Below are 204,253 nucleotides of genomic sequence, written 5' to 3' on the forward strand. Positions count from 1 at the left end.
CGCAGCCCGTACCAGTTTTACGGTGCGTGCCACATATAAAGAGAGTTACGCAAGGTTTCTCGATATCGTTCCCTTGTTCGCGAACCGGCGAGAGAAAAGAAGTGACGGCCTTGAAAAATCTGCCGAATCAACGTTGAAATCATTCCTTTGATCTTCCATATTCAACAGTTTTTACGCCCTTCAGCGAGGGAGCGAGGCTCGAGAACAATGACAACAAGAGTCTCGGGCAAACTATTCATCGTAGGCAGAAAAATTCGCAACGCTCGAACAGGTCAAAATCTGCATACCCGTCGACCGTTTCATGGATCCTCGCTCCCGAATATAAGAAGACAATGGGAACCAGAAGATAGGACAGCAGAGGTAAACGATGGATGACACAATCGAGAGTCACGCTTTCGACTTTTCCTATTTTAGCAATCGGACTAGGCTGACTTTTTCTCTGACATTACAATGACCAATCGGTGCGATACACCCTTGGGTAGGTGTCCCATCGTATCTACGGCTCTCTCGCTTCATTTCGAAGCTGGCGATATTTTTATCGAACAAAAAGGACGAAACAGGGGCGACTTTAACGCGAAGATCGTTCGTTATCCCGAGGATAATGCGATTCGTTGTTCGCAGAATAATTAAGCTGAACGTTCGAGAATCGTAGAGCCGAATAATAATGACGGTGCTCCACGCGGCGGTACCCACAGCACCGGCACAATATAATTAACAGTAGCCGTGTACACATGCCGAGCAACAATTGTCGGCTCCTCTTTGTAAGGGAGACCCCCTCCCGAGGCGATAATTTATTATTTTTATAGGGAGCTATTCATCAATGGCCGAGGCCTTCTCCGCGGTTCCTCCGCCTTCCTCGGGTCACTCGGTAGACGATGAAAGAAGAGGGAACAGGTGTCCAGATTTGACGAGGAGATGCTTAATTGTCTCCTTCCGCTGAAGAGACCGTCCGTATCGCTATCTGTGAACGACGAGAACAGAGAATGTCATAATTAAAAATACACGACTCAGACGCGGACGAAACATCCGACATGGTTAACGATAGACGAATTCGAAATAGAATTCCACGTTCTTCAACGTCCAAGGTGGTCCAAGAATTTTGTACGACGCTGTAGTCGAGACGATCGGCAGTCGGGCACGATTCTAATTTCCATCGAGCGGATTTTCGTGGACGTTCACAGCGGTCAGGTCGCTTTGCTCTATTTGCATTTAAACGGCTCGCCGCGGTTGACAAATGAGGCCGATATTATCGGACAATCGATTGCACAGGCTGAAGGAATCGCTTTGCTCGCGCCCGCCAAGCCGGCAAATCTCTTAACTCCGCGAGCCCCGTTTCAGGAAAGGGCCGGGAAGAGGAGAACAATCGGGCCTGCGACATGCCTCTACAAGCGGGCTCCGTGTTCTTCGTGTCCTCCGTGTTCTCTCTCTTCGTGTTCCCCGTCCCATTCCTTCCTTTTTTCTCCCCCCTTTTGTTCACTGTCTGTTTTTGTGCGACTCATTTCTTACGGGGGACGCCGGAGCAGTGTCTATGGGAACGAAGAAAGCGCGCGTTTTCGGTAGCAATCGCGAACACGGTTCCTTGCAACACCGCGTCGCGTAGCGTGCAATTATCGTAGGTAAATTCGAAACGTCGTTCTTTCGCAGTACCCGTTTTCTAGTATTCGAAATTTATTTCGAACTCTACCGGAGAGATAATTGGAAATTAATGAGGTGGAAACACGAAACAGCCGTATGGTTATTTTTAGTCAAGGCCAGGAGGTTTCTGAACCCCTTGGGAATCGAATCGAATAATGTTGGGGTGGCGTATGTCGCAGAGGAAACTCCGCACGGGCAATTACAATATTTCCTACGTTGTGAAAGAGGATGGGCTTGGCTGACACTCTGACAGCCCGTAGTCAAATGTTCCACGGTCCCTTGCGTTCTCCTCTACGTCGCTATTGTATATCTGTACGCGCACATGCCTGCTTCCCTGGCTAACAGTAACTTCTAGTTTTCGTCTCCTTCGGTGGGTACACGTGTCGCCGCTAAACTGCCTTTCACTCGTTTTACGCACCATGAACTTGACTTCGCTTCGAGATCTCGCACTTAATGCCTTTGTTTTCACTTTAGTCGTCAAAATATAAGCAATCCCAACGACCAGGATAATTACTCGTGCCTCGACCGAACACAATACTCCGATTTGTTCACTCGAATCAAAAATTCTCCATTCGAGACACCCTGTTTCGCAGAGAATCGAGTCGAGTTCAACGATGATCCAGTTTAATTGCTCCATCTCGTCGATAGGAAGCAGCGACCGTTGCAAATAGTACCGGTGGATTCACGGTCAATCAGCGGGGACAGGCATCAAATGCCAGATGAAAGGAGAGGCTCTCACAGGTGGACGCATTGCGCAAACGAAAATCTCATTATCGCGAGACAAAGGTAGGACGATTAATCATCATCATCGGCGTATCTTTGCGGGCAGCGCGTCTGGCTCGCGGCGGAAGCGCGGGATGATAGACCCGAAGAGTCGAAACGGAAGGAGAAGGAAAGGGAGAAGGATGAAGAACGAGCGTCACCGTTGCGGCGCGTCGTGAAAAGGTCCATGCGGAACTAAACTCGTCGTCCTTTTGTTCTCCCATCGCTGGACCATCGTAGCGACCTACCAGTCCTCGCGTCCCTTCTCTTTTTATCTTTTCTCGAAAATACCAAACTCTCTCTCTGTTTCCTCCTTCTCTTTTCCTTTCTTTCTCCTCCACCGACGATACCGCGACAGGGGGCTCGATTCTTCAACGATTCGTCGCAGTTCATTTGCGTATGGATCTACTGGCGCTGGACTTTGCCAAAGGGAAGGAAAAGAAAAAAAAAGAAAAAGAAAGAACGCAACTCTGCGCGTGTCTGATTCCGTTACCGTCGGCAGAACGCGTTAAATTTGTAATTGCGTTCATTACCAGTCGGAGTAGCTGTTTTCCATCGCCGCCATCTCGTGTCGCGTTCCTCGCGAGGGCTAATCAGCGCGCTCGCAATCGTTGTTTCGCCCCGAGAGGGAATTCTCGTACGCTGTGTTCTCGAAGCCATTGAAATATGTCGAAATAATAGCATTGTCTCTACGATACCAGTCAAAGACCACCCTTCTTGCATTTACACGACGAAATCGGCAATATATCCCGGTTAGGCGTGTCTAGCGATAAGTACAGGTTTAAACGCAGACACCATCGGTTACCGCCATTAAGCTTCCTCGGAACGATCTATTTACTCTCCCTGAAACGTGTCTGCTCGCGATTTATCGACATCATTAGCGGATATAATATTCCAGAATAAAAGATACCTAAACATCTTGCTAGTAAAGCACATTTAATGAGGTTTAATTGCCGCAATAATATTTCTACGGGTGGCTGGATGCTTCGAGAAAGCTGGACGACAGACAACGCTGCGAGTATTGGCAGCTCCTGGCACTATTATCTTGGAGTATCTGCGCGCGAATCCGCGGCGCGATACGAACGATGAAAAAGGAACGGAACGCGACGCCTGTCGTTTCGTCGGCTAGGTCGACCCGATCGAGAGCCTCGTAATTATTGGTCTCGATGGCCGAGAGTCGAGGTCGGTGTCGACACTGGAAAAACCTGGAAGAAGGATTAATTCCGAGCCTCGCGGGCACCAAAGCGTCGCGATAGGACGGACGGATACGCGCGGTTCCCCGGTGCCGCGTGCAAACCTCCCTTCGGGGTGTACACGGCCTACGTCGCTCCGTAACGCGCGGAAGTCCCATCGAAATTCCGGCGTGCACGTGGTGCCCATCAATCTTGTTTATGCATATTAGAAATTACGCTGATATTGTAAGTACACGGGACGGTACACGATACCACGGGCAAAAACGAAGAATTAACAACGTTGTCGGGCATCAATCTCTGCCTCTGTATCCGTTCTGGTGTCGCCGACCGGTTTTTAGGCGAGCCGAACAATGTTATTATACGCTATTAGAACGAGCTGTTCGAACAGATACCACCATCGACGATCTTCCGTTGTTGTCAGGAAAAATCTCGCCAGCGGATATCGTTAGCGGGGGGATGGGGGTCAGTTTTAATTGTCGCGGCGTCGTCGTCGGTTCGCAGGTTCCTCGAGGAATCGAACGTTAATCTCGAGTGGCGACGAGTGTCACCGGAGGTGGTCCACCGATGATAAATGCGAGGCCTTAGGCGGACCTCACCAACGGAATGGCAGGTAGCCGGGTAGCCGACAACACGCAGCAGGGGGCTCTTCTCACCTCTGTTCGGTGGCACTCCGAGTCAAAGAAAGGTACACGCTTCCGTTTCGACGAATTCCTGGCCAGTCTGCCATTCGATCTTTACAAAGCGATCTGTTGGACGATGTACTCGTAAACGACTTCGCTCCGCGTTACGGGTGTACACCGTGTAAACTTCCTTGACAAGTCTATCCGCGAAGTAGTTGGATTACCTAATAGTTATATTCGTACGATATTTAAGTGGCTTTGAACAGGATTATTATCGTCGCGAAGAAAATAATAAGCGTTCTTCGCGTTCAGCTCCATATTTTCGCGACGATAATTGGAAGCACGTACTTCAGAGCGAAACTGGGAGAAGGGAAGAGGAAGTTTATATCGAATCCCAGCGAACAAAGAGGCGGACAAAGGACGAGGAACGCGACGCGGAGAAAGGAAAACACTTGATTCGCTTCTGCGAAATTACAGAAGCCGGAGAGCGACGTTTGCGGACGTGCGGAGATGCAAAAGAGGCGGCGGCCGTCAGCGTGCCGGTTCAGAGGTTAAAAATGCGGCCTTCCACGACAAAAGGGAGCCTCAGCCGTCGCGTTGGAACGAAGAGAGCCGCTTTTTAATGCGAGCTGCACGCGCGCGTACACACTCGCCTTTACGTGGCTGCGCACCAACGCGGCGGGGCTTGAAAAAAATTGCTTGATATAAACAACAATTAAGTAGGAGTGCCGTGGATATCTTTTACGGAGCGCGAGTCGTGGGAGAGCCGCTGTAACGCGGCGGGGAAAAGAACTCGGAACGTTACGTATGTCCATGGAAGGATAGCTTCCTCGCGTAGCCGATCCTCGAATCGTTCGCGTCGAAATAGGGCAGAGTAGATTTACAGAAGGGGTGAATAATTCAGTTCCGAGAGGGGTCGCAATTATTGTCCTTCGATTACGAACAGTTAGACCGACGAAAGAGTGATTAAATACGAACGATTTCATTCATCGGGTGTCTTTTAATTAGTCGGTCGATTCATCATCTACTCGAGGAGGAATTATAGTCTCGCGTGATTCGTTATGGCGTGTTCGATATCGGCGCAGGAGTATTACAACGGAAAAGAAGAGAAAGCCGTTGGCTGTCGATCGTTGTCAGCGCTTCCTAGGCAATATTTTTAGACCTAGATTAGTTCAGACCTTTATCTTGGGAAATCCTCGTGCGAACGAGATCCTGCCGGTAGATAGACGCTGACTTTCGTGAGAAATCAATGGCGGCGTTTAAAGGCGCCCGAGGTATTCGACCACCGCAGATCCTTTTATTTACTTTAAAATCGACAGTCATCCAGTTACGTTAACAATGTTATTAGCGATTTTCGAAAGGGCGTGATCACCGGCTGGTTTTGCTAGCCGTGGAAGACTACTTTCGAGACTCCATGCGCGGTTTGCATGGGGGTTGCAGGTTGGTTTAAGGGGGCGGGTCGCATCCCCATGACAACCGTTGGCCTCGCTGATAAATCGACTTCGTGCGCGGCACATCGGTACACCGTGAAATGCGATTCCAGATTACTTCGGAACTTACGATCCTAATTAACGATCCGCGAACGCACTCGTTACTTAAATTACCGCTTTCGCGGGCTCGTACCTCGGCAGGGGCGCGGGAACGAGTTTTGTAATTCTAACTCTTCTGGCGAACTTTTCTTAATAACCGGCGTTAAATGACTTTATTAGAAATTAATAGGCCGACCAGCTCGCCTAGGAGACCGTCCGCGGTGCTCGTTGCGACGCGTCGCGTCCCTCGTCGTCCGATTATGCGAGACGCATCATCTCTCACCGCGGGACCACGATAAACCAGCCTGAACGTTCGTTGTCGTTGATTAAAGAACCATGACGCTGTAAAACGTTGGCAAGGCAAAAAACTCCTTCGCTGCTTCAGCCAGCCGTGGAATCGTTCGATCAGACACTCTCGGTAAATAGTGGACTCTAACTCTTACCCTCTATCTCCCTTTCTCTCCGTTCTTCTCCTCCTCCTCTCGTTCTCCTATCTCCCCGACATCGCGATGTCTCCTATATAGGTGTACGTAGCGAGGCGAGGTTGTCTGCCTTCCCAGAAGTTTTCCGCGTAGTTGGAATGGAATATGAAGTCGCGCGGCGCTCTTGCAAATGTATCGCAAATTGTCGTTGCGAAGTGCTTAATGCAGGAGGCGCGAGGTGGTGGCCGTCGAGCTGGAGGAGGACGAGGACCAGGATTGGGGCGAGGAGACGAGCTCTTATAGACGAAGGGAGAGACCGAGCCATTTCGCGGCGGTGCCCGCCCACGCTGGAATTCGAGGCTGGCTGACGTCAGAGGCGTAGCGAAACCGTCATCGGGCGAGGAGGTTCACGACGACTAACGGCGACGCTTTCCTAATGGTCCCCGGTAATGTCGCCCGGTAAAGATAATCGACCGTGAGATCTTCGACCGTCGCCGTTGCGTTCTTACACTCCCGCGGATTTACCATGGGACCGCGAATCGCGGAACGATTTCCCGGCGTCTCTCGTAGGACGCGAGACGCGCAGGTGTACACGCCGTCATCAAGGGTGCACTTCGTGACGGAGCGTTCTTTGAACTCGGTGACGTTTTCAAATGTCTCTCTTGGTAAATAGAACCGGAATGCCGGCGTGTTACGCTCGCGACGGAGACGGTGCTTTACAGGTTTTGCTCGTTAATGCGCTCCGCGTACAGGTTTCCACTTTGTCGCGTAACGATTTCGCTGCGCGGAGTCCTACGTACGCGCGTTCGAGCACCCTTTTTTTCCTCGCGTCGATTAAATTTCATTTGCGGAATCGCGAGCAACGAATGGCGGCGAAATTTTTATAAACATTTGCCGGCTTGTTTTTAACGTTTGCACGACGGACGAAGAGAGATCTGCATCGGTGCACTCGATACGAAGGCAGAGCCGCGGCGATGCAACATAATGGCCCCAACAACGGCCATGAGGGGTTGGGTCGGTGGCTCGGTTGCCCTCAAATCATCACGGGGGTGTGAGGCAAATGACGTTCGGCCACGCGGAAGTAACGCGATAATGGCAGCCATGAAAGGCCTTACCGCGATATCTGGTGCTTTGATGTCCTCTCCCAAAGCTGCTCGCTCAAAATCCATTCTTTTCACTAACACTTTAAATCCTTGAACCGTACACACCAGGCTGAGTTCTATCGATCGTTGTTTTATTACGATCCGAACGACGCGACGTAACGATCTGAATAAAAGTACCCTCCTTCTAAGTGCAACTTTATACACCAGCCAGGGCATAGCAGAACGGCATAGAGAAGAAATATTCCGGACGTTACGATGCGAATTGAAATAAAAAAGGAGGGAAGCGCGGCAAACGGACTGTGAATGATTAACTGGCGGTTCAAATAAAGTTTTCTGCTTTTTAATTGAAGCAGTAGACTCTGAAATGTACGTCTACCGCGTTTGAGCACGACCGACCATTGCTCGTTTCTTCTTTCTCCAGAGCTCGCTCGCTCGCTCGCTCAATTTCTATGTTACAATGTTACGCGTTTATCCACGTTTCTCGATATTAAACTTTACGACGTTATTTTTCAAAGTCGTATCCTTATTGGAATTAATTCGAAGATCATCCGTGTAAGTCTCGTCGAACGGCAAAGACGAAGGATTCACGTGGCTAGCCCGTGGTTCGCGTGGATCGATGCCGAAAAGCGCGTTTTAACGGCGAAAAGGAATAACAGGAGGCGAAATTACATCTCGAACGGCCTGAGGTCGCAGTCTACCGGAACAGGGACTCGTCCGTAGTCGCAGTTTGTCGGCCAATGGGACCAGACAGAAACGCAATCGCAATGCAGGCCAATCCCTCTGCCCCATTCGTCCACCCGCTCGCTCGCCCTCCCGTTCCCGGTAATGATAATCATTACGGGGAATGATTGCAGCGTCGGGTCCGCCAGCGCCAGCCAGCCGCTATTGGGGGATGGAAACCACCTTATAGAGTCTCTCCTCGGTCCTCGATGCGAGCGGATTGTCACATGCTCCCGGCGCGGCAAAGTGTTTCCTCTTCGTCGCCGGCTTCCTTCGAATCCTGGTAACCCCGAACGTCGAAAGAAACAAGAACGCGCTACTCTCAGTTTGGACCGCGTGGACGTCACTCGCGGCGAACAATTGGCATCTCTATCGGAGCAGGATCAGAACCGACAGGATCCTTCGAGTGTCGAGTCGAACTGACACGAGTGAGGTGGAACTGACTGTGATATCGAACGACGGGGACGATGAATGAGACGGATCGAGGAGTGTTTGTGGGTACGACGAAGCGACGGGCACGGGATCGAATCGTCAGTGCGACAGTCAGTGCGTCAGAGTAACGGGAACGGAGGTACGAACGTAGTGACGAAGTATGAATTAATTATTACAAGATTTTCGAGACGTCTCCGAATGACAGACACGTGGCTCGCCTTGGAAGTAGTATAATTACTTTATCGAACGACACGTTGCGCCATGGCGATCGAGGCAGGCGGTAGAATATGGCGGTCGGTCAGACGCATGACTGTTCCATGAGTTTGGACGACGATCGTTATACATCTTCGAGGTGATCAACTATTAAATAAAACATTGACACGTTTACTCGCATTAAAAGACACTTGTCGAACACTCGATGTTTTCTCTTCAACCGATGTATATTATTCAATTAATCTTCTGTATATCCGTAATTCAATTTGATCGCGTTAAACGGATCACAGACGACTGTATCGTATCTTCGTTTAGCACCGTCAGTCACTGGAGGCTCGCCAAGTTTACTGAAACTCCTCTGCACAATTGAGTCGTGGAGTTAGGCGTTAATTGTCGTTTGAAAACCGATCGTTTCCTGCCCACCAGGAATTCCTTCATCCGGATCGGCTGTAAAAAGCCTCTCGCAACGTAACGGTAAGCTGATAACGATTCATCGATACATTGAAGAGACCTCGTTCGACGGATGCGCGTAATATTCGTACAGATAAGGAGTACGACTAGGTGCCAATTTCAGGGACGATAAAATATCAATGGCTGTGAAAAATGGTCGAGCCCGTCCCTCTGTTCTCGTCGCTGTCGAACGCGGGCCATAATAACCGCTGATAATCGTTCGCAATCAGAGATCGAATGGAATCTTCGTGTTTCTTGGAAATTATATGGCATCGATCATTTCGCGAGTTATCCGGATAATTCTTAAGAAATCCTGATTTCTTCGCGGCAAAAAGCGTCAGTCGCGAGACCGGTTAGGGCTTTAACTGGTATCGAAAGAACAGATCGCAGGAAACGTCGGCTGAAAAACACGACTGTGCCTCGCGAAGTGAGGGATACTTCGCGGGGGGAAAAAAAAAAGGCTTAAATTGCCGTCCGTTTGAGACGAACTCCTCAATGAACGCCGGCACACGTCTCTCGACTGTTTCACCCCCTTTTCGACGAATCCCCGATAATTGAGGCTGGCAGTAAATAGAGATTCCCGCAAATGAATGGAGGGTAGGCTGGAAGAAGTAACGCGAGTAAAATGAACTTAATCGCGCGCAGAATTACTGCGGCGGAAAAACAGGACAAACATTTGACACTAAATAGACGAGGAATAAACGAGGAAGGAGCTTAGGCGCCGCTGTTCGCGGCAGGAGAATAATTGTAGGCTTCGTTTATCGATCTGTCCAAGTAAAGTTACAGTATAGTATTTAACTGACGTAGAATCGAATCTACTTAATTATAAGTTATCATTCGTGTAATTGTGTAAAACGAAAGAACCCCCTAAAGTGGTACGTAACTCACCGCCCTGGATGCTGATACATCGGTGGACGTCGTTACTCGACGAGGGTTTAATTCAACTCGTTCTGACCTGTATCTCTACGTACGATCACCGGCCGTATCGGCTTACATAAACCTCCCTCGAAACTAATCATCCGTCTTGAGAGAAAAATGGCTCGATCTCCTCGAAATCGCGGCGTTACGATCCAGTTCTCTCGTGGAAGCTCCCGCAATCCAGTTCCGCCGTGCGTCCCTCGTCAAAGTATCGGTTACAAAGTATCGAATCGATGCTGGAGGTATATTTAAAGACGCGGGGAAGAAATTCGAGCGGACGGTGACCGGATTTACCTAGAGCCCCCATCCGCCTCCCCGTGTTCTCCATCTGGGAAGCAAGCGGGCGTTCTAAGCCGGGCGCGTGTGTGCGTATTCCTGGGCGCGTTCGCTCGTGTGCGCGTCCTTTCTCGCCGCGGAAAATATAATGATGGCGAGCGAACGGAGCTGCGAGCGTTCGTTCGAGGCTCGCGTTGGAAACCGGCGATAAGGAGGGAGTGTCTACTGCCGCCATAATGATAGCCCTGAGCCCGGCTCTCTGACTCCACGGTACACGGTGCACCGAGCCAGCTCTCTGTGCACGCTGGCATCGGGCATATATATACCGTACGTTTCTAAGTACGCGGTGTATGCACATGCACCGGTGCCGGTGCACGGCACGGCAGGGCAGGCACGCATGCACGCGCCTGCACACGCACTTTACATGTCGCCCAGCCAGCGAGGAGAGCTCCGAGACGGAGGGAAACAATGAGCGTGTTCCTTTACCGTGGTTCGCGGCTCGTTCCTCGAGGAACACCTCACCCTTTTCTCCTTTATCTTTATGCACGCACCGTGGTAGTGCGCTTGAACCTTTGTGTCTGGCTACCCACGCGGTGCATGCGCGGCTCGCACCAGTTCCGGCTTCTGGGGGTGAGGATCTGTTTATTTATGAGCGTCGTATGTGGAATTGTTCGCCCATCGCCCGTCGTCTGTCCGACGAGCTCTGGTTGGAAAGAGCCGGAGAGAGAATTAGGGGCCGAGCTCGAGGCGTTCTGTCCCCGAGGCGGTCATGATCATCGCGGGGGGAGGGGTCTCTCGTTGGTGTAACTCGTGTAATTTCTCCCTTGACATTGCTTCTAATATACCTGCGCGCTCGCAAAAAGGATCACCTCGATCGTAAAATCACTATCGCGATATTTAAGAGACGAGTAAACGGTCCACGGGCTCGCTCGTAGGAGCTAATCTCTCGGTGGTATCTTGTTCGGAGATTTGTTCGCGTCGATAAATTAAACCAAAGGAGGGTTGCGTAATAACCATTGGAAATTTCGAAAAATCGCGACCGGTCGCGTCCGCAATTCCCCCGATCCCAGAAAAAGAGCAGGATTTCTGATCGAGGTTGCCGTGCGGCGCGCCGCACCCCAGGTTTCTGGTACCGCGGCATCGCCACGAGGGTTACACCGGGTTCACCAGCGGCGTACACCGGGGTTCCGCCATTGGTCGGGTCGGTTCAGATTCATTAGCACGCGAACGGCGATTGGCCGGCCACCAGGCTATCGTCTTTTTGCTTTCTGCCCGCGTAATGACGTGCTGCGCGTCTCGGCTTATATGCAACCGAGCGATCGTGCATGGCAGATAGGTTTTGCCGGTGTCTGCATGTGCATCGGCTGCACACAGGGCCGTGGCGAGGCGCGTGTGACGGGCGCACACGACGACGAACGGTTCGTGTACGGTCACACGTACAGGAAGCGGGCAGCCGAAGCTGGAAGATACCTCGAGGGAGGGTGTGGAGTTACCTGAATCGCAAATGGGTCTCCGCCACGCAGCTTAGCCCCGAGTCTCCGAAGGAATATGTACGCCCTTTCCCCTCGCAACCCTTCGACGAATCGTCGATCGTCCGAGAGGGGAAGTCGAATCGCCTGATCGAGATCCCCAGATTTCGCGAAAAAATAATTATTACCAGAACGACTCGGTCGAGAGATAGCCGGCGTATAGACGGTGAAATTCGATTCCGGGGGATGTGCACGCGCGCGCCTGATCGCGCCCGCCTCCCCTCCATTTTGAATTCTTGTTAACCGTGGCTAAAGGGTGGTAGTGGCGGTGGTGCGGCTGGGACCAGGGGAGTGGGCACGATTACAATAATAATATCGAAATTAGAATGCAGATCATTCCGGGCGCGTGACTTCGACGCGGCTTGATACAGATTGGCAAAGATCCTGTCTTTTTCTTCGCTCGTATTTTACATTGGCCGGTTTACTCTCCTTTTTGCGACTGGCGCCTCTCATTAATTCACTCGAGACGTATGTAACTGCCGCGGGGGGAGAACTAATTAGAAGAGCGAGATCAGATTGGTTACACGTATGCAAATCGTCAAATTACAAGGTGGACCTACATATATGTACGCGGTTGCGTTCGACGATTTTTTTTCGCGTATGCGTCATCCATGTACCATCGCGATACGCGAACGGAACGTTTCATACCCCGTTCTGGGTGTAGTGTGTGCCCGCCCTGCGGTACAGCCTCGAGTATCCCGTTCTGTTCCATTCCCTTGCTGTTTAATTACCGATCCCGACCGCTGTTTCCTCTTAACGTTATAATCGGCTGGAGAACCGTGACTCTTAAATCGGTCCTCGACGATCAATGCGCAAGTGTCGCGACAGCACACCCCTGTGCACCGTCGAGAGCGCGCCGGGCTACGCGTGGGGTGAGTTTCGAGTGCTCTAGGAATGCGTCGATAGCACTTCGTGTACCATGGAAACCTCGCGACTAATGCTTTGGAAAGAATTGCTTTTCATTACCCGATGCCTCTCCTTACCGTTTCATTTACCGATTCCTAATTATCCGAAACCGTCGATCAGTTTCTTACCAGATTCTTTACCGCGAGCGATTTTGTTAAACGAACGTTCGACCGATGCACAGGCTCGCTAGGATTACGTGAACGTAAGCAATCGCACGGTTTGCATACGACTATCATCCGAGTGTTCTTTGTTTAAAGAAATTCGTTCCCAGATGTCTTTTGCCGTACATTAGCATCCGTTCTTCGACACGCTCATTATCCAAACGCGAGACCGTACTTTCCGTGCCGCGTTTTCTTGTCGCGCGTCCACTATTTACACCTTCGACAGCATAAATCTCCCATGAATCCGCGTTCGACGTAATGACACCGCGACTCGGGCTAATTCGTGTCATTACGTCGAATTATCACGGCGTTTAATTAATACGTCGTTTAACCCCAACCGCGCGCTCTCTCTCTCTTTCTCGTGTAAGTAAAATTGGACGACAATTAGGGATAGGCAGGATTTTTCTCTACGACGGAAAGCCGAGTCGACGGTTTGGCGAAGGGCTGAAGATTCGTCGTTTCTTGTCCCAACACAAAATGGCCATTGAAACGTGACTTTGCGTTAGCAGATATGGATCGCGCCTTCCCCGGAGGTCGGAGGGATCGCTGTAGCGCGCGGGGAAATGGTGAACTGCCGGAGGACGGGGTTGGTGTCGCCATGGCAACAACGATCCCTCAGTAGCAGAGCCCTCCTACACCCTTCATTCAACTCTGCCACCCCTGTAATCCGCTCGAACTCGAAGACAGCCACTACGCAATTTTCGTGAGAGGATACGCGTTCTCGACGCTGTCTTTTGGGGATCACGGAGGCAAATAGAGAATCTGCCAAGAAAGCGGAAGAAGATCGTTCTCGACCGATCCCTCGCATCTATCCCGGAATAATGTACAAATCATTCGCGTGACTCCGTTCTTTTTTTTTTCTCAATTTCTCGAATATCGAACCGTCCAAGCACCCAGCCATTTTAATCGCTCGCAATTGTCGATCGATCGACGTTCTAATGTACCAATCGAGGAGCGAAAGTAGCGAGAAGACAAGTAGCCAGACTCGCCCTTTAACTAGGTCTAATTAGTGGAGGAGGTTGAAACGGTCGCGACGGCCACCGGTCGAATTCTTCGCCGAGAATTTAACGAAGCGATAAAACGTAGCGCTGATCGTCAATTCGATCAAGTTCTGACCCAGATAAATATTCATGGGCTTCTACGAGGTACGAACAGAGCTCCTTGGTGCCTCTATCGGGAACGTAGACTCGCGCTACCATCGATCCACCGGCGTCGATAAACATTAACCGCCATTAGACATCCCTAAACCGTCTATTAATTATTCCACGCGGACTTGCGATGCGTCGCGGCGACCAGCATACATATACATATATGCATACGTTGCCGCGAACGCGGGTCGAGTAGGCGAAAAGTCTGGAACGGCCCTTCGGGAACAGCGTGGCGATAGTATATTGTAATATCGCCGGCTAAATTAACATAATATCTTTGCTCCTTTCGTATTCAAAATGGGCCACCACCAGGGCCGTATAATGGTACTCTCGATCCGTGTTTATACTAATGCTAGGTTCCCCGGGACGAGCTCTAAGATCATAATGAGCCTTCGATCGAATTAGGAAGGCGGGTGACTCCTATGCTGGTCTCCCGTTTCTTCTCCTGGTATTCCCATGCTTTTTTCCTCCCTTTCTGACCCGCTGCTCTTTTTCTCCTCTCTCGCCCCGGGAATCCATCGATATACTTTTCACGGGCCGCATCATTACCGGCAAAAGACGATCTATGCCAACGCACCGGTGGACAAGTCCTTTTTCTCTTCTTCGCGGTGGACTATATTAAACGGCGTTTCAGGGAAGCGGCTTTAGTGCCCCGCCGATATTAGACGGGACATCGTTACGTTTGCTAATTGATGAAAAAAAAAGAGGCCAAGCCAGAGAAGGTGGATCGTTCGATCGCGGTTCCCGGTGCGATTACGCTTCTACGGGGCATTTAATAGGCGTGGCGATGTGAAGCGTGCGTCGGGCAGAAAGAAGACATCGATTCCGTTCGTGGGTACGCACGTAACGGCTGCATAGAAATTCTTTCGTTTCAAGCGAACCGACACGGAAGAACTGCTTACGTACCACTCGATATACTTTTTCCCATTCTATATAGCGGTACACCACCCGCGCCTTGCTCCCTATCGATCCTCAGACGATACGGATGGGGAGAAGGTGGAAAAGGAGCGCGCGCGAGAAAGTAATTTCTCGTTCGTGGAAAATCAACAGTTTTTCCGCGAAACGAGCTTAAAATCTCCCCCTCGTCGGTCGGAGAAGTGCCATTAGCGGCGGCAGCGAGTACTTTAGAAGCTTCCAGCTTCCCCGCCACGTCGCATCGCCGAGCTTTCGAGTACAGCAACACGACGTCGTCGTTGGCCGTTGTTCTCTTAGCATCAACGATGTTCGTAATACTCCATCCATTCGACGAGCCTCTACGAGAATGGGTGGCGCATCGATTCCTCCATTTCCCTATTCTCGAATCGAGATCACGTATCGAATCTACCACTTCGTACCCCCCCTGTAAAACTTGCAATTTTTGTTTCGCTCTTAGAGGAGACAACGAGGCGGACAATTTCCACCGTTTCGCGAGCTTCTCTCCATACTGGAATCGAAATCCTTTCCATCGACAGGATTACGCGCTTGAAGTCTTTTAGAAAATTTTCATTTCGTTCGCAGCAGGGACGAGTCAAACGATTTCAATCGGCGTCGCCTTCGATGGGTTTCCGACCATAAAATTCATCGAGACATTTCCACGGGAGGATAAACCGTTCCTCTGAAAACGGATGGGGTGGTAAAAACCGGGAGAAGCATTAATGCGCGTGCAACGTGTGAAATCGGGCGCCGGGAAACCAACCGTTTAAATCGCACGGGTCCGCGCGATGCGACCGGCCCGATCCAAGGCGAATTCAGGATTAATGCGTTTTTAATAGTGACATAACTGCGCCGCTCGTTCGCCTTTTTTCCATCCCCCTCTCCTCCCTACCCACCACCTTTTCCCGCTCTTCGCGGTGGTTTTTACGCGGCGAGTGTCGGACGTGCGCGTCGTTTCTGCATCGTCGAATGCACTTCGCGGAAAGCCGAAACACGCGCGTTCGGGCATTTTTAACGATCCGCCTCTCGCCGTAGCGAGAACGATGGAGAGGGAGAAGAAGAGAGAGAGAGAACGGAACGGGACGACGAACAGAAAATCACGTGAATACATTATACAACGAGCGTGCTCCACTTTCTTGCCGGCGGAATTGCGTTTTGCAAGAAAGTCGGCACGCCTTCCCCTCGTTTTATCCAGAAGCGTTCGGAATCGTCGAATCGCGCGGTCAATTTCGAGCGTGTCAGGAGAAAGCTCGATCGTTTCGATCTTCTGTCCCGGTATTTTGCGGGTTTTGCTCGTATACCATGGAATATTATGCTCTTTCGCGGGGAACAATTTCAGAGACCGCATTAAGAGCGAGCGTAAAGTGAGAATCCTTCGCGGGCCCAAAATGGAGTCGATCTAACACGCGAATGTGTATTAAAAGAAGGTTATTTAAGTAATAATAACCGCAGCCTTCATCAAGCGAGCAGTACTTCGTATAGTTTTAAAGCATCCCCGAAATTGTTACACTTTCTCCACCCCTTCGTTGCCTTCCACGAAATTAGGTTCTCCATTCAATACGAGCGTAAATTACTTGGAAGACCATCGGTATCTTCCGCGTCGATTTTACAAGCGGCCATCAAGGGCAACGCGTGGAGAGATTAAAAGCTCCTACGCTGGCCCCGGCCATGAGATAATGAGCCGGCCGTATGATTATTAGAATCATGCCCCGTGTCTGTCGCGCCTGCGAGTCGTTCGTTTTTTTTATTTCCCCCGAAAACGGGGTGGCTCTTTTGAGGTTGCGCCGATACGAGGCAGGTGGAGAACGGCGCGATACCGATCCGTATCATAGTTTTATTCCTTCCACGGGACGGGAAAAAATGTAATTGGCCTGACCGAAATCTATCGCGCGGACGGGGGAAGACGGAGAGGAACGCTGAGGGATGCACGGGGATGAACGGAGGAGAAAAAAAGCACGTGTGTGCGAACGGGCGACCCGTCGTAATAACAATGATTAGGACGACGAAACGGACCATGAAAAAAAGTGGAGGAGAATCGGGTCTTGCCTTGGCTCCATCTCAAAATGGCGGTCTGGGGCGGCGGGCCACGTGCAACCATTCTTGCTCCCATCGAATATTAGCGAGTTACTTCGAGCAACCTGGCGAAAGATATATCTGCGTATCACGTAACTTCTTCGCTCGTATTTAGAATCGATAACGGATGTGTGTTGCGCGCAGAAATTTGTGGAGTCATATTTTTCTAAGTATATCGAAGCGGTCGAAGGACCAACGTGGTTCGCGGACAAACGAGCAACCAGCGTTGATCCTCTCTTATCTGTGTATCTCCGCGTAGGTTAAATCGAGGGTTAACTCCTCGCCGTCCTCGTCGTCGTCGTCGTCGTCGTCTTCTACGTTCGTGTACGATGCACCGGGCCGAGGACAGAGCCGGAGGAGGAGAAAGAGGAGAAGGAAGAGGGTCCAGCATTGTTCGCGGACATTGCAAGCATGTCCGGAACAAAGAGCGGTAATCGACCCGTGTAACATTTATAACGTAATGGGAGGGCCTCACCGGCCCATAATAATATCAATTACGGGGCAACGGGAGAAAGTAGGAGAGAGAGTCTGGCCCGTGGTGAAAGAGAGACGGCAGAGGGTGAGACGGAGGGTGAGAGAGGACTTAGATCGGGGGAGCGCATTGGCGACGCGGATTCGCGAATCTGTCGGCCAGAAAATTGATCAACGAACCCTCTCCAGCCAGCCAGCTGTCTTCGGGATAGGAACAGTGCGTCGTGACGTTCTCGTTAACTCTCTTAATCGAATCGAAGGGTAACGAGATTTATCTATCAGAGGGATGTTTCGTTGGTCTTCGAGACCATCGAGGAGCGATCTGTTTCGCCTCAAATGCGACCAATCTGTAAATAACATTCAAGATGCTGTTCAGAACGTGTCGTTCGATATCAATCTCTATGAAAGAACAATTTCTACTCCCTTTAAAGATACTAAATGCCTTTAAAATCACGGCACACCCCGCCTGCGAGTAATTAAATACATAGTTGAGGAGAGAACGAGGTGTAAAGTTGAACGAGGTTGCGTAAATGAATGGGATACGTCGCGAGGCAATCGTAATTGAGTTAGAAGTACCAAAACATTGCCAGGGCAAGGTCGAGAACGTATCGAGGAGGGCCTGGGACCCTTCGTTTTTTAACTTCGCTCTCTTCTCGCAAGGTTTTGTTTAATGGCGAAGGCGGTAACCGCGCACAGACCAGTCGACCAATGAGAGCCCGACTGGAAATCATACGCGGGATCGCCGGCCGCACGGCGGCCTCCGAGAGTGGAGGTGAAGTTAGGTTAGGTGAGGTTATGTTCGCTCCCCACGTCTCCTTAACATTCGACGGGCCTGTCCCGGCACGGCATCGCTCTCGCAAGAGGTGGGGCTCCGTCTCTTCGATCGGTGTTAGGCATTTCTTCTTCTTCTTCTACTTCTTCTTCTCCTCTTACTTCTCCTCCTCCACCTTCTTCTTCTTCTTCTTCTTCTTCTTCTTCTTCTTCTGCTTTTACCTTCTTCTTTTTTTTCTACTTATACTTTTTCTTGGACGTCCGCCTCCTCCTCCTCCTCCTCCTTCTGCTCGTCTACTTTCGACGCTCCGTCATCGCCTCCTTCGCCCTTCCAATGCTCGCCGCTGCCGACGAAGGCCCGTTCACTATACTTAGCATTGCCTTCGTTTTAGGACCACGTGAAATGCCGAGATAAACCGTTATCGCGAGCGCAAGTAGGGGTGGCGCAACTGGTAATCGAAATTCCGTATCTTAAAGAATATTTTACTGTCATACATTCTTGCTCGAACGTTTTGGGATACTTGTTCTCCTTCTCTCCGTTTGTTGCTCGCATACGTCAGAGGTCATTTCCATTTGGAATGGTTCGACGTGCAATTACATCGTTTCTTCGGTTCGTTCTCATATAGGAGCACGATCGGCTAGACACCGATAGGAACAGTTTCTATCCATTGCTCGTTGCAAACAGCATTACCGTTGGGTTGGGTTTTCACTTCGCAGCCTCTGCTTCGGCTGTCCTAATAATCGGGTTATCGGCCATCGATATGTCGAGAACTCTAATTACATTCTTCTGCGTTACTGCTTAACCGTGCTGCGCGCAATCCCCTTCTCCTCTGTCAATACCGAACAAAGCGCGTTTCGCAATTCCTTTCGAGTAGAAGAAATTACGGGGTACGTTCGAAGACGTGGGAAGTGGAGGAGCTCCTTGAAGACCAAGAAACTCGCGGGATTGTCGATGCCACGGATCTGACGATTACAGATAATTATTATCAACGCTGGTGGAATCATACTTTCAAAGAATCCGATCGGAGAGGAAAAGGTATTCCGCTGGGTATTTAAACAAAAAAAAAAAAAAAAAAAAATAATGTCCTTGTGTAACGTGTACACGTTTCCATTCGTAATTCAAGAGATAATTATCAACGTCCATGCATCTTTGGTGAATTATAAATATAAAAACGGAATAAAACAAAAGCTTGATAAACACAAGCGATAGATTCCGTTGGTTATCGCGTGATTCTGTCGTTTACTCCGGAATAACAATCACGTGACAATGCGTCCCTCGCGTGCGCCATCCCAAGTCCTATTAATCCACAATCTTTACATGGACGAGCGCGTTGATACCGTTAATTATTAAACAGATACAACGGTATTAGTTCGTTGATCACCATTTTATCGGCTGTTAGAATCCGTTCGAAAGATTGATTAACACCAGGTGACCATTATCGAGCGACTTCGTCTTCTTTTCGAGGAACGAGCGTAACAATCGGAAAGATAACGAGAGACGGCCGCCGAGGACGTAGTCGCACGAAATGCAGCAGAACGAAGCGGAAGGGAAGAAAAGGAACGTAGCCATTGATGCAGTCCGCGCAGAAACTTTGTTGATTCCTTTTTGCGGCTATTGATCGATGGTGACCGTAATTTTCAGATCGCGTGCCACGTCAGCTGCCACCTTCCTCTCCGATGCAAACCAATGTTATCGGAACGCGCGTTTTTTCTCAAACTCTTACCTCCCTCTCCTCTGTCTTTCTTTTTTCCCTTTTTTTTCATTTCGCACACGGTCACCGGGCTGCGTGTTTTCCCCGTCGCAATGTAAGACAGCGATTAGAGCTTGTTTGTAAGTTCACGACCAATTAATTTTAGTTCTCGCTACGCGTAACGAGCAGCCCTCGCGTGGAAGAGCGAACCGGAGAGAAGTTCGTTCTTTGTTATTCAAATTAATTCGAACTTTTCGAAGAATCGCTCGCAACATTCAATCGCGTTCGATGCCGAGCAATAGCGTGCTCGACAACTGTCGTATATCATTTTCGCCAGCTAACAAGGAGACGCTGTCGAACCGACGTCCGTCCGTCTAATCGGACTTATACTACTTAAAGACCGCCATCGAGATCCGATTCAGAGAAAGCGATGTTTCTCGTGTTAACTCTCGGCTCGTTTTTCCTGAATTAAAAACTTTACGTAAAATCTACTTTACCGTTACTCCGTTCCTCTTGCTCGCGCTATACATACTTCATATTCGTCGTTAGCGAGGCAGGAGAGGAAAAAAAATGAAAGAAGCGGAGGGACGGACGGCGCATGTGGCTGGGCGCCGACACAGCAATCACGTTTCCGTGTTCTTTTCTGTTGCAGGTGCAGAGCCGACACAGGGACCGGGGAAAAAAGAGAACGAGAACCTTGAACCAATCGTAAATGGCGTGGAGTGAAAGCGGTCGGTCTCCGCGGTTTTCCCAGAAGAGCGCGAGCCACGAAATAATCGAGCTGTAAATCGGAACGAAGGGATCTCGTTTCTTACTTTACCACCACGGGCGTCTACGTGCAATCCCGCCCCCTACAGCCGCGGTGAAAATGTTTCAAGAACAAACGGAACGCACGCTGGACCCCGTGGAAGAAGTGCGATCGATGCATAATTCAGACGGCGATCGAAACGTTACAACTTGTTTCCGAGCAGCGAGCGAATCTGCCGCGTCGATCGTCGGGATGGCACAAGAAAGAAGGGGATCGATGGTTAATGCGATCGATTTACATCGTCCGTTTGATAGATTACGAATAATGATGTTTAGATGTTTCGAAACGTTTTTACCTGGTCAGCCTCGGTGATTACCATCGAGAAATAACGTTGCACAATGTACCCCAACGATCGCGAACGATTCCTGGCGTCGTTTGAATAAAAAGCTGTCGTTTATTTTATCGGAACGAAAACCGCGGAATCCTTTCGTCCCGATTAATCGAGCCCCATTATCATATAGATCGTAACCCTTTTCGTATCGCGATTCGATTGCGTGTGACGTGAAAATAAAACGGTAGTCGCTGGGTAAAAGGTAGGACAGAGCCCAGGCGGGGTAAGTACTAGGAACGATCGTAGGTATGCGCGCCCTCCGGAGTAATGAGAAACGAAGACGAGCCACAATGGGCGCATAGACGTGAAAGCGTCGCGGGGTCACACCCCGAGCGATCAGAAAGCAAGATGAGATTGAACGGTGACACTCGACGGACAATACCCCGTGACTCGATTACACACGAGTACCGTTAATCATCCTAATAGCGTGCGCATAATGCCCAGATACGATCTACGTTGCAGGCCGTAGCCACGGCGGATTCGTGATTCCACGCTCCTCCAACGATCCGTTCGGCCCACGTTCGGGCACCGTGTTGCACAGGATGCGCCTCGCGTCGAATGAAATCATGCTCCAATCGTGCCCGTCCGCGGATTTAAGATCGTGAATGGGCGTACGGAGACAATTGAGGCCCGAGGCGCCTGAATTCCGATTGGACGTCGCCTTCTAATTGAGCCATCGTGTCATTAGCGTAGTAATAATCGCGCCACGTAACGAAACCGCCGCCTGTCCTCGTCTGTTCCACGTTAAACAGCGTCGGTGCTACCGGGAGAAGACGGAGACCAAGACGCGGGGATCGCATATACGCGTAGATCGATGTCCAATTAAGCTCAATTACCGACACGGATAATCGGCCACCGTTGGTGAAAGAATGATTATTCCGCGAATGACCGGTTAGAATATCGACCTTGACTGGTTTAGCAAGATCGATTGCAACGATAAAAAGAACAGTGGGAGGGAATCGAAGGGAATGAACCGAGCGAGCCATCGGCTCCATTGTTGGAGTTCCACGATGTACACATTAGACGCGAAGAAAAATGACTATCCCGCGAGGTGGATTTACAAAGTGGAAAAAGGAATGGCTGGGAATAGGTTTGATGGATAGAAGCTGATAATATCCATCGAACGTTAAAAATAGTATCGCCAGACTTCGTGTAATAAGATTGCCCGGCTTGTTGAGGCGCCCATTTCACTGGAATCCGAACAAAGGGGGGATCGCATTTTCGGGACGAGTTACCGGAACATCGCGTGCCGTCGAAATATTCTGAAAATATGCTAATTACCAGTTAGTCAGTTTCTTGTGGCATTGCGCCCGTTTCTACGATCGCTATTGCCTCTCCTCCTTCCATCGCGGTTCACCTTGTCTCGACGTCTCGTTCCTCCTTTCCTGCCTCTTTGTCCCGGTTTTCAGGGCCCTGCTTGTCCTTTGTCTGTTCGCCGAACATGCGACAATTTCACGTCGCTTACTTTCCATCTTTTTATGCCGTAATGAAAGAATTTTATGCTTCGGTTTTTCTTTACCACCGGAGTGTCCCTTACGCCTACCCGTCTTTTTCAATGTCACCGGTGGACGGTACGTGAAAATGGGTCAGAGAAGAATCGCACTCCGTTCTAAGGGCGTACGAATCGAAGCGAGTTGAATTTATCAAAAGCGACGACGCTACTGAGGGTGTACAGAGCGGCTTTTCAAATCTTCTTTTTTTTTTCTTAGTTTCTTCGCCATTGTAAATGATAATATCGCGGTGTATGAAGCGAGCCGAAAATACTCTCGTGCATTACGTTTCCCTTCTTACAATCAATCATTCGACTTGTGCTTTATCGGCGTGGATCGGTATAATTTAAAAAGCAGCCCGACACCTCGCTCGGCGCGGTTTCTTGCTCCTTTGTTGTGTTCACCGCGAGCGTGCATACTTTCTGTCTTCGCTCCCATTAATTAACCGGATCGTGTACGTGGCTGTTCTCCTGTTTTGAGAATGAGGAGCAACCCCTGCGCCGTATCGTCGGCCTACAACATCCGCCCTGAATTAATTGAATATACCGGGCCGCGTTTACACGCGATACGAGCCAGTCTTTATGAGTTGACTAATACGAGGCTTGAACGGACGGTGGGGAAAATTAAAAATTCATCGGAAATCGCGCGTAGGACGGCCCCGCTGTTCCCGCGAAACCGTATGGTTTCGTGCGATTCGATCGTCGAGCCGTGGTACGAACAGTCCTCCGTGAATTCATTCAGAAACGGAGGAGCAACAGTCTTCCGAGAAACGTGACTGTTAATCAATTTCCATGTGCGAACCTCCCGGGAAGTTGTTCCTCGAAATGGCGGCGGCGGCTTCGCCTCTGGCGAACCTGGAAAAGTTTCCTCGATATTCTCTCGAATGATTTAACCGATATTCGTCACACCTCCGACAATTTTCTAAACGTCGTTCTCCTCGCCACGGTTCGAGTGTCGGAGTCGTGACGTTTGCACCTTCGTGTGCGCACCACGAGGCGGCGTGGAGAACAACCGGAAACGAGGGCAGGTCTATTATCGCCCCGGAGGAGGTTATACGAGCTAGCCGAAGTTTCATCGCCGCGGAGTTCCAGGTACAGCAATATGTTGTTTTATGGTGCAATCATCGGCGCGGTAATAATCATTAAATCCGTTGGTCGAAGCTGTGGGCTCCGGGGCCTCTCTCGCGGCCTCTCGAAAGGAGCTCGTCGTTAGGCTCAGATTGATTCGTTGCTGCTCTATTGTTAAACGATAACGAGTACCACTGACGTGTACCGCGGACTGAAACAAATCTGTTGTTTCTCGATACTGGGGGATAGCGAATTTTTCGAAATTCTATATCCCAAGAAATTCCTTCCGCCCTCTCTCTCTATATACATATATATATATTCAAATGCTCTATAAAAGAAGAAGCCTGATCTCGATTTGGAGGCGCCAACAAAATGAACGAGCGAATACAAAGGCAGAGAAGAGCACGAGATGGTTAGTTAGCCGGTTATACGATGATCATAATTGCGGTTTATTGTCTTAATAAATATATACGACACATGCTGGCTATGTATCAAAGCGAAAGCATCGCGATCGTGGCCCTACCCGGGATTTAAAATCAGGCGCGAATGTGTACGCGCGTACGAGCCGTAGTTTATGGGCCTGCTTAATATGGTTTATGGCGCTTTGTCCCGGTGGTATCGGCTCTCCAACGGAATCGGGAAACGGCTAATGATCCACCGAGGCGCCAAACGAATGATGAAGTGTTTACAACGAATAATCTTCATTGAACGAAAGTTATAAATAACTCCCGCCGGTGTATACAATATTCCGTACATTAAAGCGGAATAATTTGTTTCAACAGCAACTCGTTACGGTAAAGTAGGCGACTTCGCAATTATTTCACTCTGTGAATCGATGCCAGATTATGGTTGTTCTCTTAAAATATATTACCACGATAATGACGGCAATTTGCAAAAAGAGGTGCCAAGTAACAATTTAACGCTGTTATGGTCGATTGGTCGTTAACCAGGCTCCCGGTTCAAACGTACCTATGCATACACATGTATCGTTGTATAATAAACCATTAAAGGGGCAGGAAGCGTCTACAATTTGCCACACGAGCTGACTTCTGTCCTGAATTTATCGATCGTATCTACGCCAACTGATAATGTTTACCGATGAGTTTTCAGTACGATGGTGTCGGTGGTCTGACTTCGAACGGGCATCCATCGTCACGGCAGCCTAGAGTCGCTTGTTACGCAACGCGACAATAATTAACTTAAATAAGCGGAGTGAACGTTCTACTTTTCTAATCTTCCCTATAGTCGCTTTATCCCGACGTTTCGTCGATGAATGCCAATTAGTAGTTCGTTATTCTTATCTTAATTACGCTAACGCGTCGTTGGTTCAACATTGTTACGCGTTCATCTGTCCGTGGGAGGTGAGCCGGGAGATATCGTGTCCATTCCATTGGCGTAATCTAACAATAATTCATAAAACGTAACCTGTCCCACGTACGTAACGATCGAGAGATAACGAGTACGACGAGCGACGCTCGTAACGCGCGCTCGAGCAACACGGAGGAGGGTAACGTGGAAAACGAAAGCCGTGAATGTATCCGTGGGCGAACTATTAACGGGGCCTCCCGGCCGTTTCTATCGGCGTAATGTCTATTCGACTACTCGAAACTTTTAATTCGCAGTTCTCAGCCGAAGATAAAATAACCGGAACCGTTGTGCACGCGCATTATCGCGCGAATGCAAATGGCGACCTTGAACGTCAGAGGTGCACCCGTTTCCAATTCTTTTCCGTAGACAGGCGATATTAAGACATTACCAAGCCATCGAGACGGCCCGTTCGTTATACCGCAGACGCATTCCAACGGTTAGTGTGAAAGCGTTAGTCTCGGCTGCCGGCTAATTCCGTTTAAACTTAATGGCAAGGACAGTCTAATTGATCTATGCAATTACGTTCCGCTCGCGTAAGTGGTGCTAAGTGAATACCGTGGTAAGCCTCGCGGTTTCACGTAAATTATCGGATAGCAATTTGGAGCGCGGAAAAAGCAATAAGACCGCTCTGGCGAATCCCTTTGATCGGGCAGAACTGCACACTGCGCGCGATAATCCCTTTTTGCCGCTGCTTTTTCGTATCGTTAACACCAGCTTATTACTCTTGCTCGCTATCAGGTCATTATAGCTCATCCATTTATCGGAATCTGCAATTTCGGTGCGATCGGTATCTTTCATCCGACGTTCGAAATTATACGCTTTTTCCCACTTTTCTTGAAACATTCTCGCGCGTTAGTTCTTGCCAGTGCGGAGGATAGCGAACGGGAACACACTCGAGGAGTATTCGAGCGATATCGCTTTTTATCAGCGCGACGATTACCACTATCGAGTCGAACGAAAGATCGAACGACGCTCGCGCTAATCGTATTATCGGCGAGCCGAGTCAAATACAACAAGTATTCGGGGAAAAAGGCAGGCGTAACGCGACGAGAAGAATGATGCATTAACCGTCGACCGGTCGTCGCGTCGGTTGTCTTCATTTCAACGGGCTTTTTCCGGCAAACGGGATGACGGACGCGACGGGAAGAATGCGGTCGACGTGGTAAGAAGAAGGCAGCCCGCGCATTCTTCCATAACAATTGCGAATTCAGTTAATAAATTATAACACGTCGCAGAGCGGCGGTACCGTTCGACGATCGTGACAACTCTCCTGCGGCAGCGTCCTCGCCGTTTCCCGGCGCGCGCGCGAGCGCGTCCGAAACGACGCTCACGACTCGCCCGTCGGAAAACGGGAAGCGTTCGGCGGACGCGAACCGCGGCTACGTTTCCTCGTTCAGAAATCGAAAGTGAAAGGGAAACTTTCTGAAATTCCCCGGGGTCAGTGAAATTCCGGTTTGTCGGCGCAGATGGCCGGTTCGAGATTCGCGCGCTGCGAGCGTCGCTAGTAAAATGGCCGATAAATATTTTATACCCTCGCGTTTTACACTTTCGTCCAATTTCGCGCGAAAGATAAATCCAACTTTCTTCGTTCTTCGCGAAACGTTTGCATGGACGCGAGACCGATAACCGATCCCAGCAGTATATGGAGCGGTAAAATGAAAAAAAAACCGACGGTCAGCGAACGCGTGGATACCGCTAGCTAGTCACTATGCACCGTTCCACGTGTCGCGATTACTTTCCTTCCCGTGGACGATCTTTCTCGCGGACGGTGAACGGGCACGATCGATCGGTACGGAAAAAATGCGGTCGATGCGGCAGGAAGGACGCAAGGTGGACACGGTCGAGAGAGGGTGCAGCAGCAGCAGCAGCAGGGTCGGTGCTTTCCGTGAATGCCGGCGGCTTCGTTTGATGGTTTTTACCGCGAGTCCTGGATACCGCGCGTTCCTATACCACGATTGGCTCCTTCCAACGGGCCCCGGTACGGTCATTGGTCCTTTCCAGCAGGATCGTAGGTGCCCGTGGGACGACTTTAAACGGACGTCCGTCGCCTTCTAAGTTCGCTGGTGCGCGCCGCCGCTGCGATTCTTTTACACGCGCGCCTTCCACGTCGTCTGTACAGGGCACGTATACAGAGGCGCGGACACGCGGAGGGAAACGACGGTTGACATTCTTCGGGCCACTCGCCGCGGCTAACCTTTACGAGGTTCAACTTACGGCGAAAATGAAATAGTGCCTGGTCGTGTCGCGGTGGCTCTCGACTTTTATGGGGGCCTGGCCTTTTCCGTACGCGCTCGGAAAAACCGGGCTCACCCCGGCCGCTCGCCAGGATGTGGATCAAGGGTGACGTTGGTGACGTCCTAAAAACTGTCGCTCCAACAGTTTCTCGAAACGCTTATTAGGCGGTGGAATTTTTGGGACTCGCTCGTGTTTGAATAAGAAAAACAATCGCGTCGTGTTTCTCGAGTTAATATATTCGCAGAAATTATTAATCGACGCGTCGATGTTGCCAGTGGAGAATCTCACAGCGAAACCGCGGCTCTTTACGCAGGAGTCGATCGTATTCGGAACAAATAAACGCTCGAGCTGTTCCCGTAAATCGTAAACTGCTTAACGATATGAAAAGGAGGGATTTAATGAGGGCTATTGCCGGCAATCGGCCACTCGATATCCCGTTCCGCATTTAAGACACGGAATTATGCCTCAAAATCGAGGACTCAATTAGCAGCGGTGCATGCCATTACGTCTTGATGAATCGCGAGTGAACGTCGTCCAATTCTGTGCAGATAAATCGTTAGGTTGGCGGTTTTCCGCGGTGTTTAAAATGCAGTTTCGTTAATGGGAAATCGATTGAAGCCGCAAAGTCTTCGGCGACTCGGGCCGGGGCTGGCCCGCCGATGCGTTCAGCGATTTTATGGGGGAGCACTTCAATAAGTAGAATAAGCCGATCTTCCACCGGCACAGACCCGATTCTGGTGCACACGAGTGTTTGGTTCTCCCCTTCGTGAAGAGATGGCGCCACCATAGCGGTCGAAAACTTCTTTCCTATTTCTTCGTGGCTCGTTCCTCAAGGCTGAAGGAACGGAACCTCCGCTGGCCAGGACATCGATCAAACCCTCTCGATATCTGCAAACGACAAGAGTTAATAATTAGAATTGGTTATAATAACGGATCGATGGATCACTTTGTAACTTTTTAAAACGCGATCCAGTAAAAATGACAAGCCGATTAACGTACAATATGGATAAATACAGGAAGCCCGCGTGGACGCGGAACGCGTTTAATATTCTCCGTTCCGATGTTGTTCGTTCGTTTTCGCGTGCGTCCAGCGAACGGCTGGATACACGCTTGATAATGCCTCTATACGAGCCGATAAAGCGCATATAACTTTCAGCGGTGAAATCATAATCGAGCACGATCTCTCGACACGATGTATTAACTACATGCCATCTCTGTTTGTACCTACACGTAGACGCATCAACGCTTCTATTAATTATGTAGATGATGCTGTTGCGTCACGGACGTTAGAAACGCTGAATCGATCCCAGTATACATGATGCACGCGCGTATCCAGGAGAGCGGCACTTAATATCTTCTGAAAAGAAATGGCCTGTGGCAGACGATTGCCGAGTGGTTAGCCCGTTAATGAATCGTCTAACTAAACTCGAAGAGTCAGAATTGGAAATCCTCGGTGGACGCGCGTTTTCATTTCCATGAATCGCGGACGACCTGAACACACGCTAATTGGCAGCTATCGAATCAGCAAATTGCGATATAAAGTCCGGAGGCTGTTTCGCGGAACTAAACGGCGGCGAGAAAACAGTAATACGTCAATTAGATTTCAATTAAACGGCTGACAAATGATTAAGTTATTGCTCCGCGGGACCTGCAGCGATGGCTATCAGTTATCTTTTCAATTATGCGACAAGAAATGAAGTCGTAAATCAAGTTTGACGCTGAGAATTTCGTTGCACGTCAATTTGTTACGCGGAAAGCACCAAACACGTTGATGAAGTGCTTACAAAACGTTGTCCAGAGGAGAGACAGAAAGGTAGAGGGGGGGAGGAGGACTCCCCTTGCTGTTCCTTCAGTTCAATTGAATTCTATTCCAGCGTGCAGTTGATATCATTGAGGTCGCCACTTAAATCCTCATTGTCGTTCGTCGCTTATTGTTTCACCCTTCGTTCGGCTACCGACGAATGTACATACGCAACGTTTCTCTTTCACATCCGTACCCGCACCTCTAACCGGCCTAAAGGAGAGCCAGACTCGAGGGTCCAGCCAGCTAAGGATTGAAACTGTCGTTGTCGATCCGAAACTGTTCGCTCTGGACAAGAAGTATGGGCTAGAAATAAAACTGTAACCACTTCGGTGATTTACTCCTCCATCGGCGCTCTCGATACGTTCGAAACGTCGAAATACAAAATGTAGATACCGTAGAGAATATCAAATATACGCGAAACGAAAACAATAAAATCATTAGGCGTACGTGCGATCCTTGAATTGCTCCGAGCATCGCGATACCGCAGGATTCGTAGTTCTAATCGCGCAGAAAAGGGAAACGGAAGCACGAAAGGGAGAGGCACGAGAGGCACGAGGAAGAGCGTAGACGGCGGAGAAGGGACGAATCTCGGCGGTAACCAAAAATTTGGTCACCCAACCCTTCCCCCTTGTCTGCCTGAAGGGCTTCCCCCGACTTCATCACCGCTCGAGGACGCAGGTAGCGCCATGCGACTCGACGCTACTTGCCGCGTAGCGAATTTCGAGGAGTGCACTTCAGGGTCTTTCAACAGTGGCCGGCGCGGTGGAGAACCCTTCGTGTATACCGCGGAGGCCTGGCGTAGTTTCTGGCTACGATGTTGTTGGCAACGCTCGCGACGGGGGAATACCCCCGGCACCCCGGCCACATGGAAACGTGGACGGAATAATGGACGAAGTGAAGTGCGTCGCGGTTGCTCCCGAAGTGGGCATTGTTGGCCCACATGCTCGCTCGAACAAACCAGGTTGATCGACTTCGCGGAGGAACACATGGGAACGTCGGCCGCCGCTCTCTTCTTTGCGTCTCCTTCTTCCCCTTCGTTCTATTTTTCTCACTTCTATTTCGTCTACTTTTGTTCCGTCTCCTATACTTACATACACGATACGATACGTCTAATCTACTTGTGGTAGTATTTACGACAGACTTTTCAAGAGTCTTCTATTCTCTCCTTCGTGGTTGTACGACGAACAATCCTATTCCTTCGCGAAAACCTCGCCCTGGAGACCTGAACGAAACAAGTGGGCACGCAGATTGATACCCTCGTCTCCTATTCTCCCCTTCCTGGTAATCGAGATCGACAAACACCTATCCCTACGCGAAAATATCGCCCGTGGGAGCTAGGAGCAGAGAAATAGGTACGTAGACGCTGTTTACATTGGTGATCGTGGGTACGGTTAGGATCAAACGCGTACCCTTGTCACGATAAGACTTCAGAGTCCCGTGGTGGCTCGTGACGATCATGTAAAGTGAATTATCCCATCTGATTATATCGTCATTGTCATCAGGTCCCGATCTCTATCGCCTTCTCTCTGTTCCAGCCACCTACGGTGTGCCCCCGTTAACAATCCCACTTGATTCCGTCATTGGCGACGTTGGAGTTCCTGAATGAGTTCGTAACGAGATGCACAGCCAGAGGGCTGGCCCACGTCGGGGTTGCCAGCACGTGTCCTCAATGGACCAATCAAAGCTCACCCTCTTCTCTCGTCTAGTCTCTCTCGTCGACTCCCTACGCGTATCTCTCTCCCCAGAGTCCAGGCTTTACGTACATTAGCCTAATACCATTGGCCTCCGTGGCCACGGAGGATTTTATGGACCGGTTAGAATCATCTTCGCACGGGATCCTTTCTCCTTCGAATCCTTCCGGTTATAATTTCGAACGGGTTACCGTATACATTCAGCAGTAGTTCGAACGATCGATCGTGTCTGGAAATCTCGTACCACCAGGGCGATTAAAATTTATTCACCCGCTGGAAGATTTATTACGGCGTTACGCGTTAAGGAACAGAGTGATCGAACTCGAATGGAATAGGAAGTGACGAACGAAATGACCAGCAGTACCGAGAATTCGCACGCACGTGCGATTACGTGCACGCGTTCGAGCGGTAAACGCGCGTTCGTACAGCTCCGCGAGCGTGAATGCATCTGGAGAGGATCGACTTATCGACTAGGATAGTTTAATTGCCGCAGGGAGGGTTCCGGTTAGGTGACGTTGCGTATTAACGCCGCGTTCTGCGGCGGCGAATTCCGTGAAGGGGTGGCACGCGATTCCAGCCGAGCGAACGCGCATCCATCGCACCCCACTGCGTGGACCGCCGCGTAAAACGGGCCTAATTTGCAATTTGACTTCTATAGCGACGCATCTCGAGCCTGTGGCTACTTTCTCAGACCTCTCATCGGGACCAGCCGCCAAGATTTTGCCAGGGGGAAATCGGTAAAAATCTCCAGACTCGACCGAGGGAAAGATTCGGTGCAACGAGGTAACGAAACGGTAACAGTTCCAGGAACGAATAATTGAACGTAATTTTACTGAAACTGTGTCGTTGCGAATGCGGTAGAGATCTCGCTAAAGCGAATTCAGTGGGATCGGTTGCTCGTTGTAGAAACGGGCGAAGAATAAAAAAGGAGCAACCGCTCACCAGCCGTAAACCTCGAAAATTATAATTGCACGCGGCATAGGCAAGAACGCAATCGCGTCGGTTCGAGATGTAAACGCTCGCTTGGACATACACGTAAATCGCGTGTACACCGAGTACACGCGTCCTTACGTTCGAGAGATTACGGAGAAGTTGCGCAGTCCGCGGACCAACGGCACCGGTGGCTCGCCGGCCAAGATTGCGACACCTCCTTTTAACAACCACTCTCGACGTTCAGGAGAAACTTGTGACATCAAAACTTCGACCTGGGTAGGATTGCAGACTCCGCGATTCATCGTTCGAATCGAGCCACTTTGCAATATTTATTTTTCCCGTTCCAGAGTCTCGCTTTAATCCTCGTTAATTTTCGTTCGATCGCGGTTTCCTCGACGTTCCCATCGACACGGGGCAGAGGGACGACACCATAGAGGCGGGCAACGTCCGCGAAAAGAACAAAAGCACTTTGACGGGGGGGGATAGGCGCGGCTAATTGAAAAAATCTCGACGGACGCTCCAGTAACAAAACGTGAGTTTCAGCGGGCCGCGGCGCGGGTCCCTGGAGCGAGAACGGATTGGCTCGGGTTTCCACGGCGCGAAATAAAAGCCGCGCGGAGTAGATTCAATCAGGCCACGAGGGGGTTTGATGAGGGGTCCAGGGGGTGAGGTAGCGTAGCCACGATGGGGAGAGTGCTGCGCGAGAGGCAGTCGGTCGGTTGAAGTGCAAACGCGAAGGGCTCCATAAATGTATACACGCACGCCGTGGATGGGCTGTGTTGGTCAAAAAAGGACGAACGATGGTACGCGCACCACACGTACATATCCATAGATAGATTGCACGGTGTACGCACTCCCTAATATCATAGGGGTGCATTACGCGTTAAGTTAAGTTACGCTTAAGGATCGTCGTCGAGCAGGATCACGCGTGTATGTACGCGGGTACACGTGTTAATGCACGCGTACCTAGCCGAGCGCGTATTGTCGCGGTGCAATGGGAATTAAATGAGTTTTATCTCGCGAGTACTAATATCAGGGTGTAGCTTTTGGTTAATGCGTTTGGGAGTGGATTCTTAGAGTGATAAATTTGTTTTTAGTTGGACGCGGTTCTGGCGCATGGACCACCCCTCGCGAGTCTAGGGAAATTGAAAGATAATTCTGTTATAATACCGGTGGGGCATCAATCCGCGGGTTAATTGCAACAGACGGAAGAGGATAATGGGCGCAACGCCATTTTTCATCAATTTGTTTGAGCATAAAAGAAAGTCGGGATTAACCCGGGATCTAAATCTGGAAATCTATGTTCCAGCGACTCCTCTGCCCGTCCCCTGTTCTCGTTCTGCCGCTTTTTCCGCCAGACGAATCGTCGTAGAACAAACTAGTTCGAATCAGGGGAAAATACGGAGTCGACCGCTGCGCGTTCCTCTTCAATTTACTCGGTTCGCGCACTCTGCTGCCGATTCGCGCGGCAGTGATAGCTTTCTTGGTAATGGCGAACGCGCGGAGTTTTTGCGGCCCGATACGGCCGGCAGCTATGCTCGAATAGCATTAGACCGGCCAATTGGTCGCATCTGTTGACTGGTAACCGGGTGACCTCGCCTCTTATCAAATGCGTTGACGCGATAAAAGTCGAGAGGCCCATTTGTTTGGGCGTTAACGTTGCATAAAAGGGAACCCGGGCAACCGAGGGGGGAAACACGATACCGATTGCGCCCACGGACGGTTCTCTCTTCGTGGCCAGGAACGAATTCGGTCCTTCGTAAGGGCTTCTTTTCTTCCCTCGTTCTCCAATCTGCACGTCAATTAGACGATCAGCGGCCCCCGGGAAGAAAGGTCCCTTTTGATCTTCCCTAGCGACGCCTCGCCCGCGCGCGCGCGCACGCACGCACGCACGCCCGCGTCCATAATTCGTCGTACAGTTTATAAACTCGAGACGATCAACAGCTCGTATCGCACGGTAGTTAGAAAATGGAGTAAGCGTTACAGTACGTGCGTTCGCTTCGAGACGTTCGAGTCTTTACGGGATTTTTGCGAGAGAGAAAGAGTAAGATAGACGTTATCGTATTTATTCTCGGAAGTTCATCGGACGCAAATTACAAGTCGGTTCGAATTTTCGATAAAGTTGCAAGAACTTCGTTTACCGGAGGGGTTAAAGGTACACGAAATTACACGCAGCGCGTGGTGAGATTAATTGTGGTTGCATCGAGCTCGCGAGTACTTGCTCGCTCCTTTGAACGCGAACCGCTTCTCCTCGCCGGTTAAACGCAGGTAGAAGTCTGGTTATTTCGCGAAATTTAATTCTGGGTTACCCGGCTGGAGGGTAAAAGGCAGCGCGATTAATCAGTCCCATCGTTGAAGTCGGTTGGTTCGTCGTTAAGGCGTCGATGTCCGACTCGAAAGAACTCGAGAGAGGGCCTCTCGAGGACCCCCCCGGCCGAGTTAATCGAGGAAATTCGGTGAAACCGTAATTAGCGGGACGATCGCCGTTATGGCGGGCACGAAAGTTCGACGGACCAAACGCAGCCTAATGAACTCGTTACATATTTACACGTTGTTCGTGCCTCGCGGGCCGGCCACGGGTGGCTCAGAAAACCACATCGGATTAAGAGGTCCTTTCGCAAATTGCAGACGGAACACGAGAGAGCCATTTAAGCTTATCGATCCACGAACGACTTTCTGATCTGTTTAGCACCCACGTTCTGCCCGCTAACGTTCTAGTTAATGACACTGGACACGCCTGTTAACCCGCTAATTTGAAACAATTTATATATATGCGAGCCGCCCTTCTATATCTATATATATATTTAATTAAAATGGCCTGTAATTTGCCACCGCGATTCGACGTTAAACGACTCGGAAACCACCGAGAGACCTGTACACTTTTTCACCAGATTTCGACGAATCATCGCGGACACGTGCTCTCGTTACTTCAATATGCACACGTGACTTTCTCCTCAACCGCGTTTCACCTCGACTCCCTCTTTCTTTGCCTTGTCTCGCAGCAACTGTCGCGGAGGATGAACCTAGCCAGTCCCAGCCGAATCCTCTTTCTCTCTCTCTCTCTCTCTCTCTCTCTTTCTCAAACTCGAATCCACCGATCTAATTGTCGCATCTGAGATTCGGCTCACCCCACCGACCGACGTTTCGCCACGATTCCCTCGCGAGGACAACGAGGTTCGCCAATTTGTCGTGGCATCGGTCGTGGTACGCTCCACGACCGCGTCGCTTCGACCACTCGACTCCGCACGGTCCCACACGTGCAAACGCGGCCGCGTATGCATAGAACGTAACACGCGTGTGCGTACGCGCGCGCCTGTTTGTGTGTCGTGGGGTTAATTGAATCAACCAGCACGCAACCAGCTCTGTATACACTGCCGGGTCATCCGAGGTCAAATCGGTAATGGGCTGACCCTTAATTCGCCATGTGGCTGTCCAGCGAACGCCGATACATCCTCGGCCGCTCGGTTTCTTCGACATGCGAGCCATCCTAGATTCACCGTGACCTTGAACTGGAACCAACCACGACGACCCGGTGGATCCACGCCAACTTCGCTGGCACGGAACTCACCCCCGTGCGTTCGTTCGATCGATCTCTATATTCTTCCTCTCCGAAGAAATTCTCACCGCGTTTGATTGCTTACGAGATTATTTTTCGTTAACTCGTTGGCGGAACACGAAGCTTCTTTTTTTTTTTTGCTTCTTGTTTTTTCTTCAAATCGACCACACCTGAGCGAGAGACGCTACCTTAACGTCGTGTCTGCTGTGTACGAGATTCACTTTTCGTACGGTACCTTAAACGTTTTACGAGAAACCGAGCTACTCTGGAAAGTACTCGCGCGCGGATACCGTCATTTTAGAGGCTGCAATCATCCGCAAGGTGAGTCGATCAAGAGTACCGCGCTCGATTCCGGGAATTGAATTACCCGGCAAGGCGTGCCGCGTAACATGTTTAAGGAATCATCGTGCAGCGAAAATTCTGGATCGATGCAAGAGAAAAAGGGAATCTGATCACCAGCTGGAAATGGTCGGATACAATGTTCCCGGGTAAATTACACGTTGCGATACATTGTATTGCCGTGGATCTGCATGAGCTGCCACGACGCGTCTTCGCGTGGCATGGCCGCGTTACAAACTGGCTGCCACCGCCTCCCGGACAACGGTGTGCCCAGACCGAGTGTGACCAATAATTCTTGATTAGAAAGCCGGTCGGGTCTCATCGGATGCGAAGGCGTACATGGCGAAGAAGAAACGCGAAGCAACAGAGGAAGGCGACGCGAGGGAACAACGTTAGGCGAAGAGAGAGTACGGCGGTCTGATTCGCCGGAGAGACCACTCGTAGAGAGGATCCATCAATCACGAATGTCCCGCACCTCGAGAGTGCTGGCTTCTCGCCGGTAGCAAGAAGCTGCGGAGCCTCGTAGCTTTTACAACGAACGTCGCGGAGGAAGTCAGAATCCATCCTCGGGAGCCCGGTCGTTCCAGGGTCGCGGTGCAAAAACCGCGTAATAATCCTCCGGGCCGTTGTGTCTCGGACCAGTTGGAGATAATATTGTTCTGTTTTCGAGGCTCGTAACGCTGAACGGCACGCGGTGCAGTAAAATCGTGGCGAAAGGAGAAAGTAGCAAATAATCGATATTGCCGCGCGATGCTCTATCCTAGGAAATTTCTTGCGCTCGATCGCAATTTCGAAACCCCTCCGCGCGAACCTGTTCGATGCGAATCAACGAGCCGTGCGTTCTGATAAATAATTAATTATTTTTCATTCGAATTACTGTATCTCCGACAAGTCGTAGCTTGGATCGAGCGTCGAGTAAAAACAGATTATTGTTACCGCGTTCGCCATTACCTGCAGGGAAAAACCCGCTAGATAGTATCGGATGCATGTACGGTTTATGACTCGGCTCCGAATGATACGCGTACGAACACAGAAGTACGTTTACGGTATTGCTCGATCCATAATTATTCAAAACTCGCATCGAGACACGTGATATACGGTGAATAATGTTTCAACGTTCGTATACTCGAAGGTATGGCGAGCAGGAAAATGGCTTAAAAACGATATCTCATATTCCGTTCAATTAAGAAAAGAGTCATCGTAACTCTCAACAGATCAAAGGCTTTCCCCCTAAGAACGTATTCTTCCCAGCTGATGAATGAGGGTCGAGGCTATAGATAACTAAGCTTTATTGTCGGATAGATTAACCCGGGTCACCAGAATCCGGGGTATTCTAGAACCGTGTCGAAAGGGTTCGAACCGGTGGAAAGAGAAAGCCGCGACGCGAGGATGGGGCGGTTAGGAAAAGAGGAAAAGCAGTAGGGGATGCGAGTATGGTCCACGAAGGAGGGAAAAGAAGACGAAGAGGACGGAGGCCGACTATCTCGGAGGCGAGATTGTGTGTTAATGTATAGCTGGCATTCGGACGACAACCGTGACAAATTGCTTTATTAGGTTGGCAGCCCGGGAGCCTTTCCACTCGCGGCTCGCACCTCAGGGCCGCTACTCATCGTGATTGTACGCTCTATTCTCCCTTCGCCTCTGTTTCTTCTTCTCCGGCACCGTCGTCCTGCTCTTTCAACACGCGGCGGAAGACAACGTAACTCGCGGCTGGATGAATGGATGAACGAGAATGCTCACCGCGGGAGGCCGATGCTTTTTTGAAATCGAACCGAATCGCCTTACCGGTCCACCGTACGCGACTCTATCCCGCGGGTTTCGCCATTGCACGGAGAGCAGCGATCATGCGATCGAGTCGTGTCTCTCTCTCTCTCTCTCTCTTTCTCTCTCTCTCTCTCTATACGTGAAACTAATTTCCACGGTATCCCTCGCGCGTCTTTAGATTTCGAAGAATTAATGATCACGCGGAAGGAGAAGCGAATTTGCAAACTTAATGGCGCGAGTCATCGAGGACGAACGACGCCGTCCTCGTCTATAATTCTCATAAAAATGTCAGGGAATCTTAATAATCGATTCCTCGTGGAACGTATCGTATCGCGGGGCATTGTTTCGCCGCATCGCTCGGGAATTCAGTAGCAACGGGTGATTATTCACCGACAGTCGGTTTCCAGCAAAGGGCCAGGCGAGTCCAGGAAGCTGGGACGCAAAGATCGGGCCAGTATTACGTCACCTGGCCAAGGCTGCCACCTTGCAGCTCGCGTCCGCACGGCAATCGAGGCGAAGCTGCGGATTATTAATGTTTGCGTCGGGTCGTTAATGGATCGGGGTCTCCCATTCGAACGTAGCCGGGAACGTAGAATGCGGGTCCAGCTGTGAACGCGTTATAAGATCCTTTTTTGCACGGTACAATGTCCTGGCGACTCCCGGATGCGGCATCATTAAGTCAGCCCCCTCCTCACCTTTACCACTCGCCCCCTTTCCTTCTTCTTCTTCTTCTTCTTCTTCTTCTTCCTCCACTTCTTCTTCTTCTACTACTTCTTCTTCTTCTTCTTCTTCTTCTTCTTCTTCTTCTTCTTCTTCTTCGTCTGTTTCACCGCCACGAACGTTTTGTAACGTGCTCGTAATTCTCCTCTCTGTCCAAAGTAGAATCGAATATCGAAGCGTAGACATCGTGACCTCCCTTGGCTTCTTCCTTTCGCTAGGTTATTAACTCTCGCCGGGGTAATTAGCCATCGTTACTTAAACCGAGTCAACTGCCTAATGATCTATCGTCACCTTCGCCTGCCGGCTCTTTCCTCCTGCCTTTTTACCTTTTTCACTCCGGTCCCCGGTCTTCTACAAGTCTAACAACGCTACACCTCCGGCTCGTTACTTTTATTCCACCTGTTAGTCCAGCCCAGGCCGAATTGCCTGCTGGAAATTGACTCGGGACTTGTTTGAAGATCATTAACGGTTACCTCGTCCGACTCGATACGATGCCTTTTCGGGCACCACGGAGCAGCTAGACATTTTTGGCGTGGCTCGCATCGTCACCGTTACGTACGCGCGCGATACGATCGTGGCGAGAATTCGTCTACGCGCGTTAAATCGTTCGATTCAGAAGGATCGTGCGTAAACCAGAGAGAGAGTTCTTTAATCTCGCGAGCGAACATCCTGTGCTATTTCGGATTGCGGAGCCCCGCGATTTCCATTCGCGACGATTGAAGGGCTGATAGGGATGTTCGCGTCAGCACGATCGAGACCAGTGTTGATTCCAGGGCTATCAGACATCGTCTAAAGTCAGACGCGTGCGATTGGACCAAATGCTATAAGTGGAACATGGGAACAGTCCGGATTTCTGGTCCACGATCACGTCGCGCACGTCGGGCTCGTCAACGAATAGATAACGAAGGAGAATGAGCTAGTTGAGGCGGTTTGATACATCGGCGACATCGCCGCAACATTCATCTGCATAATTCATTCTTATCAGTACGATTCCCTCAAGCAGGGATTCTCAACCATCGGCCAGCAATTTTCCGTGTGAAAAATTAATCGCGCGCATTACGTTTATTTGCGATAGGGGCGAAGCTCTCGTTCGATTCGGTTGTTGGCCACGAAATTTCGTCGACGTCCGCTCGAATTATTCAGCGCCGAATCAATATTGGCTCGTAACGAGACGCGCGACCTGTTCGATTCGCGGCGTAATTCGTAGAAGACCCGGACAAGAGGCGAACGTTCCAGTTTAGCGAGCCTCTTTCGGTAAAGTGCCGACATTGTTAACATCGTTAAACTCGACTGTGAGCCACCGTGGATAGGCAAGCTGAGCAAAGCGACGCCTTTGACGCGATGGCACGATGTATTAAGCGTGGTTCACAGGTCGCGAGATTCGCGTTCACCGCACGTAAGAATAAGACGCCCACCGTATTTACCCGCTCTGAATTCCTGAGTCGCGGTTCGCCCCCTCGCGAATTGTTGCGCAGCGCAAACCCAAACTCTTAACTCTTAAGCTCGCATGACTCGCCCGCCTGCTGATCTACAGGGTGTTCTTCGACAACCTCGTCGAGAACCTGATCGACTCTTCGACTTTCACTTTCCGTTCAGACGAGAAAACTAAACCAACCGATCGTTCGAGAGATAAATATTTCTACGCAAGAGTTCATCAACGTGTATCTAACGAAAGAAAAACTCAATTATTCCCGTGAATTAGCCTCGCGATAAGTGACGAGGAGAATTGGCGAAATAATTTTTTATCACGCTTTCGCGTAAAAGATATTGGATTACCTTGTTCCGCGAGGTGTCGTTACGACCTGCGAAAATTGATGCCAGATGGTGACAAGATTTTTTTCGTTTCCACTTTAGAATGGATGGCGTCGTTCCGGCAGGCCGAAGATAAATCGAGATACTTCAAGAACACCCCGTACCTACACAGATGTTTAAGAGCTAAGCAACTACTCAGAGCGAGTGAGTTGATGCGAGCCGCGTATCACGAGAAGGAAGTTCAATTTAACCCAATAAAGGACAATCAGAGGCCGACGGCGACCAGAGACGAGTACCTACTACTCCTCTGATGGCTAAACGGATCGACCGAGGGACTTCGCCTTCGGCTCTTTTTCGGCTCGGAAGACGGAAAACTCGTCGACACGTTCAACTGTGAGATAAACATCTTATTCCTTGCTAAATTCGATATTACACGTTTCATCGAGTTATCCTCGCATTCGCAGAATCGTTCTCGACTGATCGTAAACGCTACAGGTATTCCGTTCTATGTATTATCGTCAAAAGTGAAGTCTGAAATTGAAGAGGATGAAACGTGCGCGTCACACGTCCGATCGTCGTAGTTAATACGCCATCTGTTCTCACAGCTTCCACGCAGCGTCTCCTTCCTGTATTGGAATTGTCCTTTCGATTGGCAAATGCGTATTACAGGCTGGCGTAGGACGCGAAAATGGAAACGACCAATTCGGTCCATTCTTCAGGGTTGCCGCTCCGCGAATGACAAGAACCATCTAGCTCACGATCCGATGGACCGTGAAGCCTGTGACATGGACCAAGTAGAATTTTCGACCAGTGCGTTCCTTACAAAAGGCCGCAAAAAGCCCGCAAAAAGGCTGCAACGATCCGACACGGGAAGAGAACCAGGGGATGAGAGAACAAAATAGGCCTAACAAGGGGATGGGAGCATCCAGCGATGCTGATTCGAAATATCGCTTTTGACGGGTTAGAAACGAGGTGAACGGAGTGATAGCAGATTCGTAGCTTCCTACGACTTCCCTGCTAACTTATTATCGCATCACTTCCGTGATTAAAAACTGTTCGAACGTATCGACTGGACCGATCATCGTTTCTGACGATTTACGATATCGTCTAGATTAACTTCATCCCCAAAATGATGGTATAACGTTGTCAAATCGCAGCCAATTGCGAGGGTTGGCAAATTAATTAGAATACATTCATAACGGCGTTGGCAAGCGACCAACACGATGTCCCCGAAATCTCACGGGGTTCATTCACAGCGACGTGGAAAGAGCGAGAGCTACCTATGAGATTAGCGGGGGTTCGGCCTTAACCCTCCCCACGGATGGATAAGGGGGTTTGAGCATTAGCGATTATACGCACCGCGGAGCCCATACATCGAGTGTCTCCGTGTGGAACTAAACAGACAAAATGGCCACGCTCCGGCTCACCCTCGATTCCGTTTTCCTTTTACCAAGCGACAGTGGCTGTCTCTCTTCATCCCTCCTCCCTTCCTACTCGGTCTCCTTTTTACCCAGAAGGTATTACCGTGACAGGGAAGAGACGAGTCACGAGATTTTCGAAAGTGCTCTCTCGCCTCTCTTCCTATTCTTGTATGTACGTACACTAGTCTCGTCGGGTACCGTGCTGCGCACTCCATCCATCCTGCGGCACTTCTGTCGAGCATTTTACGCGTCGACAACGTTCAAGCGTCTATCGGTGGATACCGTTCTTATTTCACTGGAGAGCGAATGGAATATCGTGAAAAAATTGATACTGAATCTCGACGAGATGTTACTTTGCAATTCTCCTTTAGAATCGTCGATCGAACGTCTCTACGAAGCGAGAGAAAAGTTTCTCAGTTCCCCAAAACAGCTTCGAATGGTTCTCGAAGAGTGTCAGGTCCATTAAAATGGAAGCATATGTCCCACGGCTATAGGAGCGTCCCGAGTGGTCCGCTGTCGCTGCCTGTTGCGGTATGCATCGACAAACGAAAGTAGCTTACCCGTGGAGGGTAAGATCGGTGTCATCCCTTTAAGTGGGCACAATGGGGCTAAATCCGATTTTCGAAATGATCGCGTTAAACGTGCCCGGGGATTTACGGAGGGCGGCTGCCCTTCTCAATGGCCGATGTTTACCGGTCCCAATGGAAAGGGATTACCCCGTGCATATCCATCGCACGGGAAAGAGTGCGCTCCGGCGAGCTCCCGCGGTGACCGAGAGGGGATGCTCGAAAGTTCGCGCCGCAGGGTGCACGGGGCGTGATCTCGTGCGGTTCTCGCGATATGTCTCCTCGTAATCGAATTCGAGCAAATCTGATCAATCGATAAACTGTCTCGCGCGAACTCTAGTCACTACTCTGTCTTGTCATTGATGAAAAAATAATTTCGAACTGTCAAATCTTCGAGCGATACGCGGACATCCGGGGACTTTTACTATCGCCAGGGCAGGGAAGCGCGGGCGCAGTTCGCTAGTTACGAACAACAAAGTTCTCGAGCACTTCCGAACAACAAGAAATAGTAATTAGATGAGAGCGACAGAAGTTCGCCAACGGCTTGCGTGGAATCTCATGGTATGTAAAACCCTCGTACACGTTATCGAGCGATAATCCTATACAATTAACCGATTCCTTAGTGACCCTTTCGAGACACCGGTTCGAGCGTATCGATCCGGCCTGGGCTGGTGGATGTCAGGAAGTTCATTCAGAAATTAAGACAACCAGGCGTACGGCCTTTGCCGTTGCGACTTTAATTGCGGCTAATTGTTACGAAGGTCGGAAGCGGCCTGTAAAGACGCAAACCCACGCAATTGATGGTCACACCACGCGATAATACTGGGTGATCGAATAGTAACGAGGCCACCGAGTCGCTTCTCGATTTACGAACGTAGAACGCGGTACGTGTCGCTCGTATTTAAAACGATCCGGCTACTCGATAATAATACGCAGTACTCCTCTCTATCCTTGAACGCGGCCGTAATTCTTAATCAAACGTGAGATCGGATGAAACAGTGGGAATATCGTCCGCGAACACATCGAAAGTATTAATTACCGATAATTTATATCTCCGGAAAGCTCGTGAAATCGGTAGTAATTGCTTCATTAAATACCGGAACACTAATCCATCACTGACAGCTGGCCTCTGTCCCATTCCTGGTCCCAGCTCGATATACGCCGAGGAATCGATTACAAGCGTACGCGACGACGATGCACAGAGGCGCGCGATGCGCGATCTATGGAAAAGGAAAAAAAAAGACGGGATAGTTGCGTAAGAGATGAAATCACGAGAGACGGTTTTCCCGAGAACGAACGGATTTTTCTCGTTAAACCGACAAGGACACGAGCCTCCGCTACTTAACGCACATCGATCGAGTTTCCCGTGCACGCGTGTTGCACGCGTACCGCTCGCCACGACGACGTTCGAGCGTACGTTCCACGAGCCGGCGGAAATTTCGTGACCATTTTTCATTCGTTCGGACACGGCTTGGATCAGCCGCGGAAACGAAAGGAGCCCCGGTGTACCACGAAGGTGGAATGCGAGGGAAAAATTCTAGCGTGCATTCTGCCTGTACACGTCATACGTATATTCTTCTTCCCTCGTCCTCTTTTACTCTCACCTCTGTCGCACGTTACCGAAGGAACTCGCGAGGTCTCTCAAGGTTGCTACCTCGGTTTTCGTGCCAGCCACGCAGACGCAATTTGCCTTTCGGCCATTGTCATTTCTGCACGATACGTTTGCACGCGGCATCTCGAGCGTTCGTATCGGCGTGTTTCTTTTATTCTATCCGGTCGAACGAAGCGGATTCTGATTGTTAGAAACGTCAGCGCACAATGGGCTGTTCCTTAGACACGTACGTACGCGGCGGTGCCTCCGTTTAACCGGGCGAGGCCTTAGTTTCCACTTAACGCGTGCCTACTTGTCGAATAAAGTCATAAACTTTCGAACGTGGCTACTCGACGCGCGGATACCTCGCGAACAGGAAATCGAGCGGACCAAAAGTGTCGCGGTCGATGGGTGGTGCTCGGCTCGAATGCCCCGCGTTCCATGCCCGATTGAAAACCATCTCGTTCTGGCATCGCGAAAATGCCTTTCAATAAAGCCAATCAACGAGTACCTTAACGACGAGCATTTAGCTGCGCCGTCACGAAGGTGATTCCCTGGAATCTCGGCTAACTGATAACCAGCCGGAGAGGAGCAAAACGAGCGGCGCGATGTCGTGTAACGAGGGGTGGCACGAGGCGGACGGCAGGCGGCGAGCGGGGGTAGAGGATTCGCCGCGTTATTAAACTGGTCGATCATCTAATTACGCCGAAGACGCGGTCGTCCTCGTTAGGCCGCGAGTGAAATAACGGAAACCGAGCTGACGAGACAATCACCCTCTTGAACTTGGTCCATCAAGTTGTCCGGTAAGAAAGGTTCGAGTAAATGGCAGATACGGTTGTTGGGTGCGGACGAATGGTACATATAGAATAATCGAAGAAAAGAGTCGCGATGTAAGACGAGTTCCACGACTCGTTCGTGTTTCGAGCAAACGAGAAGGGACAGGGAGCGTAATGGCGGTCGGCGAAGGAGAACAAGAGAGGCGAAGCAGATCCTGTTCAACGGTCGGGTGCAGCAGGCGCGACTCGAGCCTGTCGAGGTATAAGCCGACGGGATTCTGGGATTCATTAGCGTAATTAACGGGCCCTCATTAAGCGTATTATGGAACGAACAGGTAGCCCTCGGTACGTAGTGGAACCATCGGGTTCGGTTTCTGCAAACGGAACCACGCGTCAATTACATTCGAGTCGCGTGCGCTACTCTCTTTCTCGTTCTGTCGCGGGTTCGTTCGACCACCGCCATTGGCCGGTGGACCACGCCGGGAAAAGAAGTTCGCGTATTGTTTTGCGGCAATTAACCCTTTCGAGAGGATAACCTGTATGCCGAATTCGACTCTAATAAATTTCTGTCCCGAGCCGAATTTTAAGTAACCACCGTGGCCACCGATCCTTCCGCTTGTTTCGAGAAACACCGCGTACACGTTCCACGTATTTATCGGGATAATGATATAGAAGGAATCATCCGTGGGATCATTCTTTTTTTCGATAAGGGTAATAACGTATGTTCCGTGGCCTTGTTTGGCGGGGCATGTCGAAATGAGTTCGGCAAAACCTTGCGCCAGTCTGAGGTGAATATTAATGGGCCGTTCGACCAGAATTCGATACGCCTTGGACATTTATCGCGGCGTATGATAATTGCAGAGGAATCCGGAATAACTTCTTATCGAAGATCCGTATGGAAATTTTGCTCGAGAGAGATACGAATTTCGAGAAACGCTCGCTTCGACGGTAACTTCGCGTTGAACGGGACGTTTGTGTATTCTGACGGCTAATAGTGTCCCAAGCCGCGTGCCCGGCGTTAATCCTGTTGTCCGACAAATTCGAAAATAACAGCTCGTGAAATAAAACGCGGGATACGTGTGCCGTGAACAAAGGTCGAAGGGCGCCGTGCGAGAGAGGGTTCGACGCGTGCCACTCGAACCCTGAAATCGGAGGCGATGATAGGTTGAAACGGTGATCCGTCGCCGTCTACCTCCGACTGTTTCGTTATCGAGGTAACGCAAGGGTGCCCAACCGTCCGTCGCCCCTCGATCTTTCATCTCGCTCGTCGACGGTTCGATCGTTAAACTCCGATTGTCCGGTATGGTGTCATCGGTATTTATGCGACACCTTTCCGTGCTCTTATCTTAGTTTTACAAGTTTGCACGGGACGTATGTATGGCGTTCGTTGGCGTAATAAGTCTCGAAGCCGGACAAGAGTATCGTGAGATAGGGGTACCTGGATTACGAGGTTCCACGTGTAACGCACATGCGGCTCTCTATAAAAATCTAACGCGCCATATGTTGGTGGTATAGTGGTAAATGAATCAAACGGCGAGCACGTTTCACTTAAGAGTTGCCAACTCGAGAGAAACGGAAAGATATACTCGTTCGAGATACTCGATTTCGCTGACTTTCGTCGTATCCCGAAAACATAAAACAGGACCGCCAGAACAGAGGAGAAAGAAAATAGGTGCCTGTACGTTCCGAATGAAAGAAGTGGTGAACTGGCGAATGCGCCAGGAGAAAAGAGGCTCGAGAACGTTTCTCGCCGATAGGCGTGACGCTAGAGGGGGTGTCGCCGGGAATATTTTATAAATTAATGTCAATGCGAACGACGATATCCGGTTACAGACCGGAAGCACCCGGTACACGCGGCCGACTTACGGTCGGGGGTTGCTGCGGCGAGAGAACAGAGGGAGGGAAAGAGAGGGTGGAACGTCGGGGTGAAAAAAACGTAAGGGAGACGGGGAGGGTGAGGGGGGGGGGGGGGCGCTCGTCGAGTCCTCCCACATTGTAAAGTACCCCTTGGTACTTCTCTAACACCGGTCGGCTTTTTCATCGCGCCCGCTTTTTTCTTTTTTCATTCTTTTTCTATTTTTTAACCCTCCCCTCTGCGGATTGCGATTGTGTCCGAGACACCGGGGGCGTGAACCCGCCGATACCGGCACTGGCCTCGAGGCGTTTTTCGCATTTACAAGCGTGTCCCTCCTGAGGAACCGTTGGTGCTCGCGAATAGTCCAGCTGGCGACCCGCTCAAGGAGATTTGCAAGTTTGCGTTCCAACAGGCTGCGTACGCGCGCGCCAGTCCGACATTGATACCGCGCGCATTGTTCCAGGCGAATTAATGGTTTCATTAATTCCAACATTTCGCGTAACTAAGACGCGAGATACGTTCACTCTTCAGGGATGACGATGTACGCTACAGTGAAATTTAACTTCTGACACGTAATGTCTGTATTTGCTCGGAACGCTCTGGTCTATTTTACTTGTCCTGTCCACTAGGACGTATCGATTGGCACGCCGGTTTCAATAACATATCATTTTAGAATCTACAATCCTGTCCCTCCTCTAAAATAATAGTCCTCGATTATTAGACGTCTGCGATTCTACAATAGCGATTGCTCTCTAAAAGAAAAGGGAGAATAAAGAAGACGGAATCTTATGTAATTGCCTTTTTCGATTTTCCTTTTCTTTGATTTGATCTGCAAAAAAAAGGAGAGAAAAAAGAAAAAGAAAGTACATTGACTTGCCCAACTTTTCCGATCATTTATTCAGCACATAATGTACGGTACGATTTTCAGCTGTCTTACCTTCGGTTATTCTAGCTGAAGCCACGAAGGCGCTTAGGGTGTTTCTACGAGGTCTATAGAACGTCTTGGTGCGCTGTAACTTCAACCCCCCGAGATTAAGCGACAATTTCAACCATTTACGATCTCTTCACGTGCTCTTTGCGCTCTCTAATAAGCACGTTACTTGTTCGATCCGTCATACGTGTATCGATTAGAGCGCGTTATTAAAACGGGATGATTATTGGAACGGAAACGATCGGAGAATCGTACGGAAACACTGTCGAAGTCGACGTCTCATTAAGACGGATCTATATCGTTATTTAAGGAAAAACTTGCGACATTACGGGCGAAGTGAAATTGGCGAAGCGACTCGGAGATCCAGGAATAAGAAAATTTCAAGACCACTGCGCGAGTGAACGATACGTTCTTTTCGCAGTTGAATAATACATGAAATGTTGCCTTTCTTAACGTCCTCCACGATCGTGCGACAAAAGAAGTATCGACAAAAGAGTGGCGCTCGGTATATAGACCTCGAACGTCCAGGTTTCTTGAAACATGCATGAAAAACAAACAGATGCATCCGTCAATCGGACACGCCTCATCCATACGATAATCCAATTCCCTTGGAGTTCTTAACGGGATGCGTTAAACGAAATGAGATTGCCGTTTTATTGCGATGATTGTACAATGAAATGCCGTACATTTAAATGCGATCTAGTATCGGATTCATTGCCAATATAGCCAGCGATTACAAGGCAAGTTGAGTCGAAGGAGGATAAATTGGTAACTGAACGGGTGACTGAGAAATTTCGCCTTCTGGCTTATCGGGACCGCCGTTCGTCGACAGATAAGATCTAAGACTACCGCGGGCCCGTTAACGTCAGATTAGTGTCACCAGCCCTTTTCTGAAGTGACCCTACTCGAGGAGAGTAGGTCAGAGGGTCGAACGCGCGCCCGCTGTCCAATGGTCTTTAAATTCTCTCAGCTTTACGACTACCGTTCCACTGGATAAACGCTCTCCCAAATCTGTTTATTTTTGCGCGGCTTTGCCCGACAGGTAGACCCCGTAGGCCCATCCTTTTACGGGACACCGTGCTCCGAAAGAGGTCTCGTGTCCTCCGGAAAGCCGTCTGCTCTAGCCTTCCATCCTAATCCCCTTAACCCTTCTTAGTGTCTGCGAATAAAGGAAGATGTGGACAGATCGGTTCGACACACTTGACTTTTTTTTCGAACCGAAACCGAGGACGCGTTTCCTAGCTTACGACTGACTTCGATTGGAATTCTTTGGGGGGGGTGATAATTCGAAGCTGCTGATTTTTGGGAACCTTCGAACCATTTTTGGGATCGAACGAGATAGGAGATAACCAAGTTTAATGTACAATTCTTTTCTTTAGAAATTCTCGTAGATGTGTTGTAACGAACGTTTCACTCGAGGAGGAAAAAGCGGATCACGATTTTTATAATGACGTAACGGGAGCACGAACGAGGATGGGAAAGCGAAAATACGCGCGACGAAAGAGTACAGGAAATAAGGAGGAGACTGAGACTTGATACGACTGGATTAGCCCTCGCTCCTTAATGAGTGTTAATGGTACGTGATTTCTTAATCACCTTAACGATCACCATGCGCATAACTCGCCGTAGTGGACAGCGGGGACGAATAGAAAGCAATTTATCCGATATACTCTCCGCGTTACCGATTCGCATAACATTTTTTTCCTTTCTTCATTTACGACAGGGCATCAATCTTTTTTTATATCCACAATCGCGAATCGTACCAATTACTAACCAATAACTAATAACAGAATGTATAAGTACGACAATGTGTATAGTAACGATTATTAAAGAATTTATGTACGCTCGTAATATTAGTACCATAATTTCCATAAGTGTACTCACGTATCGGCAGTACATCGTAGCACGGAGACCATTCGTGAACTGATCTCTGTATACATAAGCTCTTCGTCGCAGTCAATGTTACCGTGGCGCAATCTCAAATCTCAAATCTCAAATCCCGAATCGGGCGCAAAATCAAAATAGTGCCTCGGCATTGTTGTCGCGACCGAAGAGACCACACGCGTTGACGTCTCGCGTGGAAATTTTCTACAATTTTAACTGCGTAACAGCGAGAGTTTACTTAATTAGTGCGTTATTTTATTAAGCGTGAATATGCAAACTACGTCTTTATCGATTGTGAACGTGAGCATGGAAAAACCGGGCAGCAGTGGACACGATGAACCAGATCACCTTGATGCGCATGACTTCCACATCGAATTCGAAGTAATGGCGATGACTCTGGCTTTCCACGTTCGTCGTAAAACCGGTAAGTACGATTCAACGTCGCAGAAACGAAATGCAATTTTCGATACTCTTTCTTGCGCCGTTTGTACCTCTACGCAGGTGTGTATATATATGTGTCTCGAGCAAAACGCACACCAAAGACAAGCGTCTGGCAGTTAAATGTTCCTCTTTGCTCCGATTCTCTTTTTCCCCAGCTTGTTGGAATTTAATATGCAATCACAATTTTAACATTCAACCGTTTAATTGCACCGGCCATCGTACAATTCCTTTCGGCATCTAATTAACGATATGTAAAATGCCAGCGACGCTGTTACATTTCCTTAGTGAATATTCATACGCAGTCGAACTCTTTATGGGTAATAAGTGTCACCATTCCGATGTAAATTCGACACAGAGTGCTGTGACATTTCGTGAGCGAAAAGAACTCGATCGTTACGTTATGTCAGCTCGATAGTGGCGTTCCTGGTACGTTCAATTCGTACGTGAACGCGTGCGTCTTTCCGCCACGTGGCTTCAACCCCTTGCGAGACAAACGATCCGCTGGGCGGAGTTCCGCGTTCGTTTCCTTTCGACCTTTGTGCCTCCACGCCGTGCTACTTCGCCAGCTGGATGTCCAGAAGGCGTCGCGACAATTCGACATTTAATGCCATTATAGTGCAGGCTCTCAACGGTAACGCATTGGTTTTGCAAACGACTCGAGACCGATGCTCGATAATAGAGATCGAGCTTTAATTGATTCTGATATTCCGCAATTAATTGGATGATTTCATTCGCGCATTTTATTTAAAAACTATGTTGCTTCATCTACATACAGCTTGGATGTATACAAAAAATTCGTTCGATGTAAATACCTCGTAATGTATGCGCGTACAATATTACTTAATCTCGTTTGATTTCTATCTCGCTGATTACCATTTATTTCAATAGAAAGGCTATATTTTAGAGGAAAGTATATTTCTGAAACAAGGAGGCGGTAAAGAATACGTTTTCTCGAGTTTATGAAACTCGGACGTTCGATATTTTACGGAAATATAGTTTCGAACGAAAAAACGATTCGTAATGATCTGCTATAATTAGAGGCTGGTGTTGAGAATGATTCGACCGTAAGAAATAGGCATTCCATGGTTTAAAATCTAATATCTACAAGCCATTGGAAGAAATATTAGATGCGATGTAGAATATCTCAAAGTGTGCAGTAACTGATCGTTTAAGAGAGAGTCAATAAGTTATTTGTAAATTAATATGGGAATATAGGGCGTTTAACGCGTCAGGAATTCATGCATGAGAAGTCAGCGATGAATATTTCATTAGGAATTAATATTATACGCTCGTAAAGCAAGAGGAATAGTCGATCATTAATTCATTTTTTTTAGCAATAAAATAGAAGACTCGAGACGCTTTTTACGAACAAAACTCAAGTATCCCACGATACTATCCTCTCGCGAAACAGATAACTCTCAACCACGTGTGTTCTCATTCATATATTACAAGATCCCGATGGCTAGTTAAGTTCGCTCCCATAATTTGGAAGTGTTCGGTATAATCGCGAGAGCGGAGCTGTCGTTTTCATTTGACCCGTAAACGTCGTTTTCTCGAGCCACGATCTTCAAGGACGAACTCATTGGTTACCATCCACGTAAGAGAATTACGGGATTAACGCGCGCGAGGGTCGTCGAGAGAAAGATGGCAGGGGCAGCCAGAAGGTTAGGGTTGCCCGACAATGTCGCGCAAACGAGCGAGCCACCCCATGCGCGAGCCCGCCACGCCCTTCTTGCTGCGTGGAATCGCAAATTGGCACCCCGACCTGACCACCTCTCGCTTCTTCCACCTAACTTTACTCCCCTAACTTTTCCTCTTTTTCTGTCGGTCGCCACCACCCTTTACCGTGGGCCCTCCTTTATACTCTTTCGATCATCGAATTCGAATACCTAACGTTCAGTATTCTCCGCCACAGGTTGTTAATAGTTGTTCGACAAACGTGTTGTCAATTTTGCGTTAGACGATCGGTGGAAGAAAGAAGAGGCGAGGGTAGTCCCTCGAGAGAACATAGATCGACCCTTTCGTAACGGAATCCTCGGGTGAGAGATTGAAACGAAGGACACATTTATCAGTTGCTTGTCATCGAGCTTGACACACAGTACTACATCGTCCCAAAGACAATCTAACGTAAGAGAACGGTTTAACAACGATCATCCACGGGTAGATAGAAGCGGTGTATGGTGGTGGAAGGAAGGGACGAAGTAATAGAATTAGTTCGACCAGACGAGGAGACCTCCTCACTTAGCTCGCTATAATACGAGGCAAGTTCCGTCACGAAGACCTTAATATCCGCCACTTCCTCCGCCTCCCACTCGTTCGTTTGTTTATTCGATATCGTCCGCTGTCTTAGCAGGTCGTGGCTCGTTCTTCCTGACCCCAGCGCGATACTAATTCCCTTTTTCTACTACGCTATATCCGTTATCACGTCCTATCATCGGGCCAGCCATCTTCGCCGTCCTCCTCGTCCCGTCTCTCTCTCTCGTTGGCTAAATTATTAGATGGACAAATTTGATTTCTGTATTGGGAGTCGAGAAATTCAATGTGGGTTAAACGTTGATTATTCGAGGTCAAGTAATCTGGTTAGGGTGGCGCGATCTCTGGCCTCGATAAAAGGGAAACTACACAAAGTTCGCGCGTTCCTTTCGCTCACCTACGTACAATAGAAGGCCAAGATGATCGCGATGCGATACTCGAGTTCTCGTGCAGTTTAATAATTTAATTTTCTGTTTATTTGCCTCTCTAGATTCGGATCTCATTTTCAAGAATGCAATTAGCCAAGTGGAAGAATACCGCAGGAAGGCGGTAGGCTGATAATAGATGTAGGGGGATGTTGAGGTAAGTTGAATGAAAGAACCAGTTGTGCGCTACTTCTGCCGTTTGTCTAGAACACGATCTCTGACACGGATTTGATTAGACGGAAGCGGTTGTTAACGATCGACGCGCGTGATCTCCTCTCCTTTCTTGTCGTGGTCGCGCAACGAAGTTCGATAGCGGATAAATTCTAATTAATCATCCCGAACGACACGAATCGTTCCATCGTTAAACGTACCTACGCTCACTATTCTACCAACGAAGCAAATCGGTTGCAAACGTGTCGCTATAAATTCATTCTGTCGGACGGATGATAAAGCTTGGTAGGAAAGACAAAATCGATAGGCTGGACAGTCTTTAACATAATGTGATAACGTGACATACATGTTACGAACTCGTTAGACCTGATCGTACGAGCAGCTTGGAATCTGCCGCGCGCAACCAGTGTGCGAGTCACTTAAAAAGTAACTCGACAACGAAACCAACGTACCATTAATACCTACACGAGCGTTCGAGCGAAGGCGCAAGCATCAATTCTCATCAAAGGCCAGCTCGATCTTAATGCAGCGATTAGATCTGATAAAAATTGACGCTTTCCGCGTTGGTGTGCCGTATTTTTTTTTTCCAGCCAATTCATCCAGTTGCATGTTCGAGAACGTCTGGCCGCAGCATCGAGACGACGCGACACGAGGTAAGTTCGAGCATTCGTTCGCAAGAATGTTTACGAAAACCGAACGGAGCAGAAAAAGGGCGAGTCGACGAATTCCAAGATCGCGGTGAATAAAAACACCGCGTACCGGTGGAAGAACGAAAAGAAGCAAACATCCACTCGACATAATCTTTTCGAAGGTATACCACAATGAATACCGGCGCCTTCCAGTCGAAGGCCCACAGTCGAGATCCATCGACCATTGTGTCCATTATAAGTTTTTGTCCTCCATTGCGAGGAGGTTTCCCCGTACGTCTTGTGAGACTTTATGCCGCTGCATTGTCGTGGCCACGCTCGCCCGTCTCTTCCTACCGTTCGCCCCCTTTTTTCCCTTTTCACCAAGTATAAGTTTACGTTTGGAAACCGCGGCGAGGCGCGCACACCGCATTCATCGGAGCATCGGTACACCTTTTTCTGCCGGCGATGTCCCGCACGGACGAGCAAGCGTAGTCGCGCGTAGCGAACGACTGAGTGGCTGCTGGAAACATGGCCGCTTTTGTCGGGAAAAGTGCCCTTTGTCTCGCGAAAATCAATATCCAGATAAACGAACGATTTAATCGCCGGACGGCTAATTGGCTTATTAAGCTTCGTCACGATTATTACGATCAGCCGAACGGGTTTACGAACGGACGTAGGGCCGATTGATTTTTCTCCGGGGGTTGGACGCCGGTTCGTTCGAGCTCGGTTCAATGGCGGCTGAAATTCTCAGATCTCACCCTCGATGCGATATACAAATTCAATTTCTCCTAGACGAGTTTTCATCTTCGAATCGTATCCCTCTGTGTGAAATGAGGTAGAACGATACATACTTACGTGCTCTTGAAGAAATTCCGGATACTCGACCCCGTCAAAGCAACGTAATCTTCGATCTTTCTCTGGCTCTTTTTTTTTTGCAAATTTTTCGAGGTCTTACTTTCTCAAGTACACCGTGCAGCCACGTAGAAGTCGCGGAATCGTCGGTAGCTTCGCTTTAAGCGAGATAGGAGTACAGTTATCCATAAAAGTAGAGCATGCGTACGCTGGCTCTAGAGCGGCAGGTGGTGTCCGCTACCAGCGAACAAAGAGAAAAAGGAAAAAAAAGAGGAAATCGAACCTACCGTCAGGACACTGGAAGTCCGTTCTGCAGTCGCAGTTCCTTCGGAACGATCGAATAATCGTTCCGTTACCGTGTTACGCGATTATTTACGGAACACACCGTTAAAACAAGGCGCATTCTTACCTGCACCACCTGGAAGGGAGTCGAAACACGACAGAGGGGGATGAAACGTATTGAACGAAACTTGTGGTCGACAATTTAAATTGAATTAATTAGTTATTATTCATATTTTATACAATAGTAATCATAATTAAGGTATTTTTAGTCCTCGTAATATCTATATTCGTACAAGGGTACTCGATAAAATTGATAAATTGGGGTCTGCCGTGTTGTTATTAACCTATATGTATATAGACGATTTCTGGCTTCCTCTCTCATATTTTCTTTACACATCTTATCACAATATCGTATTTTACACAGATTTCTTCATTTCTTTTTACGTCTTACGTGCTAACAAGAGTGGGCCCCGGTGCAATATTTACAGGAAACACGCGGGGACCGATCTTATAAATCTGTTCACGCCGCTAGATTCGATCGCCCACTTGCTTTGCACCGGGACTAGTAACGCTAGTAAATTCTACGGACTCCTCTTCGCGTTTACATCGCCTCCATCCATTCTCTTCTTCCGTTCTTACCTCGCGCGCGCCTCTTCGTTTTCCGTCGCGCTAAAAAGTCCGCCTCGCTCGTCCTCGACCGGTGGCGATTCGAAAATATTCTGCGAACTGGACGAAAGCGTGACAAAATCGAAACTCTGCAACGCGCATCGCGCGTTTGCTTTCGCAACGACGAACACTTATGGCGGCATTAGAAACGTTCTTTCGGTATCTCTCTTCTACAATCCCCCCCACCAACGTATTCCCCTCTTTTTCTAAACAATTTTTTTACCCTGAAATCTTGCGATGTACGATGAAAAAGTGGCGAAGAAAAAAGAAAAAAAGACGAATTGAAATAACGGTACCCCATATGTGTCTTCCGTGCTGGCGCACATGCATCCAAGCAAACACTTTCGTCCAGTTCGCGCCGCGCGTCGAATCGTTTTACGCTGTTTTTTCGCAATTTACTCGCTCTACACGCGATTTAGGAACTGAGGGAGCTTCGTCTTAAATTATACACGCACACGCCTCCTTATTGCACCGAATCTAAACGCAAGAACAACTACATAGCGTACACTCTGTCTCCGTTCCGCGGCTCGTAGTTCTGCGGTCGAATCTAACGGCACTTATTAGTATACACGGAGGGAATCGTTGTCGTCATCTCTTCTCGTCATCGTTCGCGCTGAAACGTGTCTTTCGGATGGAATGCGCGCCGTGGTGCCGCGCGTCCCCGATCGTCGAACAGCCCGACGACAATGAACACTGTGGAATCGCGACGACGAGAAAATTTCGACCGAGATAAAAGGGCGGGAAAGAGAGAGAGAGAGAAAGAGAGAGAGAGAGAGGGAGAGAGAGAGAGAGAGAGAGAGAGAGAGAGAGGGAGAGAGAAAGAAAGAACACGTCGTTCCCTTCTCCGCTCGTTCTCCAGCTCCAGGCTTCGTTCTTTCTCGCGGATTTCGAGGTAACACGCGATGGCTCCAGATGTCCAGCGGCGTGAAACTGGCTTTGTACTCTGTTCCCATGTCGAGAGTTTCACGATGGGAAAGCTCGAGCGTGCTCGAGGAAATATTCTAACGGGGATCAGCCGGGGATACACGAAACGTTACTTCGTCGAAAAAACCTTGGTCTCTTTGTCTTGTATGCTTATTACAGTGGAGGGGAGATGGTGGAGGAAGAGTTAAACGTTCACGGGGATGGATATCTATGTAATTAAAGCAATAGAAGAAATGGTATCGCGAACAAGAGATTAGAAATTTTTGCCCTTCCTCCTAGTTGAGTCGATTTTGATCGTTTCCCCGAAAGAAGGCTGGTAACTTTTAACTCGTACAGTCCTTTATCGGTGTATGATCTAAAGATTGCCGTGTACAGCGAAGGATTGATAAAAAGAAGAAATTGGAAGGGGTTCTTTCGACGTAGTTTTTTCCACACCAAGTTTCGCGAATCTCCGGCCGTTGTTGGCCAGACGGTGGCGTATCTTCGGAGCCGAAAAAGAAGGCAGAGTCAGGAAGTAAAGGGACCGTGCGAGACCGCGTTCTCATGAGACGACCATTGTTGCACCGATACGCCAGAGGATTTGGGTCAGCGGTGGGGCTCACCGGCCCTCCCAGTTTCGCCTGGTCGCAAACCGCAAACCGTCGTTCCTTTTTTCACTGCGGTTTCGTGGCGTCTCTTCGAAAGCTAGCTATATTACTCGGCGAGATGGCAAGATGGCAAAGGGTGACCCAGCATGGCCGCGACGGGAAACGGGAAAAACAGCGTAAAACCGTGGCGGACGTTTCCACGATCCTCCGGCGACGAGAGCACGGGGGACGTTGTCGTTCGAGAATTACGAGCAGAGAGACGCGCTAGAGAAAGAGACGAGAATTCTTTTCGAAACAGTCGAAAGAGAAAAGATTTCACGGAGATCGAGAAGAGATAGCGCGACGAAAGTGTCCTCTCGTCAGACGTTTCCGCTTGATGTTCCATCCAACAGCCACGGACTCGAGACCGTGCTTTCATGAATGTTTCTTTCCTTCCTTTCCTTTTTTTTCTTCTTTTTTCTTTTTTTTTTCCTCTTTTTTTTTGTCACGGAATTTAATGAACGCGCACTTGTCAGAACTGTCCGTCGCGTCGTCGCGGCGGGATAATGATTTTTTCCACCGCACGGCCTCGGGTCTCGTGGTGAATCCCCGTGTGCACGCGCGCGCGTGTATCTCTTCGCGTCCTCCGCGCTCCTTTTCGGAGGAGGGTCCCCTTGGCGTTCGGTTGCTTCATCCGGAAAGGAGGGACCGGTGATTACAGCGCGCCACCGTGATTGCCGAGATCGTTTGACTCACGAAAATGTCATTAGGATTTCATTACTTCCAACCGCCTTGAGGAACGACTGTTTCTCGGCGACGAGTTTGTGCAACCTCTCGTTCTCCCTCTTTCTCTCTGTCCGTCCGTCTCGTGTCCCCATTCGCAGTTACCCTTTCCTGTTCTCTGCTACTTCTCGCAGTGACGGCGGTTTCATCCAACCAGATCCAGCTTCCAGGGCACGAAGTGGGTCAGAGCTAGCCTCGGTTGGGCAACTGTCACAAAGGATCGACCGATCTAACGTCATCGGCGAACAGATTGACATTTACGAAGGAAACCGGGGGAATCGTCCAGCTGTAGCGCCGTTTAGAATGGATCGCGTCTCGAAAAGGTGGCGAAAATATTCCTACGGTCCGTGAACCGAGCGAGGATAATTGATCGCCACCGGTTTCGCCTGAGATCGGCCGGTATCTTGACATTTAGCGAGCCAACAGAAACTGTCCCTGATCGACGGTGTAATCGTTCCACGATCATCGAAACTCTATCGTCTGGTAATCGCGGCGCAGTTAGATCGGTCGGGACCATTATCCAAAAGCCTGGTTTCATGCGTTCGATGACGAAGAGCGATCGGTTAGCTTTGCGCGGCAAACGAGAACGATTTGCCGTCGATCTCCGATCGAGGAGATTCCTATATAATATCTAGTCGATGATTCTTACTTCGCCGTCGTCCGCTATGCGATATCTGGGCCGTTCCTCTTCTCTTCCGTTCGACTAATTCATTTAGGGGCGAGAGAAGATCGTTTCCTCGACGAAGATGCTCTATCGACGCGGATTCGAAACGTGGAACATCACGAATCACCACTCGCGACACACGGATCGTCCATGATTTCGATTCTTTCGTTCGCGATCTAGGATACCTTTTCTTTTCTTTCCTTTAACTTACTATCGTCGCGATTTACCTTTCAACGAAACACGTGTTTGCGATAGTTTCAAGTTTTTTTTCGTCGATTCGACGGACGACCCATCTTCGAATCCGACCGCGGCGGATTCACGCGGCGTCTCGTTAAGGAATAGAAACAATTTATTAACATCGAACGCGAATTCCATCGCGACAGGTGCTATACGTATTCACACTTTGGGGCAGGGGACACGGTGGCACGTCCGCGGTGCTACGAAGAAGCGGTTCCTCCTGAACACAGCTCGAAGGACGTCTTCGTTAAACCGCCGGCCACACCCTGAAAAATACGACAGACGAACGAGCCATTAGAACCCAACCCTTCGTGTCACCCTATAGGAAATAAGGGAGGGAAGAATAGCGACTCTTTCTCTCTGTATATCTGTCGTTCGTTCGATCACGAGTCGAGAAAGCTTTTCAGCCGCGACGGTAAGCTGATCGGAATTCCAGCTCGTTAAAAATGGACAAATTCTTTAGCACTTCGGTTCTGATAATAAAAAATGAAGTCTCGTCGTCCGTCCGTCCTCCGATTCCCTTCTTCTACCCCCAACGAGGGGTGCAACGCGTACCGGTTGACGCATCGGTCGACTGGTGGTAGTTGAGAAGTGGCACTTACGTGAGTAGTCCGGGATTAGGATCCGCCTGGTACCAGGAGTACTGTGGCATGTAACCCGCGTGATGCGGAGGCGGCGGCGGAGGCGGTGGATGGTGGCCAGGCGTGTGGGGGTGGTGGTGGGTGTGCGGTGGCGCGTGCGGATGCGGATGGTGCTTCATCTCGCCCGGCCAAGAGGGTGCGGGCGGGCTCTCGTTGTGCTGGGGCGACATCTCGCTTCCGGGGCTCGAACTGCCGGGGGTGTGACCCCCTGCGCCGCCACCCATGCCGCCGAGGTAGCCCGTCGTCGGACTGCCCGACACGGAACTTCCGCCTCCTGAAACGTAACGGAGAACACACCGCTGAGATCGATCCTTCTGATATAGACTTATCTTGAACGGAACAGAACGAGCGGGTGGAGTTTCGATTCGTTGGAGCGTTCGGTTGACGCGTTACACGGCCGATCGAAGTCGTTCGGGGTGTGGGTCTAGGGGTGGATTGATTTATTAGATCGGGAGGGAAATATTCCGAGGATTCATGGCGTACAGGGGTGGTGGGTTTTTCTGGTCTTTGTTAAAGAACGAAAGGAAAAAGGAAATTGTATTATCGATGAATATATCGGGAGGAGTCGCAGGTTGGAAATTAATCGTGAAACTGCCCCGATCGAACCAATCGTGTCTCGAAATCGAAGCCGAGATATGTGGATCGGCGAGATTGTCGAACGGTTCCGTGCTAGTGGCGTTACGATTCGATCTCTCTAATTGATTTATACCCTCCAACTGGATGTTTGTGAATTATGCTCGTGTTGTAAAGATAACCGTAACACGAGATTTTTCGTAACTCCCCTCACGGAATCTGGTCTTGATTAACGTGGCACGTACGCGCAACCGCCGTCTCGTCGAATCTCACCATCCAGTAAATTAATGACGAATCGAAACGTCAAGTGCTTTCCAACCTGCTTAAAACGATATCGAAGTCGCGTCCGATTTATTGTCACGAGTATTCGCGGTAGGAAATCTCCATCGTTAACCCGTAGGTAGTGGCGACGCGTGCGCGTGCGTCTTCTGATATCCGATCAGCGCATGTCTGGTATCAAGAAATTTTCTTTCGTGGCAACCGCAGCGGGCGTTATATATTATTCAAACTTTGATCAAACGATTATCAAAGTAACATACCTCCTTGCATGAGACTTCCGGGTTGACCCGGTTGAGGGGATGGTCCTCCTGGCAGAGTGGTCCCACCGGCTAGCAAGCTACCGTGTTGCCCGCCACCGCCGCCGCCGCCCTGCTGCGCAGCCTTCATCATCTTCTTGTATTTACTTCTTCTATTCTGGAACCAGATTTTCACCTGCAACAAAAAATCGACGGGAACGGTCGGTCAGGTGAAACTCGTTTCGCGAGTTGTCAGTGGCTATTGGCGAATGAGACTAAACGACGGGGACGCGTGTGCAAAAAACGGGGAAAACAAAAAAAAAAAGAGGGCGGGGAGGAAGAAAAGAACAGCGCGACGAGGAGGAACAGGGACGGGCGACGTGAAAAACGAGAAAACGAAGAAGAATCTCCTGCGATCGCGAGTCGAGGTTGATGTACTATTTAACGTGGATCTGAGACGGTCGGTGCTGGTCGCGCCTGAGACCAGCAATTTTCACTGTCTCTGTTCCCGCTGTCCTTCCGTCCGTCAAACATCCGATAATTACAGAGCTCGATATGAATTTCTGCGAGTACGCACCGCGCGTAATGATACACGCTTGTTCGCCTGGCATACCTACATACATACATACATACATATATTTTGCGAGAGGGACTGTGAGCCACAAGCGGAATGATTTTATATCGATGTCCGCGGCGGTGGTGGTGGTGGTGTTGGTGGTATGCAACGTGGCCACACATCGACGACGAAGGATGGATATATTGTACGGCTTCGATCGTGTTCGGACACAGTACGCGGAATCTACATAATACGTCGCATCATCGCGCGGTGTGCTACCGGGTTGAAGTTAATGGAAGAAGAGGAACGAGTGGAAGAAAAAAAAAAAAAAATGAAAAAAAAAACGAAGAGAGGAACTGCTCGTTTCGTAACTATCGTTTCTTTTTGCCTCTCTACCTACACGCCGCGGCGAAGGAACGTCGAGTTCGGCCTGTGCGGCGGATACTAATGCGCGTGTACCGCTGTTAGGATTGCACATGCGGTATTTTTTTGTACCTTCGCGCGATCTATACGTGCGCCGCGTGCACGTGACGCCGCTGTTCAATCTTACGTAAGCCCGCGGCTTGGCTAGGCGAGAGAGGAACAGACGCGAGAGGTACCGTCTCGTGTGTTTTGCGAGAGTACGAACCAGGTAAACGCCGCGCGGATACCCCTCCGTGTCGTTTGAAAAAATACAGGAAGCAGAGGCTCGGCTTTTTAGATAGAACGCGCGTAACGACTTTTCAATCGGCTCCTACTTTTCTGGGAAATCGAAAGCAAAGAACTTTGTATGCAAATCTCTACGATGGAAAAGGATACGGGTGCCCCCTCTTGTTTAATTCATTTTGAATTAGAGAAAGGGTGAAATCGAGGAACGCGATACGGAGAATCCTGTGTACTACGAATTTGAAACGTTAATTAGAGGAATTGGACCTCCGGTGGGTCGCTGCGGAAGACGCGTTCTCCGTTCTCCGCGTCAACCCCCAGTATTCGAACGTTGCGTAACCAACCGCCGGTCGCCGTTGCGTTCGCGCGTCTACGACTTTTTACGCCTTGGGCGTCAATCAAAAACCGTACGGTTACTTTAATTAACTAAGTCGGTTCTGTGGCTCGCGGAGCCGGAGGCATCGGGCAAACGAGGGGCAAGGTGAGGTGGCTAGAGCGACGAATAAGAAAGCGGGGCGCGGGGGAGGACGGTCGTCACGTCAAAACGAGTTCATTAAAACCGCGGCACTGGTTTCGTCCAACCTCGAAAGAAACGCACCACCGGCGGCCGGCATTGTTTCACGTTTCGTAAGGCGGATCGGTCCGCTGAAACTCGCGGTCTACTCTGTACCAAGTATGTACGGGGGTTCGCGAAAGTATTCGTCGGTCGTCGCACGAAAATCAACGCATGGGAATTCCTAGTAGACGATGAGAAATTTATTCTAGACACTCGAACCTAAATTAATCAGTTTGCGAGTGCTAAACAATTTTTTTTTATAATCATCCCATGTACGTGACTCATTGGTTAAGAGTTATAAAACGCGCGATATACCTGTGCACAGAGAGGTACGCGTGTACAGGTTTAAGAGAGTGAACGTGCACGCACGTACACGCGCGCCCCGCATAAAATGGCCGCGTACGCATGTAGGTACATAGGTACGGTATCGGCCGAAAAATATGTTGCTGCTCGAACACTCGCGGGCTTCCCTTCTCTTATTGGCGAGCGTGCGCCCGGCGTGCCGGCGCAAATAAATCTCTTTCTAATTGCTCGGCAAAAAAAAGTCGAGCGTGCTTGCGCGCAGAGACGATGGCGCTCCCGACAAAGGGGCCAGCGCTAAAACCTCATCCCCGGCTTGGTTTATTTCGTCGTCGGTCCCGGGTCCCGGGTATTCGCCACTGCCACCGCCTTTGTTTATTGATATTTACAACCAGCGTGACACACGCGGCATACGAAGAAGAAGAACGGGACGCGTCCAGTACGGACTGGGAACTACGGGGTTGCTCGCTTTTGTCCGCGAGATATTCGCCAACGAGTTACGTCCGCGCTTTTTGCCGGACGAGCAGGTATCCTGTTGTCATAGGCGCTGCGCAGGTGTAGATTCTTCGGCGCGAAGCGATCGCACGGGCTTTCTTGCCGGCTTCCGGGAAATTCACCGAGGTCGTTCGAATGTCCATTTCTGTACGGGGAGGTGATTTTTTCACTCGACCATCGATTATCGCGATAGGTCTAGCCAGCAGCCAGGCGAAGGGACATCCGCGAGCGGACGGCGGCAGGAATTCCGGGGCAAAAAACGCACGGTCCGCGGTTCGAAATGTATGCAAATGCGCGTGACGAGTCAGCACCGCCTCGCGACGGAATACGGAATAAGTACACGGGGGTAGAGGAAGAACGAAACGACCGAGAAGAAGAAGAAGAAGAAGAAGAAGAAGAAGAAGCAGAAAAAGAAGCCGAAGGAGGAGAAGCAGAAGAAGAAGAAGAAGAAGCGGAACAAGCAGAGAAAGGAGAAGAAGAAGAAGAAGAAGAAGAAGAAGCGGCGTGTGCGGAGCGGGTATAACGCCGACGGCCTCAGGAACGGCACGGTGGCAAGCTGCTGTTATCTTTTTCCCTCCAGCATCCTGGAGAACGCACAAATACCCGTGTAAGCTCGCGTGTGAGCGCGTTGCTCTCTACGTAGCCACGTCGAATGGCCGCCCCGTCCGAGCGCAAAAATTGCTCCTGTCAGCCGGTGGTCGCGCGAACCATTCCACCGAGGGGAAAAACAAAGAGGGAGGAGGGCAAGGATTACGTCGTTGTTGGCGTCGTTGACGTCGCTGGGACGCGGCCACGGCTTCCGACGTCGCCCACGGCGAAACGGCGAGGCGTTCTGGTAACAGCCCCCGCCTGTCGATATCGCCGATGCATACTCAATGAGCGACGGATCGCCGCCCGAGGGTGAAGGGGCGTGAGGCATACAGAGGGAAAAAGGAAAGGGGTACAGCAGCAGCCTGGACAACGTTTCAGAGTAAAAAACGTAGGTACTGGCAACGTTTCGCCTGCGTGAATCCGAGAGCGCGCGCACCGCCTGTTTAATATGTATGAGAGAGGCATCTAGGAATAATCTACGGCTAAATGAAAACGCTCCCACCGATACGAGCCGCGATCTCCGGGAGAACAGTCTTTCCCTCTGCTTCGGCTACCCGGCCCAGCTGTTCGCCAGATACGTTCTTAGCAGATTCGTCCCAAGACGCTGAGAATCGGCGCGATGCTGCACGGGGTAGTAGCTAAGAGATTCTCCCCGGCTTGCATGTTCGCCAGCGAGCGCAAATTTCAAGAAACATTCGAAGTTGTTACCATTAGTCGATTATCGAGTTCAATGTACCGATTATTAAAGCGAATAAGAGAAATTAGGGACAGTCTGGAAAACAAACGACTTACACGAGACATAAAGTGCATACGTACATACAGCAATGAGCGAGGAACAAAATTGTAATTCACACCGCGAATAATGTAGATTAGATAAAAAAAAGGACAAATTGCGGAGTCTTTGGTAACCTTTGCTTTGGTATACGTATATCGGCAGGAATGAATTTACGCCCACTTACATATTCCATGTTTAAGATACTGCACGCAAGGACTTGAGTAACGAAACAGCAATAATATTGTTATATGATTATTGGTATAATTATGGTTATTGTAAAACTAGCTGTAATTAAGTGATATTTACAAAAGTAGCAGCCGAAACAACCAGACGCTCCAACGTACAATGGAGATTAGTCAAATTTATGCTAGAACCGATGTCTGACCAGATACGGTCCTAATTCTACTGCGTGGATTACGACGAGACAGCCTACGAACGGATGGAGCAACGTTTGGCGTTTCTCCTTGGCGTTGATCAATATATAGTATATTATAGGTACTTGCCCGAAATTTGATTGGCTTCTATGCACAATTGGCTTTCGACATTCGTCACTGAGCGAATGTATGTCAGCCCTGGATACCGTTAATCGTGCTTGCAAAAATGTAGTCCTTGACTTGATAATACCAGCCGATAGCGGCACATCGTTTCAGCGCAGTTCTACTAACTTTAGTTACAACCTAGTTATACAATGGCGGGAGGCATGGGCGATAAAACTTTCGGAAGGTTTCGAAAGGTTATGGTAATGCGAACCTAAAAACGAAGAAGTTCCGTTGCATCTGATTCACGCGTTTCCTTGGCGAAATCCAACCAAACTGAAACGCTACGTTTATAGAATTACGATTATAGGATAGACTAAATGAACAAATTGAGGAAGTAATTACATAGAAATTTTGTCGAACAGTATTTTTTCGACAGAGTTTGCGTCACACGGAGGTTATCTATTCCATTAGGCACGAGCTGCATCATTCTTCGAATAATCGAAACGGGGGCTGAACAATTAAACGCAATTACTTTAATGGCGGCCGCTGCGTGAGCAATAACGCGATATGAAACCAATATAGTGATCGCTGGAAGTCATAATTTCTCCGGCATTGATAAGACCGCCGCGCGGCTGACATTATTCCACGTTTTTAACACATTCCGTTTGACCCACGGCTACGATGTTTATCTGCGTATAATTACTTTGTTTTTTCGAATAAAACGCATCGGGAAACCAGTTTACGCGTGTACTGTCTGAAACGATTATCGGCGTATGCGAACGCTAACAATAGGGCCGCCCGTAAAGCTAATTGTTAATCGCGTTCTGGCTACCGGAGTACACAAATATTTTATATACGTACACGAAGCGATTGAAAAAGGAATCGCCCGATCGCGTTATGCGTCCGATCGTGAATTTCGACAGCGTATCGACCCCTAATACGACGGTAACGCGTCTAAGCATCGCTCCATCGATCAAAGCCAGAGCCTCCGTTCCCACCCCAAACCGAAAAAGGAGGACAGAGACGTGTACGGGCATGATTCTTAATCCAATTCCTCGATGACCACGCGTCCCATGGTATTACCCCGTGGCATTACTCAAGAGTAAGTATAGCCGAGAATTATTCCGCCAATCATCACGTTTTTCAACCTCGAGCCCGCTGGGTGTGTGTAGATCGTCGCTGACACAAAATTGGAGGTTATATCGCAGCGGCGTATCGCCGGTTGGATCGAGTTATGTTCCCGTGGCGGGTCGATCCCTGTCCATACAGACTGGGACCCCCGTCGGCGTGTTCTGAATGATCCAATCTGTCCGCACAATAAATAATCACGCGTATCGGCACGGCCTACCTGCGCCCTCCGCTAAGCCGAAAGCCGTAACAAACTAATCCGTCATCGGTACCGGACGACGGCCACACATTGTACATCGCTGAAGGGTTTTTCAACCAGGGCCAGCAGCAATCAACGACCAATCGCCGGAGATGTTACCTACGCGAAAAGCTAGCGGCACGTGGGGGTGGAGACAGGGGTGAAATGAGCGCGTTCAATCGATCTAACGATACGTCGTTAACGAGGGACCGTACGGCCGCGATGTTCTTTCCTCTGAAAGTAAAACGGCCAATTCTGTATTACGAAATGGGCTTCAACCCGAGAAGTAACAGGGAGAAATTAAAGCCTCGCGGATGTTACGCTGAGGAGAGAAGAGATAATATTAGAAGTTAATTGAATTCTTCGAACCCGTGCTACTACCCATGCGAGCTACCAGCAGATTGAAGCATCGTTGCTCCCTATCAAATCAGAGCAGGCCAACTCCCAGCCGACTGGTCCCAGCCGATGGTTCGTGGGAACGATCGAACCACCGAACTCGATCACAGCCTCATTAATATATTCAGCGATGTACGATGAACAGGCGACATATGTCGCGTTTTTCGTACCGGATCGGGCTGTTTGAGCGTGTAAGCAGGTACCGCAGATACCTACGTTTCCTACACGTAGTCGAGGGTGGTAGAAGGAGCGAGGGAGGTCGGTGGGACAGAGAGGGGGGATAATAACAGCCGTGTAAATGCGTCACTAGGGCCCCGTTCGTTCGCATAATGCTATAATGCCTTTTTTTTTTTTTTTTTATTTCGCTCGCCCGCTCACTCCCACAATGCAACGTCGGTTCCCCTGTTCACCCGTGCCCCGCGCGACTCCCCCTCGCTGCTTCGGCGATTCCCACTTCCTGCCTGGCATCGGTGATGCGCAGTGCCACCTTAACAACAACGAAATTCCCCAGTGGTGCAACGGCCCCCGTGCGCATTGTGTTGTTCATCATTGCGTTTCTACGCGCCTCATTTTTACCCATTTCTTTCCCTTTCTTTGCCCCCTTTCCTTTTTTTTTTTTGCAGCCCGTTACTAGGCTCGTTCTACTCTCGGGATGGTCGGATTTTATAGTCGCGCGGCGCACTTTACGCCGGGGCGGGGGAATCGGCAAGAAACCCTCGAGGAATCGAAAGAGTACCGTTACACACATTTCCTCCGATAACATCGGCCTCGTTTGGTCAGCCTTCGAAAAAACAAATTTAATGGAGTTTCCGTTCTACGAGGAATCGCCAGCCGCGGTCGGACACGTTACCACCGAGATACCGATCAAATGTTCGTGCGATATTCCCTCTCCTCTATACGTATTATTTTTCGCTTCTAATCACGATCGCGAGAAGCATTTTGTTGCTCTCAAGCGAGCACAATGGAGCACGTGTACCGCGTTTGTTTGTCGACCAGCAGGTATCTTAATCGGAAACGCGATTATCGCGAGCGGTTATTACGCGTACATACCGAACGGCCAAGGTTCTCTATTTTTGTTACACGTTTTCAGAGGCTTCGCGTGTCTATCGGGGGGTAGGACGGAAAACGAGAGGAGTTGAAATCGAAACACCGTTTTACACCGCGATCACGTACCGCGGATGGAACGGTGAGGCTGCTCCGCGACAGCCGGAATACGAGCGCGGTACACGCGCGTACCCTGTCACCGTTCCTTTGTGCCCGGTACCATTTGTTATTTTGTACATATTCATAACGCCGTTACATCATCGCGTTCCGATGCATTCTCTCTACACACGGTCCTTTGCCTTCTCTCTTTTTCCCGTTTCTCTTTCCACCTGCGCGGTACACGCACACCTCGTCCCGGTTACTGTTCATCGATACCTGCGCCCAGCCTGAATTTAGACGAGGGATTTAATGTACACGGGGCCATTTGGGTGGTGCCAACCGTGGCGCTTGCGAATATTCGAAAGCTTTTTCTGCTGTTACGAAAACACGAGACGAGTAAACTCTGCGACGTTACGGAGGCAACGATCGTTCGAACGAAGAGATTGGGCGAAGTTTTAAGATAGAGCAGGTCCTCGAACCGGGTCCCGTTAACCGTTTACGTGCTTTTATGATAAAATGCAGATGCGCCGGAGCAAACGTTGAACCACATCCCCCCCTCTCTCTCTCTCTCTCTCTCTCTCTTTCTCCCTGGGCCGCGAGCAGATCCTGCCTTTACGTGAGAAATCTTAGAGAACCGTTATTGTATATCGTACTGGCTGTCGTTCGCAAGACACAAAGGCCCTATTCATCCGCGTGCAATCGTATGCATAGGAACTGATCCTGACTTCCAGCATGCCTCGCATCGCTTCGCGCCATCCTCGCCGGTAAACGAGCAGGTACCTCCTTGCTCGCTCAACCTCGTTAGATCCTGGCGAAAGAATAATATCCGCCGTTCGAATCGGCGTTCCACTAAATGATATCCCGATTATACCACGCTTCCAAAGGTTTCAGCGAAAACATTCATTACGTTTATCGTCCGCTCGATCGGCGTGGCTTAAGTACCATCAGAAGTGCCGGCCGATAGAGATTCTAGTCTCTCGGTGTCAGGTACGCGATAGTGCGCTACTTCGCGCTGGTTAACTTCCTCTTGTTCGCTTTCGGTTTCAAAATTCAAATTTTCCAGCCGCTATGATTTATTCATGATGTAACACGCGGGTTGAAGTTTATCCTCGTCGTCTCGAGTATTTCAGCAGTGGGCAGGTTTTCGCTCGTTGATGCTAACAGAGTAAACAGTTCCTCGCGGGATTCTCGCGAACGACAGTGTCGTCCCCGAAAGGAGACGCCAGAAGTTCGCCAAATCGCGAGGTTTCCATCTTGTCGCCTCTCGATACGAGCGGACGTAGAGCGAGTCGTTCTTCTTTTCGTGGATTCGACGAACCTCCGGTTGGGAAACGCCGCAACCACCCGCGCCATCCAAGGATAAGGGGAAGGGGGTTCGAGACCAGGAGCCATTACAGTCGACAGCTCGATCCTCCGTTTCGGGCTGGCTGTCATTGGCATAATTAACGACGAGACAACGGGCACAACCGATTCCCATGTCCGTATTCGCGAGTTTCCACGAGCTGCTCTCGGAATAAGTCCTCGTTTGTAGGTGGATACCTTCGTCACGGTGAGCGGTTCGCACCATGGTTTACCGGACAATCGTGGTGGACGCGCTCGAGGACGATGAGCGGAGACAGGACAAGAGAGAGAGAGAGAGAGAGAGAGAGAGAGAGAGAGAGAGAGGCGACGGGGGACGAAGGAAGAGGGAAGAGAGACACGGGAACGGCGGGCAAGGGAGGGAAAATAAGAAGAAGAAACGGGTGGGAAAGAGAAAGAGAGAGAAGGGACCTTCTTCTTGGTAGCGGCCGCGGAGGAAGAAAACGAGGGACCACCGGGAACAGGAGGGGCAAGGGGCAAGGAGAATGTCGTGCTGTGCTCATCGAGGTGTAGATCCTCGTCCCCTGGGTCGTTCCTACGCCGTGGTCAGCGTCCCACTAAGCCACGGTCACGTTTACATTCGCGTTCTGACTGCGTTTAAATTGCAGTCGTACATAGAAAAATGTCTAGTCTATTTCACTCGACTCTTCTATTATTTCTCTCGCGTTCTATCTTTTTCAGTCCGGGGTTTACGTATCGATTCGCAGAGGGCCATTAATTTTCTGCGAGTACTTCGAGGAACGATAGACTTTCGTCTTCGACGAGGATTACCCATCCGATTAAGTTTGTACCATCGAAATCTTGCCCAATCGTCGAACAACTCGTAGACGATTCTAACTGTTCCACGAGCATCGGACGGAACGGATTTTCCGCCCCAGAATCGGACAGTATCTCGATCTCTGGCGCTAGCTAACCAGCGTTCGTTCGCGCGACGGTATCCCTAAATACGGTGGAAACACAACGGCCGATAAGATCGAGCGTGTCGGAGTTTCGCTTCGTCGATCGTTTCGCGCCTCGGATCGCACCTGTCGGCGCAGCGTATTCGCAGCTTGTCCAGCGTGGAACGAAGCGGAGGCAGCCGCGCGCGCGTTCTAGCCCAGACGTCCTCCGGAGGGACGCTAAGTGCACGGATTAAGATGTAAACGACACGTTGTAGCCGGGGCGGCCCAGGCCGCGATAGGACGACCGGTCCCCGGCCTGGTCCCTCTTTATTTCTCGTTCGTGGAAACCGTAAACTCCATTTGAAGCGCATTCAGTTCGCGCTCCGATGGTCTGCGAGAGCGTTTCTGGACTTTTACGGAAATCGGGAACCTGGGAGCACCGTGCGCCATGTAGAGTGCTCGGCCTATGGTGGCGAATGACCTAGCCCGATCCATATGCGTACAACTTCGCCTCGAGAGCACCCCGCTTTCGCGAGCGTCGCGCATCGCGCGTTCGCCGACTGTGTACCGCGGCGACACGGACGACGATCCTTCTGACTCGCGGAACGGGAGAAGAGAACGAGAGAGAGAGAGAGAGAGAGAGAGAGAGGAAAAAAAGGGAAAGAAAAGAGAGAAAAAGAAGAGGAGAAGAGGGATTGAGATATCGGAACGTGAGCTAATAAAGGAGCTGACCAGGAGCAACGCGTCCTCCTCTTTTATCAGGAACACGGTTGTTACTCCGGTCGGCGAGTCGCGGAACGGCGAACAGAGAGATCGAAATGCCGCGGATGCTTCTGTTCGTGCATGCTCGACGTCTCTCGGTTGATCTAGCAAAGCGGCGGTGAATTTAATCGAGGACGAACGATTTCAAGGAACTGCTGAGAACGTTCCTGGCGATAATCCGTTCAATTATGAATAATAGAAATTACGTAACGAAACGCGTTCGAAAGGCTCGACGAAAGGCTCGGGGCTCTCGTAGCGGCAGGGTACGCGGGGACAATGAAATATCATCGAAGTGCACCGTAATGGGTGAAGCGCAACTGGTTTTCTCGTCCGGCAGATCCAGGAAAAGATTAATCTGCAGGTACGATCAAAAGAGCGACTGCAACGGATGCGGTGCGTATGTAAATCGGCGGCGACGTATCTCGCGGCAAAAAACTAGACTTCGTCGGTCGTGTTTACAGTAATAAATTATACGGAGTCAGGCCTGAGCGCGGCGGTGTCATTCTCGCGGGTACGCGCCGGTCGTCTCCACCGCGCACGGGTCTGCGTCGCAGGATGATGAAGTGAGCCTCCTCTTTTTCCAGCCAGGATACGCATTCATATCGCGCGCTCGCGACCAAACACGAGCCGCCGTATGTTGTTGCACACGCTCGCCGATGCACACGCTTCTGTATCGGCGTGTGCATCGTGCACCTATGCATTATTCTAACCTCGAAGTGTGACGCAGAACAGGATTGAGATAAAGGCTTATCGCATCGGCACCGGTACTAGCCAAAGCAACGCGTTACGTATATCCGCGATCCGTACCCGGGGAAATCCCCAATCCTTCGTTAGCATACCTCGTCCCGTGTGCCTTGTGGCTGGAGAAGAAGAAAATTTCCATTTGATCGCGCCGGTGGATCGACGGTACACTAACCTGATTCGCGATCGTCGATCAAGAAATTCCCAACCGCGTTCCGCTTCCTCTCTTTAAGCGCGCGTATCCAGCCTCGTAACCTAGCCTAACCGACGCCGAGTTCTCTCGCGGTTTTCATCTTTTCTGAGCGGTCCCCCGATAAGATCGCCGCGAATTAAATACCGACGCGCTGGTCTCGTTTAATCGAGATTCCCTCGCTGAAAACGCGAACGACGCAGGCGCCTTTCGATTCTTATCACCGGCGAGTGATTATCGTTCACCAGAGCGAGAGGGAGAGAGGAAAGTAGACGGATGGTTTGCCTTATGAATTTCGATGATATCTGATCGATGACTCGCGAGCAAAAATCCGGCTCGTTAAAGGGAAATTTATAACCGACCTATTCCAGTTTCGTGCCGGGGTATTCTATGGACGGACGTGCCTGTGGAACGGTAAATTATATGCGAGGCTCGCGCATGCACTTTCCGCCGGCTTCGCCGTTCTTTCTCCCTTGTTTTCCATCTCTGTTTCCCTCCATCTCGCTCGCCGCGTTGTATATCCTGCATCCAGAAACGCGCGAGCCTCAACGGTGCACACCGTCGCTTGTACGTAGCGATATAAAGGGTTTCTTTTTTCTTTTCCCTCTTTTTATTTTTCTTTTCTCTTTTCTCCTTTTTTTTCCCCCTCTTTTCTTTTTCCTTACGCCGTGAGGAAGCGAAACGAACGCTTCGGAAGATGTTGCGGTACAACACGGACGGGCGAGCATCGGAACGGACACGGGGGGAAAAAAGTCGACGAGCCGCTGCGACTCTGCAACGTGTCCACGTGCACTCGCCTATAAAATTATTTACATCGACGCGGTCCGCCGCGATTAGATTCCTGCTGATGCATCGCTTAGATCGCCGCTAAAAACGATTCACGATCGCACAGAAATGTGGACGCCTCGATCGGAATTGTGGTACTCCTCGCGGAATTGAATTCCTTTTTTGTTCACAGACGGAGAAACTTAGTAGGCTTTGAATCGTGGAAACATTACAGAATGTATCGACGGTGCATAGACGGTAGCCACCTGTACAACCGACTCGAATCTCTAAACCCGTCCATCGAAGTTGGAACGTTCGCCAGAATTTTCCCCGCGGAGAATCGTCATAACCAACAAGCCAGAAGTCCTGATTCCATTCCCGATAAACTCCCATAACCGCACGATCGAGCGCAGGATCCGTAAGATGCTCGAAGCATTACCCGAAGTACTCTCGGTCGCGTAGCGGGGCATGTGCAATTTTCAAGCGGTTTCCGCGGGCTGTGTATCGAGGAAAGAAGGTACGAGGAGCCGAGCGGTGCGAGAGAGCGTGGTCGGGCGGTAAGGCAAGGGGAGGGTAATTTTAGCCGGGTTGCCGGTAATTTCACGCTTTTACTCGGGCAGGTTAGCAAGGCGCGGCTCGTTCTCGTGGAAAATGTCGTTCTACTCGCGTACTCTCGCTGGCGCACCGCTCGCTCGTCTTCCTCTGTCGCGTTCGGTAAAGGCCTTCGAGTGGGTGAACACACGAAAACCGCGAGACCGTACATCCAGATAGTTACGGGACATGACTTCCTCGCTCGCGGGATTTTATCGCCCCAGAAATCTGCTGCCGTGTGCACGAACACTTACGTAGCCGTGCATGCATGCACGATGTAACCGCGCACTCGTACACCGTTTCGCCGCTTCCGAACTTTCAGCCGCCGTCGAAGATTCGCCGCTTATGGCTTGTCGCGAGCCGTGGACACCGCTGTCGAGGAGAGAATCCTCTATGCAACGGGATCATCGATTGTGTTCCTTGAACGTAGGAGGAATCGGGAAACGAGCACCGAAAGCATTCGAGTCCACGTTCCGCGAAGTTCAACGGGGAAAAATGAAGATTAAGTGGAACAAACTATGATAACGCGATACAAACATTGATATCGACTACTGAATATTCTTTTCATGGCGGTGAATATGGATTTATTTTCTCTGTATCAACAATTTGTATTACCAGTATTATTACAGTTAAGATCGCAGGGGCACTCACGCACAAAGTATATCAGATCGGGACACGAGAAGCTTTTCACCGATTTATTCCACGCCTCTACGTTCCGTTTGCGTTCGTCGCGTAACGGACAGGATCCACGACAGGACGACTTGCACGTTTCACGCACGCACAAGCCGCAGAAGAACTCCGAATCGGGCGAGAGAGGAAGGACTATTGTTGCCCGAAGTCAGCGTCGGCTGCTCGCTCGTCGGAGGCTCGACTTGAAGGAGCAATCGTTTGCAAGGAGCAACGAGCGATCGTTGATAAGGGTATAGATGCGCCCCGGGTGTAGGCGTAATAAATTGTTTGCTGATTCTATTGAGCCTACACGATGAAAACAATGGGGCAAATGAGGGACCGAGGGGTATCGAGGAAGATGAAATATCGCCGCGGTCGCGGATGTCGCTGACGAAACACGTTCGATTTCTAATCGGGATTTTTTTCGCCTCGCTGGTACACCGCGACATGTTCGACGACGGCATGGGTAATTTAGAATACCTCGGTGCTATGGGAAAACTGTGCATAATGGTACGATAAGTTAACGCTGTTTATGCGAAGTTGTTCAAATATAGGTGTGTTCGCCAGCCGATCGATTTATCCGCTTGAAACGTAGAAAATCCGCGCAAATCCAACCGGTTGCCCTCCTAATAAATCAAGCTCGTCGATTTAAAATACTTTCGGCTACACATTCAATGGTAGAAACAGCGCGATTTCCAGCGGATAGAAATCTGGCTTAATTAAAGCGATCGAGTAGGCAGATGGCACCGAAACGCGGAATCAGCGATCGTGGCCACCGTAACGAGCCGCGACGTCCAACAGTCCTGGCTCGTTTGTCACGGATCGGTTGGCACGAAATATGCCAGTTCGTTGAAACCATCGCGAAGTCGTCATCCGACCGATCGAAACGATCGAACGCCGTTTTGAATCATTAGGGAAGGCGGTGATCAAAAGTGCCGCGACGGAACGATCGCGAGGATAGTACAGTTCGCTCCGGGAGTTGGGCACCGGCAAAAGATCGGGTATCTCTAGCACCTCGCGCTGTCTCACGCGAGAGCATTGTTTCACGTTTAACGGCAAGGTGAGGTTATGCAATCCCTCTAGCCGTGGAGGCGCGAGAAGACGAAGTGGACGCGAAAGGGGAGGAGGAAGAAGAAGCAGGCGAAGAAGAAGAAGAAGCGGAGGAAGGAGGCGGGAGATGGTATCACGGCGTACGATCACCGTGGCTAACTATGATGCGCCGTGTATGTGTATTTACGTGCACCCGCCTTTGCGCCGCTGCTTTGGGACTCTCCTCAACCTTTCTCTCCTTCGTTATCCAAGTTTCCCTTCTACGGCCACGACCAAACGGGAGCTGCGACGTATTTTTCGATTTGGAAATTCGTTCGTTCGGAGATCGAGCGTCTGCGTTCGCGATAGATTTCACGAGTTTTTCCTTCTTTTTTCCTATCTTTTAAACGGGATAAACCGCGATCGAAGCGCCGTGCAGTACGGTCGATGGTGCGCAGAGAGAGAAATTTCGTCCAGATTTGCTGGAACGGCGATGTCGGCTCATGCAGATGGAAAGCGTGACGCAAGGTTAAGGAGAAGTGGGTCATATTTTTGCGGGATCGAAGTTACAAGAACACCAGCGCGCGCAATTAATACCACTCGATCGATCGAGCCACGGCGATCCTCGACGATTCCGTACGCGCCGTTACGATCTCTGCTTCTTCTTCGCCGGAGAATCTCGAGGATATCCTGCTCGTTAAGCCCTCCTTTTAAAGGCACGATTTTCGCGCGAAGACAATGCGCAACGACCTTAAGAAGCACCGTCGTTTTCCCGGCGCCTATAAGGCGCACGTTCATTAATCTCGATCGGTGAGTCACTCACCGTGAAGAACTTTCATCGAGGCGTGGGCCTCCGCTTCTTTACTCTCTACCACCGAGAAAACCGACTATTACAAACCGATGGAGGATTCACCTGTATTATACCTGACTACGTCTACCGCGCGTAACAACTCCAAAATCGACCAGAAACAAGCAGAGTCGTTCCCTGTTCCACTTTGAAACGATTACCAAACATCGCGTAACGATACGACGTATACGCGTTTCCTCTGAAAGTGTTTTCGAATTCCACTTGCGATCGACTCCAGTTTCGTTCGATTCCCAACACCGATGCCCCGTTAAAACGAAGCAGAGATACAGGGGGAGAGAGAAGAGCCGTTATAAGGTGGTGGCTGGGAAACGGTTAATAGGACAAATTACACTAATAAAAGGTAACAACGTCGGCCGTTTTCACGGTAGAATAACAATGGGCCTCGCAGGTCCATTTGAATATTTCCCTAATGCCCGACCGGCCACGGCTGCGGCGGACATGCGCGCGCTTTTTCGTACGCATCGATGCCCCGTAGGTCGGTTCCGTTGGTCGTCTGTCGTCCGGAAGGGTAGGTCCTGCCTACCACGAAACTCTGTTCCCGAAGCTGGTGTCCTCCGCTCCTCCCCGGGGGAAAGCGGCCAGCGTGTCCGACGACGTGGCATTAAATTCGTTCTGCCACCCCAGCCATTCGTCTGCTCGCTGCCGACTGCGTGTGCGAGCCGGGCCGCGCGCATATCCGCTCACGGTCGCACGCTGCCCTCGCTCGGAATTTATTGTCTTTTGTAATTGGATTATTGAGCTGTAACCGTGCGCCGTAACACGTGACGCGTTTGTTTTCTCGTTACACACACATATATATATATGTAGACGTATGAACCGTACGCCACGGTGGCGGTGATCATTTGGCTCCGCTTTATGCCAGTTTTCTGGGTGTACACACGCGTTCGACAACGTTTCGATGGAACGCGAGGTTTGTCGATTGAACGTTCAAAGGAATCGTCCGCGTAATACTGGAGCTACCTACTTATTGTGAAATTCCGTGGGTCTACGTGCGCGTAGATTTTTTGTATGCTTCCTGCGCGCGAGAAACATCGATGGATCGAGGTTACTATTAGTAAGCAAGGATGCAAGATTGTTTTTATCGCGGTTAATTCGCTTTCCAGCGAATATCGTGCAGCGAATAACGTTGATCTTTTCGGTTCGTATCGATTTCGTAAGACGTTGATAAAAATTACGAAATAAATTAGTCGGGAACGAAGTTGAACGCCATCGAGAGCGACGAAGAAACGTGACAGGAGGATACGCCATATTTCATCGTCATCGGGGATTGGTTCGCTTCGGTATTGGACGAGGATCGACTGTCGGTAGGGCGCTGGTCGAGGGGGTTCCTCAAATGCGGGGCTGCGTTAAAAGCACGCTTAATTTCACCGTGACACGGAGGTATCGCGTTCCGGCCAATCGGAGCATGGAACGATCGCGTTGGAAAAAGGAGAACGCGATGACTGGAGCCGTATAGTGTTCCAGGAGGCATCGATGGGTCGAAACCTTCACGGTGTCGAGCGCACGATTGCGTCCATCGATTCCATTATGGTGTCCCCGCTCCGAAATCCTCTCGATATTTTCTCTCTCCCTCTCGTTTGAACTACTTGTCAAATTCCGCACAATTATCTTTCTCGTTCCAAGTATCGCACGCGTGATCAACGAATAATAATAATCGAGAGATTTTTTTCGTTTGGAAACACACCCCAAAGATATAATTCCCGAAGCAGAGAAGAGTAAGTCCGTGGCTCGTTAATTCCAACGCGTGGAAGAGCGGATGCGCTCGTCGCTCGTTTCCAGGCCACTTTTCACGAGCTGTACCCGGTCTCGCGGCCTCCTCTAACGACGATCAGGTGTCTTCCTCGTCGAAGCTAAACGCGAACATTGCGCGTCGTACTCGAGGAGCGGAATGGGCGTGTAGAGGGCCTCGTCGTGAGCCGCGGACTCACAGCGGAGGAGAGAAACCATAAAGTTTCCCCCATAAGTTAGCGACCGGCAGCGGGCAGTAAAGGCAGCCTAGATTTCCATGCGGCGGCTGAAAACGAGCGGGCTTATGCCTCCGGGAGGAACGTAAAATCGCGGCTTTCCGTACCCTTCCGCTGCCTCTGCGCCGATTGTAAAACGCGTCCTCATCCGGGACCGAGGTTTTTCTACTTCTTTCCGCTGGTTTCTCACCTCCACACTTTTGTCGGCCTATGCACCCCCCTGCCGCTTTCGCTAATTCACTTTTTCTCGCCTACCGCGGGTCTACCTCGCTACTTAAGGAAGGAAATGAGATGCAGAGCTGGCTGTGGTGGTGCGTTTCGACAAGGTTTCGCGTACGAATGGTAGAGGGACAAGCGAGCAGCCGCAGGTTCGTCATTTTTCTTGCCTCTTTTCTACGATTAAAGCCGCGAGAGATTCATCGTTTCAGGGTTAATCGTTGAAAAAGTTTTCGAGTTTCTACCGTTGATGGTTGAAAGATCGCGCGATAACGATGGTTTTTATACGACTGATTATACCACTTAATGCTTCTTCGTGTCTGGCAAGTGTTAACCCGAAAAACAGTGCATACGTTTTCTGCCCATACACCGTGCCGTTTTACGACCACTTTCCTGTAGAGTCCTCAAAGGGGGCTCGCGATATCTCAAGATCCGCAAACAGACTGTCCGAAGTAACAAAACACACACATAGGTGCGCGCAGCTAATAGAATCATAAGGAAACGAGTTTCGATTAAATCAATGCCTGTTCGAGCTCCGTTAATTAAAGCCTCCGTGGTACGATCTCTCGCTATTTACAATAAAAGTACCATTCCGTGAACCGTAAATACGCCGGAGAATGTTGTTAAACGGTTCGGTTACACGGTTCATCGAGGTACGACGAACTTGGCGCGCGAGCGTATCGGTTAAATCGTGAATGAAAACGGGGATCGCCCGGTCCAGAGTTGCAGGGTGCTCGTTTTTTCTTCGGCGTGCAGCGTCAATGAGCGTGGACCCCGTCGAGGCGCGCGCGCAAGGAGGCGCGAGCGGCTGCGGCGGTCGGCCCGATTTTAATCGACAGGTCGTAACGAGGCGGCCTCATTAGCTGGTTACCCCTTACGACTTTGATAATTACCAGCGCGCAACCGGCCACGGAATATATCTCATCGGATCTCGCCCAGACGCGGAAAAGAGACCTTCGAATCGCCGACGCCGCGGCGACTTTGCCTCGTTCCACGCCTCCAATAATCGCGCGACTAGCATTTCTGTTTCGTTAGAGAACGTGGAATTCCGTTGGCTCGTTTTATTTTAAAAGTCGCTGACAAATACTTGTTGTTTATCAAGAATTTAATATTCGTTCCCCTCTCGTCGGTTAACACGACTCGCCGCCGTCACTTTACTCGAAAACGCGCTCTTTAAGTAGAAATTAATTTTCTTTATCGTTTCCTGAAATCTCTCTGTCCCCGATTTTCTTTTGCACCGCGGAACGTGATCGTAAATCCTCATCGCGGACGGATATAAGTCCCTTCGTTAAAAGAGAACCGTCATGGAATCCGGCTGCATTCCCGGTGGCCGAAAACTTTACTCCCTTTTTTCCACGTAGCCAAGTTGGCGCGAAGTCTCGTCCCGGTTTTTTAAAGAACCGCGCTGAACGGACTCGGCATGAAAGTGAGATAGCGATCCGACAACTTTAATTAACTTTGACATTGCCGCTGTAATTACGCGCGTCATTAAAGCAACCGGCATTGTAATTGAGTTAAGAAAAGCGATCCGCGCCGCGGCTAACCGGGAAAAGTCTTGCCACGCTCGGACTATTCTACTTGCAACGCTTACCCGGCCAATTCTTCCACTCTCTGCCACTTTTACCGATTCTTTCCCGTTTTTTCTGTTTATTTATTTACTTACGGTAAATATCGTGAAACGGAATGATCATTGACGATATCTCTCGGTTGTTTACGTATCATAATCGACGATTCAGCACGATGTTGCGGTTTCCACGAGATTAAACGTTTGTTCGAACTCGTGGCGCACGGTAGTTGTCAGTATTAATTGCTTCCAATAAATATCGCCGTATAGAGGAGGCGTAGCGTTAATTTCTGATGTTTTAAAGAGCCAGGATCGATGGACGTAGAGAAAGAAGCCGCGGTTTTTCCTTCCACGCGGTTCCTCTTCGCACGCTGCTTTGTAATCTGCCTCCGATCTTGCGGGGTCAAGAGATTATTTTATGAATATTCATGAGCGTTACTCATACATATACATGGCCGAGTAATTCATAATGGTCCACTCCCCCTCGACGTGCAACGACTCCGCATTAATATCTAGTTTACTCTCACATTTTGCACGTCGCGCGTAAGGGAATCAACGAGAGGGAGAGAGAGAGAAAGGGAGACCGTCACACCGTTTTAAGTGGCTTGTCGACACTTTGACAGAAACACGGTTACCACGAAACTGATATAACGTCATCCAACGTAATTTTCGCTTTATGAATACTTATCGCGCGGGAGAGTCCGTCACTGGGTGAAAGAAAAATAAGACCGAGGGGGAGGAAAGAATGGGGGATGGCTGCGATGATAAAACTTTCACGCGAATTAATCTATTTCGTTATTATTTTTATTTATAGCCCGTGCGGTTAGAGATTATTGGCTAATTTATGAACGCGATAAATTCTAACGCAAGTATTATGACTTCGGAGTTACCGATCATAAAAGGCCAGCCTTTCTTCCTCTCCCTTTTCGACCTCGTAGTCAGGCTAAAATCTAGAAAGTGGAATTCCGCGCAGGGCGAAGGACTGTGCATCGATGGTCGACAGATTCGAATCACAACCGACGATCCTCGATCTGATTATCGCGGCGACAGGCAACGACCATCGATCTCTTCGATTTTAATTCCCTGCAGGAGCAATCGGTAATACGAAAATCGCGCGCTAGATCTCCCTATCGATTCTATATCGTGAACCGCGTGCGGCTCGTGAATTAAACATGACCCTTCACCCGATCCCTCCACACCCCTTGGCGTACATCTCTCTTTCCCTGAGACCTCTCTTTCGCTCTCGTGACACAGGGGCCAGCGGTGGAGGGAGAAGGTAGAAAAAAAGAAAAATGAGAGAAAGAAAGGGAGAAAGAGAGAGAGAGAGAGAGAGAGAGAGAGAGAGAGAGAGAAGAGAAGGAGAAGGAGCATGGGCGAGCGCTCGGTATTGATGCATAAAACGTGCATATTTACGAAGCCTGTTTTCACGGATGTGAACACCCGGTATGCGCCGCTCGAGAGAGGAAGGCAACCGGGCCTCGGACTGCATCACGAGCGCCATTTATTTATTTTACCCCGGCGGATGGATAAAACTTGTTTACGGTGCACGAACGTCCGCGTGTGTACGCGTGTAGAAAAGCGTGTACGCGCGTTTAGTACGCGTGGATTCGCCCGTAATGAATGACGACAGTATCCGACTTGGCTGGCTGACTCTGATTTGTTTTCCCAACGGCCGTAGAAAAAGTTCAATTTAAACCGAAAGACAACTAATACTACACGCGTGTAATGGCTGAAAAATGTATTTATGTAGTTGCGCGATCGTTTTCAGGATAACGCCACGTTAAAACCTGTTCCCGTGTCGCGCGATCATCCGAAGGAGGAAAATTTCCTTTCCTTTTCGAACCGTCAGCCTGATTGAAATAAACGCTTCTTACATTTTATCGCCGCGGCTGAACGCGTAATGTCGCAGCGGTGGCATAATCTATGGAGCTGGAAAATTGCGAAACACGTAGAACGATCGAAAGCGAATCGATGATGCGACGAAAAACCGCGAGGCGCGCGCGAGGGAAAATGAAAATCATCGCGGCCGAGATTGTCGGCCGCGTCGGGTACTGCCAGAATGATTGATCTCCGGTTGATACGGAAACGTTGGTCGCTGGAAGATTGATTATCAGCGCGTTGGTAACCTCCGAGTTGGTATACATAATCGTCGCGATTTGCATGAGCTCACCGTGCGTCTCCATCGTGTCTCTAATTAATAATTAGTCGTGACTGAGGCGCGTAGTTCCGTGGATGTATTCCGTGGGACGCGAGGTTTCCTGGCGTGCGCGAGTTTCCATCGCGAGCAATTCCGCGGCGTCGTGACGTCCAGAAAATTTTGAAGTATGAAGTAATTACGCTCGCGAGTGTTTAACTTTAATTTATCGCCCGTTTATCGGTAACGAGCGTTTCTACTTTCCGCCGTGTTGTATTATTGATGTTACTCGATTTCTTATTTGTCGATATATGTGCAAATGGAAATATGGACGGTATCTATGGTAAAACGATAATAGCGCTTAAACGCTTTAATAGATACTTGCAAACATCAAATGGCAATTAGTCAAACACGAGGCGGGAGGGGGGGAAAAAAGTATAACGGTAACGATTCTTGTACACGGTTGAAAATAAACTGTGAAAGTAGAGTAGATATTGCGCGTGGCCGATTGGTGGACAACGTTTAAAGAATATTGAACATACTCTAATGTTCTTTTGTACATAACCAACGCGGTAACTATACAAATATCTGGCTCCCTAGTTTGACACGCAAACTATCGTTATTTCTAAACATCAGCTGAATAATTTAACATCGCCCACTGTAAACATCTTTCCTCGCGCTTTTACAGGAAATGGGGTACACGAAACGTCATCCCCTTCCCGCTTTACCTTCAATCGTAGTACTACGGTTCGACTTTCTCTGTCTTCCAACACTCCGACTGGCGGAGCGGCTACACAAGCGTATATTATACGTGTCATGTGCGTGGGGTAACACGCACTTCCTACGCGTGTCGTGCACAGCTTCCCACGTATCTGGATCGGCGTAAGTACTGTGTCACGGAGGATAAAATTTTCTGTTTAATGCCACGCATCACTATGCGTGGTACGGCTGTACGTTTGCATCTCAAGCGTAACCAATCGATCTGCGAAATCAATTTTCCTAATCGGAATAATACACTGTGCCTCCAACTGCGTCATTCAGGTTGCCACTTAATTCCGTCGCGATTGAATATCTAGATCGTAAATATCGCGGCTGCTTTGACAGTACGCTGTCACGTCTCGAACAAGTGGGCCGAATTCTGGCAAATTTTTGAACCACCGCTAGAACGCCGAGCGACGAGGCACGTTCGACGATTTTTTTTTGTTTTTTAATCGAGAAAGATAGCAGGCTCGATGGCTTGCGCGTTCCCTGACATGCGAACGATATTTCCACGGCAATTCAGAAGGACGAGAAGTGCGGGCACCAGCCGGCGCAGCCGGTTGCTGGTTGCCTACGTTCGTCAGTTGCCAACTGTTGCCGAATACTCGTTGCGACGTTGCTCTGCCGCCATTGTGAATGATTCGCGAATCATTCGATCGAACTCGACGCTTCGCGAATCGCATCGTATGGTCGAGGATCGAGCAAAAATGCGAAGGAGGTTGTGTTAAGATCGTTCGATCGGGAGGATACGAGACATCATTGTTGCAACAGGGAGAGGAAATAATTTTCAGCACGTCCTTGGAGAAGGGGGCATTTGTCCTCCCATCCGCCGACGGGCTCTTAATGGGTTTTTAGCCGAGGCCGTAAAACGCATTAAAACTCGTACCGATGACGAAGGAGGAGGTTCCTTCTTGCCAAAAATCAGGCTGTGCATCAAGCATCCCCCCAGAAATTCACGGCGGCACAGTGGTACTTAACACTCTTCACTTACTTTCCTCGCAATGGCCACGAGTTACCAAACTTTTTCGTCCCCTTCCATCACTCTCTACCTCAAAAATTGTAACTCGTTAATTCATTTATGCGAGATAAAGGTGCGCACGATTCGGTGCGAAAAAGTTTGTAATTGCGAGGCAATTAACGTTAAATGTAACAAAGTAAACGCACAAGAAGGGCGTATATATCCGCGTTTCGAAGAACGAAGAAGTTAAAGTGTTAGTGGTCGACGATGTTTGTTTAAAACGAAGATCGTACGATATTTTGTATACAAATTAGATTTTGCGAACGACGATCCTGCTCGTGCTAAGGCGTTTGTGTTAGTATAGTGTCGTATTGAGAAACACTGGCAGAACCATCGTGGGCGTACCTCAGCACATCCCATATACCTATAGAGGTTATATACTGCTATTCGCTTTTCGTGTTTAGGCGCAGTCCTGCGGCCAGGCCGCTTTCAAAAACTGCCGCAGTAAGACGATACTAATTTTCTATTAGGGTGCAAATGTGCAAAAACCGCCGTTATTAGGTGACGAAAATCGATCCCTGTCCGCACCCGCTTTCGAGAAGCTTACACGTTTCTACCTTGTCTTGCCTTCCACCCTCAAAGAAGTACGAGAGCTTGTTCGCTTCGCGTGAGTTTCACTCGCGTCTCGCATACTCGTACGCGCAACGTGTAGCACCTCCTGTTCTGCTTCTGAGCTAGTTCAGAAAGTATTGGCAGTAATAAAAAATAACTGAAAAAAATCTTTGGGGTAGGTAATTTCCCTTATCAGCAACAGACGTGGCACAAAAAGGTGCCAAATTGTAGTTGAATTCGCTAAAAAATTGCAGTAGAACTATTCGTTTGTGCTAAACGCAGACTATACCTATACACTGTCACGTTACCTAACTGGAACCACACAAATACCAGGAACCAAGTAATTACCCGGTTGTCAATGACATCAAGGCCCCCGGAACCGTTCATAGTTTCAACGAAAACTGCCCATGTTTAATCGCCAAGACGCAGATAGTAACCCTCGACGAGCGTTTCCGTGAAAACACCCCTGGAAAACAGTGGCCCAGAAAAAGGCTCGCTCATAAGCGGCTATCAGGAACGGCGCGGCTTCACGAGCGATAATTGCGTCACGGAGCGGTTAAGCTACGGTTAAGCCGATAATTTCTTGCGACGTTCTTACCGCCGCGACTTTATTCTCGTTTTCTAGAGCGGCGTTGATACCGGTCGCGACGAAAGTAAAAGGCGAATCGGTCGACGGCGGGCAGAGCGCGCTTGATCGCGGGATCGGCCCCCGACGCTCCGCGTTGCGGATTGAGTTGTAAAACGAGCGTTCGATCGGCGGATCGTCGAGTGGCGTTTAACAGGAAATAAAGCCGCGCAAATTGCCCAGGTTGGAGCGCCGCTACGAGTGGAAGCCCGGGACGGTAACGGAGCCTACGTATTATGGTGATCCGACGTATCGCGGACGGCCGTTTAACGAGCAGTTAACGGGGTGCTTGGTTGATTACGCGCTGCCAATAACGTAACCAGTTACGTTTCAGATTAACGACTGAATAGGCCGGCTTGGTCACCGCGATCCGCGTGCAGCGGTCGCGCGCGATTTCGAAGACCAGTCGAGACGGTTTCCAGGATGTTTCCTGGATCGCCCTTGGCCGAATGAGCCTCGAATCGACCGTGAACGAATTCACGATACTCGCGCGAAATCATTTCTCAACCGCGACAATCCGTAATTACCAATTGAACCGGGCGTACTTGAGGGCCTGTACACCATTATTTATCAACGTCGCGCGATGGGCGATAGGGATCGACGAGCAGAAAGAATCGCTCGCGAAGATAGCACCCCCGAAACTCGTAATTTGTACAAACTTAACACGAAGATAAGGAAGACGTATTAGAGCGAGGTAACGAAGCGGTAGAGAGCCAGTTAGAACGAAGTGGAGAAGGAATTCGCGTGTAGTCAGGGACGTAGGCGGGTCTCGAAGGCTTTCGCCTCTGTTCGTGGTGTGCAGGTCCAAGGAGGCTTTCACCAAACAAAGGAGAAGGAGGATCGCGATGCGGCTAGGAAGCCAGGATGAGTTTGGGGAGCATGGAAAAGTACGGGTAAGAGATCATCGTCGCGGCTTGGTGTTCTCCCCCTGTCGTGTGACACAATTTTCAGTGGTCCGAGCCGCGCGTTCGCCAGACGTCCGTTTCTACTGCGGACGGCTGATCGCGTGCACAGTGGCGACGCGACGCCGGCGATCGGATGCTCTCTAAATCGAGGACTCGCCGCGCTGTGCGGCTATTTTTATTTATCGTACTTCCCGCGGAATAGATCAAGCAACGTCCGACTATAGCGACGGAAGTCTATCGATCGTTTTTTTTTTTTTTTTTATGACGTTACGTCGGACTCGTGACGATCACGTTGGACTTATTATCGGGAACGATGTAGTTCCGGCGAAGTTGGAGAACGCTGCGTGCGCGTACGCGGGAGGAATTTGGTAAGAATAGAACGCGCGACTCCAGGAAGAGGTGTACGAGAGGGGAAAAAAAAGGGGGAAAAAAAGTTTCGCGATTTGCCTCTGGCGAACGAGAAAACCAGTCGGTAACAAATTACATAAAAGACAAGAATCACCGGATAAACGAGTGGGGAGGACGGAAAGAGAAAGAGAACGGTGAACGTGTATACGGCACACCGGCCACGCGATATCGATCTAACGTGGTCCTGGATAGCACTGATCAGAACGCAGCTAGAGCCGATTGAGCAGCGGCGACCGACTCGATTCATGGATATAAATCAGAACGTTGAGTGCTCGAATGATCTAGTACGTGGCAAAGCTATGACTAGACTATTTCACGTCGATTACGTAACCTGGATGCGTCAAGAAAAATTGACGGTTCTTTTCCATTTTTACGATCTGACGATGCCGGTCGACGCCAGACACGCCAGCGGCTACTCGTAATGATAATTAATAATAATCGAAATGATATTTTTTTGCATCGATCTATCAAAAGGGAGCGGACGAGGCGGTTACGGTTTAACAAATTACAGCAAAAAGGATATCTCGCCCCGCGACGAGGTATTTTAATGGGCCGAATTCAATTTTCGATCTGAAACTGCTGGCAACGCGTATAGGTGGTTATTCTTAAATAACAGGAGGGAACTTTTTCTTGCCACCTGGCGAACGTAACGCGGCACGGGCAGCGGGAATAGTTCGATTGTGCTCGAACGCAGAGGTAATTTGCGATCCGACGTCGCGTAGGCAGGGGCGCCACGGGAAAAATCGGGCATTACACGCGTAGAAGGCGAGCAGAGATTCGAGATAAGGGTGGCAAGAGGTGAAACGCATAAATAACGACTGCGTGGCCGCGTGATATCGATCTTTTTCGACGGGGATACCGATTGGTACACGCGCGGAGTCGATTGAGCGGCGCCGATCTAGCCGATTCACGCGAAGACCACGTGCATAAATCAGAACTGGCCGGAATATCTTTTCCAGAATGCTGCGGATTTCTTCGATGCCCGAGAGGTCGCGCATAAATATTCAGCCTCGACAAGGCTGTGGTACACATGTGTACACGCGCGGCACTTGGGAACCCAGAAGAAGATCGCGCCGTTTCTACCTCTTGGCCACTTCTGCAGCTCTATGCGATCGAGCCACGTATGCGAGAGTGCGCCTGTGTGCATTTAAGAACGTCAGCCTGCCAGCACGTATCCGACGTCGTATTTTAGACTCGTATGCAACCAGCCTTTGGCCGTTTCGAGCCACTTAATCGCCAGTCACGTAATTAATTTCGAGCTTTGAAGCGAGGTTTATTTTTATAATTAATGCAAACTATAATTTAACATTCATGTATTCCTGTTTTGCAACCTTGCTTTACTTTAAACAGTTACTCCATTAATATTGAACAACAATAATTAAAGTGGTTCCGATAGATTACCAGAAACCGAGCCATTTTTATGCTCGAAGAAATTAAGCGGATCGCCCATCACGTACCGTGGCGCGTATACACGTGTCAATGATTTAAAGGTCCGAGCGGATTTACAAAAAGGACAAGAGATGCCGCGTGTTCGCTAATGAATATGCAACAAATTGGTTTGTACTGCGTGAGTTTCTAATAAGGCTAAACGACACGTGTCATACGTTTGCATATTCCTCCTGGCCGAACAAAGGAGCCGTCGCCAGCCTATGGAAACCCGACGATTCGTACACTACTTTTCAAAGCAGCGTAGCGAATTTCAAATTAACTTCCACGATTATATAACCGCCTATCTAACGATGAACCATTAATTTCATGAAATTTCATAAACCACGAAGAAAATAGAAGAAAAAAAAAATAATAGAAGAAGGAATAAAGAAATACGATTTTATCCGTTCTTGGCAATTAAAATCGTATTAAAATGAAACATAATACGCTTGATTATGGTATTTTCCATTAAACATGGAATTCGTTATCGACACTCGTTATCAACAGAACAGAAACTGCTTTTCTTTACAGGCACTATGCCGACGTATTAGATCAAGCTAGACAAAAAGGCTTCTACGGCTCGCGAAGGAGGAAAAAAGAGGGCGATAGGTGTAGAGAGAAGGAACCGGTGCCCCGGCAGCATCCAGGAGGAAACGACGATCGATTAATCGTCGCGATAGCCAACGGTTTAATTAGCCGGTGAACGCGATTTATGCTGGCCTGCCCTGGTCAGATATGAAATTTCCGTTTCAACCGTGCGAGCCAGTCCGCCGTTCAGAAAAGGATTCTAGGGCGACTGATTCCACGAAATGGTCCAGGAAGAGGATGCTGTCCGCGATAGACGCGGAACATCGTTCTCCGCGTGGCTTCGTTCGCGCCAGTTTGCTCGTCCTCGCAAACCAGCACGCGCTCGTTAATGGAGAAATCACTTTCGGGTTAACGAAGTCATTATGCGATTGGCTTTCCAGTTGAAAAATTCGCGATACACGCACGATTATGCTTATCGTTAGGACGCTGCCGATGAGAATGATGTTTAATTAGCAGGCATTTTTTTTAATCAGCATGAAATTAAACGAATTTTAAATGAAAAACGCGGACGTGGTTACGCACACGTGTGCACTGTTCGCGTTTTTATCTACGATCTTGTATAGGTTTTAGTAGCTCATGAAATGAGCTTGATAGAATCTTAATGACTTTTATTAGAGATGTACGAGAACCCGAAAATGTTTGGAGTCCGGTGGTTCCAACGCTCTTACTGCTTCGCTACTTGTATTTATCCGTCGAAGGTAGTGTCGTCGTATGTGTGACATCTTCTACGAGACTGAATCACGATTAATTATCAAGTGAAACAGTATAAATAATTCGATCGTTTCGTATCTGTGTATAATTAAATCGTACAGTTGCGTTGCATGGTCACGATGAAAAAAGAAGGACGAATCCGGGGAAGCGGGAAAAAATTTGTATGCTAGCCGTTCATTAGAATGTCGTCATTAATAAGGACTGGCGTAAATTGCGCATTCAAAGAGAGATATTTTATTGATGCGATTCTATTAACATCAGACGACTGGAAGTGTTTACGCGTTACACACTTTTAAGATATACAAATTTAAAAAAAATGATACAGGATCCTGGCAATCAGTTTTTTCATGTATCCACTAAAAGTCAGCCGTTTACACCTAACAAATCATCATGTTTCATCGTGTATTCTCGATGGAGTCGCCATCGATGTTCCCGTTGGCGATGTATTTATAGGCGGACACTCGATCCTTCCGATTTTTCCCGTCAGAATACTGTCAAGGATCGTGACAAACGTAACGACAGCCAGATTTATACCGCGAATGCACTGCTATGCGAAACTTTCAATGAAACGAGCGATCTGCACTGAATTTTGTAAATGTATCAGATATGTTTTACATAATTATCAACATTGGGCAAAAAATCTAGCGTGTGAATATGCAGGAGATGATTTTTAACTTCAACGCACTCGCTAGCGGCTGTACGTATGTTTGTCCGACTGACGTACTGTTTCTACTTTAAGAGACCAATGTCAGACACGTGTGAAACGTGACCGCGAACCTGTTACAATTAATATATTACATATTTCCGACGCATAGAATTCATTCTTTCGTATTTTTCTTACGAGCCAGCTTAATAGTTACGACATGTTACATATTTCCAACGCATAGAAATCATTCTTCTAGTACTTCTGTTAAAACATCATCTTTATCAGCTGTCATTTTCCATTTGTTGATAACTATGGTTTCTTTAATAACAGAATCGAGAATAGACTTTGCGAATGGAAAAGCCAGCGTAAGATTCAACCGCCCGTACGTCGATCGATTAGTTAACAAAAATCGATGGAACGTTCATGCGAATGGAACCGCGCGAAACGTTGAGGCAACTTTCCTTCTCCTGTAATTCTATAGAGACATCATGCGAATCAATATTTGCCGTTCGTCTAATCCCTATCATCGGCGATAATCAATCTCTAAGCGAGCCAGAGGAAACAATCGTCAATACACAGGAATCGACGCGGTCCCAATTGCGACGCGTTTCGCGATGACCAAGCGACTTGTTGGAACCATCGAGCAGTCAAAGGACTTCCGGTCCTTCCTGTGCCGCGTCTGAAAGGGCCGGATGCGTGGAAGCGTACTAGTCGGCCGCGGTCTCTTACGCAATCGCGCGTATATTGCTACGTGTCACCGTGGCCATCGTCATCGTCGCCGTGTCCGACGACGCGGAGGAACGAACGCGCGCGGTTACAGAAAGACGGGCTACGAACGGAGGACAGAAGAAATAGACGTCGACGTCTTTCAGCCAGCCGTTGGCAGTGGGGAACCGCTTACGTAATTTCTTCTTCTCCGAGCAACTCGCGACGATCATGCCAACATAACAGAGAAAACCACTACCACTGGCGCGTCCGTTACGCGTCCTTGTATATACGTGAGACACGTCGAAAGAGGAAGCCGCGTGACTGTTGTGTTGCGTCGCGTACGTTTCGCGGAAATCTGACAATTCGTCGACGGTTCGTTAACGCGGCCGTGTGTGGCTTTTCGTTGCCCCGGCACCGGCGACAATGGAATTTTTTCGCTCCCCGTATTGTCCCGTGGATCGCGAGAAAATCGCCGGTCGGCAGATTCCACGCGACGCGAGGAGTCCGTCCGCGGAAGCGTGGATCATTAATCGAGACGACGATTCGACGGAAGAATCTGCTGATTCATCGACGTTAGCGGGCGCGGAAACGTGAAATCGAATGGCCAACCCGCGATAGATGGTACTGTGTTTGAGAAAATCAATTATTTATCGTTCCATCCTCGTTAAATCTCCCTCACTGTCCGGCCAGCTACCGAGCACCGATAATAGGTGTTGATATTCGTAAAAGTGTCGCCAGCTATTCAACAAACTATCGTATTAAACGCAACTTGTAGAGTCTCGATTCTTGTTGTTACCTGATCGTTAATCTTCGTTTCCCCCTGCGGCGATATTAAGGCGATACGCGATCGACAGATTTTTTTGCCGCGAGATTCTTTCGTCCGCTGGAAAAACACGTCGATCCGAACGATTTGCTTAGGAGCGGACGTTCTAAACGGCGGCCAGAAGCAGAGGCGATTGCATTAGACAATCACGGCCTGGGATCTCGAGGAGCGTGGAATTATTTTTCGCGGCTGTCCGCGGCTAATAAGTCATTGACGCTCGGTGTCACGACGACCGATCGGCGTATTACCGGTATTTCTATGCGTCGAGCGGCGAACGGGAGCCCGTTCTTCAAGCTTTCTATCCGTTCGATGAATTCACCTCGTTCCCGGATTTCTGGCGTCGCGGAATTCATACCGCGCACAATGTGCTCTCTACCGCATTGTTCCACGTTCCACGATTCCGCGCGGCTCTGTCAATTATCCTAAAAGCGAGCCACCGTACGCCGGAAGAAAAACCCGGCCGATTTTCCATCGGCCATTAACCGGTTCCACTGTCCGCGTCTCGAATTCGAGGTACGCCGTACACCGCGCGAAAACGGCAACTGGTACCCGACCTCGACTCTGTACCCGATTTCAAGTTTAATCCCGTCTACTACGAGCGTTCAATTCGACAGGAGAAACTTTTCACCCGAACCCTTCGCGATCTTGCGAGACCACGAAACCGCGGTTTCCTATTATTTTCCTTCGAATACGCACCCTCCACGGGCTCGAAATGAAATTGTCCTTAATTGTTGACTCGTACTACTTCGATCGCTATTCCTAACTGCTTGCTCGTGAAATGTCCGTCGTTCGAATAATTATGAGCAGCTAGTTGCAATAAACGTCTCTATGTTTGAATGGCACCGCTGAAGGAGTCGAACGAGTCGTGTGCACGGCACGGGAACGCGGTGCACCGGTTTTAAGTTACACAGAGGACGTAAAGAACCGTTTCCTCAAATTTTTTTCGTCCAGCCATCGGCGAGTACGATTTACGATAGAAAGTGTATCGGTAAAAGAAGAAAGGAATAATCCGATAAATAATACGATATGTGTGTCGATCGAATCGTAATCATTTTATTAATCGAGCAGCCCGGCTTGGGAGGATGATGGACGCTAAAAGGCCGCGCTGTTATTAACGGACGCGGCGCGTTTCCTGGAGAACTGGAAGGGCACCGAGGCAGCTACAGGTGGTTCTGCAACAGCGTTCTCCTAGCCAGCTACCGATCGCTGTTACTCGTTTCTCTCCCTTTTGCCTCTTTTGCTCCCCCTTTTGTCGCTGGCTCCCGTTTCCCTCGCAGCGCGTTTAATACCGCGCCGCGATCAAATGAAAGCGCCGCGCTTACGCTCCCGGGCTGTAATTGCCTGGAATTGCGGCGGGCACGTTCAGCGTGATAAAATATTTCGCCCATAAAACGCCGCCGCGGATGGTTTATGAAATATTCAGCCGTGGCGCTGCTTATCATACGGGCGAGGACAGCTTGCGGATGTTCCTGCGGATCGTGAAACGTTCGGTTCTGCGAAAGCTGCGAGGCGCGAGCCACGGACGTTGGAATGATAATTTAATGATAATGGGATACAAATCTTGGCCAACCGTGTAGATATATGCGCGCCGTAGTGGTAAGTAATGGAGCGGGCGGACCGATGTGGCGTTAGTCGGGTGATTTGATGTAATTGCTTCGAGATTGAACGAGACACAGCCTCTGCCGAGAATAAAATATTGAATCAGCGAAACGAAGGTTTCGTTTGGCTAACGTGGGGTTTGGAACGCGTGGTTCTGTAAACTAGTCGAGTAGCGATATTGGTCTCGCCAAGAGGTTTCGGGCGTAAAACGTTCGAAACGCTGAATGGAGATGTAAATTTAATTGATAGGATAGCAGCTACTCGCTTGTTATCGAGTCGTAAGTTTAATATGGTAATCGTGTTTGAGATTGCAGAGCGTACGATCGCGTCGCGCGGGGTAATAAAGTGTTTCATTACCATAAGTCTATCTCGCGGCTCTGAAATATACGTGAATCTTTAAGAGGGTGTACCATCCATCAGACTACAGTTGAATTACGTCTGAACGATATTCAGGAATGTTGGACTTAGTCCTTATCGGTGTACCTATTCAGAGTGTTGCCTAACCGAGACAATTGAGGCTACTCGTACCGCTAACCGCGTCAGGAAGTTATTGCATAATAGAGGGAAACCAGAAAAAAGAACAGGAGAGGAGACAATAATTTTCTTCGCGAAAAATGTAAAGAAGTCCGAATGACTTAACGAAATTCGCAATTCTTCGAAGATTAACTATTCGACTCGCAAGAATCGTAGCCCCAGTTAACGAATCTACCATTCAAGCGATCTATAGATTAGCTAAACGATCGAATGAGATCCATCGTTCTTCGTGATCGAGCGAAGACCTCCGTCTCGGTCTTGGAATAGGCAGGATCGACAAGATCGGCCGAGCCGGTGTTCTTTGTGCGTCACTGTAAATGACTATATTTTCCAGGGAACAGTCGAACCTCCCCGCGATGCGTATGCATGCAGGAACGCGTCAGAGCTGGAAACCAGGATGCAGGACGATTGTATACAGCCAGATGCCGACTTGTTGCGCACCTTCTGGACCAGCGACCAGTGGGACAGAGAGGGATCCACCGAGGTTGTAAGAAAAGAGGCGAAGAAGGAAACGGCAAGCCTCCCTCTCTCTCTCTCTCTCTCTCTCTCTCTTTCTCTCTTTCTCACTCTTTGGTATTGGTGCGTCGTAATGACCGCGGCTCGGCGAGCGGCCGATGGATCGCTCGAATACCATGGTAGCATCGCGAAGCCGCATTTTTCGCGTAACTGGAAAGACTGCGAGACCGCGGGCGCCCTTTTCTCTTTGGTGCTGGCCAGCTCGCGGAGGTTGCAGAAAGGAGGAGAGGCAAGAAACGCGAGGAAGGAGGGAAGAAAGGAGGACGAAGGACGGCGACGAAGAAGACGACGACGACGACGATGACGACGACGACGACGACGACGAAGACGACGGGCAAGTGGCAAGCCACGCGTGGTGGGAAGGAGATGGAACGAGATCGAAGGTCGAAGAGGGAAGACAACCATGACTATCGTGGCCGATTACGGACGGGGCCAAAAGGAAAATTCTGACTCGTAGGTGGCGTTCTATCGTGATTAGAAACGTTCCTTCCTTCCTCCTTCATCGTCGAGCGGACGTACTGCCAGCTATTCTCGAGGCAAGATGGACTGCCACGCTCGAGGGATCCTCTGACGCGTCGCATCCGCAGCGACGGAATTCTTACATAACCCGCGCCACCTCTCGTTCCATCGTTCCACGTTTATTGTTGCCGGTTGCCTTCGTTTCTGTCGTTTGCTCGAAATGCCGATGTCGTCATTCCTACCGGGGATTGAACAGGCGGGAAGGTTGGCGGGGCACAGGGGCGGGAGGATGGAATGTTGCACCAGCGACGTCGAATTAATTCTGGCGAACGAGGTAGCGGAGATTTTCTTGGACGGGCTGCTGGAAAATTAGCGGAGAGACAGTTCCTTTTTGGAACCCTCCGTTCTCCTCGAGACCGTCGAGCGAAATAAATTCTTGCGTTCTCGACGTGTTCGCGTAGTATTCAAAGGAACACACGATCGCGCTCGTAGCTGGGTTCAATCAAGGGATACTTAAAATTTTATGTCCCCGGGGAGGGTGGATTATCGATCGACGGCTCCTAACGGAGGTTATGAAAAATGAAACGGGAGGAGGCGCCGCGGATTCTACGAGGCGCGAACCACGCCGCATGAAATCGCGGAACGCGGACGAGAGAAAACCTTACGGGGCCTTATAATGGGCCGGTCGAGGTTTCTCAGGACGCGGCTGGGAACGAAGAGAGAAAGAGAGAGAACAGGTGCGTGACGTCAGGTGGGCAGCACCTCAGGGCCGCGCGAGTGAGGCCTCTTACTACTTTTCACTGAAACAGATCGCTGGTCAAACGGCGCCGCTCGCAACCGCGCGCACCACCGCAGACGGGTTCGTTCCCTCGCGAGCTGAATAATCCACGACCATAACTGATCACTCTTGTCCCAACATTCTCGAGTAATCGTATTATAAGTTATCAGTTCCTTTAATCCTATCTCTATCTCTCTCTCCTTTTTCTCTATTTAGTAATAATGAATCCATAGAGAAGAGGAATGGCCGAGCCGGCAGGGGTTCGCGTTGAAGACGAGCAGAACGCCGCGCTGCACGACGGAACGAAGAGAACGTCGATGCCACAGCGGGGAGGAAGACGAGGACGGAGGAGCCACGCTTGTAAATTATGTATGAGAGTGTACTCACGGGGGATTACATAATGGCTTGTTTACGGCCGCATGTAAACAGCAATCAATGAAGCCAGCCACAATCGCTCGCGCGTTTCGCCCATGATCCAGAACGGGTCGCGGTTATGGCTTCCACGTCGTGAAATGGCGTAAACCCGAGTGCGACGCGATGGACACGGTGCGTCGCGATACCAAACCCGGCCTGATGAGTTTATCAATTATTTATGACGATCGACAGCACGCGACCGACGCTCCATCGACCATTTACAAATGGATCCTATTCTAGCAGCCGCGAGTCGTTTTTCCGCGTTCTCAGTTCGAATGGAAAATAAGAAAAATAACGCGAGCTTGCAGGGTCAGTTATCGTAGCGGATTACGATTACGTCTCGCATCGCGAGCTTACGAGTTTCCGGTTCGCCGATCGTCGATAGGAGGTCCGGGTAATCGCATTGCAGAAATCCACGTTGAAAAAGTCCGGTATATAATACGAGAATATACGACGAACAAGGTGGAAACAATGACAGATATACGAAATTTCCTGGACGATTACGAGTCCTCGCATCGTTGCTCTCCACGGTGGCATCGCGCGTTTCTAAATTACACGAATTAATTCGACGGTTTCTTTGAAGGCTCCCAGTCGGTTTTAACGAGCATTTAACACAACGCGGCTCATGCGAACGATTATTAATGACCGGGAATGTATTAAGCGCTGTACGAACGTCTTGGAAAATCTATTTGCATCGCACACTCTTGCGAACCCACTCCTCCTTACCTCTATCCCTCTATTCGCCTGGTTTTTCTGCGTTTTTTCAGGTTCCTCGGTCTCCGCTATTCCGATTGAGGCTGTCGTCCGAGCTGCATTAAATTACAACCCGATTAATCACGGACACGAAATCTCAGAACTCCGCGGAATGTCTCTTGAATAATGTCTTTGAATAATTCGATTTTCTGCCAGACAACTATGATAAATGGCGTCGCAATGGCGTCACGTTCCTTTTTCAATGATAACGCCATTATCGTTCTCTCACGTCGCGAAGCCTCTTTATCCGACAATTCTCAGGATCTCCACTCTTTCCTATGCCCTCAATCAACCTCCCCCTCTCTGCCCCCTCCTTTCTTTCTCTCTTTCCCGCCAGTTCACGATGCAAAAATGTAATTAAAGCCGCGCGCTCGCGCGCGTCCCCGTACTCGCGTACACGCGCGCGCTTACACGCGTAAACGTGGACGCGTACACACGTACGTAATGAAAGTGGATGGCAACTGGCGGCTCGACCGCTACGAAGTGAATGACGCCCGAAGGCCACGAAGGTGCCGCAACATGTGTGCAGTTGCAGTGGTTACGTGCACACGCACGCAGCGAGCACCGCTCGCAAGTGCCAGTTAGACGTTCGTTCTACGCGAAAAACGCCTCCTGTCCCGCGGAAAGACGATGCGTCGATTCGCCATGGAGGCCAAGGAGAAAAAGGAATCGCCTGCCGGCGTGCACGTTCGGGTGACACGCGGACGCGCGCGCGCGCACTCGCGAGAAATCCATCAAGCGGCAAGAATTTTCTGACCCGTCCCTCTCGTCCTGGCCATTTCGCAGAAATGGGAAAATGAATGAAGACGCGCGGCGGTCTTTTTTTCTGCGGGACGAAATACGAAGTACGACCGCGACGCTCGTCCCTACGACGATGTCAAACGCGGGACGAAGACCGCGCGTTCCGATGAGACGGTTCATTTTTAATTGTTTCGCGCGGTTTGCAAAATGTCTGCGCCGCATGGTGCGAAAGAAGTTAACACCGGAGGTCTAATAATTCCAGGAAATTTTAAATAACGGTGGAACCATCGTGGACGATCGCAGGAAGGTTCGGTAAGAAAAAAGGCTAGAAGCCACGGGAGAGGAAGCCGAATGTGGCTCGCGTCGAAGAGAAGAACGATGCCAAGCCGTAGCTACTTTCCACGTGTAATTGGGTTAGATACCACTCCCACCTTTCCTTTTTTACCCGCGAGATTTCCCATTATTCCTACGTTGGCTGCCGATCCTTGCCACGACCAGACTATCGATTCTCCGCTTAGGCGATCCCTCGTTTGTAACCGGAAGACCGGGAAAGGTACCTAAAGAAAAAGTCCATCCCTCTCTTTCTCTCTCTCTCTCTCTCTCTCTCTATCTCTTCGTTGGTTCAGCGAGCCACGTTGACTCCGCGCTAATAGCCAATCTCTCTTTCTCCTGCTGCTCCCCCATTTCGCGTCTCCCTTTTTCTTAATCAGGTAGACACAACCATTATCTCTGCTTCCTTTCCTCGTAAACGTGTTAAGGAACTTGGCCGGTTGAAAGACGCGTAAACGCATCCTGTAAACTATTTTGAAAATTCCAATCCTCTTCTCCACGGATCGTTCTCGATATCCCTTTTTCCATCGTCGACATCACCGGCCAATGGTCTTTTCCTCTCTCTCCTTTTTCCTTTCATTTTCAACGTGGTTCCGATGAATAAAAATAGGATTGAACCGGCTTAATAACTTGGTATGCGATGAAACGTCTGTCGCGCGAGCGATCTGGATCCTAGTGGAAGGGTGTGCCGTACCGACCGCGTACGAGAAAAGCAAAGAAACGATGCTCGTGAGGCGTGAACGCAATTAACGCGATAGTTTCTTCTGTTCAGAGCTGGGCCCGTAATTGCCGGACGTCTTGCGTTCGGTTTTCCATCAGGCTGGATCGCGATGGCTTTTACGTTCAGCTTTCAATCCGCACGCTCCGCGAGAAAGCATCATTTAGAGGGGAAAATGTGGACAGGAATGGCCGACGGAGATAATTGAAAGAGAAAGATACGCTGGCATGCGGCTGGATTCTTTCGCCAACTATTCCAATCCGAAAACAGTACTTTGTGATTATTTCTCTTGACAGAAGAACGAAATAGTTGCCTCGTGTTATAGAAGAACATTATTATCATTCTTTCGGATAATAATTATATCAATTAATAATACGCGTAATATTCGTTCGCGGCAGACTTTGAGAAATTAGCCAAACACCCGCAGAAGATAAGAGAGATTGTTAAGAGGAAGAGGCACCACGAGTCGAACACTTTTTCATGAATAAAAGACGCGACCAAACGAGACGCGACGGAGTTGCTTTTGGTTTTGGAGGTCAGAACGAGAGGAGAGTGTTGAGCAGCACTAATTGACCTCAGGGGCCCGACTGACCCGGCGTGCGTCCGAGCTGACAGCCCGGACCAGCCGACGATTAAACTTCCCGTTAATATTGCTCGCTCATTCTCTCGTTTTGTCCCTCTTCTTTTCACTCCGACTCTCCCGTACACGTACGAGCACAGATCCCTTTCTCCGTTGCCCGTTTCCCTTAGCCACGCTCACCCTTACACGCTTATCGCACTCGTTCATCCGATTCTCCTCTTTCCACCTCGATTTCGTACCTCCACCACCGGTCTCCTCGCTAATTCCACCTCTTCTTATCCATCTACACACTACAGCGCGGTAACATCTATCGAGATACCGCGACGGATATCTCGTGAATGAATTTCCGTGGCGACGACAGTACACACAACGATGACCAAGTGACTCGTACGATATTGTCTCGGTACAAAGACTTGCCCCAGTTCAGATTGCGGGCTACAGATAGAGAGCCCATATAAGGCCAATATAATATTTGATTGCCCGGCGCACGCACGTATCGAGGCGGCTTGAAAAAGTTTATAGAGGATATTGCAGGCGACGTCACGCTCGTGAACGTTACGATCGAACCAGTCGTCCTCGCAGAAAGGTGGTTCACGATACACTTGCACGTGCGTCGACAACGTCCGGAACGCGGTGTCTGAAAAAGCATGCGCCCCTTCCGGTCCCATTAGCGAGCCCCGGTTCCCCTGAAACCCAGTTCGCTTGGCGTCGCTTTCGGGGCTCCGCCGCGCGTTACGGTTCGCAAGTCCCCTCGTCCGACGATCTTCGGCTCATTTTCCGACAGCTCGCGCCGGAAGGCGGCGGTTCTGCGATCCCTGGCGGGGGTAAAAGTCCACGCGGGGCGATTTCGTGGCGGAGAAATTTTCGTTCGCCCGCTTCCGGATCTGGCTGGTCGAGAGGGTGCGGACCGACGCGAACGAGCGCGCACTGGCACCGACGCAGGGGCCCCTGTCATTATTTCCCACAACCGCCGTATGTTTCTACGGTTCCGCTAGGCTAATCCCGAGACTCGACGAGAGAACGATAAGCGGGACAGAGGGAGGGTTACAGGGAGGACGAGCGAGAGAAAGGGCGAAGAAGCCACTGCGAGAGGAAGGAAGGATTCCTCGAGGGGCCTCGCGTACAACCTGTCGTGTCCGCCTTGACAAAACAGCGAAATTGCCTCGAGGGATAACGGCGGCACCGGCAGCCACGACCAAGAAGAGCGAATTCTTCTTTATCAAACGAAGAAAGAAATTGCTGCGGACGGAAAGCAGCGGTTTTATAGCCGCTCTGATAGCCGTTCTCTCACGGGCGGACGATTTTAGTTAGACACGGGACGCGGTTCGATAACGGGGTGGGTACCTCTCTTGAAAGAACGCTGAAAAGATCGGATCAGCCGAAAGAACGGAGATGGATAAGAATCTCGATCGAGCGTAACAACAGAAACGGAACGGCGAACGTTCGTTCGGCAATTAAATAATATTCAGGCACACCGTGTATGTGGCGCGCGCGATTCACGAGCCGCGGCTCGAGTCTCGCAATCGAGCCTGACGCCACAAAAATGATTGAAATATGAATTGCGACTTTTAAGATTCCACCTTGCATGTATCAGACCGCCCATTGTTCCTCGCGTACACGAACATCGCGGCTAAAATGTAAATCCCCCTAAATCATTCAACATCACCGGCAGTCCTGCTCTACGTACAGTGGTAGTATCCCATTGTTTTCGGGGTTAAAAACTATCCTATCGTTTCTCGCTGTTCCACGGCCATTTTCTGGCTAGACTCTTACGTACTAAGCCCGTAAGGACTTGATGTGAATTATGCAGGTGAGGCCAGATATGAAAGCTAGGTCGCCGGGGTTCGTAGGTTCGTGGTCGGCATACCGTGGTGCAGCGGCATCCTGCCTTTGTGAATGTTTTTATGCCTCCCTTTCCCCGCCCGCGCGGCCACCCCCGTCGTGGCTGTTGCATTGCGCACTTAACTGTGGCGAACACGGTGCAACCCGCGGTAGCCGCCGCGGAGAACGGGAACTTCTGCTTCGTTGACGTTTCGAAATAGCGCACCGCGTGATAATCGTATTAAAACGCCGAACTCGGTCGTCCAATTATAGATACCGATGAAACGATCGTAGGAAACACCAAAGTCGGATACAAGTGTGTCGACGTTTTCTATGAACGACGCTCGATAACGGAAGATCGATGCGCGCTCGCGTTACGCTTTTCCATATAGCGATTCCGTAAAATCGAGCGAAACCCTCGAAACCCTCTGGCGGAGTTGACGAACGAAAGGTCAGGCGAACGAGGGGAAGGATTATCGTCCAGGAATTACGTTTGATCCCATTCCTCGAAAGGGCGTACCGAGATTCGTGTCACTCGCGTGTAAGCTTCCACCAGCAGCCAGCAGGTCGACGTTTAATGCTAGAGCCTAGGAGGGTGTATCGACCTAGTACGGGCATGAGTTAATAATAACAAAGAATCTGGGCCCTCGTTTCGCTGTCGTTGGTCACGTCGCTGCAGAAGGGTTCGTAATGAAAGAAAGTTCTAATCGTCAGCAGGCGTGCCTCGATCGATCCTCGTCACCATCGCTGCTCGTTGCCGTTGGCATCGGTGGTGGCAGTGCAAGGAAAAGTTTGCCATTTAAATTGCCGGATAACTTGCTGCGTACAGCTCTACACCGGCGAGACCCCGCTCGTTGTACGTAATCCGAATCGAGCGACGGGGCTAGAACCGTCGACGTCATCCTCAACCATTGACATCGTCGATTCCACGGGTGTATAGCGTTCCGCGAAAGAGACACGTAGCGAACCACGGCTAGCCAGCTTTTTCGACGCTTCCGTTTCGCAGCGCTGTGAAAGCTATAGCGACATCGTTCGACGAAGTTCAAACGATGTTTTCGTGACGCTGATTGCGTTACGATTATACCGTATCAACGAGCCTTTTATGCCTGTCCGTCTACATTTGTTAAGCAGATGAATTCGCGGAACGAATCCAACGTTCCTGGTACGTCGAGAAATGGAAATAATCCCCGACGTTCGACGCTCCGACTTCTTCCACGTTCAGGGCTCGTTTCGTTCCTCTCGATACTCTCTCCCATGAGAGTACGCGACGCCGGAAAATTGCTCGAAATTAAACGTTCCCGCGGTCGAGATGCTTTTTGCGCGTAACCATTACTGGGTTTGTGTTGTAACGACGAAATTAACGATCCGTGAAACTGATGCCGCGTTAGCCACGATCTCGATACAATCCAAGCTTAGCACCAACTTTATTGTCGAACGATTATTAATGAAACGACGGCAAAGTAGTTTACAGATATGGAATAACACGGTCTCTTAATTGAATTTGTCTGTACGATGTTATTTTCTGGTATCATCGTGGGGTGGGGGCAAGTTTACTCGATAAAAAGCAACAAAAAAAACAGGCAGAATAAAGTGGATCATAATGTTGCGATGATGCTGGTAATGTGTAATCCGGAGTATTTAGACTACCGAGTTTCGCGTACAAATTAGGAGTACGTGTTCGAGCGTTACGGCCTTGTTAATACGTGTACCCCTTGAGAGGTAACTCGATAGCAGCACCACGGCCCGATTTACAAAGAGGATCGATCGACAAAGGGCATCTGATAGGCTCCGCCGGGATCTCGCATTGAATGGATCGCGGTCGGTTCGGTGGTGTGGTTTACGCGCTCCCAAACGCGAGTGGTATGATACCGGGGTGTAAGGCTGTGAACCTTTAAGCCTGACTTACACCCAGCAATTCGGAGCAATTCGATTGGAATGCCGCGCGGAAGCGACTTAAAGAAGCTCCATCTTGGCGCGAAGACGTTTTCGAGTACAAAAATTTGGAAATTTCACAATCGATAAAGATTAGAACGATTCGACTGGAGATTCAAAGACGCTCTTCTAGAGGCTACTTGTAAAAACTACCGTGCTAATCTTCTAGTCATTTTCACGTCGCTATTTTCACTGTCCTAGAAGAATGTTTTGCGACGTAATATTTTTCGGAGCAGTCGATGCCACTTTACATCAAAATCCCACTATCAGGAAAAACCAAACTATCAATCGTTCCGTCGTGAGAATTTTCGCAGACACGCTTGCCACGAACGAACGCGATCCACGAAATGTCCGTTCGACGGATCGCGAGGGGAACTGGAGAAAATTCACGAGGAGGCAGTTCTACCGGTGTGAGGTCGGCTTAACGCGTAGGGGCCCGATCCTACGGTTTTGGAGGAAGAGTACAAAACGCAAAGGGCTCGGAGCAAAAACGAGACGGTGGGCGGGGCGCTTCTCGGGCTCCAAGGCGATCCACTCCGACCTCTACCTTCTTACTTAGAGAGATAGTAGGCGCGCATCAACGCGTTACATCTTTCATGAAACAGTAAATGAGAGTTAGACATTGCGTGGAGGGAGGAAAAAGAAGCGAGCCCGGCCACTGTGTGCGTTTACACGCACGCCGCGTTTACCGAACGTCCGATTCACGGGAACAACGCAACGAACGGCAGCTGCTTGAGATACCATCGCAGCGTGCCCGTAGCTGCTTGATTCTGACAGCGCATTAAAATCACTCCTTCTTTCAGGCTTTCGTCCAGTTATAATAACCTACGCCCGAAACGAGTCCGCGAGTATCGCGTCCGAAGTGCCACGGCCCGCTCGTCAGGTAGACAATAATTACGGCCAGCGGGTTCTCCAGCGACACCTTGTCGAATTTAGGACGAGGAATTTGTTCCTTCGTAAAAATGTTCGTCCTTAAAACGTGATGACATCCCAGCGAAGAGGACGGGGACGAGGACAGACAGAGTGGATGGCTGTAATACATCTTCGGACAGTGCCGAGCAACCGTATCGACGCGTCAAGCGAAAGATCTAGAGAACGTACGTAGAACAAGGCCAGGATATTTCTCAACATTCTAAAGGTTAACCTCGTCAACAACATTTTACTGCTCCAATGTCAGAATTAATTATTTATTTATTTACGCGGCAAAGTACAATATGGAACTGCAACGTGTCGATCTTGTGAAAAAAAAGGCTACAGTCGCTAACGAACCGCGGCTCGTAGACGCGACTCGAACGCGTGTCGCGCAGGTGGAACAATGGTTGTTGACGAAAATCAGGAACATCGGTGTGATCGTCGGATCGCGCGGGTAAACAGGAATCGAGAGAGCCGTTGCGAAAGATCTGGCGAGGCGCTGCACGTCGGTGAGTAAGAAGAAGACGTCTCGCGGACCGATCGATCGGCGATCGATGCCGATTGAGACGTTCCTCGGGGTGCATCGATGCCGCCGCTCGCCCTTTTTATTCTTCCGCAGCTTTGTGTGCAGAAACGGATTGACGAACGATGTGTCAGCGGTGACAACTGGCGCATGCGCTGGCTGAATACAAAATGAAGCGGACGTTCGGTTGCCCGGTTTGGCCTCTGCGTCGGCCAACCCGGGCTGCCCGCGCCACGGCTTTGCTCTCTTCGATTTTTACAATGTACCGAATGAATAATCGATGTCGCGGCGGACGATGGCGAATTCATCGGTCGACGCATTTGTCATCACCTTTGGTACCTAGCGACACGTTCTTCTGGGCACGAATCAGGTTCCAGAATGGTCAACGAGCGTGTCGGAAAAAGGGACGCGAAGAACTTTTACGGAAGAGGCTAATTAATTACGCGATCATGCGAATTAAGCGGGAACGTTGTTCTCGGCCGATCCGAGTGTTATGAAATTTAAATGTTATGCGCTCGGGGATAATGAGCACGGAGTTAACGAGGTACTCCCGCGAATCTTTCACCGTGGAGGCGATGCCAGTGATAAGGGACGGGAAAAAATGCGGGAAAAAGTGAATGAAGCGGTCACCGTGCAGTGGAAACAGTCGTTCGGACTGCAGATGCACGTTTTCCCCTCACGATTCTATAGATATCGCGTTTTTTCGCTCAATTAACGTCGACGATCCCGGAAGCGGGCATGTCCTACCGATCTCCGGAATGAATCTACTTGATACGGGAATAAATTCATGTGAAACGCAAACCGCACGCTCTCGACTTAATTATGTTTCTTGCAGCGACGAAAGAGAACCACGTGCCTGCGCCGATAAATTGAATCGATATAGACTGTCAATCAAGGTCGTGCCTCGCCTCGTGGAAATTCTCACAGTTAAAATAAAACTTCGCGTAACCTGGATTACATAATCGCGCACCTGCTCGACAATGATCCGACGAAGACGCCTGCGATCGTCACCGCTTCTCTGAAAATAGAGTACGTTTTTGCATACCGGTTTACATTAATACGACTCGTTTGAAAAGAATTTCTTCTCCACCGTCTCGCGCTTCCGTCGATATTTTTCTCGAGAGGCACGAAGCGAAAAGAGAAAGAAGAAAAGAGCTGCAGGTTCTTGGATGGCCAAGCGTGGCACGGCGTTCGGGGGTTTAATCGACCGCCACCAATCAGTCGACCCTCCTCATCCAATTAATCCAATAAATCATGTATGGAGGTCCTCAAGAAGCATTTCTACGCGTAGCAACGACGTAACAAAAGCGAGTATCACCGTTGTGTGCCGGTGAGTAGGTGAACGGCTACGGAGGTCCGCACCTCCCCACGAAGCCCGGACAGGGTTGTAAAACGGAGCCCAGCCCGCAGCAATGCCGCAACTATGCGGTACGTAGGGTCGCGTCGTGGCGCACGAGGAACGGGATGCTTGTGTGGAGCGGATCAGGATGGTGAAAAGGAGAAGTGGAAGAAGAAGGACGGGGAGACACGAATGGGAGCCGCCATGAGACAAACGAATACCGAAAGGGCTGGCCTGCCGGTGCGACGAAGAAAGAGAGCCAGTGCGAGTGGGAAAGAGTCGCTCCGCTGTCGCGACAGTGGGAAGGCCGAAGGAGGAAGAGAAGAAGAAGAAGAAGTAGAAGGCGATTCGGGTAAGAAACCGAGAAAGCAAAAGCGCGGGGACGCTGTCACTTCAAACGACCCGCGCATTCGTCCTCTCTCCACCCATCGAGGTGGCTGCCGCGCGCGGCCAGAGAGGACCGCGAAGAGGAAGAGAGACAGCGGAGGAGGGAAGGAGCAGCCAGAACGACTACTCTGGATTCCTATAATTGTTCATTTTTGCAAATTCCCGAGTTTTTGCACCGGAGAGCCCGGGAGTTCGGTAACCTCGCGCGATCCGACCGTTCCGTGGCTCTGCGGTGTCACTTTAGGCCACCTCCGGAGTCACAAGCTTCCCTTCTGTGTTTCGTTCGGTTCTGTCCGTTCAGAGTTCACGGAGGAATTTCTATTATTCGTACGCGTGTTATTATTGGTTTTGGTTTACGTGTGATATAGCAGAGAAGGAGAGAGAGAGAGAGTTTCGTATAATCATTTGACACGTTGATTGACAATTGATGTTGATTAAGATTAAAAGTAGATCTCGGTAGATTGCGAGGGACGAACGCTCGTTCCACAGTTTCGCGCGAAACGCATAATTCGATCGTTAGACTGCCATTAAAACTTCCCCAGGACGTTCCCACCGTCCTCGACACGAACGTCACCTCGGCTCTTCCTTCTCCATCGTTTGAAATCCTTCCGAGAAGTTGTAGAGTCGAGGTGATACTCGCAATTTTCTCGATACTCGCACGCGAGCATGCGAATCGCGAGAATCTTCGAATCGGTACACCTTGTTACCGCGAGACAAAAGTCGACAGTTGTCGCCAGGGAATCTTGTTATATTCTCCGGGTTTTTTGTATCGAATCGTGCGATTTCACGGAATCCATTGGCCGAGGGGCTGTAAGGTAACCACGGTTTGGACGTGTGACTCGTAGTTTGTAAAGGGGGAAAGAAATCGCGGAGAAAATTATAGTTTTCGCGTCACGAAATCCGGCCTGTCCTTCTCTTGGCTTCCTCTGCGAATTCTACGGGCGAATGGACAGTTCGCAGTACTTTCCGAGGAATCGCAATTCTCTTCGAAAATATTTGGTCACGCGTACGATAGAAGAAACCTATTTCTTCGAATCCTTTCCAAATCGATTTTAAGGTGGATCACCGAGAAAAATTGCTGATTTTTACAGTGGAAAGGTGGAAGAAGTGAAGGGCCCGTTCAACCTGGATGTTCCCTGTTCCTCGAATTCTTAGATCCTCTTTCTTTCCTGCGGATCGTGCGCGACTGCCACGAGAGAGGGCTCGGATTTACCGGCGAAATGTTGGATTTATTAGATCGAGATACGCGTGGGCGTGCCTGGACGTGCCCCCCTGCCCACCCCCTTCTGCCATACCGTTAGCTACGTGCACGAGAGACTCCTCGAAGCTCGCGATGCACAAGCTAAAACTAACCTAGACACGAAGAAAGGACGAGCCCGAACGGGGAACGAGCACGCACACGCGTAGGTCGAGCCTGGAGAGAGTGAAGGAGGACCGGCATCGCCGAGCGGACGCGGCTTGATGAAACTTTGAAACTCCTCTCCGGGACGTTCCGCGTCGTTCTAGGAATCGAGAGAGAGAGAGAGAGAGAGAGAGAGAGAGAGCAAGAAAGAGAGAGAGAGAAAAAGATGGACGTGGGTATCGTGAATTCGATCGTCGGCGCCGAACGATGATTTATGGACGAACAGAGCGAGAAAGAGGGTAAGTTCGCGGGTAGAAACGACGTAGACGAGGAAGAAAAACGGCGGAGGAAGAGGGAAAAGATCGAAGAACCGAGGGAAAGCAAGGTGGAATCGGGCTCGGGTGCTATACCACCGCGATGGGATTCATACCACTCGTGGGAATCGCGGAATCAACCCCTTCGACGAAGAAGAACGCGCCTCGTACGAGCCTCGTACGCGATCATCACAGGATTTCAAGACGGGAATAGCCAAGCCGAGTGACGGTGGTGGATTGCGTGTCGTTAACACGGAACGTTAACGAGATGCGTAATATCGGGAAAGAGGCGAGAGCGGAAGTCTATGCCCTGGCTCTATGTCTGCCCGTAGCGGAGGGAAAGTCCATGGCAGGGTAGTACCTACACGGTAGGAAGAGGAACGTCGAGGTCTAACTACGACCCATCTAAGACCGATTCACCAACACAGAAAAGCGGTGCTAGAGGAAGGCTGCCTTTTCCTTTACCTCCTGGCGGCCAAGCAACGCCGCTGCAACTCGCCAGGTTATTTACAGCTTCTTGGCATGGAGGTGAGCTCTCGCGGAGCCCCGGCCACTGCCAAGCAAGAAGGAAGTAAGGATGATTTATATCCGCTGCTACCAGTGCTGCTCCCAACCCGCGATAATACCAATCATTATCATCGCTTAATAACAGGCATTACTGCCAACATTGAAATAATGTGTGTGTACCCCAAGCTGGCTCAGCCATAGCTGACCCATTCCTATACACCATCGCGTAACCTACACCATTTCTCTCTCGTTCGTTCTTTCTCTCCCTCCGTTCCACGTTCCTCGACAAATCATCCACCACCATCAACGTTACGCTTCAACATCGCCACCTACTATTTTTTTCTCTTCTCGCGCGGCCTGCACGCGGGACGTACGCGCGTTACCTACGATACTACCCGGTACGACGCCAGAATTTTTCGCTCCACCGGTTGATATCGTTCCCCGGGTTTGGCCCCTCTTGAAAAAGTTGGTCAGGTGCGAGCATGCACCGCAAACGAAACGCATTGCGCCGCCGGTGATCTTCCTGAAAGATCTTCGAAGAAGGCGGGGTACGGGAGGAGGCTTTCGTTCCCTGCTCGGCGCAGGGATTCCTCGCACGAGGGAGGAAGGAAGAGGGCTCGATGGCGCGCGCGCGCTTCTGCCGCTCGAAACCCCTCGAGCCTGTTTTGCGCGAATTCTTCTCGACTCTGCCGTGGTTCTCCACCCAAGGGACCGCGTTTGCTCTCGCTCTCCTGTTAGGTATTTTTAGTTTCCACGTCGTAATAACTTCTGAGAACGTCCGCCACCGCCACCCTCCTTCCTTGGCCCTTGTTCCGTTTCTTTGCGAATTTGCGAGAACAAGACGGTAAAGTTCGTTACGCGCTCGCCGCGATTCTCCGCTCGATTCCGTAGAAAGCACGCCTGTTCGTCACCCCCGTGTTAAGCCTTCCTCGTGATTGCGTTCGTTAACCTTCAATTGGCGCGGTGAAATGGCGGTTACGTAACCTGGTGGGGTGGTGTGAACGCGATAAAAAAAAGTAGGTTAAACATACGCTTTATTTACTGCGCCGTACCCATTGTGCCCCCGTTAATGTCGCCTCGAGTCATTACTCACAAGTGTTTCCTAACGAGCGGGAAACAAAAATGCGATATTATTCCTTAAAATTGCATCACTTCATGTATAAACATGGCGTCGCACCAGACTAGAAATACCAGAATATTGTAACCGAACGATTACGCGGAAAGGTGGCGGAAATCTACCGGGGGGGAAATGGACGAAATCGCGGCGTACACGCGAGCGGAGTACCGCGCGAAATAAAAGGCGCCCATTCGTCTTGGCGCCCCTTGTGCGCCTCGTCGACAAGCTGCCGTTGGTTTTCGCGTGGCGTACTCGAGGAATCGCGTCGGCACCGACGTTTCTGCAAACATCGAACTCGTCTGCCAGTAATTATTGGTATTTGAGGCATTGTGGGAGGTCCCGCGAGGCACGCCGAGCTCTTTCGATCCACGTACATGCACACGCCGCTGCGTGAAAATAATTATCGGCCTCCTCTGCTTCTTCAAGAGCCAGCGGTGAAGAAAGAAATAGCTATAACAGAGAGAACAAGAGGGAGGGAGACACCTTGGCGGTCGTCGATAAAGGAAAGACAAGTTTCCGTCGTTCTTTCACGTTCCTTTTCCTTTCTCCCGATTGGAAAACTGCAATCCACGCACCCCCCTTCGCTCATGTTTTTTTTATAAGTTACCAAAATGTCTTCTTTAACGACCTGCGATTGATTCGATTAAAACGATCAATTTTCGCCACTGTTTCGAATTTACAAGTATCGCGATTAGCACTGCCGCGAGCTTTGCTTCATTTTCGATACCCTTTCGTTGGATCGCGCTCTCCTTTTCATTATGCAAATATATGCGTATCCACGAGTGTTACGCATAATTTTGCATTGTAATGTATAAGTTGATATATTACGTTTTCCTCGAGTCGTTCCTATCTTTTCGACTGATTGAAAACCTCAATTAAAATAGGACTGTTTGCCGGCTCCTCCGCAAGGACAAGAAGATTCGAATTGAATGTCGTGTTGCGTCTACGTAATTCAAACGAAACGACCGCCGTCACGAACCTTGACGACTTCGCTACAGTCCGCAGAACCGCAGGTTCGAACGATTTGCCTACCTGCCGGTGGTGGTTCCTTTATCAGTGGAACCGTTCGCTAACGATCGGCCGCAATTTATCGTTCGTATTGATATTGCCGCGGAAAAAGAGGACAGCTGCGGTCGAGGGATTCGAATTAGGCCCGCAAACGTCGAAACGCAAAAATTTAGCAAAACTGCGGCGGTTAAACCGGTGGCTGGAAAAAGAAGAAATAGCGAGCAATCGCCTCAAGGATACGTAACGTTTGCAGTTTTGCTGGCGAGCGCGTAATCGCGAACTGACACAGTGGATTTCTGCAACTTTATTCTTCGCCCCATTGAGCACTATTAATTACCTTCCGTATTTTTCATCTAACGCCGGGAACGCCAGCAACGCGACACAATTACGTCAGTTGCATATGACACGCGTGAAATAGCAGGCGAAAGAGCGCGCACCGCCGCGAGTTTCGTAGAACCTGGCAGAAAAACTAGTATTACTGGATATCCACCTTTTTCCTTTTTTTATCAGTGGAGAACGGTTAAGTGAGTTTCCGCGAGCGGGCACAAAAAACAATACGCGATTGAAGACGTCAAATATTAACGAGCGACAGGTCGAACGTGGGTAACCAATAACAAGCCCGAAGTTTATCTTCCTCGACTCGACGAAACTCGAGTTACACCCCGTTTGTACCCGGTAAACGTGTTCTTTTATACGAAGCGCAATATTTTCCGGCACCAGGAGCATTTGTACTGTGTCAAGGTTGACAAAATGCACAGGCACGCACGGGGAGTATGCAAAAGAAAACTCGCGCACCGAGGCAATATTTATGCGGAACGCTGATCGAGTAAAAACTGTCCGGTGTATCTGGGTGAAGGAAAGTGCACCGCAAGCCCGAAGACGTATGATTACAACGACAACGCAGCCCATTAGACAACGGAAACATCAATCGTGTGGCGCGTTGCGCCGTTGTACGACAACTTTCGTCGGATCCGAGGGAAAGTTTAAATCGTGTCGTTGCCATCGACAATGCTGTCGCCGGACATCGCACAATGAAACAGCCTGGACACGAATAAAAGGATGCACACACGCGCGCCGAGTGATTCAGGCAGGCTAACAGCCGCTACACAGAGATTCGTTAGGACTCTCGTTTGTGCGACACAATGTTACTTCTTGGATGAGCGAGCCAACCTGTCGGATCGCACGGTCCGATCGCAACTGAAAGTTTACCTTCTGAACGCTGCTACGAGGGTCAGTACTTCGACTCCCAGCTGAGAAATCAGAAAAGGTAGTAACGCTTGCCACCCCTTTGGCTACGATTAAGCCTCTGAAAAATTGCTCGCAAGAAAGAAGACTTTCCTCGTTGCCGCGTTGAATTCGACGGAACAGATCGAGAATAACCAAACGGGTTAACGAGCTGGGCGTATAACGAGGGTTGAATAAAATTGAATTAAACAATGTCGTGCGCGAGTCACGTGGATCACGGGGGCTGGATGTACGAAAATACACAAGGGCGCGCACGAACCGCTCCGCGGAATAATAAGTCGTGCCATGCCGCGGATCGCGTGCCGCGCCGCGAAACTTTCCCATTTTGTAGCCGGTGGTCAACAGATACAAACCGATAGCGAGACACGTCGTACTCGAGGCTCTATTAGTTTTATTGCCAGGACGTCGATAACGGGCGGCAGCGCGGAGAAGCTAACGGGCACAGGGATATGGCTGCCGGAGTTTCCCTCGTCCGGACACATCCTTATCTCGGCACGCACGAACCGGCGAACGCGTCGCGTCGATGAGATAATAGCACGATAAGCAGCCCCGATGACGGTTAGTCGGCTAGAAAATGGGAAGGAATCGAGAATCGGGGTGGGAGGAGACAGTTGGAAAAGCGGGTTAGCTCGGGGGGAGGAAAAGGAACGAGCCGGTTAATTGGCCTCCTTCGAACGCTGGTGGAAGGCTGTTTTGTATCGAGTACGCCTCGATACGGTTTTTAAGCGAATCGCTCGTTTTCTGCCGGGATAATCGCTTCGCTTCGATTTTCCTTCGCGTGCTCGGATTCGTTCCGTTCGGGTGCCGCGACGCTGCTGACTCGCGAACTGACTCGCGTTCCATCCACTCCTCGAGGAACAATCGGCGTTATCGCGATTCGGAAACTCGAATCGTTGCGGGTGATTTTAAAGAGACCGAGGAATTCCCGCGAGCTGTTTCCTGCTAGAGACGAACGAGCAAATATTAATTACTATTAGCATACGGACCGCCTAATGCGGAGAACACAATGCGGCTGACATTCGCGTCGAGGTTGGCGCACCACTTTCACGCGGCCGTCGCCTAACACCGGGGCTGAACTAGCGGCGTTCGCCTAATGATTCATACGCGAGTCCGTCCAGCAGAATCATCAATTATATTCGAGCCATTGTTCCGCGACTGGAGACCGGGCCTCCATTATCTAATACATCTAACCTACAAAACTCGTAAGCGACACAGAGGCACGCTCGACCACGGAGTCGAGTTCTCCACCTCGAATCCACCTTCGAATCTGATAATCGAGATTGAACGGAGGCCGAAAGAAACGCGCTGGCGTATCATTCTTACGGATCGGATAAAAGAAAGAGAAAAAAGAGAAAGAATTCCAAGCGAAATTCGTCCGATCGAAATCGTAGAAGTTTTCCAGCAACTCTTTACGTTTCATCTACTATAGTCGCGTGATTGAAGGAGAGGGGGAGAGAGCCATTAATTAGTCGAATCGTTGTTCTATGGCGAGAAATTGAGACGGTTATCTTGGAGCGATCTAGAGCGATAAGTACGAACGAAAGGCTTGCCAAAGTGGCACCAGAGGCATGTGTACATCAGGCGACGCCAGTGATAGACAGATAAATGGACGGAGATAAACGAGCGGAAAGCGAGGGAAAGGTGGAGATACAGGGCGGAGAGACACGTGTATGTACGCGCGGTTATTCGCGGTTCGACGTCTGCTACGTTAAGTTTCGCAAGTGATCCGGTGTTACGTAGCGTTCCGGTAGCTAGGGGAACGGGAGAACGATCGCGAACGTACGCCGGTATCTCTTCAGTTTTTAAATTACTGTCTCGGTGCAAAAAACTGAAATAAACCGTAGGAGAGAACGAGGGAATTTCTAGAAGAGTCGTTGCTGAAGGATAAAACCGTGTAACGTATGTTGCCACCTTTTTACCGCGGTGCACGGGAAAAAATCGTATTAAAAATGGCGACCGTAGTAAACGAGGGTTGATTAATCTACGAGATCGTTAGTAAAGCGAAAAACTGTAATTTCGTGCTACTCTATATAGAGTGGTCCAAGGTGAAACGTAAGAATGATATTTAAGAAGCGAGACTTCCCTGTTCTCAGTATCCTGCGATCTCTTCTCGTTCCTATCCCAAGACCTTCCTTTCTCGCTCTACTCAACCAACATCGTGTCCATCGATTGATCGAGAGGCTCTCGAGTCACCTTTTCTTCCTCGAGCTCGTGCGAAAGATCGTGTGCCCGATCCTCCTTTTTTCATGCATTCTCCCCCCGTGGACCCGACTCCCACCTGCTTCACGTGTGAATATCTCAAACCGCGCAACCGCGATACGCGGCATTTTCTGTACGCACTCATGCGTGGATAATAGTTATCTACGTGTTAATTTACGACGGGTCCCGATGACGCTCGGATTTTCCTCGGACGCATCGCGTGCTCCTTCGATGGGATCCTCCGCGAGAGGACCTTGATCGGGACGCACGAACGCTGCCAGCTACTTATTAATCACGATCAAACGATGCGGAAGGTATCTAGGTGAACGCGATTGAAACGTTTGCCGCACGAAACGGTAGCTAATTCTGGTTCGATCGGGAATGTCGGGCATACAAAACGAACAACAGACACCGCGGTCTAACAACGTTTCTATAATAGAAAGTTTCCGCGGGTGATTGCTGAAAAATCTCGCTCGAATTCCCCAACTTCCACAACGGCAGCGCGAGTCTCGAACGCAGCGAAAGGCGTTATACCATCGATCGATCGACGGTTTTACGTATATCGCCCCTTTGAGTGACAAGCATTATCCTATTCCCAGAGCGCGAGGAGTGAACCGCTCGACGGCCGCTGTAGAGGGGTAGTTCTTCGGTTCGATCGTTCACCGGTCGTCGCGATATCGATACGACGCGCTGCCTAGGTCCCTCGTGGCTCTCTCTCTCTCCCTCAATAATTGATAACAGCAGGCATAGAGAACGCGATCCAGCCGTGATCCGCGTTTCGTTCGATGGCGATCCACGCGAGATGTGTCGTGACGCACCGATATCGTCGAATACTTTCGAGTTCTTGCCGCCACGCGCGACGCTTATCCAGGGGCTCGCCTTTGGGGGATGCACGTTACTCCGGAACATTCAGATTTCGAATTCACCGAACGTTCCTTTCTTCGCTCCGTGCTGTTCGCGACTTTCGAATCTCGTTTCGACGCGCTGGCATTCCCAGGGCCAATGAGGAGAGATCGGGCACGTTGGTCGGCGAAGACGAAGAAAAAGGAACCACCACGCCCAAGGTACGTGGCAGGAACGCAGACGGTCGTGTTGGTACCTATGTATCCGTGTCTACGTGTCCTATCCCCTTGCACGTACACGCTTCTGCTCGTGGCGATGTGGTACTTCGCGTGTACAAGTACTCCTTGTCCTTGTCGGCCCCTCTACCCTTTCTCTCTCTCTCTCTTCATCTTCCTGTCTGTTGGTGTAGGCATCGCGGCGGCACGAACGCGCTACCACGTCCTCAAATTGAAGCCCCGAAGAAAAAGAGATGCGTGGCTTCACTTCTCCCGATCCTCTCTTGCTCGGTGGTTCCTTCTTCTTTCCGTTCTTCCTCTTCTTCTTCTGCTTCTGCTTCTTCTTCTTCTTCTTCTTCGTCTTCTGGACGTCTTTCCGACAACGTCGTCTTCGTTGTTTTCCACGGAGAAGTCGAGGAACACCACGAGCGCGCAAAAGGGAAAACGAGAGGTGGGGGGCGAGGGAGCGAGAGGGAGGCGCGGGTAAGAACACCCGTAGAAGAGGGACGACGGGGAAGCGAGGCACGAACCGAAGCACGAAGCGAGGAGGAGGAGACCAGCAACGAAGGGAAGATGGAAGAGAGTCTGAACGGTCTCTGGTAGGCGCCATGTTGCTGGCGATGACAAGAAACCCGATGCGACGGTAGCAGGGCCAACGGAGCAGGCAGAGGCGCTTGCTCGGACGCTTTGATTGGCCGATTACAGATTATACACGGTGCACCCTGAAGAGATGCACCGGCCGTAAGCGTTCTTCGACGCGAGACCGTTGCATTGGACGCGATTTCTCGAAACTTGACAGCACGGCGCTGGAAACTATCGCGATGATCGAAGGGGGTGAGGTGAAGAAGAAATTGAGGGAAAAGTATTCGCGATTAAAAGCAATTGGATTTTATACCGTAGCGAGCGATGGACGATTCAGAAGCATGTTTCTAGATATTTTTCTGACGGTAAGAAACTGCTGGCCGTCGAGTTGTGAAATTGAGTTCTAGTCGCGCAGGTTCTTCTATTGAAAATCAACAGTCGCGTCGCTGTTTTCCCGTGTTATTTTGAAAACAGCCCGACGCGTTACCTGCGTCGATCTTGATTCTCTGAATAGCGGAGAGAAAGAGAGAGAGGGAGAGAGGAACAACTCCCGCGGAGTTCAGACTAATGAAATTATCCGGTCCGGGACCCCCTGCGACGACACCAGTAACCCACGAACAGCCTGTTATCCCGTGATTGCGCGATACGCAGTTACGCGTCGCGACGTATGCACCTTTCGAGAGAACCTTTGCCCTTTCGTCGTCAATAGGATTCGAAGATCGAGGTAGAAAGAAATCGATTCGAGGACAGTTTCTACCATCGGTAATAGTAATGGTATTATTCCATCTGTGCGATGAATGCATATGTAAAACGATAGAAACTTCATCGAATTTCCATTATTCTACGTATGAAGATTTTTTTCTCGTCCTTAATTAAACGAGATTGAAATTGTCTGTAATTCGAGTTTGTTCGATTGGCACATCATCGCAAAACTGAGAGAAATCCGAGCACGAGGCTAAAAGGCTTCACGAGTCACGCGTACAATTTTAATCGAACCGCGCGCTATAAGGATAAATCTAAGTACGTAGATATCGGGACGAAGATTTCGCTAGGTGGTTCGTTTCAATTAGCTTCCAGGCGTGATCGTTGTCTAATAAATCGTTAATTGGAAACCGTGGGACTATCCGCGAGAAATTCATGGCTTCGAGGAGACCAGCTCCAATTAGCTTTTGACCACGGCTCCCTCGCAGCCGCCTAATAAATCGTTAATTGGAAACCGGGCCGGATAATTAGCGGAAAGTCTGTCCGATGTCCACCGCGGAAAGCTGAAAAACTGCGCGCGGCCGTGCGGAATATTTATGATCGCCTCGTTAGTGTGTACCGCGGCTAGTTTCTCCCTGTTGTTGTACTGGCTGGATGCTGCCACGGCAACCCTATCCCTGGTGTCCAGGGCGTGGCGGATCGGTGATTTAGTAAAGTCATTTGTGCCGATAATGCTGACAGATGCCGTCCATTCAGGGTCATATTACGCTGGACTGTCCGTGCAACAGGATCGCCTCGTGGTTTTCGAGGGGTGGACGCGAAACATGACCATCTTTCGCGGATATTGCGCACGGAAATTCCACGAAAAGTAACACCATAAGGGTTGAATCGAATTTTCAAGACTCTTGCTTATCGGTGTACGGTGTACGAAAGTTTAGGGGATGAACACACGAACCGTAGCTGTCTTTGGTAAATAATTAGTAAGAATTGTTGGAATACTTGTAGAAAAAAAAGTTCTGTCAGCAACGTTTCATTGGACGAATTCAAGTCTTCTTCCACCGTAGGATCGTTGTACTTTTTTTTCTAAGGCATTCGTCGGAAGCTGTTACGAGTTTCCGTGGAGAGATTTTCCTGTCGTACGGAGCTGAACCGCGCGTTGAATGAAATTTTCATGGAAACCGCGGTTAATTGCCGAGATAACGTGAAAACACAGTAAAGAGTCACGGAACAACCGTGGCCGCGTGTTGATTCGCGTGACGAGTGCGGTGTTCATCATCCGACCGACGATCGTGCACGTGAATTTTGTTGCACGTGAGAACACCGTTCGTGGATCGCGTATTAACTTCCGTGAGAGTGGATTGATCGCGGAAGAGGGAAGGGAATTTTGTTGGAAGGGTAAGGAAGAGAAGATAGAAGAAGAAACGAGACTGACCTGCGTCTGCGTCAGGCCAAGACTAGCCGCGAGCTCTGCTCTTTCTGGTAGCGCGAGGTACTGCGTTCTCTGGAACCGCCTGTTGAGCTGTTGCAACTGCAGGCTGCTGTAGATCGTTCGTGGTTTCCTCATCTTCTTGCCTTTGCCGTTCCTCAGGGAACCGCCGCCACCGCCGCCAAGCTCGTCGACGAGGCTGCCACCCTTGTCACCCAGTGGCGAGAGGTCTGCGAACATGCACCACCCTAACATCAACTTTCAGAGTCCTCGTCACCGATTGTGTACGAACTAAAGAGAAATTGAACAGAAACCTGAACAACGCCGCGAGAATCGAGCGAATTGGGGATGAAACGCGTGTCGAAAATCGCGACAATGTTTCGGGCGTAGGTAGCCGCGATAAATCATGATTAATCTCTCGTAATTTGCCACGTGTGATCGCTATCATGGGCGAGCAATATCAGAGTGCTAGTCGTGGTGTAATTAATTAAAAAGAATTGTTATAAATTAATCATCGAATAATTACGTACCGACTAAATAAACGCATCGTGCCAGCCCGGGCAACGCTATCGTACGTACGATCGCGCCATTATGTTTATACCCTAATTACAATGTAGCGTTATACGCCGCGCGGTGTGAATCCTTGAACGTAACACAGTCATTTAGAAATCCAAACAGGCCAGCCTTGTCATTTTCCAGTGTGGCGTTCAAGAAAACGTCGTACGGTACATGGTACGCGCAGGGCGCGATTCTCATGATTTATCGCCGCTCGTGTCACTGGAAACGGGGGCGTGGAAGGGTGACCCGTGGATCAACGAGTCCCCGAGATCGATCGGGAAACGTCACGGAGATTTTATTAACGAGCAACCCCGGACGATCATTTTTTCTGTCCGATGTACGCCGTCATTGGTTCGATTTCACGACGAATAGTCGCGTGTTAGAAAGGTGGGGGGCACCGAGCTTTCGAGCGGCGGGAATTCTTCCAGAAGGCGGTGCCCTTCGTTCACCGAAGGGTTTCTTACGCTGTCGCCAATGGTATCGTACGAATACATTAACCTACACGATTTCTCGTCTGGCGAACGCGATAATGTTATTCGGTGTTTTATCGTCTTCACCGTGACAGGTTACGGGAGCCATGATGTCGTCGAATACTTATATCGCGTCACTTGGGAAGGAGTAATGGCCGTTTCGTTATCTGCTCGCATTTTTATGGAACAACCGCGTTTGGTATTCAGCGGTTAACTATCAATGACGAGAGCCACCGCGAATATATTTGCATCGGCAAACGGATTTTAATTGGAGGAGTGTACCAAAAATGGTAGATACGTCGGGGATATTTCGTACCGCGATCCTTGCCGGCGAACTTAGAAAAACCGTGGAATAAAATTATGGAATCAAGGAGGCAAGGCTTTACGATACATTTCTCCCGACGCTGGTTGCAAGAACTCGCGGAGTCATTAACTCGCATACTGTGTATGCAAAACGGTCGCTGAAAACCGCTCCAACCTCGAAGGTGGAACTACCGCTTCGGTGTGATTCGCACGCCTCCTTCGAGAACGACCGCGGCGTTCTCCGTTCCCTATGCGCGCGTGTTTCCTTCCGATTTTCGCGCGTACATCTCGCGCGCGCAGTCATCGACGCATCCTTTATCGATGAAAAAGTTCGATGTTTCGCGAACGACCACGGATTCGTCGAAAGTTTCGTCGTTGCTCGAGGAGAGGCGGACTAATCCCGTGAACGGTAGACCAGGTTCCTCGAGCCGAAGAAAACGGTGAAGAAAAACAGGAGAGTTAGACGAATAATTTATCGACCATCGTTGGAGAAGTAGCCGCGACCGGTGCACTTTGCGTGACGACCGTTCGAAACCCTACTTCTCTCATTGTCAGCCGGGGTACGAACGAATTCCCAGGATCCGGTTGAGTGGCAGCCGCACGATATCTGCGGATGTATCTACGCCAGAGAAAACACGACTTCCGCGCAAATCCTCTGCGCCCAGAAGCACAAGCGGAAGAGGGAGGAGAGGGCAGCCGAAAGAAGAGTCGCCGCCATCATCCGTGGACTAGCCAGCCAGGGATCTCCTGGTGGTGAGATCTGTCCGGTGATCCGAGGCGTGTTCCAGGTCGGTGTTCCTAATCCTTGTGAAAACAACCGTTTAATACCTAATCCATCACCCTGACCCAAGGCCCAGGACTGTTCTCCGAGGGGCGCGCATTGTCTTTGAACCGTTCCGGATTAATTTGGCCGGTGGTTGGTCGCTGCCAGCTCCGGTGACTAATGTAGAGTTCGGTAAAGGTAGCCAACGCTAATTGGATTCTGGTTCCCGGAGCGTTTGCTCCGTTGCAACTCGCCGTGGTTAGGCGACAATACAACCGTACGGGCTACTCGACGAGGAACGATGTTAATGGCTGGTTCATTTGTCGCTGCGCGCAGATCGCGCGCTTGATACAGGGTTACCACCTAAGGGAGCGATGTTTGCGCATCGTCGAGTGTGAAATCGGCTGGTGGATCCTTGACGATTCTGTACGCGACACGCGATCACCTGTCATTTCGTATTCGCTCGTCGTTGTTGACCTGTTGTCGACGGTAAATCGAAGTAGGAACGAGCGATTCGCGGACTAGTTCGAAGAAAGGAAAAGTCGAGCGATTATTAAAGAAGAATGCCCCTGGTTTGAATACACTCGGAGGGGGTGGTATTGAAAGGAAGGTGCGAACTAGTTTGTCAGAAGGCACGTTCGAAAGGAGCGACACGCGGCAGGTGGCCAGAGACCGAGAAGGATGTGCAAACAATGGCGTGCTCCTTGGTAATTAGCTCGATCGCGATTCTAAAACGATATTTATTATTTAATTAATTCAATCGCCTTCATCAACATAGTACTGAAACAACGCTAGACCGTGAGCAAATTCCTCTGTTGTAATTTGTCACACGTGCGAACGAGCCTGTCGTAACGATTAATCACTAATGACCGACTCCACAATACTTTCGAATTAACTAATTATCGTGAGACAATTGGAACGAATCTGAGGTTATCACGCGCCAGGCATATTTCCCTGTATTCGCGCTGAATGGGAGAAACGGAAAACACTGAAACGCACGACGGCCAAGTGATCTATGAGGATCGCGAGTAATCGATAAACGACGTAACAGTACGTGGTTATCGATCGATGAATCAACCGTACATTATCGCGACTCTACACGCTCGTAACACTCTTAATGGAAGTAGATCTAAACAACATTACGACACGGCGATCGCAATTCGTCGCTGCGCGGAGAGCCAGCGACAAATCCCCCGGAGCAAAATTTTCCAGCTCGCCAGTCCGTTTCTTTATGAACCGAACTCGCTGCGTACATTCTATATCACTCGAGCGCTAACGATTTATGGAAACCGAGCATAACAAAATTGTGAATCGAATGAGAGAAAATGGCCTGTAATCTGAACGATTCTTCTGTGCCCGTAGCATTACGACCGATGAAAAACGCATCGAGGAACGCGAGCTGTCGCAACCCTTGGAAAATTCATTTGCTCACTCGTCTATGGTTAAGCATTTGCAATTTATCGAGCAGAGGGGGGGGGGGCAGAAAAAAAAAGAAAAAGAAGCGGCAAATTGCCGAGAGTGTAGTTCCCAATCGTTTATGGGGTTCTTCTGCGACACGACAGCGTAACGTATCGCGTAACGTGGCTATCTCGAGGGATGAACCCTTTTCATACGGAATTCATCCCTCTTTTTTCCTATTCTCCTAGCAATTTCGACAATTCCACCGATACAAGATTGCCTGTAACCGACGCGCTCGTGCCTCGAACGCTCCGCAGGGGTGATCCCAGCGGGCGAGAGGCTTTCCGTGGTTTTCATAATGCAGAAGCGCTGAATCGTGTAGGTTCGCAGAGCGGTAAAGGATAGGCAGAAAAGAAAAAAGAGCATCGGTCATTATTAATTTACACGGTGGAAAGGGTTCGCCAGGGGATTCTCGATCGTTTCCCCATAGGAGAGACACGGGAACGATAGTGCACGGTGCGTTTCCTCGAAATAGCTGCGCGCGTGTAAATTCCTCTCTGGTTAATTCGGAATTTGTCGTGCGCCACTCGTACCTCGCGAATACCGTCACGTTTATAGAGCTGGACGTTGCACGTTTCTATGGACGCGCGCGTATTGTTGTTCGTGCTCGATTCGCGGCTGACAGCTTCATCGGTGAAACGATGGAACGGCGATTTCAACGGAAGGGAGCGATACTGGAAGCGTTCGAGTCGATGGCTATAATAACGCCTTGTGAATTCTCCTTTTTGAATCACGTCGTCGCGGCCAGAGTCAGCCACTAGAAATCAATATCGAATACTCCACTCGAGGACTATCGCGCAGCGGTTCAAAGCCAGAAGTCGGTAATAATTAACCGTGTAATTAACCGTCCGCTTTCATGTGTACGGCAAAAAATCGTTTGTATTCACGGTACGAAGAAAGTGAGGAAGATGTGAAAAGAAAGGAAGAACAGAGTCGCGTATCTGGCTGTTTGAATATCCACCGGCGCTGTTCGAGGACACAGGAAGGCCGCGACTATTCCCATTCAGCCAGGAGGCTTTTTGTTTCGTTCGTTAGCCGCTTTGCGGGACTTTTTCGGGCCCCAAGAGGTTTCTCGTTCCTAGTCGTATATCTTATTCCGCTTCTCTCGACGTTATTGTGCCGGTCCGGGCCGTCGACCGACCACTACCTGCTACTCTAGATTCTCTCTTCCGTTTTCGTTCCTTTTTTCGTCGAGTGCCTTCCGCGCGGAGCGAAATCAACATTCGGCCAACCGGCAAGAGGTTTACGACTTCGACTTGGCGCCTAATCGCCACGCGTTCGCGCGTCAATGACGGATCTTCGGTGACTCCGACCTCCCACGTGAGGACTATTCAAAAGTTAGCCAACGAACCGCCTAAGTGGCGTCGAAACGATCGATTCTAAATTTTCAGTTCGAGTACCCCTATACGCGTAATGTGTCTCGAGTAGACGTACACCAGCGGAGTCGGACATTCGATTACGGAAGAGTCGATATAGTTTAACGTACGCAACGTTGTTTAGAATGTAAATGCTGGTAATGACAATTTGATGGCTGGCACGATGCGTTCTTAGCGCGAGTCGAAGGAACAAAGTCCACGGGAATATTCTCGTTGCACGTAGTACAAGTAATTTGAAAATTCGATACCCCGGGAAGGCTTACGTTTCGCAACACCGATTCGAGAGCTACGCTCGCGATAATTCTACAGGTAGGATCATCGGGAAACGTCGCATCGGAGTCGATCGTAAACCTTCCCGCAGTTCCTCGTCCCACGAAATCGCTGAGACGCGCAGCCAGTTCGAGAGACTCGTCGAACTCTCTGTCCGCCGCATCAAGATGGCAGACGCGATCTCGACTTCCAGGGACGAGCAACGTATTAACGGGTTAACGATATCTAGTCTAAATAGTATATGAATAAAAAGGCTGCGAATACATACAGTTGGGGTACTCACCGTCCTTGGGCGGCGAGGGGCATTGGGGCGCGTACGATCCCAGGTGATATCCGTACGCGTTGTGCTGGTGCATGGGCGCAAACGGATATCCGGCTAGCGCGGACCTAGGACTGGGGAATCCTGCATCCGCGTGCTGTTGATTCCCGCTGCCAGGCCCGGACGTTTGATGACCTAGGGCTCCGACTTGATGGGAGAACTGATGGGCACCGGGCACATTGTGTCCTCCGGGGTAACCACCACGTAGACTTGCGGGATTGTACAGATTGTTGTGTTGCAACTCGATGAACGCGGATTTACCACTCTGCGAGACAGGGGTACTGGACGTCGTACTGTCACCACCGTTACCACCGGGTGGCCCAGGCGTCACCGAGCCCAGACCCGTGTGATGAAGATGCTGTTCCATGTCGGAACCACCGCCTCCGGCACCAGCACCACCGCCACCGCCGCCACCGCCACCGCCAGACGGTCCGCCGCCACCCGACATGCTATTCGGGGTCGGGGTACTAGACGGACAGGGGTCGCCCGCCCCGAATGGGCTCCCCAGGTCCGTGAAGTTGAGCGTCGTCGTGCTGCCCGGACGCTCCACCTTAGTCGCGACGTCGATGCCGCCGCCACAACCCACGGTTCTCGCGGACAAACTCGCCGACGACGTCGTCGCCGCCGCCGTCGCGCGAACACCGTACGGGGCCCGAATCTTGGGGCCTCTTTTTCACGTTAGACGACCAGTCGAACTGGGCCGATCAGGGTCTTGGCCTCGATTCTGTACGTGGATGAGACGGCATTGAGTTCTCCGTTTTGATATCACCGAGGGGTGGTTTCTCGCCGCCTGTCGATCAGAGTTCACTGTCACTTGGTTCGAGGAACAGCAACGGGACGACGTTCGAGTTTAATGCGGTCCTCTCACGTGTTCACGTAACACACTATCCTTCAAATCCTCGTGCGAGTAGTCTGAGTTGGGTCGGTTACAGTTAGATATCACTAAGCACTTCACCCGCGTATTCGAACGATCTGCGGTTGGACGCGCAAGAGTCATGCACGACGTCAGTTGCTACACGCGTCACTGTACGAGCGTGGTACGCGTCAGCTCGTCGCGTATCTAGTCGGACGGCAAGGTTCTCTGGTGCCAAACGAGTTGGCCATCGGGCATACCCGTTCCTAAGCGCCGCGCGACGGAGCGCGTTGCCGCGCGCTGCTCGGTCTCCTCGACCGCGGCTCGAACTTTTGCGTCACTTCTCGCTCGCGTCTCGATTCTGTGCACCACGACGGGAAATAGTCACGTGTACGGGCGAGAATCGGCGGGACGCGTGGCTCCCGCGACGTTTCCCCAAAAACGGACACTCGGACCAAACGAGAATCCCCCGTTAGGTTAGGCGGTTTTCGTTGCCGGTCCAGCTTCTCCGACGGGGACCGATAATCTGCCGATCCGAACTGGTCCTGGCGATGACAATACACTCGCGCGGGCTGCCTGATTTAATTGTACGTCCCCGATGACACAGAAGGCGTGCGCGCGCGCGCACGCTCGCTCTCGCTCAGCGGCAGCCAGCAAGTGTTCTCTTCCACACGCGCGTACACTGCGTGATTATTCGACGCCGATGAGCATCGTGGCACGGCCGGTGCGCTTGTCGACGGGAGAAACGGTCGACCGTAGGGAGGAAGAAGAAGAAGAAGAAGAAGACGACGACGACGGCGAACGTACCACGACGAAGAAGAGAGAAAAGCACACACGCGCGCCTGGCCCAGTAACTGCAGTGCACACCGCGCGGCGCGGACCGGTATAATGATACATAATGAAGCCGGAGCCTCTCCCCGGAGCCCGATCCACCGTTTCTGAAAGTCGCCACGGTGGCGCCACTCAAGGCCACGCCTTCGTCGGCCTTCATCTCGCCCCGGGATTGGCCGTTCCACCATTCCCCCACTTCGTCGTTGTGACGTCTTCGCGTTGCATTGGCTGCACGGAGGCCATTATGGTGTCCGCGTGGGTGGCGACCGATTCCAGCCACGCCCACGGTTCTCCCGACACCCTCGGGGCACCTTCGCTCGTGGAGGTGTTCTCTCTACCTGTCCCGGGGACCCTTTTCGTTCGTCGTGCGCGCACCACGCTGCCACTACTCCCGACTACGACTCCGTCGGGGGTATAGCTCGGGCAAACGAAAGAGCCGGAGACCACGCTCGACCAGCAACGCTTCTATGCATGGAGTTTCGGCCGCCACCGAGACTCCACCGTTCCCCTATCGACCGCGAATTCAACGGGAATCGGGGGTTGAGGGCGACGGTGACATCTGGGACGCGAGTGAATTCCGCTGGTAGACGGATCTCGGGCAGAGTCCGTAGGTTTTCTTGCCGAGTTCGAAATTGGAATTCTTCCCGGCAGTAGTCTCTCTCTATCGCGATTCTCGCGCGTACCACGTTTACCTTTTACCGTATAAATGGTACGTTCTAGTCTGCGCTCGCTTAGAACGAGATTCGTACGCTTCGAAGTGCTCGGTTAGCGTTTCGTTATTGCCGTCGACTGGATGCGTCCTTCCAGTCTTCTCGCCTCTGTTCTTCCGCGTGAACCGAAAGCATCGAGATGGAGCAATGAAATGGAAGATAGTCGTACATCATCTGACAGTTTGGTAACGACAGACGTTCCTGGCTCCGCCCATTAACCCACCGCGAAAGGAGTGGACCGGTGCCCCGAAGGTGGAGCAGCTCGAACGACACGTTTTTCCGATCTCGCGTACACGCAACACGACTGTTAATCGTTGGGATCCATTTTTCGAGCTGGAATTTTACACCGTACGGATTCGAGACCATATATTTTTTCCTTTTTTCTTGTCTTCTTTTAAAGTCGCGTACACGACGTCACGTTTCCTCCGAGAATCGTTCGCGAAACACACCTGAATCAATATCGTTTCTCTTTTCTATCCTCGATCGTTCCTACGATATTTGGAATATTTCCATAAAAGATGGGCAGAGTGTACATCGAAAATTGGCCAGCGTGAAAAGGCACGGGAACAACGCGCGTGACCTAAATTTCGCCCAAAAGATGCTAATCTATCCGGCGCTCGCATTATAGGTAATAGAATTTTTTATCGGGACAATTTCGCGCCGGGCTATTCCGCGGAACCGGTAGCGCGGTCGTGGCTGGAAAAAATTCATCCAGCGAGGAAATTTCGTAACGCGGCCGTACTTTTTGCCGATCGTATCTCGGCGAATGCGGCGCTGCGGACAGGTGAAGGCGCGGAAAAGGATCAGATTCCGTTCGCGGATAATCCGCGCCACGATTGCTCGCCCACGAGCAACCTTTATCCTTTTCCCTCGGTTCCGCGATTAATTCGAATGCGAATAATTGTCCACCTCGTACAACTTCGCGTACACCCACTGGAGAAGGACTCCCGCGGTATCGTTTTACTCTATCGAAGAGAACTTTCCAAGCGACGCGTCGTAACCGTTCGACCGATTAAAAAACCGCTGTCACACTGCACGCGTGTAACAGCGACTGATATTTTGCATAATATTTACGAAAAGAAGTTGAGATCGCATCGTGGTCGGGTATTTAGTCAACAGCTACAATGTCTAAGTCGGATCCCGGACACGGGATGTGCAATATCGGCTCCCGTTATGGGGCGAGATTAATGCTGACAAAATCAGAGCGACAGCAAACGTCTAATTAAGTCGAAAGTCTTGGGTGCGACTGGGAAACGACGCGTTCCTCGCAGCTAACCCCTTATCTGATCGTTCCTAATCGTCTTCCCAGAATTGACGTTATTTTTTCTCCCCTCCTCCGCCGTCGGGCAATTTTTCTTCCCATTTTTCTTCCAGCCTCGCGTATCCAACGGAGCATTGTTTGTCGCGCTTCGACCGCGGATGACTCCACGGTGAATTTACCCAACCTGGGTAATCGACGGAGCGTAATTTCAATTACGCATCGGAGGATCAAAAAAAGAAGGAGAGTCGCGAGGTGGGAATCGGGAGCAGATACGCGCAGTGCCAGTGGCTCGTCGTCGCAACGACCGTGATAACACGGGGACATTTCTTCGACCGAATGATAATTACGCCTAATCAGTATCGCTGAGCACAATTACCGGGCTGCACCGGCCGGGTCTCGTCCGCAATGGTACTAGTTGCCGGATAATACCCCGTTCATTAACATTGCATCACGTTCCAGCGGCGCACACCTACTCGATGCCTCAATCACGCGGATATTTATCCCCGATACAGGCGCGCGAGCACGCGAGATTAATTATACAACGGCCCGTCGCGAGATGAAAAATCGCGGTGGAACCGATACTCGCGTAAACGGTACCGTTCGGATGAGGAATTGTCTCGCTGTTCGTTGAACTCGTTTAAGAGATTTAACGAGTGGCTCGAAACATTCCGTTCCTCCATCGACAGGCGTAACGGAATGGTAAAAGTGAACACGTGTCGGGGTATGCCCGGAGCGTGGTTATCTGAAAACGAATTTTTCTTACGTCCACGGGTGAAAATCACTTCCCTCTTGTTAATGGAGGGGTACGAGCGCGACCTTAGGTACACGGCACTAGGCCAAAAGAGCGTGGCACGCTCTTACAGCGCGAAATTACATTGGGGGGCTAATTGCACGGCGGCGGTAGCGCAAACACGTGTCATCAGTTGACCACCACCAGCACCGGCACCACCACCATCGGCAACGGTACGCGGGCATCACCATGCGATGCGCCCATGGTGGGTAGCTGCGCGGTCGGTTGTGTACGGTGAATTACGTAATTGAGGTAAATGGCGGCTATCCAGAGTGCGGGGAACTGTGCTAAATAAAATGCCATTCAATTAGGCGACGAGAGGAGGACCCGCGTCGACGTTGCCCGCCGTTACCCCCGGCTAGCCGCGCGCACCAGCCACCGCAGAACTTTCCTAAAGCCGATAGCGCCTCCCGTCCGCGCGAAACTTTCTGCTTTAAAAAGATCTCCCGCCGCGGGGGAATCGTCGGATAATTGAGAGGACTTATAATCAGCACGCCTTGTTGTTGCTTGCCTTTCGAATATCTCGCGGAAGACGCGCAGTCGTTGAAACCGATAGAATATTTATATCTTCCGGAAGCTTTAGTCGCGAGAATCTTTTTCAACGAGCACGGATGTACATATATATTTAGAGAACGTTTCGATGTTTGAAAAGTTGCTCGAAAAATTTCTAAACTGCGAATGTAACGGTGAACGAAGTGAAAGAATCGGCGCAGACGATTTCTTAACGCGCCTTTCTTTTTTTATGGACCAATTTCGCGGTCCCAACGTTGAGAATGGAAAACGCGAGTAGCGTCATACTGCCGGTGGAAAGTGGAATATAAAATAGTGGTAGAATGGAGACTCGCGGACAAAATTGCGCGGCGAAGTGGCGATTTTATCCTCATGTCCGTTTCTCGTCCAAATCGGAGCGGCGTAAAAATATTTCTAAACTACCGCGCGAACTAACTCCTTGTAATTGCTGCTCGCATCTCGCTAAACGCGAACTTTCTCTCGCCTCTAGTTTCGCAGCTTCCGCGATCTCCCATTTCCCCGCTCCGTCTCGTTCCCATCCTCCCCGTACGACGCGATTCCACAAATTTCGTCCCACGATCGCGCGTATCCTTGCAATTTTTCGCAACGTTCCAGAGATACGATCCCTGCGATGGTTGCGATTGCTCGTGCTCGATCGCGCTGGAAAAAGCGACCCGCTGGAGAGCGAGAGAGGGACGTCGATCGATGCGTAGATCTCGAAGGACTGTTCGACGCCCCGAGCAGTGACAAGGTCCGATCATAATTTTCGTTCTTTACTGCCGGAGCAGTAAAAGCTCGGGCGAGCATGGGTGGGCGTTGCTCGCAAACATTGTGTTTGACCGTGTTCCACACGGCGTTACCCCGTCCGAAATCGGTTTCCTATATTTAGCCGCGGACCACGTCCCACTTCTGCCAACTTCGAGACACTCCGACGAGCCACGCTCGTGAAACCTCTCGTGAGATCGGCGAATCCGCGTCTTGACTGCAAAAAAAAAGAGAGGAAAGGAGGGAAAGAGAAATACATTCGACTCGTTGGAACAAGTTTATTCCGTTTGAAACACGCGTGTAGAAACGCGTCTATTCGGCTTTTATTTTTCTCGGGAATGCGAGAATACCTGGTGCATGCAGGCGTACGGACGTATGCGGGTATGAAATTATAGATCAGGTGCAACCAGATCGCTGGAACATCCGGCTCATTAGAATTTCAGTTTCGTTTTAATTCAACGGTATCTCGCCGGATCTCCGCGCGAGAAAAACAAAAGAAGTCGCACTTGCACGACCACGCACCGCTGCTGAAAGAATTTGAACGTCGAACGGTGTTCAGCGTTATCGCGTCGATAACTGGACGAGTGCGGGGGGCCTGTCGGACGCGTGGGCTCGTGAAATCGTAAATAACCTACGATCTACGATGGTCCACGAACCGAAGGACCGTTTGGAGACTTGGAAAGCTGGCATGGCCGTGCGAGGGTTGAAGAAAGAGACTTGAATGTTGGCGTTGATTGAAAGATTCGAGACTCTGGACGGTGGACGCCTGTCGAGCGCGATTGAATCCGTGAAATCGCAAACGAGATTCGTTCCATGGTGACAGAAGGGTTGAAGAGTTGCGCGGGGACCTGTAAAATTGGGACGAGGATGGAGAGAAACGAACAAAGAGACGTTCAGGGTTATATTATTTATACCGGACGACGTGGTGAAAGCGAAGGGCGTAATAATTAATAATTTTCGAGTTATCGATAAATATCTCTGAATGAAAGAAACGAACGATCCGATGAATAATAATTACCCGCATCAGAGTGAAATGAACGATGAACGGAGTCAACAAGTTTTTAACGATCGCCCTGGAAAGTCGATCGGATTGGAGATTATATGGCATTTCCCACGTTAGATTCGACCAAGATCGATCAGTAAAAAAGGAGCAACATCCGCCGGGGCACCTGTAACGTCTCATTGAAGGGACGCTGTTGGCCGCGCAGCGCGCCACACCCTTCACTGGTGGCGTTCCGTTCCTTCACCCCCGCCCTGCGCGCTGGGGATCGTCGCTTCTCGACGCAACCGAATGAAACGCGGCATCCTTTTGTTTCTACCGTCCATTCACCTAACCGTCGACCACCTTTAAAACCACCGTTTCCTCTACCTTTTTCCAAGTATCTGGAAGAGGGAGAGAAAAAGAAACTAACGCGGCCGGTACGGAATGGAAGAGGCGAGGAGGATGGAACAGAGTGGAAGGGTAGAAGAGGGAGAGAGAGACGGTAGGAAACGGGCCTGTATAATTACAGGGGCGATCTTGGCCATGCTGGATGAGTGACAGTGGGGACCACCTTTCTCAATCTAATGGCTCTTCCGTAAAGGAAGTGACGATCGATAATTAACCTGGAAAAATTGCCTTTCTTCGACAGCACCGATGGCACTGACCAATTAAAAATTCAATCTCCGTATCGACGTTGGGTAATATTCCCGGGTTTCTTGCTACAATTGTTTGCGTCCAGCGTGTACCAGGCCAGCAAGGGAAATGCACCTTCTAATATACTAATCCAGAGAACGTCAACTGCTAAATATTCAATCGACGATTTAACCCCATGCGAACATCTATATATCCGTCGTTTAAAGATTAAAAAAAGGAAAATTGAGTAATTTGTGAAAAGTCCTACGGTTCGTCCATAATATCATCCGGTTCCTCGAGCACGTGAGAGAAGGGTGGCCGCGTAGAAAGGCGGGAAGACAATGGAGGGCGGAAAAAGAGCGTAGGGGCGCGCGCGAGGGAGAAAGAGCATCGAGAGAGAACGTCAGCTGGCCGCGTTCTCGCGTGACGGTGCTCCGAACCGCCGGGCTGGCTCCCTCCGTCGTCGTGGAAGACCCGCCTCGTGTATCTCTCTGTCCTTCATTACTATTCCATGTGTCGTGGTGGCGCAGCGCGCACTCCTCGTGCCGGTACACACACGATCGGTTTCATACGAAACAGAAACAGAAACAACAACAACAACAACAGCGCGAAAAACGGGCCCGCGATCCGGTCGCGTGTGCGTGCCTAAACCGTGCGTGCACGCGCACGATCGAACCTCTCTAGTCGTGTTCGTTCTCTTTCTCTCTGCTTTTTTTTCCTTCCTTTTTTTCTTTTCCCTCCAAAGAGAACCGCACGCGGGGTGCTCGCATGTGCGTGCCAAGGGAGCCGCGGCTCTCTAGCCACGCTAGCCCGCAGCGCTCGACGTCAACTCGTTGCCATGCATCTGCCTAACCGGCCTTCGGCTGTCACGCCATCGCCGTGGAGCCGCGCGATCTCTCGACGCTTGCCCTCGATCGGCCTTCTGCGCGTTGCGCAAAGATCGAGAGATCGGTGCGGTGAGCGATGATGGCAATCCTTCTCCTGGATTCTGCTTGGCTGCTGATCGACTACGTTACGATGGAAAGAATTCGTGACACAAGAGAAAGAAAGAGAGAGAAAGGGAAAATGTTTGCAAAAGTAATCAGATGACGCTTATTAGCTTGTTCGTCGGTACACACGATTCTAACTCGAAAGCTGTTTCAAAGGGACACTCGTAGAAAAGATCGAGCTGAACGCCAGCAAGTGAGAGCCGTCGAAAAAAGGAGCAACGGTTAACGAGGTATGAAGTCATCCCGTCAGGTGGTCCAGGATGGTTGCGCGGTGTACCGTTGATTGGCGCGTACTGGCAAGTGTAGAGAATCGCTGCGGGCGGAAGGGAAAGAAGCGCGAGGATTCGTCGCGGGGGGAATTCGAGGGTAAAAGGAGCCGCGTGGAGGGTTAATCCCGTCCGGACCCTAACCGGTGAATCTCCGTGGCGTTTCTCCCTTCCTCCCCCCAACCCCACCCCCTTACTCCCTATAACATAATTGGCCCCTGCGAGTTCCTCTAGTCTGGTGCCAGAAGGGATTTCTAGGAGTCGAGCTGGCCGAGTCCAATTTCGTCCGCCGTTTATATCCCACCGACGAACCCCCTGGGTTCTCCTATTTATTGCTGATCTAATAAAAGTCCGATTCGATCGTGTTTTAAACACGACTGTATTATCCGTCGATTGATTTAAGAAGCGTGAGAAACGAGCGGACGGGTTCCGGACCCGAAGTTGAAACGGTAGCGCGTGAATTTTATAGCCGATTCGTTATACGGATGGCCGCTAGAAAAACGGAGAAAATATTTCGACCGTGAATTCTCGTTCCGGCCAGCCGATACGTCGATGAATTATTTAACGACGAAGTCCCGTGTAAATTACATCGAATGATATCCACCCCCTCGTGGAACAAAGAGGAATCAGTTCGAAGAGGGACAGGAACAGAGCCGATGAGAGGGTAGCCGAAATAATTAGCGGTAAGCATCAAGAAGGCCGGGCGGAAGGTCGTGGCCAGGAAGCGGCGTGGGGAGTCCTGTGATCTTTGGGAAGTCACGGGTCAGCTATGTGTGCTTTGCCCCGTTTTTGCTGGCGAATATTACCGCGAGCAATTAGCCGAGGCTCATTAGTTACTGTCCAATCAATCAAACCAGCGGACGGGACGAAGGAGACTTCCTTGTAGAACTGTTACATGGAAGCGATCGCATGGGCCGAACACCTATTTCCTGGAAACTCATCCCTTCTCCGATACATATATCCATCTTCATTTATTATTCGGAAGAGAAAAGGTTCCGGTCCCGCTAAAGGAGCAAATGGGAATAATCGTTCGCGTGTAACGTCGAATTATTGTCGAAGAAACATTTACGATGCAAAATTGAACAGGCTTCAGTCGTTGGGGTCGCGAAAAATCGAATTAAAAGAAATATCGAAAGTAAGCAGCATCGTGACGCGAACCTGCGCAGCATCCATCTTCCTCAACATCCACCGGTTGACCCTTTCCACGGGAGTTTAAACGAAGCCAGGCAATCTGCCGGCTGCTTGGATCCCGCAGGTTCATTAGTCAACAGGCTAAACACTGTTGCCCCACGCCGCTAAGTAAGCTGTAAAGCCTCGACTATCAGGCTCCGGTAAAAGGACAAGCATAGGCGCGAGGATGAACCCGATTGATCGTCGCTGGATGATCGTGCAAAAATTACTGTCACGCGGCTGTTAAATTCTTTGCAGCAGCTGGTGGTACACCTTAATGGGCCACTTAAAAATCGATTAATTACACCCAGAAGAGGGGTTTCCTTCTCCGTTAGCCATTCTTTTCCTTCCGCCTCCCTAAAACTTCGCGAGTATTCGAACCTGATGTGTTCGAACCTAGCCGAAATCCAAACACGATCGATCGATCGATCGACGAGTGACTTCGAATCGGATAAAATCGGGGTCTGCCAGTGTAGCCTGGAGCTCGATGGACTAGTTTACCTTATCTTCGAATGTAGATCGAGAGTGCGCGCGGATGGCCTGAGCCAGGGGGTTGACAGTGGTGGAGTCAGCCGAGGAATTCGCAGTAGTACAAGTACAATGGTAGCACGTGGTCAGACGCAACAGCTACAGGCGACAGTGTACGCGGTGGTGATGTGTGACGTGGCCTGACACGATGTCGGGGGATCAGGTCCCGCTGCTCGGCCGTGGTACATCGTGGTCCGTACATGATGTATATGGTGCGCGGGAATAGGGGCGGGGCGGAGACAGATGGGCGTGCGGTGGATCCCTTTGAGGCTGCCGCATGCGGCGCCAGTGCCTCTGCCCTGGAAGTTGTTCTTTTACCTCTTGCCCCCATCGAAAACCTGCGGACGATGCTTCGAGGCCCGAAGAAGCTTCGAGCCTTTCCCTGGCGCCACTTGGAGGGACCCGTCGAATCCTTTCGGTGCAAGAATCACGCGTTCGTCCGTCAGTCCACGTCTAGCTGAGGCGTCGACGAAATTTGTTTTCGATAATGACAACACGCCAGCAGCGCGATTAGAGGGTGGCGAGGGGGTTGAAGTTTTCCTCGGTTACGGTAAACCGAGGCGGGAAGCCTGAGGCGTGTACACACGAACGGTACGGAAGGATCGCGGCGAGTTGGTTCGTTTGTAATGCGAATGTAATTACTCAATTCATCTTGCGGCCAGTCTAATTGCGCGTTTTACTTGATCTCGATTAGCCGGGCCAGCGGTTTAATTACCGTGCTCGATTTTACGAGTCGCGCGCGATTCGCGTGTCTTGTAATCAGAGGCCCCATGGCGAGGAGATTGATTACGGAAACGCGGGTTTCTGCTCGGTTACGTTCGTTTACATGACACTTTCGCCGCTCGTTATTAATGATCCACGCCACACCTGAGCCGTGATTGCGAGTATCAGCCGCCGCGGCCCCCGAATATTCCTCCGCGTCGTGGAACACGAAACGCAACGTGCCGGCCACGCATCGCTAATAAAATTCCATTTATTGATTATATAATTGGACGTCGAAGGCAAAGAGCGGTTTGGTCGACGGACGAAAAAGAGGCGAGACTTCGGCTACGAGGATCGGGCGTAGATCAGGCGTAGATCAGGCGGAGGGATGGCGAACGCCTCGAGGCAACGGATCGCTTTACCAAGAAGTGTGGAGAAGCGTCGGTATAGAGGCAGGAATTTCCCGCGAGGCTCGCGTGTCCCGGATTTCAGGATCAGGCCCCCGCGAATCCTCCGGCGTCCTCGATCTTCTCGAGAGAGGCCTCCTCCAGGGGTTGACTAGCCTGGCTAGAATATGTCGGGAATCACGCGAACCCCGAGGCGACCAAAAGGTTCGGCATCAACTCGCAGATCTTCTCTCTTCCCCAAGCCTTTGTAGACCAGGGTTGCCTCGAAACTGAATTATGACCGCTGATTACTGTCGTTCGTACTCGTTGCTGTCTTGGTGGCGAACTAATCCTGTTCCACGTTGAAGGCATGCGATCAAACTCCTTTTCCACTTACGTACGTTTTCATGAAAATCGATTAATTTCGATCGTATTTTCCGTTATCACGAATTCGTTACGACCATCGAATCTCTGCCAAAAATGGACAATGAAGAGCCACTGTCGCGTGGCAGTAGCTACCTGTTACACTGTCTCATCCTTTTTTTCTTTTTTTTTTGGAGAAGACAATGTCACAGGTAGTCGTTTGACTTCTGAGAGTCGCCAAACACCCTCTACAATCGTGTCGTCTACTTAAACGCCACCGGTGGATCGTCACCTGCTCGATGGATTTGCCAAGTTCCAACAAACGAGTAACCAATCTTGAAGATAGCGATCGGTAACCAGCGTTACTGTCTGAACGGCCTTTAGCACCCACTAAAAATGTGTAAATATTTGATGCAAAAAAAGGAACGTGTCTCGTCGAAAGGTCCATGTCGGATGGGGCCACCGCGTGGGTCAGTCGGTGTCCTTTATAGGCACGAGGTAGGTCTTTGGTTGCGCTTAGCGGCCGACCTTTGTAGTTTGCCCTAACCTCGTTTGTGAAACAAGTCGGCTACAGGTACGCGGGTACAGACAAAGACCCCACCGCTTGTTCCTTCGGCTGTTTAGGGACCTGGTTATAATTGCTTCCGAGGTTTCTAATATTCCACGATATTTTCTGGGCTGGTGTCCTCTTATTATATACTCCTCTCTCCATCGATTACCTCGATGAATTAAAAGGGCGATCAGAAACTGTTGGAGAGAGGGAGAGAGAATCGGGGCACGAGTTACGGTTGTCAAGTCGTGGAGTAGTTGGAAATTTACGAGGAGTAATGGAAATACAGGCAGACATCCCAGGGACGACCTTGTCTAATGCATTTTTTCCCGTTCTTTCACCGTGATTCGACTCGGAAGTGGAGAAAGATCGATCGACGTTAGGCAGAACGGTACTGGAACCGATGTGAAATTTCGTGGCCACGAGCCACGAAAAATCACAGGTTAGTCCAGTTTTCACAGCCTCCATTACCCTTTACGAATCGTCGAACCCTTTTCCTGTTTGGAGCGCCAGGCGCCAACGTTTCACGCCTCCTCAACGGCTCGTTGGAGCTCTTTTTCTTTCGTACGGCCGCGTAGTTAAGGATCCTGAATCGTCGTGCCGCTTGCTGGAGTTAATGATTTCGAAGTCTCGAGAAAATTATAACCCACCGCGCAGCTCGACTAGTCGAACAAAAATTGTTAACGCAATAGTTGCGGGTATCGTGAGGCAATAATAACTGCAAATAATAGTCAAATATCTTCGTTCCCTCTTTTCTTGCTCGGAAGAGAAAATGTTTAACCATCTAACAGCGATATTTTACGTATAGTACTCTCTTAAAAGAAGTACATATATATCTATTAACAAAAATACCGACGCGAAACGTATTTAAAATTCTTCTTCCCGACCCATACTCGATTGTCCGCTCTCGTCCGCTTCTTTCTCCCCTCTTCCTTCGCCGCGTCCACTCAAGAGATCCCCTGCTCGTTCTCTGTCTACCCTGTTCACCGACTATTTCAGTGCAAGTCATTCCAGAATAATTTATAACCCCGAGGATCGACTGAACGGGCCGACTAAGTTAACTAAACGCCGTGCTAATTTCATTTAACGCCTGTATCTGCCGCGCTCGCCACGGGGGGTTGTTTATCGAGTGTCCCTTACGACTCGTGGCCTCAGTCACCCCTTTCCACTTGTTCCCTCGCACTTACCCCCTAACAGGCGAACGACAGGCCGCGCGCAACCCTCTCACGATACTCCTCCGGAGACCCAGAAAGGTTCTTTAATTCGTTTTTGGGCGGCATCCAAGCCAAAAACGGTCGCTAACGTTTCACAGGCGAGACGATCGAAACACGTAGGAGGTTCCGAGGGGTGGCAGCAGAGGAAAAAGGTATATTCGGGCGATAGTAGTCTCTTTCGCCACGGCAATGAAAACGAATTCAATGGCCTCGTTAATGTCCGGTTTTATCGATTTGGGACGAGCGTAAATTCCGCGGAACGACACGCGCCTACTGACTTCCATTATCCCCGTGACACATCGGTTTTCACGTACGGACCGCGATGCTCCTTAACACCTCACGGCACGATCCAGCTGAAAATTACGACGCTGCCTCGTCTACATTAAGAAATTCGTTCGGCTTCCGAGCCCGCGCTCGATCCTCTGATAAATTACGAGCCAATTTCTGACACGCTCCCTTCGTATTCGCTCCAACGATCTGTGTATTAAACCAATATGCTTATTAGCCCGCCTTTCGAGGATCAGAAAATTGTCGTCGTGACACAGTACAACTCTATTTGTTTGAACAACGCCCGATGGACGAGGAGCGATTACCGTAACCGTTCGTTGCCTCGTTCGACAGCTGTTCCGGTGAATTATCCGTCGATGGAATTTTGTTACGTCCAGAAACGATCGTAGCTGGAGACTGTTACGCGAACTTTGATATCTCGTTTCTTTGCGAGATTAATTATTAGAAACCGATAATATCGGTACGGTAGCTTCGTTTCGCCAGACACTTTAATGGCCGCCACATTGATTCGAAGAGCAGGCAAGAAGGAAGAAAGGGAGACGAATGAAAAAGGGGGCGGCAAGAGAGGGGGGGAGGGGGATAGATACAGAGAGGAGACGGTAGCAAGGACGTCTTTTATTTCTTTCGACTCCTCTCTGTACTACCTGGCACGCTCTTTCTCTTCGTTCGCAGGAAGATAAAGGATGGTAATTGTTTTTTTCCTTTCTTTTTTCCTTTTTTTTTTTTTTTTGTTCCTTTTTCACTCTCCCTGGCCGCTCTCTCGTCGAGTTTCTGTTCCTCTTCGAGCGCAGGGCGTCGCGTTGCCTTCGCCGTCATTACACGGCATGACAAGGCGCCTCTCTGTTCCAGGCTCCTCGACTTCTCGCCACTTTTTCTGCTCCCCATTCTCGTGCCCACCTTTTCACACGCTTCTGAATGGCAGAAAAGACTCGAACGGGAGGAAGCGACGTCTCTCTACTTGTGCGCGGCCCGTGATAACCTTTCAACCCTCTTCAAAAACCGTCTTCGCGCATTGTGCGGCGGGCGAGGCTCGCGCGTTTGACGGGGGAGGGAATCGGCGGGCGATAAATGTCGATGACGTCGAAATGGTATCTCGCGATCTGTAATCTGTTCGCTGGGTGGTACGAGTTTGATCTCACCCTTAAGTCCTTCACGATCTAACGCGAGAGCAGAGCGACTCGGATTTATCTGAGTTTATTTGGAAAAATTAATTAGGAGAGTTTTATGAATGGAAGGTCGATTTCAGTTCCAAGAAAGCCGTCCGCGGTTTTTGTCGTGGCGGTAGATTTGGCTTCTTTTTTCACACGACTCGTATCCCGAGGGAAGTCCGACCGACAGGTCTCACGGGTTTACGAGGTCCTACAGTTGTACCTACACTCGCCTAATTGATCCGTGGCCGACCGTCTGTTCTACCTGCGGGGATGAGAAGGCGGCACACGAACCAGAGACACGGGACGAGCCGGGTATGCACACGCAGAACGTCAGAGTGAAAGCTTCAGTCTCTCAGGGTGAAACGGAGCAGGAACCAGGAACAGGGCCTGCATTTAATACCAGCGAATTACCCTGTGAAAAAATCTTGCATCTCGACGGAAAGGTACCCGGTCCCTCACGCCACCCTTCCACCTCGTTCTTCGTCTTCTAATTCCAGGGCGCCCTGCCAGGGCGAAGACTTTTTTCAAACCGTCATCGAGTTCTGATTCGATGGCATTATTCACGAATTTCTAGAAATCGTTCCTCGTCCTTTCGAGACTCGCCACCGAATCTTTCAACCGACAAAAAGTTTGAAAACAATGTTCTTTAGTGAAAAAGTCTCGCGATCGGTTTTGCCTTCGTCGAGGTAAAAGAGGATTCTGTTATATTCCGTTTTCCACCTTAGCCATCGTGAATCGTTCATCGTCCAACCTTTCGAAGTTGATCCACCCTTCGTTCGCTAAACAGCACGTGTTATCGCGATCGAACCGCTCTCATGCTCCGGGTGCATGCGAATATCACCGCACGAGAGTCTCGCGGTTCCCAGTCAGTCGATCGTTCGAGTGTACGGGTGCGAGACCCCAGTTGGGTCGAAATGTTTGGTGACGCCATTGAATTACCAGGCCAGCGGAGCACGACGAAGACAGAAACAACGGCGGGTGATCGAGGGAACGTGGAAAGAATAAGAGGGACGAAGAGAGAGTGAAAGAGAGACAGAGAGAGAGAGAGATCCCAGGGAGGATGGCAAACAGCAACAACAAGTTGCTCGTAATAGGTCGCCGATCGGGCGGCAGTCTACGGTGAAACAGCGAGTCGAGGAGAGAGAAAGAGAGTGAGAGAGAGAGAGAGAGAGAGAGAGAGAAAGAGAGAGAGAGCAAGTCCGTTGCATGCCACAAATTGGCTCAAATATTTACGCAATTGGCATGATAACCGCATTACGTGATTATGTACGGTTGTTGCGCGCGATCCCGATGCTCACCCTCTCATCCCATCATCGCCATCCACCCTTCTCTCCTCCGCACTGTCCCGTTCCTCTCCTCTCTCTTCTTCTTCGTTCTCTCTCTCTCTTTCCTGGTCACACTGTGCTCCGTTCTCCATGACCTCCCGTATAAACGACAAATCAGGGTTATTAAACGACCGCTCGCGGGACACGCGCATTGTTCACGTAAACCATGCAACTTCCGCTTGAACGTTCTTCCGGTTCTTTTCGCTGCCCACCAGTCGACTCGCTACGCGCCATTCCTCGGTGCTTCTGGAGAAACGTAGATATTAATTACATCCGATACTGATCGGTTTTACTCGATATCGAGAGAAATAAAAGTGGACGGAAATTTGACTGGTGAACAGGAATGCAGAAGCGAGTGTCCTTTTTCCTTGGAACAGCTCATATCCGTAAGTTTCCATGTTATAGGCGGCAGGAAAAAAATGGTACGCGTTTCCCTCTTATCGTTGAGTCAGGAAAACGGAGGTTTCAACAAAAACTTCTTCGCCTCTCTAATCATCGACTGTTTAAATCGATTGAGAAACGTAAAAACGAAACGATCGCGAGTATCGTGTGTACTTTCGAGCGACAGAAAAATTATAGGCGTCGCGTAGCGAAAGAAATACAAGAGTGTATCGCGTTAGGCTTTAACATCGGTCTCTCGCACCAATGTTCTTCTTAGTTTATCAAGTCCAGTTTCCACTGGTCTTTCAGTGTTGATATTAAGAAAAAACCTATCACCGACGCTATAAAATTGTAAACAGTCGCAGATTATAGTATACGCCTAGTAATTGGTACAAAGAATGTATCATTTTCTTCGTTTAGGATTTCTTCGCGCTTCTATCCACCGTGTACGTTTACGTCAAGTGTACTCCACTTGAAATTTGAATATTTAAACTCTAACATCCTGCATATCGGGGCACACGCACTCCTCGCTCGCGTACATCAAATACCAAGCGAATCCTCGGAAGAACGTTCCCCTTTCGACGCGCCTGATTCGCATGAAACATAGTAACGTTCTCCAAGCGCTACTCCAGCGGAACCAATCCTTCGATTACTCTAATCAATGCTCACCTTCTCCACGCGCTCGATTCACGCAAAAACGGGACGAGATCCTGGATCCTCCGTCGACCCTTCGAGCGCGGAAGGGTCGAGGGGGGTCGGTGGAAAAAGATTGGCGAAATAGAAGCCGCGCAGCCATTCCAGGGGCTAAGTTCTGGTTCGTGATTTCGCTTCGGCCACGGAGGAGGCATCTCCCGCGAAAATACAGTTACTCTGGCCGGGGCGATCTAACGCCGATCCGTTACGTAACACTCCGTGGAAACGCTCCGTGTCGACTTCACCTCGCGTCTCCCTCCCGCCACCACCCGGGGCTGACGGTGAACGCGCGTTACGTGCGGTTTCCGTAAATTGCTACGTGCAAACCAGCGATGGGCCTGGTGGCTGCACGTCCCTGTGCGCTACTCGTCCCTCGGTCCCAATGGAGCGTCTCTCTGTCGCACCTCTTGACACGTTTCCCGCGCAAGCAAGTCGGCCATCGTGCTCGTGACGCCAGCCCGTAAGACAGCGTTCAGGGGAACGCGCGATGATGGTGCCCGACGAAAAATCGCGCTGCGGGGGCCAAGGAAAAGGTGAAAACGTCTCCTACGTGCGAATTAGCCGCAGGCACGGGATAAGGTGGACGGTGCGGTAAAAGAAAGCGCGAAAGAGGCGGGTGGACGAGAGAAAACACGAGTACTAGGACGGATCCTCTTTGTGGTGTACACACCTCTTTCACCTCCGTCACCCTAGCGAACCTTCCTCCTCTCTGTGTGTTTCTACCGCTGTTGTCGTGGCAGTCGGTTTCAGGCAACGGTAGTCATTACTCGAATTAAATAATACTCGGTATAATTATTTGGAAAGTTTACTCGTGGCGTGATGTATGGGTCGCTCCACCGTTCGAGGGAGCACAGAGAGGCGGTAGAGCGGCTTTTAATTACGCGGCTGTTGCTGCCGAGCAACGCTTCCCCGAGGATTGCGCGCTCTTAGAACGCTGCCCCGCGGGCTAATTAGCCGATGTTTAGAAAGCTGCTGCTGTTGCGGGTCTATCGATGACGAGCGGTGTCGCCTGTTCGGATCTGGGACTCGACGGTTCGAGATCGTTTATGGTAACACCGGGACCATTGTCTCTCATTGTTTTCCGTGGAACGCTGGGAATTCGGATCAGCCAGCCAGTACGCGAACGCGAAAGAACGGACGAGACTGTTCGCCTGGTAATGAAACGAGATTGCACGGTTGCTTTCGCGTAAATAGCGAGCATTGATTTAAACACTGGGATTATTGTAATTACAACAATTTATTGTTTCGGGGTGCGGCGGTTAAGGGCAGAGAAGGGAGGCTCGTTAGAGATGTCGGTGGCGTCAGCTCACGGTCGGCTTGCCAAGTCCTTGCTCCGATTCAAACATTTGGCGCCATCTTTTAATGGACCCAGGAAACTGAATGTTTATGTAAAAATATGTATGAACAATTTGTTATTCGTTCGTTCTTTAAAACAGGCGATTGGAAACGGTTCTCTAAATTTATGTATAGCGGTTCCTTTGCTCCATTTCCAGTCGAAAAAATGGTACCTGTTTCGTAGTAATTCGCTTCCCATGATAACTCTTTCGTAAATCATACTTTACAATACGTCAAATTATTTAAAACGAGAGGAATTTTTAGTGAAATTCGTATCTACGTATCGTTGAAAAGAAACGAAGTCAGAATCGCATTTATTGTTCCGCAAAATTCGTGTTACTGCGTAGCTTATCGGCAGTAGATGAAGACTCGTGTTCCCAGAAGGCTTCTATAAAGTGATACCAAAATGACTCCTCCTGGAGGTTCGATCCACACGCGTTCCGACCAACACGTGTTGCAAACGATCACGTGGCTGATCGAGGCTCAGCCCCCTCATTATCATAACCGCTTCTCGAGTACTAACCCTAAGTCGATGCTAACGAGAAACGGTGTCCACGGTCGTGACAACCCCAGGGCCAACACGATTCCTATTCGCGCGAATCCGCATCGCCATAGCAATTCTTGGCGATGCTCTTTCAATAATACTCCACGCTTTCGGACTCTCCCTTTCAACCTTTAAAAATTGGATTAAACTTAAACGAAGAAACCACTCTTGTTCGAAACAATGCAAAGATCGCTTTTGTATACAAAAATGAAAATGATTGCGTTCTGATAACTATAAATATGTCGCACAAGCCTTTACAAAGTTGTGCCACCCCTTTCATGTCCTTTTTTACGTATGCCATGCGAGATCGATAATCGTCGATTACGTGAGAATCGGTTGTCACGCATGTTTCGAGTAACGTCTAGGAGAATTATCTTCCATATGACAAGTGACAGGGGATATGCCTGAAACTGCAATTTCGCGATGGTACGATCCTGCTGAGGACTGGCATCGGTTGGCCCATTCCTCTTTTAATGTCGGCATATGCGTTATGCCTGCAACAATCGATTGCGTGAATGCATCAGAAAGCATATAATGGATCCTTTACAAGGCAATTCGATGGCAAATATTTTGCACACAATGTATAAAATACAGCTATCGTTCGACTTTATGCAAAGTGAAATTTACTTGTAGAGCTTTCGAAAAATTCAATTTCTTTTCAGAGAGGGTTTCCACCGTTTGAATATATATTTAGAATTGTTCAGAATAGGTGTATGGAATCGGTTGTAGGATTTCTCTGCTACGTTAAAAAAGCCCTATAAAATCGATACCCCATTGCGTGGTCCGATTCGCAGCTCGTTCGTACACAGACGTGGCAAGTGTGCCAGCCGTTTAATTTTCTCAAAAGCTGCGACCCAACGGTGACACGTGCAAAACCATCTGGCAGTAAATTTGGCTACCGAAATTTTCGGTTTGCACGCTGTCTTTTATCCCATGATGACTGGTTCCACGACTGGTGTCAGTAATTTCGCACTCCAGCAGTAATAACTCGTAATACCAGCCCTAATATCAGACGCGTTGGTAAAAACTCGACAGAAATGTTCAGAAATAAATTTATGGCAAAATAATTTTTCTTAAAGCGTATACAAAGTTTATGTACGAGTCGTGTTCGGAATTCGACGTTTGGGAGAGGATAGAAATATTTTGGGCAACTATGTATCTCCTATTTACACGTTTATTCTTCTTCATATTTTTCCCAACACCTTACACCAAAAAACAACCAATAAGTATATGCATCCATGGGCACCATAGTCACGTTACGTCGCTTCGTTTACGCTAATTCTCTCCTGGAGCCACAGGATTGCTCTCCGTCCTTTTCTTCCGTTTCCATATTTCATTGTCCACGCTTATTCCAATGAAAAACAGAGAAACGAAGAATTAACGCGTGTTCTCGCTCGTTTCTTTCCAAATTTTTCTCTTCAAACTTACTCGTCCGATGTATCTTTGGAGTATCCAGCTAAAGTTCGCCAGAGTTCCCGCGGTCCTTCTATCGCCAGAGGGAAATGTTGCCAGGCCCATGCGTCTTTTATTTGAAAAAAGCACACCAGTTCGATGAAACCAAATCGAAAATATAGAAAATGTCCAAGCAACGATTTCTCATGTAGAAATCAGCCGAAAATACGGAACACGTTTGATTTATTTTTACACGAGAAATCACTTGTTGCCCAGCTGTACGACAATTACAAAGAATATAATAAAACGTATAAAAAAATCGAATCTACGTACCGTCGACTGCTGGATAATCCACGCGTCTTTTTATGGGTCTCGAGAAGGGTTCGTCGTTAGCATATGTTGGCCAGGACTCGGACTAGAAAAAACACAGAAGAATATTTTACCTTGGACGGCGATTTGAAATTTCTATCGTTCACTTTGATCCGAAGTACCTGTGCACTATTGCTGTGAGCCTCGATCTTGGGAAAGTTCTTGCGAGACTTATAAAGGCCATCGTAACCATCGCTGCGCCCCACACGGGGGATGTTCTTGGCGATTTTTAAGAAGAACGCGGGCACCTCGTCAGCTCGCGAGGCGTTGTCAGAAATCAACAACGCCAGGACGCCGATCAGCAGAACTGGAACGATTTAAAATAGACACAAACCACAGAAGACAGGTTCAGCGTGAATTATTTTCATGGACGTTTCATAAAATCTGTTCGAGTCGAGATGCATCGACGTGCAAGCAGAAATTAAACTCACCACTGACGAAGAAACGTCGCACGCACCCCGAAGACCGCGAACTCGTCATCCTGTCACTTTGTATCTGCGAACGAACCGATCAAACGTCGATCAGTGCTCGAGCAAGGCTCATTCGACCGCTTAACACCCCGACTTCTAACGAGGAACTTTATCTCCCGACTAATTGCGGTTCTACGCGCCAAACCATCGCCATCATCCGTGGGGTACGTATCGTGAGACTCGGAAGTTACTACCGGCGAGGTGCACGCGGCACGCGTTCCACGGCTGTACGATGGAAACTGAACGATTTTTCCTAGGACTTCCTCCATTATCGCGAACAGTGGACGGACAACTTGAGGATTCGTGGGCGATCGAACGGAGTGGAAGCTTTGCACGGCAAAGCCCCGTCCCATTTAAATCTACCAGATGTTTGTGATGGAATGCGCGCCGAGGAGACGAGAGTACGCGGTGACAAATCCTTCCCGCGTGTGCACAGAACGTCCCGTGACCCGTCCGCCACTTTAGCCGAACACGTTCAAACGGCCAATTTTAAGGCATAACCCATATCTGCTTGATCTCCTACTACTTATGCGGTGGTACGAGTATAATGGTGTGTCTATAGGTTACCGTGCAATCGGGGAAGCCAGAAAACCTCGAAGAAAGGAAATTGAAACGCGGTTCTCTTCAACCTTCCTCTTGCCCTTTTACGCGGATACGGTCGTCTCTCGTTGTCGGTGCACTGAACGAGAATCATCGGGAAATCGGTCTATTTATGCGGTGATCGAGGATCAATTAAGTATTTCGATCAGGTGTCTCGTGTCTAACTCGAATCACTGTGGGCGCTTGTTACTCCCCTATAGTGTCGTCCAATAAATTTCGGGTTAAATGAACGTCGCTGAATAATTATTGTCTACGGGCACTTTTAGTTACGAACTAAGTAAAATGCAGGAGATTTTTGGTTTCTAGAATTTAGCCTACTTTTCGAAATAGTTTGATCTGTCTCTTTTTCTATGTTAAATTTTTTTAATGCTCGCTGCTTAGTATTATCTGGAGGAAGGGACGTGGTAGCGCGCGATGCTCATTTGACGTTGATGATTAACGACACCTCTGATGAATCTACTCGATGGTATCCTGTATCTCGAGAAGATATTGCTTCGTCTGTCAATTATTTCGCCGTTCAAACCCACGAAACGGCTTTTTTCGTCCACGCGAAAGAGACGGCATAACCCTTATTCCGGCAGGTGAATGAAACGTGCTCTCCATATCGAATCGTTCGATCTACATATCAGATATTGGAAAGAGTTCTGTTAAACCGCTACGCGTTTACGTAAATTTCTCGAAAGCGTGCGCTCGCTGGAAACAACGCATGGAACACTTTTTCTCTTTCCCATAAATTTATATTTAGATTTTGAAAAATGTTTTCTACTATAAGGAATAAAATCTATTATAATAGATGAGGAAAGTGGAAGAATATCTCTTGGCAATTGCACTAGGAATACAGAACGGAGTGGACAATTAAATAGTCGAAATAATGTCAAGAAACATCACACTTTATTATACCAGATAACATTTACATAGAACATCGAGTATCGATTAATTGAGATTAAAGCCGTATGATTGGACGCTGACGAGTGATTTGGACGATGCGACGAGTTTCAAAGCGCCGAAGGAATCGATAGACTAGTGATTAGCGTAGCTGGTTTCGTATTTGCACGTTGATAAAATGATTAAGCGTGGGGTTATTAGCGTTCGATGCGTCCAACTGGATCCTGGTCATTCCAGCCCCTTTAGTTGGAGTCCTGGCGTGACAGCCAGGCGTTGCATGTCTCGCTGACGGCTTCGCAGACCGACGACATGGCGCGGCTGGTGATTTCGTAATCTGTAAGGCATCACAGGTAGAAATAATCATTGGCGTCAATCGTGAAAGACATTCAATGATATTATTTAGATTTAGATGTAGAAAAGTATATAAAAAACCGCAGAAGAGTATATAGAAATGAGAAATGCCAATAAGTAACAGCGTGAATTAATAGTAAGAGGAATCTTCGATGCAATTTAGAAATTTGAAAAGTTAAAAGCTATTCTGCTTTTCATAAAATTGTAATATTTTTGGATAATGTAAGAAATAGTTTTACCAGTAATGGTGCTGGATCGCTTGCCGAAAATGCTTCCGTTGAAGGGAGGCTTCCTGTAGGCGGCGTCGACGCTGATGGCGAGGACGAAGAGGGCAGCGACGACGGCGAGAACGAGGCGGATGGACACCATTTTGATGGTTTTAGTTTGCGAGCTGTTAAGATAAAAATTGGTACACACGATTACACGCTTAATCGAAGAATTCAAAACGAGTTGCGGGCAAGCAAAGGTATCGCGGAATAAAAGGTTTCGAGATATTTCAGATCGCATTTTCTACAGAGATGGCCGGTTTACTTACGAATGTAGGAAACGATGAAACTTGTACGGTAGTTGGTCAGCGAATGTTGAAAATAAGGCAAAAGCTTCGAGCTTTTATAGTAGTGAAATGAACCGAAGACAAATATCCCTATCAAATGCAGACGGCCTACATTATTTGCAAGTGAACTCATCAAGAAGTTCGTCTAAGAGCGTATCGATCCGGCGAGACGTCGAAACTCGTTGCGCTTTAAACCACGATCGCCGGAAATATTAAAGAAACTACTAAACGATTTCAAATCTGAACGAAAAAAGACGAAAACAAATTGTAATTTTTGCGAGACAAGTTAGAGATATTTTGAAAGAAGATTCAAACGGCTTTTTTTCTATAGAGTAAAGTACAAATAAATTTTACACGGAATAATAAAGTTCATTTACCACGTTGTAACTGAGATATTACCTGGAGCTGTAGGATGTCTTATCCGGAGGAAGGATTCCTGTGATCTGTTGTCTTCAGCAGAAGGCTCGGCTTTTATAAGACAGAAAACTGTACTTCTAGATATGTGGAATAATAGTATTATGGAATAATGTTACAAGCTATCAGAAACGAAACCTGATTAGGGATTCTCGTGATTGCCTTTCATCCCAAGAGAAATAACAACTCATGTGCGAAGGAAAAAGAACATGCATCAATTAAAAAAGGACGATGGGCAATGTTATATCAGATAGTAAGAATAATGTGTCAAATTTTCATTCTTTTAAAATGTTATTCAAGCATAGTATAGAAAATCGCTGCTTCTTTTCTATTCGGCAAGTCAATTACTTAAATTGCTAATGAATTTCTGCGATTTAGTAACGAGGAATTTGTAAAAACGTAACATCGTTCTAAATCGTGCATAATAATTGTAAAAAATTGCAAAAATCAACTTTCGTGCAAATTTTGATTAAATTAGTTTTAATATCCCTGGTGCTATCTATCAGAAATTTGCTCAAACGGATCGCACACTGTTGCCAACAGCCAAGTGTTTTACTTCAATGGATCTCTGTTGTTGGCAACAATGTATGGTTGATTTCCAAAGTTTTTACATAGATGACGCCATATGCCAGTTCTCACGGATCTACTTCATCACTACTTTACTTATCGTTGATAATCATGTGCGACTAGTTTGAAGACCTTTCGAAGAGATGGCACAACGTGTGATACAATTAATTTTTAAAAAATATAATAATAATTATACCAACAATAGAATTTGAAAGATAAGAAAGCATAAAAACGATTAAAAACCCTCGAAAATGAAATGAAAATTTGAAAGTATGAAAAAAAATCGCCTCGTCCTATCGTCTTAAGATCATCCGATAGTGTTAAAAAAGGAGTTTACACAGAAGTGTATTACTTAGGATATAATTTTCTTTATTTATCGTATGACAAAACACAGTGCGAACATTGTTCGCTTACATCGTATATATACACAATGTACAATCAAAAACAGAAACGATGTGGTAATACTTGAGACACGAAGGAAGTTGTAAATCTGCTCACTTTATAATAAACATCTGAGCGTAACATTCTCAGCCGTGATGTACACGGGTAGTTTAATGGCTATTTAAATCCGCTGCTTACCGGGAACGAGCGGACATACATATTTTACGCGTACACTCGGGAGTACAGAAACACAATATCGAAGTAAACAGCGATTTAATTGCACAAGATTATATCCTAGTCACTTGTAAATTGGTACCCGAAAGTTTCGACTCCTCGGCAATTATCGTTAATTAAAGATAGAATATCCGATCGTGTTACACGTATAAATATTTACAAAGCACATTAATTACACTTAAATTTATTCGTAGCCCAGATAATGAACTGCTGAAATCGAGTCTTTCGCGGATTTCTGTTCAACTCGGGAAGCCTTGTTGCCGCCGTTTCCTGCGTTTATTATAGCGGCTACCCATCGTGGAGCGGAATGCGCGGTCGAAATCACGCGAAAGACGAACTTTGCATCGCACAGGCATACTAGTATCTACCTCTTATTGTCGCGTCACAACGTCGTTTTTGAAACGGCACACTATACAAATAAAGGAACGCACGCGTACCGTACCGCGCGACAGAACTCGCGGATCGACAGTTTCGACCGACGATTTCCCTCGACGCGGATCGCTGTTGCATCGAAACAAATAATAATCGCTTAAAGAAGAACTACCGATTACTCGCACGCATTTGCATCGTTCCGCTCGCCTCGATCGGGCTGCGTCGAGCCACCCCCGCGAGGCCTGACCGCGCGCGAACTAGCGGAATGAAACTACAAAATGGAAGACATGGATTTCGTTTCGTTTCGTTTTTCGCATAAAACCTTAACTGTAATCGCTCGTTAAGTACAACACGCATACATGACACGGGCGTCGTGTAAAATGTTAGCCGTTATAATGGGAGGAAGCCTTACGAAACTATATAAGATGTATCGGCACGACGATGCACGCGTTCGTTGCATCGCGGCCACGTATAAATATCGTTTATTGCATAATACACACATCGCACGTCGGTGTCCCGTTCACACGCCACGGATCGAAACAATAGCCAGGCTGCAATGATCGTGGATCCTTCCTAATTAAAACCTCTGTGAACTAATATGCGGTGCGAAGAAACTGTCTCGTACGTTTATCGTCTGAGAAGAACGTGAGCCTTCGTTCATCTTGCAACGAACAAAGAAAATCCTTTGCTCACTGTTTCATAAAAATGTGTTTCTTGAACCTCCGTTCTCTCTTAACCTTCCTCGTTGAGCGCATGAACCGGACCTAGCGTCTAGAGAAGTCTTAAGCCTAAGAAAGCGATTTACACGTCGATAATCTCGGATATCCGGCATATCCGGCGGACAGTCGATCGATCAACAGCGAACAATTGAATGGAAAGCATCTTCAGATTAAAAAAAAAAGAAGGGAGAGAGAGAGAGAGAAGAAAAAACGCGCGAGATTTGCTTCTTTCCTATCTTCTTTCCGTCGCGACATTCGAGTTCGTGGAATTACATGCGGAATTATGTACAGGATCGAAACACGCACCCCCTCGATCGCCAAAGGACAATCGGAGAACAGAAAGGATACGAAATAACCCGTCTATCGAAGACAACGTGTTACCAAAGACAAGAAGACTAACCTTATATCTATCGGTGCCACAGAGGCCCGACTAACCTACGAGATATGTAAATTCGTGTCCGCCTGTCCCCTTCATCGTTCACGGTCCCTCCTCCGTCCTCTTCGTCCCTTCGTCTATTCACGGAAGAATGTCACAGTTACAAGCGTTTCCACCTGTACCGTTGTTACACTGGATCAAGCACCACGAGACCCAATCTATGGAGGTCGTGGGCCACGGGTCGTTTATAGGCAGACCAGTGGTTAAATTGGGAACTTCCTCAAGGACCGACTGGATCGTCTTCTTGCTCTCTTTTACTCGAACGATCTTCATGATGTGTTCAGGGTGGTATTCGTTCTTCGATTCTGACTGATGCGGTAGATCAGCAGGTGCCACAGCCAGCTCTTTTTCAGGTTCCCCCAACATGTTCCGCTTCAACTGATCCTCCTCGATGTCTTTGACCCTCGAACGAGGCTGTTCGAGGCTCCTGACTCCGTCATCGGGCAGATCGTCACAGGAACACCGTTGGCGTTCGATCAGAGTGTCGCGGAACGTGCGACAGAGCTCGGTGCCGTCGAACATGGGAGAATCCAAGGTGGCGGCACCATGACACGGGGTCAGGCAGAGCCTGAAGAGGTGCTGAATCGGGAACCGGCCTCCGCTGGACTGAAGGACGCGTTTCTGCTGGTGATGGCAGCCTCCCGTGAACTCGGGGCTGGTGTCCCGTGCACGGCAGAGGCGAACGCATGCGTCCTCGACCGGATGCGCGACCGCCACGGCCAACAGGAACGCCAGCAACACCCACCGAGGTGGAGGCGTCATCTGAAAGTGATGGCTAATCAATACGAAAGCAAACGAGGAACTCGCCGCGTTCCGATAGTCGCCGTAGGAGCCATCGGAGGGATTGGTTATGGCAATCGGGAATTTCCTGCTCTCTCCCTCTCTCTTAGGCTCTGTCCTCCTCTCTCGCGCTCTTGGCATGCCTCCACTCGATATACAGGGTGGCTCGCAGGTTGCCACTGAGTAATGGAGGAATCATTTCAGGAATGAAATATGATCCGTTCCTACTTTTTTCTCTCTTTGTTTCTCGATTAGCTTTCGATCAGAATGCGATTATTCGAAATTGGACGATTGTTTGCAAAACTGGACACATGCTTCGATTTCATATGTAACCGAGATAACCGTTGATGAACGCTTCTTCGTGCGTTTTTTTCGATTCAAGAATTATTCGTTTCTTTTATACGCTTCGCGTGGAATCGAGTTTTCTCTTTGAGGGATCGTTCGACTCGGGTATTACAGGACACACGCGGTATTCCTCGGGTTCGTTTGGCACGCGGAGAGAGTAATACCAGGAATCTTGGTATCGGTTATCGGTTTCTGGTGCCGTGTGTCGATAACTGGTCCCGTCGTTTCGAGTTCGGAACGGGCTTGCTTCACGATAAATTCCGCTAATTGTCACCGAGAAGCGTTTCCTTATATGATCGGTCGGTTTTATTGCCCCGGGTACGAGTCGCCGCGAACTTTATCCAAGATCGAGGATTTACAAGGGAAGACTTCGGAAAGTCGAGTCGTTCCTACGTGCAACCTCCACGCGTCTAATCGATTCCGTATCCAGGATGCTTTATCGCGTAATCCGGTTTCGTTAACCGTTTTAATTAAAACGGCGGGAGCGCGCGCGTGAATTACGAGGGCACGGAAGCGATACACCAGTTGCTTGCAAATGCGACGGATAAAAGTAATTGAAGGAACGATCGACGATCGTCGCGACTCATTTCGTTTAAAAATTAAACGATCCTTACTTTTTCGTCTTTCGTCACAGAAAGGTTGAACGCGAACAACATCGAGACAGAATTCAATTTGGAGTTCGAGTTAGAATGGAATGCGATTGTTCGCGCATTGCCACGCGTATCGTACCTGATTATAATATTTGAAAACTGAAATCTTTTTCTAATTATCTCGATACACTTTCATACGAAGACTCACCTTCCAGTTGAATCGATGGACGCGAAAAATGAAAAGCAGCTTCCGTTCCGAGCACAGCGAGCTGTTCGCGCGTAACAGAATCGAGAGGTTCGCAGCTTATACGATGCGCGCAACTGGCTTCACTGCTGAATCGCTCGCAGCGTGTATCGCATTAAACTATCGTTGACTGTATCAACTGGTACAGTCTGATTACGTATGAGCGTATCCAAAGAGCGTAATGGAAGATAACACGCCGGAGAGTTTTCCGTTCGCGCTTGTTTCCTTTTGCGAAGGGTCACTGCCCGTCCGGCGACAATTGTGCTCACTTAAAAACCGCGTTCCACCCTGATCCGCTCCCCGCTGATTGGCTGTCCATCGAGACCAGTCCGATTTCTCGATTGCATACGAATCATTGCCGATTATCTGAAGACGTATGCAACAACGTTTCCTTGTGTTCCATGATTCTTGATAAGAGATAATTCAGGGGATTTCGATATTTTTCTTCGCGAGTCGCAACGCAAACACTGCCTACCTTGGCCTCCGCCATAGAACTCTCGATTTGTTCGGCTATAAAAGTCGAAACGCGCAACTGCAGCGAATGAAAGAAGGAAATATTTATCTTATGTCAACGATGAACGATTACGACACGTTTGTGGCAAGAGCAGCCAATGGAACACGAGAAACAGAGATTAATGACGAAACAGAAGGTACGAAGGAAATCTAGTATCGTAAGCGATCGCTTTATCCATCTGTTATCTCTGTTTAGAACGAAAAAACACATTGATAATTGTGCAATCTCGACGGTTGGATCAAGCTTCGAAAAACTAGTTAATCCACCGCTTATCGATTAATTAATTACCATACACCTGATACGAGACGAAACCATCCTTAATCCGGTGGGTAAAATCTTTGATTATGTTTCCTTAATGTTGTCTTGTCGTTCTTAGAAGTTTATCAGGAGACGCTGATAACGATAATCAGATAAATGATTATTACTTCTAACGAATGTCTCATCTAATATCGCGAGTAGCACTTTTGTTTCTCTATAAGACTTTCTCTGTGTCTGTTCAATGGAAATGTCGAGTTACCGCGTTTACCTTTTCCATCAGCGCCGGTCATCTGACGAGAAATGGCCGGCAGACGAGATAAATGTGTGGACGAAACACGCCAGGTTTTCGAATTAGGTTACTCGAAATTTGTTCCTAGAGATAAACGAGTTCCATGAATATTCGCATTCACGCGTAATCATCTCGCGTACACCGTGCACACGCACGTGGATAGCGCTGACAGTGTTAGCTGAAATTTTTAGGGATGATTCTGGAGATCAGAGCAGGCTGAAAATTCGAGAGAAGCCAGTTTGAAAGTAAAAGTCCATAGAACAGTATGACGCCTGACGAGACTTTATATGGATGTACACAGACACCCACGTTGCATTGTCCGATGGACTCTTACTATCAGTGCACCGAGTGCACAAGTACGCACGAAGAGTTTTAAATGTCCTTCTCAAAAACGATACCCCAAGTGCAATATTTTTCATTCTATATATTTATTTTACTTTGATCTTCTGAATCGCCTACTTAAATATCTCTCAGGAGTGATCGAACAGCTTATACGCGTATGCGAAATATCGATCGTTCGCGTGATTCAATCTGTTTCCGTTATCAGTGGTTGGATTATCAGGTAGGGATCAACGACAGCCTTTTTGTCGACAACAAATCGTGGGATCAGAAAAATCACCGCGGTTCATAGAAATAATGAACAATTAGTAAAATCTATGATGGCGACGGGTCTTATCGAGAAACGAGCGCGCACTTTGCTCTGTCCGTTCGAACTGGTCTTGTCGCGATACCCACGCGAAGACGGAACGAGAAAGAAATGGGGAATAGCTGCGGAGAAATAGAGGAGAAAGAAGTTGGACACAAGTAATTTGCATTCCCAGGACCGATAGAGTTGCTGAGAAATTTATCCGGAGGCGTTCGAGGATTCTTTCGCGAGGACGCTCCCGGCTGCCTCGTTTCAATTTAAACTTCCCGTTGCGAAGAAACAATGGCGCGAGCGTTCGTCCAAGCTTTTCTTTTCCTCTGCCTGCCTTAAACACGAGCGCTTCTCAACGATTCCGAGCGAAATCTTTACTCGCAATTAGATAGTTAATTGGACGTTCGTTAGTAGATACGACGGTGGATAGATTGTTCGAGGAATTCCAAACCCCGTTTTTCGAAGAATCGGATTAAATCGCCACGCGACTGTTTATCACACAAAGCTTCGTTACGTCCCTCGTGTAATAAGATAATGGAAATCGCGACGCGAGCGATTCGATTGGCGCACTCGAGTGGACGACGTGACAAATTATCGAACGTTAAGAACATTTCGAATAATCGACAACGCTCTGATACACGTTTGGCGAACGTCCTACCCCTTCACCCTCTTACGAGTGGTTCTACTTAGACGCGAGTAACCATGGAATCGAGAAACAAGGAACATCGTTAACAAAAGAAAGGAACTCACATTCTCCGGTGCATGTACCGGGTGTGTCTGAGGAACGCACGCGAACAGTGCAAGGTGTATCGACCTCGATGACGCGATTATATACACTCGAGAACGGGTAGTTACATCCCTGGCACTTTCTGGGTCTCGCCTTGTCCTCCGCTCTCGCACGAAGGACGGAGGAAGTATTGATTAAATTCACCGTCAGCCATTTTGTCCCGCCATCCGATTGGCTGCCGTCCATTTTGTCCTTCCGACCCTCTCCACCCTCGTCTGCCTCTGTTTCTTCCTCTTCCTCCCTTCGTCGTTCACCCGATGTCCCGCTCCGTTCCCTCTGTTCCCAGTTACAAAGTCCTCAACCCTCTCGTCGAAAACCAGAAACGCGACGCATGCGTCGCGACATTTTCCGCGTAAGAAATCGGCAATCAGATTTTTTCTTCACCCCGTTACGTTATCCGTCGTTGTTCTTCTGTTCGAGAAGACCACCGCCTGGTGCTTAATCTCGGATGGACTGCTGTATCGAGAATGGCGCGATTCCCTCTGGAATCGTTATTAGTCACGTGTACGCTATGAATTCTCCGGCAGGCTTCGTCGGAACAATTCGAATCGGCAGCTCTATCGCTCTAAGAAGAGATACCGAATTCCTTCCCCTCGAGTTCTTCGCAACCAGACTCCTCCGCTACTACGGAATGCGATCTGCATTGTCCCTTTGAGAAAGCTAGCCGATGTATTCCATGCATATCAGAGAGCTCGCTAAAGTCCACCGCCTCGCCTAGCAACAACGGTACATTCGCAGAGAAGCAGACCCACTTTTGTCTTAGCTACGGGCATAATAATTCCGCGCGCTGTCGATGATAGCGTGCAAGCCAAAAGGAGTCCAGGGAGCGGAAAGCAACCCCGATAGGATCCCTCTGTTGCGCGTATCTCGGGTAAAGGGGCGAGCGTGGCAGAGATTTCGCGGCTAAGTAGCTACCCGGGATCCCATCGGTTCCGCGTTACAGTACATTCGTAAACATATAAAAGGGACGGCGCGCAGAAAATCCGTGCGGCGAAAACCGCGCGCGCTGAGCAACCCCGTATCTCTCGGCATACCCACGGCAAAAAGGAAACAGATAAGGGAGAGCGACGAACGATACGTCATACAGCACCCTCTGACGTCAGCGTGACGTTCGAACGGAGATTGGCTGGGGATCGGCACGCCTACAATGCCCACCCCCGTGCACGGTTTCCCTCGGGACGACGTGGCGCGTCGCCACGCCCACGCGAAAACAACCCCCGCCAGCTGGCCACGAGGGGGTGGCTGCGTGGGTTGCGACGAGAGAGAGAAACTGGGTCAGCCAGACTCGAGGCAGGCCGAGTCAGGCCGTGGCTCGAGAGTCGTCCAGGCGTTTTCGGCTCGAAGCAGTCCCTTCGAAACCACCCCGAAGCCCGTCGCCGCTGAAACCAGTCTATCGTCGATCCATCCTTCGAGTCCTTCCACCGACTGGGACAGCTTCATCCCCTGTTCGCGCGAGCGAGACCGACATCTACACCCTTCGAGATATAACAAGGATTTGGTGAGTACGCCCTTGGATACGACACCTTTCGGTTGCACCCCCTTTTTCTTTGTCATCTTGGCGCCTCGTTCTTGCTGGTCACACGATGTATCAAATTCGAGAGGGTTTCGAAGATTCGAGTGTCTTTCGGTGGGGTTGTTGGGAGGCTTGCTTCGATGGAGCTTCGTTGGAGAACCTGGTTACTAGTTTCGTCGAAACCCTGTCGATCGTTCGATAGAATTAATTGATCGCTTTCACGCATTCTCATTCTCGCTTCATTCGTCTTGGTTAGTAAGATCGACACGTACCCACGGATGTAGAAAATTCATTTTATATCGGACCCGTGATAGGTGTACGAATAGTGCGTCCTTGGGTACAGCTGTCTTCTTATCTTTTAACATGAATCGCTAATCGTTGTACAGAGAATTTGACTGAGAACCGCATGATTCTACGCTGGCATATGCCATTTTATTTCTCGTACGATCACCGTCTCGTATTACGGTCTTCAGGGTGCTCTTGTCGCTTACCTCTTTACGCTCCAAGGACCAGTCGATCGGTTCAGAGAGCAACGATACGATTCCCGTGAATCGGGAATTGAGAATTCGATGAAATGCCGGGGCACGAATAAAATCGAGAAAACGAACGAGAATGCTCTCTGTCCATGTTTCTTTGGTCGCTCGGCCCGCAGTGCTCCTTCAGCGTTTAATTCTCGCTTCGCAAGCTGCGCAATTACTATCAAGCTCGCGCTGGATACGAAACGCTAAATAGGCGAAAGAAGCGCGGAATTTCGAGAAGCTTGACACTGAAGCGGACACTGTTGTTGATTGTTGTAGGGACTGAGGCGAGGGGCACAAGCAGAGACATGGACAATGTGCAAATGATCGGCACTAAAATCACAGCGATCAAGGAATACTTATATGTAAGGCATTCCCATCTCGCTGCACGTCATTCATCGTGTCTACCTCTCTCTCTCTCTCTCTCTTTCTCTCTCTTTCTCTCTTTTTCTCTTCAGTTTGATCCTTTATCGCTATTGCAGTCGTAACTTTCTTTTTATTACGCTTCTTTTCCGCTTCTTTTATTGTTCCTTTTACATAGAAGATAATAACCCTTTTTTTATAGTCGTTGCCTGAGGAAACCAAGCTTTGAAGCTTTTATTACCACTACTGCTCTACTACTTTCTTTCGTCGATGGGTTTCCAAGAAGTTTCTTTCTCGTAACTGTTAGCTTTGCACCGTTCGATCAGATTAATTCTAATGGAATGTCAGTAACGTCTGTGATGAATGTTGCTTCACGTGTTCCGAGTTCCAGAGTCAGATTTCTCTTGTCGATTTCAGAATTTCGCCCGGACACACTCACCCACCAGACTAATGAGCTCCGAGAACACGTACTCGCTCTCCAAGGAGCACTGTAACTTGAAATATTCGGGTAAGTCGAATTAAACGATTCTCTTTTGGACTGCTCTTAACTATTAATTACAGCATGTTCTGTGTTTTAACGAACGTTACGCAAAAATATATCGCGAATCTCTGTCGAACACTGTTTTCGAACAAACACCGTATTCTTGCAATATATTATATCTTCTTGCATTTTTCTGCCACTGCTTGTACAAAATTGCATCGATGCACGTTGGTAGTGTAGTTTGGAATCCGAGGAACAACTGCGACGACAAATTTACATCGCATAGAGCAGCCTAGCGTCCCGTTCACGATTCGCGTTCTACTTCGCGTCTGACCACACGTGGACCGTGTCTACTTAGCCTTCCTCCACTGTTTTCTCGCTTCGCCGCGAGGCCAAGCAAATTATTCGCTTTCCATCGCCTGTCCCGTCTCCGAGGGCAGCCATGGCTTCTCGAGAATGAAAACCGGGAGTCACAATATTGTCCTGATTTCGCGAGAGCCGCGGTTCGGAAGGGTGCATAATAATAGAGGATTTAGAATTGGCCTGAAGAGGCTCGCAGCCGACGAGTGGCTGAGGACAGATTACACGCCGCAGAAAGGGCGGAAGGGTTTGTCGTAGACACCCTGTTTGCATTTTGGCAAGTGTCGGCTGCTGATAAGAATAGCTTCCTGACTGAAAATTGAATTTGAACGCGCGTCAAGTTCGATCGATCTTCTGTCTTAACTCTAAAGCGGTTCGATTCTGACAGAGAAATTTCTAGACGAAAGAAGTTCGCGTTTCCTCGAGAATTCGAAGAATCTCGCGTCTTCCTTTCGACTCGTTACTATAAATTAACCCCGTAATCCCGCTTATAAATCGCTGGAACTAATTGCCGCGTGTAACAACCCTCAGGAAGGCGCTTTGATTAAAGGCACGAGCCGAGGGTTCGATGCATCTGGTGCCAGAGGATGTACGAGTTTCGCGTAGCTTAAGCTTCGAGCCAGTAACTCAGACGAGAATCAAAGCTGCACGCTCGCTCCACGCTTATTTCTCGCGCGATTTAACAATAATTATTATCGATCAACATTGGTTACAACAAGCATAGACACTGTCTCTATCCTTCGATTAACCAGAAATCGTGTATTTGCTTTATCCGATCAGTGGGTCCATCGAGAGCGGTATAGAACCTCGAAAAGAGGAGAGTCTGATGGCCTCTTCGAACGTTAGATTGATAGAGCTGGATTAGCTGGAATACAGCCCTTGGAAGCCAGGGATTTCCCTTGTCTAACCATGGGCTCAGCCCGACTCACCGGATGGTTCCACGCTCCCTCGTTTTTTTCCAATTCGATTCTCATTCATCGTTCTCGTGATTATTGAAAAATACACTTATCCCCCTCGAGAGGGCTTCGCACACTCTCTCCTGCCTGAAAACATGATCACCTGTCGCGCGGAACAATTCTTAAATAACGCATTCCGTAGCGAAGCTTTTCTTAAAGTTTGCTACGAGGATCGTCAATTTGTTTCTACGGTAATTTCGCAGTCGGAAATGTTATCGTTGAGACACGGTGGGAAAACAATGACTTTGGAACACAGAAATGCTGAGTCGCTGCTCTGTTTATCCACGGGATCTCCTTAATGCAATGGGAAACGAAGGGTGGTTTATTCGGCGGGATACTTTATGGTTGTTGTGCAACTGGAGGACAGTTCAATCTACCAAGGATTTACCACGAGCATATTGAAATGTCTCGGTGAAGATAATTCGCGGTATCTCTGCCAATGCTGAGCTGAATGTTTTCCATATAAAATTAGAATTCGCGATCGAACCTTTGTCGATTTTTATACAAATATTCCACGAATCTGAAGAAGGTACATAGTAGTTTAGTTATCCCTACACGTGATCGTTTGCATCCTCGTACGGTACGATCGCACAGGCACGCAACTGCATGAAAATTTTTGAACAGCGAAACGAGTCTTACACCGTCGCCAACGTAAAACACGAGGAAGACGACGAAGAGAAAGGCGACGAAGAGGACGGGGAGATGTGAGATGGTGTCATCCCACCAAACAAGTGAGAGTGTGTCAATATAGGTCTATACTTTCAATTGTTTGATGAGGTGAAATCATTCTAATAATTGACGTTTTCTGCGAAGGATGTCGGAGAGGCCGACGGTAGGTCGAAACTGCGCCGCGGGGAGCGTCTACGAAACGGACGCTCGATCAAACGGTATATCAAATCGATCGATGTCGGTGTCGTAGAGAAGATTTCACTTGATTATAACAATTAGAGAGTCACCGTAGACAATTAGCCACCCTTACGGTTACCTCGATCAAGCCTATCTTGATCGATATTCTATGTCACACGTGTTGCAAACATTTCTATTACCCTTGGTATCTTCGAAACTGTTCTATCATCAAATAAGAAAGTGAGAATAGAAACTTTACGCGTTACGAATATAAACGAGAACAATTTGCTAATAGTGATGATTTCGAAGATACCAGGGAAAGGATGTTTCGTAGAATCGGTGAGTAGTACGATTCGAATACTCAGAACGGAACTTCACGCACGCACGTATCATTTTCTTGCTCTCAGATATCCTACCGCACAATGTCGAGGGTTATCCAGCGACCAGGGAGTTCCTGATGAAGGTGGTGGATATTCTGTTGGATTTCATTAAATCAACGAATGACAGAAACGCGAAGGTGTTAGACTTCCATCATCCCTCGGAGATGATACGCCTCCTGGATCTCGAGATCCCCGACACTGGCCTGACTCTCCAGCAACTACTCATCGATTGCTCCACCACCCTCAAGTATCAAGTGAAAACTGGTGAGTCTAGATTACAAACTGTTTTCATCGAATTAAAGAATTAAATGATATCTTTGCAAATGCGAAACGTTAACGAGAGTCACGTCCGATGAAAGAACCGGAGGAAAATTGGGGATGATGTCTCTAGGAGGGAATCGTTTAACACTGCCCTATCGCCGCATTTCCTTGCATCCACGGGGGCGATAAGCCACATAATTTCATATTCAATTTAGCATACGCTCTCGAGGGCGGAGATAAGGTGGCTAGAGACACACCATCCAGCCTTTCCGTCGGTTTCTACCCCACGAATATACACGTTTGTCTCGTGCACGTGATAAACGAGCAAGGGGCACGCGGTAGCTGAAATAAAAAAGACCCCGTATCCTATCTGCTTGCAGCATCTACACGATGAGCTTTTTGCCCCCAAAAAAAAAAAAAACAGGAGAAGATTCATTTTCTCCAAGTGCGATAAAACGTGCATACATTTCGAGTCTTCAACTGCTCGCAATTTTCATAAATTCAAGCTTCTTTTTCAAGAAGAATCGCCCGGCTATGTATTTAATATCCGAGTTCGAATTTCATTTGTTAATCCCCACGTTCAAGTCCCACGTTTCGAAGCCAACGGGATCGCAAGACTGTAGGACGCGTCCTCAAAATCGCGCGCAAAAGCTTTAGTCCTAATCGCGAGTGGGCTCGGTCGAGGAAACGCCGAAAGTCAACCGCAAATCCCCCGCGAAAGTTCGCTATCTCGGTAGGATTCGATTACCAGCTTGAATAGATGCTAATGCACAATGGAAGAGGGCTAACCGAACTTGGGCCAGAAATCAGGCTCGCCTGACGGAGCGACGCTTGTCGATTGCGGAGGACCGTGGCTAGGACGGGCGACGGGACGCCCCCTGTGTATAAAAGGACGCGTGCACGATCTATACGTGCCGACAAAAAGTCGTTATTAGATTATATGCCACGAGATTCCCACCGAGCATCTGACCGGAGCACGGATAACGAACTGTCCTCCCTTCTGCGGTGGAATCGATTGATCGTAGATACGCTGGAAAATATTTTTTTTTTTTTTTTGCTACTGGACGATAACAAGGTCGACGATAGCCTTGTGAATTATGGCACGACGAGAAGAGCAACGATTTTTCGGGCTTCTTAACGGGTGATAATGTTTGTTGAAGAATCGTGGAGGAAAATCTAAATGAAAATTACAAACTGATATCAAGTTTATGTAGATTAACGATGGACTTGAAATTTCCGTTATTACGTATCTGAGTATCGGAGGAAATTAATATTGATTAATGGCAAGATATGCGTGAAGATCTTGATTGATTACCGCACAGCTGGGGTATCGACATTCGTGATTGATTCATGTTTATCGAAGACGACACGCTGTCGATGCGAGACGGACGTAGTATCGCGAAGATCGAACATTTCTACGACCTAAAACCAGGAGGAAGCTTTACAGACTTCTTTTAAGAAGCGCCTTGTCGATATCGATAACAGATGCTCCAGTTGTTTCGACTTGGGAAACTCGAACTCTAACGGAGCAAGAAAATTTGGCACGTGTACAAAACTGGAAATCATTTCCCGTAAAACATACCGGCAGACAGCTGGAAAGTGGCTGAAAAAGGAATCCGCAAAACCAGTCTCTAATTTCCGATCAACGAATCGACGAAGCTGCGCTGTTCTCTTTTCGAGAAAAAAGCGTCGAAATCCGGGAACGGGTGGACTTAAAAAAAAAACCCGTAGGAAAAACAATTGAAACCGCGCTCGTCGCAAAACAGTGTTTGTAGCGTTAGTGCACGTGGCAGCACTGGACCGGGTGGTGAATTCAATAGGATCGGTGTAATTAAGAGCCATTTCTACACGATTTTACCTCGGGTGGGGTCGAGGGAAATAGTAAATAGGGGCGAGCAAGCGGGGGTAGCGGGACCGCACACCCATGGGGTGGTGAACCCTTCGTGAACTTTCGGTGCTAAAGCATCGGGTGCAGCCACCGCGTTGGAATTTAAATTGGTATCGATAGCCAGCCGTGGAATGTGGAAATCGTTTCGTCATGGAACGTAGAAGTTGTTACGTCATACGATAGGCATTCTCGCCATGATATTATAGCGGGGATAACGGAATGCACCTACTGCGGAATCACGATCGTCGAGAAATGCCATTCTTGAGAAAAACGAGCACACTTTTTGCTTCGAAATTAATAAAATTCTGTTAAACGATCGAAATTGAACTTCCCTCGTGTCGAGAAACGTGCTCTTCGATCGTGGTTCGAGGCCAGGTTCGAGAAAACATTCGAAATGCTTTTCTTTCCGAAGATATGATTGATTGCACGGCATTAGCGTTAAGGCAGGGTTACACACTTCTCTTCATAGAAATCCTAAGCCTCGTAATATATTACCAAGATCTGCACCGAGCAGGTTCGCCACGCTTGGTCCCTTTCTCTTTTCCAGACGGGGAAAAGAGGGCAAATTAGTCGGAAAACGATACCCTCCGACGTTGTAATCGCTCGTACGAGCAATCCAGTGAAAGAAACAAATCGTAGAATCTGTCGTGGCGAACGTTCATTTGCGATTTCGTATACGAACCGGAAGAAATAATGAAACGTCGAAGAATTCCGTTGGAATCCCGTGGGTTGAACAGAAAAACGAAATTAATTCACGCGAAAGCAGAGAACGAAAAAAGATTGCCTCCCATTAGTTTTAAGAGACCAGCTCCTATTTTGCCATTACTTCGCGGTAATGGAGAAGAGTCTAAGGGGATCCGGTTCGAAAATCCCTCGCAGCTTCCTGCAGAATTAACATACTCTTAAATCTGCATAATACGCCGACCTGCCAAGCTTATCTCGATCCGCACGTTGCACTCGTGTTTGTCTCTCCTATCTTCCTACAAATCTACACACAAACGAAAAACGAGAGCGCCACCCCCTATGCATTCCATCATTGTTACAGCCGCATTCAGAACCTTTAAAATATTGTCATGATTTTCAGAGCACGTACAATCTCTCCTCGAAAACTTTCTTCCCTTCGCGAGGCTTACGATCGGGCCCTTCGGCCTCATTCGTCCAATCTCCTAGCTACGTTCATTCGTTTCCGTCATCTCGGGATTCGTTCGTCGCAGTTTCAATTCCCAGACAATTCCGCGAGAATCCAGAAGGCGACGAACGGTCGGAACTTTTTCAATTTGTCCCGAATGACACGACGAGACTCTCCACGCGAAATAGTTCCCGCTGCGCCCGCGATGCATCCAGCGATTTGCATAATACAGAATCGGGTTATCTCGCGCCGGTTCCACGGGACAGTTTGTTTTTTTCTCCGCATCGCGCGATCGTTTGAGAGCCTCTGCAAACAATCTAGTCGCTCAGCGACGCGTGTGACGCGCAAAATGCGGGCGATTCGGACCATCGACCCTCCGCCACCCTTGGCTGAACCACCGGAGCCCGATACTCGTGGAAAAACCGGTGGGGTGAGAGGGTGAAAGGGAGACGTCTTGCAGCTCACCCCAGAACCGGACGCGCGGCACGATCCACGGACCAAGATAATTGCGAATAACACTGCGACAAACGGACGAGATACCGCCGTCCGATAACGCGTTTGCGGGGTGGCTACTTTTCTATCGCGATCTGTATATACCCGTGTACCACCAGGAGATTCTTGGTGTGTGGGTGACGAGCTTGATGGGTCGTGGATAGAAAAATGTCTGCTCTGTTCGATACGTTTTTTACGCCCTTCTGCGCTGGAACGGCGACTCTCACTCGTCGAGATGTTTCGCGTGGCAACTTTGTTTATACTGAATTTCGTTATCTCTAGTTGATAGAAGCGAAGTATTGGTTCGAGGATAAGGTCCCTTAGGCTGTTTATTAGTAACTTCGGTTGGAAAGTGACATTGTGACGTAAATTGGGGATTAAGATAAGATTCATCTACTGTAGTCGAGCACACGTGTCGCGAAATTTCGCACGATTCCTTTTATGGTTTTAACGCGAGTTTCATTTTTAATTGACCAGAAACTTATGTGGTAGAGCCAGTGTAAACAGTGATGACGTATCAGGTGTGAGAAATAGAAAAATTGGTGTAATAGACAGTGAATCTGGAAGTAACAGCGATGACCTACAAAATTCCGGCACTTCAAAATGCCTTGGTAAGTGTTTTGTAAGATATTACAATTATACAGAACTCGAACTACGATAGTTATATTTTTCAAAACGTAATAACAGATAATATGTCAAAATATAACACTTTCGTATGTCAATTTTTATATAAATTCATTTACGGGCGAAATCGTCTCAAGTTTCACCGCCACCCAACCGAAAAAGTCGTCGAGCGCAAGGGTTTGATCGCCCAAAGTTCTTCTCTTGCTTCCATTCTAATAAAATATATTAAACTTTGAGGAATCGTAAAGATTTTGTCGTAAGAATGGAACAATACTTTATTTCGACCGATTCTGAACGATAACCAAAGTTCACTGCCTAGAAAATCCAGAAGCTAGTACTCCAGATGTGCCAAGGGGAACATTTAGCCCCCGATAGACGGGAATCATACGTCAATCACTACGTAATACCGTGAGATTAAAACGTCCAGCCGCCACCCTCGAAATTCTCATTCACGTCTTTGGTCTTTACCACTCGTGAGGCAGCGGCTTCCTAGAAACGTAACATAACTCTGGAGGTCTCGGCTCTGTGTATGCTGGACTGGTTATCAAAGGTTCCGAGGATATCGCGCACCCAGGGGAAAAAGTCTTTTCGCGGCCGGATATTCAATAGAGTGGATCCATCAATTCTCGGGATCAAGGGATCTACGTTATTTTAGAGAACGATAGGATAGAAGTTCGAGGGGTGGGCAAAAATCCTGCATCCTGGGGAACATAAATTTCAAGCAAATATCGCGCTTACTTATATATTATTCCAGAGCGAATGAATATTCTGCGCTGAATTTGAACTAATAAACGAAAGATTTCAGTGTTAATAACAAACTGATAAAATGGTTCGCGATAAGATTAATTACCGACTAGAGGGATTAAAATACAAGCCCAACGCGACATAGCAATGTGCTACGCGTACGAGAAACAAGAGAATCCCAGCACTTGTTCTCCCCCCAGACGCATCAGAAGGCAGACTCCCATCGAACAGAAGCATTAACCCTGATCCTGGCGCGATGTTCACCAGAGCGGATGACAACGTACTCAGCGAGCGGCTTAAAGCTCTCTTCCCGCTTTCTATCCGCGTGCCTTTAACCTCCGTCCGCGTACCTTCGCCGCCACGAATGCCGCTATATAATTTTTGGCCACGTGCCACGTCAGTGTTATTAATTACCCAGCCATTAGACGCCACCTTCGAACAATCACGACAGTCGCAAGGGAGTCAGAGGACCACCCTTGATTTATAGTGGAAACAATTCATTTCAACGCCACCTATTTCTCGCGGCGAAAGGATTGATATATGTACAATGCGGAGCTTTGATTTTAACCTAACAACACAGCCGCCTGCTGACTCTCAGACATCGCTACCAATTGTATATAATACTTGCGGCTTTTAACCAAACGATATTTGTTCCGTTTTCATTCTCCTCAGGTCATCCTCACTTCTTCAATCAACTATCCTGCGGCCTCGATCTCGTCTCGATGGCTGGCGAATGGCTGACGGCCACGGCGAACACGAACATGTTCACCTATGAAATCGCGCCGGTGTTCATACTGATGGAACACGTGGTGCTTCAAAAGATGAGGGAGCTCATCGGCTGGAGCGGCGGCGATTCCATTCTTGCTCCAGGAGGCTCCATCAGCAATCTCTACGCCTTCCTTGCTGCCAGACACAAAATGTTCCCCCAGTACAAAGAACGCGGCCTATCCGCCATCGGCGGACAGCTGGTTATGTTCACGTCTGACCAGGCACGTTTCGTACTACTTACACCTACTTCCTCGTATCGCGCGTCGAATTGTCGCTTCCATTTCGCTCGACGAGTAACCTGTAAAAGAACATTTATACGTTTTATATGTGGTTTCGTTGATTTGTCGAACAGTGTCATTATTCTGTGAAATCGTGCGCCGCTGTCTGCGGACTGGGAACGGACAACTGCGTTATGGTGCCCAGCGACGAACGGGGTCGCATCATCCCTTCGAAACTGGAGGAACTGATCGTAGAACGCAAGGCTAGAGGACACATCCCATTCTTCGTGAACGCCACCGCTGGAACGACCGTCATCGGTGCATTCGATCCTATCCCAGAAATCGCTGACATCTGCCAGAGACACCAGCTCTGGCTGCACATCGACGTGAGTGAAATCAAAATAATTTTATTAATAAACTCTTGCTCTTAAAACACGATCGATACACAATTTCTACAAAGTGCAAGATACGTTTTAATCGGAAGCGATCGAGGATGAAAGTGTTTCGAAGTTAAAAAGAAGGATAGCAGAGATTTCCACTTAGCCAGACAGCTTATTCAAATCGGTTCAGCGTGCGAACGATAAATGCCAAACGCGTAAGAGCCTTAGCGTAAATAATAAATGTGAGAAGCGCCGTGTAGTCGAAGGGCAGTCTCGCTGGTTAAATTAGGGGGAAATTCGGAAAATCTGGGCTTTACGAGTCAACGGTTACAAAGTCTATAGTATTACTCTTTTAATTCTATTGTCTGATACGATATTTCTTCGCAGGCGGCTTGGGGTGGTGGACTGCTTCTCTCGAGAAGATACAGGCACCCAAGATTGACAGGCATCGAGCGGTGAGTGAAATAACGAAACGTCTTTTCGAAATTATTTTCCATTGAGAGCATGCAGCACGCTCGCCCTTAACAGCTTCAACTTTCCCGTTGACGCGCCTCTTTTCGATCAACCAGAAACACCTCCACATGTGCCCTACAGAAGGGTGGCCTAATCCTCCCGTACTTTATAGTTTATTGAGGCTTAGTTTGATGGAGTCACTCAGAATGAAAGTAGAGAGTACACACGTTCACAACGGACAGAATCGATAAAATGTCCTTTGAAAGTATTCAAAACGAGAGTAAGAAACTTCGAACAGGAAAGCTACTTCGCGTGAGAATGAAATAGAAAGTCAGTAGAAATTGGCATAACCGCGATTGTTCGCTAGCACCAAGGATATTCAATCTTGCTGTTACTCGATATAATACTTTCGCGTAGCTGTTAAAAGTTGACGTTAGGCGGATGAATTAATTGACGCGGAAAGGAATATACCTGCCGGCTATTTCCGGACAGTGTCGTAATCCGTAAAATCGTAGGGCGATGGAAAGGAGTGACTCCTGTCCTGGACACATGCGAACTTTCGCATACACAGCGACGGAGGCGAGCTGATGCCCGACCCCTCGCGCTGCAATGGGGGTCAGGGATAGGCCGATTCGGGGGTAGTTCAGATGGGGTTGGCGAGATTAATCCACGATTTGCATCCGGCCGCATCTGCTCCCTTCATTCAACGGCAGACAGTCCGTGACCCGAAAAAACTGGCACGAGGTCCGCTCGGGAAATGATTTTCTGGCTAAAAGTCGCCGCTTCGGTGAGATATCAAGTACCACGGCCATTCCTTCCGCATCACGGAATTTATTCAAACATCCTCCGTGACATATTAATAACACACGCGGTAGAAAATCTATGAACAATGGATCCCACGTATATCCGCCTCCCACGCAGGATAAAATTCTCTCAGGCTGAAAATGCTCCCGTTTCACGATTACGTATCACAAGTTTTCACGGTACGAACGTTCGCACAATGGAGCGGACGAGGTTCCCAAAAAGGACTGATTAAATCGTCGATCTTGACGAGGCGCGGTCTCAATCACCGAACGCTCAGCTACCCTATCGACGTTTCCCGTTTCGTCGCCGTTTCCTGCCTAAGCGGACTGTACCCCAGGACTTCCTTCCTGTGAAGGTCTTGATTAAAATGGCAAACGAAAAGTCCGAAGGACGAGCAACAGCTGGAACAGTTCCCTGGAGCGCATTTGCAGAACAGAACTCTCCTCTTTATATATCGACGCGGCGTCGCGCCGCGCGGCATCGTACCGTGCCTTCCGCGGGACTGAAATAAAAGACCGTGCCTCGACAATGCTGGATTAAACTCGTACAAAGGGAACAGCTTCCCTCATTCTCTCGTTGTCTGTCTTCTCTGTCAACCCCCTCCGCTCCCCCTCCATCCTTGTTTCTCCTTCGAACGAGCGCGGGTGCAGAGCATCCGAAAAGAGGGACAGAAAGAAAAGGAAATCGTGATTTCGACGTCGCGACAAAGTCAGAAATGATTACGCATAAAAGGTCCTCGGAACGAGCAAAGTCCACGAGCGGAAGCGAAGCCGAAAGTTCGCGTCCTTCCCTCTTCGTCGCGCGCGTACCCGCGTCTCGCGAACCCTTCGTGAAAATTCTTTCTACGCGTACGCTGTTCTGAATTACACGGAGAATTCTCCATTCCCAAGAGCACGATTATCTCGTCGTTCTCTTTCCACGATCGTCAAAGACCAGTTAGCGTTTTAATGGAAAGAGGAAGCGATAGAGGTAGTGGGTAACTCGAAGATATTCTCCCTTGAATTTTCCATCAGCTGTTTTCGAGGTCGTCGCGTTAATTTCTCTTCGTCAATGGATAATGAGTTTGACAGTTTCGATTCGCGAGCAGCTACACTTTTCCTGGAACAGCCTCCTTTTCCACGCGCACGAAGGGCGGGGGAAGGATAATTAGCAACCCTCGTAATATATATTGCGCGGCTTTTGGGGTTGGCACCTAGGACGAATTTAAGAGTGAACGGAGGGGTACTGCACGCGCCAGCCCCAGCTGTGAATCGCATTAATCACTCGAGCTTTATGCGCAGACATTATGCATACTCTTAACGATAGCTTTGTAACCGATAGAAAATCAGAACGCGCACAGCGAAACCTTCCTTTAATTTCTCTCACACTCGAACCCGTTCGAACTACGATACGAATTGTTCGCTTAATTTAACATTTAAGCGAGATACAACGAGTCGAGTGAAATTATAATAGACGCGAAGATAATATCGTGAAGTTCGTTCGTGAAGTACTCGAAACATGGAATGGTGTAACCACTCGAAAACGTTGCGCTGATACAACAGCACGATAAACTGGTACGCTGAAGAGGATGCAGAAGAGTGACTAATGGCAAACGGCTGTCGCCGACACGAATCTCTTTTCCTGGCCTCGAGTACCCTCGCATCATCCGCAGCGCAGTCAACAGACAGTAGGGACACTGTCGCGATATATGTGTCACTTGCCAAGTATCGATAACGTTTGTCACGGAGTGCTCGTCTGTGCGCGAATGTTCGATTCTACTTGAACCAGCAACATCATCAGAGATCCATAGAATCCATGCAATTATTATGTATATTATGCATAGTGAATGATACGCTGATACTTATCGATTATCGTTCCATTTCTGAGGCGTCGTTTTAAAATATCTTCTACGGAAGATAAAGACGACGTCTGTAAAGACGATTAAAAATATTATTTTATACGCGATCACGAATGTACTAGTAACGCAAGCGACACTTGTTGAACGTCTCGAGCGCAAATTAGCGTCAAGTAGTACAGAGGTACTCGCAATTTGCCGCGGCAAGGATTAAGAAGGGTTAAGAGTTTTTACCGCGTGGGTGTGTCTCTTAGGAGTAGAGTAGAGGGTTAGATCCAATCCCGTGGCTATATTAATAGCTCTTCTCTCGAATTGATGGACCCCCGTGTGCACCAGGAAGGGAAGATAACTCATATTTTATCCCCCATTGGTCCCAGTGGGAGTGGATAACCGTTTGACGACCAGCTGAGCTCGTTCGCCTTTTTCACCCACCTTCGTGTGACTATCCGCGACAGGTTCCCGATAAAATCTGTTCGAGCGACATTTTTCCATTCATTATCCCCTGTCGCTGAATTGAAACAGCTTTCAATAGATTCTCGTTTAATTTCTCTGTTCCTTAACGAGGCACGTTTCATGGTATCGGTGTAGTCGTCACACTCGTATACGAGGATATGTAAATGTTCGCAGAGCCGACTCAGTGACATGGAATCCGCACAAACTGATGGGAGCGTTGCTTCAGTGCTCGACGATCCACTTCAAGGAGGACGTAAGTCTGCAAACATAATTCTAACACCTATCGCGCGTACCCGCCGTTTCACGATGTACTCTCGCGAACTATCTCGTACGCGAGCAACGCGTCGGTCGTACGTGCAAATCGACAGACCCGGGATCGTGAACCGTGAGCGAAATTCCGGTCTCCTGGAAGGAAGGGTGATGACACACAACAGTAGCTGCATTCCGAGGGGCTAGACGTACACGTCGGAACGCAGCACTGCAGGAATTTAATTAAACTAAGAGATAACATATGTTGCCGAGCGTAGTACGACGGCCCGCTACGGGAGGGTATATCCCCCCCACGCCTGCGTGGTTATTGCTAGCTCAGAACTTCCCCTTCGGATATTAAAATTCCGTGCACCGGCTGCCGCAAGAACGTTACGAGGGCGATTCCATCCGGTTCTTTCGCTCTTCTTAATATCGTTATTCCTGTAGAGGCGGGAAAAACGTGTTCGAGGGATTTCGAGCGAAACAGTCGATCCGATTTGTTGGAAGAAACAGTCAAAATTGCGAATCGTTCGCGCTGTCTGCTTCGAATTCGAAGCGTGAAACAATCCGTGGCACTTGTACGTTCTAGATTGTCTAAATTTAAGTATATCTCGCGGAGAAATGCGTATTGTCTCGTTCGCAATTTCCTTGTACCCCGTACGTGGAAAGAAGTTAACGAACGATCGTAACAAACGGACGTTCAACGCGAAGCTCTCAATGAAAGTTTTGCGACACGGCACGCGAAGGATCGTGGAATCGTACGCGCTGTACAATGGCGACAGGTAGGATGGCGGGACACCAGACGCCATTTTGTAAATTCGATATCCCTCAGTTTCCCTCTTGCTGCGCATGAGTTGAGCTCCCATATCGACCGGGACCCGTCTCACCGTTTGTTCCTTTTCGCGCCTGTCAATCAGGAAACTTTTCCAAACGCGGCTCGAAACCCCTCATTGTGGATCCCGTAGAATGGACAGTGGAAACGAGAGGGAAACGCGAAGGGGGGTAAAAAAAAAAATGAACAACGAACGGGACGACGCTTGGCTGCCGTCCGCTCGACGCATCCGCTTCTTTATTTTCCAGGGATTGTTGATTAGCTGCAACCAAATGTCCGCCGAGTATTTGTTCATGACTGACAAGCTGTACGACGTGAAGTACGACACCGGGGACAAAGTGATTCAATGCGGGCGTCATAACGACATTTTCAAGCTCTGGTTGCAATGGCGAGCCAAGGTAAACAGACACGACGATCGCATGGTAATGGATAACGGCTGACTGAAATTATTCTTGGCTTGTGGGACTTGTGAGATTTAAGAGGAGACGATTTCGAAGAGACGAAGCTTGGCGTTTGTTCTGATACAGGGTACAGAAGGGTTCGAGAAGCACATGGATCGGCTGATGGAACTTTCGGAGTACATGGTCAGGAGGATCAAACAGATGCCCGACAAGTATTACCTGATACTGGAACCTGAAATGGTGAACGTTTGCTTCTGGTATCTGCCCACGCGCGTTAGGAACATGCAACACGGTCCGGAGAGGATCAAGATCCTTGCAGACGTGAGATGAACTTCAGCTTACGAGATAATCGTCGTAATCCTTCTATTATATCACTTAAAATAGGAGGACAAGAAAATGTTATCTGTTCGCAGATCTGTCCCATTCTGAAAGGCCGAATGATGCAAGCTGGCACGTTGATGGTCGGATACCAACCGGACGATCGACGGCCCAACTTCTTCAGGAACATCATCTCGAGCGCCGCGGTCACAGAGGCGGACGTCGACTTCCTGCTGGCAGAAATGGACCGGTTAGGCCACGATCTGTAAGAAACCTGCCTGTTCTAATCGGTTGCACAATCAGCTGCTTAACCGCGGCTGACTATATCGCGACGAAAGTAATTTCCTGCTGATATTAGAAGTTCATTGACGAGCAGGAAAACCGCGTCGCGTTTCCATTACGTGTACAAAAATCCGGAGGCCAAGTTCGAGACTCGCATTCATGGTTAACTAACTTAAGCAACTAGCATCGACTCTCGCCTGTCGCTCGACGAACGAACGAAGTTGAAGATAAATCCTCTTCGAGTTGGAAATCGTCGAGAGGCGAGAGTCGTCACATTGAATCATCGTAGCACGATAAACGCTTCTTCAGCATATTACGAAAACAGCTACCGAAAGATCGAAGGATACTCATAGCAAGTAAGTTCTCTAGGTGTAAGCGTACAGCACATCCGCGAAACGAAGAATCAAGTTACAAAGCTCTAGCGTCGCTTCCGGCCGTAAATGTTACTAGTTTTCATTCCTCAACGCTAAACGTACTCGCTAGAGGAGGGAAAAAAGGAAGGCGGAGATGTAGCAACGATGCGTTTCATCGACGTCACAAACTGAAGCAATAGTAACATACGAGTTAACCGCGCATATAGCGATCGAGTTCTGTTTCAATTGAGTTTAATTTCTTAATCGAGATACACGCACGTTCCAACGGTTAGCTGCGTTTCGTTTCGACACACGAAAGACTTCACGCTTTAGATTCGATAGGAAGAAAATCGGGGTTAGGCGATTTCATATGATATTATTAAAAATGATTGAGTTTGACAGGAGAACGAGAAAGAGATCGTGCGTTACAAGAATTTCTATGAACATTCGAAGGAAACGAACAGACGAATGAATTTCTTCTCTTTCTTCGAGAGAACAGGTCGGATGTATAAAAGAATATTTTTACTTGGAACGGTACACTATTAAATCACGTAGGGAATAAACTTAGCTCTTAATTTCCCGCTTAGAGAATATAATTGATGCTGTGCGTTGCTTTGTTGAGAGATTAAATGAATTCGTTATATATCGATGGTTTGCGAAACTTTAACGTAAAGAGGAGAACGGCCTGCATCCATTATATACAAATGTACGTACGTTATTATTTACTAATGAAGAATTTCACTGAACGGAGAGTAATATTTATTAATATATATATATAGAGAGAGAGAAAAAACTTAAAAAAAAGTATAAATGTATTAAAAAAAAAAGTATAAATATATGAAGAACAAAGCGTATATTATATATATATAAATATATATATATATATATTTAGCGTTGAAGTTTTAAAATACAAAACACAAACCCATGAAAGTACATGCTTTTTCAAGTATTCGTGCGAACGGTTGTCATTTAGTTCGTCGATTACCTTTATATACACACCGTTGGAAATTGATCTGATTACGGTTAAATCTTGTTAGGGATTAGTTTGGTAGTTTACGAACACTTTTCGTCCCACACGACACTCTTTAGAACCCTATCGATCGTTAGCCAGTCATTTCTCATACGTTGATTTCATTTCGTCGATACGATTTAATGTAAAATTTAAACGAAACACGGGAGTAAACCGTAAAAACGAGAGATCACTTTATTTTTAGATGAACAGTTACGATACTTTTGCCCATAAGAGAGACGACGAAAAAATTTCAATCTGTTCGACAAAAGAAGAGAGAACACTTAAAAAAAAAAACTGAAAGACTCTATATAGATTTTTCGATTCACTCGCCATTGAGCAAAAGGGGGGGAAAAACAGATGAGTAAGTAAATAAAAAAATATCTAGGTGTATATTTAATAAGGGGAACGTAAATGTATTTATTGTAAATCTACGAATTTACCTAATGTTTCCTTTTCCCGTCTACATTTACCGAGCCGTCGATTAAATCTTGTTTCACTCGCGCGAAAAGCACGAAACGAACGAAGAATACGAGATGACAAGAAACGAAATATCCAGACGGGAAACTGCGTGCCAAGAGAATGGCCCGGCACGGTATCGTTTAATTTAATTCGTAGAGCATAATCGATATTCCTGTTACGTGTGATGAAAAGTAAACTGTTGATTGTGTCGATTTATAGTTGGCGAGAGATGAAATCACGATGCATTAGACAATAGAAGGGGAAAAGGGGGGAAGGGGGCAAGAGGTACGTATTTTTGAAAAAGGAAAGAGAGAAAAAATGAATAAGGAGGGAGAAGAGACAAACGCATTCATTTGACCACGATTACCGATACCTGCAGAAGAGAGACATTCTATCGAACTGTTGTTGTTAGTTGTGCACGAATTTATCGGCGTTATACAATTTTTTTAACCATCAGTCATTCGTACTGCCGACTGAATGGCTGATTCTACTTCGACGAATTCACGTGTATTCTATAGTAATTATAGCGAAAGGGAGGTGAACGTAAAGCGTGTAACATCATAGATACTCGCGTATGCAGACATGCGTATACACACAGATTTAAAAAAGAGAAGTATATTTGTACGCGGGCAATGGAACTAAACAATTGACACTGTCTAAGCAGAAATCTAAAGTCTTTAATTTTCGTAAACACATGTATGCACACCGCTTGACGAATTTCGAGGATTAACATTATTATGAACACCGACGTAAAGAGTACACGTTTGCCATATCAGTGCCGTTAATTAACGACGTGTCCTCGCCATTCAAGTCAACAAACGCGGATTTCGTTTCGAGCATAAGCATTGTTTGCGTATGCAAAAGTTAAGCACCGATGCATGTTACATTTAATTCTTCTGACACTGTCACATCGTACGCTCTATGCTATTAATATTGTTATTCGCTGTGCGATTTAGCGCGTATTGTTAAATATGTACGATGCACTTTAGTTCTTTAACCTTAAAGCACCGTTGAAAACAGCCAAGCGTTATTTGCACCGTTGCACCGTTTCATTATTGCACCCTTCGATGCACCTCACACGCATCCGTACACGATTAAGGAGGAACACCATCGAGATTGGCACAAGTATAATCAACGTTGGTCAATTCGTTTTCTTGTGATTTACTAAACTGACCCAGGTCATCAACCCTGACCTCATTATCGTTAATTACTAGTCTAAGTTGGAGCAAGGAGAACAACAACAAAGTCACATGTCTTCCAAAAAGAGAAATAAAGAGAGAAATATAATTGAGAGCATTATCGAGATTAGTGTCTCTGTCGGGGCAACTATCCTTATACATTGTACGTAACGAAACAAGCGGAATTAAAAAAGTGGGAATACATTTATATATAAATAATAGGCGAGATGATAATTATAATATAAATATGTATATGTATGTACACGTGTGCGAAAACTCTCCCGACGACAGAGCGGACGAAAGGATATGGAATATGTATAAGATGTATGGCGTTGTTGCGATGTTTGCTGGCACGTCGCGATCTTGTTGTACGACAAGTACCACCTATCCACCTAATTGACCTTATTATCCACTGTATATCAATGTCTAATAAACTGCTGTTATCTCAAATTGTCAATACCCTGTAGCACTTACATTTATATTTAACGCGACAATTTATTTAGCAATATTCACACACACACATTTGCATCTTGTAAGAACGAATATGTTTATGGATACGCGCTGAAATTATGAAACACCAACCAAGGAGCTGATACGATCGTTCCATCGATAAGACTTTTGCTACACGCTTAAAATAGCAAAGTATATTAATATGGAGTTATTCAAATGTGTGCACAGCTCATTAAATTCATAATGTTCGACGTTTCTACATAGTAAGATGATTAAATAAAGCAAGGTGGGAAAAATTAGGAACCAGTTGGATGGAGGGGCTCGCTGGTAAACAGGGAAATAAATTATAATGGCCAGTCGACCTTGACAAGCCTTCACATGATTATCATACATCGACGCGAGCAGTTTTAAGGCAACGCTTCAGTTCAGTCGTTCAAAGCGTTCGTGATCATGGAATCTTTCGTGGAATATTCCCCAGACTGTGATTTTCCAATTGAAAATCTTCCTTACGGTGTCTTCTGTACGACGAATAATGTAAGTAATGCATCGTCATGGTGCTCCATAGACATAGACATAGATTGGAGTGTTAGTACCGCATTATTGGAAATTTTAAGAATTTTTATCACCTGCAGAGGAAGATTCTTTTACGACGACCGCTCGTTTAGATGACGACGGCTGCAAATGAGAACATTTGCCGTAGTATTCGCGTTAGCATTATAAATAACTATTGGGCAACACGATTATAAAATGACTTTTAGTTTTACTCGAGTAATATGCCATCTAGACGTAGCTTCAATAATGACACTCCATATTGATGGCGGGTATATTCAAATTTGCTAACTGTTATTGAGAAAATTGTACTTTAAATACAATGAATTTTAATTTAATCTAAAAACACGTAAACATTTTTTAATTTTCTATAGAGATTTTTTATTAGAAAGTCACTATCGAACTTTTTGCATTTGAGTGCACCAGATACTGCACCCAATATAGAACTATATTATTGGTTGTTGGTAATGTACTATATTGTGATAAATTTTGAATCTTTCAGCCTCAAAAAAGAATAGGAGTTGCGATAGGGAATGAAATTTTGGACTTATCCGCTATTACACATTTGTTCGATGGGCCGCAATTAAAGAATCATCAAGATGTATTTCGTCAAGATTGCCTCAACGATTTTATGGCCTTAGGGAGACCTGCCTGGGTAGAGGCGAGAAACAAACTTCAACACTTACTATCAACTGGTAATCCCGTTTTGCAAGAGCCAAATACTCGTTCGAAGTAAAGTAAAAAGTTTTCTGATTTTTACAATAAAGGAAAAACCAGAAATCACGTATTCTCGAAATTGTTTTACTTTTCAGGGTATTCGTAAATCAAAATGAGGCAACGATGCATATGCCAGCAAAAATTGGCGACTATACAGACTTCTATTCATCCATTCACCACGCTACAAACGTAGGAATGATGTTTCGCGGAAAAGAAAATGCTTTGATGCCGAATTGGTACTTAAACGATATTTTAAATTATTGATCATTAGCCAGAAATCTCGAAGGGTACTAATAAACCTGATTTACCTATAGGAAACACTTACCAGTTGGTTATCATGGAAGAGCAAGTTCGGTTGTCGTTTCTGGCACGCCGATAAGAAGACCACATGGTCAGACACTTCCAATAGAAGATGCAGATCCAGTTTTTTGCCCCTCTCGATTAATGGACTTCGAATTGGAAGTAGCTTTCTTCGTTGGAGGACCTCCCACGAATTTAGGCGATGCCATTCCAGCATCGAAAGCTTATGATCATATCTTTGGAATGGTCACCATGAATGACTGGAGTGGTAAACTTTTAAACGTCTAAGGCTCAGAAGAAATGAAAGAAAATATGATTAATTAGGTGATAAATTACAGCAAGAGACATTCAGAAGTGGGAGTACGTTCCACTGGGGCCATTTGGAGCAAAAAATTTTGGAACTACCATTTCCCCATGGGTAGTTACGATGGAAGCCTTGGAACCTTTCAAAGTGCCTAATGTTCCCCAAAATCCAACCCCATTTCCTTACTTACAACACAGTGACTCTTGTAACTTTGATATTAAATTGGAAGTTGACATCAAACGTAAGTACTGTCTTCGAATTTTCGCATAAAAGCCTGCTGCGTTAACAAAAATTTGTTATACACTTATTTTCCTTTCATTCTTCCAGCTCCAAATGGTATCGTCAGTACTGTCTGTCGCAGCAATTACAAGTATCAATACTGGACACCCCAGCAGCAATTAGCTCACCACACCGTAACCGGATGCAATATCAATCCGGGCGACTTAATGGCTTCCGGCACGATAAGTGGCGAGGTGTGTCTGAAATTTTTACCTGACGACGATACCAGCCAATTAGATTGTTCGCGTCCCAAAGCAAATGGTATAACGTTCCCTTAAATCGTCGTACGTTTCAGAGCGCTGACTCGTATGGTTCTATGCTCGAACTAGCTTGGAAAGGCACTCGGCCTATACCGTTAAAAGATGGGACCAAGCGGAAGTTCTTGCAGGATGGAGACGAAGTAATTATTCGCGGTATGCTCGTTCACTTTCCTCTAAACAATTTATAAGCCCCGCATAGCCGTGAGATTATCGACAGCTGGGTATCGCTTTTCAGGTTACTGTGTCGGCGATGGCTACAGAGTTGGTTTCGGACCGTGTTCAGGGAAATTATTGCCAGCTTCTACTGCCTGATCCTTTTCTTTCTATCTGTTTTGTATTCAAATTCTCTGGCACCTAAAAATATAAGTTAAAAATCTCTTTTTACTCTTATTACGTGTTGCGTACTATTTCTTACGAAAGAAAATAAATAATCGTTAACAAATTATGTATAGTTCGTTCAGATTGATCCGTCAGAGTTTCTTTTTAAGCATGTTCGACAAGAAAACGAATTTAATAATCGAATTTAAGTATGTTTCAATGCGATATACTGTGACGCAAATGCTGCTGGATTATCGATTCGAATAATAGCAGCGGTGAATTCGATCAATAAGCAGGACAGTACAGGTGCTGGTAGAGCGAGTATCAAGAAAGCATGGCTGCCATTCTGTTGAAGTAAGTAAAACGCAATAAAAGTTCACTTAATAGAAGTGTTTCGGTCGTATAAAAATAAAACAGTGCACTGTAGTCATTTTCTATATCGTTCTGTCGATCTGGAGAACACTAGTTACTAGTTGACATGCTATAATAGACGCTAAAGGAGGCCAGAAATTAGATCAATAACGCCAACGATATAATGGTGCCATATTCTGTTTGTTAAACTAACGCTGCTCGACAACATTGGCCACCATGAGCGGCATCCTGAGGACCTTAGGAGAATCGAAACTTTTCAGGAGCTTGCACACTTTGGAATCGTTGAACGAACCAACCGCGAAATGGAACGTTCCGTTTAAGGATGGAAATCACGTGATTGAATTTGAGCACGGCACAGCGTCTGGTCGTCGATTGGTAAAGGTGGACGGCAAGGAATTGGTCCACAGAGACTGGATGTTCCAATTGGTTGGTGACGAGGTGTTCAAGTTCAACGGGAATACATTCGTAATTAGAATTGATCCGATTCCAGGTAAGTGTACTGCTACGTTACTAACGTGTGTATTTCATTTACGTAACGAACGAACTTTGCACAGGCTTGCAGTATTCTTACACTTTGTGGGTGAACGGGAAGTCTTACAAGAACTTTGTGCAAACGCAGTCGAAGATTTTGGAAACATGGTCGGCCAACGTTGGGAATGAAGAGTACAGAATAGTGTTGGGTAACTATACGAATCGACACGTTACAATGGAAGAAAGGGTATTAACAGTTCCTTGTTTTTGTAGACAAGCAAACGCAGAATGTTTGGGTAAACGGGGAACAAATTGAAACGGAGGTAAGAGCAAGAACGGGTTGATTTGTATTCGAACTAAGAGTAATTCATTTCTTCCTTTTAGAGCGAATTTACTGATGACGGTGCAGAAATACTGTTCTCAGTGGGAGATCTCCCAGCAGCAATTAGAACCAGCAGTTCTGGACAGAAAGACATTGGGATAATATACTCTTTATACATCAATGATGTAGAAATAAAAAATGAAACGCTCTTGAACGAAGATCAAGAGACATAATTCTATGTATCATATAATGAACCATTTTTTACACTGTGTGTTTGTCGCCTCACGTGCCACAGGAATTTGTTACTTTTTAGATGAAACAATAAATCAGGATTTATGTACTGTTTCAAAGCACCGCGTTCGAGCTTTACGATTAAACGTATGAACACAGACAGCCGAAAACAAATTCGCAGTTCTATTCAAACAGCAAAACGAAGATAAAACACATCATAACCTTAACTCCTATCCCATACTTTGGTAATTCATTTAGTAGACGAATAATTGTCGCGATGTCGTTGCGAGAGAGCATAATAAGCATCGGATCACGAATGATGCAAAGACACGAGGACGATATAAATTTCGATGGTGCGTGTCAACAAGATCTGGAGTCTATCGACGCGGCCTCCACTTTTAGACTGTTAGAAATTCCTTCCTTTTCTAGTAATGACTCTCGAGGAGCTGCAGGAGATGCAAAACGATCTCTTACAGAAGATCTGGATGATAACTCTCGAAAATGACGTGTACGAACGATATTTAACTCGACAGGAGCCTAAGAGTCTCAACAGTAAGACACAGTACCCCGTGTTCGCTTCTGTTAATATGAGATTGGCGTGATTCACGAATGAATGAAAATTCCTGTCAAGTCATAGCGAGGCTTCTGGATAGAGCAAGACTCACGCGAAGAATGACGCAACACATGCTGCCAAGATTATCACGTATGAGCTTCCGGGAGAGCGTGCTGAGTCTCCACGATTTAGGCAGACACAGCATCACGAGCACACCCAGCCTGGCCAGTATCCCATCCGCGAGTCGTTTCGGAACGCCAAGTCTCATGACGATAGGAACTATCACCGACAGCCCAAAGTGAGCTCGTCAAATTGTATCCCAAAACACCATTATAAACTCACCAATCTCTTTACCGACTCACCGTAAGGATTACAATGGCGCATCGTATGGTGATGGCGAAGAAGGAGCTTGAAGAGCTGAAGAAGAAACTGGAACGATTGGAACAGTATTCCAGGAAGAGGAAAACCATAATGAGAGCAGAGATAGAGGAGATTGAGATTCGTATTAACGAGGTGCAAGAAGCGAAGATAGAGTTCGAGAAGGAAGTTGTTACCGAAGGTGTGGACCCCATTACTGGGAAGATTCCTGCTGAGCGTGTGATCAGGTGATCGCAAGTATTTTAGAACTTATTGTGCCGAGCTGAAAAGTTGCGCTATACAATCCAATCGGTGGATGTAATCGATAACGAAAATAGGTTGCATCTTCTCTAATTGTATGAGAGAACGTGGACCAGTAGAGCCTTAATAACTAGTCAGATCCACGTTCTTCTTCAGGCATCCAACTTTCCAGCTCCACGAAGTACGCGTACACGTGTTTTAGGGTGAGATAGCACGTGTTGCACAGCGTGCATTGTGTATGCATTCTTTCACGCGCGAGTTCTCGCTAAGGTTCGTCGAGGAATGGCTGAGATCGGCGAACACGATTATAGAGAGGCTGCGGCTGAGGAGCGCCACTGCGAGGATGCAGATCGCGAAGGCTGGTCGGCAGCTTGTTCAGAGGGAGGAGTTAGGCGAGTCGCTTCACGCTATCGACTTCGAGAAATTGAACATCGAGAACCAGGATTACGTAAAGATGCTCGAGGAGAAGAGCGTGTACGTGATCGACATGAAGAGGATCGCAGGTGATCGATCTTGATCAACGTACGCGTAGACGGGATCCGTGCTGGATCTGGGCCTGTTCATTGTACTCGTAACAGGGCATTACCATTTGAAACTGACGCAACACAAGCAGAAATTGAACGATCTCGCGTTGGCGTTGAGTAAAGTGAAGGAGGATATCTTGTCGAAACAGGCGCAGATCAAAGAGTTCGCTGGTGAACATAACGTTATGGAGATTAATGTGAGACGATTAGAGAAGCAACTGAAAGACTTGCTAAACTTCATGGAATATCATACGGTAAATATTTGCCTCCTCAAAGAAATCATTTGCGAGAACGAGAACTCTTTTTAGGCTCCAGATATATTAGATTTCGTTAAAGTGCGAGAGGAATACTCGAGGTTGGAGAGAATTTTCAAATTGCTGCAGAGGCGCGTGAATATTGAGAAAATAATGCATCAAGAGTATAAGACGCAAACCCAGGGTAAGAAGAAACCTGCTGCGACTGATGAAGCGAAACGAGAAGCGTAAGCTACCAAGTAATTCGGTGCAATTAAAAGATCATTCGTTTACACGTGTGATATTATTCTAGAAAAAAGAAGAAGATATCAGACACGATCTATCCGGTCGTCTTTTAAAATATTCACCTTCTACTTTCGCGACGTGACCCGTAACCAGCCTAGAAAATTGTTTTCACTCAGTCAAATGTAAAAACCTTTGCTGGAACACAAGGATGTAATTATATCTGTAAAAAAATTACGCAGACCGGTATCGTCGCTGGTTACGCCACCGGATAATTGGAGTTACGGTGCTTGTGTAGAAGACGAACGAAGCCAGGAACGATCGTGCACTTTCCATGACACTCATACTTTTCATAAAACTGTGCAGAACAACGAATTCAAATACACTATGATGTCTAAAGAAATACGTAGACTGTATACAACATCGTCGAAATAAATTCTTCATTGAAAGTTTTTCAGTATCACCATTCATCTTCTAGACGCTATAAAAAGTAGCGCATCAAAAATGGAAGCGTTTGGGTCCCGTTTCGGCGTACTTTCTACCTCGCGAAAAATTTCTTTCTCCGGCCCATGCATCGGATTCGTACATCGTCGCGGTGCTCGTAAACGAATTAAGAAATCCGAATCGTGTTGAAGATGGAATGATTTTGGCATGTGCCACGGTGCGTTGGGTGGTTACGCTTCACGCACCGGCGATGCCTGTCCCTTCCTCTTTTCGCCCGTGGAATATCCGTCCCGGAAGACCATGTCTCTTTCCGCGGTGGTTCAGTTTTGCGACGACAGCATCGACGTACCGATTGTTCGATCAGCCGCCGATTCGTTAACAGTACGTATCGAAATTATCTGTCGTGAACCGTCCATCGTCTGCGCGAGCATTCGTTCAGGAGTTGGTTTGGTCTCCTCGTTGAATCTGGTGAGTCTTTATTACGGCGGGACGATCGCATCGAAGATTGCGATCGACTTGAAAGTTTCTAGCAACAGTGTACTAGTTGTAAAGGGAAGTGAAAATCAGGTTGGTTAATGGATCGTTGTGAAAGGGAATTTTTCATTTTAACCAGTCCTGTATGAGAGACGGTTTTTAGAAAAACACGAAAGGCGGGACGCTCTAGTGAAATGGCAAGAGTACTATGCTCGGTGGTGCGCGACGAATCGATTGGTCAATATCCTGACTTTCCAATTGCATTCTACTTCCCACGAGAATGAAAAACGATTTCGAGGAAGATCAACGACTCTTTCCGTTCGTCTAATTGATTACCGGACCTTAATTTGGAGTCGAGTAATGGCGAAAATGACTACTGCAAAACAACTAGTTTGCGTTTTAATCGTCTGTTCATTGGCGCAGAGAAACCATAGCAAGTATTTAGAGGTAAGAAAACGAAGAACAACTTCGCTGATGTTTATAAACCAAGTTGCCCGTATTTTGAAGATGATACACTTTGATAGAAGTTCGCCTGCTCGATACGGTTGGGGGGATACTTATTCACTGAAGAATATTAGGTCAAAGTCGCATTTAAAATTCTAATTAGATCCTGAATGTAGTGTTAACGTTATCTAGGCTAGTAGGAATGTTCTCTGGCATAATTTTCACGCTCAAAAGTACAAAGCTTAGACAGTTGTACCGTTGCACGGGAAAGTAGATGGTCTTGTTTCGAAACACGCTTATACTTCTTTCGTTTTTTATCAATTTCATTTAGGGCATGAACGTGAACTTAGGAGATGCCATGCAATTTCTCAGAGAGTACGACAGCGAAGCTTCCACGATGTGCGCAAGAGTGATGACAGCACAGTGGAATTTCGCCACCAATGTCACTGAAACCAATCGTCGCAGAATGGTACCATTAGTTATCTAAGAAAAAAATGATCTAACAGAGCAACGTATCTATGGGAAGGGCAATTTTATCGTATCCATTTTACTAGATAGACGAACAAACTCTGAAGTTGAAATTCGATCGAATTTCGTGGCGGAAGGCCGTTAGTTTCGCTTGGAGTCGAATAGGAGATCCCTTCGCGAAAAGAGAGCTCAAAATGATCGCTATAAGAGGACGGAATTCCCTCACGGATGACAAATTCAACGAAGTAAATATTAATCATCGTCAAATCAATCAAAGAATTCAATCGATAGCTAAATATTAATTTCCAGTTGCACGGTCTAATTCTCGAAATGAAAGAAATATACGCGAGGACAAGATTATGCCCATACAGAGCAGTGGGTGCAAATTGCGACCTAAGTCTGGACCACGGTTAGATAGCAATTACCTACGTAATAATTAATCGATCATCGATATCGAATAATCGTTTATGCTTCTCAGATATCAATAAAATAATGGCACGATCCAAAGACTATGATGAATTACTATATTATTGGCATGCTTGGCACGAAGCCACTGGGCCACAATTAAAGAATAAATACATGCGATACATTCAGCTGGCAAACAAAGCTGCTAGATTAAACGGTAAATGAAAAATAGTTCCCATCTGAGATTTGATCGGAAGATGTATCTTTAAAATGCTGCCTGACCTAGGTTTCGAGGACGCTGGTGATCAGATGAGGGAGCTCTTCGAAGACGAATATTTTCAACAGAACACAGCAAACGTAATGTCAGCAATTATGCATTTATATAAGAACCTGTTCACCTACGTGAGAACGAAACTGTTCGAGAGATACGGCGACAAAATAAGAAGAGACGGCCCGCTTCCGGCACACATCCTGGGGAACATGTGGGCTCAAAACTGGGAAGATCTTTACGACTTGGTGCAGCCATTCCCAGCAAGCAAAAGTCTTGACGTCAGTTTAGACATGATGATACAAAGTTTCACACCATTAAGGTAATAATATATAATGGCGACGGTGCTTGGACTTATCTAATATAAAATCGAGTAGATAAAACGTGAAAATGTTAAAGGATGTTCCAGATAGCAGAGGAATTTTTCACCTCTCTTGGAATGAAACCGATGCCACCTGAATTCTGGAGGTTCTCGATGTTCGAGAAACCCATCGACAGAGAAGTGAAGTGTACTCCAAGTGCTTGGGACTTTTGCAACAGGATCGATTACAGGTACTAACAATTAGACGAGGAATTGTAAATTAATCGTTAACGGAACAATGTTGCAGAATAAAACAATGTACAAGAGTCACGATGGAAGATTTGCTATCGACTCATCACGAAATCGCTCGATTACAGTATTATCTACAGTACAGAGATCAACCATTATTATTTAGAAACGAGGCAGTCCCAGGTAACAACAAACATTATCATAATGATAGCGGAAGTTAATTGAGCGAATAAATAAGTAATACGGACCTGCTGCTCTTTGTGAATTAGGATTTTTCGAAGCAGTCAGCGATGCTATCGAGCTCTCCGTCTTCACGCCACAACATATGAGTAAAATTGGTTTGCACGATAACTCCACTGACGACTATGGGAGCGAGATCAATTTCTTGATGCTGATGGCGCTTCGCAAAATCGCCTACATGCCATTTACTTACATAGTTGACGAGGTTTCACAACAATCCATTTATAATTGCATTATTTTTATTAAAACAGCTTGCGTACATAGTTTGTTTAACGTTCTAAGTGGAGGTGGCGCGTATTCCACGAGGGTGTTGCGGATATGACCAACAAATGGTGGGAACTGAGGTTACAGTATCAAGGAATCGTGCCTCCGGTACCGCGATCTGAAAGAGATTTTGATCCTGGCTCGAAATATCATGTCCCGGCTGATGCACTATATGCCAAGTACGGAAGAGCATTTTATTCAGTTTCTGGAACTTAAAACTGAAAGCTAATGTAATCCAAATTGTAGGTATTTTGTCGGTGTTGTTTTGCAATTTCAATTGTTCGAATCATTGTGCGAGATAGCGGGTCACACTGGTGATCTACATACCTGCGATTTTTATAGATCACGAGAAGCTGGAAGATTACTATCGTAAGAGTAAACGATTATTATGAGAATACATTCTAAATAATGTATTTACAATTTTTCTTTTTTTTAGCGATGTATTATCAATCGGTTCGTCTAAACCTTGGAAAGACGTTGTACGACAAATGACAAGGGGCAGAACGAACAGGATGGATGCAGGTGCTATATTAAGGTATTTCGAACCGCTAAATCAATGGTTGAAGCGACAGAACGAAATGGAACCGGTTATCGGTTGGATAACGAACCGTGATGACACAGGTGAGTATAAAAATAACAGATTATAATTTATGTAACGATAGTTGCAGAATATACTAATAATATCTAACGACTATAGGTTTTCTTCAACTTGTTTCAGCGTTATTTTTTCACTGGTACCAAAGCGGCGCTAGAAAACTTGCGTCCTATACCTTATTCCTTTCACTGGCTTTAATTATCATACAAATTTCGCTGTATTAGAATAAAATACAAGAGAAAGTACCACTGTACATATATACGACAGAAATTATGTAAATATTTCGTAAAACGTTGACCATAACACAGTATACGATAAGATATTTCTATTATGAAACTATTAACTGCGCGACCGAAACCAAAAATGGAGGAATTATGTTTATGTATTTATTATACAGCTAACGTTTTATATTAAATTTGTTCTAATATATACATACATTTAGTTAGCTTCGTATCGATCTTATTGCTGTTAAAAATATTAACCAACAGTTGTTCAGGAGACTCCCTAACAAAATGGAGCCTTATAAAGATAGACGCTATCTTAATAATAACGTGGTGGACACTAGATGGCCTAGCAGTCGTTGGTTTCGATTCGATTACCAAACATAGCCTATGTGCGACAACATAGACATGTGAAATTTTTTAAATAATTACGCAATTTTTACGAATTAATAGGTGCCGTTAGGTGCCGTTCAAACGCCAGTATTACTCGGTAAGTCCAATCGAATCTACATCTGTGAAATGTGAGTACTTAGTATCTCAGAATTGCAACAATCTCTACTTATTACGATCATCATAGTTTATTGGTTAGAAATAGCACAGACAATTTTCAAACATGGACATGATTTTCTGCCGGGGCATCAGACTCGCATCCAATTTGGGATTCAGTCCCGCGTTAACGACCAAAAGCTTTTTAGAGACGACGCGTATTATACGGTGTAACGATCCAAGGCGTTGGGGATTTAAGCTTTTTGGTAGGTTACCTGTGTTTCTTTCGTTATTAACGAGCCGCGTCACGAGTCGGAATTACCGCGTTGCTCTCGATTTCAGAGAAGCAACCGCATTACAGGGGCTCCTCGTGCAATTATGTCGTACTTCTCAACCGCATTAAAGCGCACGAGGTATCGCTCAGACATACGTTTAATAAGAATAACCTAGTAGCGCGTTATTCTAATCTCGCTAAGGGGGACGCTCCTAAAGCGGTGCCCGCGGAAAAGCTGTCGCTATTCGGGAGAATGAAGAAGATGGCCAAGGAATATTGGCACTTTTACATACCGGTCCATATAGTTACATCTATAGGTTGGTGTGTCATATTCTATACAGTAGCTAAAAAGTAAGCACCATGGAATGGTATTTACATGATAAATCACATTGCCATGGTACTATGCGAGATTTATTCTTTCAGCGTGGATATCGCGAAGCTCATGGAGCTTTTACATTTCAGTCCGAAATATGTAGATCTTGTTAAAAATACTGGTGCTGGTTTGTGGGCTTTAACATGGATCCTGTATAAAATATTCACACCTCTGAGATATGTAGTCACTCTAGGTAATTAGATGGACAAAAAAATTATTGAAATTGTCGACGTGCGAAGAGAACAATGGAAATTAAACGATATTTCTCTGTACAATGTGTAGGGTGTACAACAATGGCCATCAGGTTCCATAAAATGGGATATTTAAGATTTTGGCCATTTAACAAGCAGCCGCGTCTGATATCGAAGGTATAACTGTGAAATTCTTCGTTAATCTAACGTCGTCATACGACTAAAAACTATCTAACAAAAACTGATACTAGAACTACTTTTTACATGCTTTCTCGATGTAGCCTGCGTTTGAAACTGTCCGTAGGTTTTATTTCTATTTCTGGGAATTTTTATTTCTCGATCGTCTATCGTACTTTCTTCTAAAATCCGCTCTCTTGCGTTTCTAGCGAGCCATTTTCAAAATTTACGGTATTTTGCACTAAACTATTCTATGTTTTAGATAACAGAATCAAATAAAACGGCGACACTAAAGACATCGAAAACAGAACGGCAGGAGCCTCCACAAATGTAGCGATGGATGGAGGACGGCAGTGCACTGACTGATATTCATGTCGCGTCGATCGAACGGATGTATATTGTCACCTGTAAATGTGTAAACGTTATCGTGTTATCTTGAAACAAAAAACAAATCCTACTATGTAATGTTACACAAATTATCTGTTCTTCACCCTAGCTCAGAAATCCTCGGGTATCGGCTAACGAGGGGTTATTGCAAAATCGGTCAGGTATACTTTTCTTTATTGAACGGTCGTCTTGTTTTACATACCGTGCATACACTTAAATAACATTGTACTTTTTTTTATCTACATTACTTGCAACTTAAATCTTTCCCTAGACGCAAATAATATTGATTAATCCTCAGACGTAGCAGTTTATGATTATTATTATTATAATTATTTATTTTTTTTTTTTTGGCAGCACGAATTGTGCGTTGTAGCATCCTAAAGTTATTCTTCTTTAACGCACCGAGTCTTATTTCACGCTATTCATTCATTTAGGTTATGTTTTTAGGATTCGACGTAATTTCTCAACGATAATATTTCTTACGATCGTGCGTCAGAATTCCTGAGTAATATCGATGAATGTCAAGAGTATCGTAATGAAGCTTTTGATACTTAGTTAACGATATATGATGTACTTTTCGTAATAAATACTGTTAGCAAACGCGATACATCGAGTATGGTAATGATACGCCATGTTTATCGTAAACGCCATTATGTCGGGGCGCATCTGGAATTCGTGATTGGAAGAACACGGGCACGCCCTGGCGACACAATTGTGCATATACACGCTATACGCAAGAATTAAAGTAAGGAATCATTGCTTAACGACGATGTAGTTATTATGCTAATATATCACAGTTGCATGCGCAACTCGTTCATCCTAACGAGACCACTGCACTCGTTCGCAGTACCTTGAAGAGAAATAAATAAGAGCACATATATTAAATATACCGCTAACCTATATTAGTAGCTGTCAGTGGAAAATCATTTTCCATAGACACGTTTTCTTCTTTCTAAAAAGATCAGATATCGACCTGACTATACAATCTAAATGATCCCAAGAGGCAGTGTAAGTATTTCGATTCTGTAAATATCCAGTCTTGCTAGGTTGCTTCAATTTCTCACATTTTCGAGGAACGATAAAGCTATATATTCCTTTCCGTAGGAGTCGATTAATATTATATTGCTGGCGTCTATACCTGTATTTTCTATAAATTTCTAGCTTTTATATCGATAGATAATATGACATAAGTTTCACTTTAGTGATAGTTAATATGTTTCTTTCAGTTAATTCATACAATGTTCATTGCTGGATGACCGATACGCGAGCGCAATTCAGTTTAATTAAATGTAGAACCGTTCAACTTATCCCATAAACTGATAACTGGCTGACACGGGCTGCGGTGCCCTCGGTTGCGTGTGGGATATGCATTGGATGTGGCACGCACGACACATAAGCCTTCCATCGAGTGGGTAGCATCGTTTGTCCGGTTCGTCGGTCAATTGCATGCCGCAGTCTTCGCAAACGTAACAATCCACGTGGAAATCCTTATCCATGGAAACGACTCTGACCGTCTCTTCGGTACCCTGAACGGTAAAAATGGTACTCCATGAGTCGGAAGTTAAAAATATTCGTATCGAAATTAGCTGGACACCTACCTCGACCGGTGTAATTCCTTTGCCACAAGAAGCACACTTTGGCGCGAACATTCTGTGGTAATCGTTAACGCAGTAAATTTTATTATCAACGTCGACCGTGAAAGGAACGCCATCAAGACACTCGTTGCAAACGCAACATCTGAAGCACCCTGGGTGATAGGACTTCCCCATTGCTTGTAATATCTACACACAAGGGAAGCATCGAGTGAATTTTCATGGTTTCGAGCGTCGGTTAGCTTAACATTATCTACTTAATTACCATTTCCATGATAAGGTGGCCGCAGATCGCGCACTTCTCGGCAGTTTGTTGGAAGCCAGAGTACTACGGACAAAACATTCTATGAGCTACGTCATCGTACCACTAACCACGTCCATCGCAATTACTGTCTTACGTACCAGATAATCTTCCTCGCAGTATACCCTCCCATGAACGTTATAGAACGCTTTGCCACGCAACGCTCTTCCACAGGAACAGCATATAAAGCAATTTGTGTGATAGAGATTGCCCATGGCTTGGCAGGCCTGACCTGCTCCGGTTACTTTTTCACCGCATGTGTGACAGATACCTGCGGAAAAGGGTCGACAAAGGGTCAATGCATTATAGTGCGCTAAATCTGTGCAGTTTTACTTTTAACAGTAACTCTATTTTGGGACTCTACAGTTGAGTCGCGTTGGTAGTATTTAGAAATATCCCCGCGTCGATACTTCACAGTAGAGAACTTCACTGTCAATGATTGTCGATGACAACGATACAAGAGGATTCGGTCGGAAGAAGCGCACTCACAGCTATCAATGGGTAAGACAAACCCTGCCATTCCCTTCACAGAAATCCTGTATCCCTCATTCGTTGCTCGTGACACTTGTAGTTTCGATTCAACGGTTCAGTTTCACTAGGCCAGTCTTGCTCGAACTAAAACCCGCCAACGTGTCGCACTAGTCTATCTATAACGAGATTACTTACCGCGGCGTGCGCGACCTGGTCACCGACAGTTCGCGTCGTATACAGGACGTTACACGAAGAATAGAACACTCGTGTACAGAAGAACGAAGAGGGACACTGGGCTCACCTAAACGCCGGGCATATCTCGACATCGATCTGCTCAACTGAACTTCCTATCCGCTCCCGCGGATCTTTCAGTCCCTCATTGACTACGATTAGCCTACGTTCGAATAGAACCGGGGCCCCTGTCGCATCGATTTGTTCGGGAAAGACTGGTTCCACAAAAAATGCACAGCCGATTATAATAATGGCGGCAGCGATTTGCATCGAATACATGTTTATTTGCATTGATAAGTGTTTCACGGTTGTGTAACCGTATCGGTAGGTAATTTCCGATGCCATTAAAATAGCGAACGGTCCATTAAGCTTTCGAGCTATGAAGCATCGTGGAATATTTGGGAGTCGACTAAGATCACGTTTCGTCGATCGATATCTTCGCATTTTGCGAACTGTTCCTAATTGGAACGGCAAGTAATCGATCGGAAACACACGATGCATGTCGAGGAAAGTACCGAATGTAAATAAATGCGATCTTACGACGCTGAGGCATACACACGTACGACAGGGACCAAGGGCCGGAACGATGAATGTGTGCACGTTTAACGAACACATGGAACGCGTACATGTGTGGCGCTTCACATAGGTGCGAAGACACGTAGGTGGAAACGAATGGGCAAGAGAGTGAATGTCAACGAAACATCGAGTTAAAAAGTTTCGCGACACACTGAAACTTGACTCCATTTTTCGAAACCGGTCTATCGGGGGAGGGAACTTGTGCCGTGGGAATTGGCACGGTACCCTGCTGCTTTTTATTTCTTCTCGGAATCACCAAGGAATTCTGGATCAGAGCGTGTCGGAAATGAAGCGATCTAACGATGGGATTATACGAAATTGACGCATCCCAATCCGTTTAAACCGTATTACCGATATTATTGAGAGAACAGATTAATACCAACGTAAGCATCGCGTCATTGTAAAACGTCGTAGTACGGGTAGTTATTGCGCAGCGCGTATTCAGATATGGAAACATTCGTCGTGAATGCTCGACGATTGTTTTATGGGCTGTTCGATCGTTGTTTCTTACCGAAGTATTCTCCTTCCTCCTCTTGCTTCTCCATCTCTTCCTCCAGTTGTCTTGTCAATTCTTCTATTTTTCTCTCCGCTTCGGTGGGCCCCTACAAGAAATAAATTGCATTCCTCGCTCTAATCGGTACTGACAAATGGTGGCATAGATCGGGGATAGAATTTTGTCAGGGACACGTGAATTTGCATGCGGTTACAATAACATTCGAAGCAAAATGAAAAGAAGTCGGATACAGAGGAAATTACATGCTTCACACGAGGATGCGTACAGTCTATGAATAAAATATTGCGCGGCAACTATACGGCGCTTGTCAGGAGCGAACAATTTGCTGTGTGTGATTCAGCGCGAATTCGAAGAAAGAACTCGTCACGAATCGTAAGATATCGCGAGCGATGTGCGTTTCTTTTACGCACAGTGTCAAAAGTCGTCGAAGCAGACGTTTTCGTTTCCAATAAATCACGGAAGAAACTATTTATTAGCCTGTTTGAAATAATATTTTCGCTGAAGAGTAAATCGTTTATCTTATCGTCACACAGGTCAGCCATTATGTAAAATATTAGCGATAGCAGCTGACATTTATGAGATCAGCGCCTAAATATGAAAAGCCGCGCAAAACTCTTCGTTACAACTTAAACGTAGCTCTCATATAAACGCATAAAGAATATAATACAAAATGTAAGGTCTTTGTTATCGCCATTTTTAGTAAAAAAAAAAAAAAGATATCGCAATGAAACGAACAATCATTAGAATGTTAGTCGCCATTCCTTTTATATAAAATCAGCATGCAAATAGACCAATGCTTGGCATACAGCCAAAACAAATCGAAAGCAACGATGCGTTCCCGTAACCCAATTAACGTGATCGCAGTGTTACATGGTAGACAGGTTTTGCAAACTGAAAAAAAAGCAGGATACAGGATTTATTAGGCGGGGTTAATGCTCTCCTCTCTTTAACTTATAGCTAATTTCTTACGGATGGTCTAGGCGGTATAACATTGTAAGGTAGCAGTCCCTTGCCAGATGTCGGTTTAATCGGTGGACTGACGGATTTTCTTTCCTCTGGCTCATGCTCGGTGGGCCTCTGTAATACAGGTACACCGGCATTTAAAAAAACCGGACCAGCTACACCGCTAGTCACTCCCGGGGGAAGACTAGTGATCCTAGGCCCATGAATATTTGAATCCGTTTCTGCGGCGGTATGCATGCCCGTGGTCACTGGTGTTTGCACTTGACCACGTAGTGGGCTTCCGATGGTATGGTTAGCGGAAGCTGGAGACACGTGTCTCGATGGCGAATTAATTACGTTTTGTGCGACTATATCAGGCGATACTTGATTGTGAGTTGGACTCGTTTTTGGCGAACCTCTCACGATATTGTTGTTGGCTACAATTCTGGAAGAGTCACCACGGCTAGGTGAATATATAGGAGATGGCTTCGAAGTTTCAGATAGGTCAGGCGCATCCTGAATGAAACTTCTATCATTCTGTAAATTACTTAATCTCAAGTGCTCCGATGATCTATTTGAGCAATAAATTGGGGAATTTCTAGCAGGAAATTCTGGTCTAGATTCTTGGTGGTGATAGTTTCTCTCACTCAGTGGTAGCACTCTGCTTGGAGAGTAACAAGGGGAGTTACGACAAGCAGGTTGCTCCCCTTGCCTCGCTCCATAGACAGGTGAATTTCTAGCTTGAGTCTCTCCGGTAATGTTTGCACTTGTACTCCTTGTAGTTGATTCTATGTATGGTTTATAACTTTGGGGACTATCTTGCCTATATTGTGGTTGTTGCACACTGTCTATGTGATTCGATGCTCTAAATCCATGTTGCACGGTCATTGAACTATCTAAGGAACCACGGTAATGGTGTGGTTCTGGAGGCAAGCGTATAGGAGGGGACTCACTATGATAAGGAAGTCCAGACCTTGGAGAATGTTGTTGTTGTTGTTGTTCAGAATTGTAACTAAAATTTCTAGTTGGTGTTTGCAATTCAGATGGTGGCACATAAGCACTTCTGCCAGCTTGATGATCTAAAGATGAGGAAGATCCTTGTAAGTACCTTGATGCAGAGGAATCTGTGGAACGCTGTAACGTCGAGCCATCGTAGCTTTGGCCACGTATGTTACTCCCTCTCTGTTGCGTGTACGACAAACTTTGAGTCATACCCCTCTGATTTTGTGCTTGACCCACTTTCCCAGTCATAACAACGTAATCATCACCATTAATCGTGGCTGGGTGGTAATAATTTGGTGGCACTTGAGGACCTGGTTTATTTTGCGTATTCTCTGGGAAGTGTACCTCCTGAATATTTTCATAGACAGGAGGTGCCTCGTACGGAGGCAATTCTTTAGCCGGTGATGCAGACTGATATCGGTTTCCAGTGGGCACTTGCGGTTGTGCTTTCCTAAAGGTAGGCTCATAGGATTCGCTTGCCACAGAACCTCTGGGGCTGCTCTTAGGACTCTTCCTTGATTCCACCGGATAGTAATACGGAGGATGTGGTTGACCCTGTTGCGGGTAATAGTCAATATTCTCATAAACCGGCACTTGTTGATGACTCATACGATTTTGATTCTGTTGCTGCTGCGCACTGATCTGTTCCACAGGTTTTGGCGTGGCAAACCTCGACGCGGCTATTATATTCTCACGTTCGTACAGTTTGTAATCAGTCACTGATTGTCTGCAAGTGTCAGTATTGCCTTCAATGAAACTCTCGATAGCACCGACTGGCCTACCAGACCCTCTGGTATCGGTTCTGCTAGCGGTGTTCCTCGACACGGGCACCTGGGCCTCAGGCCGCGATCCCGTGACCCTACCGGTACCCGATGCACCGCCGGCGTCATTCGGTTCATCTCCGAGTTGCAGATAACCTAGCTTTTGTACGTAAGAATCGTCGGCCGAGTTACACATTGGCAGTGATTCGCAATAAGACGTGCCACGGCAATGAAAATGATTCCACGTCCGATAATTATCGATCCGTAATGCTCAAGAGCGATAAGATTTCGAAAAAGTCATTAGAAAACGACACATGACGCGCGAGGCTGAATCACCACGGTGGTCGTCATGTCAAAATCGATCCTCCTCGATTCGACGCGCTCGACACCTTAAACTTGTACTCACTGGCGGTGTATTTCTTGCGTGCAATCGTGATTTTCTCACGGGATGCGACAAAACACCACGCACCGTATCACGGACAAGTTTACTGGACGAAAGCAGGGGCCGTTCTTCCCCCACGATTTTGGGATACGCCCCGCGATCACGGCGCCTCGAGCTCGAGTCCTCTTCGTCCCGACACAGCGTCCGTCCACCGGCGGATCTTCGAATTTTAGTCTTGCATGAAAAATCACCACCTGCGAAAATTCACGCGATACGCACACACATGCACCTCGCACGCATCGTGGTTCGTCAAACCAGATACCTGCGAGACATTTTCCCCTGCTACGAGTCATCCAGATGTAGCCCACGTTATTCCCTTTAACCACGATGTGGCGCCACGATTCTTATAAAATGGATGCCGGTTAGGGAAAGTAAGGTCCCTGCATTCGGAACAGTGGATTCGTGCTTTCAACCTTCGAGAATTGGCGCTACGGTCGGCTTCCATAAAATGGAGAAGCCCCGTCGTTGATATAGCTACGTATTTCTTCCCTAGAAGATATCTCCTTCTTCGATGTAACGAAACTTTCATTTCTCCTGTGGAACATCGAACGTAACTAGTAAGAATAGCCAGATAATCATTAAAACTATCGAACGCAACTAATGTTGGTACGTTCGAAAGGAGAGAATTGCTTCTTCCGAAGAGATGATTATCTACAATATATAATAGAAAAAGTATCAGTTTTGGTTCGCCGTAGAACATACAAATGGCACGAATAGTTGCGTATTTTAAATGAAGATATCTTCCTCGAAAACAGATAGGAAATTTGCGGGAGATCGCCCACCTGGTCGTAGGTATGGCCAGTAAATGCATTCTGCTGTGCCCGAAACAGGTTTTTTCGGGACCTGGCTAGGTACAGAATGGTCAGGTCGACAGGTAAAGATGCAGGACCCCGTCTCGCGCGCCGTCATGCATTCACAGATACCGTGTTCGGCATAATAATGGAACGTAATTCCGATACACCGTCTGCAGCATGTATCTATTATGATCGACACGAAGAAATTATCTATGAGGAACATCTCTTGCCCGGTTTCCTGTCATACGAGTTATTCGACGATCAGTAAATGCGCGTCGTACGATTTTCGGGTATTTATTACACGACCAAATTAACGGTAGGATGTAACGATTACTTGAAAGACTTCTTGTGCTGTTGAGCGGACGAAACAAGACGGGAACGTTGTTATATGTCGGTCTGAAAGATTTGGGATAATCGACTCCTTGTTCATCAGATCGCGTTGCCAACATCATGATCGATTGGTTCTAAGAACGAACGAAGCAATGAAATTAATCACGCGTATACCCACTGCGCGTGTATCGCGTTCCTTGTTCCCAATTAATTTGCAACAATTGACATCCACGCGTAACTACCCCTGCCGCGATGCATCTTCGTCAATTAGGACCGACCGACTTCGAGATCGTCTCGATCGACGATTAAATAACGTGTCTTTTATTCTTGTTCCCCAAAGGCGAATTGGATATTTTCCGTTTATTATCCGATCGTTGGGTCGAGCTTGCACGTGTTGCTGTAACCACGTCTCCCTTGTCGTCCTACGCGGGAAAGGAGCCAACTTTTCATTCGCCGTGTCTCGCAGCTGTTCACCAGTCCCGATAACGTGGGCGACAACGACCTCCACTCAACGAAAACTTATATATTTTCGAAAGGTGAGCAAAAATCGTGGATTTCTAGCCTTCTAGCCACCCACGAGATGGTGGCACCCATGCTTTCCAGGCACCTGCGCGGCCACGTCGCTACGCTATTGGTCAATACCGGTTGATCGATCGCTCGATACTGCCTCTGACGTAACACGTTACACGTTTGAATCTTGTCTTTTCATTAGCCTGTCGCTGGATATTCAATCCTGCGTTTGTAAATCTACAACCTATCTTTGAGTTAACGAATCGTGACGTCGTACGGAAAGTTAACCGACTGAAATTCAGTATCCACTTAATCGCAAAGTTTTATCTATACCTCGTCGAAGATCGCGAATCATTTTTATTATTGCTACATTTTCAACGCATCGAGCAAAGAATTTCTATCGAACAGATCGTCACGTGACTGGTAACAACTGTCCAAATGGCGAGTAAAAAGTATCGTCGTACGTAACGTGTAGGTAAGGACACGTATCGCATATGTTGCGGGCGGAAGTAGAGAAACCGACGCCAGATCGCGATCCACTTGAGCCGAAGACGCCGCGGTACAGTATGACATCGGTTTCTCATGTACTCTGCAACCCGTTGCGACAATAAACACGCGGTTTACGGCCGCACGATCGCACATGTGTTCACGTGTACACGCGCTTACGCATTTACGTACGCGTAAAGAGTTGGCTGGCTGGAGTACACGGGAAACGTGCAGCCCTATGCTACCCGCATGGCTTGGAATGCACGAGAATAGAATCGCGTGCGTGTGTGTGTGTGTAGTACACAATAGCAACGACGCCCACCAGCGTTCACTGCACACATGACAAAATTCATATGTCTGTTAACCGCGCTAGACGAATGTGTTGTACATAGTGCCAATGGACGGGGCGTATATTAATGCTCGCTTAACTACATCCTCCATACGTAGGATCAAATCGTGCGTGTATACAGTGAAACGACTTGTACACCTGTGTGTACACACGAGACAAGCGTGTACAATGGGCTAGTGCATACGATACAGGTTGTTCCTCGACCCCGGTGCGCGCTGACTAGGCGGAAAGACGATTTCTTCGCGGAAAGAGATGGTGGACTGATACCTATATCCTCGCATCGGGATCATCTAATTAGCGCGGCGCATAATTAGGTGCTTTCTGTTTACCAATTTATGCGTTTCCCCCAGATATGCCGTTGATTCACGCGCGACAAAGGGAGCCGCGACTTTCTACGAGAGCTACATCCCCGACCGTGTGATTTTCGTTCTGAAATCAGGAAAGTAAGTCCTCCTCGATCTCGACGACGTCCGCTTTCTTTCGTTTAATAAGTTTCCTCGTCCACGTTGCCGACGTCTACAATCCACGTCGCGTTTTATGCTACCGAATCGAATTCCTACACCTCCTAGCACCGACGCCCCAGGCAACGGAAGTCTTGCCGGTTCTCCCGTTTAACCAGTCTGCACATGTGTGCACGCTGCACGTGTTTCTCTCGTGCGTGTCTTGTTAGACACTGTCACGTGTGCGTGTGTGTCCCGTGTCTGTGGATTGTGTCGCGTATGAGACAACTTGGAGCGACATTATGCTGCTTCTCGGTCGTTACCTTGTCAGGAATTTAGACGGAAGCCTGATTCGTGTCCCTGCGATACTTCGTCCTCGCGAATTCCCCTCGATCCGCTTCGATCGCGTCGGCCTTCCATCGGACGCGATCGATTCTCGCGTATTACACATCCTCAATAACGCTTCAGAAACCGTTGAACGTACACGGTATCGAAAGAAGCGATATTATTTGTCTACGAATCTCATTATCGTGGAACGTTACCGCGGATCTAATCAAAGTACCGAACGTTCTCGTTAATCGACATCAGCACGCGAGGTGTGCCGCACAAAAATTCATTGAAAGTTATAGCACGAGTCGTAATGACCCAATCTGCAATGCAAATGGTCCTCATGGCTCGTTGGCTTCTTCACGAGGGATTGTTCCAATTCAAAATCCAAGCAAACGAAGAGCACCCGGGAACGTAGGAGTACATGGTGCTATAGTTAGAACCTCGGACCTTGATTTTCGTTCCTCAAGGTCCGCAACCTCGTCTATCATCGTGTATTCTTAGGTCATCCTAGATTCAAATCGTAATTAACGAATTGGCCGCGAGAACAATTACGACTGTTAACCTCCTCTGTAGACAATCATAGAAAATTAACGATCGCTGATCCTACGCTACGCGTTCCATCAAAACTCCCACACGAAAATCTGAGTCATCAACGCAGTTTCGTGTCAGGTGGTTCCTGTCTATCGCGCGGACGCATCTCTATAGGCGAATACGACGCGTTCGCCGAGAAAATAATCACGGGACAACTACCAGGATTCGCGGATTCCCACTCAGCCTGTAGAAACAATAGACTCTCGGACAAAAAGAGAGACAGAGAGAGAGAGAGAGAGAGAGAAAGAGAGAGAGAGAGATGAAGAAAGAGAGAAGGCCGCCGCTTTCCATTCTCAGAGGCTCGAGCCAAAGAACGACGACCGCTGGAGGCAGCCAGGCTTTCGAGAGCCGCGATCCTGAAAGCAAGAGGGAGGCTAGGAATTTCTGAACGCTCGGCTCTAATTAATATATCGTTAGTTATTTATAAATAATAGTGGATCCACGGGAGCGATTCGCGAGCCGGTTGAAAAACATTGTGTCTCTTCCGGTCAGCCAGGGAGATTTTTCAACGGATAAAGCCCGTTGAAAGTGAAAGTGGATTCCAGTAATGTAGGGAATCGAGGAAACGGACGAAATAATGGGAACGCGAAGCTTTCGAGTTGCGCGGTCTCGAAAGCAAGAGCAGATGAGCACACGCAGGAAAATCCGCTGGAAGCTAGTGGAAATAAGGCGGATTCGCGCATCCAGAACCGTAAAAGCGGTGTATATATGTAACGACGAGTTAATTTGCCTCTCTCACGCGATTCAGAAAGGCCGTTATACGCGAAGGACGCTTCCCACGTTATATCGCGTCAGATGGTTCGCCAGTGGCCGACCGTTTCGTCCGGGGAAACGGTCGAAAATTTTGCTCGCCATTGAAACGAACCATTTTAATTCAACTGTTAAGCGCACCGCAGGAAGTTTCATTTAATTCCAACATGATCCCGTAAACGAGAGTACGATTACGCTTTCTGCCTTCGAGATGAATGATCGAGCTGGCCTTACGTGGAATGAAAGTGTAGCGAGACGTTAAATGGTCCAGTCAAGCCAATTGATTTTGAATCGGGAGCCTAATGGTATCTTTGTGGCCTCGACTAAATTTAATTGGGTGTTATTGATTGAAAAGAACATTCGGCTCGTGGAGTCGGTCAAAGGAATACTTGGGACCAGATTTCGATGAGTCTCGCCTCGGCTCGCCTACGAGGTCACACGAGACGGTCACGCGCTACCAGTTTCAAGGTATGGATGTTAAAACGCCCAATGGTGCTCTGGAAGTTTGGATCTCCAGATTCTTCGTTGCCCCGAGCATTTCTGAACTCTTACGATTTTTCCTGTCGAACACTCGCACACGAGTATCCTTGAGTCGCGAGTAAAAAGTACGATCGGAAGTCTGCGTGTCGAAATAATGAATTTTGTCGTCGGCGCTCGTCAACGGTAAGACGTACGAGTCGTTTCATCATGGTTCGGTGAGAAGAACCGAGGGAAAAGACGGAGAATTCGTGCCGGATATATGAAATTCTTGAGCAACGAAAGTATCGGCGTTTAAAGCGGCCGCATACTGAGCGCGCCGGAAATGCGTAACACGCCGTGGTGAAAACTCGATCGCACCTTCATAATATCTTGAAATTGGTAACCACGATCACAGTTCCCAGAGCTGAAAGGAACAAGTTTCACCAGCGATTAGAACCCTGACACTTGGGTAACGATTTACATCACTCGCTTTTTAAATTGTACGAACCGCTATTTTCCCACGTGCGCTGCTCAACGAGTCTCCAGTCGAAATTCGTTCTTCGTTTCTTCTCTTTGATAACAAATTTACCGCGACAGATTTACTTTACACGAATGAATTGAATTGGATCGTTTCGAGTTAGTTTACTTTCACGAATCGTGGAAAATCATTCGAGTTAAACACGGTGTAATTAATTGAGATTCACCGGAAGACTTAATTCCATCCTGACCTGAAAGCAACTGCCCGTTTCTCCAACTCGTGCCGCGGAAGTGTTCGATTTTCAGGAATTTACCACCTGCTGACTGACCCGACGGAAACGTGGATACCCTTATCCTTATTTCCATCGAATTATGTCTCATAATTCCATCGAATCTTTTCCTTTAAACATGTTCCCAGCATATGGTCACGTATACCACGAAATGTAAGATAGTAAATATGGGTAAGCGTCGTTATTGAAACGTTCAGTATGATTCACAGCGTATATAATTAAATCGATATTCACATTCCTGGTATGGTGTATTAAATAGTTAATCAATAGATGGTCCAGGTTTACGATCGCTTCCCGCGGGTCTACCTTATTTACAATCCGCCATTATCGTGTACAGTTATCGCGCGCGTTGCACGCGCTGCGCTTCGATCAAAGATCATGAAACGAACTGTGATTTATTGGCCGCTGCAGCGCTATTAGTATCGCGAGATACCGTCGGATCTTGTAGTAGCAAACAGATGTCAAGTACGTGACAAAACGAGTGGCTCAATGATCGTGCATGTGCGTTGTCACGTAGATAACTCATGGTACCGTCTGATCGTTGCCTCGCGATTCCCTTGGCGAACAATAATAATCCCGTCTCACCGTTCCGTATAATTTCCCGTAGCTTTTCGTAAACCCGGTAACGAGTGATGCATGAACTAACGGCACTCGGGTATCGACGTTAATTAATTGCTTGTTCATTGTGTGCACAGTCGAACGCAATCGAGGTAACTTCCTTCGTTCTTGCCGCGTCGCAAGAATTCGTGCTGGATGCGTGTCCACGCAATTTCGCGTGCGGTAAGTGGACACGCACGCCACCGCTGGACGCAGGCAGTTGACACAGCAGAATTACGCACGGTTATACGAAACGGCAGAGGGAATCAGTTGCGTGCAGGTTAAAGTAGGAGCGGAATTCAGTTAGGGAGACAATTTTCAATAATTGACATTGTTCCTCCGCGACGATTCGCGGATTTCGCGTTCACGGTTAACTGTATTAAATCGTCGTTGCGGGTAGCGGTATACATTCGCGAGAGTGGCGTGCAGCAAAGGATCGCGCTTGACAACGTGAAGAGCATTAAAATTAGAAGCATCCTCTTTAACGTTAACCTCGTATATATGCCTGTGGTTCGTAAACTCATTAAGAACCACCTCGTATCTCACGGTGCGCACCTCTCGCAGACACCACTGCGGTGTAGTATTTTTTGCTGGAGGCTTTTGTTTTTTAATTATGCAGAATGCGGTGTATTCATGCGCGGCTGTGAAACAGGGATGAGGGATAAGGGATCAGGCGCGTGGCATTGTCGTGCGGCAAACACCACACCCTTGAAAGGACCGCGCCCTTGCTAAGGTGCGGCCCGATCGTTGCACCTTCCACCCTTGCGGCACGCAAACACATCCACCCACGCATATCGCGATCGTTACACTTCGCGTTTTCGTGTAATAAAACCACTTTAGCATGATTACGTGTAAAAACCCCTCCGATGAAAGAGGAAACGACGCCACGGCGATATAATGGACGTTTTTCGCGGAACAGCTCGTACATTTTCGTGACAAGATCTAATAAGCGAGAATCCAATGACACGAACGATAAGCGCGTGAAACGTGAATTTCCTCGTTTCACCGGATTCGATTCATCGGTCGCGATACAATAATCAATCGAATCGTAACTAAATCCCGCGGTACGTATGAAAAATTAGAAACGAGACGCCACGGACCATTTTCAATAGAGATCGTTAATTGTACCATCGCTTTCTGTTTCATTAGAGCCGCGATCTCTTTGATCATATTTTCACCTTCATCCGGAAACGAATCTCCACTTCCGTGTGCAAGCGCAATTTCGCGACGAACAATAGCGGTTCGATCTGTTTCATGGGGTATACCCGCGTGTTTCCGGCACACGACGCTACAACGTTTAAATCGCTTCCACTTCCGCCGGATCCTTGCCTACCTAACCGTAACCAGCAAAAATACAAATTGTTAGGAAAACTTGGCGATCTACAGGGTGGACCATCAGCGTTCCATCGAATCACTGTCGCGGTGTCAACTTGAATCGACGGTTCCTTTCAGTCGGTCGAATCTGTGTCCCACATTTTTTCAGACGTAACCGCAGACCAACGGACAAGACGAGCATCTTGAATGAAAGTCGTCATATTCGCAACCGTCAAGATGATATACGTTCTGATATTCCTGCTACGATAGATCCGCATGGGAAGGCGACTCATGCTCTCGCGGCGTCTATTGTCAGTGGACGTTTCTCAGTGGGCGATCGGAATTGTTTACCCTATGACTTACTCCTCTGCCACTTAGTCATAACTTGCTCGTCATACGACATTCAACGTGCTACGTACAGCGGCGTAAACGTGACGTACGCTTAAGATAAAAAGTATTAACAATGGAACAGGACTGTGTGCCTCGTGGTAATATTATCAATCGTATTTGTCGAACGTGAGATGCGCCACAAATTTATACCTCCGCGTGCTTGCTGGAAGTGTACGTAAGATTAAATTGAATTTCTACACGCCACGATAAGTTTATCGTTCCTCAAACGAAAGTTTAACAATATTTTCACTTTGCGGTACTGAAGTATTTCTCTTTTTCAGGCCGATGACGCTTCCTGGTCTGCGACGGGGTCTGTTAATATCGTCTGGTTGTTCGTTGGCCCCGGTTGCCCCCTGTGTCAACTATGCCTGAAGAAATCGGAAAGTTCACGAGGCGTGTAATGTAAGTCAATCGTGGGGGCAGCGTGCAGGAGCTGGCCTACATGTGCACAGGCCACTCCCGAATCGTCGATCCTCTATACCCTCAGGATCGATTAATTCATTATGTAACGCGTATACCTACGTATCTACCATTAGAGGTAATTACTTTTGACGCTAATTAAACACGCGTGACGTAACGATCGAGCTCTTCGAGGCGCTTGCCAATATTCCGTGCGAATTATTTCGACGTCACCTAATCTCTCTCTATTACGAAATCAAATACGATCCTCTGGGTACGATTTTCCCAAGAAGGCGTAAATTTTTCTCGACGCGTTTTCGATACCAAACGTAGCCCCAGAGAAGCGGAAATCGGTTATTAACAGCGAACTGAGTCAGATTTAGCAGCAGCTGAGGTATGACTGGACTAGTTTCGCTGGTTCTACGCGACTTTTCCTTTTTCCTTCGATTCGAGGTACCGAAGTAATAAGCAGCTGGGGAAGTGGCTGAACATTAATCAACCCGCGTTCCTTATCGTCTGCGAGTTTTAGTTATTATTCAACGAAAGTTGCTCCCCGCGTACTAGTGGTCACTCTAAAATTGATACCGCCAACAGCGGGGGCATTTTTATCGGTCCTCCTGAGCTTTTTACCGACATTTTTTCCGCAGCAACAACTGATGCTTTTAATGAACTCGGTCTGGAGATAGCGGGCGGCGTCAGACGGATTCGCGTCACTTGAGCGATGAAAGCAACACTCATGGAAATGAAGAACTCATCGAAGAACTATCTCGTGAACTACATAGTCGCCGTCAGCGAATCTTGTTACGGCGAATGCCGCGGGACACGCAATCGAGAGGATATCACGGGGCGCTTCTCTTGATCCACTTAAAATTTTTTGGTCCTCCTTACTCCAGCTTTCTTGCGCTACTTCCATCGAAAGGATGCTCCCATAACAGAATGCTTATGCACAGGAAACGCTTACACGCTCTCTACGAATCTTACAGCGAGCGCAAGGCTCCTTCGAATAGTCTCGGCTCGTAAAAGTATCAGGTCGCTCTAGAGCCCCCCTAATCTCGAGACCGTATTTTACTTTACGCGTACGTTCACTTAATCGTTTCAGTTGTTGGGACGTTTACTGCTCGGATAAATTGGCGATACTTTTGTTCGAACCGGTACACGGAATTGAATCACTGGCAATAACGACGTGGCAATTTTTACTACGAACAGTAAACCAATCTATCGACAATTAACGATCGTCCTTGTTTAGCCGATAATAATTCGAGACAAACCGTGCAACAAACAGCGACACGTTATCGGATTAGTGTACAGTTACAGACGAAAACAACACCCATGGGAAACGAGGCGGACTCGTCGATGACCATGGGGAAAGGGACCACTCGGTGTTGGGGTCCCTTTGAATGCATGCAGCACGGAACGGTTCCGGAAATCAGTCCCGTCACGCAGACCGGAAGCTGGACGTTGCCACGACGGTGGATTGACATTAAATACCATCAATCGTGCTCTCTGTCCGAAACGATTACCCTTCCTATCTTGGCAGGCTACAAATTAAATCAAACTTTCGATACATCATCCAGATTAACAAGAATAATCGAATAAAATTGATTTCCACCGCGCTTTATATAAATTCTGTTACTATTCGCAATGATTTTTTATCTTATCCGGATGTCGGTGCTTGAGAACGCCGTTATCGATGCTCCATTTTATTTTTTCCAGACTTCTCAACGACTCCGATAGCGGGCACCTATAATTCTTCCATCGTGGGACGAAATTCCACGTCGGGTGTGCGCGCGATACGCCGCTTTGTGAAGTTCGTTTCCGGCGCAGTCCCGTAGCCTGAAATTTAAAGATCCACAGAGTAACATTATTTTCGGGTCGTAACACTCGGTTTCAGATGATATTCGGTTTCGGTACCAGCGAACAGGTTCGCCTTGCAAGGTGAGATGCGTGCTTCTCCCGTTCTTTTCATTCTATTCCCCGTTTCCCCGTTCTCCTGCTGCCCGTTTTCGTTCTCTCGTACCCCTCTACACGTACAAGCGTGCTCCGTGTTCGCCGTCTGGACTCCTCTTCCGTGTGCGTGGCATTCGCGTGTGCAGGTGCACACACTGTGGGCGAACGGCGTGCAGCCTCGAAGGAATCGCACACGAAGGAAGAGGACTCGCCTGTGGGAAAGTAACGCAACACCATGAGAGCCAGCGGCCTGGACCGCTGCTGCCAAACTCCCATAGCAGCGGCCTATATGCACGCTCGACGCGCTCGATGCGTACACGAGGATAAAGTGGCTGACCACCGTGGTTCCGATCTGCGTTCTGCCTTCGTTCCAACCGAGTACCCGCGCTGGGTTACGTTCTCCCCTACTATTATATACTTGGCTGTAAAAATGTATCGATCGTCGAACGCTATCCGAACTCGAAACTTCTATGCGAACGGCTCGAGAACGAAGATGGTCATAATTCGAGCCTGTACGAGGCGCCGTACGGGGGTTTCCAGCGGAACGTGAATGGCTCGTGGATGATTTATGGTTCACGGTTTTTGTTCGGAAAAAGCTTGAAGTTGGCGAATCGAAAGTCACACTCGAGGAGGCTCCTCGAGTTATCTGCCGATTGCAGCTGCGAAACGGCAACGGCGATCTAGTTGCCGGAGCTAATTGAATTTTCTCCTCGACATCGTCGTGAACGAAGCCAGACCATCGAGGGAAATGCTTCTCACAGGAGGCTCGTTGTTCGCGACAAAAGGCGTGCGTGTTGCACCGGGGGAATCGCGATATCACGCGTCGCTGAGACTCCACGACTTTCGCGTATCGCCGCGTCTGTTTAGTCGTCGTTCCCCTGCTTAGGGGTTCAGATCTCTATAGAATGCGTCTGACGATGCCGACACTCGAATCCGTGCGTTTTACTCTGCTCGCGGGTCTTCGACCTCGGTCTGGAAATGACCGCGGTAGGAAGAGGATGTTCCCAAT

General features: G+C 48.3%; 11 protein-coding genes across 16 annotated transcripts; 6 read left to right on the forward strand and 5 right to left on the reverse strand.

The window, feature by feature from the left end:
* Positions 1-56,954: 56,954 nt before the first annotated feature.
* On the reverse strand, positions 56,955-121,744 carry Dll (homeotic protein distal-less). Of its 5 annotated transcripts, none has more exons than XM_076906981.1 (5): positions 120,963-121,744; positions 115,488-115,711; positions 59,464-59,635; positions 58,313-58,625; positions 56,955-57,976 (listed from the first exon to the last, which is right to left on the reverse strand). In XM_076906981.1, exons 1-5 carry the CDS (start codon positions 121,444-121,446, stop codon positions 57,958-57,960), a joined length of 1,212 nt encoding a protein of 403 aa, XP_076763096.1. In that variant the 5' UTR covers positions 121,447-121,744; the 3' UTR covers positions 56,955-57,957. The 5 variants fall into 5 exon arrangements, with proteins under 5 accessions (XP_076763096.1, XP_076763073.1, XP_076763087.1 ...); XM_076906958.1 differs by having other exon boundaries at positions 115,488-115,729; XM_076906972.1 differs by having other exon boundaries at positions 120,948-121,744.
* A 19,649-nt stretch (positions 121,745-141,393) lies between these two features.
* On the reverse strand, positions 141,394-142,583 carry Eth (ecdysis triggering hormone). The gene is made up of 5 exons (XM_076900031.1): positions 142,411-142,583; positions 142,102-142,286; positions 141,944-142,025; positions 141,647-141,740; positions 141,394-141,563 (listed from the first exon to the last, which is right to left on the reverse strand). Exons 1-5 carry the CDS (start codon positions 142,457-142,459, stop codon positions 141,494-141,496), a joined length of 480 nt encoding a protein of 159 aa, XP_076756146.1. The 5' UTR covers positions 142,460-142,583; the 3' UTR covers positions 141,394-141,493.
* Positions 142,584-144,176: 1,593 nt separating this feature from the next.
* On the reverse strand, positions 144,177-144,655 carry Sifa (neuropeptide SIFamide). Its single transcript, XM_076898515.1, has 2 exons — positions 144,525-144,655; positions 144,177-144,268 (listed from the first exon to the last, which is right to left on the reverse strand). The coding sequence occupies exons 1-2, from the start codon at positions 144,652-144,654 to the stop codon at positions 144,177-144,179; spliced, it is 222 nt and encodes a 73-aa protein (XP_076754630.1). The 5' UTR covers position 144,655.
* A 3,377-nt stretch (positions 144,656-148,032) lies between these two features.
* Positions 148,033-148,814, reverse strand: LOC143423214 (uncharacterized). Its single transcript, XM_076894410.1, has one exon. It carries the CDS (start codon positions 148,721-148,723, stop codon positions 148,043-148,045), a length of 681 nt encoding a protein of 226 aa, XP_076750525.1. The 5' UTR covers positions 148,724-148,814; the 3' UTR covers positions 148,033-148,042.
* A 5,085-nt stretch (positions 148,815-153,899) lies between these two features.
* Gad1 (glutamate decarboxylase) lies at positions 153,900-170,145 on the forward strand. The gene is made up of 11 exons (XM_076907427.1): positions 153,900-153,903; positions 154,716-154,801; positions 155,217-155,307; positions 157,850-158,086; positions 163,633-163,949; positions 164,081-164,332; positions 164,714-164,781; positions 168,045-168,123; positions 169,200-169,349; positions 169,479-169,673; positions 169,766-170,145. Exons 2-11 carry the CDS (start codon positions 154,745-154,747, stop codon positions 169,937-169,939), a joined length of 1,620 nt encoding a protein of 539 aa, XP_076763542.1. The 5' UTR covers positions 153,900-153,903; positions 154,716-154,744; the 3' UTR covers positions 169,940-170,145.
* Positions 170,146-173,752: 3,607 nt separating this feature from the next.
* Positions 173,753-176,180, forward strand: Faa (fumarylacetoacetate hydrolase). Its single transcript, XM_076901657.1, has 8 exons — positions 173,753-173,938; positions 174,456-174,685; positions 174,766-174,906; positions 174,985-175,238; positions 175,309-175,515; positions 175,602-175,747; positions 175,849-175,966; positions 176,049-176,180. Exons 1-8 carry the CDS (start codon positions 173,855-173,857, stop codon positions 176,123-176,125), a joined length of 1,257 nt encoding a protein of 418 aa, XP_076757772.1. The 5' UTR covers positions 173,753-173,854; the 3' UTR covers positions 176,126-176,180.
* Positions 176,181-176,379: 199 nt separating this feature from the next.
* LOC143424393 (fas apoptotic inhibitory molecule 1) lies at positions 176,380-177,635 on the forward strand. Its single transcript, XM_076896424.1, has 5 exons — positions 176,380-176,485; positions 176,764-176,993; positions 177,058-177,183; positions 177,248-177,297; positions 177,359-177,635. The coding sequence occupies exons 1-5, from the start codon at positions 176,466-176,468 to the stop codon at positions 177,527-177,529; spliced, it is 597 nt and encodes a 198-aa protein (XP_076752539.1). The 5' UTR covers positions 176,380-176,465; the 3' UTR covers positions 177,530-177,635.
* A 120-nt stretch (positions 177,636-177,755) lies between these two features.
* On the forward strand, positions 177,756-179,707 carry LOC143423282 (cilia- and flagella-associated protein 263). Its single transcript, XM_076894539.1, has 7 exons — positions 177,756-177,880; positions 177,957-178,089; positions 178,169-178,378; positions 178,449-178,685; positions 178,969-179,197; positions 179,231-179,476; positions 179,531-179,707. The coding sequence occupies exons 1-7, from the start codon at positions 177,805-177,807 to the stop codon at positions 179,705-179,707; spliced, it is 1,308 nt and encodes a 435-aa protein (XP_076750654.1). The 5' UTR covers positions 177,756-177,804.
* A 735-nt stretch (positions 179,708-180,442) lies between these two features.
* LOC143423350 (angiotensin-converting enzyme) lies at positions 180,443-184,183 on the forward strand. The gene is made up of 13 exons (XM_076894655.1): positions 180,443-180,709; positions 181,392-181,529; positions 181,615-181,773; positions 181,838-181,937; positions 182,007-182,150; positions 182,220-182,523; positions 182,601-182,753; positions 182,810-182,934; positions 183,021-183,196; positions 183,274-183,434; positions 183,502-183,624; positions 183,692-183,876; positions 183,974-184,183. Exons 1-13 carry the CDS (start codon positions 180,443-180,445, stop codon positions 184,072-184,074), a joined length of 2,136 nt encoding a protein of 711 aa, XP_076750770.1. The 3' UTR covers positions 184,075-184,183.
* A 158-nt stretch (positions 184,184-184,341) lies between these two features.
* On the forward strand, positions 184,342-186,258 carry LOC143430842 (protein FAM210A-like). The gene is made up of 6 exons (XM_076907280.1): positions 184,342-184,561; positions 184,649-184,823; positions 184,900-185,182; positions 185,255-185,397; positions 185,487-185,572; positions 185,835-186,258. The coding sequence occupies exons 2-6, from the start codon at positions 184,685-184,687 to the stop codon at positions 185,904-185,906; spliced, it is 723 nt and encodes a 240-aa protein (XP_076763395.1). The 5' UTR covers positions 184,342-184,561; positions 184,649-184,684; the 3' UTR covers positions 185,907-186,258.
* An 863-nt stretch (positions 186,259-187,121) lies between these two features.
* Jub (LIM domain-containing protein jub) lies at positions 187,122-193,090 on the reverse strand. 2 transcript variants are annotated; one of them, XM_076906231.1, is made up of 6 exons: positions 190,614-193,090; positions 189,642-189,732; positions 187,954-188,123; positions 187,817-187,879; positions 187,558-187,740; positions 187,122-187,485 (listed from the first exon to the last, which is right to left on the reverse strand). In XM_076906231.1, exons 1-6 carry the CDS (start codon positions 192,543-192,545, stop codon positions 187,264-187,266), a joined length of 2,661 nt encoding a protein of 886 aa, XP_076762346.1. In that variant the 5' UTR covers positions 192,546-193,090; the 3' UTR covers positions 187,122-187,263. The 2 variants fall into 2 exon arrangements, with proteins under 2 accessions (XP_076762346.1, XP_076762338.1); XM_076906223.1 differs by having other exon boundaries at positions 187,122-187,740.
* Positions 193,091-204,253: the final 11,163 nt, after the last annotated feature.

This window comes from Xylocopa sonorina, chromosome 1, assembly GCF_050948175.1.
Source record: "Xylocopa sonorina isolate GNS202 chromosome 1, iyXylSono1_principal, whole genome shotgun sequence".
NCBI lineage: Eukaryota > Metazoa > Arthropoda > Insecta > Hymenoptera > Apidae > Xylocopa > Xylocopa sonorina.

What these genes read in the sequence shown, in the direction of transcription:
- LOC143424393 (XM_076896424.1), top strand. Translation starts at nt 176,466, where the DNA reads ATGGCTGCCATTCTGTTGAA. An exon ending in TAGAATTGATCCGATTCCAG is followed by an intron (nt 176,994 to 177,057) that starts GTAAGTGTACTG and finishes AACTTTGCACAG; the next exon opens with GCTTGCAGTATTCTTACACT. An exon ending in AGAGTACAGAATAGTGTTGG is followed by an intron (nt 177,184 to 177,247) that starts GTAACTATACGA and finishes TTGTTTTTGTAG; the next exon opens with ACAAGCAAACGCAGAATGTT.
- LOC143423214 (XM_076894410.1), bottom strand. Translation starts at nt 148,723, where the DNA reads ATGACGCCTCCACCTCGGTGGGTGTTGCTGGCGTTCCTGTTGGCCGTG.
- Faa (XM_076901657.1), top strand. Translation starts at nt 173,855, where the DNA reads ATGGAATCTTTCGTGGAATATTCCCCAGACTGTGATTTTCCAATTGAA. An exon ending in TCTTCTGTACGACGAATAAT is followed by an intron (nt 173,939 to 174,455) that starts GTAAGTAATGCA and finishes TGAATCTTTCAG; the next exon opens with CCTCAAAAAAGAATAGGAGT. An exon ending in AATGCTTTGATGCCGAATTG is followed by an intron (nt 174,907 to 174,984) that starts GTACTTAAACGA and finishes ATTTACCTATAG; the next exon opens with GAAACACTTACCAGTTGGTT.
- LOC143423282 (XM_076894539.1), top strand. Translation starts at nt 177,805, where the DNA reads ATGTCGTTGCGAGAGAGCATAATAAGCATCGGATCACGAATGATGCAA. An exon ending in GGACGATATAAATTTCGATG is followed by an intron (nt 177,881 to 177,956) that starts GTGCGTGTCAAC and finishes TTCCTTTTCTAG; the next exon opens with TAATGACTCTCGAGGAGCTG. An exon ending in AGTCTCAACAGTAAGACACA is followed by an intron (nt 178,090 to 178,168) that starts GTACCCCGTGTT and finishes AGTCATAGCGAG; the next exon opens with GCTTCTGGATAGAGCAAGAC.
- Dll (XM_076906949.1), bottom strand. Translation starts at nt 121,446, where the DNA reads ATGTCGGGTGGCGGCGGACCGTCTGGCGGTGGCGGTGGCGGCGGTGGC. An exon ending in GGACGGTGAGTACCCCAACT is followed by an intron (nt 115,730 to 120,947) that starts GTATGTATTCGC and finishes AGTTGATGTTAG; the next exon opens with GGTGGTGCATGTTCGCAGAC. An exon ending in TTGGCCTGACGCAGACGCAG is followed by an intron (nt 59,636 to 115,487) that starts GTCAGTCTCGTT and finishes TTTTTGTTGCAG; the next exon opens with GTGAAAATCTGGTTCCAGAA.
- Gad1 (XM_076907427.1), top strand. Translation starts at nt 154,745, where the DNA reads ATGGACAATGTGCAAATGATCGGCACTAAAATCACAGCGATCAAGGAA. An exon ending in CAAGTATCAAGTGAAAACTG is followed by an intron (nt 158,087 to 163,632) that starts GTGAGTCTAGAT and finishes CATTCTCCTCAG; the next exon opens with GTCATCCTCACTTCTTCAAT. An exon ending in AGCTCTGGCTGCACATCGAC is followed by an intron (nt 164,333 to 164,713) that starts GTGAGTGAAATC and finishes ATTTCTTCGCAG; the next exon opens with GCGGCTTGGGGTGGTGGACT.
- Jub (XM_076906223.1), bottom strand. Translation starts at nt 192,545, where the DNA reads ATGTGTAACTCGGCCGACGATTCTTACGTACAAAAGCTAGGTTATCTG. An exon ending in GGAGGAAGGAGAATACTTCG is followed by an intron (nt 188,124 to 189,641) that starts GTAAGAAACAAC and finishes CCTTTTCCGCAG; the next exon opens with GTATCTGTCACACATGCGGT. An exon ending in ACTGCGAGGAAGATTATCTG is followed by an intron (nt 187,880 to 187,953) that starts GTACGTAAGACA and finishes TTTTGTCCGTAG; the next exon opens with TACTCTGGCTTCCAACAAAC.
- LOC143423350 (XM_076894655.1), top strand. Translation starts at nt 180,443, where the DNA reads ATGTCTCTTTCCGCGGTGGTTCAGTTTTGCGACGACAGCATCGACGTA. An exon ending in AAACCAATCGTCGCAGAATG is followed by an intron (nt 181,530 to 181,614) that starts GTACCATTAGTT and finishes CCATTTTACTAG; the next exon opens with ATAGACGAACAAACTCTGAA. An exon ending in TAGAAACGAGGCAGTCCCAG is followed by an intron (nt 182,935 to 183,020) that starts GTAACAACAAAC and finishes TTTGTGAATTAG; the next exon opens with GATTTTTCGAAGCAGTCAGC.
- LOC143430842 (XM_076907280.1), top strand. Translation starts at nt 184,685, where the DNA reads ATGGACATGATTTTCTGCCGGGGCATCAGACTCGCATCCAATTTGGGA. An exon ending in TTCTATACAGTAGCTAAAAA is followed by an intron (nt 185,183 to 185,254) that starts GTAAGCACCATG and finishes TTATTCTTTCAG; the next exon opens with CGTGGATATCGCGAAGCTCA. An exon ending in GAGATATGTAGTCACTCTAG is followed by an intron (nt 185,398 to 185,486) that starts GTAATTAGATGG and finishes TACAATGTGTAG; the next exon opens with GGTGTACAACAATGGCCATC.
- Sifa (XM_076898515.1), bottom strand. Translation starts at nt 144,654, where the DNA reads ATGGTGTCCATCCGCCTCGTTCTCGCCGTCGTCGCTGCCCTCTTCGTC. An exon ending in GCGATCCAGCACCATTACTG is followed by an intron (nt 144,269 to 144,524) that starts GTAAAACTATTT and finishes GATGCCTTACAG; the next exon opens with ATTACGAAATCACCAGCCGC.
- Eth (XM_076900031.1), bottom strand. Translation starts at nt 142,459, where the DNA reads ATGACGAGTTCGCGGTCTTCGGGGTGCGTGCGACGTTTCTTCGTCAGT. An exon ending in GCGACGTTTCTTCGTCAGTG is followed by an intron (nt 142,287 to 142,410) that starts GTGAGTTTAATT and finishes AAATCGTTCCAG; the next exon opens with TTCTGCTGATCGGCGTCCTG. An exon ending in CTCACAGCAATAGTGCACAG is followed by an intron (nt 142,026 to 142,101) that starts GTACTTCGGATC and finishes TGTTTTTTCTAG; the next exon opens with TCCGAGTCCTGGCCAACATA.